Raw genomic sequence first — 250,792 nt, forward strand, 5'->3', positions numbered from 1 at the left:
TACCTAAAAGAGATAAACAATGGCAGTTCCCAATGCGGTGCAGCAGAAACGAATCCAACTAGTATCCATGAAGATGCGGGTTCATTCCCCGGCCTTGCTCAGTGGGTCAAGGATCTGGCATTGCCATGAGCTGAGGTGTAGGTCGCAGACACAGCTCGGATCTTGCTTTGCTGTGGCTGTGGCATAGCCTGGCAGCTATAGCTGTAATTGGACCCTTAGCCTGGGGACTTTCTTATGCCACAGGTGCGGCCCTAAAAAGCAAAAAAATAAAAATAAACAAGGTCCTACTGTGTAGCACAGGGAACTACACTCAGTGTCTCGTGACAACCTATAATGGAAAAGAATCTGAAAAAGAATACGCACTACACACACACATACACACACATACACATGTACGTATTTTTTCCAAGGAGCCAACACTTTATTTGGTACCGAGGCACTGTGCTATGCACCTGAAACTAACACAACATTGTAATTCAACTATAATACTTTTTTTAAAGATGAGGATGCTATTGTTATCACAATACAGAAGATGGAAGAATGTGGCAAGAGGGGTTCCGAAGAAGCGAAGTGGCATGCCCCCGACCATACAGAGAGGGATTTGAACTGAGATATGTTGTTAGCCACTACTGACACATTAAACAGGGGCAGAGAAGGAGAAGGAGTGTGCTTTTGCAAATCAACACAACCAGCGGGGACCCCGTTCACTTGGGGGGAACCTCCAGCCAAGACCAGCTGGATTTGAGCAGATGGCTCACTCACAGGGGCTGATGAAGTTGGGAGAAAGGAATAGGCACCATGGAGGAGCGTGTTAAGTACCCCAAGTTCACAGATGAGGAAACAGGATCAGAAGAGAAAAGAGTGCCGCCGCCGCCGAGGTCCCACAGTGCTGGTATAAAGCGGAGCTGTGACATGAGCATAGGGGTGGCAACTTGGCCACGCCCTGCAGTCACCTGCAGCTGCTGGGAAGGCCTGGGGTTCAGATAAAGTCACAACTATTCCTAGTTATTGAGATAGTGAGATTTCAAGTAAGAATCTGGTTGCAAAACGGCAGGAGATAGGGGCGAAATACCCCTTAATGAATAAATCACCCAGCCCCGGGAGAGAGGCGTAGTAATCACACATCTCGGATCATCACCATGTCCTTTTCACCCCTGCAAAGGTCTGTGCATGTGCTGGTGTCTTGTACCAACCCAGCTAGACAGGGTTCAAGTGCTGACAGAGGCTCACGGGGCTAGGAATGACACTGCCTGCCTCTCTACAGTTCCTTGCAGGAAAACGGTGCAATACAGCCACTACATTAGAGTGAGAATATTCTTCACAACCAAAGGCTGCCTCACAGCAAGGGCTCAGGAGAGGCCAGGCCTGAGCTCCAATTGTCCTCCCTTTGCAGGGCCAGCCTAGGGTGCACGGATCAATCACCACTACCTCGTGCATGGAACGCTCCAAAACCAGAGGACCCCAAAATGGAGTCTCAACTGGGGTTTCTTATCCCTAGCTTGCTATGTAGGCATATTCCTGCTAGCAAACCAATCCCAATGGCAGAGTCTTCAGGAGTCTCACCAAGACCAGGCACGAATGATCAGTCTTATTGTTATCAATCGACAATGCTGACGAGCTGGTATCAACCACGCTGACATACCTGCAACTCGTGGGGACAAAGCAACACTATTCATCTGTGTGGCCATGAGCATGACCAGTGGTCAGTGTCCTAGAGTCACAGGTCCTTAAGCAAAGATGAGAGAAGCATATTTAACAAACAATAATTCGGATAAGGTGAAAGATGGGCCATGCTTAAAAAGGACTCCACTCGGAGTTTCCTTTGTGGCTCAGCAGTTAACAAACCCGACTAGCATCCATAAGGATGCAAGTTCGACCCCTGGTCTCGATTAGTAGGTTAAGGATTCAGGTTGCCATGAGCTATAGCGTAGGTTGCAAATGTGGCTCGGATCCCTCTTTGCTGTGACTGTGGTGTAGGCCAGCAGCTGCAGCTCTGATTTGACCCCTAGCCTGGGAATCTCCATATACCACGGGTGCAGCCCTAAGACTAAAAAGCAAACAAACAAACGAAAAACAAAACAAAGGAAAGGACTCCACTCACAAAACTTTACTGCCCCAGAGGACGCACCTGAGAAAAACTTGGAGGTTTTTGATGCTCATCAGCTTAGTGTGAACATTGTGATGTGGTTTATCCAAGAAGCTATATGCCCTTGGGATGTATTAACAGAAACATAGACTATGCATCAGGGGAGGTAATAGTCCTGCCCAAGTCTGTGCAAAGAGATGCCACCTGGACCTTTGAGCTTTGCCGTGGTCGCTTGGCAATAGCTGGAGGAGATGATGCCGGAAAAAGGACGGCTTAGCAGGTGGGACTGTTACGTTCAGAGTGATTTAGCTGGTCTCGGAGCTGCTGTTCTCAATAGCCATTGTAAAGGGGCTCTGGCTTGATGATTACTTGGCGATGCATCTGAAGAACGCTTTGCAGAACAGGTTTCTTGGGTGGGAAGGCAGGGTGCTGTGCGTGTGGCTCCTCTGTCTTCACTCTGCGACAAGGAGAAGCATCCAAAGGCATTTGCATCGGCCAACTTTTTCTGAAAATACCCACAAGCAGGAATGTATCGCATCCCGTGGTCTGGGCATGGGCTGATGAGGCGGCCAAGATCTCGGAATGCGGGTTTCAGCCGGTGGAGGAAGAGGCTGCCTCCCGAACCCAGCTGTCTCTCCAGCGTGTCTCACAGCAGGTTTGCTCCTTAGGGGGTGGCTGAGGATGTTGTGGAACCATGGACTGGATGCATTTTCAACTCTTTGAAATCCACTCGGCGATCCCCTCACCAACTGGCTCTGACTGACCACTCCTTGGGCTGTGAAGAGTCCTCCCCCTGACCTCACCACACGCATAGGTCCTAGTATATTCTAATGAGCACTTGGGACCACAGTTGAAGCCCCACTGCTGTCACCTCACTCCTGGGTGAATTTGGGCAGGACCTTTCCCTTTCGGGATTTTGCTCTTCATCTCTAAACTGGAGATGCAGCTCTGTGCGCTGATTCATGGAGCTGTTGTGTGGAAACGTGAGATGCTGCCAGCGACGTTGTTCTGTGCCATCTGGGGGAGTGATTATTACTGTCGTCGTGGTCATTACAATCCCCTGGTCTGTCTGGTACAGACCAAAGTTCCCGTTCCTCTGCTACATCTGCAAGGATGCTTTCAGCTGGAAGTGAGGGGAAACCCTACTAAGAGTGATTTTGACAATGAGAGACACTATTGTTTTGAGAAAGGGCAGTCCAGGTGTGTGTGCTTGATCCAGCATCTCAATAACGTCTTGATGGACCTGTTTCTTTCTGCCTTTCCTCTCTGCCATCTTTAGTCTGTTGGCCATGGACTTAGGGCTTATCACCTCATTGTGGCAAGATGGCTGCAATCTCTCCAAGTAACATATCCTCATCCGCAATGTTCAAAGTGAGGAAAGGGGTATGTTGCTGGTCCATGTTAGAAAAGTGAGGCAAAGTTTCTCAGAGAGCCCTAGCCTATATAATTCCTCTCCATCTCAGGGGCTGATTTGTAGCTTATGTCTATACCCCACCACTCACTGGCCAGGGGAAGGAGACCACCATGCTGGGCTTAGTCTAAGCAGAGGTCAACCCTTCAGGCTTGAGAAGGACAGGGTTTCCACTGAAGGATGAAGCTGCTGCTTAGAAGGAGGTAGACAAAGATGGAGTTCTGTTAGCAAGGATGAAACCACAGTATCTACCTCAGTCATGAGATATTTTAGGATGATGGTCAACCAACCTCCAGTTCTGCCTCTGCCCCCTCTTATTCCTTCCTTCCCTCTCCTCTGCCCCCCTTCCTTGTTCATCTAACATTTACTGAGGCCTTACTTTTGGCTACCACTGAGTGGGCCCCAGGGATTCTATGGCGATAAGACATAGCCTTGGCCTTGAGGAGGTCCAGTTGAGTGGATGCCTTAGACAAATACACAGCCCGATGAGAAATGGTGGGATGGGGGCAGGGCAGGGCACAGCCATGGGCATCCAGGAGGAGATCCAGTGAAGAAGGACATTCCAGCTGAGGTGGTGACCGGGGTCACCGCCTGAAAACTCTCTGAGCTCACCAAATGCTCGGTCTTCACTCTTGGCTGCAAGCATGACCCAGAATGCACCACAAACCCCCTGTTTGGTACAAGCCAATGGTTCCAGAAAGATCATCAGAGAGAGTCCAGAGACTCTAGCTTGTCACATCTGTCACATCTGGAAAATGGGTCTAATGCTCCCACTGTTGACTGAATGGCTCAAAGAAGGAAGAATGAGGAGGTGGATTTGACTGTCTATAGTTGGACATCGGCGTGGGAGGCCTGGTTTCTCACCCCAGCCCCACCACTGATTCTGTGTGACCTTGAAAACATCACACACCCTGTCTCCGAGCCTCAGTTTCCCCATCTGTAAAATGAAAAAAAAAAAAACCACAATAGGCAGCTCTAGGGGTTCTTTGCTGCCTGAATTTCTTTGGGGGGGTCCCTATATTTGGGTCAATAGCAGCCGCCACAGACTAATCTTCAGATCACCCTCTGTCTACCAGGCCCAGCCTGAGGAAATAAAGCCAGAGTCGGGGGGTGGGGGGGTGGAAGCCCTGGGGAGATGGTTTGGGATGCCCGACAATGGGGTCATGTGCCCAGGGGATGCGCTCGCTCCTGGATCGTGGCCCAGGAGCTTCCCTGGCTTCAGTCCTCATTCCTCTTGGTGGAATGATTGTTCCTGGGGTCTTGGCAGCCAACAGGCCAGACTGACGTGGACCCACAGGCAGAGCCCAAGCCCTGGGAGACAGGCAGGCGGTGGTAACAGCCAGCTCTAGCTCCAGCCCCCTCCCCTGGGGAGGAGGATTAGACTGGCATTGCCGGAGGGGGCAGAGGGAGGGGACAATTGTCAAGCCTGCTTCTTTCTCCAGCCTGGAGTTCGGTTCAATTCACTTTATGGACGTGCTTTATCTCCGGTGCTGGGAATACAGCAGGGAGCAGGATAGGGTAGGACTGGTGTATCAGCAGCCCCTGGAATTGGGCCTGTGCACAGCCCATGCCCCCCAAACACTTGCTGATGAGGGAGGGTCCTGGTGTAGGAGAAGAAGCAGGTGGCAGAAGGAATTACCCTGTTCTAATTCAGCAAACTTTAGGAAGTTCCCGTTGTGGCTCAGTGGTAATGAACCTGCCTAGTGTCCATGAGGATGCGGGTTCGATCCCTGGCCACACTCAGTGGGCTAAGGATCCGGAGTGCCCATGAGCTGTGGTGTAAGTTGAAGATGCGGCTCAGATCTGGCATTGCTGTGGCTGTGGTGTAGGCTGGCAGCTGCAGTTCCGATTCAACCCCTAGCCTGGGAACCTCCAAATGCTGCGGGTATGGCCCAAAAAAGAAAAAAAAATTAGCAAATTTTGCCCTCACTGACCTATCCCTCCCTCCCTCCCTTCTTTCCTTCCATGATTCACTCAGCATTTATGGAATACTTCCTATGTGCTGGCACTGGGCTTTGTCCTGGTGTCAGAAACTCAACATGGCAACTGCTCACAGCGAGGACCACAGGATGTATTTGCCTGTGACTGGTGCCCTGCTCAGAGCCCGAAGCCCAGCAGTGTCTCCTGATTGGCTGAGGCACCAAGGGATGAATGACTCTGTTATTAGACATGCGTTGCAGGCACACATCTTCTGGGATGTGCTGTGCAAGCCCAATATGAAAGGAAGGCCCATCCCCATGTGCCCAGCAGCAGCACCGGGCACTGGAAGATTAGAGATTAATACCTGGGATCCAAATTCCCTTCCCTGTTCTGTGGCATTAGTGAAATAAATATGAGTTGATGCAGGATTTCCTGACCTGAGTTATCTGTCCGCCTCCTCCAGCAAAGGGCACAGCCTGGGGCATGGTGAGTTCTCGGGAAAAGCCTTGGTGGATGAACCGGTGGAGGGTGATACCAGGGTGTGCAGCCCTCCTCCGCAGGCATCTAGTGATTCACTCATGAATATTTCTTGAGCCTCTGCTAAATGTCCACCCTCGAGGTGATTGAGATCAGCAGTTTCTCTCGAGGCTGGTGTGCCAAAGAGAGCGATGGGTCCCTGGCCACTTGGCTTGGGCCAGAAGTAAACTATGTGCCTCGGAAAGTCCTCATTGACTCGGGAATTCTTATACTTCTGCTTCGTCCTTGAAACATCTCCGTGGGGCTGCAGGTCCTGTCCACCCAGGTGCCAGTCTCATCAGCCTTCTGCCCCTCAGGACGTCCCCTTTGGGGCTGGCTGGTGCACGCCCTATCCCTTTCGTCCTGGAAATGGCTCGGGGTCTACTGGATCCAGCCTCATCAGAACTGTGTGTGCCCAGTCACTGGCGCTGTGCCAGGAGCCTACTTGGCAGAAAGACTGGGTGTGAAGAGGCAGGAAACACGGTTCCTGTCCCTAGAATTCCTTTTTTTTTTGTCTTTTTGTCTTTTTGCCATTTTCTTGGGCATATGGAGATTCCCAGGCTAGGGGTCGAATTGGAGCTGTAGCCACCGGCCTACACCACAGCCACAGCAACCGGATCCTTAACCTACTGAGCAAGGCCAGGGATCAAACCCGCAACCTCATGGTTCCTAGTCAGATTCGTTAGCCACTGAGCCACGACGGGAACTCCTGTCCCTAGAATTCTTATCCGTGTCCATATCTGCTCTTTGCAGCTGTCCGAGAGCTCCTGGAAGGCCACGAGCCCCATTTTCCTTCCAACCTAGGAAAACGCAGTTCATCCTCTATCATTATTTACTGAACTGGATTGATTGTTGAACAGCAGTTTCTCACTTCCAAGCTCAGAGGGTCTGTGCTAAGGATTATGCTCAATGTGCCTACTTTATAGATGAAAAGGAGTGAGGCTCTAAAGGGACATCGCAATCTTTATGGGCTTTGTGGAGGGTGGTTTCCCATGGGTCTTTTGGGCTACTCTCAGGAAAGCATGGCTCCCCAGGGCTCACTGTTGCACACTCAGATTTGGGAGTGAGATGTGGAAAGACCTGGGAACTCAGCCACTGATCTACTGCCTGACCTTTGAGGAAATACAGGCTCTTGCCTGGAAATGTCTTTCTGGCCAGTAAGTTGCATGTCGTCACCCACACGGTGCAGCAGGGAGAACAGGATGGCTTCTCCACTGGAGTCCCCTCACGCCTCCTTCAAAACCTGCTGAAATCTGCTCCCACTCATCTGGCCTTTTTGTGACTTTGCCACTGGAGCTGTCTTCCCCTGTGGCTGCATGTGTATCCAACACGTACTTTGGGAGCCAAAGGCCACCTCCTCCTAGGAGCCTTCCCTGGTTTCTTTGCATCCCTTAGTCAGCTTGACAATTCAATTCATCTGTATCTCTCTGGCAGCATCTATCACATTCTTCTTGTGTTATGGAATTGCAGGGGATGGTCTGTGACATGGCAGTGTCTAATATCTCCCATCCAGGCTCCCTTCTCTGTCCCAAGTTATTGCCCACATTACAAATGTGTGTGTGCCCAGGAAACAGGACCATGTGCACAGTTCTTTGTCTTCACTCCATAGTGGTAGACCCTCTTCCCCCAGCTTTGCTCAGGGGTTTACACACTGTAGGAGTTAAAGAAATTTATTTAAATTATTATTATTATTATTATTATCATCATGTTTGCTTTTTAGGCCCATACCCATGGCATATGGAAGTTCCCGGGCTAGGGGTGGAATGAGAGCTACAGCTGCCGGTCTATGCCACAGCCACAGCAACATGCGATCCGAGCCGCATCTGCCACCTACACCACAGCTCGCAGCCACGCAGGATCCTTAACCCACTGAGTGAGGCCAGGAATCGAACCCGCATCCTCACGGATCCTAGCCGGGCTTGTTAACCGCTGAACCAGAAAGGGAACTCCTCATTTAAATTATTAATAATTTGAGCATCTGTTGTATCCCAGGCTCCATGCTGGGTGTGGGGACACAGCTAGATCTGACCTCGACAGCACTGTGTGACCTGTGCGACAACACGGCTGTAGGGCAGAGCTTTGAGCTGTACCTAGAAGGAAAGAGAGTCTGTGAACAGGCAGAAAGGAGGCAGGGGGGAGAAAAGAACCTGGGAGGAGACAGCATGGACAAGACCTTGACACAGGCCAGCTTGGCCGGAGCCTGGGTCCAGGCATCAGAGAGAGTGGAGCTCACTGAGCAGATCATGAAGCTGAGAGGCTGGCAAGGATCTGCTCAGAGCACTTGAGAGGCTAAGATTTAAAGCATCATGCTCAGCTGCTGAAGACAGGAATCAGACTACCTGGGTCCCGATCCCACTTCTATCACTAACAGCTTAGTGATCTCAGGAAGGTTACATAACATTTCAGAATCTTAGCTTTCTCACCTGTAAGGGGGGATAACAGGCCTCCCTTAAACAGGGGTACTTTGCGCAGTGCCACCCAGGGCCTCAGGGGAAGCATCTGGATTGCAAAACACTAGGGAGGCCAAAAAACCTCAGTAATGGAGATTTACATCTAAGTAAGGCGTGTGCCAAAAACCCCTAAGTTATCCAGACACATAATATTTTAAAGCCATACTTTTAAAATGTCAAAATACATGCCCAAACATCCAGCATGAACTTAATACCAAAAATGTAAATAAAGGTAGGGTCCCTCCAGCCCAAAGGATGCAGCTCAAAATACAGCAACGGTTATTGGGCTGGGAGTTTTCAACCTTCAAGAGCCGTGGACGTCTGAAAACCTGAGGAGAACCAGGGCCCTCTGTCCCCCAGAAGAATGCACAAACAGGCACAATTTGTGCAGAGCTTCGGGTGTTCCTGCACTCCTGGTGCTCGGCCAGGTGGAGGTTAAGAGCTCGGGTTCAACGTGGGCGTGCGGGGGTGGGGAGTGGGTCCACGCGCCGGCCAGCCGCCTGCGGGCTCCCCAGCACCACGCTGGGCCTCCCTCCAGGCAGCCACGGATGCGCTGCCCCCTGCAGGAAGAAGTCTACAACTATGCAGCTTCTTTTTCGAGCTTGCTTGGCTAGCCCGCCGCCCCCCACCCTCCCCCCTTCGGCTTGGGACTTTTCCTAAAGTTTGCTGAAACCAGACACCTTGCTCCACCGAGCCCGCGTGCAGCCACGGTTTAAAAGGCCGCCTTCAGCGCCCCCTCCCCGCCCCCAGCGGAGACTTCAAAAGGCCCCGCGGACGCCGCGGGCCCTGCACCTATGAACCGCCCCCAGCGCCTGGAGCCGGTGCTGGAGCCCAAGGACGTAGAGCGGCTGAAGTTCGAGCGCAGGCGGACCCGGCGGGTGGCGCAGCCTGGCGCGCCCATGCCCCTCCCGGTGCCGCTGCGCTGCGAGCGTCCGCGCCCAGTTTAGGGAAGGGGACCCCGCACCCCCGCCCCCGCGCCCGCGCCCGGGGCTGCGGGGACCCATGAATACAAATGCCGTTAGGCGCCCGAGGAAGGACCGACCGTCCAGCCTCGCACCTAGGGACTCAGTAAGTGCCCCGGGGCTCCTGGAGCGCTGGGTGTACGGGTGTGTGTGCGTAAAAGTGTGCGCGTGTGGGGAGGAGGTGCACGTGCGAGGAGTGAATTCGTTTGTGCCCCTGTGCAGTGGGCACTAGCGGAGTGCCAGTGGGGGTTTGCGCTCCTGAGTATGGGCACTTGGGGTGTTACATGGGGTGTGTGTGTGTGCACGTGAAGGTGTGTATGAGAGGTGTGCACGCGGGTGTGTAACCTTGGGGGGGATCTGGCTAGGCTAAGCTAGTGTGCATTTGTGTGCGTGTAAGCACTAACGTGCATGCGTCTGCGTGTGTGGAGTCCGGGTGTTTGCTCTCAAGTCCAGACACCCCAGAGCGTGTTTGCGTGAGCCCAGGAGGAGTGCCGGACTGCGCCTGTGTGTGAGTCTGTGTCTGAGTTTGGGGCAAGTGGAGGCGTGTGTGGGAATGGGTGTATGCACCAGTGAACAAGTCGTGGAGATGGAGGCGCGCGGGGTCGGGGTGGAGGGTTTCTAATGCCAGGCTCGGACTGGGGTTGTGAGTGTGAGAATTTGCCTGGTGTTTTCAGCGGCGTCAAGGTGTGCAGTTAGGCGCTCCCCAGTGGGATCTGAGGAAGCCTTTGGTCTGCTCTTGGGCGGGGAGGTTAAGCTCCCATTTCTTACCGCCTGGAGAGGGAAGAGAGAGGAAGGTAACCAGCATTTCATAAGCACATCCACTGCGTGCCCAGAAAAGTGTTCTTCAGGGAGCTCTGAATCCAGGAGGAAAATAGGTGTGTGGGGGTGGGGTGGGGGGGAGGTAGGACACTGGTTGTCGTTTTCGTGGGAGTCTGGACACAGAGTGCTAGTCCCAGATCTGTGCCTGGAACTCCAGGTTCCTTTCAGCAGTAGTATCCGTTCCCTTTTCCCCTCTTCTTTGCCCCAAACGTGAAGACTCCCTGTCTCACAAACTAGACGTCCCAGATCTCCGACTTGTGACCATTCCCGTTTTGCAGTCTTGGCCAACTTTTTCCTCTCTGTGAATCTCAGTTTCCCCATCTTTACAGAGGGATTGGGGGTTGGGGGTGTTTGAGCGGGACCGTGGTGGGCCCGTGGAGGCTGTGTCCCTGGCTGCGGCCAGCAGGGGGCAGCAGGGGGCAGCAGAGGGCGGCCCGGCGCGGGGAGGAGAGAAGGTGGAGAGCCACCGCGGGCCGAGACTTTAAATCGCCTTCATTTCCCCCAAATCCTTCCTTTTCCTCTCCTCCCCCAGGCCGGCGGGGAGGCAGCTTCCACCGCCCTCCGCGCGCCCTCGCCCGGCCTTGCTCTGCCTCCGGGGACCGCTAGCAGCCCGCCTCCAAAAGTTTGATCATCTTTTTTTTTTTCCCCCCTGCTTCTTCTTCCTTTTCGGTGGAAGCAGAAAAGAGCGAGGCACGGGCGAGCGCGGCGCCGGGACTCCTGGGACCATGGGCCTGGCGCGGGCGCCCGCGGGGCCCCGGCCGCGCTGCCTGCCTGCTCGGGCGCCCCTGGGAGCGGGGCTGCGCTGGGGGAGCGGGGGCCGCGCGCTCTGAGCCGGCCTGGCGCGGCGGGGCGGGGGGCTGGCGGCCCCATGGGGCGCGCCCACACTTGCCCCCCGGGCTCGGGAGCATGAAGTAGGGGCCCGCCATGGGAGCGGGATCGGCGCGGGGGGCCCGAAGCACAGCGGCGGCGGCGCGCGGGGGGTGAGTACTGGCTCGGGGACGCCCCCTCCTCAGCTTCCTGCCGCTCCAACCTCGGGGCGGGCTGGGGTTCCCCGCCGCGCGGGACGCTTACAGAGGAACGTCTGCTTCCTGCCCCTTCCTGCGCCCCGGCGAGGCGGGCAGCCAAGGGTTAACGCGGGCAGCGCCCCCGGCCCGGGGAGGGTTGGCGAGCGCTGCCCGCCCTGCCCTGCTTGGCGCGGCTGCCCGATCGCGTTGGGGCGGGGGCGAGCTGGGGAGGGTCGGTGCAGAACCCGCCCTGGGGTCGGGATTGGGGGTGGGTGGTGGCGCCTGGAGCGGCCGGCGGGGTGCGGAGGGGGGGCTTTTTGGATGCTTGGGGGAGGAGGGGTCTCCGTTTCTGGCTGTCTCAGTGTTGTTCCTGTGTGGGTGTCCACGGGTCCCGGAGCCTGTTAAGTCTCCCTTTCTGTCTGCTCTTGTGAAACTGTCTGCAAATTTCTAGGGCTCTGGGGCTCAGCTTCTGCGCCTGTCTCAGTGTCTGTGTGCCTTTGCACGTCCCCTGTTTCTGGAAATCTCCACATGTGTGTCGCTCAGTTTGGGTCTGTGTGTCTGTCTTAGTGCTTCCCCTCTGGGGGCGGGCTTTGGGAGGGTGGCCGCGTCGGTGGTCTTCAGTTCCTGCTCCTTCCCCCAGTGTGAGAGAGAAAAAGTGAGAGCCAGCATGTCAGGACAGAAAGGGGCCTGGGAGATGACTAATTCCAACCCCTCATTGTACTGATGCGGGACCCAGGGCCGGCGAGAGGCAGGGAATCTCCCAGGAGGGGCTGGGACCCTACAGCTCTGATTCCCAGCCTGTGGAGTAGGAGGTGTGAGGGAGTGAGCATGTGCAAAGGGAGTCACTGAGCGTGGGTGTGTGTGGGAGTGAGCAGGATGGGAGCAACCCCTCAGGGCCCTGCCTACTGTGGCTCATGCTTACTGCCCAGAGAAGCACAGAACTTGCGCTCTGTCCATCCTGCCCCCAGGACCAGAGGATATTCCCAAGAGCCTGGCCAGGGCTGCAGCCCCGCCCTGCCCCACCATGCCCTGCCCCCTCTGAACTGGAATCAGGGGGATGATGCCTCCCCCTTTCTTTCCCATGTCTTGGAAAAAGCTGGCTGGCTGAGATTTCCCCTGCCCCCCACCCCCACTGCAGCGCGCGCGCACGCGCGCGCGCACACACACACACACACACACACACACACACGGCACCAGTAAAGCACACTGCTGACTCATTTTCTCCAGAAGACCCTGTGCCAGGGCAGATGCCAGCGGTTGGGTAGAAAAGTGGTGCCAGGCCAGCACCCCACTGTGGGGCCCAAGCTTTAGGCAAGTGAGCAGTCACGCTGCTTTGAGGCCCAGCCTCTGCCTCCCTGGGCCACCGCGGTGTCCCGAATCGTGTGCCCTCTGGGCCCCGTGTGCCTCCTAGCGTTGCTCCTCTGCACCTCCCGGACCAGGTTCCACAACATTCTTGTGGAGCATCCTGGCCTCTCCTTCCTCTTGCTCCCTGTGCTCAGTACCCTCGTGCTCCCACAAGTCCGTCCCGCAAGCTCAGCTCAACAGCCTCAGCAACGCTGGGGCTGCGCTGGGGCTGGGGGCGGGGGCGCCCTCCAAAGTTATCCTGCGCTCTGTCCCTTCCTGAGCACACGTCGCCCATTACTTTACTGGCATATTCTTTTCCGCCCTCTGTGTTCAAGGACCCTCTGGATACCCCACCACCTGGCTGGCACACAATTGTCGGTGGAAACTAAAGCAAAACATAGGTGCACACCTGCGGGCAGAGAGGACAGGCGCCTTGCCTTTCTGCTTCTCCTTTTTCTCGTCCACAAAATGGGCATCTTCACTCCCAGCGAGCAGGGCTTTGGGAGGATGAGTGGGACTGTGCTTGTGAAAGGCTTTTAGAATAGAGCCTGGCATGTAGTAAGTGCTCAGTAAACGGCAGCTGTTATTTGTATTATTATTCACTTCATCTTGAATGGATGTGTGAGTCAACTGGAAAATTCTGGGCCGCATCCTGTCCAGACAGATGACCTGTCTGGCTTTTCCCAAGGCCTAGGTGTGAGGTGTGAAGAAAGGAGCCGGGCATGGCTGGCTGGGCACAGGGGGCGTGGCCAATCCATGGAGGCAGGTGAGACAGGTTCCTCCTCTCTTTTCTGTGGTCCTCCCGCCAATGGTCCCAGCTTACCCCATGGGAGCACAGCCAAGCAGAGTCCGCGGGGCTGCTTTCCTCGTGTTTCTGTGACCCTGGGGCTCGGCTCTGAGCGCCCACTGGATGTTCAAGTTGGTATGAGGCTCTGAGCGCCTGTGTCTTTTTACATAACAAGGATGGAGGCAAACCCAAGCAGAGCAGCTGCAGGTTCTGGCAGCCTTGTGATCCAAGAGTAACCACATTTGGTTTGCTGGCAGAGGGCTTTTTGCACAAGAAGCGAGCACCTGGGTTCCCGTCTTGGAGGGTTGTGTGGCCAGGCTGTATCTCCCAGGTCAGGCTCCCTAACTGGTGGCTTCCCCTTTGCCTGCCTTCTGCCTACTCTGGCCCCCGTGCTCTGGTCCGCCCGACATTCTGGAGCCCTGGCTTTGCCGAGCCAAGGCCCACAAGTCAGTGGTGAAAACAGAAGTCTGAAAGAACAAAGCTCTGAGCCAGCGCAGGCACTAAACATTATTAGCAGTAGCCTAAACAGGATTGGAACGGGAGCAAAAGAATCGGCAGAGCCTCCCTCTGGGAGCCAACTTTCCAGGCCTGGAGCTTACTTAGATGGCTGCTGGCTCCCCAGGCTGTGTCTCTGTTCCTGTTGGTGAAGGCTGGGGGATGCAAGTAGGAAGTCCCTGTTAAGTCTCCAATTTCTTGTGAAGACAACGGACTGTCTGCTAGGTAGTGGAGTCAGATGATGCGGGCCACTGACATGCTGTGTGGCTTTGGGCAAGTGACTTCCCCTCTCTGGGCCCCACTTGCCCATCTCTACAAAGAGGAGCCAGGACTAGAATCTGGCCTCTAGATGATCCCAAAGGACCAATGCCCACTCTCTGCTCCTGCACTAGGTCTTGGCGGCTTATGGGTCAAAGTGCATGTCCCAGTCTGGAGAGGGTCAGTTGCATTTGTTGAGGTGAATGAATGGGAGGCAGAGATTTCTGTAATAGGCCTTTCAGGGCCGAAATTCTCAAGTTAGAAACCATGGTGTTAGAAAGCTTCATTAAAGAGCAGATTCTGATCCCGTCTGCCCTGTGACCTCCCCTCTCCTGACCTTTCGGGATTGCAAAGATTACCCCAAATTTATCCTCTTATTCTCTACTGAGTAGTCCCCTTGGGATGAGCGCAGCAGGAAGAATTGACTGGGGAGGATGTGTGTGGTTCTTGTACCTCCTCCTCTCCACCCGGCCTCTCTTTATCCACTTGGGGAGCATCCTAAGAAGGGGGCTGTGACTGTGATGACGCAGGCAGAGACTCAAGGAGTGAGGGCTGGTGTCTGGAAAGGGCTGGAATGAGAGGGGAGAGGAAGGAAATGGAATGGAAACTGGTAAGGTTGCAGAAACCCTGGAGAGCCAGAGGCAGTGTCTTCTGAGGAGGCATTCTTGGGAGAAATGATTTTGCTGGTCCTCCAGTTTCAGAGACGATTGACCGACAAGAAAGTGCAGTCGGCTGCTTTATTGCAGGACTTCTCAGAGCCTTTGATAGGCAGTTGTGCTTTGGAACTGCCGTGACTTGGAATATAGGAGACAATTCTTCCTCAGTAGATCTGGCCATGGTGTCTGGAATAGCTGCCTGGTAGATGTGGAAAATAGTCCTGAAGAACCATGACCCCAGAATCTGGCCACGGTGACCTTGAGGAAGCACCTGTCCTCCTTAGGCCTCAGTGTTTGTCCAGCCAGACAAAGCTGCCTATGATTGCTTCTCAGGGCTGATGTGGCTGCTGTTTTTGTTTCAAATGGGCAGGTGGTGCCAGAAGGGTCAGCCTCTGTCCTTCTTGGCAGATGGTGCTGGGGCAGAGAGGCACTGACCTTTAAGTCACTGTGGGTGGCCCGCTGGAGGTGAGGTTCGTGGAGGCAGGGACCACTCACTGGCCCTGGGAAAAAAGGCCTTCTCACAGCAGTGGCAGCAGATTGGAGAGGATGAGGAGGGAGCAAGGACTCTGGCAAAAGTCAGAGGTGGGGTGGGCCTGCTGGAGTGAAGGCTTTGGGAAGATCCTTTGAACAATCCAGAGTCCTGTAACATTAGGTAATAGTCATTCCTTCTGTAAAATGCACCAAACCCTCACTACATGCCTGCCAGCTGCTGGGAATATAAGAGTGCACAAGACAGGTGTGGTCCCTGCCCTTCAGGGACTTGGGCTAGAAGGGGAAACAGGAAAGTGAGCAGTCGCCATCCATGGGCTCCCTGGGGAGGTACCTGCAGAGGACTGTGGGAGGGAACACGCAAGCTGGAATCTAACATGTGTATGGGAACTGACCGGGCTAAAGAGAGGTGGCTGGAGCATGTGCAAAGGCCCAGGAGCTGGAGAAGGCTTTCAAGGGAACACCATCGGCATCTGAGTGCTGTTTCAGCTGGTTCGCCTCCTGCTATGAGTAACTCCCAACTGGACATGGCTTAAATAATAAGGGGGTTTGTTACCTCCCGTATCAAGGAGTCCATAGGAAAAGCAGCAATAGAATTGGGCAATTCAGCATCTCAAGTGTCATCGGACACCTATGGTTCTTCCACTCTGCCATCCTCACATTCTCATAAGTCTTATTACCTCATGTGCACAGAATGGCTGCAGCAGCAGCAAGTCTTCATTCAACAGCGTGCAAAGGCCAGAAAAAAACCTCTTCTGGGAGTTCCCGTCATGGTGCAGTGGCTAACGAACCCAACTAGGAACCATGAGGTTGCGGGTTCAATCCCTGGCCTCACTCAACAGGTTAAGGATCTGTGTTGCCATGAGCTGTGGTGTAGGCCGCAGATGTGGCTCGGATCTGGTGTTGCTGTGGCTGTGGTATAGGCTGGCAGCTGTAGTTCCAATGGACCCATAGCCTGGGGACCTTCAGATGCCACAGGTGTGGCCCTAAAATGACAAAGAAAAAAGGAAACTTTTATGGCCCTTTGAAATGCTTTCCTAGGAGCCCTGTCAGGCATCTCTCACATCTCACTGGCCACGTTTGGGTCACATACACACGCCTAAACCAGTCACTGGCATGGCAAGTTCCCAGGATGGGCTTAGACCTTATCCAGATTCATCTCGTATCCTCTGAAGCCCATGTCTCTCTGAACAAGCAGGAAAGGGCATGGCTGTGGCTAGGTAACCACCTGTGTCTTCAGCAGCGTCTGGGTCAGGATTACCTTTTTTTTTTTTTTTGTCTTTTCTAGGGCTACACCTGCAGCCTATGGGAGTTCCCAGGCTAGGGGTCTAATCGGAGCTGTAGCCACCAGCCTACGCCAGAGCCACAGCAACGTGGGATCAGACCTACACCACAGTTCACGGCAACACCGGATCCTTGACCCACTGAGCAAGGCCAGGAATTGAACCCGAAACCTCATGGTTCCTAGTCGGATTCGTCAACTACCGCGCCACGACGGGAATTCCCAGGATTACCATTGATCCTAATTGCAATTAAATTGTAGTACTTGCTCTTAAATCAGAGGATGTGAGTTTGTTTTCCAAGGCTCGTAGGGAGCTGGGAAGAACCCAGGCTCCAGACCTCCACTTCGGCAGATGGGTTTTCTGGATTACGTGATTTCCCAGAAGCACCCCAACCCAGCCTTCCTCTTAGAAGTGGATCTTGGGCCAGCATGTCCCAGCCTTAGCCCTCACCACCCGCCTGTTGGGGCTCTTTCAGCCCGCATCCTGGCTGGCCGACTCTGGCCACGTGCCGCCCTCCCCTTTGCCTGCTTGGGGATCAGATGCCCTGGTGGCTTCGGATGTCACCAGTGGCTGCTCCCACAGGAAGGTGAAATCGGATCACTACCTCTGCCCATCTTGGCAGGAGCCCCTGAGCAGAGCATTAACCCTTCCGGGCCTGAGCGTGCAGGGGCAGCAGGCTTGGGCTAAGAAGCACTTCTGCGGCTGGCAGCAGGCCGAGCCCTTGACATGCATGAGCTCATTTAATCCTCACGCCTGGCTTGCAAGATAGGGAGTGTCAGCCGAGTTGTAGAGACGGAGACAGGCTCAGGGAGGCTGAGGGAATCATCCAGGGTGACACAGCTGCTAAGCAATGGGGCCAGGTTTGCACGGGCGGCGGCCCGACTCCCCTTTGTCTCTCATCTTCTCTCCTTCCTCCTCTGCCATCTTCTATCAGCGTGAAGCCAGTAGGCAGCTTCCTTAGCCCACACTGGTGCTGGCTAAGGGGTCTTCTCCCACTCTCCGCCGTGAGTCTGGAGATTGAGTTCTCATCTTTCCTGCCCTTTGAAGACACCTATCGCGAAGCAGACCCGTCTGGTCTTTCCATTGACCTTTTAGCCCAGGCTCTGGGGTCCACTGGGCCTCCAGGTCTTGAGGCCACAGTACAGATGGAGAGACCGAGAGATGGGAGGGGCAGGGGCTGGCCGCTTGTTGCCCGGTGAGTCGGTGACAGATTTTGAGCTGAACCCTGGGTCCTGTGACGTCCAGAGCAGGGCTTCCTGCCCCCTAGTTTCTGCCAGTAAACTTGGTTTATTGATCTGTGCAAAGCGAGGTGGTATTGTACTGTGTATTTGACCTGTGTGTAAGCAGGTCCTGCCCCAAGAGGCTGTGCCTGGAGACTCGGGGGCGTGGGCTGGGGCAAGGCTGGGGGCGGGCAGGGCTGGGTGAACCGCTCCCAACTCCCCAGGCGGATCTGGATGTGAGGGCTGGAAGCTGATGCCACCTCTGCTTGTGTCTCCTGGTCTCTAGGGGGTTTCTCTTCATCTGGATCTTAGTCTCACTTGCCTGTCACCTGGCCTCTGCCCAAGGAGCTCCTGAAGGTAATTCTCTCGTCTCTTTTTCCGGGGGGAGACAAAAGAGGATGGAAGGGACCTGAGAACACAGGGATGGGAGACATCAATGCCCCTGATTGGAACTCAGTGCCTCGGTTTTTTCATCAGTAGAATGGAACCAAGCATTGGCAAATTCTCTGGGCTTGAAGGAATCACTTTTGATGTTTTTTAAAGGATAGGAAGGGAGTTCCTGTGTGGCTTATCGGGTTAAGAACCCAGCTAGTATGCGTGAGGATGCAGGTTCCATCCCTGGCCTTGCTCATTGGGTTAAAGATCCTGCATTGCCATGGTCTGTCGTGTAGGTCGCAGATGCGGTTCGGATCCCGAGCTGCTATGGCTGTAGTGTAGACTGTCGGCTGCAGCGCTGATTCGACCCCTAGCCTGGGAACTTCCATATGCCATAGGTGCAGCCCTAAAAAGACAGGAAAAAAAAAAACAAAAAACAAAAAACAAACCCAGGGGTGGGAAGGACTCAGTGCAGAAATGTGGAAAGGTGCTTCTTTTGTTCCTATCGGGGAGCAGCATGTGAGTAAATGACTTGGGGTCAGTAAGCCTCAGGTGTCCCTCTTTGGCCACTGGGTACTCCAAGAAGTGCTGAGAAGAGGCACAGAGGCCACAACTATCATTGCCCTCGCCCGTGATCCTCCCTCCCTTCCCGTGAGATGTTCCTCTTTCCTGCTGTCCCCGAGGAGCTGTCCAGGGGGCCGGGGCGGCAGGGGGCTGGCTCCACAGCTGCCCGTGGAAACTGAAACCTCTCCCACATCTGTTTGTCAAGCAGCCACAATGCCTCTTAAAATAGCAGCCCTTCCCCCTCCTCTAGGCAGGCCCGTGTGCCGGGGCAGGCAGCTGGGTACTCCCAGAGCCCCCGTGGCCTGACCTGGCCGCCGGGCAGCGATTGGGCCCCTGGGAGGGGAGGGCAGTGCCCGGAAGAGGCTCCTGCTGCCCAGCAACATTTTGTGCAAATATCATATTTTCCAAGCTTGCCGTTTCCCCCGCAAAGTAGGTGAACAGCTGTCCAGAGTCCTGAGTCAGGCACTCGGGGGGTGGGGAGAGGCTGGAGCAGCATGGAGCCAGGTTTATGTAATAAAGGGATCTTGCTGCGGCCAGCTGGCCGGGTCCCTGCCTCTTGGCGGCGGGCTGAAACCATTCCCCTTGTCCCCCAGCTCCTCTCCCTTGATGGGATTCTGGATGTGTCTCCACCCTGCCTTCCAGCCAGTCTGGGGGCTCCAGCATAGGATAGCAGAGTGACTAAAGAAAGACAAAGACCCTGGGCCCAGGCAGCCTGGGTTCAAAGCCCAACTATGCCTTTCATTGCAAGCGGCGTGACCTTGGGCAAGTTTCTCTAGCTCAGTTTTCTGACCCTTATCTGCAGAGTAGGGATAATAAACAGTACCTGCTTCACAGAGATAATGCATATAAAGCACATGGTACATAGTATGTGCTCAATAAATCGTTGTTGCTCACAGTATGCGCTCAATAGTTATTATCATTGTTAATTATTTACCTGAAAAGTTTGGGCAAGAGCAGCCCTTCTCTGTCCTCTGGGGAACCTGCCGTGGTGGGAGGCTCCCAGAGGCTCAGCAGTGACCACCTTTGCCAGTTCCAGATAGCGGAGTTGGGGCTTGGCCCCTGAGCTGCAACTGCAGGGAAGGCCTGGGGACTGTCTGGAGTCAGCTTTAAAACCCACCTGGAGGGGAGTTCCTGTTGTGGCTCAGTCTTGCTGGGATGGTCATTGTTCAACAGCAACTGTTGACCCCTACTATGTGCGGGAGGCTAGAAGTATAGCTGTAAAAAGTGGGGAGTTCCTGTTGTGGCTCAGTCTTGCTGGGATGGTCATTGTTCAACAGCAACTGTTGACCCCTACTATGTGCGGGAGGCTAGAAGTATAGCTGTAAAAAGTAACATTGGAGTTCCTGTCGTGGCTCAGCGGTGATGAGCCTGACTAGTATCCATGAGGATGAAGGTTTGATCCCTGGCCCTGCTCAGTGGGTTAAGGATCCGGCGTTGCTGTGAGCTGTGGTGTAGGTCACAGGTGTGGCTCAGATCTGGCATTGCTGTGGTTGTGGCGTGGGCCGGCAGCTGCAGCTCCGATCCGACCCCTGTCCTGGGAACCTCCCTATGCTGCAGGTGCAGCCCTAAAAAGCAGAAAGAAAGAAAGAGAAAGGAAGGAAGGAAGGAAGAAAAAAAAAAAAAACCAACAACAATAGCCACAAAAACCCACCTGGAGGGAATGGTAAGGGAAACCTCATCAGCGCAGCCTGGCCTGGCCTGTTGTCATCTTCCCTGAGCCAGGGCAAGTGGTTGTAAGTTTAGGGTGCAGGGAGAGATGTGTGTGCGACTGGGAGTCCCCCAGGGGCTGCCGAGGTGGGCCAAGGGAAGGGGGGAGGTGGCTTCCTGCCATTGCAAGTGCCTCCTCCCTTTTAAGTTTCTTATAGTGACAAGGATTGTAGAATGATAAGAGGCTTTCAGTGTTTAAACGTATAAAATAGGTTACTACTCCGAGACTCCTTAAACAGTGGTGTATTTTAGCTTAGGAGCTGGGATCACACAGAGGTGGGAGAAAGGCGGATTTTGAAGTGAAATGAAGGCCCTTGGATTCTAGGGAAGAACAAGAGTCTTCAAGGCAACCTGAAACCGCAGGCTGTAGCTGCAGAGTTCTAAGAACATTCTTAGCACTTGGTGGCTGCCTCTGGGCCTGGGTTTCCCTTGTCTTACAGGCAGGGAAACTGACATCCACGGGCAGGAAGAGACTTGGCTCCAGGTAGCCGGTGCAGGGGTGGGTGAGGATAAAGAGGAAAAATGCCATTTCATCCCCCGACACCCCGATAATGTAGGCGCTGTTCATAGCCTTCTTTTAAGTGGAGGGAACTGAGGCTCAGAGTCAGACTCACGGGTGGTCTCGTCTGGCTCTAAAGCCTGGCCTTCTGAGTCCAGAGCCTGCTATGGGACCATTATGCTGCCATGTTGCCAGGACCCCAGTTCTCAGTTCCTCCTGGCCCGTTTATCTGTCTGTCCATCCATCTCACAGTCGTCGACCTAGGGTCTGCTAAGGGCTGGTTGCATTCAGCCCAGGGCACCGGCCCTCGCTCCAGGGGATGAGAGAAAGAACTTATTCCGCACTCAGGGGTTAGGGTGCCGGGCTCAGAGGAGGGAGCCTGAGGATCTTTCTCAGACTCTAATTCTGGAGGCAGCCTCTCCTTTCCTGCCAAGATGGAGCTCCAGAGCCGGCTGCTTGCAGACATTGGCAGCTCAGCTCAGCCAACTGAGGGAGGTCGGATGACCTGGCGAGAGGCAGGGTCAGGAAACGAAACACCCTGGAAGCCCTCCTTTGGCTCTGGCCAGCCCTGCCAGTGGCATTACCAGGCGGATGTGACCTGGCCAGCCCACGGTCAGATGTCCACACGTTTTGCCAGAGGACAGAGGTTACGGAAATGCCCTGATTAACTTCCTCTGCTCCCTCCGGATCCCTACAGGGAGGAGGGGAGTCCCTGGAAATGTCCTCTGCCTTCTGTGCAGACGGCAGCTTTCCCAGCCTGCTCTGGCCCGAGAGGGACTGGGGGGTGAGCAGAGGATTGATTCTGGAGCTAAAGATGCTGAAATCAGTCAAGCCCCCTGGAAATCCTTACCAAGTTCTGACGACGGAAGCTTTCCCATCACTCTCTCACTGATGGGACTGCTTCCTGGAGGAGATGGCTTTTGAGGCAGAGAAAAAGGGAAACAAGCCACATTAGACAGCCTTGAATCTTCCTAGCTCTAGCCTGGATGATGATCATTATTTTTAATATTCATAGCTACCCTTCAAAAGTGCTTATTTTGTGCCAGGCACTTTTTTTTTTTTTTTCCCTCCCCAAGTGCCTTAACTCATTTAATCTTCACAACCTCCTTCTGAGTTTAGTACTCCTGTTATCCCGTTTCAAAGATGGGAAAACCGAGGCACTGACGTCACAGGGCTAGTAAGTGGTGGAGCTGGGATTTGAACTCAGGAAGTTTGGTTCCAGTATCTGTGTTTTTAGCCACTCCAGATGGCCCCTAACTTAACGATGGTTCGACTTAGGACTTTTCAACTTTCCAGTCATTGAGATGTGCAAAAGTGAACCTGTACTTCGAGTTTTAAATTCTGGTCTTTTCCCGGGCTGGCGATATGCTGCATGATCCTCTCTCGTGATGCTGACCAGCAGCAGTTGTGGTTCCTGGTCAACCGCAAGATCACAAGGGGAAGCAACCAGGACACTTAAGCCATTCGGTACCAGTTTAGCCGCTCTGTTTTTCACTTTTAGTATAGTGTGCCATAAATTACCTGAGATATTCAGCACTTTATTATGAAACAGGCTTTGTGTGTGATGAGTTAGCCCAGTGTAGGAGTTCCGTGCTCTTTTCAGGCGGGCGGGGCTGAGCTGTGATCTTTGGCAGGTTAGGTGTATTCAGTGCACCTTCAACTTAGGATGCTTTTCACCTTGACCGTGCATCATATGTAGAGGAGGTCGCGCAGCCAGACAAGGGACTGGTTCCAACTCTGCGCTGTTGGCCACCACCATGGGGCGGCGGGTGGGTAGCTGAGGGAGGGCTGTCCGCCCCATCTGTGCACCCAGGAGTGGGCCCTGACCGAGTCCTCTCCCCCACTGCCCTCCCTCTCCAGATGTGGACGTCCTCCAGCGGCTGGGCCTCAGCTGGACGAAGGCAGCGGGCGGCCGGAGCCCCCCGCCCCCGGGGGTCATTCCGTTCCAGTCCGGCTTCATCTTTACGCAGCGGGCCCGGCTCCAGGCCCCCACGACTGCCGTCATCCCTGCCACCCTGGGCCCAGAGCTGGCGCTGGTGCTGAGCCTCTGCTCCCACCGGGTGAACCATGCCTTCCTCTTCGCCGTCCGCAGCCGGAAGCACAAGCTGCAGCTGGGCCTGCAGTTCCTCCCTGGCAAGACAGTGGTCCACCTGGGGCCCCGGCGCTCCGTGGCCTTCGACCTCGACGTGCACGATGGGCGCTGGCACCACCTGGCCCTGGAGCTCCGAGGCCGCTCGGTCACCCTGGTGACGGCCTGCGGGCAGCGCCGGGTGCCTGTCTCGCTGCCTTTCCACAGGGACCCAGCGCTCGACCCTGAGGGCTTGTTCCTTTTTGGCAAGATGAGCCCGCACGCGGTCCAGTTTGAAGGCGCCCTGTGCCAGTTCAGTATCTACCCTGTGACGCGGGTCGCTCACAATTACTGTACCCACCTGAGAAAGCAGTGTGGACAGGCTGACACATACCGGCCCCAGCTGGGACCCTTCCTCCCCCGAGACTCTGGCACACCCCTCACCTTCCAGACCGACCTGGCCCTGCTAGGCCTGGAGAACCTGACCACTGCCACGCCAGCCCTGGGGTCACAGCCAGCAGGCAGGGGGCCCAGGGTGACTGTGGTACCTGCCATGCCTGCCAAACCCTTAAGGACTAGCACTACAGGCCCACACCAGCCGGTCACAGTGGAGGGCCCCTCCCACACCCCCCTGCCACCTGCCAAGCTGTCAACCACAGAGCTTCCTCCCATGTCCCCAGCCTCTCCTGCCAGCTCCACCAGACCTGTCCAGCCAATGCTGAAGAGCACAGCCACCCAAATCCCCAAAAGCCACCCAGCCAAGCCTTCAGCCCTTTCTCCTTCAACTGTCCCTGTCAAAAGCCCCCACCCTACCCTGAAGGCAGCTCCACCTTCCTTCACGAAGCCAGCCCCACCCACCAAGAAGCTACCCACTTCCCAGCCAGTTCCCACCAAAGTCTCCCGGCCCACAGTGAAGCCGATCCAGAGGCATCCGGTCACTCCCAGACCCCCACCGCCCAGCGCCCGGCCCCTACCTCCCGCCACCACTGGCTCCTCTAAAAAGCCTTTTCCCCCAGTGGTCCGGGCTGAGGCCAAGATGAGCGGTCGTGCCAGTGAGCTGGCCCCTGCCCGCACCAGCACACACAAACCTCCCCGGCCTACTGGCTTGCCCCCGTCACCTGCCCCCAGTCCCGTCTCTACCAGGACTCCTCGGCCACCAGCCACGGTGGTGCCTCCCACCCTCGCTCCTGGTTCAGCCCCCACCAGAAGCAAGAAACCCACTGGATCAGAAGCCACAAAGAAAGCCAAACCCAAGAGCAGTCCCCGGAAGCCCACCCCTCCCAGACCCGGGAAGGCAACCAGGGATGTCCCATTGAAGGATCCGACACCCGGACCTAGCCCCAGACATCCCCGGCCCAGCCGGCAGACCACCCCAGCCCAGGTGCTGGCCCCGGCGCGATTCCTGTCCTCCAGCCCCCGGCCCATGAGCACTGGCTATTCGTTCTTCCACCTGGCGGGACCCACACCTTTCCTGCTGCTGATGGGACCTCCGGGGCCCAAGGGAGACTGTGGTTTGCCGGTAAGACTGGATGGGGTCTGCATGTTGCTTGGAGCTTGAGTGGGTGCCTGGGGCAGTTGGGTGGTTGCTCCTGGTCAGGGCAGAGGAAGAGAAGCAACTTAGAGCAGGGAGCTAGTTTGAGCAAAGCCTCAACTCGAACCTGGGTCCCCCATCCTCCACCTCTGCTGTGTTCATGATGGCCTATCCTGCTTCCGATTCATAATCCCCAGGGGCAGACTGGGATCTGGTGGTCCCCTCCAGCTAAGAACATCCCTGGGCTTTGGTTGGCCCAGGCCCTGGGTCACGCTTTGCTAACCTAACCATAAAAGTTGAGTGGTTTAAGGAAATCCACGAGCGGACTGGCCCCAGGTCACGCAGTCCCCAAAGGCCAGTTCTCCTGACTCCTGGAACAGAGTTCCGCCAGCCCCCCAGCTTGTCTGCAAGTTTTGGACAAAGGTCACGCATGGGTAGTCCTGAATGTGTTTGGTTTGGCACATGCAGCATTGCTTAAAAATATTTAATAAGTTACTAATATTTTTTGAATGTGAGAGATTTCTTATAAAAGATTGGGTGACCAGCTTTTCTTGGAAGAGGGAGAGATGCAGTGGCCCGTGGGCTGTGGCCAGGTCAGGGCTGCTGCTTTATTTTATTTTTGGTTTTTTTAAATTTAGGGCCGCACCCATGGCATATGGAGATTCCCAGGCTAGGGGTCTAATTGGAACTGTAGCTGCAGGCCTACGCTACGGCCATGGCAACGCAAGATCCAAGCCGTATCTGCTACTTACGCTGCAGCTTGTGGCAAAGCCAGATCCTTAACCCACTGAGGGAGGCCAGGGATCAAACCCAAATCCTCATGGATACTAGTTGGGTTCTTAACCCTCTGAGTCACAGTGGGAGCTCCCGGGCTGCTGTGTTAGACAGGAAGGGCTGGCTCCTGTCTGTGCCTGTCTCCCCATCTCCCCACGGGCCTCCCCAGCCTGTCCTGTCGTCTCATCCCTGTTACCTGCCTGACTCCTGTAGACATTTGATTTGTGGCTCCCGGTAAAGGCATTTGGAGAGAGGAGGGTCAGGGTCGGTCCGAGCAGTCAAAGACGAGGGAAAGAACATTCCACGTGCAAGAGACAGTCTCGGGGTCGATGCCTCCGGCGTGCCTGGGACTGTCTCCAGGGGCAACGACCTTTCTGCAGTTGGAGGCCAATTCCTCCGGGTGGGGAATGATGAGATGGAGTTTCCAGAAAGCTCGGGCCTCTGCTCTGTTCTCCTGCCTTGGCGATGACCCCTGTGCGGGTCTCTCCTTCCCCGGGGCCGGGGCTCCCATCAGTCTCCATGCTTTTGGGGTTAGGCTCCCCACGGTGTGGAGACAGTGGCAGATGTTGGGAATTCCCAGGCCTTAATGAGTTTTAATAATCATCAGGAATAATATTTATTCAGCCTGTCTCCAAGGGGACTGAGAGCTCCTTTTTATTATAACCATATTGTAGAACGTATGGAAAATGGATGCATTGCTTTGCAGTTATGTCAACATCGTGCTCAAGCCCCGTGTTTTCTGCAATTGGCAGGGGAGGGAGTGGGGAGCCGAGGAAAGCAGGAGAAGCCTTTTCACCCCTCCAGGCTCCCCAGCTCTACTCAGGCACTGGGTAGTTTGGGCCTGTGAGAGCTCAGCTTTCCAAGTGGTGGGCAATGCCAGCTTCACCGGCTGTGAGGTGGAAAGAGGGTGCATGTCCCCCTCTTCTGTCAGAGGGGGGTCAAGTTTAAGGTCGTCCTCCTGCCAAGCGGAGGAGGCCAACCCTGTCCCCCAAGGCTGTGTGTGATGTGGAAAAAAAGGGAGGCCGTGTCCAAGCCAGCAGAACTGGCGCAGGAACAGGTTTTTAGGGTGTAGACTCTGCCTTTGGGCCTGCTGGATGCCTGAGTCTCGTACTTTCCTCCTGGGCTTGGTGAGGTGGGTCAGCCGGAGGTCAGCCCTCCTGCCAGATGGGTCTTGAACTTCCTCCCTGATCGAAGAAGGTATTGGAATTGACTTGTTCCACGCGTGGATGCTTAGGGATCATTCAGTTCAACCCTTGTCATTGGGCAGGTGAGGAGCCTCGCGGCTGTTCCCAGAAAGGGCCATGATTTCCTCGGAAGCCATGCAGCCCATGGGAGGCACAGCTGAAGTTTACGGCCCAGCTCCAGACTCCACCATCAGCACATTCCAATCAGCCCCTTGAATGTCCGCTCTGAGACCCTTGGACTCAGGGCCGGGGGGCTGGGGGTGTCAGAGCCTGTTCTTGGTCTTAAGAGCTCAGTGTCCGAAGAATCTTCTGTTTCTATCCAGATCACGTTTATGCGTTATTTCCACACTCCTAAAGGGAGGGGTGTCTCCCCTTAAGACCTCGTGGAAACTGGTCCAGGAGGGTAGGGTGTGTGCACGGACTCCTGCTCTGCCGATGAGAGGATGGGGGTTGCAGAGACAGAAGGGTTGGCCCAGGGCACGCAGCCCATTCTTGCAGGAGGAGCTGGGATGCAGCTCCAGGTCCTGGGTTCAGTAAGGACCATGGCTCTTCCTGCGTCTCCAGCCCACCACAGAGCACAGGAGGAAAGACATCCGTCTGCCCGGGTACCATCCTGCTTCATGTCCCTGCTCACCCCTAGTCCCACCCTCCCCCTAGCTCGGAACCCGGTCTCCAGTAGGAACCAAGAAGCTTCTAGAAGCAAAACTGGTGGCAAACTGGTCATTTATATTTCTCCAGATATCAGAAATTGTTATGGCATCTTTGAGCGGCAGTGGCAAGAGCCCTGTTCCTACTGTTCTCTCCTACCCTGCTCCGAAGCCCCGTGTACATTCAGGATCTAAGCCCAGCAGAGCAGAAGCTGTGCTGCCTGGGACATGGGCACACATCGTCCTCAGTCTGGGCACACACAGACCTGGGTTTAAATCCTGGCTCCACGCCTTACTAGCGCTGTGGCCCAGACCCACTCTAAGTTAACATTTCTGCAGAATGTAAGGCAATTCTAGCTCCCACCTCCTGTGAAGCAAACCGAGTGACCTCCAGGGCCGCCTGGGGCTTCTAGATTTGTTGGGTGATTTGGGGAACTTTTTCCTCTCCCTGGGGCTGTTTCCCTTCTGTAAGCCAGCACGAGGAGAGCATCCCTCCTAGAAATGAGTGCGGGACCTTTCCGAGCCCGAGAGGGCTTTCGAGGCTGTGTCTGACGGGATCTGCATGGTTCTCAAGGGCCATGGGACAGACTGGCAGAGGCCGAGACCAAGTCTGGGCCCAGGCCTGCCAGGAGTTGTAGCCACTGAGCGAGGGAGCTCTGTGGGAGCCCCAGGAGCGGGAGGAGCATGGAAAAGCTGAGCTTGGCCCCGGGTGAGTAGGGGCGGGGAGGCTGCGGTTCACAGAGGCTGCACAGAAGCTGCACAGAAGCCCCACGCCCAGGAGGAGGCGAGTCAAGGCCTTATTTATTCACAATCGGGCCGCTGGCATTTGCACGCCCTTGCACTTTTTCCAAGCGTCACCTCCGGGAGACCCGGCTGAGTGCCTGGCCCACAGCAGATGCTCCATGACTATCTGGGAGATGAATGAGGGAATTTGATCCTTACAAAAAACAGGTTGTCCTGACACGCAGGCCAGGATCTTTGAGGTTATGCAGATCTCTGCTGCCGGTGGGGTAAGACGGCGTGTGGCATGCAAAAGCACATAGATTTTGGATGTGGGATGACCTAGGTTTGAACCATTCCCTTATCCAGCCATCTTTTCATTCTTTCAACAAATGTTGAATGAGTGCCTTGTAGGTGCTGGGTGCTGTGTGACCTTTGGCAAGTCACTTCACCTCTCTGAACCTTGGCTTTTGCCCCTGCAAAAGAAGGGTACAGAACCACCGACCTTTCTGGGGTTGTGTGGGTTGTCTGAGATGAGAGGAGTAAAGCATTAGAGTCTGGGTCCCGGGGGATCGTTGTGTCTGATTATCGAGGTGCTCATGGTTGAAGGAGGGGCCCTGATGCCCTAAGAGAGGTTCTGGCACGGGAGGGCCTTCATGCTGCTGGAGGTTAGGAATCAGGGCTAGATCTTGGGAAATTCACCCCTTAGGGTGGTATCTAGAACCTAGGAGGAGAACAGAGGGGTATTTTGCTTTGTCTCCGGCATGTCGTTTTTGAGTTCCTGCTGTGTGCCAGGCTCTATGCTAAGCAGTTTGCATGCTGTGTCCTGTTGCTTCAGGCAGGGAACAGGGTAACTGAGGAGCATTTAAAGAGGGGACCATTTACAGAGGTGTGGGTATCATCAAAAGAGTCCGCGGGGGCTGGCCAAGCACGTGGGGTCCATCCCAAAGGCACAGGGGGAGGGCAGGGTGTTGCCTGATGCCATTGAGGGTTAAAACATGAACAGGGGTCTCCGACAGGAGCTGGGACCAAACTATAGCCCAGCAAGAAGGCAGCAGGAAGAGAAATACCCCCTCACCTTGATCTCTGCAGTTTCTTGTTGGGGCCTCCCATGACCAAATTCAGCCAGAAGTGGAGAGCAGGGAAGTCTGGGGGTGCAGCCTGCAGAGGTCAGCCTCCCAGGGCACAGAAAGGATCTGGGGAGCAAGTGGAGAACAGCCAGCCCGCATCCACGTTATTTCGGAAGAACGTTTTACAGCTGGGCAAGTCGAGGCCCGGAGGCACAGGGAGATGGAGTAATTTGCTCGGGGGCCATGCTGGGAAGCCCTGTCCCAGGAGGCTTCCCTAGGACGAGGACAGGGGAAAGCTCAGCGCCCTGTGGGCTAATCTTGGGAATAATCGTGAGCTCTGCCGGTCAGAGAGTGGAGGGCCTTTTGAGATCCCCCTGCCTCCCCTGCACCAGGCTACAGGCACAGAGCAGAGGGCCAGAGAATGAAAGGTCATTGCTCAGGGTCACCCCTGGAAGCAGCAGCAGCAGCACACTCAGAACTGGACTCAGGTCTCCCAGATCCCAGGCCTGCGAAACCTCTCCCTGCTGGCTGCCAGGGGCCATGCCAACCAGGACTTCCTTCCTCCTGCAGGGCTTGGCAGGAGGGCTGTTGCAGCTGGACACAAGGGTGGACTTGTTCCGCGGGATGGGGTTCCCCTCGGCCTGGCTGTTGGAGGCCAGGACCCTTGGGGGATGCCCAGAGCGGCTGCTCGCTTGTTTCCATGGCTCTGTTTGCGTGAGCCCCGAGCCCAGGCCTCGTCCACCTCCCCCAGACAGGCTTGCGGCCCCCGCTCCCCTCCCCCTCAGCTCTGGGCCCTCTCAGAGGCCCTGTTGTTTGCAGCGTGGAGTGGAAAAATCCCACCCCGGCCTCGTGAATCATCCCAGAGTCACCCGCTCAGGCTTCAGGCCCTGGAAAGAAATGGCAGCATTTTTCCACTGCATGGAGGAGAAGAGGCAGGGTCTCGATCAGGCGAGAGGGGCAGGGGGCGCCTGGGCTCCCTGAGTGTGCGAGTGTCAGACTTGGGGCTGCAGCCGGGCAGCTGGGCAGCCCCACCGTTGGTGGTGGTGGAGGAGGGACCTTGGGCCGCAGCTGGGGGACTGGGCCACCGTGGCAAGGAGTCAGGCTGTGAAGTGACATCACCAGGCCAGGCCATGGGTCCTGACTGGCACTGAGAGTCTGCTGTGCAGATGTCCAGGATGAAGTCAGACTCCAGGCTGGATGCCCCTGTTTCTGGGGCAGGAGATGTGCCAAGAGGGTGTGGCTAGACCGATGCAGCGGCGGCCCTCCCGGTGGGCATGAGGGAGCGACACCCCACAGAGCCGTGGCCTTCTTCTCTGGGTGATGGGTGCGACCTCACCTTTCCCCTCCCGCCGAATAACCTAGAAGAGGAAATCGGTACCACCCAGAAGTTCAGGAAATGCCAGTGTGGGGGAGGTTCTGGGATGTTCTAGGATGTTCCCTGATGCCTGTACAAGGAAGGGGACTGGCCCGAGGTTGCACACCTAGTCACAACATACCTGGCTGAGATGGGGTGTGTGTGGAAGCTGCCTGGCATAGGAGAACAAGGCAAATGATCCTGGGTTGAACCCAGGCCCTGCCTGTTAGCTGTGTGGCCTTGAGCCACACAGTTTGCCTCTCTGAGCCTCTCTGTGATTTCTCTGTAAAAAGAGGGCTGGCTCATGATAACGAAACCCAAGGTAATGCTTGGCCTTAGCCCCCTGCCTTTCCCTTTAATTCTGGGTCACCTGGAAGAACGGGGCCAAGGATGGCCTTCGAGGAAAGAAAATCTTTTTGCTCTCCCCCCACACAGATGCCGAGGAAGGTGGCTTGAAATTGTAAGTTGGGGAGGCTCCAGCGGCTTGCTTAACAGAAACAGCACTGACTTTCTGGGCCGTAACTTTGCGGCGGGCCCCAGGCTTAGCACTTCTTATAGATTATCTGTCAGCTAGGTGCTTGCTGTCACAGCCGCAGTTCGCAGTTAAGGATCGAAGCCTTCGAGACTGGAGGGAGCTTACTTGAAGCCACACAGCTAGGAAGTAGGGGTGCCCAGTGTGGACCCAGGCCCCTGGCTTAGACCACCGTCCTCCTGCCTTCCAGCCCTGGATCTCAAACCTGCAGAAGTAGATACAAGACTAGAAACTGTCCGCCCAGCCCCTGGGCACTGGCTGGAAGGAGCCCCACTGGCTGCTGCCAATTGGGCCAGAGGTACCTGGAGGCTCAGAGGTGGCCAGGACTTGCTTGAGGTCACACGGCAGCCTCCCTCCCTCCCCCCCCAGGGTTCTCTCCAGGGACCCTGGGGCCTTGGGACCCCTATCTGCCTGTCTGGATCTCTCTCTTCTGATTTTCTATTCACGGACCAATAAGCACGTGGTGTTCACAGGCCAGAACTATGAACCAAGGCTGCCCAGTGTGAGATCTGGATTAATTACCAGCCAAATCGTACTGGGTTTTCAACACCGATTTTAACTCTGGGCAGGAAACCTGGAATCGCCTTGATGGTTATTTGAAACAAATGAATTCCCCAGGCCTCACACATCCTCGAAAGCTTGGCTTCCTTTGAGGGCTCTGTGTTCAGTTCTTTACATCAGGCCCTTGGTTGACCCTCATTTACTCCTCCGGAGGGGATAGGACAGTAACTATGGGAAAGGGGAGCCGTGGAGACTCGGACTGAAGGCCTCGTGCCATGTCTCCAGCTGTTAAGTGGCAAGATGAGGATTTGAACAGAGGTCAGCCTGTGGTTTAGTAAGTCTGCCTGGTTGCCTCGAAGGGAAGAGAGGTGAGGCCAGGTAGGTGCTCCCTGAATGCCACGCTGCAGGGTTGGGCCCTTCTTATGTGGGCAATGGGGAGCCATTGAATGTTGTTGAGCAGGGGGAATGCCTTGGGAAGGTGAACCAGGCTGTGTGCAGGAAGACTGGAGAGGGGAGAGCGTGGAGGCGGGGAGACAAGTGAGGGGACTGTCACAGGTCTGGTCTCAGGGAATGGTGCTGAAGGCTGGACCCAGCTGTGACCACTGCAATAGATAGGATATTTGAGTGACAATGGTGTACCAGGCAGGGTGTTAAATGTTTACCCTCTTTCATTTCGTCCTCCTGATAATCCTATGAGGAGGCTATTATTGCCCCATTTCATAGGCCCAGACAGGTTAAGGACCTCGGCCAAATCCAGCTAGTAGGTGGCAGCACTGGGACTTGAACCCAGGCCTGTGTGATGCAAAGCCTTTCCCTTAACATCCTTGGTGCTGCGCTGCTTCTCCGTAGTACAGATGATGCTCGGTGTGACCTTGGACAAGTCCCTTCTCTTCTCAGACTCTGCAGAGAACTTGGCTGAACTCTGAGGTCTCTTGATGCTTTATTTGATCAGATATTTGGCTGAGCCTTGGGACGAGAGATGACTCATAGCCCATTAGTTCCTTTGAGGAGACCGGGCTTCTAAGCAGATGATTCCACAAATATAATTTGGTGGCCTTTAAAGCAGAGTTTGGAAAAGGGGGATTTGGCCAAACTTGGGGAAGGGATCGGGAGAGGCTTCCTGGAGGAGGAGACACCTTACGTTATCTGAGTAATAAAAGATGAGTGCTGTAAAGACCAAGAAGTAGCAAAGGCCTGAAAGCCCCAAAGAGCCTGAGTTCCTCAGGGGGAACTCCCCCTCTTCTCAGCCGTGGGGGTTTCAGACCCAGAACTCTGGATAGGTTTGTCGAATGACTGCTTGAATCCATTCTCTCCTGCCACTTGGCACTGATGCTGTCTTCTTGCTTTTTACTTAGGGTCCCCCTGGGCTTCCTGGGCTGCCTGGACCCCCTGGTGCACGAGGTCCCCGGGTAAGTGATCACACGCTGTCCTTTGGAGTTCTGGTGGGCTCTTTGCCCTTTGTCCCACTGCCCTTGAAGTCCCAGCTTTACTGTGTGTCCTTGTGCTGCCTGGCACACATTTACTGCTTTGTCCATTGGCGTGGACATCGGGCCCTTAGGAGGAACCGTGTGGCCAGATGTGGCATGGGACAGCGAGGCCCTCTTGCCAGGTCTCAGCTGTCCATTGTGGATAGCCTGGAATGAAGAAGGGGTTTCTGCAGACCACAAGCCCTCAGCTGATGGGCTTTGGTATTTGTCCAGGAAAAAAGCTGGACTTGGGGGAGCGTGACCCTTGCATCCATCTTCCACCTCTGCAGGGCCCACCTGGGGTAGGGACGCTGACCTTGGCAACCGGACAGGCCATGCCAGGGAAGGGGTGAGCTCCCCATGCTGAGAGGTTCAACCAGGGGCTGCAGGACAGCTTGGCAGGGCTGCAGCGACTGACAGGAGCCAGCCTGAATCTCAGAGTCAAAAACAGCTCCTATGTGTTATGCCTGGCACATCACTTAATGCTGCCTTATTTGATCCCCTGTCCTTCCAGGACCTGTATGGGCCAGTCTGATCACTCTCATTTTAGGATGAGAGGAGTTCCCATTGTGGTTCAGCGGTAACAAACCTGACTAGCATCCAGGAGGATGTGGGTTCGATCCCTGGCTTCGCTCAGTGGGTTAAGGATCCGGTGTCGCCATGAGCCGTGGTGTAAGTTGCAGACACAGCTTGGATCCTGCGTTGCTGTGGCTGTGGTGTACACCGGCAGCTGCAGCTCCGATTAGACCCCTAGCCTGGGAACTTCCGTGTGCTGTGGGTGCGGCCCTAAAAAGCAAAAACAAATAATCGTTTTAGGGATGAGGAAACCAAACAGCGAGGCAATGGAAGAGCCAGGACTGGAACCCAGGCTCTTTACCACATGATACTGGGACTCTTGGGGGTCCTTTTGGAGAGAAATCTGTCCTTTCCCCAAGAGGGCTTAGACCCACGGCGCCTGGCATCTGTGCCCAGGCTGAATCAGCCTTTCCCACGCCGGGTGCCTGGCGAGGCCCTGGCAGAGATAGCTGCCTGGGGCATATTTTTAGCTCTGAGCCCAGCGGATGGTTCTGGTTATGCAATTACTTGAGCCCTAGTTCCCTCCAGACCTGGCCCTGTGCTCCCTGGGCCCAGGGCTCTGGAATCTGCTGTCTGAAGTGGCATTTCCTCCTGGCTTTGGAGTCTCCGTGGAGCACTTGCCCAGAGCTGGGGACCACAGAGGTGTCATGGACCCTGCTGGCCAAGGGACCTTGTAGCCTGGGATCAGGACAAGGCCCTTGGGCCTAGCATTCCAGGCCCGTGCCGCCAAACTTCTCCCAAGCCCTCAACCTCTGCCCCTTGGCTTGGGCAGTCCTCGTGACCCGGCATGTCCTCCTTTGCAAACTCCTCCTCCATCCATGGCTCAGATCAAATGCCACCTCCTTTTCTGATGGTCACCTCCCTCTTGGAGCTCCTGCAGCAATTAACTGCCCCCCGAATCGTGTCGATCCCTTTGTAAAAGCTCACATTGACCGCTGAACTCTGTCATGTGAGTGGCATAAGCCTGATCTCCTCCTGTCCTCCCAGCCTTCCTGATAAGTGGGTTCCAGTATTATCCCCATTTTGCAGGTAAAGAAACTGAGGTTCGGTTACTCTGGATAAGGTCAAACATACAGTAAATGCTGGCACTAGGATTGAACCTGGGCTGTCTGGCTCCAGAGCCCATTCGTGATCTTTTTTTTTCTCTTTATTTCCCCCCTTTTCGAGGAGGGATGGGGGCATGGGTTGCACCTGCAGCATATGGAGGTGCCCAGGCCAGGGGTCGAAATGGAGCTGCAGCTGCCGGCCACAGCCACAGCCACCGCCACAGCCACAGCAACGCAGGATCTGAGCCACATCTGCAACCTACACAGCAGCTCACAGCAATGCTGGATCCTTAACCCACTGAGTGGGGCCAGGGATTGAACCGGCATCCTCGTGGATACTAGTCGGGTTCTTAACCCACTGGGCCACGACGGGAACTCCTAGCCCATCCATGATCTTAAACTACCTATTGTGCTCATTTTTCCATCTACTCAACTGAGCTCCTCTGGGCCAGAGACAGGCCCTGTTGACTCTTCCTTTCACACGATGCTTAGCAGAGCACCCCATGTGCAGGTGCTGGGCAAAGGTTTCTGATGGGTTCTAGCCTGGGAGTCAGAACCTTTCTATCCAGGAGCAGTGCGACCCTAGGCTGGTCCCTTCCCTAGCCTGGGCCTCAGTTTCTGCATCTATAAAACATGGGATCATGGTAAGGCATTTCCATCCAAGGTTCCTCCCAGCTCTGAAATTCCACAAGTGAGGGAATGACTCTCCTGACATCCTTCTCAGGCTGTCTATGTGCACACACCTCCCCCCGACCCTGAGCCACCCCTCACCCAGTTTTTAGACTAGAAATTCCATAGATCATAAAATTCCAAAAATAATAGACTGCTAGGACTAAACCATCCCCGCTCCTCTGTACAGATGGTGGCGCTGGGGCTTTCGGAGGGGCAGGGCCTTACCTGAGGTCACCCAGAGCTCTGTCACCTGGCCCTGTCCCCCTCCACTCACTCCCCTGGCCTGTGAGGGGTGCTGGGGAATCCCTAGGCCCTCCCCCTCCCAGCCTTCTGGGCTGCAGCCTTTGTAGCATCGCTCTGCTTGGCTCTTAGTCAACTATGTGCTTCGTTTCTCTGCAAGGCAGTGGCTGGAGAGGGGTGGGGAGGTGGGGGTGGGAAAGCAGGAAGACCCCACCTTCACAAGCTGCAGATGGGGCCGCCGGGGGCTCTATCCCCAGTCTTGGAGGCACAACTGGGGAGAGGTGGCCACCCTTGACGTCACTCGGCACAGCCTGGGTCTGGGGTATTAGATGTGACACTTCCCTTCTCCAACGCCCCTGTTCAGCCTTCCCGATTCAGCCTGAGCACTGAGGTTACACCCCAGGAGCCCAGGCTGGGGTGCAGCTCTGAGGTCTCCCCGATTCCTTAGAGACCCTGAGTCCCAGTCATTCATGGCACTGATGGGGAGACTGAGGCTGGAGGGAGAGAGGGCTCAGAACGGGGACCAGGTGACACCTATGTGCCAGGACACACTGGGCAGGAGCTGAGGGTTGATTATTTTGCAAGTCACCCCCTGACACGTTTTATCAGCTCCCCAGGCCCAACGAGCTTCTGAACGCTGTTCCCTCCTGACACGTTTGGAGAAGGGGAGGGTCCCCGTCTAGGCATCGAGGAAGAGGGAGGTGTCTCGGGCGGAATGTGACAGGCTGCAGCTGGGAGCTTGGCCTCCAAGAGGGAGGAAGGAAGCAAATTTATATACAGCCAGATCGGATGAGTCAAGAGGAGCCAGGGACAAGGACAGTGTGTCTAGAGGCTGCTGTGATAGGGGCCACCCGTCCAGGTGCCTGTCCCCACCCCCGATGCATGAGATTATTCCTATTGGACAAAGATCCTCAGAAAGCACTCGACTCTCAGGACTCTGTTTATGTTACTGGGCTGCAAGACTCCAGCCTAGGATCCTTGTGAAGAACGTGGACAGAAGGCCCCAGCTGTTGTCAGGAAGATTTGAATATGGCCTGGGAAAATCCAGTGCTGCAAATAAGCCTTGGACTTGAAGCCAGCAAACTGGATCCTGGCCCTTGCTTGGCCACTGTTCTGCTGTGTGACCTTGGCCAAGACTCATTGACTCTCTGGGTTTAGTCTTCCCAGCTGCTTCATGGTCCCTGGGGATGCTGTAAGCTCAGAGCATGTAGGAATCTAAGAGAGAGAGCTCTGAGGACGTGTCATGGCCACCGGAGGGATGCGCCTGTGTTCAGAGGAAGCCCTTGACCAAACTTGCTGCCCCAGACGCTCCTACAAAGCCTAGTTGTAAGGGTGCCGAGGTTGCCTTGAGCAGGAGGAGTCCCAGAAGTTTCCCTGGAGAAGGTGGCATTAAAGCCACACCTTGAAGGAGGGGTTGGGTTTCAGCTGGAGGAGTGGTTGGGAACGGCATGCCAGATGATGGAACAGCATGGCAAAGGAGATGTGGGGAGGAAGTACCAGGCGAGCTGCCAGGAAGCAACTAGCTGTGTGTTCTGAGCCTGAGGAAGCACATGTGGGCGGGGCCGATGGGGCCAAGTGGAGAGAGGGTGGAAAGGTGGTCAAATTCCAGGGGTAAGGGCCTGTGCTCCGAAGCCAGATGGCTGAGGTTGAGAGCTAGCTTTGCCCCTTAGCAGCTTGGTGACCTGAGAAAGTTATAAACCTCTCTGAACCACAGCTTCCACATCTTCAAAATGGGCATCATGGGAGTTCCCGTTGTGGTGCAGTTGTTCACGAACCCGACTAGGAACCATGAGGTTGCGGGTTCGATCCCTGGCCTCACTCAGTGGACTAAGGATCCGGCGTTGCCTTGAGCTGTGGTGTAGGTCGCAGACACAGCTGGGATCTGGCGTTGTTGTAGCTGTGGTGTAGGCTGGCAGCTGTAGCTCCGATTAGACCCATATCCTGGGCACCTCCATATGCTGCGGGTGCACCCCTAGAAAAGACAAAAAAACAAAAAACAAAAATGGGCATCATGGTAGCACCTATCTTGTGGGTTAATAGGATGAAATGGGATAATGCACGAAAAGTGTTTAGCACAGGGCCAGGTGTCCGAGGAGCCTCTCTGCAAGCGGGCTGCATGCCCAGACGGCTGAGCCTCTGCTAGTGGAGAAGTCCCAGCGGGCGGGCCGGCAGGCGGAAGTGCCAGGCCCTGCTCTAGGACCCCTATTGTCCTCTCATCTCTCTTTTTTTTCTTTCAGGGTCCTCCTGGGCCTTATGGAAATCCAGGCCTCCCTGGCCCTCCTGGAGCCAAAGTGAGTATTTGCTGTGGGGACTGGAGGTAGAGCCATGGAGTGGATGTGGGGCTTAGGGCTACAGTGGGGGAGCTTCGTTTCCTAGAGGGCCTCAGGGTGGCTGTGGCAGCCCCAGAGCCAGGCCACAAGTACTTCCTGAGCATTTCCCAGGTGCCAGGCCCCGTCCTGGGTTAGAGACACCGCGAGGAAGGAGGTGTTGAGCTTCCGGTGGGGAGGGATGGGGCGGTAGAGGGGGAAGCAGGGCCACCGGCACCTAGGGCCCTCAAAGGGAGTGGGAAGAAAGGTCATTTGCTACTAAGCAGGGAGGGCCTCGAATGTACATGTTACTGGATCATAAGACACACCCTGGGGAGACAGGTCAGGTTTTGAGCTGGGGAGGGAGGTGGAAAGATCGTGATTGCGAAGGATCCCTGGATGCCGTGTGGGAGATGGGCTGGGGCTGGGGGCCTGAGCAGAGGCAGGGAGTCCTGGGGTGACACAGCGTAGGGGTGTGGGAGGAGGGGCAGTTGGCGCCTTGGTGATGTGGGGTGAGGTGGCGAGGACTCAGGGATGGGTGGAAGGAGAGAGACCGTGAGGCCCCGGGGTTAGCCTTGGTGACCAAAGCAAGGAACCCAGAAGGAGGGCTAAGATGATGCTGGAGTTCCCGCTGTGGCTCAGTGGTTCACAACCCAACTAGTATCCATGAGGATGCGGGTTCAGTCCCTGGCCTTGCTCAGTGGGTTAAGGATCTGTCATTGTCATGAGCTGTGGGGCAGGTCGCAGACAAAGTTGGGGTTCAACCCTTAGCCTGGGAACTTCCATACGCCGCCATTGCATTTGGGAACCGGTAGCCCAGCCAGGTAGAGATGACGCGCGGACAGACCTTCTGAAGCTCAGGAGGGCCCTGAGCTGGAGATAGGCCAGCACAGAGATGCCACCTTTGGACTTGAGGTGAGATCAGAAACCCGAGTGGCAAGTGCTCTGATGCGTGTGGGGGACTCCAGCCCTGGGGACCTCGGTGTGTTCCTGCAGTGCCGGGAGGATGGAGTTGTCCAGGGCGGCGCGTGGAGGGAGAAGCACAGGAAGAGTACCGGGCCGGCAGTATTGAGGCTGTGGAGAGAGGTCTGGAGTGATGGCTGGAGAAATACAAGGAGGGAGAAGACGCAAGGCCAGGGAAGCAGGAGCACAGCAACTGTGCGGAAAGAGTGGGAGGCAGGCCAGGAAGGGCAGAGGGGCCGCCTGCCCGGCAGCTGGGGGGCAGCCAGGCGAAGGGTGCCCTGGCTTTGGTTGGCCGGGGCTCAAGGTCCTTCTTTGCTGACCCAGTGGCTTGAGGAAAGTTGTTAACTGACTGGCCCCAGCTCGTGCAACGATTGATGGCTGAGCAGCCTCCGAAGGCCAGTCCCGGACTCCTGGAGCAGAGCTCCTCTGCCCACCAGTTTGTCTGGAAGTTGGGACAGGTGTCCACAGGTAGCCCCGGAGGCATGACATGATGGTGACAGAGGGTCAGTGCAGAGCCCTTGCGCAGAGCTGTGGGAGCACTCGCCTCAGCCCCGTCGCTGTGTGACTTCGGCCTGGGCTGGGCTGGGGTCCGTCCTTGCAAGGCCAGCATAGAGGTCTCAGGTGCTTAGTCCTGTGGCTTCCTGGAGGTGCTCTGGGTTTTAACAAGACAAACACCGACGTTACCAGTCAGCACCGTGTATTGGATCTTGACCGTGTGCTGGGCACCCTGCATGCACTTCAGGTAACCTGTCTCGTTTGATCCGCACCAGAACCTAATGAGGTGCTGGGGAGACGGCACCCATTTCCAGATCGGGAAACTGAGGCTCAGGCACATTAAGAGACTGTCTGGGAAATGGGAGTGGGACCTGCCCCCTTGGGTCAGGCAGAGCGAGGGGAGCCTCTTGGGAGATTTCTGCTTTGCAGCGACCTCAGGTCTCCCAGGCCATAGGGTAGGTGTATCAGATGCTGAGGACTAGCAGCTGTTTTGATTGCTGGGTTTGCTCAGAAGCACACCTTTCTTGGCTTTCCCTGGGACTGTCTGGTCCTTCCTGCTCCCTCCTATTCCCAGACTTGATCCCCTGCTTCTGTGACAGCGGATCCTGCATCAGCTTCTCCCTGGTCCATGCTTGCCCCACCCTCAGGGCCTCGCCCAGGTCTGGCCTGCAGCCCGCTCCCAGCCTGCCAGCAGATGTGCAGAGGCAGGAGGCGGACCCGCCAGCTACTTTCCCCTTCATTTCAAGGAGCAGCTCTGGGTCTGGTGAGGAGGCTTAGACCTAGCAGGTGAGTCCTCCTGTGGCCACATGGAGCTGGGGCCTGAGGACTCAGGGCCTCATGGGCAGGCTTCCAGCTTGCTTCTGTGTAAACACATAAGAGGATGGAAGGGTTCCAGAAAATACAGAGGAATGGGAGTCATCTTCTCCCATTCGAGCTTGCATAAAATGCCAAGGGGGAAAGCCCTGCCCTTCACCTTGACACTTGGCAGGTGAGCAGAGGTGGATCCAGGACAGGTCCGTTGGACTCTGAGCTTTGGCTCTGGGCTGCCCTGGATCTGTGGCTTGGCCAGGACGGGGTTAAAGAGAGGCTCTTCCTGGATGAAATTCCTGACTTAGCTGAGATGGGAAGAGAATGCTATGGCTCTGCAGGAATGGGTGTGATTCTGGAGAGAGGGTCCTTGCTGTTTGCCAGATCCTTTCTGAGTCTGGAAGGTAATGCTGGGGTTTGGGGATTGTGGGCTGACTTCCTCCAGGTGCTGCGCTGGCTCCTCCTTTTCTGCATGGTGGTGGCTTCTAGAGATACCTCTGGGGCCGCTCATCCATTCATCTTGCCTCAATCAACAAACATTTATTGAGCACCTACTATGTTGATGGAGAAATTAGCCTAATAGGCAGGGCCTGCAGTGGAGGCAGGGAGCCCGCCCTCCATTTGAATGGGTTGCTTTGGGGTCATTCCTGCCCTGTTTTTATTGAGCCCTTGCGAGCTTATGGCCCTGTGGGTTAAAGATCCCCCTGCCAGACTAAGGATGTGAGAGACTGTTGGAATGAGGAATCAAGAAGGGGAGACAGGAGTTCCCGTTGTTTCTCAGCAGTAATGAACCCAACTAGGATCCATGAGGACAGCTAGAATCCATGAGGGTTCGATCCCTGGCCTTGCTCAGTGCGTTAAGGATCTGGTGTTGCCGTGAACTGTGGTATAGGTTGCAGACGCAGCTCAGATCCTGAGTTGCTGTGGCTCTGGAGTAGGCCAGAAGCTGTAACTATGATTCGACCCCTAGCCTGGGAACCTCCATATGCCATGGGTGCGGCCCTAAAAAGCCAACAAAATAAAAAATGAAAAAAAAAAAAATAGAAGGGGAGACAGGAGTTCCCATTGTGGCTCAGCAGCAATGAACCCAACTAGTAGCCATGAGGATGCAGGTTCGATCCCTGGCCTAGCTCAGTGGGTTAAGGGTCCAGCGTTGCCATGAGCTGGGGTGTAGGTCTCAGATACGGCTCAGATCTGGCGTTGCTGTGGCTGTGGCGTAGGCCAGGAGCTGTAGCTCCGATTAGACCCCTAACCTTGGAGCTTCCATATGCTGAGGATGTGGCCCTAAAAAGACAAAAGAAGGGGCGGGAGAGACAGGCAAGTGTGAGGAGCTTCATCCCTCTTGAGATCACAGAGGAGCAGAGACCCAAAGAGTCAGTAACTTCCTGGGATCTCTTGAAGCAACTAGCAGTGGCGGGGCTCTATGTCAGGTCCTGGGGTTTGCCAGCCTGAAGACACTTGTCAGGGCTGCACAGCTGGCACAGGCCAGAGCCAGGCTTCAGTCCCTCCTGCCTCCTCCAGAGCCCCAGGCTTTCCCCTTATACCAGGTACCCATACACCCCAGGTGGAAATCCATCAAGAAGAGGGTTTGTCGGCTCCTGCAGGGAGTCAATATCAAGAACTTGGAGAATGAAGCAGAGTGACAGAACCCTGGGTGGGTGGCATTAGCTGACCTTGGAGGCCCAGGGTTGAGTCACGTGTCGAGCTGACCCTTCATTGCTGTAGGAAAGCACAGTAGTTAAGAGCAGACACTGGAGCTGGAGGGTCAAAGATCACGTCCCAGCTCCGTCACCTCCTAGTTCAGTGACAGTGAGCAAATTCTTTGAACTTTCTGTGCCTCAGTTTCCTCATCTGAAAAACGGGGTACTAAGAGTAGCTGCCCCCTCGGGTTGTCACGAGGTAGAACTGAGTTACTTAGAGCAGCGCTGGCTACAGTGGGGCTTGAATGGGTATGATCCCCGCCCTTGTGGGAGCAAGCTGATCACACCATGAGAGGGGCTCCACGTGAGAGGTGCTGGGTGCTAGGAGACCCCACAGAATGTTGATTGATCTGGTGTGGGGGGGTGAGGCCTGCCTCCCTGGAGGATGGGAAGGTCGAATCGAGGTCTGAAGTGCAGCAGGTGAGGGGCCCAAGGGGTAGGAGGAGGCTGGGGAGGGCAGCAGGCCTGGCGGGTGTGCTGGGACTTTTGGACTTCCTCCAGAGAGCAGCCCGAAGGCATGAGCAGGTGTTTAGCAGATGTGACACAATCAGATGAGGTTTTCAAAGGCCATGCAGACAGCTCGAGAAGCTTGGTTGGGGGCCAGCAGGGTGAGGGGTGGCCAGCGGGGAGGCCTGGAGCTGCTTTGAGGGGGATGCTGATGCTGGGCCAGGTGAAGTCTGATGGGACGCAGGGCCCAGGTGGACTGAGATGCTCTGGGCCCAGAGGCCGGCGGCCCTGGCTGCACTCGCGCTAGGCGGGCAATGAGGCACCTGGCCCCACTCTTTCTGGCAGCTGGCCACCCCTTCCCTCCTCCGGCCTCCTCAGTTTGCAGGGAATTACCCAGGATTACTGTGGGCCCTCTGGTGCCCAGGGAGGATGGGTGGGCAAAAGGGGCCATGTTCAGTGACCCAAGTGACTGCTGGCAGAGCTGGTAGGCACTGAGATGGAGCCCTTACAGGGTTCTCTGGCCCCAGCCTACCTTTTCCCTTCCTCTGATGGCTGAGGCGGGATGTACTCATGAAGGAAAATGTGGAAAAGTCTAGAAAGTACAAAGAAGAAAGCAGGCCTCTTGCAGTGGCCTTGCCCGGTGGAAGGCACTGATTGTGTTGTTTTTTCTTTTTAAATTTTTTATTATAGTTGATTTACAATGTTCTGTCAATTTCTGCTGGACAGCAAAGTGACCCAGTCATACACATATAGACATACATTTTTTTTTTCTCACATATTCCTCCATCATGTTCCATCCCAAGTCACTAGATATGGTTCCCTGTGCTCTATGGCAGGATCTCATTGCTCATCCACTCCAAACGCAATAGTTTTCATCTACTAACCCCAGACTCCCAGTCCATCCCACTCCCTCCCCCTCCCCCTCCCCCTTGGCAACCACAAGTCTGTTCATTATTGTTTTCAATTCGCTTCAGTGTGCGTTGCATTGACCATCTATGAGGAGAATGTTTTTCTTACATCTATTTTCTGTTTGCATTTCACCATTTATGAATTTGTTTATTTCGGGGGTTGGGATGTTATCTTTTTTGTTCTTGATCTGTAAAAATCCTGTGTATTTATTTATTAAGGCTTATTAAGGCTTCATCTACCTTACAAATATTTTCAAGTTTATTGTTTGCCTATTAAGAGTATCACGATGATTTTCACAAATGGGAGTGTTACCTTTTTTTTTTTTTTGGACTAACAATAATAGCTAACATTTATTCAGAATTTACAATATATCACATAGTTTGGAGAGGGCTGTGCTATATGTAAAATGTATGGCTCTTTAAAAAAAATTTTAATTAAAGTGTAGTTGATTTATAATGTTCTGTCAATTATTGCTGTACAACAAAGTGACGCAGTAATACATATATTTACATGCCTTTTCTCATATTATTTTCCATCATGTTCTATCACAAGTGATTGGTTATAGTTCCCTGTGCTATACAGCAAGATCAGGTTCTTTATTATTTATTTATTTATTTTTCTAGAGCTGCTCCTGCGGCATATGGAGGGTCCCAGGCTAGGGGTCTAATTGGAGCTACAGCTGCCGACCTACACCAGAGCCACAGCAACGTGGGACCCGAGCCGCATCTGCAACCTACACCACAGCTCACGGCAACGCCAGATCCTTAACCCACTGAGCAAGGCTAGGGATCGAATCCGCAACCTCTTGGTTCCTAGTCGGATTCGTTAACCACTGAGCCACGATGGGAACTCCAGGTTCTTTATTTTTATATTTAGACATTTCTTTCTCATACTAAGACCTGATAGGTATTCACTTATATTCCTCGTCATTTCATAATATCATTTGTACTCTTAAAAATTTAAACCATCTGACATAACTCTTCATGGGAGTGACTATAGGATATAAATTTATTTTTCCCCCATAGTTGACCATTTATTAAAGAACTTTTCCTCTACTGACTATTGTATGATAGACTGGGGTCTATTTCAGGACATTCAAATGTATTTCATTACTCTGTTTGTATATTCTTATGCTAGTAAAATACTATTTTATGACATTTATTATCTTTATTCTGTGTGTCTCCTTCCTCCACTTTAAAACAATAATTCTGGCTATTTAATCTGTCAGATGAACTTTATACCCATCTTAATAATTTCCTTAAAAAATATCCTCTTGAGGTTTTTCTTGAAATTGTATTGTTTTTATTAATTTGTGAAGAATTATCATCTTTATAAAAATGTTAACTTTTCCTATCTAAAATTATGACATGACATGCCTCCCCATTTGGTTGAGTTTTTTAAATGTTTCATAATAAACTTCTATAGTTTTTGGGGGGGGCATAAACCCTGTACATTTCTTACTAAGTTTGTCTTTAGAAGTTGTATATTTTTGTTGCTGTTGTGAATGGAATATTTTTCCCATTATATTTTCTAGCTGGCGCTCAGCTATTGAGAAGAACTATTGACTTTGTATATTTGTTCTTTTTGTGTTTATTTTATAACCATGCCCTTTACTGAATTGTTTTATTAGTTCTAACAGTATTTTAGTTAGTTCTCTTGGATTTTCCAGACAGGCACTCATATTGTCTGCGAAAAAGGACATATTTTTGTCTCTTTTTCCCCAAAGGTTAGTAGTCTTATTTGTTTTTCCTGCCTTATTGCCTTGGCCAGAACTTCTAAACACATGAAATAGTAGTAGTGATGGTGAGAGGCTTATTGAGTCTTCAAAGGACCTTCCAGGGTTGGGGCCAGATCTGACCCAATCCCAGCCCTGGAGTTGTCTCTTGAGGCTCCATTCATTCATTTTCTCACTTGAGAAATATTTTTATGATGCTTCCTCTGGGCCAGGCCCTGTGAGAAGTGCTCAGGATCTTGTGTCTTGCAAGAGCTGATCTGCATGGGGACTTTCTGGCCTAGAATTTTCTGGTCCTTTGTGATTTGTTCCTTCTTCGTCTCAGGGCCTCTCGAGGCCTCATTCACCTAAAGCCTTCTATTCTCTCCATCTCCCAACCCCACCAGCAGGAGAGGAGCTCCTAGTTTTCATTCCTGCTGTATTTGTAGCGTTTATGGTTTAGGATCTACCTTCCCAAGCATCTTCCACAAGCCTCTGTTAACTAGTCCAGGCAGAGGCTACTGTCCCCTACACAGAGAGGGAAAGGTGCTTGTCCGAGGCCACACAGGCTCATTGGCTGGAGAACCCAGGTTCTCTTCTTCACCAGAGTGTAAACAATTCACTAGACCGTATTATTCCTTATATCCCTAAGTGAGGAATTTTCAGGAATCTGACTAGGAAGCCAGATAGTCTTCTCCATCCCAGAAATCACCCCCTCACCTGACCAAGGGTGTCTTGAGCATCCCTGGAGCCCAAACTTCATCAGGTCCCCTCTTTGTCCTCCTCCAGCCTTCGGTTGGCTGGTAACTTCCTTCCAGGATTTAACCCTCAGTCTGGATCGAGTTCTCCCCGACTTCCTCCTGTACTCCACTTATCCACAGATCATAGCTTTCCATCTGCAGTGTATTGAAAGATAAAGCTCTGAGGCTCTAGAAGCAGACTTCCGGAGTCTAGATCCCACTTACGAATTGTGTGACCTTGAGCAAATAACCAGCCCTCTCTGTGCCTTAGTGTCCTGGTCTGTGACGTGAGCAGAGTGGTTATTGCTGTCTCACAGATGTGTGTGTCAAGGGCTTAGAAGAACACTAAGTAAATGCCCGTGCTGATTCTCATTACCGGTCTCTGGTGTCTCCCTGAGAGGTCCCCGCAGGCAGGAGCTGTGTCTTGATCCCCACCATGGTGTGCCCTGTGTGCACTGGGAGACGTGGCTCGAGGTAGACATTTAATAACTACTCGTATGTGTTGATGCGGTTCTCGGGCAGGGATTATATCCCACGCCCTGTGCTGGCTGCTGAGCATGCAGAGGGAAGTCCATATTGACTAAAATGCCCCGGATACGGATTCAGGCAAAGGAGAAGGTCCAGCATCCCTTTGGGTCTCAGTTTCCCCTTTGGTAAAATGACAGAACAGCGTGGATGAAGGCCCATTCCTGAAAGCGTTTTATAAGCCCAGCTCCCCTATTGGCTGCGGACCGAGGTGGGCAAGGGCGGGGTAGGGAAAAGCTGCTGTCCTTTTTTGGCCATTGGAATCCTGGGTAGCCCTGGACCTGGCCTCGCACATGGACATAAAAGGCATTGGAGCCGGGCTTGGGAACAGCCGAGGGTGGGAGAGTGTCAGGGAAGGGCCGCCGCGGTCCGAGGTGGTAGATCCCAGAGGCGGGGCCTGCAGAAGTGACCAGGAGGGACCCAGGTGGACAGAGAGTTGGGGTCCTAGCAAGGAGGGGCTGGCCTGCAGCCGGGGGCAGCTGGAGGGTGTGTGGGAGAAGCATTCAGGCTCCCAGTCCATAAAGGGCTCTGCAGTCGAGACCGAGGACCCCGTCAGACCTAGTGAAACCTTGCCTCTTCCCTGCGCGCCACCCTAGGCTGTGACTCAGCCTCCCTGAACCCCGTCTTGGTCCTGCATTGCAGCACGTGGGTGTCAAAGGACTAGCGAGGTGCTGCATTGAGCGGGCCTGGCACAGTGTCGGACGCCAGAGAGGCGGGCAGTGAAAGCCACCCTCCCTCCTAAAGGCTGGGTCTGGTTTGGAGCGCAGTGATGGCTTGTGGGGAGTGACTGAGTCGGGATTGGGAAGGTCTGAGTCTCGAGGAAGAAAAGAACCAAGGGAACTAATTAAAGTTGCCCAACCACCCTTCCCACGCGTCCCATCCATTAGCTCGCTGGCTTCTTGCCAAGAAGCCTGGATGCCAGTGGGGGTGTGTGTGTGTGTGTGTGTGTGTGTTATCCTGTGCATATATGTGTGCCCACAGCTGTGTGCATGTGTGGGTGCTGTGCAGACTGCATTTTATTTTTTATTTTTTTCAAAAATTTCTGTTGAAGTCTTATTGATTTACAATGGTTTTTTTTTGTTTTTTGTGGGGTTTTTTTTGCCTTTTTTTTTTCCTAGGGCCGCACCTGTGGCATATGGAGATGCCCAGGCTAGGGGTCTAATCAGAGCAGCAGCCTCCAGCCTACACCACAGCCACAGCAACGTGAGTTCCGAGCCGTGTCTGCAACCTATACCACAGCTCACGGCAATGGCAGATCCTTAACCCACTGAGCGAGGCCAGGGATCGAACCCGCAACCTCATGGTTCCTAGTCAAATTCGTTAACCACTGAGCCACGATGGGAACTCCTAGTTTACAATGTTATGTTAGTTTCGGGTGTACAGCAAAATGATTCACTTATACATAAATATGTATATGTATAGCTTGTGTATAGGTACATATATATTCTTTTTCAGATTCTTTCCCTTAGAGTTTATTTGCAAGATCCTGAGTGTAGGTCCCTGTGCCGTATGCTAGGATCTTGGTTATCTATTTCATACACAGTAGTGTGTATATGTTAATTCCAATGTCCTAATTCATCCCCCTTCTCTTCCCCCTTTGGTTTTCTATGTCTGCGAGTCTATTTCTGTTTTTTAGATATGTTCGTTTATATCATTTTTTTAGATCCGACATGTAAGTGCTCTCATAGGAGTCTTGTCTCTGCCTGTCTGACTTATTTCACTTAGTATGATCATCTCCAGGTCCAGGTTTAACGGTGAGGGAACAGAACCTCAAAGTGAAGGCATTTGCCTGAGGTCTTACTGTGAGTCTTCGGCTTCCCTGCAGGACTTCTGACTCAGGACCCAGACTGGGGAGGGAGCTTGGGAGTGACAGTCAGGGACAGGGATCGGGGACACCTGGAAGGTGACCTCAGGCAGGGGCGAGGGGACTGACTTTCCCAAGGACTGTCTCCTGAGTAATTTAATCAGGTTGGGTCAGACCAGCCCACAGCCAGGAGCCGTCTTCCGAGGAAAGAGATGCAGCCAGTGGGCCCTTCCTGAGCACATGCTCTTAGGAGCCAGGATCCTTGTCATGGGGACACTCCTGTACGACAGGCACAAAGAATGCTTGTCTCTGATGGGTGACCCACCGCTTATCGTCTTCTCCCCACTTCACTGCCTGTTCTACGTTGCCGGGTCCTGGGACATCCCAGAACACAGAGCTGGCAGTCACAAATTCAGGGTCCTATTCTTAGCTCCGCCAGTGCCTCTACTTGGGGTCCTGCACAGTCCCTTTCTTTCATCCAGTCTCAGTTTTCCCAGATAATAACAGTTCCTTTGCCCACTTCCTCGGGCTATTCTGGGAACCTGGTCAGGTCAGGGATGTTGCACACTGTGAAGGGCTGTCCACAGATTAAGTGGCTGTCAGTGCACTGGCCCTAGGTAATTAGAGATGGCAAAGTGAGCATCAGGGGACAGGACAATCAGAAGAATTGGCGTTCCCGTCATGGCTCAGTGGTCACAAACCCGACGAGTATCCCTGAGGACGTGGGTTCGATCCCTGGCCTCCCTTAGTGGGTTAAGGATCTGGCATTGCCATGAACTGTAGTGTAGGTCACAGATGCAGCTCAGATCTGGTGTTGCTGGGGCTGTGGTGTAGGCCCCATAACTTGGGAGTTGACCCCTAGCCTGGGAACCTCCATATGCCGGTGGTGCAGCTCTAAAAAGACAAAAAAAAAAAAAAAGGGGGGGGGAGGAAAGAAAGAAAGAATCAAGCTTGCCTCTAGGGCATCTCCCAAAAGGTCCCTGAGAGCCCCAGGGGAGCACATCACAGGCCCGGTGGGCCCAGGGGTCTTCGGGTGGACTGGGGAGGATAACGCCAAGCAGAATCTCGAGAATGTTTATGGGTTCGGCTGCTAATGATTGCAGAGTGGTCTTCTGGTTGGGGGTGACTGCCTGAGCAGGGACCTAGCAGCAGAAACATGCAAGGCCTGGCTAAAGAGGGACTGTGGGCTGGGGGTGGGGCAGAGGGACCAGGTCTGTGGGTCAGGCTGGTGGAAGGAGAGCAAAGTCTGGACAGGATGGCTGGGACCACATGATGGGAGACTTGGGCCACTCAGGAAGGAGGTTGGGCTTTGTCAGCAGGCATGGTGCTGGGGAGCCATGGAAGGTGCTGGAGCAGGGGAGTCATGGGATTGGAGCAGAGCCTGTGGAGGAGTGTGAGCAGGGTGGGGGGATATCTGAGTGGGGGACAGGGGTGTGAGCAGAGCTGGCGGGGAGACATCCTCTTTAGATGACTCGGCGGCCAAAGCGGAATTGTTTTTGTTTCAGGGACAGAAAGGGGACCCGGGGCTCTCACCAGGAAAGGCCCACGATGGGGCAAAGGTAGGTTCCCAGGGACCCCAGCACTCAGGGAAGCGGGGGAGTGGACAGTAGGGGAACCGCTGGGTTCTGGGCAGGCCCTCCTGACAAAGGCCGCCACGGACCAAGGCAGGAGGACGTAGGAAGTAGAAAAGGGTGATCTGTTTGGCCTCGAAGCCCTTCAGCTCACCCTACACCAAAGCCGTTCTCTGCTGCTTTCTTCCAACGTGCAGCTGGTAACACGGACACGAGATGTTGCCTGTGGACGTACTCTGGGTGACAGACTTGTGTCCCCTTGCCTTATGCTCTGAGTGGTTTTCTATAGGGCCTGCTAGGGGACCCTCGGCATCCAGAAGCTTCCTGGGAGCATGTGCCCAGGAAGCTTCCAGCAGACATTCAAAGTCTCCCCTGAGATTGTTGATGTGACCAGGCAGGTCTGTGGATTTCCAGGATGTGGGCAGGGAGCGGGCTGGAGAGTCAGGGCTCCCTAACCCCGAAGGGCTAAGCCCAGGAGGTTCTCCCCTGGAAGAGAGAACACTTAGGCCAAAGGCTCTGAAGCATCCACCTTGTAGAGTAAGCAAGGCATCAGTTCAGGGGAACCCAGGACTCGGAGTAAGGTCGTCCAGTGTCCCAGACCTCCGTAACCTGGAAGAAATCCTCAAGTTGGTCTGGTTTCCTTCTGGACGCCACCCAAGAGCCCGCCCGACAGGCAGAGCCCGGCTTCCCAGCCCAGCCTCCTGTGCTTGGGTACTTAGAGGCGGCAGCTCCTGTTGACTTCCCCGAGACAGAGGGGGTTCATTCCCTTGCATTTATTTTTTATTTTTTGCTTTTTAGGGCCGCACCCGCGGCATATGGAGGTTCCCAGGCTAGGGGTCCAAGTGGAGCTGTAGCCGCCGGCCTATGCCACAGCCACGGCAACGCAGGATACCAGCCACGTCTGCGACCTACACCACAGCTCACGGCAACGCCGGGCCCTTAACCCACTGATCAAAGCCAGGGATCGAACCTGCATCCTCATGGATCCTAGTTGGGTTCATTAACCGCTGAGCCACAACAGGAACTCCATTCCTTCACATTTTCATGAGACGTTTTCTCACTCTGCAGACTTTTACTGTGTGTAAACATCCACATACATTCCAATCTGAGCCTCATCGGAAGCTTCTAAGCCGGGCAGATGGGCCATGTTTGCCGATGGGAAAACAGAGGCCCCAGGGGCGTGCGCCTGCTGGAGGCCATGCAGCCGGTCAGGTGCCGAGCGGGCTTTGTGCCAGGCCTGGTGACCACCAGAGGCCCGGCTTTTCTCTCGCTCCTGTGTTGTTTGCTCTGGGGTCTCATGGCAAAGGCAGAAATGCCCCCTACTGGGGGGCCACCATGCCCAGCAAGGGTGAGCAAGGGGCAGAGGGCAGGTGCCAGGAAGGCAGGGAGAGATTAGTCATTGGAAAGGGTTGCAGGTCCTCCGGGGCAGGGGTTTTCAAACATGATTTTGGCAGCAGAACGCATCCCCCAGACGGTCCAATATGGAAAACAGATCAAATGGAGCGGCGGGGTTCAGTGGGGGTGGGGCTGGTACCTGGCCCACTCAGCTGCTCTCACCCGGCTCAGAGACCTCGAGTCTCCCCTGAGAGGCCTCTGGGCCTCCGTGGATCCTGCTTGCTAACAACTGGCCATGGGAGGTCACACTTATTTGAACGCGTGTCTGCTCCCATTCCCCTACCTCACCTGCTTGTCTGTTTTTCAGGGCGACGTGGGCTTGCCTGGCCTCTTGGGGAATCCAGGACCTCTTGGACGAAAGGTACACTTTGGTGTTGATGCTTTGCCCTGGCCGGTGGCCTTCCAAGCAAGCGGGCTCTCGAGCGCAGTGTGCTGCTCACTTGCCCGCCTTCCTGTCCCCAGCCCCAGCCTCGGGCACCGGGGACATTGGCTGGAGGGGAGAGAGGTTTCTAAGGGTCTGTGCTTGCCTGAGGATGGGAAGCACCTTGGCTTGGAGGTGGTTCCCCCGACGATGGTTAATGAGATGTGACAAGAAGTGACCCTGGTTTGCTGTCCTTCTTCTTGGGTCTGGCTGCTGCGGGGAGGCCCTCCTGGGAGTGCTCATGGTGGTTGAAGGAATATTGCCAGAGCCAGGAGGGCCCCCGCTGGCCCAGCTCCACCTCCCACGGGCTGCATGGCCTGGAGTCTATGCATCTCAGAGCCTCAACCTCCTCTTACCTGGAATGACCATGACGCGCCCCCTTCCCCCCTCCCCGAGACCCCCTGGAGCAAGGCCTGGAGCATGGAGGTTGAGGGTGTGGGCTTTGGGATCAATTGAATCTGGGCTCTACTCCCAGCTCCACCTTTTGCTGTGTGACCTGGGGCAAGTCAATAACCTCTCTGGTCTATTATCATCCCTCCCCGATAGACTGCAGAGAAATCCTCCACAGAGACAATGCATTCTCCTTACATCCTGAGCTATTGTTGTTCCACCCCCACCCCCAGCTGCTTCACTCAGGCTGGGGGAGTCACCTCTCTAATCATTGCCTTTGGGGAAAAGTCCACTGTTTTCCTAGGTGGTGGGACTCTGGCTTTCAGTACCCCTGGATTCCTCTTCAGCTTCTCAGCCAGGGTATCTCATCCCTTAGACTCAGTTCTAGTTGCGCCTCCTCCAGGAAGCCCGCCCGGAGTCCCAGCCTTCAGGCCAGGAGCCTCCACTCTGCTCAAGGGCCCTAAGGCCACTTCAGCTGAATTATTTTCAGCCCCAAGTCCAGCCTTACCAATCAGGACATGGAAATCTGGTTTGTCACTCTTCCCACAGAGCCTGGTCCCAGCCTGCGCATAGTAGGTGTTCCAGAAACCGGGAGGGCAGTGAGGGCCCAGGGTCAGTTGCCTTTTGCGGGAAAATCCCTCATTGCTGATGGGTTTTCTGGTAGATACATGAACCTAGGGCCACGTCCTAAGCTTCCACCCTGGCTCCCAGCTGTGGCCCCAGCTGCCCTCTCTCAGCCATCTGGTTCTCATCTGCACAGTTGTGGCATCTCCTGGCTCAAGCCCGTCCATTCTCTGAGGGTCTCCGTGGCACAGGGACCTTGGAGCATCACCTCCCACCCTGTCCCCTTCTCTTCCACCCTCCGCTGCTAGAGCCGGCTGCACTGCAGCTCTGAAGGGGCCAGACCCAGACGAGAGTGTGTGGCTGGCTGTGCGCGGGGGGACTGTGGTCTTTTCTGGCCCAGAGAGTACAGAAGGCCTCCCTCTCCCCACCCACTTCCCCTCTGGGCTCCAGCACGTTCTGATGGATGAGGTGTGAATGGAAAAGTCTCCTTCCAGTCCTGGCTCGTAAAGCAGCCAGTGGTGGTCCCACTCTGCATGGGGGTAGGAGTCTAGCAGCGGAGGCGGGAGATGGAAAAACAGACTGGATCGGTTCCTGCCTGGAGTTCCAGGCCTTGCTGCTCTCGGCAGATGTCCGAGGAGGCCCAGAGCCCCCACAGCCCAGGGGAACCAGCTCACCTGAGCAGGGCGAAGCATCTTTTCCAAATTTAAGGAAGAGCCTCCTTGCAGTAGGAAAACTATTTGGCAAAGGCATTTATAGCCAGTGCCTCTGGCCCCAGCCTAGGCAAAACATGGAGGCGTTTGTTCTGTGGCAGGCTGGGGTCACCTGCTTGCAGAGGGTGGTGGCCAGCACGTGGGGGAGCCCAGGTCCCAAGACAGGGCCCCCTGACCAGTGGCGAGGGTCAGGGAGGAGGACCAAGGTGGGGGGCGGGCAGCTGTGCCTGCAGCCCCTACTGTATGTCAGCAGTCTCTCCTCCCACGAGCCTCTTTGGTGACAACATTAGCCACTTTGCCCTGATCCTGTTGGGAGGTTTTTCTGCCTCATCTCGACTGGGGAGCCTTGAGGGAGAAGGGACATCAGGGGGTGAGAGGTGAGGTCAGCGTCCCCTTTGTTCATCGGCACATGGAATTTTGGTGTCACCTCAGAGGGACGCCCGTACTCCTATTCATTCCCTTATTCATTCATCCTGTTTCACGGGATGGATTGAAGGCCCATTATGTGCCAGGCCCTGTGCAAGCCTCTGAGCAGAATAAATAGACAGAAATCCCCGTTTCCTCAGTGCTTGCAGTCTGGTGGGGGAAAGGAGACGATAAAAGCAGTGGCAAACACAAGGTGTGTGTTAGAAGAAAAGAACCACGGAGAAAAATAGGCAGAGGAAAGGGAGAGTTGGTGGGGAGGTTCCCAGATGGACTAGCATGACAAAAAGACACACTGTCCCTCGTCACGCTACTAACTTACAGTGGCCTCCAGCAGTTAGGCAGTATTATGCCCATTTTACAGCTGAGGAGACTGAGGCCCAGACACTCATTCATTCATTCTTTCTTCTAGTCATTCTGCAAAGATGCATCTAGGTACCAGGCCTTGTGCAGATGCTGGTGTTAAATGCTAGTGAGATGACCAGGGGCTCCTGGAGAGGGAAGTCTGTAGCCCTTGTTCCCAGCCCCGCTGTGCATGAGAACCGTTGGGGAGCTTTGCCCCGCCCCCAACAGGGGTTCTGGTTCCGTTGGTTCGAATGGGACTCAGGCACTAGATTCTCCTGTGCAGTCAAGGTTGAGAGCCGCTGGGTTAATGGAAATAGGCTCTGGGGGTCACTAACTAATAGAGTTGGGACTTGAACTCAGGTCTTCTGACCCTCAGGCCCTTTCTCCCTCTAGAACACTGATTGAAATAACTTCTTAAATAAGAACGGGCCCATCAAGTAAAAAGGACCCTCCCCACCTGAAAAGACTCCTTTCTCTGCATCTGCCTGCGAAGCTTGCTGAGGGGCTTTGCTGAGCTCCTTTCCCAGGGCAGGGCAGGCACACAGACCAGGTCAGACATGCCTGGGTGGATTCCCAGCTCTGTCCCTCTCCTGCTGTGTGAGTGGTTGGGAGGGTTAAATAAGATGCTATATACTCAGCCCTCAGCACAGGGTTGGCATGTGGTGGCTGCTGCATGTGTATTTGTTGAATGAATGAGTGATCGTCATGATGGTGACGAAGCAGAGCTGAAGAAAGTCTTGCCCACGTGATCCCATCAGTCACCCTGCTTAGTTACCGGTAAACCATCTCCCATCCTCCATTAACCCAGAAGGCTGCCAGGACGCTATTTGCACTTGGGAGGTGCTATCCTGGTTTAACCCTTCTGCTTTCTCTCCTAGAGAGCAGTGCTTCTCAACTGCCCCCAGGAACAGTTAACAGGGTCTGGAGACATTTTTGTTCTTTTTTTTTTTTTTTTAATTTTTTTAGGGCCACATCTGCAGCATATGGAAGTTCCCAGGCTAAAGGTCCAATCAGAGCTGTAGCCGCTGGCCTACGCCACAGCCACAGCAACACCAGATCCGAGCCGCTTCTGTGACCTACACCACAGCTTATGGCAATGCCAGATCCTTAACCCACTGAGTGAGGCCAGGGATTGAACCTGCGTCCTCATGCATGCTAATCAGATTCGTTTCCTCTGAGCCACGACAAGACCTCTTGGAGACATTTTTGGTTATCACAATGGGAGGGGGCACTACTAGCTTCTCAAGGGGAGAAACCAGGGGTGCTGTTACAGATCCTGCAGTGCACGAGACAGACACCCCACCTACAGCAAAGACTCATCCAGCCCAAGGTGTCAGCAGTGCCAAGGCGGAGAAACTCTGCTGTATAGACACCCTCCCTCCAGCCAGTCCCGTGTGTCCTGCGCCTTCCTGCCCTCCTGCATTTGCTTCTGCTGGGCCCCACCTGGCCTGTTCTCTCTCCCACCCTCATCTTCCTCTATCTGTCCCTTGATTCTGTTCTCAAACGCCTTCTTCTCCAAGAGCATCTCCCCAGTACCTCCCTGCAGAATTCAGACCTCTCTTCTTGGCACACCAGCCCATTTTCGCAACCTCTTTGGGACTCTGCACTTTCTGGCTGGTGAGCAACTCGCTGGGGTCCTTGGCACATGCGTCAGACTGGAGCAAGTACACAGAGGGCCTCTTCCTCTTTGTCGCCTCAGGGGGGCTTAGCATAACGCCATAACGCTGCGTCGTCCTGCCCCTCCTTCCCTCCCCGCTGACGGCCGACACCACACCGATACCGATAAGTGCTCTTTCTTGCCAGGCCTGGTGCAGCCTCAGAATCTTTCTTAACACGCCGTCCCTGGGCAATGTGACGAATGGAATGACATTGGTGCTCAAGTTGAAACCCCCTCTTGCTCCCTCCTGCAGCCCTCCCCTTGCCCGTGAGCCCTCCCTGTGCCACCTGAGGTGGCCACTGTCTGAGAATCTGTACCAAAATGAGAGGGCGGGGGAGCATCTGGGGATGTTTTGTGGAGAGCGTGACTGAGACGATCTCCTGCCTTTCTGCAGAACTGCCAGCTCTACCTGGATGTAGCGCCGGCAGTTCCATGCAGCGCCCCTCCTGAGAACCTTCTCCGGGCTCCCCCGCTGCTCAGCTGCTCTGGGCTCCTGGGGCCCGTATCCCCTCCACTCTTGAGCTCCGCAGCCCCTCTGCTGTCCACCGTGGCTCCTCCTTCAGGCCTCAGCGTACGACGCCGCCTGCTTGGGGAGGCTGCCTGCACTCTCCTAGCTCTTAGTCCTTCCTTGTTCCTTTTCATATCTGTGTAATGCCCATATCCTCTTCTAGAAGGTAAAGGGTGCGTTTGTTTTGTCCATTGGTGTCTTCTTACAGCTGACACAGGGTCTAGCTCATGGCTAGGGCTCAGCAGACCTTTGGATGAATGAACGAGCCCTGCAGAAACTTTCTTTCTTGCTCTGCCCTATCTCTGAGCAGAGCAAGTACCCGCTGAGGTAGAGTTTGGCATCGGATGCTTGGCTGTCGTGTGAGGGGCTGTGCTTTTGGACAAGCCACGCATCGCATTTCAGAATCCAGTCATTTTTGAGCCAGTGGGATGCTCTGAGAGGCCAGCTGGGGAAAGTGAGGTCCAGGGAGGAACAGGGCCTTGGTGAGGACGGAGTAGTGACGCATTCTACCTTTTGGCCTGTGTTTCTTCCTCACTGGCCCTTTCTGCTGAATGGGGCTCTCGGTCCTGCTGACTGCCTGCCCACGTGTGGCCTGTGGGCTGCCAGCGTGGTAGAGGAGTTCAGAGGAAAGGCTCCTGGGAGTGCTGAGCAAGGCTGCTGGGCTCCATTGCATTGCAAGAGAAGCAGAGACCTCACGCAGGCAGAGGTGGGGCCTGAAGGATCAGCTGAGGTCTTGGTGCGCGTTGGTCCCAGGACCCCCAGGCAAGGATGGGACCCTCCCCTCCCCTCCCTGCCCAAAGCCCAAATAGCATCCCCGCTGACGGGGAGACTGTCTGCAGTAACAGTGAGGTGATGTCTGGCTTCTCCTTGTGCATTGTAAGCAATGATTAATCTGGCTCCCAAACCAAAATATAGCCCGAGTTCTATTATAAACATGGGTCCTGTGGAGACCCGCCTGCTGGGCAGCCAGAGGCCCCTTGCAGACTCCGTGGTCCCTGGAACTCCCCCGAAGCATCTGCTGTCCCCTAATCCCAGTCAGGCCCTGGTCACCCACAGGGAAATCACTGCCCGTGGACCCACCTTGCGGTCAGTGCCCGCCCCGTAATTGCTGGGGCCCTGGAGAAGGTAATGGTTTAGATCCTTCCAAGTCCTGGGGCCCTGTCATTTGAAGTTATTTGGCTGTCCCTAGCTTAGTAAACACCGTTAAGATGCTTCCAGGAAGGGTATGAAGCTCCCCCCTTTCCTCACCCCATGTCTTGGCTGTGCACAGTCTCAACTGCTCCCAGTCTACTAAGAAAAAAGGGGTTCATGGCAATGTTCAAGGCCCTTTAAGGTCTTTGGATTGGGGAGTTCTCATCGTGGCTCAGCGGAAACAAATCCAACTAGGAACCATGAGGTTGCGGGTTCAACCCTGGCCTTGCTCAGTGGGTTAAGGATCTGGCATTGCCATGAGCTGTGGTGTAGGTTGCAGATGCAGCTCGGATCCCGCGTGGTTGTGGTGTTGGCTGGCGGCTGCAGCTCTGATTTGCCCTCTAGCCTGGGAATCTCCATATGCTGCGGGTGCAGCCCTAAAAAGCAAAAAATAAAAAAATACTCTGGATTGGGAAAGACCTAGGAATCATGGCCATCTGGGCAAAGCACAGCCCTGTGAGTTTGGAGTCCTGGGGAGCAGTTTGGGCTTGGCCATACATAGCTTGCTAAGTAGCCTTGGGCAAGTCTCTTCCCGTCTCTGAGCCTCAGTGTCTTATTCTGTCCAGTGAGAAAGGAAATGGTCAAATCGATGGCTTAGGTCCCTTCCAACTCAGATACTCCAGAGTTCATGATGCTGCAGTGATCCATAAGCTCAGACCTGGGGAGGTGAGTCTATGGGGGGGGGGGAGTCTTTCCTCCCGTGTCCCTGTGACTCTTCTAGATGGGCCATGGGCCTCAACAGTGTGTCTCATCCATGGTTTGGTGGTTAAAGATGTACACAGTCTGCTGCCCCTAAGAAGCTATGTGGCCTCAGGGAAGTTTCTTTATATTTCTGAGCCTCAGTTTCCTCATCTTGCAAATGTGCATTGGAATTCCTACCTTTCAGGGGTGATCGCAAGTTGTCGATGAGCTAATATATCTAAAGTTTTGGTACCAAGCCAGGCATAGGGCAGGTCAAGGCCATGTCTCTGACGGTCTTGCATTTCCTTTTACCTACATCCTGAGTAAAGGTTTTCCTTGAAATCTCCTCCTGGGATTTCACTGGCAATTCTGCCATAGCATTGGTTTCTAACAGGCTTCTTTGTGGCTCCAGAGGAAGCCAAAGGAGTGGGTTATGCTCAGGGGCTCCCCGGACCCCTTTCCTGCTTATCCTGGGATCCTTGCTCCATGATTGCTTTGGTTCCATGATTGCATTGAGGCAGGCAAAAGAATGATAGAGAGAAGCTCAGAGAGGGCAGTCACCTGGGCTGAGTCACACAGCCTAGAGCTCAAGGCTTCCCTCAGCTCTTCACGGGAAAAGGCTTTGCTTTTTCTTCCTCATCTGCAGGTGGAGAAGGGACAATGAGGCAGCGGCATCTTCTTCCTATCCATGACAGGTCCCTGCTCAAACCCTCCCGTACTTTCCTATCATCTTACCACCTGGCAGACTCTAGCCTCCTGCTTCTTTTCTGACCACCCCGCCTTTCTACCCCTCGCCCCTCACTCATTCTGCCCCAGTCACACCAGCCTTGTTCTTCCTCCAGGAACATTCTTGCCTCAGGGCTCTTGCACCTGCTGTTCCCTCTGCCTGAAATGCCTTTCCCCAAAAAGTCTGTGTGCAGCTCCCTCACCACATTCATCTCAGAGCAGCCTGCCCACCTGCGGTCACGGTACCCCCTCCCCAACGCTGCCCTTCTGTGTCCTCCAACTCTGCTCCCTTTTCTTTGTAGCACTAGTCACAGCCACGTATTCTCTCTTGTTTTAATTTTACTTTTAATGATGCTTAAAAAACACAATTTAGGGAGTTCCCATTGTGGCCCAGTGGTTAACGAATCCGACTAGGAACCATGAGGTTGCAGGTTCGATCCCTGCCCTCGCTCAGTGGGTTAAGGATCCAGCGTTGCCGTGAGCTGCGGTGTAGGTCGCAGATGCGGCTCAGATCCTGCGTTGCTGTGGCTGTGGTGTAGGCCGGGGGCTACAGCTCCGATTGGACCCCTAGCCTGGGAACCTCCCTATGCCTCAGGAGCGGCCCTAGAAAAGGCAAAAAGAGAAAAACAAAACAAAACAAAACATACAGTTTACCATCTGACAAGTTCGTGGGTGCAGTTCAGTAGTGTTAAGTATATTGACATGGTGTGCAGTAGATCTCCAGAACTTTTTCCTCTTGCAAAACTGAAACTGTACAGCCAGGCAAACAAATCCCTGAGATGTTACCTTTTATTTGTTTTTTTTATCTCCTTAATTAGATTGTAAACTTTGTTAAGGCAAAGAATGTTGTCTTCTGTTTACCCACTGCCGAGGAGGGTGCTGGAGCATAAAATTCAGTAAATGTTTGTTGAATGAGTGAAACATAAAGATCGTGGTACTAATAGCAGCCACGAAAGCTGATAGGAAAGCTCATAGTCCTACGGAGGCTTTAATTCAGTGCCAGGACTGTGCTAAGTACTTCACACATATTATACCAGGCTGTCCACTCTCCAACCTTTGAAGCCCCATTTTACAAGGGGAAACCAAGGCTCAGAGAGGTGACATCGGTGACCCCAGGTCATACAGCTAGCCCGGAGTGAAGCGGGATCAGGACTGAGATGCATCTGAAACAAGAGATCCTAGCCACTCCGTGTGCTGACTGCTGGCTGTGGCCTGTGCCTCAGTTTGCCCGTTGGGGAAAAGAGCACACATTCCAAGTAGAGGCATCTCACCCAGCGATGTTGCCTTAATCTCATGGGCCGCAGATTTGAGACATAATTACAGATGCTAAGCAGTCTAGAGGCGTGAGTAGCTACAGAAGGAATGCTTGTAAACTCCCCAAGCCTCTTGGAGCAGACCAATTCTGCTGTTTATAATTAGGAGTGCCGCTTTCTGGGGGCTTGCAGGGGTGCTGAGTGTTTATGCCTGTGGGTGCTTGTGTATGTGCATGACTCGTACATGGCCAAGGTGACTGCAAGGCTCTCCGTGTGGCCTCAGGTGTCAGAGTGACCTGGTGGTGAGTGTGAGCCTGCCTCTCCTTGGTGGGGAACTGGGGGCAAGCGGTTTCCGTTCTCAGAGACTCAGTTTTCTCTTCTGTAAAATGGGGATGCTAACCCTTAACCCCTGCTCCCCACACCCCATCGGGCTGTTGTAAGGACTGGAAGCCATCATGTGGGTGTAAATCCCACGTAATCAGCAGTGGGTGGAGGAGGTCCATAAGTATTGCACACATGTGTGTGCGTGTGCATGTGTGTGTGTGTGTGTGTACAGTCTAGTATCTTAGCACCCCCAGGAGAGCCCTTGAACTCTTGAGTTCTAGAAGACCAGAGCTGAAGGAAACTCAGAGTTTTAACTTCCCCACTTGTGGTCCAGAGAAGCGCAGTAACCCATCCGGAGTTCCATAGGAAGCCAGAGACGGTGCCAGGACCAAGAAAGAGCAGGGCTTCCCAGGGAGGGGGCCCCTCTAACGGAGATCAGCGTGGCCGCCCAGTCTGAAATGGAAGCCCCTGCTCTATCTTATTTCATAGCAGCCCTCAGCTGATGGAAGCTTGAAACCCAGGGTTTCCCCTTCGGACAGCTCCTAACTCTTATGAAATGGTCCAAGTGGTTGCCCCAGTGCCACCTGAAGGCACACACTTGTTTTGAGTCTCTTGACCTGGAGACCTGGCCTTGGACCATGGTAGTTGGACCATGGAGACAGGCTCAAGGTTGGTACTGGGAGGTTGCCAGAGTCTTTCTCAATCAGGCGTTTGAGTGGCCTCCTTCCCCCTGGAACAGTTGCTGGGACCCGTAGGGGAGGAAGGAAGGCAGCTATTTCAGTTCATACGTTTGGTCAATAGGGGTGAGATCTTTTCCAATAGGGAGTTAATAAGGAGGACCTGGCAGAAGGTTTCGGCATCACATTGTGGCTGAGTGAGCCCAGACCTTAAGAGCCCAATCAGTCCACCCCTTCCATTGAAAAATCCCTCCACCCCAGCTTCCGACATTCTTACCCACTCTCTGGATTTGGAAAGAATGGCCATGACCCAGCATCACTCTCTCACAGTGGCCATATCCTGATTCAGCCTGCAAACCCTGCCCAAGGAGTGATCAGCCCCCTGCTGTCTTCTGGTCTAAGAACCACTGATGGCAGGGAGTTCCCATCGTGGCGCAGTGGTTAACGAATCCAACTAGGAACCATGAGGTTGCGGGTTTGATCCCTGGCCTTGCTCAGTGGGTTAAGGATCCGGCGTTGCCGTGAGCTGTGGTGTAGGTTGCAGACGCGGCTTGGATCCTGCGTTGCTGTGGCTCTGGTGTAGGCCGGTGTCTACAGCTCTGATTAGACCCGTAGCCTGGGAACCTCCATGTGCTATGGGAAGCGGCCCTAGAAAAGGCAAAAAAAGACCAAAAAAAAGAACCGCTGATGGCAGAGAGGAAGCCATAAGGAGAACCTTCATGCATATGTAACCATTTGGAGAGTATTTATTGAACACGTACTATATCCCTGCCATAGTGCATAGTGATGCTGAGACTGCAGGCCGGTCTGCGATCTGCAGGCCCTGATGTGTCTTCCCAGCCTGATGCAGTTTCTTCTCCCCACAGGGATACAAGGGCTATCCTGGACCGGCGGGGCACCCCGGAGAACAGGTGAGGGCCGCAGCCTCAGCCCCCTGCTCCGCTGGCCTGCCCTGGCTCGAGCCCCTGCCTGTCCCTGGCCTCCTCCCTGGGCTGGGCTCCATGAGCGAGCCCCAGAGCCGGTGTTGCTGCCTCCCATCCTGCTGGGGCTCCCACCCCACCCCTCCTCTCCCCCAGCCATCTGCCTGAGAGGGCTGGAGTCCACATGGGCCCGGTGTTGGCACGAGCCGCTCAACTCCGGTTCGAGCCATGAATAGCTGGCCTGTTCCGGGCGATGTTAGGGGATATTATACACGCCGCCACGGGGTTTGCAGGAATTTTGGCTGCCTGGGCCCAAGTCAAACAGCAGCCGCTGCCAGCGTGGGAGAGCCAGCCAGGCCTCCTCAGTGTTTTATCCCGGGCTGCAAGGACGGGGTTTTGTCCCTCGGAGCTGGTCTGACCGGTTTCTCAGAGGGGTGGGCTTGAGGGCCCCAAAGGCCAGTGGCTGCCCCTTCCTCCCCTTTCATCTCACATTCCTGCCCTTCTCTTTGTCCATTGTAAGCCTGGGGGCTCCTGCTGCCCCCCAGACCTGGAGCTGGGCAGGGTCTCTCCTTGCCTTACGTTTCTCTTGTTCCTTTGCAGGGGCCGCCGGGACCCGAGGGCAGCCCAGGGGCCAAAGGTTACCCTGGCAGGCAGGTGCAGTATATGGCTTCTGGAAGCTCTGTGGCCGCGGTGGTGTGGAGACGGCCACGGGTGCCCCCAGGCAGAGGGAGGCGGTGGGCGGGGGGCCAGGCAGCTGCACCTGCCAGGGGGGCTGTCTGGGGGGAGTTCACCGAGGCACCCTCTCTGAAGGCAGCAGGGCAAGGATGCTGAGGAAGAAACAGGAGGAAGAGGAGTTCTGGGGCTGTGGGGGTTCCCCCCCGGAGCCACCTCCCTGGGACCCAGGAGTAACTGGGGGCTCAGTTTGCAGATCACGAGTATAACCCCATCCCATTCTGCAGAGGGGGCAGCTGAGGCCCAAAGGGGACAGGACTGGCTCTGGGTTGTTGGCAGCAAGTAGAACGTCTCCATATGTCCTTGCCGCTCTGTCTTCTGTGTTTCAGGGGTTACCTGGACCTGTAGGAGACCCTGGCCCCAAAGGCAGCCGGGTAAGTGGGACTTGGCAAGTGCCACACAGCCGGGGCCCCAGCTGGGCATTACCTGTCTGTTCTGTGGGCCCGCTGGGAGGTCAAGGCTGTAAAGCCTCCACCCAGTGTTGACTGGGGTGGGCTAGGGCCAAGACCCTCCCACCTGAGCACCCCCTGGAGGGCAGAGGGGCAGCAGGATGGCCACGTGGTATTGGACCCCTGAGCCAGGAGAGCCAGCGTCCTCCCCATGGCCGGACAACCTGGCCGCAGAGGTCTGCTGGGGGCTCGGCTGCAGTCTGACTGCTATAATCAGGCACTTGCTGGCCGTGTTCCCTTAGCGCATCCCAAGCCCTAGGGAACCAAAGCTGGGGCCACTTTGCCTGTCACTGGACTCCTCAGAGGCCTTTCTCCTGCTCCCGGCTGAGGCCTTGGGGGACCACCGTTTTTGGAGGGCAGTGCTGCCGGATGGGTGAACATTGCCTGGGCCTGGAAGCTGGTGGAACATCTGCTCTCCTCCTACTTCAAGGCCCCGGAACAAACCCTGAGTGGCCAGCAGCCTCAGTTTGCCCATCTTTCCAATGGGAGTAATGTCCATTCTTACCTCTATTGCAGTTAGGGGGATAACAGGAATTTGGAAGCAAATAGTGCAGAGACGGGGGCGCCAGGTCGGGGCTCCCAGGTGGTCTGTGGGGTGGTGGGGAAGGTTTGGGCGAATTGAATCGGGGTAAATAGAGTTTGGAAGACTAAGAAACGATCTGGTGGAATCCTTGCTCTATATGGGGAAAGTAGGTTCCTGGTGGGGACTCGATGGCCCCAGTTCACAGAACACGCCTAAGGTGGAGCTGGGATGAGGACCCAGGTATTTTGAGGGCTGGGCTGTCTGGCTCTCCAAGAATGCTCAGCAAGTGGGTCACACAGGCCTCGGTCAGGCCAGGTCGGGTGTGACGTGTCCTCGGCTCCTGAGCCAAAGCTATTTATGGCTGCAGCCTCAGCCCTAATCCCTGGGACTGACAGGCGGCTGTTAGGAGAGCGTCTGGGAGCTGGGCAGTTCCCAGGACGTGCTGAAGATGATGGTGGCGGTGGTGGTGACAGGCAGGGGCCGAGGAGGCCCCTGTCCTAGGATGCTGGGTCCCCCTCCCTCCTTTATCCAGCTGTTTCCACAAGCTGGGACCCCAGAGGGTCTTTCGGAGCCCAAGGAGGAGGCCTTCCCAGTTCAGCCCGGGTCTCTGATGTGCCAGGAGGCTGGGAGGCGTGAGACCGGCTAACGACATCTGGGGCTGCTGGCTGTTGGCTGCACCATGGCATCTTGAGGCCACCTGTGGGGAGATGGCTGGCCTGGCCCCAGCACACCCCTCTCCAGGGTCACAGGGCCCTGAGCAGCCTGGCTGAGCCGGGGCCGCTCAAGCTGTTCTCCCAACCCTACCACCCCTGGCCTCATGTTTAAGAAGTAGGCAGAGTTCAGGCTTGAGGGCAGGGTGACTGGTTTGGGGACCTGCTCTGCTATTGGCCAGCCGTGGGAACTTGGGCACATGGCTGGACCTCTCCAAGCCTATTTTCTGGGATATAAGCCCTGCAAATCTGGGATCTAAGCCCTGCTTGGAAGGATCAGTCAATATCACTTACAATGATGCTGAGAAGGAGGCTCTATGACCACTTGACCTTCTAGGGAAGCCAAAATGATTGTGAGCCTGTGTTGGGTGCTTGTTTGTGTGGGGCGCAGTGTAGTAAAGTGGTTAGGAGCGTGGGCCCCGGAGTCAGATGACTTGAATTCAAATACCACATTCTCCCACATTCTAGCTGTGTGACCCTGGGCCAGTCACTTCACCTGTCTGGGCCTGAATGGTCTCAACTCTGTAGGAGGCTGACCATAATTCCTATCTCCTGAGGGTGTGGTAAGGGCAGTGTAAATGCATTATTAATGCCGGCAGAACACTGAGAAGTGGGCCTGGCACATAGTTTGTGCTCAGTAAATGTTAGCTTCTGTTATCGTTATTATTTAGTCATTTCACAAACATCTAGAGAGCACAGATCGTGATAGGCCCCCTGGGCTAGGTCTCTGCTCTTGAGAAGTCCCCAGGCTGATGAGAACATGAGAGGGGGGACCCAGATTATGAAAATACAGAAGAAAAAGTGGTCAGTCTACTCGCTGAGGTGCAAATATGGTCCTGGGGTGGAGGGAGGAGGTTGCTTCTGGGTTGGAGGGGATCGGGGGTGCTTGCCAGAAGAGAAAGCTGGGCTTGAGAGCCTCTCTCTGCCGTCATGGGACTGGGAAGGGCCTTCCTGGCAGAGGGCGCAGCGTGAATAAAGGCTGGGAGGCAGAAAAATCAGTGGATTCCACCTCTGACTGGTGGTGGAGCTTTCTCTCCAGACCTTTAGTTACTTTCGTTTAGCGAGGAGGAGGATGGCCAGCCCACGGGGTCCTTGGGAGGGCTGAAGGCAGTGCACATGTGCTTGGCAGGACACCAGCATGCCCAGGTGACAGCTGCCTTTACCGCCAGCGTTCAGGCGGCCAGGGTGGATGTGAGCCCCACATCCATGGCCTGAAAAGCCTAGGAGGAGGCATTGCAGATGCCACAAGCAGCTGCCAGTGTCGTCCTGGGGGTGGGTCGGACCTGGAGCCACCCTGGCATCTAACCCGGCAGAGAGCTTCATTCCTGCAGGTCCCGGAGTCCCCGGCGCGGGGCGGGCCTCCCCCGGCGAGCGCCCGCGCCCTTCCCTGGCGTGAGGGTATGTGCCTTTGGACTACATCGTGGAAGCCAGCACCATGCAGTCCATGGGCATATACACTTGCCTCAAGGCCTATGTCATCGAGGAGCTGCTGGAGCCGCTGCTGCCGCCAGCGAGGAAGAGGAGCCGGGGCGAGGGAGGGCAGCGAGAGGGGGCTTGGCCAGGTCCGGCCGGCCGCACCCCACCACTCGGCCCCTCTGACCTCCTGCCTGCTCTTTCCTAGGGCTACATCGGACTCCCTGGGCTCTTCGGCCTGCCAGGGTCTGACGGAGAGCGAGTGAGTATGCTTCATTTACTTCTCACCCACCCACCCATCCCCTCTGCCAGGAGCCAGCCTGGAGAAATCACAGAATCCCTCCTGGAGGAGGTGCCCTGTGGTTGAATAGGAGTGACCTCAGGGGACAAGTCAAGGCAGCCACCTCCCAGACACAGGGAAGAGCACATTCAAAATCAGGGACTTATGCTAATTTGGCAAATTTAAGGACACAGTCAAAGAGCTGAGTGTGAAGGGGGAAATAGGGGGAGTCAGGCCAGAGGGAGCCTCTGGGCACAGTTATACGGCACTCAGGGGCCGAGGTCAGGAAAGGGACTCTGGTTGGAGAGCCTGGGGAGCTTCCGAAGGGCTTTCAACACATGAGAAATAGGCTCATTTCACATTTCCAATCAAGGGTCTGCAGACCATGGCCCGTGAGCCAGATCCCACCAGGCACCTGTTTTGTAAAGCTTTCCTGAAAGCACATCGCTCATGTGTTTATGTGTTGTCCGTGGCTGCTTTTGCTCTCGGTACGGAGACCCTCCGGCCCACACGCCTCTGGAACTTCCTCTCCATCCCCTCCCTGCCCGAGCCCCTATTTGGGAACTCAACTGCAATCTCATCAACAGAGAGACGGGGTAAAGAGATTCTTAGGGACGTAGAAGGAGCCCTTACTGGAGACCTGCTGAATACGGGGACACTGGATGCTTTCTTTAGGAATCTCCCCAGCTCAGGTCCACCCAGGCCCCAGCCCCACAGCCTCTGAGGACTATCCACTCAATGGACCCATACCTGGCGTCTCTTGTGTTTGTGGACTGGAGGCCAGGCCCTCTGTGACTTCCTCTTGTGGGCGGCAGAGGGGCCGGCTGGGGGCAATGCTGGCTGTCTCCTGCCAGATTCTGTCCTGACCTCTTCCCTCTTTTCCCCACAGGGTCTGCCTGGTGTTCCTGGCAAGAGGGGCAAGATGGGTAGGCCGGTAAAGATTTTCCGTGTCTATTACGCAGATTCTATGGGTGAACCTGACCTCCCGCCGGCCCCGCGGCCCCCTCCGCCCATGGCCCGGGCAGCCTTTGCTTCTCTCTGCTCTGCCCTGACTCGGCTTTGAGTGTGTGGACGTGCACGGGGGGCTGTCTGGGCCTCATGTCCTGCTGCCAGGACACTGAGTGGCTGCCTCCTGGCTGGGACTGCGGGTTCCTGTGGATTCCAGACCCCGCTGGTGGGGGGGAAGCCTTTCCCTGTGTGCCTGGCAGCTGTTCTGCAGTGCGGTTCTGTGTCTACGGGGCTTTTCTTGTCTGGGTCATGCATGTCCATGCTGAGGGCTCTGCTCGGATCCGGGGATCTTGTCTAGATTGGGTGTCCGTGCTTCTGTATCAGAGAACACTCAGTCTCCCTGTTGTTTTGGTGTCACTCGTTGCACTCATGCACACGCAAGGCCAGGGGCACGGGGGGTGGGTGTTGAGCAGGCCCACAGGAGGCATGACCACAGGAAGGGCTCAGTGGGAACCCCGGTCCTCCATCCGTGGTGTGATTCTCCATCGAAGCAGGATGTTGTTTTTCCCCTTGTTTGGGCATCTGGGCATCAGGAAGAAAAAGCCAAGGCACAGGGAGATGAAGTAACTTGCCCACAGTTTCATGAGTCATCAATGGAGCCAGGATTCTAACTCGGTTCCTCTCCAGGACCTCTGATCTCAGGGTTGGCTCATGTTCGCTAGTTGGCGATAATGCTGTGAAAGTGGATTCCCTAGAATCTTTGCCTGGAGGCAGGGAGTGGGGTGGGCGGGAGGGGGGGGGGGGGCCCCGCAGGAGGTGACATTCGCTCTGGTGATCTCATTTTTCTCAAGGGGAAACTGAGGCTCTGAAAGGTGGAGGAATACACCCCCAGGGTCCCGCTTCCAGGCGGAGGGAGACCCGAGTTTGTAAATAGGCATCTTTCCTCGAGGCCCCGCCCCTCTTGGTGGCGTGGGGCGCTCTGCCGCTGCCCGCCAGGTGAGCTCCTAGACTTGGAACCATCCTCAGCTCTGGGTCTGGGCCTCCCTTGGCTTGTGCTTGATGGAGAAGGGACAGTGGGGGAAGTTAGAATGTGAGAGGCAGCTGAGAGGGAGCCAGGAGCACACGAGGGTGGCCAGAAGGGGGGGTGTCTGTGATTCTGGGGTTGACAGCAGCTGTGTTCATGGGCAGCTAACCTGTCATAGTACAGGGATGGGGACTCTCTGGGGGTCAAGTGGGGAATACAAGCAAAAGCCAGGTCCTGGCCTCAGGGAGCTGACAGAGAGGGGTCCTCACCCTCAGACCTAGACCATTCCATGGCTGACAGTCCCCCTGTGCCTGAGAACTAACCTCTGACACCTGCATGAGGACAAGGAACTGCATGTGATGCTTCTGGCTTCAGAGCAAGGACCTGGAGTCTGGGAGGGTGGGGCTGGTATCTGGATCAGTTCCTTAAGCCAGGTGGCCTTGGGCAAGGAGAACCACTCATTCATTCATTCATTCATTCACTGACATCAAGTGTGTGCTACGGGCCAGGCCCTGTGCTTGGTGCTGAGCAGTGAACAAGACAAAATTCCCATTCTCAGGGCAGCCAGCCAGCCAGCCAGACAGTGATTGAATGGAGGAAGAGATGCAGGATGAGTGGTCGAATGTCAGATGGGCTCTCTGTTAGGATGGGGTAGGGTAAGGGCACAGTGAATACTTGGGATACAGGCTAGTGGATGAGTTGGTCCAGGTCGTCCAACCCACATCTTGAGAACCCTGAAAGAGGTGAAAATGGGGGCCATGTGGCTACCTGGGGAAGAGTATTCCAGGTTAAGGGAACAGCAAGTGCAAAGGCCCTGGGGCAGGAACGTTCCTAGCTCTGAACTGCAGTTTTCCCATCTGAGAAATGGGGATAATAGCTTTGAGCTCATGGGGTCATCGTTGATACTTGTCCTTTAGTAAGAAGTCAATAAATAGTAGCAGTAATAGATTCTATTTGTAGTTTTGTGAGTGGTTGTGCATCCCTCTGGGCCGTATGACTTTGACCCAGTGGCTGGGTCTGTTTCCCCACAGTTTAAGTTGCAGAGTAGGAAGAGTTGACTCACTTAGAATATCTCACTGGGGCCCTGTCCCATGACCCAGTGCTCCCTGTGGGGGATTCGCTCCGCCTCCATCCTGCGAGCCCCACAGAGAGCCAGGCACTACCACTCTGCGGATGAGGAGATCAAGGCTCAGGGTGTGAATGACGTGGCCAAGGCCTGGTGCTTCTGAGAGAGCTGGGTTAAAATGCAGCAGCCAGAGCTTTGACCTCTTGTCCCAGCGTGTAGTGCTGGGGACAGCACTATGGCCAAAGCAGACCAAAGGAAAAAAAAAAAAAGTAACATTTTCTGAGGCCCTTTTACCTGCGTGGTATTTGAACCACACGCTGTTCTCCTACTGATTCCCGAAGGTGAGGTTGGTTGTACCTGTTTCCCAGATGAGAAAACTGAGGCTTCAAAGCCATTTGCCCAGAGACCCTCTGAAGCCTTGCCGGACTTAAACCCTCAGCACTAACAACTCGTTTCTGCTACTTGCTTCAAGGTCCTAAGATTGCCCCCTGCCCTCCACGATGAGGTGTTCCCTGGCAATGGGGTGTCAGGCGTGGGTGCGCGGAACTGCCCACATTCCGCCAGACAAGCCCCATGGCCACGCAGTACCCGTGAGAGCTGGGAAAGTCTCCTTGACTCTGGTCCAGCTGCCACGGCCGGCAAATGGGCAAGGGCTGCGTCGGATATGATTTCATATGTGTGGAATAGGACCTCATATCTCTGAGTCCCTAGGGCTCTGTCTATGCCTGTGCCCGGCCTCTGAGTCTGAGTCCCTCGGCCCACACACTCCTTGAGCCGCTTTTAGGGCCGTCCCCCTGCGTTGTGCTCCTGAGCCTTGGATCTGAATGGCAGGATTGGGGGCTCCTCCTGTGAATGGGTTTTCCTCCTGTCAAAGCTTTGGGCCAGGCAATTTCTAGGCACTTACTATCGGGAGGAAATGTCAGGAGAATGAGCTGGATGCCCCCGTGCCAGATCGCAGCTGGCCTCATTTCTGGCAGGGCTGGTGATGACTTTTCTGTAGTCCGTTTCTGTCCAGCAAGCAAAACCTCAGGCCCATGCCCATGGCCTCCTCAGTGTCAGACTTGGAAAGAAGGTGCATGAGAGTCTATTGCTGATGGGAGCTGGGAAAGGCAGTAGAGATCAGAGCAGTCAGAGCTGTAAGAACCTCAGTGATGACCTGGCCCAACCTCTTTATCAGACAGATAAGCAGAGCTTATCTCTGCTACTTTATCAGACAGTAGTAGCTCAGAGAGGCCAATAATCTGTCCAGGTCACACAGCAAACTGGTGGCAGAATCAGGGCTTGAACCCAGGACCCTTGCTTGCTCCTGCAAGATTCTCTCCATGTCACTCTTCTCCGCTCTGTGCTCACATCTTCAGCCTCCAAAGGAAAGCTTAGCCCACAGCTCTCATCTCACACCACCTGCTAGGAAGAGAAAGGCGTTGGGGTTTCCTGAGGAGGGGTCCAGATAGAAGATGTTACGAACTGGCCTGGAATTGAAGGGGTTTCTCCTGGGCTAGCCTGGCCTGTTCTAGGCATGGTGCAGTGACACTCACAGTTGGAGACCAAGCCATGTCTATCATGGGGCCTAGGAAGATGCTGCAGTGAATCCTCTTGTCTGGCGCCCTGTGGCTTCACTATCAGGCCCGCTGGAATGCCTGGCAAGGCCAGCCCCTGCTCACAGCTTCTCTCGTGGCCTCTGGCCAGGCCTGCCAAGGCTGGTATTGTGCAGCGAGTCAGGCGGGCAGACCCTAAAGCTTAGAGCTGGAAAGGTCTAGCCTTGGCTCCAGCTCCCTCTGTGTGTGGCTTGGGGACAATTGGAACTTGTCCAAGGCCACATGCCTGTCTGGGGCAGGACAGGGCTTTTCACGTGGTTCAGTTTTGACTTCAAACACTTTCCACTTCTCAGCCTGTGGGGAGCAGGGAGCAAAGTGGCTTCCAAATGGGGAAACTGAGGCCAAAACAGGTGAAGGTTCTTAGCACTGGTGATGCTGTGAGCTGGGGGTGTGGTCCCCAGTGTCTCAGACTTGAGCCGGGGCTCTTGGTGACTGGGGGTCCTGCTGAGAACTGCCTCTCTCCTCCTTGCTCCCCGAGGCGACTTGGTGGGTGGATTCCCAAGAGGATATCAGAAGGTGGGGTGCAGAACATCAGGAGAAAAGGGTGCCGGGACCTCAAGGGGTCAGCACACTAGGAGCATTCGCATCCTCTAGAAAGGAATATAGGCTGTTGTCAGGTACAGTAGGAAGGATGCTGGTCAAACCCGCACAGGAACTTGCCGACTTTGGAGACTGTAAACGCTGTAACGAGGTCTCCAAGATCCTTCTGCAGCCTCTTCCCAGGGGTTATTACAGATTCCCATTGTTGGTGCCCAGCCAGCAAGTGATGGCAGAGTAGAGTTTTCCAAAGGCTGGATGACAAGCATCCCACCTCTTGCTCAGCCCAGGGGAGGTTGGGCAAGGTGAGCTGTCAGGTGGGATGAGCGGGACTAACCATTGTGCGAGCCAGGGAGCTAAGTCTTCAAGACACAGCAGGGCTTCTGATCCTGGAGGCCGCAGGCTTTCCTGCCCCTAGATCCCACCTTCTGGAGCAGACTGCCTGGAGGCAGGGGGCTGGATGAGATGGCCCCCGGAGGCCTCCTCAGCTCCCAGAGTCCCGCTGCGGTTCCGGGTACAAGGACTCCCCCCGTTTTCGTGTCTCTTCCTCTGAATTGCTGAAGCCAAGAGGGAAGGTGGAGTCCTGTCCAGATCCTGGTTCTGACTCCCCCTGGGCCTTGTTCTCCTCCAAGTACGAGGCATTCAGTTCCCTGGGGGGGGCCCCGACCTACGGACGTGGAGAAACCACATGGCTGGGGCCCAGCAGGGCGCCGAGCTCATTCCTTGGGCCTCGGGCCAACCTGCTGCAGCCAGGAGCTGGGGCCTGCAGAGGAAGGTCCCGCTGCTGCCGCCGGTCTGGGAGTGCTCGCCTGCACCAGCGGGTGCGGCCAGACAGGGCGAAGCAGGCGGGGTGGAAGTGGCTGCGGGTGTTCAGCTCAGCAGCCGCCTCCCTGAGATCCAGAGGAGCAAGCCTCGGGGCGGGCGAGCATGTGGAGCCAGGATGCGTGGCTCCGCAGTGGAGGGATGCGACAAGCCAGCGGGGTGCTGTGAGTCTCCCCACTGGTGACTGAGGTGCTGAGGGTCAAGGCCTTTCCATCTTAGACCATCTATGATTATTCCAATCACAGATCTGTTCCAGCTCTTGTGAAGCCCCTTTTTTCCCCCAGCCGTTGTGCTCTTAATTACCCTGAGGTCCTTTGCGTGGCTGCTCCGAAGGAAGGGAGACAAGATGGAGCTGGGGCAGGGTATCGAAGCCACCATGCATTTGGAAGCAGAACCCGCCCTCAGCCTCAGGAATGCCATTTTCGTTTGTGCATTAGCCCAGGGCTCTTGTGAACCCTTGAGAGGCCACGGGCTTGCTGTAGCCTTTTTGGTGTATTCATGGTCCATCATTGCTCAGAGAACCAGCTCTGGATTTCCTGAACCACCGAGGTTCAGATCCCGGTTCTGCTATTCCATAGCCGTGTGACTCCAGACAAGTCCCCTAATGTCTCTGGACCTCAGTTTCCTCATCTCTAAAATGGGGCCAGTAATAGGACCTTTCTTATGGGGCTGTTAGAGTTTGCGGTCTCTGTCACTGCTGTCACCCCACTGTCATCACTCGTTGGCTATACTCAGGCTGGGTTTTGTCTGCATACGTGCCTCTCCCTGGGTGTTTGACTATTCTCAGGGCCTCTCCCTTGCTTATGCTTCAGAGACATGCCCTCGCATGGCCGCTGCCTCCTTGTGCCAGCAGGGCCTGGCCCTCCACCTGTCACCTTGGCTCATCCTCTCAGTACCCCGATTGTACAGCAGAGAAAACCGAGGCTCGGAAAGGCCTGTGGTTGGTGGAGCCAGGGCTGGCGTTGGGCTGCTCTGGTTCTAAAGCCTCACGGGGGAAGCTGGCCCAGCAGCTGAGTCCGAGAGGGGTCCTTGAGCCAGCCAGGAGTGGCCCTGACTGCAGACCCATGGGTCTGAGACCTGCCTGGGTGGCTGCTGGCTGTGAATATACTGGGCATCACAGCAAGGATCGGGGCCTGGAGAGTGCCGTCAAGGTCTCTGTCCTCCCCAGGGGAAGCGGAGAACGAGGGTGGCCTTCCTGCACCTGGGGAGCAGGCTCCTTCCTCCTGGGCCTTGTCTAGGGGTCAGGCCCAGCTGAAGGGTTCTTAGAGATCACGTTGCCCCAACCTGAGCAGGACAGAAGGTCAAACGAGGGTCTGCTCAAGGTCACACAGCCAACCGGGAGGTGAGCCCGGGCGAGTCGTGGGCTGTCTCCAGACGCTGGCCTTGGAGAGCAGAGCATGGACTCCCAAGATCCCGCCTCTTGTGGGCCATGTGGAATCAGCCTGGTGCTCGACCAGATGGCACCCCCCTTTGTCCCCTAAGGGATTATTATCCTTCTCTCTTGCCAAGCCCCCAACCCCATCCTTTTCCAAAGGCAGAGGCAGGAACTCAATGCCTTTGGAAGACATCCCTGCCCACTGTTGACCCCAGCTGATGTCTCTTGCCACAGGGGATCAGAGAGCTGTCTACCTTACAGCGTGGCCAACAGGGGCTGGACTGGAACTTTCCAGGGGGACTCTAAGGATGTGAGACGTGGCATCTCATAGGGTCAGATGTAGCCCCACAAAACTTGATATGGAAGCGCATGCGGACACACACACACACACACACACACCACTCTCTGAATCTAGTCAGATACATGTTTGAACAATCCTGCATGCCTGGATTTGCCTGTGCTCAGCTCATGCAGATGTGACAGCATCCAGAGAGGTGGGAGGGGCCTGGGCTCAGCTCTGCCACAAACTTGCTTTTTGTCCGTGGTCAAGTGACATTTCTCTCTCTGAGCCTCAATCTCCCCATCTGTGAAATGGGACCAAACCTTCCCCTCAAGGGGAGGGGGTGTCAAAGACAAGTCAGATTTTGCATGCAAAGTCCCTGGCTTGGCCCAGATCTCTTTAATGTGTCCTCTTTGCCTCCGTTGAGTGTCTGAATGAAGCCACCCCTCCTAAAGATCAATGTCAATGCCTGCCCTTCTGGTCCTAGCAGAGGCGGAATTGGAGGGGAGTAGTAGATACCCAAACAGTATTCTGGGCACATGCACACGCAATTAAGGTCTCTTTGCTCAGCCAGTATAGACTTGGTAATTGGTTTGGATTTGGGTTTCAGTTTTGGCCCTTTTAGTTTAATCTGCTTATTGGATTCCCCCAGGAGCATTAGAAACCAGAAACAAATTATCCTTCATGAAGAATCTTTACTGTTTAAACAGCCCAGACAGCCACTGAAAAACATGTGCTTTGTTTTTTATCAAATTTCCCTGGAAAAACAGTGATTTGAATTCAAGGAGAGGAAGAGGACAGGTTTCCCTGAATTCCAAGCTCGAGGACTTTCTTTTCCTTTTGAAGTAGATCGGAGTCGTCCCCCCTCCCTGGCCCCCAGAAACTTCCCCACAGCTGCTGTTTTTCCAGCTGCCCGTCTCCATCAGAGAGCATGGAGAGGGGTCAGGGAGGGGGCGCGAGGGCCAGACCTGCCTGGGCTGCATGTCCTGGCCCCTATCGCTGCTAACGCTCACCTGTGGCCATGGTGCTGATGTTCCCTATCCGTGTGGCTTTGTGTGACCTTGACACTTACCCTTTCAGAGCCTCACTTTCTTTATCTGTAAAATGGGAATCATGGCTCCACAGGGTGGCCTTTGGAGGGCATATCACAAAAACCATGGAAGGTCTGAGCTGGGAAATGCTGCAAAGGCCGTCCTTGATTCAGACAATGGGGAAAAGGAGGCCCGAGGAGGCAGGGGTGACTTTTAGAACTCTCAGCAAATCAGTGGCTGGTCCAGGCCTGGTCCCAGCTTCCTGATCCCTGACTCCCGCGAGACCAGGTCTCAGCGTGGAGCTTGGCATTTCCATTTGGGGGAGCTTGGTACTATTTTCTTTTCTGAGCCTCTGAGTACATGGGAGGGTTCCCCAGCCATGGACTCCTCTACAGGAGCTGGTCCTTGGAAAGTTTGCTTTTGTTTTTGATTTTTGCTTCTTAGGGCCACTCCCAAGGCATATGGAAGTTCCCAGGCTAGGGGTCCAATCGGAGCTGCAGCTGCCAGCCACAGCCACAGTAACGCTAGATCTAAACTGCATCTGCAACCCACACCACAGCTCACGGCAGCACCAGATCCTTAACCCACTGAGCGAGGCCAGCAATCGAACCCGCGCCCTCGTGGATACTAGTCGGATTTGTTTCCAGAGTCACAACGGCAACTCCCTGGAAAGTTCTTTATGGAGGATGTTTGTTGAGGGTGCGAGGTGTCTCAGGACTCCACAGCCTGCCCAGATTCTAGAACCAGAAAGTGTGACTGCATGGACGTGTCCTGTGTCCCCCCGGGGGTCTGGGTCAAAGCCACCCTCAGGTATAAACACTCATCTGCCGACGTTTCCTCTCTCTCATGTCCGTAGGGGTTTCCTGGAGACTTTGGAGAAAGAGGCCCTCCAGGACTGGATGGAAACCCCGTAAGTACTACGTATCTCTGGGAACAGGAAAGGCACAGAGCAAATGTGCAGCAGATTTTAGGAATCTAAGCTTTTAGGTTCAGCTGGGCCACCCATGAGCCGGGTGCTCCTGGAGGAAAGCATGATTCCTCTGAACCCCAGGCTGCTGTCTGCTATGGGTGCCCTGTGCCCCCCCCACCTCCCCAGGAGAGCCCTCCAGCCCCCTGAGCCTCTGGTCCCACCCCCCAGGGCTGGGGAAGGTTCCCTGGTCACCCCTCACTAGGGAAGCCAGGGCTGCTGCCAGCTTACAGGGCAGTGGAAATGTTTATGGGGCGGCAGCGGCCTGCGGGAGCAGATGGTTTGCAGGCTCTGTATGGAGGGAAGTTCTAAAGAAATCTCCAACACAGGCATGTTTATAGAGTTTGTAAATAAGACCAGGAAGGAGCTGGGTCAGCCTGCCCTGCAGAGCCAAGCCCGCCTCTTCCTCCCCGCCCCAGGCTCAGGCTCGGGCGGGAAGGGAAGCTTGTTCTTTGCCTGGGGGTCCAGACTGCAGCCAGGGCTCTTTACAACACTTGTCCTCCAATCTCTCCCAGGGCTTCCTGCCTGTGCAGCTGTGCCCAGCTGTGCCCTCATCAGAGGTGGCTGCTAGATCCAAAAGCAGCCCCCGATTATGTGCTAATTTAATTCTACAAATGCTCCCTGAGCCTCACCGCGCTGGGGCTGACCTCCAGGCTCCCTGGGGCGCAGGAGAAGCTCAAACAAAGCCATTCATCCATCTGAACCTCAGTTTCCTTATCTGTACATCACGGGGATCAGATGCTGCCCTCGGGGCTGTGGTGAGGATAAGGAGAGAGGGCGGGAGGTGTCGGACCCAGGACACGTGTTCACGGGCTGGAGGGGTTGTAAACACCAGCTAGTAAGGGGGCATGTGTCCGGCCCTTGAGGAGCTTGTGGCCATCTCTCAGTCCATTGCAGGAGATGAAATGAGGTCGGGGGGACCGGGGAGGTCCCTGTGCTAGGGAGGAGGAAGGGAGAAGCAGGGAAGACTTGTCCTGGGGAAGACGGCATTGGAGCCAGGATGAGGAAAGAGGTGGATGGACATTCCAGGTGGAGGAAAGAGGGCTGGCAAAGGCACAGAGGTGAGGGACCAGTCTTTCCTTCGGTGGATCAGTTACTGGATTAACCACTATGAGAATGTGCGACGTCATCCTGGAAGCGCGCTCGGGGGAGGGGCAGTGATGTCTGGGTGCCCTTGGCCCGGAGGAGCAGGAAGAGGACTGGAGGAGGGGGTCCCAGCTCTGCCACACAGTTGAGTGACCTTGAACAAGTCGCTTCCCTTCCCCGAGCCTCAGGCCCTCCATTTAACAGCCAAGGCTGCTTCTCACCTCCTCCTCCTCCTCTCGGAGGTTATAGGGACCACCTCCTGTCTGGGACTGCACAGATGAAGGATAAGGACCCCCTGGAGGAGGATGGAGATGGATAGTCGCCATTTCTAGAGCCCCCTATTTTCAGTCGCACCTTTGCACTTTGAACTTGACCCCAAACCCACTACCTGTGTTTTCTGGTACAAGCAATTCCAGGTCCATTTTTAGAGGTTTGGGAAACGGAAACTTGCCCACGGCCAAACACGACCTCATCCCCAGACTCCCAGGCAAGAGCTGTGCAGCCCTTCAGAGGCCCTGAGAGGCAGAAACCCAAGAGCCTCCTTCTGGGGCTGGAGGTTGCTGGGGGGTTCTCTGAGGGGGCCCAGCACCTCCCGGTTGAGAGGAAGACTGGCCTGGTGGCGCTCATCTTAAAGCCCCCACCGCTGTGTTAGTTCCTCACACTTGACTTTGGGGAAATTGCATCACCTTTGGAGCCTGAGTGTTGCCTTCTAAGAGGTGAGAGTGAAATGAGATCTAGCCCAGGCACCTGCACATCTCTATTGCCACAATCAGGATTGCGCCCATTCTGTCACCTATGATGAAGATACTGGGTTTGGAAGTCCACCTTTCCCATTTTACAGATGTGGAAAGCTGATGGCAGAGGGGGCGGGGTCTCATTCAGATTCGAGGCCAGGCTCAGCAGAGTCAGGAACAAGGAATGGGTGCCCATGTCAGGGGAGGCCTGGAGGGCGTAGCCTTGGGGGAGACAGAGCAAGTAACCATGGCCTCTCTCTATTCGCAGGGAGAACTGGGCCTGCCAGGGCCCCCAGGAGTCCCCGGCCTCATTGTAAGTACCCCGAAGCCTGGGGAGGGGGAGGACCAGGAGGCAGGGTGCTGGGAGCAAGCCACAGGTCTTCCTGCAAACGCCTGTCTCTCATCAAACCGCAGGAGGAACTGGGGAAGCAGGACAGACAAGTCAAGGCAGGGGGCTAAGGGAGGCAAGCCCTGCTGTGTGGCTTCAGGTGGCTCACCTACGTTCTCTGAGCCCATTTCTTCATTAGTTAAATGGGGATGGGTACTGGGAACATGAGACAGCCATGTGCTTTCATACCTGCTGCCTGTCCATCGATCTGCAGTGGCAAGTGGTAGCATGCCCATTGGACAGGTGAGGCGCTTCAGGTCCAGAGGAAGGAAGTGACTGGCAGACGAGCTGAGGGCTCTGGGCCACGCGAGGCAGTCTTTTCCATCTTGACCAGGGCACTGAGTTTGGAGCCAGACCACCTGAGTTCAAGTCACAGTTCTGCCACATCCTGGCGGTGTGACCTAGGCCAAGTCACTTACCTTCTCTGAGCTTTAATTTCTCATTTGTAAAATGAGGATGATGGTAGAATCCTCTTGGGGTGGTTGTGAGGATCGAATGAGGCATTGCTTATACTGTCTTTGGCACAAGGTCTAGCACTCAGTAAATGTGCAATTAGCAGAAAATACTTCTATTTAAAAATATTTTGTATTGTTACTATCTCCTGATGTACTTGGGACTAAGAGAAGCTGGTACACAGGGAGGTAGGAGGCAATTTGACCTCTGACTCCATCCAGGCTGGGGAGCCTGGTGGAGCATGCTGTTAACCAACACCAGTGCCCCCGCTGGGCCTTCGGAGGGTGAACTCTTGACCTGAGGCCCGGCCCCAAGGGCTAGTGACAGACTCAAGCCTGGGAAATGAATCTAAGAGTTTTCCTGAGGGTCTGATGCCTCTTCTCCTCTGTCCCTTGGGTCATCCCTCATGGGCTTTGAGTCTGGGGGCTCACCCAAGTAGACTGTCCCCTAGTTTGATAAATGGGCTGCCAGCTTTGGCCACTCCAGCAACTGTGCCGAGAAATTCTATTGTGAGGGAGGCTAGTGAAGGCTCTCGGGTGGGGGGTGGGGCATTGCTTAGGGGAGACCAGTCCTGGGAAGAGGACAGAGGCTACCCTTGCAGTATTCTCCTGCTCTGGTGGGTGATTGCAGAACAAGGGCCGGATGGGGTGGAGTCAAATCAGCCTCCTCCTGGTTCTGTGGTTATGGCCCCACTTCTCAGGGAAGTGATCTGTAAGATGGGGTCTGCTTGCCCACTCTTATTAGGACCACAGATGCACCTAGTCTGGTCCAGTCCCATGGCTAAGAGGGCAATCCTTAGAACCAGATCACCTGGGTTCAAATCCTAGCTCTACCACTCATTTAACTGCAATTCTTTTTTTTTTTTTTTTGTCTTTTTGCTATTTCTTGGGCCGCTCCTGCAGCATATGGAGGTTCCCAGGCTAGGGGTCGAATCGGAGCTGTGGCCGCCAGCCTACGCCAGAGCCACAGCAACGCGGGATCCGAGCCGCGTCTGCAACCTACACCACAGCTCACGGCAACGCCGGATCGTTAACCCACTGAGCAAGGGCAGGGACCGAACCCGCAACCTCATGGTTCCTAGTCGGATTTGTTAACCACTGCACCACGACGGGAACTCCATTTAACTGCAATTCTGAGCAAATTTTTAACCCCCGGTGCCTCAATTTTTTTTAATCTTTAAAATAATAGTCCCGGATCCAACTAGGAACCATGAGGTTGTGGGTTCGATCCCTGGCCTTGCTCAGTGGGTTAAGGATCCGGTGTTGCCATGAGCTGTGGTATAGGTCGCAGACGTGGCTTGGATCTGGCGTTGCTGTGGCTCTGGCATAGGCCGGCGGCTACAGCTCCGATGGGACCCCTAGCCTGGAAACCTCTATATGCTGCGGGTGTGGCCCTGGAAAAGACAAAAAGACAAAACATAATAATAATAATATTAGTCCCTAACTTGGGAGAGTGTTGTGAGGATTTAATGAAACTAGTACATATGAAGTGCCTCGTACATAATAAGCACTCAAGAAGCACTAGTTAGAATAACAATAATAAATTAATAGTAATGACTTTATTACTATCATTTGTAAATAAATAACTACTGTTAATAAATAGTGATTCAGGAGGAGGAGGAGGAGTCATAGTAGTAGTGTTTCACAAACACACACATGAGATATTTTATGCCTGGTGGCAACCCTCTGAAACACTGCATTGAGAAAGATTTCAAAGTCACATTGGAGATTAATGGGAGAGGGTGCTGCAATTGATTGGTGATGTCTGCCTTGGCTTGGAATTAGGAAGCGTCAACCCTCAAGTCAAACGTTTGTCATGCCTGAGGTCCTTTGCCCAGCACCTTCTTTGACACAAGGCACTGACCTGAATGCTTTGGAAAAAGAAATACTTGCTTTGAGTGGTAGAGAACCTGAACCTGACTTGATGAGGACCTCAGAAGTCTTCTGGTCCAGCCCTCTCTAATCTCAGCAGGACTCCCTTCTGGAGCATCTTGGTTGTGGTCATTCAACTCCCAACTTGAACACCGTGGTGTTAGAAGCTCCCACCTGTGACATCCCATCCATGTTCACAGAGCGCTCCTTGTGTCTCGTTGTGTAGAGTTTTCCCATGTTTTGAGCCTAACTCCTCTCCCTGCTCCTGGAAGAAGCTGTTCAAGATGTAACGATGGCTGTTGTCTGTTCTTCCTAAGGCCCCTTCTTCAGGCTATATGATCCCCATCCCCAAAGCTTTTCTGCAGGGATGTTTACATGTCTTGGCTGTCATCCTTGGCACATGCTCCTATTCGTCATTGTTGGCGTCCTTTACCTTGGATCCCGAGAGGGGCAAGGATATTGCTTGGCTGAATGCACAGCCCTTGGCCCTCCTGACTCTATAAAACCCTTTCCCACTGATGCTCCCCTTTCCCCACCACAGTTAGGGCTGCCAGATAAAATATAAGACGCCCAGGGAAATTTGCATTTCAGATACCATAGTTAAAACACATTTATTCTAAAATAGCATTCATTTGTTTGATTGTTTATCTGACACTCAGATTTTAACTGGGCATCCCGTATTTTTCTATCCTCAGCCTGGCAGTCCTCTTAGGAGAATCCCATTGGACAGATGGGAAAACTGAGGCCCTTGGTCAAGGTCATGCACAAGGCAGGAAAAGATGGAGGCATGATGGGAGGCCATGTCTCCCAAGCCCTAGTCCAGGGTGCTCCTCTTCCTAGCCCCCCTGAGGGGCCTGAGCTAAGGCGGAGCCCCGGGCACCCCTGCATTTCTCAGGTGCTGTACCGCGCCCCATGATGCCCCCTTGTTCCATGTCTTTCTCTGGCCACTTTCAGCCTCGCTTCCCCCTGTTTTTTATTTATTTATTTATTTATTTATTTATTTATTTATTTATTTATTGTCTTTTGTCCTTTTAGGGCCACACCTGTGGCATATGGAGGTTCCCAGGCTAGGGGTCTAATCGGAGCTGTTGCTGCCATCCTACGCCACAGCAACGCCAGATCCGAGCCTCGTCTGCGACCTACACCACGGCTCATGGCAATGCCGGATCCTTAACCCGCTGAGCAAGGTCAGGGATCGAACCTGCAACCTCAAGGTTCCTAGTCAGATTCATTTCCGCTGTGCCATGATGGAAACTCCCCACCTCCGCCCTGTTTTTAAATTCCCTTTGGGGGTAAGGTGACACTCCCATTTTCCTTGCGCCTGGGGGGTGGGGGTGGAGGTGGGGGCGGGGTCACAGGGCTGGACTCTCTCTCCGAAGTCACCACTGCTTTCCAACTCTCTCCCACCCAAGACACCCATCCTCAGCCTGGATTTTTGGGAACAGCAACTTCTGTGCCTGGGGAAAAAAATTGCCTCCCTGAAAAGCTAGAGAGGAAAGGAATTTTCTAACCAGGAGCTAAAGCAAAGAGGGAGCATGAGTCACCTATGGTTTTCCAGAGGATGTGGGTTTTTAGCTGAGCACATGGGAATTCCACTCCTGATAATCATTTTCGTGGCGATTCAGATGTATTAGAGGCTTTTTGTCTAGTCAGCTGAAGCAACTTGCATGCAGATTGAAGCCGAAACTTCCCTGTCTGCTGGGTCCTGGCAAGCGAGAGGAAAGTCGAGAGAAGCCAGATGAACATTTAGGGAGCTTCTGTCTGCTCTGCGTGTGCTTGACACGCATTAGGCTGGGCCCCTGGAGACGCTTGAGGCAGGCGGCAGCAGCCCGGTCGCCCAGATGGAGAGGCTGGCGCCCCAGATCACCCGTTAGGGACCTTCAATCCAGCTCTGTGTGATCCCCTATCCCGTAAGCTGCTGGTGGGGACTTCCCACATGGCTCACAACACCAGAAGCTGCTGGTGGCCCCCTGCAGCCTCCAAGGTGGGACAGCCTTGAAACAGCCCCCTCTGAGTCATTGAAACCCTTTGGCTGGCCCTCAAGAGAAGGGGGCCTGGTTCCAGAACCTGCTCCACAAAGATTTCTGTCTTTTTGATTCTGAGTGACACGAAGGGCGTTTTGACTCCTCCATTTAATGAGCCCCAAGGAATATGTGAAGAGGCTGGATCCCAGCATGAGGGACATAGTGGACAAGTCTACTATATTCTGTCACTAAGTGACCATCTGGTTGTGTTTCTTTATCTCTAAAGCAAGGTCAGGAACCCCGTTAGCTGACATTTACCAAACCCTTGTGCTAAGTATGTAATTGTCACGGTGAGTCTCTGAGCAGGAAGTTGGATTACAGTTGTTCTAAGGAAACTGAGTCTCAGAGAGGCTGAAGCGCTCATAGCTCACGCACTTCACCGCTGCACCTCCCACCCAGCGCCACATGACTTCTGTGCTGCATGGAGAAAGCAGATGTGCGAGTGTGGACTGGGCAGTGCCAGGGACTGTTCTCTGTGACAGATGTTGCTTATTTAGACCGCACAGGAGCTGGGACTGGCCACAGCCCCTGGGTCCCCATCCCCAAGCTGCCAACCTCCAGCAGAATTTTTGGAAAGAGGCCTTGTTGCCGGCAAAGGAAGTTCCGGGGAATATTGCAGCAAGAGCTTTCCCTAGAGGGTTTGTAAACGCGAGTGCACCTGTTGATCAAGCCGCTTTTAGTTGAGCACCTCCTTGGCAGCATGAAGCAGGCGGTGGCCACCTAGGCACCAGTGTCAGTGGTTGTCAGTGTGGAGCAGGCCACGAGCGAAAGCCATGGCCGTCAGGGGTCCGGCCTGGCCTGAGGGGTCAGGGAAGTGAGGCTGGTGCTGCGGGTGGAGGACAAATGGGTGTTGGCTGTGTGAGCTCAGGGCGGAGCATGCTGGGTGTGGGGAACAGTGGCTGAGGATGGCTGGGCTACAGAGGAACAGCAGGGCAAGAAGGGGAGCAGAGAGGGAGGCTCACCCAGCATGGCTGCCATCAGGGTGGGCACCGGAAGCCCCAGGTCCCCAGACAGCCTGGGTGCCTGCTGGCACATGTTGCGGGGAGGGGAGGGGAAGAGTGGGACTCTCAGCTGTTTTTGCATCTCAAGCCTGTCCTCACACCCTGTCACTTATCCGTGAGGGCAACCAGGAAAGCCATCCTTGGATCCTTTATTAGAGTAAATGGAGTCAATCCCAGGCTTGTGAGCACAGACTGTGGGGCCAGATGGACAGACACACCTGTTCTGGTCCTGCCTGTGTCCCCTGCTCGTTGCTTAAGCTTGGGTACATTGCTTCACCTTCCGCTAAGCCTCAGTTTTCTCGTCTGTGAAATGGAATGGCACTGACGATGGTGCTGACCTCTCAGGGTCACCGTGAGCAGTCGGTGAGCGTCCGAACAGCCAGCACCATCCCTGGCCCAGCCACGCTCCCACAGACGAGGATTTGACAAGACTTGGAAGTGTCTGGAGTGGTGCCTGGCACACAGTAGGAGCTTTTTCAGTGGTGGCGGATGCGGTTGTTGGTTGTGTTTGTGGCGAGATAAAGAGCAAAGTGTATTGAGCAGGACCTGGGCGTTTAGGCAAGTGTAGAAACAGGTTTCAGGCTAGGGCCATTACCGTTCTTTCTTATGGGACACGATATTGGGTGTCACTTGGCCAAGCTGCCTATGACGGTCTTAGGCGAGGAGCAGACTGATACTCTGCAGCCTGTCCCTGGGGAAACAAGGCCAGGGTTTTTTTCTTTTCTCCCCTAAATGCTTTTATTGCCCAACAGGAGGGTCCCACCGACACGAGGAGAACCCGCCCTGAGCAGCCACCTCCTCCCTACATGCTCTGCAGCCGGAGCCCCCTTTCCATGGGTTCTTGGGTGGGATGCCCACACTGTCCCTCGTCCTCCCCCCCTCACCACAGACCCCTTTGGAGAGGCCCGTAGGGGTGCCTGTGGGTGGTGTGGTGCCCACATGGGCGTCGCTCAGGCCTATACTAAATTCAGCTTCCACCCAATAAGCCGCCTTCAATCCTGGGGTGGGGACGGAATGAGGGAGCCTGTGTTCCTGGAGCTGCTGGACAGTCCTCTGCTCAAGGTCTGGCCCCTGTTGGAGCCAACTGCACCAGCACGACCTCCTCTGTTTATCTGTGCAGCATTCGGAACTCTAAGGGGGCCATCCTTGCCCCTTTCCTCGGGAAAATGCTCTTCTCTGAGGGGCTGGCTTCCCTTCACTCCCGCCTCTCCTGGGCCAGCAATCCTGGCTTCTTCTCTCCAGAGATCACTTAAGAACTGCTTAGAAGTTCAGGGAACAGATTGCCTGGTGTGAATGCCAGCTCTGCCCAGCTCTGCAAGTTGCTCAAGCCCTAGCCTCTCAGAGGCTCAGTTTCCTCATCTGTAAAATGGGGCTAAATAGCAGACGGATCTTTAAGGGCCATCTTGAGGCATGTAAAGTGCTTTAGCACGGCACCTACCGGCCAGCGTTATTTTTATTATTATTATCACCCTCTAAATTGAGACTGTGCTTTCTTAAAATCACTTGATGGGAACGGACAGCAGAATTTCTTTCTCTCTCTCTCTCTCTCTCTCTTTTTTTTTTTTTTTTTTGCTTTTTAGGGCCACACCCGTGGCATCTGAAGGTTCCCAGGCTAGGGGTCCAGTCGGAGCTACAGCCACCAGCCTACGCCATAGCCACAGCAACACAGGATCCAAGCTGTGTCTGCGACCTACACTGCAGTTCACGGCAACGCCGGATCCTTAACCCACTGAGCGAGGCCAGGGATCGAAGCCACAACCTCATGGTTCCTAGTTGGATTCGTTTCTGCTGCGCCACGACGGGAACTCCAGAGGCAGAATTTCCTGGCCAAGGCTCAGCTAGGAGGTTTGGTTTGACCCAATCGGGCGGGGACCCTGTGGTTCAAGGGAGTGGGAGGTGAGACTCGGCAGGGCCTCAGCCAGGCCACGCCGCCGTCTGCAAACTCTGCGTTTCCCTCCATCTCTGTCCCCAGGGGCACTCCACCACATAGCCCCCCTTGGCCCTTGCCGGGAGTCTGGCAGGAATGGGATGTTTCGTTCTCTGCCTCCCTCCCTCGAGATGTCTCCAGGCAGCTCCCATGGGAACCCATTCCTGAGCCCGGACGCCTGGGGCGGCCTTTGTTTCTCCAGTGCTTCAGAGCACTTGCCAGGGCCCCTGTGCAGCCTGACTCGGGTGTGGGAAACCGAGGCCCAGAGAGGTCAAGCACACTGACTGAGCTCACACAGCAGCTGGACACTTGGATCGGTCACAGAGGACAGAAAAGGGAGAGAAGAGAGTATTTCAGGGGCTCCCTTTCTTCGGCCTTTAGCTGTGAAAGGGGAGGGCAGGCAGTGAGGAGACATCGGAGAAAGAGGGTGGGCTTGTTTAGAGAAAACGAAATAACTCCTTCGCTGTAAACCAGAGTTTTTCACCTCCATGCCATTAACATTTGAGCCGGATAATTCTTTGTTGTGGGGCCTCTACCCACTAGATGCTGGTATGGCTCTTAGGCCATAACCACCCAAAATGCCTCCAGAGTGTGGCAAGGACTTTATAAGCCAATTACTTCTTGAGAAAACTCTAGGAGGTGCAGAATATGAATCCGTGTTTTATTTTTTATTTTTTTGCCTTTTTAGGGCCACACCCGCAGCATATGGAGGTTCCCAGGTGAGGGGTCCAATTGGAGCTGTAGCTGCTGGCCTACACCACAGCCACAGCAACACCGGATCCGGGCCGCTTCTGCAGTCTACACCACAGCTCACGGCAACGCCAGATCCTTAACCCACTGAGTGAGGCCAGGGATCAAACCTGCATCCTCATGGATGCCAGTCAGATTTACTTCTGCTGAGCCATGACAGGAACTCCTTGAGTCTGTGCTTTAGATGAGGAAGCTGAGGCACGGGGAGTTTGGCCCCCAAAATCACACAATGAGTGAACAGGAGATGGGACCGAGTGTTGTGGCCTTGGTGGGCACTGAGGCACCACCTCCCGGCCTTTCCCCAGCCCTCAGCGAAGGAACGAGGCTTCTAGGGTCAAAAAGCTCTGCTGCTCCTGCCTTAGACAGTCTGATCTGGCCTGATGCTGGGTCTCCAACCGCTGGCCCAGAATCTGCCCGCTGCTCTGAGTGTCCTGCAGTGTCCAGCTCAAGTGTCTGTGATTGACAGCCCCACTCCCTCCTTGCTGCCATCCCAAGGAGATGGCCCAGCTTCTGGAAGCAGACAGTTCCTCTTCCTCACCAACTAGATGAGTGGAAGCCTTGTGTGTGCTTATTTAACCCTTCCAGCCGCAGGGGCGAGGGATCATTGTCCCCATTTTACAGATAGAGAGATTGAGGTCCGCACAAGCCCATGAAATGCCCTGGGTCCCCCAGCTAGAATGGGCTGGAAAGAATGTCAGCTGGGATGGAAAGAAGTGGCGGGAGGTTGTGGCAATCAAGAAATGAGCTTGGGAGGGAGCCTCTGTGAAGTTCGCGCCAGGACCTCCGTGGAGGTGAACATTCCCAATTGCAGGATCAGCGCAGTGGGGTTGCGTCCGGGATCCTTCCGTGGCCAGCCTCCCGTGAGCCACCTCTCATGGCATCCCCTTCTCCTTCTCTTCCCAGGGCGACATGGGAGCACTGGGTCCGATTGGCTACCCAGGACCCAAAGGCATGAAGGTAAGTGAGAGCCCCGTCCCTTAATCCAGGTCTCATCCCAGCTGGGCAGCCCCTGATGCATTTGTTTCAGCGCAGAGGGAAGGGTGCCCTGATGCAGTGTTGGGGGAGGGGGGCACTCAGAGGGGGACCGGGTTGGACCCTGGCAGAGCAGGGGCTGAGGTCTTAGTGAGCCAGTCATCGTCCATCTGCATGTCCTTTGTGCCAGCTATATTTATCAGACAGCGGTCCTCCAGCTGAGCATGAGTCAGATGTGGTTCCGGACCTCAGGGCACTGCAAGTCCAGGGGCGGGGACATCGCCAGGGGCATAAAAACTATAAATGGCAAGCCAGGGAGCTTAGGACACCCCTGGGTGGGATGGACATGCAGGAGAAAGATGGGCTGAAACTGCCAGGATCACCATGTTTCAGAGTGATCCCATTTGGCCAGTAAGCGAGTGACACGGCTCATTAAGCCCACCTCTCCCCATCAGCCCCCTTCTCCCCTGGATGTGTCCAGAACAATGTGGCTCACGAATCAACTGTCCCTTCTCGTATTCCTTTGATCCACACCATGGCCCCTTAGGCTGGGGTTCATTTCCCCCTTTGACAGATGGGACAACTGAGCCCTGGGCTGGGGTGTCTCATCTGGGGTCTTGCAGCAAACTAGTGGGTTTCTGCCAGGGCCCTGACTTCTGGGGCTGTGAAGGTCCCTCACAGCTGAATCCTGGCCTCTGTCTTGCAGGGACTGATGGGCAACGTGGGGGAACCCGGACTGAAAGGTGATAAGGTGATCTGAATACTCCCTTATTGCACTGTGTTTTATCTGCATGCGAACCCCCTGGGCCTCGACGCTGCTGCTGATTCTTGCCAGGTCCACTCCCCTGCACTCTTCCTGCCTTCCTTCTGGCCCCCCTACATCTGTGCTCCCCAGATTCTTCTTTGTAACTCTGGGTGGGACTCTGCAGATGGCTCTGGAGTAATGCAGACTTTGGCAGGCAGAGCATGAGGGGTGCTATTGAGGCCTGGGGGGTGGGGAGGGTGGATAAGGTAAGGCAGGTCTCCGAATTTGGAGAGCAAAGCTGAGGCCAGCATCTGGGCTTTGAGGCCAAAGTCACAGAACAGAGAGGGTGAGGGTAGGGGCTGGGGAGCATAGGGCTGAGATGATGGGCTCCAGGGCAAGTGTGATGTGGGGTCCAGAGACCCCCTCGCAGGCACAGGAGGAACCAAATCCACAGAAACCACCAGGATTGGAATTAGGAACCTAATCCTGGGGTCTGAAAAGGCAACGGAAAAGCCAGGACGGGCCTCTGAGCCCCTGACCCGCTTTCCTTCCAGCTGCCACAGGGAGGCCACCCTTGCCACGTGTCCTCCACAGCCCCGCTGCTGCACTGACCCTGTGCCAAACCAGAGCTGGAGGTGGGGAGGTGGGACCATGGAACCCAGGGTGGGGCAGCAGCTAGCTTGAGTCCTGCAGCATCTGAGCAACAGAGACACCGGAGGAGGCAGGGGAGGTGACAGGAGGCTGTGCTTCTGTGCTCTGTCCTGCGGCCATCGTGCTACCCTCCCCCCTTAGCTTTTTGGCAAAATCAGGCACCCCGAAGAGGGTGTGGGAGAGCTTCTAGGCAGCATCCAAGTTTCCACAAGCCTGAGCAGTTAAGAGCTGCTCAGCAGCCCCCCGGGGCCAGGCTGCCTCCGCACCTGCCTTCAGATGACTCTCCTCCTAAGCCTGAGGACCAGGAACAGGTACAGCGCTGGGCACCCTCGGAGTGCTCTGTGGGGCTAGCCCGTTGTCCTCCACCCCCCATGGGGTGGGAAGCATGCCGAGCACACACACGGTAGCATCAGGATTCCAGCCCAGGCACCTGCCCCCAGAGACCCCCCGCCACCCCAGGCAGGACTGAGGTCAGAGGGCAGAGCCCGTAAAACCCTCAGAGGTTACCTCCTCCGGTACCTGCATTTCACAGCCAGGGCCACAGACCCAGAGAGAAATGCATCCAAGGGAACTCAGTGATCGGTCAGAGCCAGCCCAGACCCCAGACTCTTAGGAAATCAGAGGTGCTGGGCTGAAAGGGGAACTCCAGCCTGTCTTCCCCACCCCCACCCCCTAGAAATCCCGGGCGGAACTAACCCCAGTTCTCTCTCCATCTGTTTCCACCTCTTCCCATCTCTTCCCGTTCCGCCCAAGCCTCCAGCTGCAGCTCCCTCTGCCTCCCCAACTCAGCTCTGCCCCCTGGCTCTGCCCTGCTGGCCGCTAAGCCCCCTCCTCCCGGGCCCTCCCTCTGGAGATGCAGGGGCTTTCTGTTGGAGGCGGGGGCTTCCCCACGGCTACCTGTTTACCCTGCATGCGGGTTGAGTCACAGCCTTCTGGAAATGCTGAAGTCATGGATGAGCGGAGAGGAAGTGGGGGGAAAGGAGGGCCTGGCCTGTAGGCAGGGAGTTTTTATAGGCCCTTTGCAGAGCTGGCCTCCGGCTCACTGTTTCTTCAGGAACATGGAAATAAATGTGTTACATAGAACTGAGCTGGCTCGCTGACTGGTGGTGCCTGGGACATTTAGAAATGTGAAAGCGCTGGAAAAAAAAAACAAAAAACAAACCACAAGGGGAGGAAATTATTTTCCTGCTCATAGATCTCAGGAAAATCAAATACATCTTTGGGGTTGAAGAAAAAAAGAGAAATCTCTTTTCTGTGCCTTTGGCTGGGAAGGGGTCAATGTTGTAGGGAGCAGGGTTCTGATCAGCCCCTGGTCACCCCCACCCCACCCACTGGCCATCCCCTGGCATGACATCGCCACCCCTTCATGTTCTGTGGTCATCCTGCCCAGAATCCCAGATGGTCCATGACCCAACCTGGCTTCGGTCCCACTTACAACCACCTGGCTCCCTCTCCCCTCACGGAGGCACATTCTGGAACCCAGGCTGATGCTCCAGGGCCAGCTTCCTGCAGATCCATTGTCCTGATTTCTTAGGTGCCTCTGCACCCCCCCCCCTTTTTTTTTGTAACCATCTTACTCCTCCTGTGGACATTTAAAAAAAAATGTTCCTTGGTTCTTAAAACTCTGGGATATTGTACAAGATTTTCCAAATTGGAAAAACCAAAGTGAGTTAAAAAAAAATTTGTGTTTTAAAAACATTCTGGCTCTTGTTCTGCCAAGGAAGTTCTGCTGGATCATGGCCTTATAGCTGCATGACAGGAGTTCTCTAAGATTCTCCATTCTTCCTGGGGTTTTCTCCCCATTCTTCCAACTGCTCCCGGGGCTGTGAATGTTTTCTGAGTCCTGGGGCCAATGTACAAACATAGAAAGCTGGAAATGATGAAGGCTGTGTGAGATGGTTCCAGCTCGAAGGAGAAACCTCTCCACGATAGCTCATTTACTGGGATGTGGCTGAATACGGGGAGGGAGTAGAAAAGACCTCCGACAGCCAGCCTCAGTGTCACCAAGCCTGTGCAATGCGTCATCTTAGAAAAGAAACACTCAGACCTGACTCGAGACCAGTTTACTCGCTGTTTACACATAGTCTTAACAGACCAGGCTCTGGTTTCTCGTGCTATCGCTGATTTGAAAAGCAGCTAATCAGAAGTAGACCGAAGCAAATTGCTGCCATGGGAACTCCCACAGAAAGAAGAAATGACAGGAGTTTCCCTTGTGGCACAGCGGAAATGAATCCGACTAGTAGCCCTGAGGTTGCGGGTGTGATCCCTGGCCTCGCTCAATGGGTTAAGGATCTGGCATTGCCAGGAGCTGTACTGTAGGTCACAGCCGCGGCTCAGATCCCAGTGGCTGTGGTGTAGGCTGGCAGCTGCAGCTCCAATTTGACCCTTGGGCTGGGAGCCTCCATGTGCCATGGGTGCAGCCCTAAAAAAGAAAGAAAGAGAGAGAGAGAGAGACAGAAAGACAGAAAGAGAAAGGAAAGAAAGAAAGAAAGAAAGAAAGAAAGAAAGAAAGAAAGAAAGAAAGAAAGAAAGAAAGAGAAAGAAAGAAAAGAAAGACGGAAAGACGGAAAGAAAGAAAGAAAGGGAAAGGGAAGGGAAGGGAAGGGAAGGGAAGGAAAGGAAAGGAAAGGAAAGGAAAGGAAAGGAAAGGAAAGGAAAGGAAAGGAAAGGAAAGGAAAGGAAAAGAAAAGAAAAGACAAAGTGACAACTCACAGCTTGGTGGCGAAAAGTACCAAGCAACAGGTGCAAGCACTGAGAAGCTGCCGTGATGTGGGGCTGCTGTCCAGGCTGCACGCTCCTCTGTGACATCAGTTGATGATGAAGAGGTTGAATTACCAAGACACAGTTCCTTTGACTTGCAAGTGGCAGTTCTTGCCAAGAGGCCTGATGACATTGGGCAGCTTAGCTTCTGTTAGTGGAATGTTCAGCCATCTGGGCAACCCCAGGCAGATCTGCAGATAAGTTGGCTCTGTCCCCCCACCCCCACCCCCCCATCTTCAGGGCCCACCTTCTCCTCCAGGCTCCTCCGGGGCAGGGCAGGCCTGGGGCTGTCCTTTTCTCTAACGAGGCTGCTGCTGGTCAGATCGACTTGGGGAACAGCCTCAGCAAAGCTGTACCTTGCCCATGGGTCTGGACTGGGGGGGCGGCTTCCAGAACCCACTGTGGTCTCCAACGTAACCTTTGCTGGTGTGTGTTTAGGGTGAACAAGGGGTTCCAGGTGTGTCAGGAGATACCGGATTCCAAGGAGACAAGGTAAATGCAGCAGAGTCTCGCCTGCCCCCCGGCCCTGCTCTGCTCTGGCTCTGCTTTTCCTCCCGTCCTGGGTCAAGACTCACCTGCAAGATGGCCTCTAGCTGTCCTGTCTTCTCCATCCTCCATTCCCCCCTCTTATTGTCTCTTCCTGGGACTTTCCACTGGCCTCCTGACTTATTCCTATGCCCAGGCCCCAGCCGCTTCCCTCCCCACAAAACTGCTCTGAGTGTCCAGCCCTGTGCTGGGCTCACAGCCCATCCGTGGCTCCCTCCTGCCCCCAGAGCGGAGCCCCAGCACCCAGGCTCCCAGCGTGCAGGTCCCTCTGCTACTTGCCTGCCCCTGGTCCTTCAAGCCCTGTGCTCCTGAAGTTTGCACACGCTCTGCCCCACCGGTGCGTGGCCCAGCCCCACCCATCTCAGAACCCTGCCTGGGTGCCGTTTCCTCTACCAGCTTGGGAAGCAGCCGCTTCCCTGTCTGGGGGTGCCGCAGCTGTGGTGGCACGTTTCCTTTCTGGTTGATGGGGACTCATGCTCAGCCTCTTGCCAGACAGCGGGTTCCGTGGGCTCAGGCCCCCGGCTGGCCCAGAGGAACCCCGCTCAGGGTCCTGCATAGAGCAGTGAACGTATAAGACATGTCTGAGTGAGTGGCTGGCCTGCCTGACTGAGGAGCCGAGGCAGCCTGCCGAGGCCGGCTCCTCTTTGCCTGTGTCCGGCACCGTGTGGCCACATCTGGACGTCACCCAGCCAGTCAACGAGGCCCAGATGTTGGCCAGCTCTCCCTCTTCCTCTCCCCTCCCTCCTGGCTGGCCTGTTCTGACCCAGCCTCAATGTCTCTGGGTTGCGAGCCACGTGGGCCTGGCTGCCTCTCCAGCCGGGCCCCAGTCTCCAGACTTCCCCAGGTGGTGCCTGCTTGGAGCCCCAGGGTCCCAGGTTCCAGGAACGACCTGCTGAGGACAAGGGCTGCTGCTTCTTCCCCTTTGCATCCTTGAGGCCCAGCCTCTAGAGCTGCCAAGCTGGAGCTTGCAAGCAGGGAAATGGAGCAGGGAGCTCATCCTCCCCCTGAAAGTGGGTGTTCTCCAGGCCTCAGGCTGGCAAGGATGACCGAGCAGCTGTTCAGCTGGCCATTTCTGCTCCTCACTAACCCCGGCTTGCTCTGCATCTTTTCCAGGGGAGCCAAGGATTGCCAGGGTTCCCGGGTGCACGGGGGAAGCCAGGGCCTCTGGTAAGTGTCTTCGGCTCGGGGACTCCCAAACCTCACGCTCTCCCATTGTTCATAGAATGAGGCCAGAGACTCCTTCATATCTGGGACCCCATTTCCTCCTGCAGCAGCTCTGGGGGACGAGTGGAGCAGAGTAGAAATGGAGATTCACCCATTTTACAGATGAGGACACTGAGGCCCAGAGAGGCAGAGACATACCCAGCATCACCGATAGGCCTCAGTCACTGGCACAGCTCTGATGAGAAGCAGGGCTCCCAGTGCCTTGTATATAGTAGTGATGTTATTTTATTTATTTATTTATTTGTTGCTTTTCAGGGCCGCACCCATGGCACATGGAGGTTCCCAGACTAGGGGTCCAATCAGAGCTACAGCTGCTGGCCTACACCACAGCCACAGCAACACGAGATCCGAGCCGCATCTGCGACCTACACCACAGCTCACGGCAATGCCACAACCCACTGAGCGAGGCCAGGGATCAAACCCGCAACCTCACGGTTCCTAGTCGGATTCGTTTCCTCTGCACCACAACAGGAACTCCGGTAGTAACATTATGTATAATAGCAGTGGGTGTCATTTATTTATTGCGTGTTACTGTGCATCAGATCCTTCCTGCGTTCTATCTCTTTGACAACTGCCAACAATCCCAAGAGTTTGAGAATTATAACAGCTTCCCATTTTACAGATGGGGAAAGTAAGGTTCGAAGGTAAAGTGACTTGCCCAGGATCCCTAGCTAGTAAGTGTAAAAGACGGGGTTTAAATAGCCGCTCCTGGTAGTTGTCCAGACAGAGGTCATTCATAGTTTTCTGAATTTTCTAACCACCCCCAGGCAGGGGTTAATAAGAGGGATCAGGGGAAGGTGGGTCCTCCCCTGTCCTTGCCTCCCCCACAATCTCTTCTCTTCCGCAGGGCAAAGTTGGAGACAAAGGATCCCTTGGGTTTCCTGGGCCCCCTGGACCCGAGGTATGTGATACCCCATTTCTCTATGTCTGGCTGCAGCTGGGACAGGGGTTTGGGAAACCGAGGCCCAGAGAGGAGGAGAGACCTGCCCAAGGTCACACAGCACATGAGCGATGGAGCTGAGGAGAGAAATTCCTAGACCAGCAATCTTTCCTTTTCTGCCTCTGCTGATCCCGGCTCCCCTAGGGGCTCTCAAAGGCAGGGGGGCAGAAGCTGGCCTGGACCATCCCCCGCAACTACGTGGCCACCTTCACAGCTTCCAAAAAAAAAATACCAGGAAAGCCCTCTGAGCGCTGCTGCCTGGACCCTTCATGGGAACTCTCCCCATTCTCTACCCTGACGTTTGAGGCAACCAGCCCCTCTGAGCCCTGGAACTTTCCCCACTGCCCACAGCCTGGAGATGTGCAGGGCTTAGAGCTTGCAGGGACAGGGAGCAAGAGACAAGTGCAAACTTCTGGTGCTGGAATGGATGGGGAAGCAGACATAACGAGGGGTGGCTGAAGCAATTAACATAGTAACTCCAGTGGAGTCAGCAGAACCCTGAGCGTTCCTGATGTGTGTGCAAAGGAGCACAGGTATGTGAAAAGTTCATCAGCTGGCATTGCTCTACGAAAGAGAGAGGCAGCTGGTGGAACCTTTTTTTTTTTTTTTTTTGCTCCCATCCCCACCCCACCCCTAATACAGAGACCAGCTCCGGAGAACAGGGCCAACAGTACTAGGGCTACTGTCTGTCTCAGGGGGTCTAGGTCCGCCCTCCCCCCACATACCTCCCCAGCCTGGGGCCTTGCTCATCCACAAGGTCTCAGAGGCTGAAGTCTGGCCCTGCCGGCTTCTCCATACCCTTCCAAAGATCACTCCCGCTATTGCCCGGATGGATGAGGGAGTGTTTCCTGAAAGCTACGAGTTCCACTTTCCACTGTGTTGACTTTGGCCGTGACACAGCCCTATCTTTAGACGAGTGGACTTGGCCTCTCTTCCATGGCGCTGATGCCTTCCCCTGGTCACTGTGGAAAAAGACTTTTCTGAGAGTCCGGGTTTCCCAGCAGTCTGGCCAGTGTGGGTGGAAAGCCTGCTCCCTCACATGTATTAGGCACCTCTTCGTGCCAGGAGGCTGGGGTGAGCGCTGGTTGAATTGCCACCCCAACCACATGAGGGAGCGCGTACTACCAATGTTTTGCAGGCGAGGACACTGAGTCACAGAGCAGGGATGTGACCTCTGTAGGGTCACTCTGCTACTTGTAGCAAATAAGGTCTTTATGTGCTCTTTGGCTCCCTTTTGGGTCCCTAGACAGATCTGGGGTCAGATGCCTCTCCCGTCTTTGTGTTCTGTTTGGGTTGGCGGACTCCGAAGCCAGAAGATGGCTCTGCTCAGCTAAAGACAGAAGCCGACGAGCAAGTCAGCGCCTTCCCAAGTCTTTGCCTCCTTTCGGCGGCCCTCAGTCGAGGTCCCGCTCTCCAGCCCCTGCATGAGTTAGCTCTTTTCCTCATCAGTGGATCCGATCTGTGTGAGCACCCGACCTTGATCAGCATTCTGACCTTTAAGTTCTCCCTGGAGACAGGACCACCCTAGGCAGCCGTGTTTCCCAGGACACAGGACTCAACCCCCCTTGGAATGCAGATTGTTATTGAGCGCGTCCCAGGTGCCAGGTGCTGAACTCAGCACTGCGCTTATCTTATTCTGTTGAAGCCTCAGAACAGCGCTGTTAGGGCTGTTCACCATTTTTGTGGATGAGGAAGCTAAGACCCAGAGAGGCTGAGAAACCTGCCCAAGGTCACACAGTGAGCCAGTGACAGAATGAAACTTTGAGCTCTTAATCTGAAAGAAAAGCCATGGGGCGTTGGCTTCCTGTGTTAGCTTCAAATTCAGGACCATTCTTGCCTTTGCTAGTGAGAAGGGTGAGAGGATCTTTGAGCTGGAGTTTAATAGGAGTTATCAAAAGCTCAAAAGAAGAAAAAAAGCCACTTAGGAAGATGAAGTCGGGGGAGCATTCTGCTCTCAGGGATTCATATGAGAAGGCTTTGGTTTCCGGCTGGCGGGAAACTGAGGACATAGCAGGTCCGGCTTGAAACCAAATGGCTGAATTAACAGAGGTATTACACATAAAACAAGGAAGGAGATGTTCTCATACCAGCCTGTGCTGGTCAGTTCACACCCAGAGAAGCTTGAGTGTCTAATGATTGTCAACAGCTGGAGGCAGCCAGAATGATGGGCCCTTGAAGCCATTGAAGGGGTGACTGGTCTCCAAACTATGCTTCAGCCTCTGTGGGGAGAGTGTTTTGTGCTTTGCGGGTCCCTGAGGGGCAACTGGAGGCTGTTGGGGGAGAAGGTTCTGCTCTGTGTCAGAAAGAAGCTTCCAGTGCCCAGTCCATCATCCACTGGGAATAAGCCTGGTCTGGGAGCAGTGAACCCTCCCAGGTGCTGTGGGGCAGAGTCCAGCACACCTGCCAGGATGTAGTGGGGATTTCAGCTTCCAGTCTGAGCTGAGATGTACTAGACCAGTGCTTTTCAAGGCTTTCAAAGTCACGACCAACCCGGAACACAATCACACCTGCAGGATCCCTGCAATCAAAGAAGGGCACTTCTCTTGGAGTTCCCACTGTGGCTGAGCAGTAACAAACCCAACTAGTATCCATGAGCATGCGGGTTCGATCCCTGGCCTCGCTCAGTGGGTTAAGGATCTGGCGTGGCCTTGAGCTGTGGTATAGTTCACAGATGCAGCTCAGATCCTGTTGCTGTGGCTGTGGTGTAGGCCAGCAGCTACAGCTCCTATTCCCACCATAGCCTGGGACCTTCCATATGCTGCAGATGCAGCCCTAAAAAAAAAAAAAAAAAAAAAGCGAATGCCCCTTCTCAGAGCAGAGGACAGCTCTGACCCAGGACTTGGGCAACTCTGGGTTAGACGAACTTGTTATGTGCTTGTTCCTATGCCAAGGCCTTCCTGCACTGTCTCGCTTAAGTGTCTCCATAGAGTAGGGCCTGGTCCCAAGACCCTGTTTAAGTCAATGAGATTAACAGAGCTGCCCAGGGTCACCTCCCTGGGAGGGTGGTTTGGAAACCCAGGTTGGTTCCCCTCCTGGGCCTTAGGCTCTTGGCATTTCCCTTCACAGTCCCCTTGGGTGACCCCTGCTCTCTGCTTCCCTTCAGGGGTTCCCCGGAGATATTGGCCCCCCTGGGGACAACGGCCCAGAAGGCACGAAGGTGAGTCCTAGCCTGGGATGGGGGGAACTGCAGTTGATGAGGCCGACAGCTCTGCAGAAGCCCCTGGCCTGCAGGGCTGGCTCCCTGGCTCGGAAGCAGGAGAAACCTTGCCAGCCTGTGACCAGCCTGCAACGGGGCTCGAGGTGCTGCTGCTGAGAGCCTTTTTTGTTCTCTTCTCACCAGGGTAAGCCTGGAGCTCGAGGCCTGCCGGGACCCCGTGGGCAGCTGGGGCCGGAGGTGAGACTATCTGACCCTGTCCCCTACCCATCCCCACAGCTGTCAGCCTGCTCTTCCTGGGTCCTTAGCTGGGGGCCAGGGCCCCTCAGTGGGGGGCACAGCCCAGGGCTGCCTCAGGCTCACCCTCCAGCTCATCCTTCACAGTCTTGCCCTATGACCCTTCCAGGGACCCTTCTCTGCCCCGGCCTGGCTGACAGGTCACTCCAGGTCACTCCTGGCCATTCCCATTGTCCTGGGGTTTCTTTTCGTGGAGGCACTGCCACTTTCTTGTTCACAGTAACACAGTGTATTGGGGCATTGATATGGGAGGCAGGGAGTCATTAGCTCAGCCCTCAGGTGAGGCCCTGAGTCTCAGGGGGACAAAGGGACTGTGTTGGGTCCTGTGATTAGTGGCAGGCAGCGTCAGGATTTTAACCTGGGTCTGCTGAGCCCATGATGTAGCCCCTATGCTATAACTTCTGGCCTCCTGGGAGTTGCGTGGGGGCCTCTCCAGAGAATACATACACACGATTCCCGTAGCTAGTAAGTGGCAGAGTGAGGTCTGTTTATTTCTCATTCGCGATGGAGGGGATTCATATTCTCTATGGGCCTGTGGGAGCACTAGCTGGAGGGCTGCTGGGCACCCCACTGGCTGGCCCCCAATTTTCCCTGCACACAAGGCCCTCCCCCTTGCACCTTGGCTCAGGCCCCAGGGCCCCCATGACAAGCAGCCCTGAGTGAGGGTGCAGGAGACCCAGACTCCCCAGGACCAGGACTGCAAGCAGGCATCTGGCTGACATGGATCCCTTCTCGGGCTGCTGGGTCTATGTCTGGTGTGGTCCCAGCTCTTTCTCTGGATGCTGCCACGTGGGGCTGCTTTCCTGGAAGCTCTGGAGGGGGCCTCTTGGTGAGGCCTGGCATGCCAGGGAGGACCAGTTTAGAGGCTGCCTGGACCTGTGGGAGGGCCTGAGGAGTCTCCACAGGCAGGAAGTAGGAAGTGGGCGAGAGGCAAAGACAGCACCATCCCCGGGCTTCCGTTGACACGCCTGTCACCCCTCCAGCTGACGCTCAGTACACCTGCCACTTGCTTGTGTCGTCATCAGTTCATTGGTCCCCTCATACATTTATTCACTGCTCTGTGTGTTCCCTCTCTCACGCCCTCCTCCCTGCTTTCATGCCCCACACACGCTGGGCACACCCATCCTAGTGATGATGGGGTCATCCCGGTTCAAGATGATCCCTCGCTGCCCTGCACCATTTTACAGATGGGGAAACTGAGGCTCAATGAAGCTAAGGTCTGCCGCTGGGTGAAAGGCAGAGCTCAAAAGAGAGCCCGTATCTTTGGGCTGCAAGCTGGGGCGCTTCGCCCACAGCATACAATGGGGTTTGACTTTCCTGCCGGGCTCCACCACCAGCCTGGCCTGGTCACATTCAGACGACATGGGGAACCCCATTCACAGAGAAGCCCCCGTGTGGTCTGGCCTTAGGCCTCTGCCCTGCCAGGGGCCCAGGTGCACCATTTCTAGGTCCAGAAGGGCTCCCCTGGGTCCACTCCTTTCCCTCCTAACCGGTCAAGATTGCCAAGACTCCCGCACTGGATTAACTTTCTCCTTTTCTCCCCCCTTTGTGTCTCCCAACTCTAGGGAGATGAGGGACCCATGGGGCCACCCGGGGCCCCTGGCTTGGAGGTGAGTGTTGCTGGCTTGGGGGGAGGTGGGGTTTGCGGGTGCTGAGCCAGCTTTGCAAAGGCCGTGCTCTGGAGAGAAGTCAGCAGTGAGGGCCTCGGGGATGCCAGGGAGGGACCTGGGACAGACAGAGACCGAGAGACTGGAGGCAGGCAACGGACTGGCTGTTCCCGCCCACCCGCTGTGTGCTGGGGCTTGGCATCTATGTCCATTCATTTGATTTTCCCTGGGAGGGGCACTGCCTTTCTTAGTTTCATCCAAGGTCCTCGAGGCTCAAAGAGCCTCAGAGTTTAGCTCCAATATCTCACAGCCTGGAACCTGACTCTGCATTCTCTCCACTGCTCCACTGGGCCTCCCAGAAGGTGCATGCCTGCTCCACCTTCACCCCAGCATTGGATGATTCGGCACTTGGTGAATTTTTTTACCCTCTCCAAGATGACTGAGGACCCAAAATATTCTTCTTTGTATGGGTTACATCCATTGACATGAGTGCTTAATATGGTGAAGCTTTCAATGTTGGTGTCCGTTCACTGAAAAAAAAAATTTTTTTTTGTCCTTTTTTATCTTTTAGGGCCACACCAGCAGCATGTGGAGGTTCCCAGGCTAGGGGTCCAGTCGGAGCTGTAGCCACCGGCCTACACCACAGCCACAGCAGATCTGAGCCGCATCTGCGACCTACACCACAGCTCACGGCAACGCCAGATCCTTAACCCACTGACCGAGGCCAGGGATCGAACCCATGTCCTCATGGATGCTAGTCGGGTTCGTTAACCACTGAGCCACCACGGGAACTCCCCGTTCACTGAAAATTAATAACATCATAAAAATTCATAGCAAACCTGTTTCATGTTAACAGGAAAAAATAGTTTTATGAAAAATAGCTGTATTTTCCAAAGCAGAATCAGCTAATGAAAAGAGTGGCATTGCTTCACGATTTTTTTGCTAATCTCTCGAATGTCTGTCTTAATAGGAGGCAGCTGGATTCCCCAGCCTGCCTCTGCCTTCCATCTGTGGAGGGCGCCACATGTCCTGTGGCCTCTGGAAAACTCCACTTCTATTCATGAGAATGAGGGATGCAGGCGAATGACATCTTCATATCACCACGAAAATAGTTTTGACCTCATGAGTGTCCTGTGACACGGTCTCAGAGGACCACCGGCCTAACCCCTCCCTCCCTGTGCGTCCTTTATCTGCTGTTCCAGTCCCTTCCTTTCCCTTAGCCCTTGAAAGCAGATTTCATCATCTACACTAACAAACAAGACCAGCCGGGGAGGGGAGACTTCCCCAGGTCACACGGCTACAGACCCCACCCCTACCCCCACCGCCATCCCCACCCCCACCCCCGGCCCTGCATCCCCATCCCCAAGGACAGCTGGCAGTCTGGTGACATTGGCACTCTGCATCTCCGCCCCCTCCTGGCATCTCTCACTGGCTTCTCCCTGTTGCAGGGTCAGCCCGGCAGAAAGGGGTTTCCTGGGAGGCCCGGCCCGGATGGCTTGAAGGTGAGAGACTGGGAGTCGCTGTGCTGGGAAGGTGCTGGGGAGGAGGAGGAGGGAACATGGGGGGGGGGGGGGCGGGTGGAGAGGATGGGATGGGGAGCTGGGGAGGGGGGCAACCTATGAGGCCCGAGGATGAACCCTGAACCCCTGGCCTGTGTTGTGAAAAGGGGAGGAAATGGACCCCATTTATCACAAAGGATGGGTGACAGAGTGGAAAAAGTGGACCTGAGCTCAATATCCAACAGCGGGCTGGTGTTCAGGGAATGGATTACAGGGCAGCCACCGAAGATGAGGTGCTAGTAGCTTTTACAAGACGGGGATGTGGCTGTTACAAAACGGTGCTGGTGGCTTTTAGAAGACGGCATGGCATCACCATTCCGGGGTGATGGTGGGGTGCAGGAAGAGGGTCAGAAAGGGGTGATTTCTGGGTGGCGGAATTATAGAAGATTTCCATTTTCTTCTCCGGGCTTCTATATTTTCCCCCCTTAATACCATAAATATGCACTTCATTTATTAAATTTTTTTTTAAGTTATCCAGAAAGAACTGGCCCCACTAGGAGAATATGATCCTCAGCCCATGAGCAGCCTGATGGCTTTCCAGGGACTCCCCTCGGGGGCTGGATTTCCCCTGCCATCCTGGGCCAAGATCCTTGAGCCAAGTTTACAGATGCACAGAGGTTAGGGGAGAGCTGGGGGGCCCAGGCCACTCACGTCCCCTCACCCAGGGGAAATGGCCCTCATGGGTGTCTGGGGGTATCGACCGTGAGGTCTGGGGGAGAAGCTGGAGGGGTGGGCTGAGGTTCGAGCCAGGACCGCAAGGAGCCATGTGCACTTGTGAGCCAAACTCTTGGCCAGTCCAAGCCCACGTCCTGCCCTCTGAGGTTTGGGCTTTTCTCCCTCACATCCCAGCTGGGTTTCTGTGGTGGGAGCAGTGACATGGCCAGAGTGGATTTATCCCCTGGGTCTGCCCACCAGGACAGTTGTGGCTGCTGAAGGAGCAGGGGCCACCACTGCATGGGATGAAGCTGACAGACAGGGCCACAAATGGCCACCTCCTATGACAGCTGGAAATAGCCTCTGAAATGAACGAGTCTGATTTTCCCTATTTGTAGCTGGGGAGGCCAAGCCTAGAGCAGAGACGAGGCTCAGCAGCCCCCTGTGAGCTGGTGGCAGAGCTCTGGTGGGCTAGGTCCAGGAGCCACATGCCCTGACTCCCCAGCTCCCTGCTCTTCCTGGGGTGGGACAGCCCAGTGGAGGAGGAATGGGGATTTCAATCACTCAGACCAAAGCTCCAGTTCCAAACCTTCCTTCAGCTCGCTGTGTGACCTCGAGCAGCTCACTTCACCTCTCTGAGCTTCAGTTTCCATCTCCACAAAAAACAGGAGGTCGATGAAGGGGCCTGAATGAGATATGGACTGTGTGCCATGTAACCTGCCCAGGGCCACTCCGAGGGAGGCTAGGGTCATTCCTGGGGCCAGAGGTTCTGCCCTCGTATCCCTGTTCCTGCCATTCATTCGGAGTCTCCAAGGCCAGATTCTGGAGTTGAGTTTCCTGGTCCATCCACACCAGTGGGCACTAAAGCCAGTTGGCTGGGGTGTCCCCCAGGAGGCCTAGACCCCTAATCGCTCATCCCAAGTGACCCTCCTCTGTTTCTCTGCAGGGGGAGCCAGGCAATCCTGGACGGCCGGGGCCCGTGGGTGAGCAGGTGAGTCAACACGGTCTCGGAGCATGAAGGCTCCCTTTACTGAGCACTTACGCTGTGGGAAGCCCACGCATGCACCACCTCGTTTCATCTCCATCCCAGCTGGAGAGGAGGGTTCGCTCGCCTCCCCCTTTCCCTCTGGCTCGCAGGGAGGTGAGGTCACTGAATGAGAAAGCCGTGCATCCCAGTCACGGCAGATGTTCCCCAAGGTCTGATGCTGCAGATGTTTTGGGGGCACTGGCCCAAAGACGTTACGTGACTTTGTTCCCAGAACGTGAAAAGTGGATGAGCCCTTCATAGTCGCCGCGCAGGCTCGATTCATAGATGGAGAAGCCAAATGCTAGAGAAGCAGAGCCACTTGCCAGGGGCCCTTGGTCCAGGCATCCCTAAATTATAAAGAAGATGAATTCATACCAGGGGTTCTGACTAGTTGGGGAAGCCAGGCCGAGGTCTGAAGAGGAGAGGAGGCTGCGAGGAATCATTGAGAAGGAGGTTGGAGCATCACAGCCTTCAGTGTTGAGGTCCAGGGCCCTGGGCACTGGGGAGAAACTGCTGGGAGAGCTGGGTGGATGGCTGGCCTCCATCCCTCCTCTGCAGCTTGGCCCCCCCTAAAAGCTTAACCTGTGGGCTGGTAGGTCAGGTCAGAAGGTCACAGTCGGAGTTCCCATTGTGGCTCAGCGGTAAGGAACTAGTATCCATGAGGATGCGGGTTCGATCCCTGGCCTCGCTCAGTGCATTAAGGATCTGGCATTGCCATGAGCTGTGGTGTAGGTTGCAGACACAGCTCGGATCTGGCATTGCTGTGCCTGTGGCGTAGGCCGGCAGCTGGAGCTCTGACTCGACCCCTAGCCTGGGAACCTCCATATGCCGCAGGTACGGCTCTAAAAAGACAAATAAACAAATAAACACAAAAAGAAGGTAGCAGTCTCCTCCACTCCTTTAAAGAAGGACGCCACCCTCTGAACCCTGCAAGGGGCTGCCTCAGGCTGGAAGGAGTCATGATGCTGGGAAGCCAGAATAAATTATCTTTGCTAAGAGACACCATCAGTGGCGTGAGAGTCACACACCATGAGCTTCCTCACCAGGCCTGCAACATCTGTTGGGGGGAAGAAAGGAATTAACGCAGGGGGAGGACTGGATTTTTGAAACCTTTCCAGTGTCATTCGAGCACATTCTGCGGGAAGCCCAGGAGTTTGGAAGGGCTGCCGCAGCCTGGATGTATTTCCTGATTGGAAAAAAAAAGGCAATACGTTCAGCAAATTGAATTTCATAGTTATGCTGGTGGTAGGGTTCTCAGGAAATAGATACTTGGAATCCTAGAATGTCGAGACATAAAGGGTCCCTAGAAACCACTCTATTCAGGGGTTCTAACCTTTTTCATGCCTTGCACCCCTTTGGTAGGCTTGGTGAAGCCCACAGTCCCCTTCTCAGAATAAAGAATTTTTAAACGCAAATACAAAACAAAGGATTAAAAGGAAATCAAGGAGTTGCCGTTGTGGCGCAGTGGTTAACGAATCTGACTAGGAACCATGAGGTTGCCGGTTCAGTCCCTGGCCTTGCTCGGTGGGCTAAGGATCTGGGGTTGCTGTGAGCTGTGGTGTAGGTCGCAGATGCGGCTCAGATCCCGTGTTGCTGTGGCTCTGGTGTAGGCCGGCGGCTACAGCTCCAGTTCGACCCCTAGCCTGGGAACCTCCATATGCCGAGGAAGCCGCCATAGAAATGGCAAAGAGATTAAAAAAAAAAAAAAAAGGGAAATCTATTATATTGAAATACAAATATGATGGTATATTAAAATATGATCTCCTCGTAGATAGACTTCTCTATTCTTGCATGAAATAGCAGGATCTAGCAGCAGGTCTAGTAACAAGCTCAGTTTTGAAGTGATGACAAGACTTACTGATAGATTTTGAAATCTCTGCAGCAGTGACTATGTGGCACGTAAATATCGGTGACCATTGCCGTTGCCGTGGGTGGGTTTGTGGCCTACAGTCATGTTTGAGGCAAATGCTAAATTCGAATTAGAAGTTGATGAAAATAAAAGTTGCCATTTTGGGAGTTCCCATTGTGGCTCAGCAGGTTAAGAACCTGACTGGTATCCATGAGGACAAGGGTTCGATCCCTGGCCTCACTCAGTGGTTAAGGATCTGGTGTTGCCTTGAGCTGTGGCATGGGTTGCAGATGTGGCTTGGAGCTGGCGTTGCTGTGGCTATGGCATAGGCCAGCAGCTGCAGCTCCAATTCAACCCCTAGCCTGAGAACTTCCATATGCCGCAGGTGAGGCCCTAAAAAGAAATTCATGGACCACCCCCCCACAGATATCCATCCACAGAGCCTTATAGGAACTCCAGGTTAAGAACCCCTGGATCCTAGTCCACATTAGTTGGCAGGCTAGGATTCGTGGCGGAGAATGGGTTTGACTTAGATGATCAAGGGCAGCGGCAAAGCTGGGGCCAGAAGGAGGTGGGGATAGCCCAGCCTCATTGATTCAGTGGAGCCCTCAGCAAGTGACCCAGCCGGCTCAGCAGGAAAGAGACACCTGTCTGAACCGTGAGGCAAGGCTGGAACCAGGTCGCTGCCACTTGGCGTGCTGGGATGCCATGCCAGCTGTGCCCTTGGCCCCCTTCCTGATGTGGGAGCAGACATTTCCTGTTCATGGCAGAATCAGAGGATCCCCAGGAAAGGCTATAAAGACCTCCTTATAATCACAGTATCGGCTACACTTATTGGGCACCTGTTAGGTACCAGGCTCTGTGCAAACACTCTCCATACCGTCACTGGCCATACCTCCAGCAACCCCATGACAGTATTATTATTCCCATTTTGCAAATGAGGAAACCAAGGCTCTGAGAAGTAACTTGCCCAAGATCTCCCAGGCGGCACCTTCACTGCCAGAGCCCAGGCTGACACTCAGGTCTGCTGGTTTGCCAAGACCTGCCCTGGAGGAACCAGAAAACCCTTGACCTTCTGAGCCCTTGCAGTTTTCTAGCAGTTAGAGTGCAGCCAGCCTGCCAGGCCCTGTCCTAGGTGCTGGGAAGATAATTACAAAGCACCGGCCTTGCCTTTAAAAAGTTCCAACCAGGGGGAAGCCAGGCACCTAACCCTGAGATGTCTCGTCCAGCAGACGACCCAGGGTCGCCTTGTTCCCAGTTGCATCCCCAGCACCAAGCAGATCGTCATATGAGAGCAGGGAGGGAGGGAGAAAAATTCTCATGGTCCACAGCGGCCCTTTATCTGTAAGCCATATGAGGACTGGGCCAGCCTTCTCCGCCAAACTGGGGACTCAGATCCCACGTATGCAGTGCCCGCTGTAGGTGACAATGCCACCTCCTCCCTCATGCCCTCTTGACCGCTGAGAGGAGACAGCTGTGTCCACAGCTGTCAGAACTGCTTCTCCACCAGCCCCGCCAGGTGGAAGTCCTAGGCCTCTGGGGCATGCTTCTCCAGACCAGCTTCAGCTCCAGACACGGGACAGGCCTGCCAGGATGTTCCGGGACAGCGCCCCAGGGAGGGGTCCCAGGGGTAGGGGCGGGGGAAATGGGGCACTCGCTCTATGGCCCTTATTCATTAGGATCCTGTTTGGCTTCTTGTTTGAGGTTTATGACCTGCCTGCCTTCCAGGACCCAACAACTCATAAATTTAAAGTAGCTATGAAATTTCTGTTTCTCTGGGCCAGTCAGGCAGGGACCTCTTAAATAGAACAGTTTTTATTCCTTTTGCTCGACATCCTCTAAATGTCTGACTGCTCCCTTGTGGGGAGCTCAGGCCTCTGCCTTAACCCCATGCCCTTTTAAAATAAATTAGAATGGGATGGGAGGGAAACTAACATTTATAGAGTGCCTACATGTGCCATGCATTATCGCCAATACTCAGAACAACCCCGGGAGGTGGGGAAAGCCCTTTATCTTAAGTCCCCTCACTCCACACATGAGGCCCAGAGAGGCTCTGCAATTTGCCCAGGGGCCACAAGCCTGAAATTGACATAGATAAAGTGTCAGAGATGGTGCTTGGCCCATCGTTAGTGCCAGCTGTTGTTATTAATATTGCTGTCACCTTGAACATGATCTAATGAATGTTGAAAGTGAGTTGCTGGGAGTTCCCGTCGTGGCGCAGCAGAAACGAATCCGACTAGAAACCATGAGGTTGCGGGTTTGATCCCTGGCCTCGCTCAGTGGGTTAAGGATCCGGCGTTGCTGTGAGCTGTGATGTAGGTTGTAGACGCGGCTCTGATCTGGCGTTGCTGTGACCCTGGCGTAAGCTGGGAGCTGTCGCTGCAATTGGACCCCTAGCCTGGGAACCTCCATGTGCCTCGAGTGTGGCCCTGAAAAGACCGAAAGACCAAAAGACACCCCCCCCAAAAAAAAAGTAAGTTGCTGCAAGAGTCAATACTTGGTTATTTTCTGTGACTTATTAGCCATGATCTCATACCTTATACCTCACCCCTCTCACCTCATGCTTCAATCCTGAAGGGTGTCTGAGCCCAGGGAGCCAGGACCCCTCATGTGTGGCAGTGGTGCTGGGGAGATCTGGGTCTGGCTTATGGCCACACGTACTGGGGTGACAGGTGCATGGGCTTTGGAGCCCCAGGGGCCAGAGTTGAATCCCAGGCTGCAACTGCAAGACACACAGATTCCTGATCTGAGCTGCCACTTTAAACCTGTCTCTGAGCTGCATGGAGCTGACCCTTTGGCACAGGAGGGCTTTTTCTTCACTCTAGTTGACCAGCAGCTTCGCTGCCTGAGTGTATAACTTCTGATCTGCTTCTGATCAAGTTCAAGGTCTCCTTCCTTTCTAGATCCAGTTTGCAGACAGGGAGTAGATTTTATGGGACAAATCCACTTGTCCCTTTGTCTTCCCTCATTCTCCCAGAAACTCTTGGCTGCAAACCTGGGTTCTTCCAAAGCCACATTTGCTCCCCTGAACCACACACAACCCCCGTCTGCTGGAATTTTCCTTAGCAGAGGAGTGTATGGGATCTGGACTGGGGGTTGCCTGCCTTCCTGGGTTTCCCCTCCAGGCTCTTGGTCCTCACTGAGCGTGTGCGCGTTTGCCGGCTCAGGGCAGCAGCGAGGCCCACAGCCACCTAGAACGCTGGAACACAGAAGTGAGTTATCACCCAGTGGAGTTCAAAAGAGCAACAGGAACCACTGTGTGTGTGTGTGTCCTTTCAGAGAGGAGAGAAAGCCTTTCACAAGACAGTAAAAAGGCTTCCACTTCCCAGATTTCAATCAGGTCTTTTGGCGAAGGCGGTTAGGATATTTCTGTCCTAGCCAGCAGGTTTGTTTCTCTCTTTGAAATAGTCCCAGAGCCCCACAAGTTGGGGACAGATTTCTTACAGCCGGGCCGCTTCCCAGCACCACTTACGGACCATCCCCCAGGACCCACGACCCCCTCCCCCAGCCCCTCCCCTCCCCCACCGTGGCTGCCTCCCAGCTTCTGGCGAGGGAAGAATGTGGCGCTCCCAGGGATGCTGGCAGCAGCCCCACCGCTTGGCTCCAAAATCAGAACCATCTGGTGGAGTGAAGGAAGTGAGGACAGTGCCCAGAGAGAGGCAACTCTCTCCTCGGTGGCAGCCCCAGGCCGGCTGGATGACCAGGCTCTGGACAGGAGACACAGGGAGACAGCTCCGGTGCAAGGGAGATGCAGCCTAGTTGCCTTGGAAACTCAGCCCATCTCTGAATTCATGGTGTTTCCTTCTTTCTCTTGCTTTTATGCCCGTTTCTCATAGGGACTTCTGGGGTTCATTGGTCTGGTCGGGGAGCCAGGAATCATGGGAGAAAAGGTAAGTTGTGTGGGCAGGAATATCTCAGCAAATAGAGCTTATGTTTTGCAATTTTGGAAAGGTGAAGGTGCCAGTTGCCCTGGGCCTCTCCTCGCTTCCTGGGCCTTCCAGACCCTCAAGGAGCCATTGTGCCCTGTTCCTGGCATCCCCTGGAGCTTCTGCCCTGCCCTCCTGCCAGCACCCCTGAGCACAGTTAGATGTCTGTGTGACAGCCATCTATGTGGTCTGGGCTGCTCATGGCTCCACGCAGGCACTGCACGGGGCAGGCAACAGAGAGAGGTAAAAATCCATCTTTTTACAAGGAAGCCCAATTCCTTAAGTTGCTTTGTTAATTTCCAGCATCTTGTTTTACAGACCAGATTACGGAGGCTCCCGTGGGGGAAGTGACTTACTCAAGGTCACTCAGATAGGAAGTGGCAGAGCTGGGATTTGATCCAAGTTCAGTGCCCAGGGCCACACTTTGCCTCCCACTGGCTCCCAGCCCACGGCCGTGGGCCCTGGCGGGGAGGGTACCTGTTTTTCTGTGTTTGGGTTTATCTGATCCCCAAGAAGGCGCCCCCCCCCTCCTGCCTGGAGAAGCCAATATTATTCCCATTGGATAGATGGAAAGACTGAGGTTCTAATCTGGCCCCACCTTGCTTTCCGGGCTCATCTTGCGCCTCCCTCTTTGTCACTCCCTTTGTCTCGGACTCTCTGGCCACCTCCTCCTCCTCCTTCCCTTCTTCCTCTTATTTTTAAAAATTTAACTTTTATTTCTTTTTTTCTTTTTAGGGCTGCACTGCGGCCTATAGAAGTTCCCAGGCTAGAGGTCGAACCAGAGTTGTAGCTGCCAACCTACACCACAGCCACCGCAAGACCCGATCCGAAACCTACGCTGCAGCTGGTGGCAATCAGATCCTGAATGCACTGAGTGAGGCCAGGGATCAAACCGACAGCCTCATGGATACTTGGTCTTAACCCACTGAACCACAACGGGAACTCCAAAATTTACATTTTTTTTGAAGTAACTATATTCATAAGAAGTTGCAAAAAAATAGCACAAATTCCTGTGTGCCCTTCACCCTGCTGCCTCCATGGTAACATCTTAGATAACTTCAGTGCCATATCAAACCCATCTCTAGGCTTATTTTGTTACTCGAATGCTCCATCTCCCTCCTCACCTGCAAACCATTGCCCGTGCCATTCCCTTGGCCAGGTACACTGTTCCCATTCCTCCACCCCCTCACCCCCGCCCCTTTGCCTAGATGACTCTCAGGTGTCCTTCAGCATTCCGAGGGAAGCCTTCCTCATCACACCCTGCACCCAGGTGGGTCAAATCCCCTATTGGGGAGTTCCTGCTGTAGCGATGTAGGTCACAGCTATGGCTCGGATCAGATCCCTGGTCCGGGAACTCCATACACCGCAGATCCGCCAAAAAAAAAAATTCCCCTATTGACACATCTTAGCACCAGGACCCAGTCGCTCACTGCTCTTACCCTAGTTTGCATCTGTCTGCTTCGGTGACGTGTGTCTGTCTCCCCATCTGTTTCTATCCATCATGTCTTCAGGGTCTAGCGTATCATGCCGAGCCCATAATAGATGCCCAAGAAATGTTTGCTGGCTGGGTGGATACAAGAAACAGGGCCTCCAGGAGTCAAAGCCAGAGTCCCTGCTTTACCCGCTATCTCTGCCTGACCTGTGTGGATGGGTCAAGAGAGACTGAGTTGCATCTCTGATTCTCCAGCATCTCATCTAGGTTTGAGCAGAGGATGGGGAGAATAAAAGAAATGCCTTCTGTTGCCATCTCTGCCTTAGCAAGCCCAGGGGATGCCAGGCCTAATGAGGACCACGTAATGTGGGCCAGGATCAAAAAAGACAGTGTCTTTTGCGCAGCTTTGATCAGGACCGCTCTTGCCCAAGGGGAGCTCACTGTGTAGCACGCTGCAGTGGTTGCCAGGCTTCCCAGGACTTGCCGGGGGTCTTGGCTTCTGCTGACTGAAATCCTGAGGCTCCCCCCTCCCCATCACCACCCTGGGTGATGTGGCTCTAGACCTTGGACGAGTCTCTGCACCTGCTCCCCACAGCTGTGACCTCCCTGAATTGCTGTCTCCATCACAGGGTGACCGGGGCATGACGGGACCCCCAGGCGCGCCCGGACCCAAGGGGTCGATGGTAAGAAGCAAGTCTGCATCCCCTGGCCCACTCCTGTCCCAGCCATGGTGACAACTCTGCTCTCTTCTGCCTGCTTCCATGTACCCCATGCATGATGGATGACTGCCCCCTTCTCCCTCCAGGAGGCCTGTCTGCTGCCTGCATGACCCTGGGCTGGGGCTGAGCTGGCCGAGACAGGACTGCGGGAGGAAGAGACGCCTCCTAGAGCTGATTCCTTCTTTTCCATCTCTTTCTTGGTAGGGTCATCCTGGAACTCCAGGTGGTGTCGGGACCCCCGGAGAACCTGGACCCCCGGTAAGCAAAGCCTGCCTGTTTCCTGAGCTCAAACCCACTGTTGAGTCACAGTGAGGAGGCCAGGTCTCAAAGTCAAGCAGACCTGGGTTCGAATCCCAGCAGTCCCATTTCCTCCTGGCTGTCTGGCCAGGGCAGATCATGAAACGTCTCTGGGTCTAAATTCTGCTCATCTGAAAAACAGGTGAAATAATCGTGGTCAGGGTCACGTGATTGCGTGGGTGAAATGAAAACATGAGGCTAATGTTTGCTACAGAGGGATGTTCACTGCAAGGGAGTGTCCTGGCCATGAGCACTATTGCCTTGTTCATTCACTTGGGAAATACTGTCCAGGAGCTGCCATCGACAAGGCAGAAAGCTGTCCCTGCCCTCTCTGAGCTTGTAGTCTGGCATGGGGGAGAGAGAAGCCCGTGACTAAGTGGCTAAAGCAGGGAAGAAGATGAGAAATGCTGGGGCCAGTGGCCTAAGGGTCCAGGGTTGCAGGGGTCCTGGGCTTCTCATGATGACTGAGGAACCAGGAAGATTCCTAAGGATTCCAAGGCAGGGAGGGTGGGAGAGGCAGAAGGGCTGTGAGGAGGGTGTGGCCAAGAGCACCCAGATTCAGAGGCCCCTCCCACTTCCCCGAGGGTGGGGTGGGATGGGGGAAGGGTGGCTCTCATTCAGAACTGACGCAGGTGGTCCCCCCACCTCTGCCAGTATATGAAGTGGGGTGCTCACTCCAGCCAAGTCTAGGGCTCAGGGCTGGGAGCCCACTCTGGGGAGGTGGAAGGGTGGGCTTCAGGCTGGCGGATGGGGTGGGGGAGGTGGGGGGCCAGCAGGGCAGGATGGGGGCGGGGCAAGGCTGGGGGGTGATGAGTTCAGGCTGCCCTGGGGACTGATGAAGGAGGGAACAGGACCCTTTCATGATCTGAACCCAGGGAAGTGTGCCCACACCAGTTCTCTGAGCCAATTAGGGAGGCAAGGCCAACTCAGTTCCTAAACTTTCCTGTGCACCTACTCTGTGCTGTGCATTTTCCACTCACTTTTTATTTTACTTTACTTTATTTTATTGTATTGTATTGTCTTTTGTCTTTTCTAGGGCCGCACCCACGACATATGGAGGTTCCCAAGCTAGGGGTCTAATCGGAGCTATAGCCGCCGGCCTACACCACAGGCAGAGCAACTCGGGATCAGAGCCGCGTCTGCGACCTATACCACAGCTCATGGCAACGCCAGATCCTAACCCACTGAGCGAGGCCAGGGATCGAACATGCAGCCTCATGGTTCCTAGTCGCATTCGTTTCCACTGTGCCACGACGGGAACGCCTCCACTCACTTTAACATCCAGGTTTTCCTCCAATCTACTGGGGTCAGCCAAGGCTATTATCTCTCTTCGTGGCAAGGGGGATGTCAGGTTCTAACCTCCTCCCCCTTTGAGAGAGCTGACAGTGATCTGACCTTCCGGATGATTTCGTCTCCCCAGCAACTCAAGGAGGTGGGGACTCTTCTTATACGCATTTTATAGATGATGAAACTGAGGCCCAGAGAGTGGAAGTCATTGCCAAAGGTCACAGAATTAGTCAGTGGCGAGTGGGATTTGAACCCGGTTCTCTGGCAGAAGGGTCAGCTTTTTTAAGCTTCTGAATTGAGACTCGACTCCTGAAATCCCCAGGGACGCATTGCATGCCTTCTGCCGTCTGAGATCCCTCTGTAAAGTGGTCTGTTCTCAGCCAGTCTTCATGTTCTCCACCGTCTGGGAGTCAGCTCTGTCTTTCTAGTGGACCAAGCCCTGGTCCACACCCTGCTTGCTCTGCGGACAAGGGGTTAGGTGGGGACCCAGCCCCTCACCTCAGCCCTTTAGCAGGGGGAGGGTCTGCGCCCCCACCCCCAGGCCCTGGGAAGAGAGAGATGGGAGCAGAAATTGGAGTGTTTCCTGAGGCCCCAAACTGCGCTGGGCCTCTCCCTGGTATTCGGAGCGGGGATGAGACCGCCTCCTGTAAAGGGAGCACGCACATCTGAGGATTGCCGCTGGAGCTGAGGCTCCTGCAGCTGTCGGAGGGGTCCTTGGCCAGCCACGGGGTGAAGATGCACCTTGGTGTGTGTGGCTGGGCCTGGACCCCGGGGAGAGAAAGCAGGCAACGGGGCAGCCTGTTCCTCTCTGTACTTTCCTCCTCTCCTTTCCTCCCCTCCCTTCCTCCCCTCCGTCCTCCTCAGTCATTCCCTAAACCTGTCATCGGCCTGCCCTGGGCCAGATGCTGGGAAGCCACAGAACACAGCCAGCCCCTCGTTTTCTTTCCCTCTCTCCCAGTCCCTCCCTTCTGCCTCCTCTTGTCATTCTTTCATCAAACGGAGATAAGCACTGCTCCCTTCTCTCTGCCTCCCCTGCCCCACTTCTCCGCCCAGCCCCCCGCCCCATGCAGGCTTCTTGCCCCCACCCCCCACCTCAGGACCCAGGTCTGGTTCTGCTCCCTCTCACACCCCTCCCCCAGGCTCCTTCTGCCCTGGTCAGAGCCTTCTGGATGCTTCCAGGTAATAGTTGAGGTCAGAGTGGGGGTCAGAACATGCACCCGTTTTCTCCTTGATGATGGGGAGTGAAAAGGGGGAGTGGGCTTGGAGGAGACTTTGTCAGGAATGTCTTCGAAGCTTCTGGTTGTTGATTTTGAGATAAGGGAGGAAGTGGCTCATCCAACCAGGATGCCTTCTCCCCACTGCTGGATTCCCAGGCACTGAGTCGTGCTCAAGGTGACAGCTGGTCGGCGCTTCTCCTGGGGTTCAGATCTTCCCAGGGGGGCAGGTCCTTCCATCTGGAGCTGCGGGCTCGGGTGGGGCCGCTCCGGAGCAGCACCCATCCGAACGTGCAGGTCCAGCCTTCAAGGTCACACTTGCTCCCTAAAAAGGGGCTTCACTGAACTCTTCCTCTTCCCCACAGGGTCCTCCAGGATCTCGAGGCCCACCGGGCATGAGGGGAGCGAAGGGACGCCGGGTAAGTGGGGCCCAGCCCCGGGGTCGGACATGGGCAGGGGCCACCAGCTGCAGAGACCGCTTCTGGTCCTTGCCCTGCACGCCCAGCCCTGAGATCTATGACTTTCACAGCCCTAGGCAGGGTTCCAGGCTCCTCCCGGGCCTGACTCTCAGCTTGAGACCCCCACCCATCTTTCCCAGCCAATTTCTGAGCACCAGGCCTTGGCACCAGTAGCCAAGCTTGGCTTGGGCTGGGTGGCACCAGTGCTTTGTCCATTCCTGTGTTTGTTCATGAATTCGTTCAACAATTGATTTGGTCCCCACGCTGGGCCAGCCACTGTTGGAGGCTCTGTAGGTACAAGGAGAATGGGCCAGGCAGGACCTCTGCCCGGCTTCATGGCTCAATCAAATAGGTCAAACAGACAGTACAGGGCCCTGAGCACATTGATGGTGGAAACACAGGCAGCTTGGGAGCCTGGAGGAGGCCCTTCACCTCCTGAACGGGGTACAGGGAAGGCTTCAAGGCGAGGGTGATGCCTGAGCCAATGCTGGGTTCCAGGCAGAGGGAAAGCCCTGAGGTAAGAAGGAGTGGCATGTTTGGGGATCCCCACTGGTTCAACAGAGGGACAGGGGAGAGGGATGGGACCGAGAATTAGCAGGTGTCAAGCCAAGCACGGCCTCAAACACTCCACAGTGAGGCCTATGGGCTGTGCTTCAAGGGTAGCGGGAAGCCACAGAGGGTTTCAGGCAGAGGTGACCTGAACACCGTAGCCAGAGGTAATTGCTAGGACTTACTATGTACCAGGCACTGACTGTGAGACGTTGACTCAGTGATCTTCAACACTGCCCTGTAACGTCAGTGCTGTTCCTATTCCCATCTTACAGACCAGGAAAGTAAGGCACAGAGAGGTTAAGTCACCTGCCTCAGGTTGCACAGCTAAAGCGGCAGAAGTGTGATTTGACCCCAGGGAATCTGACCCTTTTTCATACTGAAGGCAGAGAAGGCTGATGGAGTGGTTTCCTGTCGCCCAGCGGATGTCCGGGTGCCAGGTCGTGCAGCCTTGTGGAAAGGAAGCGAGATGGCAGAAGTAGAGCAGGCAGCCCAGGCCTGATCCTCAAGCTCATACAGGGGCTCTGAGATGATGAGTCTCTTCTTGGCTGAATTTCAAGTAGTTTAAAAATTTCCCCTGAACCAGATGGTCTGAGCAGTTGGCCTGGGAGAGGAGAGATTCAGAGGCATTCCTCTGGCCCGGCAGGGCCCCTCCCAGGGCCATGTCTTGGGCTCTGCGAGTGGCCACAGTCCATTGGCAGCCAGGGTCCACCTTGACCCTCTGCATGTCCCCTCCTGCCCCAGGAAGCCAGGTTAGCTGGAGGGGGAGCCGTGTTGGCCCAGGCCCTGCCCCCGACTCCCAAACCTACCAGATGCAGCTCAGGCCTCCATTAACTCGCTAGGCTCTTACTACCCTTCCCCGCTGTGGCTTGAAGAATGTATCTCCCGCTTGAGGAAACCCAGGCTCCCAACCACATCAAAGTCTCGGGGCTGGAAGGGGAGCTTTGGGAACACGAGCTGCTCCCCTGGCTGGGTTTGGGAGGAATGCAGAACCTGCGGGATCTGCCCCCTGGGTCCCCTGCCTGACAAGTCACCTTTGGCCACTTCCCAGAAGGGGTGACCGAGGGTCCGGGGGTAGGGGTGGGCTAGAGAGGCACTCACTGAGCCTGTGAAAGAGCTCAGTTCTGGCCAGGCCCCCTGTGCAGCTCCTGGCTTGTCCTGTGACCATAGCAAGGCCTTGCTGCTCTCCGGGCCTCAGCTTCCCCATATGTGCTCTGGGAAATGAGCCTGGAGGTCTCCTACACCCATTCCTCCCAGCCCCATTCCCTCCCCCAACCCCCAGCCCCGCTTCCCTGGGAATAACAGGCATTCAGGAGTCAAGGCCCGGGCTGGATGAGGCCACAGACCCGCGACTCTTGGTAGAGCTACTGATCAGGGTCTGAGTCCCTTGGCCGCAAAGAGGGGGGGTTCTGGAGTCACACAGATATCGGGGCAAATCTCTGCCTTTCTAGTTACCGGTTGTCGGACCTTAGGCCAGTTTCTTAACCTCTGTAAGGCTCATTGTTTAGCCTTAGGAGAAAGTTATAAAGAGCCAGAATTTCAACCCAAGTCAGCCAAATGCACAATTGTTTCTACGATTACCTGTCAGTGTTTATCAGTGTGGGAGTGAGCTCCCTGTCATAGGGGGTGTGCAGGGCAGAGGCAGGGCAGGATGTTGGAGTAGACAAAGTTAAAAGCCCTCTTACCTCGGAAACACCGCTGTCTCCCTCCAAATCCCACTTCGAGGGAGTCATGAGGACTCTGGGACCCAAGTGCCTGACCCCGAACTCTGCTGCTGTGAGTGGGGCTTAGAGCTCAGCAGCCCTGGTCTCAGCTCCCAGCTCCTCCGCCCTGACCTCTCCGAGGCTCCAGCTTTTCCCCTGTAAAATGGATCAGCAACGGAACCGTCCTCTTTGGATGGCTGCAGGGATTAAATCCCTTCATCAGCTCCTCGAATGCTAGGCACCTGGAAGGGCCGTGGCGTACAAGCGCTGGGCCCGTGCGTTCACGCCCTCTCCATCCCTTTTTTCACAAGAGCTGTGATTGGCTGGATTTTCTATCCCCTGGGGCTCCTCCCTGCCAAGCCCAAAGCCCAGCCTGGCTGGGAGGCAGCCCCAGCTGTGACTGCGAACATCTTCCCGGGGCGTGGCTACCAAAGAACAGACTTGTGGCTCTGACCGAAACTCAGACCTGCCTCCAGCGGGGCGGGCTGCCCTGTGTTCCTTTGCAGAAGGAGGGGGCAGGACTGGGACACCCACAGGGCACAGGACTAGCTGCAGAGTGGCCAGAACAAGGGGTAGGGTGTGCGCTGCCCTCTTGCTTCTCCCTGCTGGGGCCCCTTTCCCTCTCCTTCCTCTAGACAGGCAGGAACGGTGGGTCCTATTTCCGCCCCCCACCCCCACCCCCAGCTTCTCCCCAAGCTTTCTGGTGCTCCCAGGGGATCACAGAGTCTCCCAGGTAAGAGGGATTTTAGACTTTGTCTTCTCCAGCATCCTGCCCCCCTGGCCCTGACCTGCATACTCCCTGTGATGGGGAGCTCACTCCCATGCTGATAAATGACAGGTGGTGGTGGAAAAAAAAAAAACGGCATCTGGCTGACTTGGATTCAAATTCTGGCTTCTCCACATACGAGCAGAGCAACCATAGGCTCTTTCCTTATTTGTAAAATGAGGAGAATAGCTTTCATGATTATTGCTGCTGCTGCTGTTGATGATGTTTTTACTATGACTATAGCTCTCCTAAGCTCTCTCCCAGAAAGGCATTGATTTCCAGGAAAAACAAGGTGCTGTGTGATTCAGGCCAAGCCCTCCACTCCAGTCCCAGAGCTGTCCCTTCCCGGGAAGCTTTATGCCTCAGGTAGAGACAGAGGCCAGGGCCAGAAGCCATCTCTCAGGAGGGCCCAGACGCCCACCATCAGCTCAGCCTCTGTCCCGGCTCTCATGACCTGGGGTGCCCTCCACCCCAGGCTGCCCCCCTCTCCACCAGGGCCTTGTCCATGAATCAGGGGTCTGATAGTGTCCACCTGTTACTGAGGCCTAGAGAGAGGAAGGGGCTTTCCTGGGGTCACAGCAAGCCAGCTGCAAAACCAGGACTTGCCTCCATGTTCTCAGACGAAACCTGGTCTTGAACCCGTGACAATTCCCAGCGGGATAGCAGCTATTCTGAGGCAGGGGCTGAATCCAGATGTGCCATGCCATCGCTCTGCGCCTCGGCCCCGGGTGCCTGCAGGCTCCTGGCAGAAGCAGGCATTCTGAGCACTGAGTCCTTGCCAGGTGCGTTCTCTCCTGCCTGGAGGGGGAGACTTCTCATTCCCATTTCAGAGATGGGCTAATGGAGGTGCAGCAAGGGGCAGTCCCTCGTTCTCCCTGAGACACAGCATTTTCCTGAGCAGTCCTGTGCCTAGAACCGGACCCCCTAGGGCCAGGTGTCTTCCTTGAGTGAGGCAGTATTTAAGGCTGCATCATGAAGTTGAAGCATCAGGAGGCCTGGGGCAGCTGATAAGAGGAATTGACGCTGTTTCCGGTTCAATTATTAATTGAAAATTTCGAATTTGTAAAAAGAAGAAAGAAAAAGGATGGAAGGAAGGAAGGAAGGAAAGAAAAAGGAAGGAAGGAAGGAAAGAGAGAGAGAGAGAAAGAAAGAAAGAAAGAAAGAAAGAAAGAAAGAAAGAAAGAAAGAAAGAAAGAAAGAAAAAGAAAGGAAGAAAGAGAAAGAAATAAAGAATTTCCTTGTTAAATAGTTAAATGATTTCTCTGATGTTTTCTCATCCCTCATGCCCTCCCCCCCAGACATTTCCCTGTCCCCTTCTGTGACTGGTCCCCACGCTCCCAGGCTGGGATGGTCCAGCCTCCTTCACAGAATCCTCTTTATCTCCCCAACGCGGCCTCCCTGGCCCCCCTGCAGAACAAGCATTCCACTGTTCTCCATGGGGGACCCCAGGGCACCCCATCCCATCCATGTCCCCATGGGCGGCCCCACAGAGGGGAGCCCTGGAGGGAATACCAGCTGCTAATATGCTAAAAGGATCTTGGACAAGTCACTTCCCCTGCAGGGCCTCAGTGTTCCCATCTGTGCAATGGAGGGAAGGGGAGAGTCTGTCTGCCCTGGGGGCCTCCCAGCTCCCAAAGACCAAGAATCCTGTCTCAGGGGTCAGATCCTGCTCCCCTCCTCATGAGGGCTGGGCCAGATTAGCTTGCACTGTTGGCCTCTTGAGACCTTCCCCAGGTCAGTTTCCATCAGTTTCCCCCAGGCCTGGGGCCCACAAACTGGTTCTGCCCTATGTGTACTCTGGGAAGGACAGGTGACAGCAGTCTGAAGACCGGGCCGTGGGATTTGGTCACATGTATCTTGGCTTCTTCCTTAGCTTCCGCATCTGTGAAATGAGTTGGCTGGCTGATCCCCTAAGTTTTCTTTAAAAGGGGTTTCAATGCACCACCAGCCCCAGAACGGTAGGGCCTCTAGCGGAGTCCACCCGTGCCAAGGCCTCTGCAGAGCCATGTCAGCAGGCATTGCACTTGGTGACCCACATGAGGGCGGGAGTGGGCAGCAAGTGGGAGGTGGAGGGAGTCCCCGCTTGTACAGGGAAAGGCCCAAGGCTCTGGGCAGCCCCACCTTCCTGGTTCCCAGCCCGAGGGAGACCCCTACTGTCCACTGTGCTAGTCCCTTTTTCCTATTCCAGGGACCCCGAGGACCAGACGGACCAACTGGGGAGCAGGGGTCCAGGGGCCTGAAGGTACCGACCCCCATGGCTGACCCTTCCTCTTGCCTTCCACGCTGGGTCAGGAAGCCGGGAACCAAGGCTCGCAGCCTCCTTCAGTAACAGGCCCCTGGGGACAGCAGGGAGTCCCGGAGAGGCTGCCGGGCAGGCTTCTGAGAGCTCATCTGGCCACTCTTCCTGGTGCTGGCAAGCCCCCAGCCTGGGGGCAGGGAAGGGAGAATAAACTGGCAGACAGAGAGAAAGAGCGCGTGTGAGCGATGGGAGGTCCCGTTGTGACTCAGTTGGTTACAAACCCGACTAGTATCCATGAGGATGTGGGGTCAGTCTCTGGCCTTGCTGTGAGCTGCAGTGTAGATCAAAGATGTGGCTCAGATTCCGTATTGCTCTGGCTGTGGCCTGGCCAGCAGCTGCAGCTCCAATTCAAACCATTCGACCCATAGCCTGGGAACTTCCATATGCCGCGGGTGCGGCCCTGTGGGGGAAAAGAAAAAAAAGCTGGTGAGCAAGAGAGACATAAGCTAGAATGAGCGTGAGGAGGAACTGAGCATGGCCTTGACCCCCAGCTCCTCAGGACCCCTGAGAGCCAAGACTGCTCCTACCCCATCAGGGGTCCTTGGTTTTCGACCCAGAGCCCCTGGGGACTAAGGTGAACCACTCCTGGTTGGCCTGAGTTTTCCCATCTGTGCACTGGGGAGGGGTGGGTGCCGTGATCCCATGACTCCTTGCATCTCTGGCAGAGTGGGAGTCTCTTCTTCAGGAAGGGGCTTCCCTGTCACCCCCTCCCACCTTCCCGTGCTTTGCTTCCCCACAGGGCCCTCCAGGACCACAGGGCAGACCCGGCCAGCCCGGGCAGCAGGTACGTCAGGCCGAGGCTGCCAGCCCCTCTCCCCACTCCCAGCTTTGTGATACGTGCTTCTAATGAACCCCAAATGTGCTTCCAGGGCGCGGCTGGTGAGCGAGGGCACTGGGGCGCACGAGGCTTTCCTGTAAGTAGCGCTGGTTTGTGCCATTCTCTTCGTGGGGACAAAATAGCCTCTTTAAAGTTCTCCTATGTCTGTGGAAACCCTGAAGGTTCTAGTTGCCCACACCTGCCTGGAAGGCCTTCCAGCATGCCTCTTCCTCGGAGACTCAGTCTGGCCATCCACCACACCGCAGAGGGCGGGGGTGGGACCCTCATTCGCTATGACAGCTTGACTGAGACCCAGGGGACAGGCAGGGTGGAGAAGGCCTTGGAGGGGCTCAGGTCACCTTTGTTTGTCCCTGCAGGGCATCCCAGGTCCCTCTGGCCCCCCAGGCACCAAGGGCCTCCCAGGAGAACCGGTAAGTACCCTTTTCCTGGCTGTTCTTTGCATCTTGGCCCCTGGCGGGCTGGTCTCAGCCGGGCCTGGGGGTGTGCGTCCTGGGGTCACATAAGGAGAGGGGTTGGAGAGGGACAGTCCTGGGGCTCTGCCATCCTGATGGGACAGGTTGGGGAGATAGCACTGGCTAGGCTGGTCAAGAGCTCCGGGTTGATTCTAAGCTCCCTTGCCTTTCGGCCTCAGTTTTCTTGCCAGTGAGATGGGCATAATTGTCCCCACCTTGCCATCTTGCTGTGAGGATGACATGAGACAATGTATACGGGGTGCTTAGCGTGGTGAAAAAGGGGGAAACTTCAGGTCTCCGAAGGACAGGATGAGAATAAACACGCTGACTGGGAACCACGGAGTTCAGCGTGGCCAGGGTGGCGTGAGCCGGACATCAGCGAAGGCAGGAGGAGGTCGCGGGGGCCTGTCACCCAAGGCCATGGGCAGAGTTTGCTCTTTATCCCAAAGGCAACAGGGGGCCATTGAGGGGTTGGAAACAGGGGTGACCCTTCAGAAGATCTGCCTGGAAGGCTGGGTTTGGGGGCACAGCCTACACGTCAGGGAGCCCCATGAGCAGCCTGTGGAGGTTGATAGAGAGGAGAGCACAGCCTCGGGGCTCAAGAGGAGGAGTCCTGGGAGGGGTGGGGGTGGAGGATGGAGGGCCCCCCCAGGTCACAGCCTCAGCCCCACCTCTTGAAGCCCAAGCAGATGCCTTTTTGAACAACAGATTGACCATGGGCGGGTGGAAGGGCATTCATTCCAGGTAGAGGGAGCAGAGCGAGCAAAGGCTCGATTGCTGGAAGCCTTCTGAGCTGGGGAGTCCACACTGGGTCTTTGTAGGTGACTAGGGGAGGGTGTGGGTGTGGACGGACTGGTGGGGATACTCTGGACCCAGGGTGAGAAGGGAGCTGCAAGGGTGGGGCCGTGGGCTGCGGAGTCCCAGGTGCTAAGGGTCCTCTCCCTCACCCACCCCTCCAGATGGCATTATCAAGCCTCGGACCCCAAAGAGGGTCCAGGCTGGCTTCTCCCAACAGTCTGTATGTCTGTCTATCTTCCAGGGCCCTCAGGGACCCCAGGGGCCAATTGGCCCCCCAGGAGAGATGGGACCCCAGGTGAGTGCTGAGGACCCTTCTTCATCCCTTGGTATCAGCCCCTCCTGACTCTCGTCCTCAGGGGTCCCTGTCCTGTGTGCTTCAGGGACTGCTGGGGAGACGCCCTGGCAGAGAGGGTGGAACCACCACGAGGCCATAGGGTAAGGGGCTGGTCTCCCAGGCCCAGGGGCAGCAGGTGGGATGCAGGGGTGCCCAACCACTTTTCGGCACCATGGAAGGCAGCAAGGCTCCCTGCCCCCACCCTGCTGGGACTTCACCCCAACACAGAGGTTTAGCTGCAGTCCTCTGAAGGTCATGCAGCAAGGGGCTTGGAAGGGGCCTCAGACACCCCCTCTAGAGGAGAAAACAGAGCCCCAGGGTTGATGCAGTTGTCTGTGGCCATGCCAGTGGTGATAACTCAGGATCCCTCCCACTCTTGTCATCCTGGCCTGGCTGCAGGGAGAAGGGCAGGAATCCCTCAGCCCTGAATGCAGCATCCGCTGGCTTCCTCCCCTGGTGTTATGTGAATCATGAAATTTTCCTCCCCATGCTTGCCAACAGGCTCCTAATGCGGTAAACCACACTCCCAGGGAGGGAGAGGGCTCCAGCAGCCTCTGGGTAGCCCTGCAGCCAGGCAGCTTGGGCCCAACCACCCGCCTCTGCCTAGTCCCAGCTCCAAGTTCCCAGGAGGCTACAGCCTGCACTCAGCTCTGTGTCTCTCATGCTGTGTGACCTCGGGCACGTTCCTTGCCCCCTCTGAGCCTGTCTCAGTTACCTCCTCCCTTACAACCAGGGGCCAGCCCCTGCTCTAGAAGGAACCAATGGCATTTTCTTGCAGGGGCCACCAGGTGCAGTGGGAGAGCCAGGCCTTCCTGGGGAAGCTGGGATGAAGGTAAGGCGGGACGAAAGAAAAGAAAAATGGCCTGTTGAAACCAGCTCCCAGCTGGCGGCCGTGTCCTCTCCTCGGAAGAGAAACGGGCCTTTCTTGTGCCTAGGATAATGGGGTCTCTGTACTTCTGGCTGGGGAGCAGGGCCTGGCCATGGCCACAGCGGATGGCCTGGCCTGCCCGGAGCCCCCGCCTCGGTCCCCCTGCCTGGCAGTGTTTTCTCTGGCACCTGCCCCATGCCGGGGCAGCCGTCCCTCCTGGCCTCCTGAGATACCATCTGCATTTCAGTGCAGGTGCCCCTCATTACCTGCTGGGAAACAGGCGCCCATTGATCGCTGGGCTCTGAGGACAGACCCCCTCCCCGCTCTGCTGGTGGAAGAGAATCTGCCCTCTGTGCAGCCCCCGAGACCTGGGACTGTCAGGCTTGACTTAGTTCCAGGATCCTTTGATCAAATGATGCAGGAAACCATCCCACATGTAAAACAGATAGAAATGGGATGGTTCTGGTTGGGCAGGGGGCTAGGGGCTCAGAGCTCAGCCTCCTCCAGACACCAGCAGGGAGAAAGTATAGCTTGGCAGTCCCCACATAAGGAAGACCCTTCTGGGGAGTTCCCGTTGTGGCTCAGCGGTAACAAACCCGACTAGTATCCATGAGGATGTGGGTTCATTCCCTGGCCTCGATCAGTGGGTTAAGGATCCGGCATGGCTGTGAGCTGTGGCATAGGTCGCAGATGTGGCTCGGATCCTGCGTTGCTGTGGCTCTGGTGTAGGCCAGCAGCTGTGGCTCCAACTTGACCCCTAAGCCAGGAACTTCATATGCCGCGGATTCGGCTGTAAAGAGATAAAAGAAAGAAAGACAGAGTTCCCATTGTGGTGCAGAGGAAATGAATCTGACTAGGAACCATGATGTTGCAGGTTTGATCCCTGGCCTCGCTCAGAGGGTTAAGGATCCAGCATTGCCGTGAGCTGTGGTGTAGGTTGCAGACGTGGCTCGGATCGTGCATTGCTGTGGCTGTGGTGTAGGCCAGTAGCTATAGCTCCGATTAGATCCCTAGCCTAGGAACCTCCATATGCCGCGGGTGCGGCCCTAGAAAAAGACAGAAAAAAAGGTGCTTAGAGCAGCACTACATAAGTCTGACCTGGGGTGGGGGTGGAGTGGTGGTTCTGGCATGCCCAGGACCCACTGGGAACAGGGGGCTCTGGCTGGCAGTTTACAGTCTCTTTGGTCCCAGGGAAGAAAGAGCTTCCCTGGCTCCACCCCCTTTCTTCCCCCAAATCAGAACTTGCCAGAACAAGAAGGTGGGGTAAGGGCCGGGGCTGGTCCTACCCCATCCCCATGGACTTGTGTTTGGCTTCTCCTAGGGTGACCTTGGGCCTCTGGGCACCCCTGGAGAGCAGGGCCTCATTGGGCAGCGGGTAAGTCAAAGCAAATTCATTCTCCCTGGAAAGCATCCCCCTGGGTGGAGGGAAGGGCTTTACTTGGCCTCCCTGAGCCTTAGTTTCCTCAGCTGCAGAAACAGACCTTGAATCTCCACTCCCTCGGCAGTTCAGCCTTTCCACAATGCAGAGGTGCTCCTCAGAGAAGAGCATTCTGTGGTCAAAATGTTTGAGAGTCTTCATGCTCAGTGTTCCCTTTTACACATTAGTAATAGTGTTTTCAAGGCACTGAGAAGGCCTGCAACCAAGAAATTGGGAGTTGGGAGGGGTATTAATCCAGAGTCTCCAAATTTATTAGACCTCGGAGTGCTTCTATGGAAAAACGCCTGTTATCATCCTGAAAACTGCTCCATGGAAGGTTATCCTTCCCTTTACCAAAAGAAACCCACAGGGCTTGGCTTCCTCTGAGAGGTTTTGCGATGCTTCTCTATCTACCTCTCCGCACTCTGTGCCTGGTTTACAAGGTCCCTGCCTGAATATGGACTGTGGGGTGCAGTGACTGATACAGAGCAGGCATCCTCTAGCACCTCATGGACAGGGAAGGTGGGGTCCAGGAATGAGGAGGGGTTAGTGTGGGGGCCTCTGTTCATGGAGGCGTCAGGCCTCCAATCCAACTTCTCATCTTTCCCTTTTTCCAAAGCCTCATGCACCCCCTGCCCAAAGTTAACAGAGGTTCTGCAAATTGAGTTAAGACAGAGAATGAGAGCAGAAGGCCACAGGGCAAGAGAGGATGAGCGTGGCGCTTGAAGCCTTGAGACGGTAGTCTCATTGTCCACGAGGATTGAGCAGTACAGTTTCTTAGAGTGCCATGTTAAGAAAGATCCTGAGGCTCCATCTGGAATATTGAGAAAGAGAATGATGGGCACTCACTTGACACCCACTCTGTGCCAGGTACTTCCCAGCAGTGAGTAACAGAAGGCCTTGCCTTTGTGGAGCCACATTCTCGTAGATCAATTAGTGATGTCTGCCATGGGTACAAGCGGGATGAAATCTGCACCTGTCATGTCTTTGCCATCCCTGCATCTGATGACTTCTGAGGCTCTTTCCAGCTCAGATACTGACTATGAAAAAGCAGAGACAGACACGGACTTAATCTGATAGCCATTTACAGAACAGAGGCATCCAGGGGCACCTCTGGAGCTAGAAAGGCAAGCAGGGAACCTGTGGAAGGTCAGATGGGGATTCAGGGCCATGGTATCATTCCCAGATTTGCTGGCAAGAATGTCGGAGGGATGGCCTCACTTTCCTCATCTGAGAAATGGGATTCCACCAAGGCCTTCTACGAGGGCTCCCTCTGATTCCGGGAATAATACATCTAGCGGAGTATATTACTAGATGCTTATACTACGTTTCGGAGGAACTCTTAAAGGAAGTGTAGCCCCATTTTCAGATGAGGAAATAGACACCCATGGGGGCTAAGGAGTTTGTTTGTGGCCACACCACCAGTGAGTGGGAAGCCCAGTGCACCCATCAAGGTCTATCTGATATCGAAGCTTTTCTCAACCCCTAGGCTGCACGCCCTCCCCATTGCAAGCCACCCGTCCAGCACAGCTCAGTTACCAGCACTTTCTAACTTGTGTAGCCCCTACCTCAGCCCACCCTGCAGACTGAACAGGCTGGGCCTTAGGGGTCTGCTGCACTGTTTACTAGCTATGCCAGGCATTCCAGGACCCTACTACCTGGAGATCAGGGGTTGGAGTCTTGCCCCAGGGAGGGGAGGAAATAAAAGCATGCCAGGGCCCCCTCCCCAGTAATGCCTCCTCATTCTTCCCGCTGCCCTTTCCAGGGAGAGCCAGGCCTCGAGGGTGACAGTGGCCCTGCAGGACCTGATGGGCTGAAGGTAAGTGTCCTTCTGGTGCAGAGCCTCAGGAGAAGGGAATGTTCTAGAACTTCCTTCTACCTCTGCTCCTACTGTCCTTCCATCTAAGACCTAAGTGTCCCCCCAGTAGCATCATATTCCCATCAGCTCTGAGATCAGACCTCTGGCTCCCAAGGGGAGCAGGTTGGGTGAGGGTGAGTCCTGCCCAGCATCCACCCCCTACCCAGCTCAGGCAGGACCAGGGACCCTCCCTCCCTTCCACTCCTTGCTGCTGCCTTTTTTTTTTTTTTTTTTGTCATTTTGCCTTTTTCTAGGGCCGCTTCCGCGGCATATGGAGGTTCCCAGGCTAGGGGTCCAATCAGAGCTGTAGTCGCCGGCCTACGCCAGAGCCACAGCAACACGGGATCCAAGCCACGTCTGCCATCCACACCACAGCTACGGGCAACGCCGGATCCTTAACCCACTGAGCAAGGCCAGGGACCAAACCCACAACCTCATGGTTCCTAGTCGGATTTGTTAAACCACAGCGCCACGACGGGAACTCCTGCTGCTGCCCTTCTTGAAACTGCAGTTTCTATTGGCCCAGAGAGGTACCTGAACCCCTGCTCTGTGCCAGGCCCAGAGCCAGCAGCTTTGCTATCTATTATCTTCCAAACATCCTAAAAGCTCTGAATAGTGATGACTACTCATGACCCATGAGCCACTATTTGCAGAGGACTAGTCACAGAGGCATCAGGTGCTATGCTGAGCCCTTTGTATGTATCACTCCCATCAATGCTGGGGGGTAAATTCTGTCTTTGGCTGAGCAGCCTGAGCCTCAGAGTGGTTAAGCAACTTGTCCAAGGACACACTGCTAGGAGTTCCTGTCATGGCTCAGCAGAAATGAATCTGCCTAGTATCCATGAGGATACAGGTTCGATACCTGGCCTCACTCAGTGGGTTAAGGATCTGGGGTTGCGGTGAGCTGTGGTGTAGGTTTCAGACGCAGCTCAGATCCTGTGTAGCTGTGGCTCTGGCGTAGACTGGCGGCTACAGCTCCGATTGGACCCCTAGCCTGGGAACCTCCATATGCCACGGGTGCGGCCAAAAAGACAAAGAAAAAAAAAGGATATGCTGCTAGTTACTGGTACAGCCAGGACCCAAGTCTTGGCTACCTCTCTGCAGTATGCACCCATTCTAAAGGTGAAAAAACTGAGGCTCAGGCTGATGTCTCTTCACCCAGAGTCTATGACTGTGAGTGGAAAATGCAAAATGCAAACCCAGGGCTCTCTGGCATCCGTGTACATGGGCCTCTCTCAGCCCTGCCACATTCCATAAATTCATCTGTCAGCCACAGATGCTGGGGCCTGAGGGAGGCACCAGGGCTCCCCTGAACCCAGGGCAGGTGGGCATTGCTCTCTGACTTACCAGCCACACCTCTAGCCCAGGCCTGTCCTTGGCCTCCAGCCCTGGCCTAGGCCTAGACCATTAGGTGGGTTTCTCCCAGGCCTGTCCTGTTAGCTGCCCAGCCCAGAGTCCTAAGTGCCATATCCCAGGATTCCTTTTGTCACTCTCCATGTGACCTCAGATAAGCACCCCTCTTTTCTGGGCATCCATTGCTGCATCCCCAGACCTTCATCCCCTGGAGGTCCTGCTTTCCCAGGATGCCTTGGTAACAGGCCCCTGGCTGGCAAGGTCAAGAGCATCCCTCGTCAGCCATCTGTCTACCCCTTCTCCCCTCCAGCCCTGCTGCATCCGAGAGTATAACCGGTACTGGCTCAGGAGCCCCGGAGCACTTGATGGCTCGCCACACCCTTTGCCAAGTGCCTGCTTGAGTGGTGATGATGCTGACGAAGCCTCTAGCTAAAATGCTTCGTGCCCTCATCATGCTGGTGTCACCTGCCTTTAGAGTGTTCCACGAGTTAACCCCCTTAACCCTGCCAGCATCCCTCTGTGCCCGATTCATTACCTTCCCTACTTGACGGGGGAGGAAACTGAGACACAGCGTGTGGGCCCCTCCACTTCGGAGCAGCCACGTTTCTTCTTCTTGGAATCTTTGCTGAGGGGGTGGGGGGGTCTCCCGGGCTCGGGTGCCTCACCCATTCTTTCCTGCTCACCTGTCCTTGGCTCCTTGGTCCTGGCTGCTTCCTCTTTCACTCCCTCCAAAGCCAGTTCTACCCTAGACCTTGGGTCAAAGTGATCGCGCAGACATACGGCGTCCTCCTGGGTCCTCGCAGGCATCTGAGAGAGAATCTGTTTCCATGATGATGTTTGTCCAAGAATCACCTTCATGGTGAAAACAACCTCTTGGTGCACAGCACTTTACAGTTTATGCTGCTTCTCTCTTTTGAGTTTGCGGAGAGCCCGCTGATGGTGGCAACGGAGGCGGGGGCTCCTAGGAATAGCTAAGCTTTATCCAGCCCTCGTGCACCAGATGCTATGCTAAGCTGTTTACATGGATTATCTCTTTCAACCTCCTGTAGTAACCCTTTGGCGCTTATTTTGCCAATGAGGAAACTTGCCCAGGTCACGCAGCTAATGAGAGGTGGCTGCAAGATTTGAAACCAGGGGTGAGCGAGGTATGGTCCCCTGAGCAGAGAACCTTGGAATTAGAAGGAACCAGACCCCAGCGTCTCCCCAAACTCTGCCGCGGACTCACAGGCAGTGTTGGGACATCTCTGCTTCTCTCTGGGCCTCAGTTTCCCCATCTGTAAATAGTGAGGGTTGAGCTGGGCGACTTTGTAAGGCCCCTCTGAGCACTGGCAGATGTCCTGGGTTCGGGGATGCTACAGGCCTTCCCTCAGAGCCCATTTTGCATGGGATCGACCAGGACGCCACCAAAGCTGTGCGGGACCCCAGGCTGGGGGCAGGTGGGGTCTGGAGAGTCCCTGGAGCCGGTGCCCTTGCAGGGCCCAGACTGGGGTCCCTCACTGAAAACCAGCCCAGCCACCTGGAACAGGCTGCCTGCCTCTGAGAACTGGGAGAGAAGGTGGCCAGGATGGCAGGCCGGAAGGGCAATCCTAGAGCCAAGAGAGTCTGCAGGAGGGCCATCAGGGCCAGCCCTGTCTCCATGCCAGGCTGGGCCCGGAAGCCAAGAATGTCAGGGGGAAGGGACCTCAGAAGCCCACCTGTCCGTGCTTTCCTGGTGCCCAGATCTGCTCTGCATGAGCTGGCACCTCAGCTTGGAGCTGCCCTCCCCCATCTCTGTCATCTCGGGACCCCTCTTATTGGGAAGTCCTCCCGGACTGGAGCTGGAAACTGCCCTAGCAGACCTGCACCCCAGCCTCCTGCACCCCAAGCTCGGGCCCCCACAGGACAGGCCCAAGGGGTGTGTTCTCAGCCGTCCGGTTCCCAGGTGCCAGCCCCGTGCCCTGTGCATCCTGCTTTTTCTCCTGGACACACACCAGTTTGTCGGCATCCCTCGTTAAGCCTGGTGCCAGAAAACCCAACTGGCCAAGACACTCTGCTTCTCCATGCCTGCTCCCCCGCCCGCCCCTTCCTCTTATCCATGACTTCATACCCTCTCCCTGGGAGCCTCTCTGGGACAGTGACAGCTCAGCCACCTACAGCCTGGCCACAGGTCCCGGGGGAGGTGGCCTTCTAACTGGTGCTGCCCTGTTCCTTAGCACCCACTGCCCAGGCTGCATCCCTCGCACCTGCTCTGCCAACATGGGCAAGAGCCCGTGCCCCATCCTGGCACAGCCTAGCTGGCTGGAATGGAGCCTGAGCACAGCAAGTGCTATGTACACACTCTCCTGCCATCCCTTCAATGGAGGAAGCACTCTGCTGCCAGCGGGAATGAGAGCCACGCAGAGTAGACAGCAGTGGAGCGCGTACTGCAGTAAATAGAGTGAGACATTTAAAAAAAAAAAAAAAAAGACGGAAACATGCGATCCAATTGGATTCTGCTTTAAAGCTAAATTTACTAACTTCATCGCTTTGGCACAGTTGTTTCACTGCTCTGAACTTGGTATGTAGCCATTGCAGCTATTACCTTTTACTTATGATTGTAAACTGTTTTGTGTAAGCAAGGCTTGAAAATGCAACTCAGAAACATGGAAAGAGTTTGTTCCGGGAGGCAGAATTGGGTGAATTTTTTTCCTTTATCAAACTTTCTTTTAGCGTCTCAAATCTCTCCCCCTCCCAATGCGTCTGCAGTGTTGGGAAGAAGTCACCCCAGTTCCCCAGCCTGCCCCTTTGCTGCGGACTCTGTGGGGTGGGCGTGGTCGGGGTCCTCGAAGCAGCTCCCCCCCACAGCGCGGACGTGGACACTTGAAACTGTCCCTCCTGCGTGTTCTCTGTGCCAGCCTGAGCCTTGTGGCAGAGCCATCGGGGGAATCCAGGGACTGGTCGGCTTTGGACATCCAAATGGAGCCCTGAGGCTTGGCGCCTCTGATTGGTGACTAATTTATTCTCTCTGTCTCCCCTCTCCCCCAATGCCTTTCCAACCCAGGGGGACAGGGGTGACCCTGGGCCTGATGGTGAACATGGCGAGAAGGGCCAGGAGGGACTGAAGGGCGAGGACGGCCCCCCTGGCCCCCCTGGCATCACTGGCGTCCAGGTGAGTGTGCACGGCTGTGTGCCAGTGCTTGGGGCTCCTGGGTGTGAATAACACTCACGCCTGTGCAGGCAGTTAGGTGGGAGGTCTTTTGACGGCGGCCACCTGAGAGTCCTGTGCTGTGATCCTTCCTTCACCTGACAGTTTCCCAGAGAAGCACTCTGATCATGTCCCTCCCCGTCTCCGCATCCCCCTGGCTCCTGAGTGCCCACAGCAATAACAATCACTCTCCTTGGTCTGGCGGCGCGCCCTACACAAACCTGGCCCCTGCTGAGCTCACTTTGCCCACCCCCCGCATTCAGCCACACTCACCTTAGCAGGAGAGGCCCCACTCTCCATCAGTAACTTACCTGTGACCTTCCACTTGCCCTTGCCCTCCCTGGGTCACACCCTTGGTAGGATGATGGATTTGGAAGACTGCGTGCTGAAATCACTTTGAGTTCCAAAGTCCTAATTGATGAAAATTTTGAGTATCATGATGATGGCATGGGCAGCACGTGTGGCAGAAATAGCCCGGACTACAGTTCCAAAGGCTGGGTTCTGGCTCGAGCACCCGCTGACGGTGTGACTTGGGGCACATCACTGCCTCTCTCTGAGCCTTGGTTTTTTTTTTTTCATCTAAAGAGCGGATGAAACTTTGGATAGGAAAGAACATCTTAAGAGGCACCAGGAATATAAAAGATTGTCTTTATGAAGTTGGAGGAGGAAATGAGTGGAACATGGTGGTGTTGGTGATGGTCTTGGTGCTGGTGGTGCTGATGGTGGTGGTGGTGGTAGAGATGATGGTAGTGGGGATGGTGGTGCCGATGATAATGGGGATGGCGGTAGTAATGATGGTGATGGCGGTGATGGTGATGGTGGTGGTGGTGGTGGTGGTGGTGTTAGTGTGGTGGGGATGGCGGTGGGGATGCTGATGATGGCGGTGATGGTGATGGTGGTGGTGGCGGTTCAGTGTGGCGGTGATGGTGGTGGGGATGGTGATGATGGGGATGGTGGTGCTGATGTGGTGGTAGAGATGGTGGTGGTGGTGGTGGTGGTGTTAGTGTGGTGGGGATGGCGGTGGTGGTGCCGATGATAATGGGGATGGCGGTAGTATGATGGTGATGGCAGTGATGGTGATGGTGGTGGTGGTGGTGGTGGTGGTGTTAGTGTGGTGGGGATGGCGGTGGGGATGGCGGTGGGGATGCCAATGATAACGGGAATGGCGGTAGTGATGATGATGATGGCAGTGATGGTGGTGGTGGTGGTAGAGATGATGGTAGTGGTGATGGTGGTGCCGATGATAATGGGGGTGGCGGTAGTAATGATGGTGATGGCAGTGATGGTGATGGTGGTGGTGATTCAGTGTGGTGGTGATGGTGGTGGGGATGGTGATGATGGGGGAAGTAGTGGTGATGGTAGCAGTGATGTGGTGGTGATGGTGGTGTTAGTGATGGTGGCGGTGGTGCTACTGATGGTGGAGATGGAGATGTCAGTGGCAGTGGGGTAACGGTGGCAGTGGTGATGGGGATGGTGTCGGTGGCAGCAGCGTTAATGTCCGTATTTTTCCGTTGCCGTCAATTCCCACGTACTGGAACTGGAAAGTGGTTCACACAATGGCCAGACTGAGCGTGTGTCAGGTGATGCAGGTGATGCGAGGCTTGTATTTGAGTGTCTTTAGCATCCGGGCTGCGGGACAAGAATCTCCCACTCTGTGGCCTGGAAACATTGGAGTATTTAAAAATAGAATTTTATGAGCCATCAGGGCCTTTCCAGAAATACATCTATATGGACGGGGCCCAGCAAATGTCTTCATTCTGGCCCCGCAGGCTCCCTGGATGCCCCAGCCCTTACTCAGGATTTCCCACACCACAGGGATGTTCCCAGCTGGAGAGGGCCTGTCAGAACAAGTGGCCGGCCGGCTGCCCTGTCCTGCGGGAGACTCCCTGGCTCTGCACTGAATTCTTTGCCACTGACTCACTTCTCCTCTGACAAGGGATCAGCCACTGCAGTCACCTCAGTCTGCTGGCACATTCCTCCAGCCCCTGTAAATCATGAGTCACCGTTGCCGAAACAGGACCAGCCTAGGACAGGGGTGTCCCAGAAAGTGAGACCCCACATCTCATCCTTACTAGCTGGGTGACCTGAAGACAGGGGCTTTGTCTCCCTGCGTCTGTTTCTTGAGCTCTAACACGGGATGGAATGATCCCTTCCTCCCAGCCCTGTGGCCAGAGTTGGATGACATGCGATGCAGAGAGTAGACACAGTGCCTGGCCCATGACTGAAACCATGACGATTGTTAGCATTCAATTACTGGACGGGCAAAAGGCCTTGAGCGTGTCAAGGCCAATGCTCTCTGGTAGAAACAGACTATGAGCTACGTGTGTAATATAAAAGTTTCTCTTTAAATCCCCATTGTGGCTCAGTGGGTTGAGAACCCAACATAGTGTCCATAAGGATGTGGGTTCAATCCCTGGCTTCACTCAACGGGCTAAGGATCTGGCATTGCTACAAGCTGCAGTGTAGGTCACAGATGTGGCTTGGAGCTGGTATGGCAGCTCCAGTTTGACCCCTAGCCCAAGAACTTCCCTGTATTGCAGGTGGCTGTAAAAAGAAGGGAAAAAAAAAGTTTGTCATAGTTACATTTTTAAAACATGAAAAGAAACAGGTGAGGAGTTCCTGTCATGGCTCAGCGGTTGGCGAACCCGACTAGCATCCATGAGGCTGCAGGTTTGATCCCTGGCCTTGCTCAGTGGGTTGAGGATCCAGCATTGCTGTGAGCTGTGCTGTAGGTCACAGAGGCAGCTCGGATCCCCAGTTGCTGTGGCTGTGGTGTAGGCTGGCGGCTATAGCTCTGACGGGAACCCTGGCCTGGGAACCTCCATATGCCACAAGTGCGGCCCTTAAAAGGCAAAAAGACCAAAAGGAAAAAAGAAAAAAAAGAAACAGGTGAAATTCATTTTATTAATATTTTTAACACAGTACATCCAACATACTAACGTATCAACATGTAACCAACATAAAAAATCATTAATCAGATATTTTGCCTTTTGTACTTTTTTGGTACTAAGTCTTTGAAACCATGTGTGTAATTTACACTTAAAGCACATCTCAATTTAGATCCTAAATTTTCATTGGAAATACTTGAAATTTTAGATTTCGGAAAATATACAGTCCTATCCCAAGTTGCTCCCAAATGTAGACTTTTATCCCAAGTTGTTCCAAAAATGTTGTTTTCCAATCACTGAATTACCATTTTTTTAAATTTAATTTTAAGTTGATTGATTAAAAATCCAGTTTCCGGAGTTCCCGTCATGGCTCAGTGGTTAATGAATCCAACTTGGAACCATTAAGCAGTGGGTTCGATCCCTGGCCTCGTTCAGTGGGTTAAGGATCCAGCATTGCTATGGGCTGTGGTGTAGGTCGTAAACACAGCTTGGATCCCTCGTTGCTGTGACTCTGGCGTAGGCTGGCAGCTACAGCTCCGATTAGACCCCTAGCCTGGGAACCTCCGTATGCCTGGAAAAAGACCAAAAAAAAAAAAAAATCCAGTTTCCTCAATCACAGTAGCCACATTTGAAATGCTCAGCAGCCATGTGTGGCTTGGAACCACCATATTGGACAGTGCAAGCCTAGTTCAAGACCTTCATATTAGTGTTGGGTCAACTGAGGCACAGAGAATGCAAGGGACTTGTCCAGGGTCACGTAAGGATTCAAGTACCAGGTCCTTCCAGCGCTGCTGCTCTTCCTGCCCTTCCTTCATCACAGTCAGTGCTTCCTCTTAGCATGCAATGCCTAGGCCATAAGGAGACCCTCACCTCCCTCATGCTACAGCATATGCCTCTGTTGATGAAGCCAAGGAATGAAATCAAACCATCTCTTCAGTGCTTACCAAAAACATAGATATTTTTCCCAGCTCACTTTGAGGTTTAGGCCTTGAGGACACTGTCCTGTGCAGGCAGTCTGGGTGTCCTTTCCAAGTCAGAAACACCATCTATCCTACAACCTACATCCCAGCCCAGCATACGTAGCCCAGGGTCAGGACTCTCTTCTCTCATTCTTGCTCTCTCATCTCTTACACTCACACACACACACACACACACTTACATACACTCACTCACCCCCAGTGAACAGAGTTTCCCTGACAACTGTGTAGACAAAGCCAAATGCACCCCCCTCCCCAGGGGAGAGCAGATTTTTGGGGTGCCTGTGGGGGAAGGGGACAGAGTGGCCTCTCAGAAGGCTCGGCCTGGGTACCCCAGCTGGAGAGTAGAGAGCAGCTGACCTTCCTGGCACAAAGGGCCATGCTGGGGAGCCCCTCCAGCCTCAACCCCTCAGGGAAGGGGGCCCGGCTGTGGGACATGGCCTCAGGGATTGTCAGAAGGGACATGCAGCATCCCAGAGATGAGGGAAGACCTAGGAGACTCCTCCTGTCGCCTTTCATCAGGAGGCGGCCTGGACTTGGAATCAGACAGATCTGCAGTTGAAGCAGGGCTCTGCCCTGGCCCAGCAGGACCTGGGCCAGTGGCTTCACCTTTGGGAACTTAGGCTGTTCCCATCTCCAGGAGGGGTTCTGAATCCGTTCTAAGGATCGGGGTGGCTGGGAGGGTGGCACAGCGCCTGGCTCAGGGCAGACAGCTGCTCCCACTGAGACAGCCTGGGCACCGGCAGTAACCATGACAACAGCGACTTATCGAGCACATACAATGGGCCAAGCATCTCACAAGGATGCTACTGCATCACCAGGTTGAATCCTCAGCTCTGTGAGGCAGACACGACCCCCGCCCCCACTTTGCAAAGATCACAGGAAGCTAGGTCATGTTCAAGGTCACCCAGTGCAGAATCAGTTTGAACCCAGGTGGTCTGCCTGCCGAGCAAGCGCTCCAGTGCTCTGTGGATCTGCCTCCCTCTTCTCTCATCCTTCTCTCTCTTTCCCTCCTTTCCCTTTCAGGGTCCTGAAGGAAAACCAGGGAAGCAAGGCGAGAAGGGCCGGACGGGAGCCAAGGTAGGATCCTCCCTCCCCCTGCCCTGATCTGCCATGTCCCTGCCCCCATCTACGGGGGCCCGGTGACAGCCTGTCTCTCCTCCACTGCAGGGTGCCAAGGGCTACCAAGGACAGCTGGGTGAGATGGGCGTCCCTGGAGACCCCGGACCCCCTGGCACCCCAGGCCCCAAAGGGTCCCGGGGCAGCCTGGGACCAACGGTGAGAACTCTCTGGGTGGGTGGGGTGGAGGTCAGGCATAGAGCAGAGGGGCCAAGGGCAGAGAGGAAAGTATTGCCCACCTCACCTCTCTGCTCAACACCTGTGTGCATCACCTCAGCCCCTTCTGTATGATGAAGCCCTTCCTATAGACGCCCCAGCCCCTCTCCCTGGAAAAGCACACACAACACAGTATTTCTAGCAATTGGGAGTGGTCTGTGGGTCTTCTGAGAGCCTTTATAAACCCTGATTAGGGAGCCTGCTCTTGGGGTATAGAGGTGGGACCAAACCCTTCTAGTACTGTTACTGAACAAGGAGTTTTGGAGTTCCCGTCGTGGCGCGGCAGAAACAAATCCAACTAGGCACCGTGAGGTTTCGGGGTCGATCCCAGGCCTCACTCAGTGGGTTAAGGATCCGGCGTTGCCGGGAGCTGTGGTGTGGGTCGCAGACGTGGCTCAGATCCTGCATTGCTGTGGCTGTGGTGTAGGTCAGCAGCTACAGCCCTGATTGGACCCCTAGCCTGGGAACCTCCATGTGCAGGTGAAGTCCTAAAAAGCAAAAAAAACCAAAAACAACGACGACAACAACAAAAAAGGAGTTTTCCTGTTAGAAATAGATTCATGACGGTCGGGGGGAAGCTGCTGCAGATGCCTGGATGACTCTGAGGGTGGCCCCAGCCCATTGCTGACCTGCCCTCAAGGAAGGGCCCCTGACGGGGTTTGATTGCTGCATGGGGGAGGAGGACCCCAAGAGGAGGCGAGGGAGGAGGCGGGTGAGGGTGATGCAGTGTCTCTGAGCTGCCCTTATGTGCAAATAAACAGCTTTGATGGTCTGTGGCATTTGCAATATTTCATGGTGCAAATGCTCCCACGGTGGCTGATTTCAAGCTGCCAACGTGATGTCACTGGGAGGGGCTGTGCAGGAGAGCTCCACTGTCTGGTCTGGTGTCCATGGGTTCCTCATCCTTGTGGGGTCCTGGATCAGTCCCCTGTGGGTCCTGGCTCTTGAGGGGTGGCTGTATTTCCGCCACCTTGATTCAGTAGCAGAAATAACCTTGTAAGCATAGGTAATGGTGAAATGTAGGAAAATAATTAGGAAGGGATGAGTTTTGAGTATTAGTTATCTTCGTTTTTAATATCATTGATGTAACTGTAAGTTCGTATAATTGATGTAACTGTAAGTTCGCTTTCATAGTGGGCTCACAAAATGGGGGGAACTTTAGCAGTTGGTTCATGTGAACCACTGGAGTTGGAAGGAGGACGGGCTGGGGTGGGGGAGTGCTCTGGAGAGATGGGGACAGATGCCACTTGCTGTCCATCTCACTCCCCGGCCTGGGTGCTGGGCAGAGTAGACGTGCCAGGCTCCTGGGCTGAACTGGGCTGGAGCCTGAGGGAGAGACGGTGCCAGCGTTCCCACGGTGAGAGCCAACGTGCATCTTCTCCTCTTGTAGGGTGCTCCAGGACGGATGGGGGCCCAAGGAGAACCAGGACTGGCTGGTTACGATGTAAGGAAATCTCCCCTCCCCCTCCTGGAACTCCGCCCTGCAGGCCTGGACTCAGGTCTGCCTGGGCCACTGTCCCCATCTCCTCCCAGCTGAGGGCCAGCCCTCGGGCCACTGAAGATCCATGGTCTCCCTCGCCCCAGGGAACCCCCAGGGCCCAGAGACCAGGGTGGGCTTGAGGACAGCCGGTGGGCTGGGCAGGGGGGGGGTGGACAGAGAGACCCCCACCCCCCATCCCCGGCCCTTCGCCTTGTCCTTCCTTCCCGTGGTGGGAACCACGCATGCCTGGTGTCTGAGCTTCACAGTTGCGCTCTGTGGAAGGGAAGGGCCTTATCCCTTTTTGCATCCAAATTGGCAGCCACCCCCCCCCCCCCCAGCGCCCCTTTAGAGGAGAGGCAGCTAAACCAAACCCAAGTTACACATCTGGGAGACCAGGCCTCAGAGAGCCACGGAGCTTGCTCAGGAAGGGAAACTGAGGCTGGGGGAGGCCAAAGAATGTCTGTGCCATTCTGCCAGCTCGTTAAGTTTGAAAGTGGGATCCAGTGTCTAAAAGAGATACAGCAGGGAGGGAGAGGAGGGGAGCTCGAGGAGCACAGAAGAGGGCGAGGGCGGCGGGGCGGGCACTGGAGAGAGGCTGCTGGGAGCCACAGCTCTCGGGCCTCAGGCATTTTGCCCCTGCCCCTGCCCCTGGGGGACACAGCTGGTTGTCCTGAGATCTGACATCTGGTCCCAGTTCTGCTCCAAGATGGTGTGAGCAGAGACTTCGACCATCCAAGTGGACACAGCCCTCGGAGCTGTGTCTGGGGCTGACACGGCACATTTGGGAGGCCAGGGTCCAGCGAAGCACAGGGTCTGCTCAGTCACACAGCGAGTTGGTACAGAGCCAGGACCCCATTGCACAGCCCAGAGCGTCTCCATCTCTGAGTCCATGTCCTTCATCACTTGTGCCTCCCGACTCCTCACTCCCCCATGCTCTCACCTCCTGCAGGGTCACAAGGGCAGCATGGGACCCCTCGGACCCCCTGGACCAAAGGGCGAAAAGGTGGGTTTCCGCTTCTGGGTGGCAGCTGCTTTCTCATATCCGGGGCTGGCAGGAGCGAGCCCCTGGACCACTGTGGCTGGACAAGCATGGGAAGTTCATGGCAGGCTCACCCCTGCTCACACCTTGGCCAGCCGGGAGGCCAGTGTTAGCCTGACCTTGCCAGGGAGGCAGGAGCCCATTAGACCTACACTCAACACAGGTGTATTGGGTGTCATCTCGGAACGGAAATGGACATTGTCCTGCCACCTGGGGGTTTCCAGTCGAGCAGGGAAAATGGACAGCAGTCATGTAATGAGGCCCTGTTGTCACCTATGTGAATGTGGGAAGCGAAGCCTCGCTCCTAATTAGGTTACCCAGAGAGATCCTGGGCAGGGCTTAGCATGTAGAGTGACAAGCACCAGCATTTCAAGGCCAGGAAGGAAGGAATGGCCCAAACAGAGGGCAGGCATGTCCGTTTCCCACACCTTGGCCCCCGACTCAATAGAAGACAGGAGTTGGCAGAAGGAAGCTTGCTGATCACTGCGTCCTGCCCACTATGCAGGTGGGAACTTGGCGGGCTGGGGTCTGAGGGTCACGTGCCAAGGCAATACCAAGCTTCGTTGGTGGCTCGGAGGCCCGCCTTCTTTTCCTCCCTCTTCCCCTGGAGGCTCAGCTGGACCGCCTCCTCTCCTGCCCACCCCCTGCTCCCCAGCTCGCCTTTCTTTTGCCGAGTCAGCTCCCCACTAACTACATCCCACTGCTGGCTGAATCACCCTGGCCTGGCTTGGCCCCTTCCTCCCGCTTGCAGAAGAACAGATCAGCAATCAGAGCTGGCCGCAGGCTCTGACACATCCCACAGGAAGCTGCAAAAAGTGTCGCTCAGGACCCCGAGTCCCTCCTCAGCCCTCAGAGTCAACCCCGGGCGGGTTAACACGGAGCCTGGAACAAGAGGGTGCCAGCCCCAGAAGCAGTCCTTGAGGCTGCTGAAAATTGGACCCCAGCCCCAACTCTGCCCTCAGTCTACCAGGGCTTTGGACAGAACCCCAGGATTCCCTGAGCCTTGATTGTCTCATCTGTTAAGTGGGTGGGCACTTCGTCACACACGAGGTACCCACGAGGCTAAGCGGGACAGTGTGGAGATGTCAGCCAGAGGCCCTTTCTGACTTATAAGCTATTATTGTGAATTCAGTCATTCATCAGCTCACCAACAGGTATGTGTGGATTTATTACGATTTATTTAGTATGTTCTCAACCCTGAGCTAGGGGCTGTGGAGTGAGATCAAAACTAAAGTCATATGAGTCAATAGCCAACCAATCACAGCTGGATGGAGCTGGGAGGGGATAGAGCAGGTTCCCGGGGGAGACCCCAAGCAAAGCTCCTTCCCCAGGATTTCGCCAAAATCCATGACACCCTGACTTCACAGGTGGGGAAACTGGGTCTCTATGATGCTTTAGGATCAGTAGGGGATGTGTGTGTGCTGGGTCCAGGATTCAGACTCTGGCTGATGCCAGGCCTTGCTTTTCCAGCCAGAAATAGACACTTAGATGAGTCGAGGTGCTGTTCGGCTTGGAAATTCCCTATGGGGCCCGTGTCTGTCTCTCGAGGCGGTGGCCACGGGGGTTGGTGAGATGGGCTGAGGCTCTGAGAACGAGGAGAAAGGTGGGGAATGGGAGGCCTCCACCAACTTCCTGGTGCTAAAAAATGCATCGCCAAACCACAGCCACATGTAAGGGGACAGAGGGAGATCTCTAGAGCTGGCTTTTGGCCTAGACATCCCCTTGATTCTTGTGGGGTCTTAGTTTCCTTCCTTCCCTGGGCCTCAGTTTCTCCATCTGTGAAATGGGACCAATGGTCATAGTAGCATGGGGGACCTGTATTGGTTCCATGAAACAATGTATGAAACATACCTCCTGAAGGTCCTGGCACATAGAACACACTAGATTAACACTGCCCCCTCTCCAAAAGCCCCCCCCCCCGCCCCCCCGCAGTGTGGCTGTCTCCCTTTACAGCAGGATGGAGCCCTGGAAACTGAGAGCCATAGAGCGTGATTGCGGAGGAGAGGGAATCCCCACTCCTCGGCCCCCTGCCCCGGGTACAGCTGGTTCTAGGCCTCGGGCCGAGTCCCTCCTGCCTTTGGTCTCTGCCCACAGGAGCCACAGAGGCCCTGGGCCAAGGCGCACAGCCGCCAGCCCTCTGGATTGCTTTGGGTCTGGGACAGGCTCCAGCGCCCAGGACGGCTCCCCTCTCTCCTATCTCTCCAGCCTCCCCTTCTATCCCCACTGACAGCAAGGGGGCTCGGAGGTGCCCGGCTTGAGCCCCCTGCCCAGAATGCACCCCTACGTGAGGTGACACTAGTTGCCTGGGGCTGGTACATTCTGCCACTTGCTGTTCTGCTTACAGTTTCCTTGTAGCTGGCATGTGGTGTCCAGCCCCCTGTCCTTCGGCTGGACCAGGACCCAGGACCCAGGGTGGCTTGCCATGGCCCAGGGACCCTCAGCTCTAAGCCCTGCCCCTCCCCCAGTCTCTCTGACCACCTCTCTGCTGCACGTCCTCCCTGCTGTTATTATTATCAACAATAGCCGTTTCTAACGAACCCCTACTCTGTGTGCGGTAACGTGCCTTTCCTCCCTGGGTCCTTGGAGCCACATTGCGAGGCATGACAGTCTCGTTTGGCAGATAGGAAGCTGTCTTATGAACAAGACCCTGGGGCTGACTGGCTGCTGAGTGCCACCTGGGCCAGCCCAGGGCCTTCTCTGGGGCTCCCATGGAGAATAGGAGGCTCTGGAGTTCCCATCATGGCTCAGTGGTAACGAACCCGACTAGGATCCATGAAGATGCGGGTTCGATCCCTGGCCTCACTCAGTGGGTTAAGGATCCAGCGTTGCCATGAACTGTGGTGTAGGTCGCAGAGGCGACTTGGATCCCCCTTTGCTGGGGCATTAGGCTGGCAGTTGCTGCTCTCATTCAGCCCCTAGCCTGGGAACTTCCATATGCTGTGGGTATGGCTCTAAAAAGCAAAAAGAAAAAAAAGAATCGGAGGCTCATCCTAAAGCTGGATCTCATGGGGCGGCCCAGTTTCTCCCAGCAAGGGTTGGGAAAGGGAGTCTTTCATTGCGGGCTGAATGACTAAGCAGCTCACAACATCTCTCTGTGCCCCCGTGTCCTCATCTGCAAAATGGGGAGAGTAACATCACCTGATTGGTAGGGTTGTTGGGAGGCTTCTGGGAGTGCCTGTGTTCAGCCATGGCAGCACCCACACCAGCCCACTGTTGGGTTTATTGTCACTCCCTGCTGAGCACTGGGCAGGGACCTCTGTGTCATGTCATGCAGTCCCCACCACTCGGACTAAAGAGCGCTGTTCTGTGCTCCGAACTCCTGGTTCCATGTCGGAGTCTACCTTTGTCACCACGTCTGCCGCTTTCCTCTCTGGCCTCAGTCTTTTCCTTTTCTTCTCTCTCTTTTTTTCTTTTTCTTTTTGGGGCCGCACCCACAGCACATGGAAGGTCTCAGGCTAGGGGTCGAACTGGAGTTGCAGCTGCCCGCCTACACCACAGCCACAGCCATGCCAAGTCTGAGCTGCATCTGCAACCTACGCCTCAGCTCTCGGCAATGCCGGATCCTTAACCCAGTGAGGGAGGCCAGGGATCAACCTGCATCCTCTGGAATACTATTCCAGTTCTTAACCCACTGAGCCACACGGGAACTCCTGGCCTCAGTCTTTCTGTAACTCTAAGTTCTTCATCTCTGTTGAAAACCATTTTGGCCTCAGGATGGAATGTCTGGGATTCCCATAATTTAATTTAGAACAGGAGGTTTGTCCTAAAGCGGGTTTTGTGTCCACAGGGAGAGCAGGGAGAAGACGGCAAGGCCGAGGGGCCCCCCGGGCCACCTGGAGATAGGGTAAGCACCCCCCACCACTGTCCAGCCCCTGGACCACTGCCGAGGTGGAGCCCTGGCCTCCTGCTCTGTGAGGAGGGGGAGGCTGCGCAGGGGCATGGCTTCTGCAAGTTCCACAGAGCGTGTGGCCTAGGAGGCCCATGGCTTGTGTCCTGCATCCAGTGGCCCATATTTTATTGTTGTCCCTGCCATTTAGGGCCCTGTGGGTGACCGAGGAGACCGCGGGGAGCCAGGGGACCCTGGATACCCTGTAAGTATCAGAGCTCCTACCTGCTGGTGGCATTGGGAGTGTTCTAAGGGGGGAATCCTTGGCCTCTGCTCCATGCAGCCTGAATCACGCCCTGAGCCCTGAATCAACCCCTCGGAAAGGGCGCAGGGCGTGATTCAGGCTGAAAGGGGAAGGGTCTGAGACCTTTCCTGAAGGGGAGGAGGATGGGTGGGGGAGAGGGACCCCTCCCCTCCGAGAGCCCCACTGTCCCCATCAGGGGCAGAGAACAGCTCTCCTGGCAGAAGCAGGGGGCACAAGCCACTGCACGAGCAGCGGGGTCTCCCAGGCTCTGCACCGCCCCACCTCCGTCCTCGATGGCAGGGTCATTATTTCACCCATTTTGCTGATGAGGAAGCTGAGACCTGGGGGCGACAGTGACATATGGCTAGGGAGAACAAGGGCTTCCTGGGGGTCCTCCAGGCTGGAAGGTGCCCTGGCTTCTGCCCCTCCAAGTTGAGCCCCCTCAACTGTCTCTCCTTGACTTCCAGGGACAGGAGGGTGTACAAGGCCTCCGTGGAAATCCAGGCCAGCAGGGCCAACCCGTGAGTGGTGCTTCCTGTCCCATCTCCCTGCCTCCCGGAGTGGGTGGTGGAGCAGCAGTGGGGAACCAAGAACTGGGCCCTTTAAAGCTTAAAGGGACCCTCCCTGCAGGAGAGCCTGGGGCAGCCCTTTCTGGTTTCTCCTGCCCTGACCCTGGGGGCACCCCCAGAGCCTGCACCCCCAAACCCCTCCCCACCCCTCCCCCTCCAGGCGGAGACTGGCCACCCTCCCCAGGAGAGAATCCTGGGGCTGCCTTGCGTCATCTCACCTTGGTTTGCAGGGGCATCCGGGACCCCGGGGACGGCCGGGCCCCAAAGGATCGAAAGGGGAAGAGGTAAGAGAGCCGGACGGCCACAGGCAAGACAGGCCCCGGGAAGGGAAGGACTGGCCCGAGCACGGGGCTAGCGGGAGACGGGGCTGGGGGTGCAATGAGAAAGAGGGGAAACCGCAGGCAGGGGCCCTGCAGGGTGCAGTCTGGCCAAGATTTCTTTCCTCCAAACAGCCTGAGGGAGGGGGGTGACCAGCCCCACTTCCGGGGCCTCAGGAAGGAGACCCCCTGTTGGAGGTCAGCCAGTGGCATTTGAAAGCTGGCCTCTCTTTCCATCCACACCACGCTGCAGAGAGAGGAAGCTGGGAGAAGTGAAGTGAGGGGCTTGGGGGAAGGAAGAGGGGTGTGAGGCTCCTGGAGGGAACTCAGAGGCCGTGGAGAGGAGTTTCTGCCTTGCACCCGGAGCTCCTGCACCTGCCTCCGCTGAGGGCGGGCAGCGCCGTCTTAATGCCGTCACCCTGCCCCCGGGTGTGCACCCCTCCACCTGCACATCGACCCCCGACCCCGTTAGAGATACCCACACCCTTAAGGAGCCAACGGACCAGGCAGCCATGAGCTCAGCTCCCACCAGGAAGTCACCCGGCCCCTGAGCCTCTGCAGCAGGGTTGCCAGTTTTGACCCTGGGCTTCCAGGTCAGGGCGCTTGGGCCCATTGGTGGATTCAGATGCCGAGCGAGGCCCAAGAGGCAGAGGGGCAGAGCCCAGCCACAGCGGGGCCCACGATCCTCTCACTACCCCTTCCAGAGCGCCTAGGCTCCTGCACCTCCTCCAGGAAGCCTCCATCATGTGCCCCTTGCTTTTCCAGGGACCAAAGGGAAAGCAAGGCAAGGCTGGGGCGCCAGGCCGGAGGGGGACCCAGGTGAGTGACGTGCAGCTCCTCCTCTCCCCCACCCCCCTGCCCCTGCAGAGGCCTTCACCAGCTTTTTCTTTACCCCCAGGGGCTGCCGGGGCTGCCGGGGCCCCGGGGCGTGGTGGGGAAGACAGGGCCCCGAGGGTGTCGCTGGACCAGATGGGCTTCCTGGCCTGGATGGTCAAGCAGGACAGCAGGTGAGCAAGACTTGGGGTGAACAGATGAATCTCCATTTGAGATGCGGTGTGTACGTGGCAGGGCGTGGGATCCCATATGCCGTGGGCTGGGAAGTGCAGCTTGGGAACCTTGGATGGGGCCGAACCAGCATATCCAGAAGTTCCCTGCATGGGCAATGGCCCCCTCCCTTGGGACCTGGGACCGTGGCCGGTCCCGCTATCTCTCCTCCAGACCAGCACCTGCAGGGGCATCCCCTGCCCAGTGACTAGAGCTTCTGGTTTTTAAGCTCCTTCCCTTCTCCACTCTAGATCCTCAAGTCCTCTTGTTCCTCTGGTCCAGCCACCCTCACACGCACGCAGTAGGCCCTCCATCCCTGGGTGTGACCTCCCTGCCTCTGCCCGGGTTCCACCTAGGGCTTTGAGTCGTCCTGCCTCCTTGGCTGCCTGTTTCCTGAAACATGAAGAATTCCCCTTCGCCCTCTTTCTTCACAGGGGGAGCAGGGAGACGATGGGGACCCTGGCCCTTTGGGCCCTGCTGGGAAGAGAGGAAATCCAGGTGTGGCTGGCTTGCCTGGAGCACAGGGGCCCCCAGGATTCAAGGTCAGACACTTGTTAACCCCCTTACCTACCCTCTGCCCTTCCTGCCTTGATACTAACTATAGACGCTGGCTGTAGTGCTGACATGGGTACCCATGTCCCAAGGCCTGTGTGAAAATGAGGTCCCCTTTTGCAGGGGTCCCTCCCCAGGCTGAACCCTGATGGAAAGGATAGTTTATCTGAGGAGCTGTAATACTGCCCCCTACTAGGCCTTTGAGACTGTCCGCTGTTTGTTGTGTTGTCCGTGGGCGCCCTCTTGTGGGCTTTTGGGGAACAATGGCTATTACTGCCTGCTGGGACCCTCCAAGGCATCCTTTTTGGAAAGCGTCCTTGAATGGTGGGGGAGGCAGCCAAGAGTCAGGTTGAGCCCAGGGCTGGCCGCTGAAGGGACAATTGAGATGAATGAATCAGACGTGGCTCTCACCCTTCCTGAGCTTGAGGTTTAGCTGGGGAGAGATAGGTGCCCTCTGTGAAGACTGCAGGCAGAGGGAGAGGTGGCCTTGACCAGTGGAGGATTTAAATGAGGCAAGAGGAGCGGCGTGAGTGGAGGTGTTGGGGTGCGGACTGCATTGTCTGTTGGGGAGAAACAGTGTAAAGCAGGGGCATGTGGGAGATTGGAGGGGCAGTGGGACCTTGAATGCCAGAGTGAGAAAATGGACTTTCCTCCTAAGGAGGCGAAGTTTTGAGCACCTTCCCCCACCCCGGGGCATACCTCAGTTTCCCCAGCATCCAGAGAGGTCAGCTGACCCTGTCGATTCACTGTTCTGTCTCTCCTACTCCCCCACCCCCGCCCACCACCACCTTCCCTAGAACAGTTTCCCCCTTTTGACTGGTCATCTTGATGTGTTTCTTGAAGGGTGAAAGTGGGTTACCTGGGCAGCTAGGTCCCCCCGGCAAGCGAGGGACAGAAGGCGGAACTGGACTTCCTGGGAACCAGGGGGAGCCCGGATCCAAAGGCCAGCCGGTGAGTGAGTCCCCAGGAACACCCATGTTCACACACCCATGCACACACAATACTCAAGAAAGTGTGTTGTGCTATAAAAGTCTAAAAGTACCATACGCACGCACACAGACCCGGAAGCCACCTTCCTGCTCTGTGACAAGGGCAGAGCAACACCGTCTCTGGGTACCAGATATCATTCCGCCTCTCCTGAGTGGGGGATCGGGGGAGGTAAGAAGGCTGAGAAGTGAGATCTGAGTAGTCCCTTCAGAATAAGGAGTATATAGTGAGAGGATCAGAGGGGCCCATGAGTCTAGGATTTTTTCTTCTTTTTTTTTCTTTTTCTTTTTCAGGTCACACCCGCAGCACATGGACGTTCTCAGGCTAGGGGTCAAATTGGAGCTGCCTTTGTCCGCCTACACCACAGCTACAGCAATGCCAGATCCGAGCTGCATCTGTAACCTATGCCACAGCTCTCGGCAACGCCGGATCCTTCATGCAGTGAGCAAGGCCAAGGATCTACCCACATCCTTATGGATACGAATTCGGTTCTTAACCCACTGAGCCACAACAGGAACTCCTGGCCTCAGTCTTTCTGTCTGTAACTAAGTGATCCCAACCAGAACCCTAAATAGCCTTAAATACCCTGGTATCTATTAGAGAAATTGCACTATAGTTTTTAAAACTTCCCACAAGGGGTCAGATGACTTCACTGGTAAATTCTAGTAATTGTTTATGGAAGAAATAGTGCCAATTCTGCATAAACTCTTCCAGAAAATTGAAGAGGAGGAATACTTCCCAACATGTTCTGTGAGGCTGGCATTACCCTGATGTCAATGGCAGACAAAGACATTACAAGCAAAGAAAACTACAGACCCATATACCTCATAAGTATAGATATAAAACTTCTCAATACCGTTTTTTTGTTTGTTTGTCTTTTTGCCTTTTCTAGGGCCACTCCTGCGGCATATGGAGGTTCCCAGGCGAGGGGTCAAACCAGAGCTATAGCCGCCAGCCTACACCAGAGCCACAGCAACACGGGATCCGAGCCGCGTCTGCAACCTACACCACAGCTCATGGCAACACGGGATCCTCGACCCACTGAGCAAGGCCAGGGATCGAACCTGCAACCTCATGGTTTCTAGTCGGATTCGTTAACTACTGCGCCACGACAGGAACTCCTCAATACAGTTTTAGAAAAATGAATCTAAGAATACATTCAAAGGATAGCACCCCAAGATCAAGTGAGGTTTATCCCAGAAATACAAGGATGGTATAACATTTGAAAATAAATCAGTATAATTTACCATTACCAGTATAATTTACCAAACTAAAAAAGGAAACCCAATTAATCATCTCAGTAGATGCAAGAAAAGCAATTGATAAAATCCAACTCCATTTCTGATAAAAATTCTCAGCAAACTTGTATAGAAAAGAACTTCCTCAATTTAATAAAGGGCATCCATGAAAACTCTATAGTTAACATATACTTAAGCGTGAATGACTGAATTCTTTACCCCAAATTGCAAAACAAGTCAAAGGTATCTGTTCTCACCACTTCTATTCAACATTGTGTTGGCAGTTTTAGCCAACGCAGTAAGGCAAGAAAACTAAATAAAAGACATTAATATCAAAAAAGAAAGAGATGAAACTTTTCCTTTGTAGATGAAATGATTGTCTATGTACAACATCCAATAGAATCTTACCATAAAGCTACTAGAATAAGTGAGTTTTAGCAAGATGGCAGGACACCAGCTCATGTGCTCGAATGAATGATACACACCAGCAATAAGCAGTCAGAATTTGAAATCTAAAGAGTGGTCCTATTTACAACAGCATGAAAATATGACATCCTTAGAGATACATATGCCAATAGGTGTGTAAGACACGTACACTGAAAAACTATAAAAGATCGCTGGGATACATTAAGGGAGATGTAAGGAAATGGATATTTACTGTGCTCATTGGTCTAAAGACTCAATATGGTTAAGATGTTAGTTTTCCTCAACTTGGTCTACAGATTCAACACAATCCCAGTCAAAAACCCATCAGGCTTTTCTTGTAAAAAATAACAAGCTGATTCTAAAATTCATTGGGAAATGCCAAAGACCTCGCATAATCAAAACAACTTGGAAAAAGAAGAGCAAAGTTGAAGGACTAACCGTAGTTGATTGTAAGACTTGCAAATCCACAGTAATCGAGAGTATGGTCCTTGCTCTAAATCTACTCAGAGGTCAAAGGACCAGAAAAAAAGAGTCCAGAAATATATTCTTTCATATTCAGACAACTGATCTTTGACGTAGGTGCACAAGCAACTCAGTGTATGCAGAAGAGTCTTTTCCAGCAACGGCTGCTCATACCATGTTCAAAAATGAACTCAACATGGATCACACACCTAAACATAAAACCAAATATGCTAGGGGTTCCTGTCGTGGCTCAGTGGTTGGCAAATCTGACTAGGAACCATGAGGTTGTGGGTTTGATCCCTGGCCTTGTGGGTTAGGGATCCGGCGTTGCTGTGAGCTGTAGTGTAGGTCACAGACGTGTTGCTTTGACTCTGGTGCAGGCCGGCAGCTACAGCTCCAATTGGACCCCTAGCCTGGGAACCTCCATATGCCGCGAGAGTGGCCCAAGAAATGGCAAAAAGACAAATAAAAAATAAAAATAAATTTAAAAATTTTAAAAACCCAAATATGCTAAAACTTCTGGAAGGAAGTAGAAAACAACGTAGCGAAAGATTTTCAAAAGAAAATCTTTGAGACCTTGGTAGTTATAAACAAGATTTCTTAGCTATGGCACCAAAAGCATGATCCATAAAATTTCATAAATTGGACTTCATCAAAATTTGAAACATTTGCTTCTCCAAAGGGCACTGTTGAAAGAATGAAAAGAGAAGCCACATACTAGGAGAAAGTGCAAATCATACATCTGGTAAAGAATTTATATCTAGAACATATAAAGAACTCCCAAAACTCATTAATAAGAAAATAAGCAGCCAAATTTAAAAAAATAGGCAAAAGAATTGAGTAGACACTTCAAAGAGGATATAAAAGAAGGTCAGTATCGTTAGTTACTAGGCAAACACTCATTAAAACCGTAATGAGATGCTACTGCACACCTATTAGAATGGCTATGCTCTTAAAAGACAGACTATACCAAGTGTGGACAAGGATATGGAGCAACGAGAACCCTCATACTCTGCTAATAGGAATGTAAAATTGTACAAGCACTTTGGAAGACACTTGAGCATTTTCTTTAAAAGTTAAGCAATAGCTTATAACCCAGGCCCCTGGAATTGTACACCTTATCTGAATCTAGCCCATTCCACAACACCCGTGTTGAACAAGTTCCCGCCCTTCCCGAGCCCTCGTTTCCTGGTCTGGGGCATGTTGTATCTGCCCAGGCTGATGTGGAAACCCACACGCGCACGGTGGTGCATGCAAAGCCTCTGGCACATGGCAGGCCCTCAGCTCTTAGGGACCGCTTTGAGAAGCTCCTTCCTTATTAGAGACTTCAGGATGGGTCAGGAAGTCCACAGGTCCTTCCATTCTCTTCCTTGAAGACCTGGGACAGGAGATCCTGAGTGTCCTGGACCATCCCTCGTGGGATCCCTGAGCTGGCCTCCACTCTCTCATGTGACAGAACGCACAGGCTCCTGCCCCCTTGGAGCCCAGGCTGACCCGGTGTCTGGTTTGTGAGCCATCCATGCTCATCTGATCACTGCGAGGGGGAGTGCCTGATATCCCTTCTAGGAGGCAGGCCCAGGGAGTTCCCTTTGTGGCTCAGCAGTTAATGAACTCAACTAGGATCCATGAGGATGCGGGTTTGATCCCTGGCCTCGCTCAATGAGTTAAGGATCCAGCATTGCCGTGAGCTATGATGTAGGTCGCAGACGTGGCTCGGATCCCGCTTTGTCATGGCTGTGGTGTAGGCCAGCAGCTGTGGCTCCAGGGATCCGGCATGACCAGCCAGACACCCCTGTTTTGGCCCCCCTCACCCCACCTCATCCTGTTCTCCCCACAGGGTGATTCTGGTGAGATGGGCTTCCCAGGAATGGCTGGCCTCTTTGGACCCAAGGTACCGATTCCCATTCCACGTTGTTCTTCCTGGGGTCCCACCCATCCACCTACTTGTTCATTTATTCATTCAACAAATTGTTAATTTCATTCAACAAATATTTCTTGAGCACTTGCGATGTGGGTCGGAACACAGCTAGAATCTCGCATGAGCTTGCTTGTCCCCCAGCTCACATTCCAACACACCGGGGTTCTAAGCCCGGCTCCACAATTTACCTGCTCTGTGCCTCAGGCAACTCTCCTGGTCTCGAAGCCTCAGTTTTCTCATCTATAAAATGGCATAACAACAGCAAAGGGTTGTTACCATTAAGATCAGAGGCTTATACCATTTAGCACCGGGCCGGCACACTGGCACCTGCTTAGTAATTGTGGACATTTGTTAGTCTCGCTGGAGCCTCTCAGGTAAGGCCTCTCTTGACAGGGAGGGCAAAGGTTGGCCAGACCCCAGGGGTGGCGGAGCTGCGGGAGCCCCTCACTCACCCAGCGGCCGCCCAGACACAGCAGCCCTTCCTCTGCCCCCCGCAGGGCCCCCCAGGAGACATCGGCTTCAAAGGCATCCAGGGCCCTCGGGGGCCTCCTGGCTTGATGGTGAGTGCTCTCCCTGTCTGTCCCAGTAGGGACAGTCGTCCGGCCATCAGTGGGTGGACGTCGCTCCTGCTCCTTCAGTCCTGAGCCCTCTCTGTCCCCGCTCTTCACTCCGGGTTCTGAGCTGCCATCCTGCCCCCTTTCTCCTGCTCCCCTCCCCAACTCAGACACCCCCCCCCCCAGGTGCACAGGATGCAGGAGACGCATGGCCTGGCCCTGCTGGGGGAGGTCTCCCTTCCACCCCCTTGGGGCACTCAGCTGCCTTCTACCCCCCTGGCCCTGTGACCCTGTCCCCCAGGTCCGGGGACAAGGACACCCAAGCCTTTCTCTCTCCTTTAGGGAAAGGAAGGCATCATTGGGCCCCTAGGAATCCTGGGACCTTCAGGACGCCAGGTATATGCAGGGGGCTGGCCAGAAGCACTGCAGGGCAAGGCGGTCCCTGAGAACCAGGGCCAGCCTGAGCCTCCATTTCCCCACCTGGGAAACGGACCTTCCCCTCCGAGCCCTCTCTCACTGGGCCATGTTTGATTGCAGGGTCCGAAGGGCGACAAAGGCAGCCGAGGGGACTTGGTGAGTGGATGGGCTGTGGAGGGGGGAGCGGAATGGTGGGGGGTGGGGGAGGGTTGGGCTGGGGCAGGCGAGGGGGCACGGCTCAGCCTGGTCCTATAACTCTCTCTCCCTGCTTCTGTCCCCCTCCAGGGATTGCAAGGTCCGAGGGTGAGTGGGCTGGGGTGTGAGGGCTGGGGGGATGGGGAGGGGGAGGTGTGCACACTGGGGTCCCCTGCCCATGACTAGCGGTGTCCTTGGGCATGCTTTTCCCTCTGGGCCTCAGTCTATATGTGGGGCATCATTGCTGGAGGAGGCCTGGCTGGGTGGGTGGAGGGATGAGAGGCCTTCGACAGGGCCTCACTGCTGTCCTCTTCCTCCAGGGTCCACCCGGTCCCCGAGGGCAGCCCGGCCCACCGGTAGGTAGCTGTGCGCCCGGGGCCCCTTGGACTTCAGGGCAGGAGGTGGGGTTCCTTCGAAGGAGACGCAAGGCTGTGTTGGCAGATGCTTGTCTTGGCCCTGAGTTCCCAGGACAGGACAGGCCTCTGGGACAGCAGAGACCAGGGTGGCAGGTTCTCTCGTGCCCTGACAGCCCCTCCTTTCTCCTAAGGGCTCCCAGGACTGCAGCACCCAGTCCTCATCAGTACTGACCCAGCCCCTTCTTTTGCAGGGTCCTCCAGGGAGCCCTGTCCACTTTGTAAGTTGGAAAAGTTCTCTTTTGCCTGCTTGGGGTAAGGCCTGGGGGTGGTGACCCCTCTCTGGCCGTAGTGGCCCTAAACTGGGCCCAGGGCTGCCCATGTCCTTTCATCACTCCACACTGGCCCCTGGACCCCGAAGCAGAGAGCCCTGGGCCGAGAGGCAGGAAACCCAGGTTTTAGCCAGGATGCACCCCTGACTGTGAAACCAGGAAGACACTCCCACCCCTGGCCCCAGGGTCCTGTGGGTACACGCCGTATGGATCAACTGACAGCTCTTTCAGGTTCTGGTACTGATTCCAATCTGTGGGTGTTGGGAGAAGGGGGGGGTCCCCACATCAATAAGGAATTCTTGGGACTCCAGCTGCCATTCAGCTCAATCCTGACACTGTCCACTCACAGGGTAAGGACCCGGTCCTGCAGGGCTTTTGCTGGCTCCTCCCATCCCCCCAGCCCTCCCCCCGCACCCTACTTCAGATGCCAGGTGGAAATCCAGGTGTCACCTGCGCTTTGTCACAACTGGCTAAAACCAGAGGTTCCCACCGCCCCTCCTCAGCTTCTGTTACTTTGCTAGAGAGGCACACAGAACTCAGACAAACCGGACTTCTTGGATCACGGGTTTATTATAAAAGGATATAATGCAGGAACAGCCAGATGGAAAAGATGCAAAGGGCAAGGCCTGGGGAAGGAGCACAGGCTTCCCTGTCCTCTCCGAGCACCAGTCTCCCCTAATCACCATGTGCTCACCAGCGTGGAAGCCCTCTGAACCCCATCCTTTTGGGTTTTTATGGAAGCTCCGTTACAATAGACATGACTGATTAAGTCGTTGGCCCCTGGCAACTGAGTCAACCTCCAGCCCCCCTCCCCTTGTTGGGGGTTGTGGGGGGTGATAACCGGATGTTCCAACCCTCTAATCACCTGCCTGGTTCCACTGACCACCAGCCCCCAGCCTGCGGTCACTTATGACCTTTCCAAAAGTCACCTTGTTCATGTCGCAAAAGACGCCCTATTTCAGGACCTTCCAAGGGTGTTAGGAGCTCGGTGCCAGGAACCGGGTCGAAGACCAAACATACATTTCTTGTTAGAAATCTCAACACCGCAGAGTCCTTCCAGCTCAGATTCTGGGTCCAGAGAGGGTGGGCCGAGGCTGCACGTCAGGCCCCGAGGTCCTCCCTGGCGGGCCCCCTGGTCTGTCTGAAAGCATGACCCGCTTCTAAGCCCTCTGCCGAGTCCATCCCCACTTCGCCACAGTGCTGGGTGACTGTTAGGCTCTGACGTTGCCGGGAGTGGCCAAGGGGAAGGACTACAAGGAGCCCTTGGGCTGCTGCTCAGAACCCCTGTTCTTCTTACCTCTCTGCTTCTCGCCATCCGTCCCTCTGCCTGCCTCGCCCCCAAAGATAGAGTGACAGCCCTGGCCTCTCCCTCTACGCCCTCTCTAGTCCTTCTTATCAGTGAGGAAGCCAGCGAGGGGGGAGTGAAGAGAAATGAGAAAGATCTTTTCCTGCTAAAAAATGGAAAACGTGGAGTTCCCATTGTGGCGCAGTGGTTAACAAATCCGACTAGGAACCATGAGGTTGCAGGTTCGATCCCTGGCCTTGCTCAGTGGGTCATGGATCCAGTGTTGCCATGAGTTGTGTTGTAGGTTGCAGACGCGGCTCGGATCCCATGTTGCTGTGGCTCTGGCGTAGGCCGGTGGCTACAGCTCCAATTAGACCCCTAGCCTGGGAACCTCCATATGCCGCGGGAGCGGCCCAAGAAAGACAAAAAAAAAAGGAAAACTAGAGGATTTTGAATTTTTTTAAATAATAGCTAATACATGCCAGATGGCATTAGACATGCTTTTCATGTCTAACTCACTTATTCCTCTCAACGGTTCTGAGAGAATTTTAGTCTCAGGCCCCTCATCAGGGTGAGAGAATCCAGGCAAAAAGAGTTTAAGCAACTTGCCCAGAGGGTGCGGTTAGCAAGTAGCAAGGCTGAGATTTGAACTTGAGCAGTACCCCCAGAGGCCCACCCAGCCCCCAATCCTAGGCCTGACTCGCTGTCAGATTCTCCCCCTCGCTACTTTCATGGCAAGCCTATGGCTGTGCTTCTGGCAAGCCCGGTCCTGGGGTTGGAGTGCAAGCCGAAGGGGAAACCTGGGGACTGTGGGAGTTTAGAGGGAGGGGTCCGCACCCAGCCTGAGGGAGAAGCATCCAGAAAGAGTTCCCATCATAGCAAAGAATCATCTGGCCCCATAGGTCAATAGCGCTGCTGTAGAAAAACCCTGCTCTATGCTCGTCCTGCAGATGATTCTTTGCTATGAGGGGTTGCCTTGTGCATTGTAGGAGGTTGAGCAGCGTCCTGGCTTCCACCCGCTACATGCCAGTAGCACCCGCTCCCCCAACTGTGACAGCCCCTAGAGTCACCAGATAACGCCACATGTCCTCTAGGGGGCAGCATCGCCCCACTGCGTTGGTGCATTGTTCCAATAGCCCCGGGGGAACATTAGAAGGAGGGAAGAAGCAATGAGAGCAGCATGTGCCAAGGCCCGGTGGCTAGACAGAGCACGGCACTTAGAAGGACAATAGCGTGTCCTGTGCACAGAGCACATGTGACAGAGAGAAGAGAGGCAGGGCCAGAGACCACTCAGGCCAGGTCTTGTAACCCCGTTGAGGAGTTTGGACTTAATCCTGAGGGTGATGGGGAGCTATGGAAGGTGCCTGGAGGAAGGGAATGGGGGGGAGGTCTTGGGAAGGGGAGGAGGGGCCCTTCTGCAGAAGGCGTGTTATTGACCACCATCCCGACGGGGAAGGTGTGGTGGGAGGGCTCAGACCTTGGGCTGCTGGGTTGGGGTGGGGAGCCCGGAGACACACCCTGTCTTCTCCCCGAGCAGCAACAAGATGACCTTGGGGCAGCTTTCCAGACGTGGATGGACACTAGTGGAGCACTAAGAGCAGAGGTACCACCAGGAGCCCTGCCCACATGGGGTCCCTTCCTGAGGGAGACAGAAATGATGGCCCATGTGTGGTCTGTGCCCTCCATGTGGCCTGATCGAGGGATTCGTAGCCCTTGAAGGCACCTCACAACCAAAGATGCGAGCCAGAGGAGGGACCAGGAATGGGCCCGAGCCCTCTCCTCCTGAGCCAGAAAGAGGTGCTCTCCTGGGCCCAGAGCCCACAGCAGCTTCCTGCAGTTCAGTCCCACAGCCAATCAGGAGCAGGAAGCGCACAGGCAATCCACAGGCTCTGCTAAGATCCTGGCCGGCGGTCAGCTCAGTACCAGGATCTCAGGCTGAGCAGGGCCTTGGGTGTCCTCTAGTTGAGCCCTGTCAGGAGTTTCCTTTATTGCCTTGCTTCCTTCCCATGATGGGGAACTCACTATCCCCCAACTCAGACCTCCTTCAGACATTCCCATTTGTCCCCTGAGCAGGATGCTCTGGAGGGTTGATGCCCAGACGGTTTGCTCATGGCTCACAATCCAGGGGGAAGGGCAGGCGGAAGAACCCCCTCGACTCCCTGCTCATGGGGGCCTTCCTGTCCTACACCAGGAACCAGCTGACCCTCTGCTCCTCTCTAGCCTCCAAGCTCTCTTGGCAGACCTGCCCTGACCCATTCTCGGCTGGTCCCCAGTTGCTTTATTTGTTAAGTGGAGGGGGACCCACCACGCCCCCTGCTGGGATCCCAGTAAGCAAGAACTTGGGGCTGTGGCAGCTCAGACCCCAGGCCTGGCCGAGACCTCAAGGGACCCATGGCCCCCCTCTCTCCTCACCACAGGGTTACAGCCACCCACCGGACCGGCTGGTGCTGGACCAGGGAGGGGAGATTTTTAAAACCTTACACTACCTCAGCAACCTCATCCAGAGCATTAAGACGCCCCTGGGCACCAAAGAGAACCCCGCCCGGGTCTGCCGGGACCTCATGGACTGTGAGCAGAAGATGGTGGATGGTACGAAGGCTTCCTGCCCCAGGGGTGGGCCGGGGTGGGGCCAGGGGCTCAGGAGGAGCTGGGGACATGGTGCATTAGAGTCTTGGCTCAAGTTTCTATCCTTAAGGAGGCAGTTGTTTATTCAGTCAACGAACAGTCATGGAGCCCCATGACGTGCCAGACCTTGTGCTTCCTGGGATGTGGGGAGAGAGTGGGAAACACAGAGGGGTGGTCCCACCCTTCTTGAGCCCACAGATCCACCAGCTGGGGATGACCATTTCAGTGCAATGGGCTAAGAGCTTTGGCAGAAAAAAAAAAACCCAGAACCAGGAGAGGACCCCATCCTAGCTTCCCTGGATAGCCAGGATGCCCCCCTTTCTGTCCTTGCCTCATCCTCCTCTCTCTCTCTGAGGGGATGGGGGCCTCGGAAAGGACCACCATTCTGGAGGCAGACAGACCCGAGTTCGAACATTAGCCCTGCCTCTGACCAGCTCTGTGAGCTGGGCCAACCACCCTTCCCTCCTCTGCACAAGAAGAGGGACCAGTAGCCAGCTTCCTCGTCTTTCAGCAGCAGGCCCTTTGGCTCCCTTGGCCACCCAAAGGGGAAACCAGGTGCCAAATGAGCTGCCTGGTTGATGGGGTAGAAGCCGTGACTCCCACCACGCTCTAGGAGGATCCCTAGCCTTGTTGGGAAAAATCATGCAATTAAATGATCCCTAAATCCCTTGGGCAAGTGGCTCAGCCTCTCTCACCCTCAGTTGTCCTCTCTGTAAAATGGGCACTTTCCACTAGCAGGGTGGGCGAGGGCTCCACCAGTGGCCCCTCCAAGGATTCTGCCATCAATGAGCTCTGCCCAGAGGGTTTTCTTCCATCTCTGAGGCTCACGGAATCCCTTTCCGACTCCCCTTCCCTGACTTCATGTCCAACTGGGGCTCAGCAGACCACAAGGTGTGGGGTCCACCTACAGAACCATGTACGCCCCTCCCCACATACAAACACCGCCCTCCCACGCTGCCTGCAGGTACCTACTGGGTGGATCCAAACCTTGGCTGCTCGTCCGACACCATCGAAGTCTCCTGCAACTTCACACATGGTGGACAGACGTGTCTCAAGCCCATCACAGCCTCCAAGGTACCCATCTTCCCCCCAGGCCCCGCTGGCTGGCCCTCTCTACCTGCCTCCTTCCCCTACCCTGGACCACAGCCCACCCAGGTTTGGGACTGAGCCTTGACTATCTTGCTGCATGGCTTTGGGAGAGTCATCTTTCTGAGCCCACTTCCTCATCCATATGCTGGGGATCCATTGTTCTAAATCCACAGTTTCCAAACTTTCTGGGGTTGTGTGATAGTTCTTTCTTCAAATAGAGCTTTCTGCTTAATATCTCAAACAGCATAGTTGCAGAGTTCCCGTTGTGGCTCAGCATTTTAAGAAACCGACTAGTATCCACGAGGATGCAGGTTTGATCCCCGGACTTGCTCAATGGCTTAAGGATCTATCGTGGCCGCCACAAGCTGCAGCGTAGGTCACAGATGAGGCTTAGATCTGGTGTTGTAGTGGCTGTGGTGTAGGCCGGCAGCTGCAGCTCTGATTCGACCCCTAGCCCAGGAACCTCCATAGGCCAAAGGTGTGACCCTAAAAAAAAATTTAAAAATAAAAAATAAAACAGCATAGTTGGCCAAGCTGGCCTGGCTTAGAGAACCATGAACCATCAGCACAAAATAAGTCAGTGTAATGCCCACCTGGGACAGGTCTCCAGGGTTGTGTATGCAAATATGTGACTCACGTTCAGGGCCCACTTACCATGGGTGGGTCTCTGGGCTGAGAAGGTGAGTGGCTCAGGGCAACTTAACAACGAACCACAGCGGTGGCCCTGGGACCTAACCCCTCCCTCTTCCAGGAAACCCCTCATTGGCTTGTGGGCTTTCAGTTGCAGCAAGTGCCTGATACAGGATGATTCATGCTGCAGTGAAGAGGGCCTCTCAGGCTGGAGGGGAGCTGGGGACGCAGAGCCCCCTTGCATCCCATTCCATCAGCCCCCAGGGGAAGCACCAAGAGGTGGCTTGTGCTAACCATATGAGAACTGGGGTTTGAGCATCCATAGGTGAACCAGCTGGTTAGCAAGTCTTTGTTGGGTCCCCACCATGTGCCAGCCTCTGAGCCAGGTGCTGGGATTCAATAGGAAACGAGGCAGCCTCTCCAGTGCCCCTCTAGCCAGAGCTCACAGTCCAGCGGGCCCTTTGCCCTTTGATACTAAGGCTCAGGGGCCATAGGGCAAACCCGGCTGGCAGAGGGGTGAGGCCAGAGTTGGCACCTGCTTTGGCCACATGACTGCCCATCCAAGTCACCACCCCTGTTAGGAATAAATGAACCACTGTTATGTGTGGGTCTCAGCCTGTCAATAACCAATGTTGTGGTTGAACCAGCCCCTGTGGTTCTTGCTATGACTGCCAGATGCCCTCCAGCAATAACCTTCAGGAAACTTAGGGGGAAAAAATGTAGGTTTATTACTTACAGGACCTGGAAATTACCCAGCACACCTGAGGCCACACAGTGAGGTCTCTGGCAGAGAGAGGGACAGTGTGTGGGCCTGGGTTCTGCTTTTATTGGAGGTGGGGTCTAGGATTTCACGGGCTCACTCTTTATTAGTGAATTTAAAACATCAGGGTGGACATTTAAAGCATGGGAAGAGAATAAACACGGTGAATTATTGAAATCAATCAAGATCTCTGAAACAAAGGAGGCTCGGTGTTAGGAGGTGGCCCGGCTCTTCCAGTGCCGGTGGTGGGGCTGGCAATGGGTTCATTTAAGATAGTTTGTCTTTGAAGTGGATGTCTCCGCAATCAAAGCTTAAGTCAGGCACTTGCATCACAAAAAATAGAGGGACCTCCAATTGTAGGGCTTGCCCTACAGTCCAGCCTGTGGTGCCCATCAGTCAGTGGTAAGCACATTAACCACGTGGGTAGCTGATGTCCCAAAAGGCAGGGCGAGGACACCTCGAAACCTGCAAACTACACATCTGAATAGGGTCAGCGTAGGAAATCCTAGAATAATTATAGAAGCAAGAACCTGAGATTCGGTACATAGCCATTGTCCCAAACTTGAAGGGTTACCACAGTGAAGCTAAGTCAGTGATCTCAGGGGCGCTAGAATCCGTTCCAAGATTTGGGTAATATTGTGAAATATTTTAACATCTTGGGCATCTTGTGTAAGTAGGTAAATCTGGGAGTGCCCATTGTGGCACAGCGGAAACAAATCTGGCTAGCATCCATGAGGTTGCGGGTTCAACCCAGCCTCGATCCGTGGGTCAGGAATCCGGCGTTGCCATGAGCCGGGGTGTAGGCTGACAGCTGTCGCTCTGATTCTACCCCCTAGCCTGTGAACATCCATATGCCACGGGTGCGGCCCTAAAAAGCAAAAATAAATAAATAATATTTTTTTAAAAGTAGGTCATCTGAACCTACCCCACATAGGTAGATGGTTCCATAGCTCATCAAACCTGTCTCGTGGTCCTGGGAATAGGTCCATTCAGTTGAAGGCCCGTCTCATTTCAGGAGGCAGTGATGCAGGACAATTTCCCAAGCCAGGACTTTTATTTATTTTTAGGGTATAGCCCTAAAAAGACAAAAAAAAAAAACTTAATTTGGGGAAGTTTGTCAAAAATATCAAAGATTTTCAATACTTCACTAAATGGAATCACAGGTCATTATTTAAAAAATGCTTGATTAAGTACTTAACCAAAGTGACAAAAGATTTTAAAAGCAAATTAGAAGGTTAATTGTTGTGAGCAAAACTTAGCTCTTTTGATATTGAGAAGACCCAGTTTTCTTAAGGAACTAAAGACCTGATTAAGACAACATGAAGCGAAGCACAGGAAATTATTTTGATAAAACACAAAATCTTTGCTTTCTAGCCAGATTACTTAAAAGGTAAAGAAAAACCTTTTATAATCTCTTATCAGGAACAGACCAATACGCCCAGAAAACTTTGTCCTTTCAGCAGATGAAAGAAAATCACCTAAGTACATTATTGACATTAAAATTTATTAAAAAAAGAAACCTTATAATAACAATCCAGTTTTAGCCAACTTCACCCACACAAGGTAAAATCCTTTCTCTGGAGACAAAGCCATCATCCCAAGCTAATTTTCTTCCTGACAGATTTTGTAATAACATGAATTTATTTGACTAGTAAACCCGGTAAAAGTTGTTTATCTGCAGTATATTTAATGCTGATAGCTCTGAAGACATACCTATTTTAACTGAAACAAACTTAGACTAGCTTTCCTTTACTGAAGATTATCCCAGATCACGTGAACTTGAAAAACATTTGCATTCGTTTCTATCTTTCCGAGTTTGAGGAATACTTAATTCACACATGCTTATTTTTAAGCCCATTTAAACAAAACTCTTACAAATTAATTTGGGGAGTTTCCATCCTGGCTCAGCAGAAACGAATCTGACTCACATCCATAAGGATGTAGGTTTGATCCCCGGCCTCATGCAGTGGGTTAAGGATCCAGTGTTGCCATGAGCTGTGGTGTAGGTCCCAGATGCAGCTTGGATCTGGCATTGCTGTGGCTGTGGTGTAAACCGGCAGCTACAGATCCAACTGGACCCCTACCCTGGGAACCTCCATATGCCACGGGTGCGGCCCTAAAAAGACAAAAAAACAAGCAAAAAAAAACCCATAAATTAATTTTGGCAGTACCATCCAGAGATAGAAAGAAAAAAAATCACATATACATCCACAGACAAACACCTAGGTAGACCCAGAGACCCTATGGCTTCTGTTCCAAAATTTTAGCCATGAACTAGGTACAACAGTATCGAATTCACTAGTTTATAAATAACATTTGACTCCAAATGGTGTCCATCAGGCAGAACAAGTTAAAGTTACCTGCTCCAGTGGCAATGCTTTTTACTAATATATGCAGAGATTAAAGATTTGTATTTGTTCTTATCAAGTAACCTTAAGGAGCCAGTGAGCTAACTGTGAGCAAGGGAGAGTTTTTAGAGCTTTTATAAGCCGTTTATACTTTAAAGTCCTCTCCCTGCTCCAACCTCTTTTTTTTTTTTTTTTCCCCTTCAGCCTCAGGCAATTGTGGGCAGCATTTTCGTTACCTCCTGGGGTGTTTCCATTTCCAAGATTTAATCTTCAAGGGACAGAGAAAGAATGTAAATTTTCTTCTAGGCGTTTTTAGCGTCCTTTGCATGGTTTTGGCAGTTCCAGTAAAATGTCGTAGCACCACACTGCAATTAGGGGAGCGCGTGGTAAAAATAATTCTCTGGGTCAAAGGGGGCCTCTTGGGCGTTGAAAAAAAGAGGAAGGTCATGGGGATAAGGAGAGCCATGGACAAGGTAAACCCAGGGGAACATCGATTTTGCCCAGCAGGAGATGGGCCTCATCTTAATGTTTTCCATTCACTGTCAGCCTTAGCAGCGATCACCGTGATAGAAGGATACAACCAATAAGCATCCAAGGAGGTGGGGGGTAGGGTGTGTGTGGGGGGGGTGGGATATCTGGGGCACTTGACCTTCCCTTCATCTTCCTCATCCTAGAGGCCTGGATAAGCCCGTCATCTTTTTCCTTGGCATCAGGGACTCCTTAGGAGGTGTGTTTCTTAGTTCAGGGGAAGCCAAGAAGGCCAGGGATCTTTAAGAAAATTATGGAGTTTAGGGTCTATAGTGACATTAGCCAGTTGTTGCATTTTGGCAGTCATGAGAAGCAATGATTGAGAGCCAGTGACAGTGACAACAACAAAAACCCATAAGAGCCAATTAGTTCCCCTCTCTCCTTCCGGCTGCATAAAATCTTTAAGAAAAATTTGAATTTCAGGTAAGGTATATATTTTTAATCTCTATTTCTACTTCTTGATATTTCTTTTTTTTTTTTTTTAAACGGCCGTACCCATGGCACACGAAGTTCCCAGGCCAGGGATTGAATCCGAGCCGCAGCTGCGACCTCCACCGCACCTGCAGCCATGCTGGATGCTTTCATCTACTGCACCAGGCCGAGGATTGAACCGGCACCTCCACAGCAACCAGAGCGGCTGCAGTCAGATTCTTAACCCACCGTGCCACATCAGGAACTCCTTCTCTCGTCATCTTAATCTCCTGTGTGGTTACGGGCAGTTTGGGATGGCATCACTGTGAACTGACTTCGTAGCCGGCTCCTTTCCTTCCCAGGGTGTTCTAAGAGACCTCTCTGGGATTAAGGTCTGCTTCCACTAGTGTGATATGCCCAGGGGCTTTGGGGAAAGCCCTCAGGCCTCTGGAGTGTGACACCACCGGAGCCTCAGCATGTCACTATGCCAGCACTGAGCCCTGCCCAGGATGCTTCTGCATGTATCAAGGAGCTAGGCGCATCCTCAGGGTTCTTAGGGGTGCTGGCACCAGATGTTTAGGACATGTATGTCTGTCCATTATTTTATTTTATTTGTTTAGTAATATCACACCAAGGATGGGACCCACCATATCCCAACGGGTCAAGGGACAAAGAGCAACAGTGATGAGTGAGGTTTTGGCACAGAGACCGTGGATCTCTTGCATTTTCCTTCTGGTGGGCCATCGGTTTCCAGCTGCCAGGCTGCTTCACCCTTTCGGGTTAAGACGTCATCCGGGCACAACCACCAACTCAGTCGTTGCCGGTGGACTCTTCACCTACAGGAAGCTTTTCCTCAGCCTTTAGCCCAGAGCCTTTTCTTGGGCAGTGACAGCCTTATGGTCCAATTCACCTTCCTCAGCTCTCCCTTGGCGGCCTGGAGGACCCTTCCGCGCATTCATAGTCAACCAAGGCCTTTACGATGAGTGGTCTCATAGCCTGTTAGTGCGATGTCCTTGATCACGCTGCTCTGGGGAGATAGCTGGCTTGTTATAGCAGCCGTGACTGCTTGCTTGGTCACCACAATATTTTTTTTTTCTTTTTTTTTTTTTAACAGCTGCATCCATGGCATATGGAGGTTCCCAGGCTAGGGGTGGAATCCGAGCTGTAGCTGCCAGCCTACACCGCAGCCACAGCAACATGGGATCCCAGCCATGTCTGTGATGTACATCACAGCTCACAGCAATACTGGATCCTTCACCTACTGAGTAAGGCCAGGGATCGAACCCATAGCTTCATGGATACTAGCTGGGTTCTTCACCCACCGAGCCACAGTGGGAACTCCCTGGACACCACAATATGCAAAAGCAGAAAACAGTGAGACAGCCCCCCAGCAAGCAAGACCCTTCAATTAGCAATAATCGCACCTCAGATAAACTTCATGGGCTACGATACTGCCACTGCGCAAAGCTACAATGACCCTTCAAAAGGTCGTGGTCTACCCTCCTGAGTTAGGTGGTTAGTAAATACATTGCTGGTAGAGGGCTTTCCTTAGGCTGATGGTGAGGGCAGTCGTGCGGTCCTGCCAACCATGCCCATTGTCGTGTGTGGGTCTCAGCCTATCAATAACCAGTGGTGGTGTTGGACCAGCCTTGTGGTTCTTATAACAATTACAAAATGCCCTTCAGCAATAACCATCAGGAAATTTTGAAAAAAAGAAAGGTTTTTTTTATTTACAGGACCTGGAAATTACACAACCTACCTAGGGCCACACGGCAAGGTCATGGGTAGAGAGAGAGAGTGAGACAGTGTGTGGGACTGGGGCTCTGCTTTTCTTGGGGTTGGGGGTGCCCTAGGGTTTCACGAGCTCAGTTTTTATTGGTGAATTTAAAATATCAGGGCCAGAATTGAAAGCATGGGGAGAGAAAAAAACAAGTGGCCCAAATGGTCAGTTGTTGAGGTCAACCCAGATCTCTAAAACAAAGGAGCCTCAGTGCATGGAAGTGGCCTGGCTTTTTACCTAGTCCTGAAGCTGGCGCTGTCTTTATTTGAGATAGTCTCTCTTTGAAGTGGGTGCCTCTTTGAAATGGATGCCTCAGCAGTCAAAGCTTAAATCAGGCACTTGCATCACCAAAAAAGGGGGGTGGGGGGCAACTGTCAGGATTTATGCTACAACCACTTACGCTCCAAATCCTGTCCTAATGTTTGTTGTCAGGTCTTCTTTTTCCAGCAGCACGCACCCCACTCCACTAGGATCTTGGAACTTAGAAACAAGGGGAAGATGCTTCTCGTTTCCTCTGCCCTCTGCCCTCCAAAAGCCCCTCAATCCTGGGCAAGATCCTCCTCTTCTCCGGGCCTCTGGATCCCAGCTCAGTTCCAGAGGCCCCTCCCATTCAGGGCATCAGGACCCTGGGCACTGGGCTGGCGTCCAGCAGACCTGGGTTCGTTCCCTTCCTTGCTCCTGACTGTGGGACTGGCTCACACAGACCTCGAATTTCCTGTCTTTTGAGTGAACACGCCGCTGGGAACACAGCAGGGAATTGCTTATCAAGAAAGGGCTTATCCCTGGCACCTTCCGGAGAAAGGCGAGGCATTCCAAGAGCCGTGGGCAGCCAAGCCTGACCCTGCCTCACTGCTGCGTCTCCTCCACAGGTGGAGTTTGCCATCAGCCGGGTCCAGATGAATTTTCTGCACCTGCTAAGCTCTGAGGTGACACAGCAAATCACCATCCACTGCCTTAACATGACCGTGTGGCAGGAGGGCCCCGGGCAGACCCCAGCCAAGCAGGCTGTGCGCTTCCGGGCCTGGAACGGGCAGATCTTTGAAGCAGGGGGTCAGTTCAGGCCGGAGGTGTCCATGGATGGCTGCAAGGTAACTCTTAGGGCGCCTCATGAGACAAGTGGAAGAACGCCTTCTAATGGAATAACAATTGTATGCTGTATTCGTGTGATACATAAGATTTTTAGCTTTGTGTGATGATTTCATTACAACAATGTTGTAAAATTGCTCATATTCGCTTTTCCTCTCTGGGAAACTTCTAAGGAAGACCTGGTTTGGTAAAAATTCTACTGGCTGGGCGATGCTGGTCTTTTTATCTGCAAGGCTGCTTAGAGAAGGATATATTTCTACTCCTTTCTGCCCCAGCTCTGCCAAGCTAATTTCTTCTCTTAACCTTCTGGTTATTTTCAGAGGCCTAAAATATGGTGGGTTGTAGAGGAAGAGGGAGACAGAAAGTTGTCCAAAACCCCCATCTCAAAAGAGCCTACAGAACTGCTAATACAGGAGGCTCAGTGGTTAACGAATCCCACTAGGAACTATGAGGTTGCGGGTTCGATCCCTGGCCTCACTCAGTGGGTTAAGGATCCGGCATTGCCGTGAGCTGTGGTGTGGGTCGCAGACTCGGCTCGGAACTCACGTTGCTGTGGCTGTGGTGTAGGTCGGCGGCTACAGCTCCGATTAGACCCCTAACCTGGGAACCTCCGCATGCTGCGGGTGCGGCCCTAGAAAAGACAGAAAGACAAAAAAACAAACAAACAAACCAAAAACTGCTAATACAGAGTGTTCCTGAGGATGCAGGTAAACCAACACCCTCACACAGAGCTATTGGGACAATTAAAAGTAAATTGGTAGAGGAGTTCCCTGGTGGCACAGCAGATTAAGGATCTGGCATTGTCACTACTGTAGTTTGGGTTTGATTCTTGACCCAGAAACTTGCACACGATGCGGGGATAGCCAAAAAAAATTTTTAAATTAAAAAAAAAAATAATAGGTGTTCCTGTTGTAGAACCTGACTAGTATCCATGAGGATTCAAGTTTGAAACCTGGCCTGGTTCAGTGGGTTAAGGATCCAGTGTTGCAACAAGCTGTGGCATAGGTCACAGATGTGGCTCGGATCTGGCGTCGCTGTGGCTGCAGCGTAGGCTGGCAGCTGCAGCTCCAATTCAACCCCTAGCTTGGGAACCTCCATATGCTGCACATGCGGCCCTGAAAACCAAAACAAACCAACACAGTTTTTTTGTAAATTGGTTCAGGACAACAGCTGCATATATATCTTCAATATATATCCAAAGCCTTAGCAATGTACCTATCCTTTGATCCAGCGAATCAACTTCTCGAATTTGTTCAAGAGAAATAATTAAGAATGCACACAATATTGATGGCAGCTTTACTTAGAAGAATCAAAGTAGCGGAAGCCATCTAAATGGAGAAATACAGGTCATTGCGGCAGTGGAATGCCATGTGGACATCCAAAATCATGATGAAAGATGGTGGTGCGTGCCCGTGATATATGATGATATATGATGGGTGTATGTGTACGCGTTCCTTTCCACCCTCAGGTCCAGGATGGTCGCTGGCATCAGACCCTCTTCATCTTCCGGACCCAGGACCCCCAGCAGCTGCCGATTGTCAGCGTGGACAACCTCCCTCCTGCCTCATCAGGGAAGCAGTACCGCCTCGAAGTTGGACCTGCCTGCTTCCTCTGACCTCTGACCTCCTGTCTCCTCTAGGCCTCGAGGGGGAGGGAAGAGGAGGAGGAGGCAAAAGGAGGGTCCCTAGGCGCAAGTGGGCCTGGGAGATGCAGCTCACCTGCCCAAGGATCCCTGAGCAGGTCCCAGCTGGTGTCTGCCCAGTCAAAGAGGCTGAGGGCTAACAGGGCGCGTGTGGTCCTGGGGAAACAACAGATCCCAGCTCAGCCACCAAGACCAACCAAAGAGCCAGCCAGAGCTGGCTGGGCCTGCCACCCGCCTGAGCCCCGCGGCCTGTCTCCCAGCTCTGTGGCCACCCCTTTCCCTCCCCAGCTTCGCGCCCAAAGAGCCCCACGTTCCAGCCAGCTTGAGGGAAGGGGGCATCTCATCAGCTGGCCCCTGCCAGGGAGATTTGATGTGCAATATTAGAGAGGAGACATGAAAAAAAGGAGAAAGGAAAGAAAGAAGTATATATATTTTATTTAAACAAACACAAAGAAGGTGCGTTTTTTTTTTTTTTTTTTTTTTCACCTGGGAAAGAGGTGAGAAGGTGAGAGACAGCAGCCAGGGGGTGAGAAGTGATGGATGCCCAGAGGGAGAGTTGAGATCCTTGGGGCTGGGTGCCCACGTCTGCTACCTCCCACTGTGAAATCGCTGGTGCTCACAATTGTCTCGTAGTGTATGTGATTTTTTTTTTAAGAAAAAAAAAAAACCTTATTTAAGATTCTGAAGGTGCTACCATTTTTGCCACAGACTTTGAAGAAACATTTGGACGTGGGGTGTCATCCACGTTTTTCTCTCTCCTCCAAATGACAAAGTTTGGGGAATTTTTAAAATTTTCCTAGCATCACCCTTGTGCTCATCAGGTAATCTGCTAAGGAGGGGGGCAAAAAAAGTAAAAGAAAAAAAAAAAAGCAAAGCCAAAAAAAAAAGGAAAGAAAGAAAAAGAAAAAGGAAAAACCCCCAACCAAAAAACAACCAGAAACAGAGGTAGAAAGACTTAGATTTTAACTTTAGGACTTTGAAGTATTTGTCCTCTTCAGGCAGGGGGAGGCCTCCGCTTGAAGGATTTTAACTTGGCCTTTCGTGGCCCTGGAGGGAAGTCAGGCCTGTCTTGGAGGGTGTGATCTAGACTGAGGAATCCTGACCTTGCAGCTTTGACCTTGAAGAAACCCATTTAGCAGAAAGCGTTGGGTCAGGGCTGGTGCTAGAGGTGGAATGTAAATCGGGGCCCATCTCAAGAAGCCTCAGGGCACCCCGCAAGGACCTCACTTCCTGGAGGAAGTGTCTTTCCAGCTTGTCCTTCCAAGGTGCTGTCAGCCGTCTTGCTTTTTCATGGCCATTCGATTCTGTAGAAACCCAGCATCTTTAGCTCCAAGCTTACATGTGGGCTGAGGAGAAAGGCTCATTTTGGGGGCATCTCAGAGTTCCGCGTGGCAGGGCTCTTCAGGGTCATCTGAATCTTCCTGTATCAGCCAACCAGTGAGCACCCAGGTTGGATTTTGAGGTCATTTTAACTATGGGATTATTTTTATAGAAGGGGAAAGTTTATGTGAAAGTCTATTTGTGTCTTTTTTTTTTTTTCTAAAGTTGTGTCTCTTTGGGATTTGGATTTGATTTTCATTATTTAATACCTCACTCTGGCCCCCCCTCCCCCCACTTCCTGTCTCCCTCCCCCACCTGGACACCCCCAACCCCCCCCTGCCCCCCCCCCCCCCCGCCCCCGGAAGGGCGTGTTCTTAGCAGCTTGGGCCTCATCTCATGGCTCGGTCTCCCCAGCTGCCAGTCTCCATCTGGCCTCTGTCTTGTTCTTGGGTTTCTCTGCGACCCTTGTTCATGTCTCTGTCCACATGTCAATGTGTTAAAACCCAAGGGGGTTCCGTTTCCCCTTTTCCCTTCTGGATTTTAAATAAATATTTAAAACTGAGGCAATGGAATGATGCATCTGTGGCCGTGTGTTTCTTTGAAAAGCTTAGAGGGACGTCTCTGGCGGGGCTCAAGGTGGGAATTGAGGGAAAAGGCTCAGAGGATGCTCTGTTTATGCTGCTCCCCAAACGGACAGGGGCGCAGGGAGAGCTATGGCACGTTGGAGGGGAGCCCTCAAAGTGAGGGGGTTTCTTCATGCCACTGTAACAGTACCGGGTTTGTAAACCCAGTGGCTTAAAACAACAGAAAGGCCTTCTCTCCTGGTGCTAGAGGCTAGAAGTCTAAGTGTTGGCAAGGCCACAATCCCTCGGGTGCCTCTCGGAAGGCTGCTTACACCATCCTGTGGCCCCAGGGTTTCTCAGGGCTACCTGAGATGCTGTCTCCCTGGCTTAAGTCTTAATTTTTCCCCCAATAAAACTTACCTCTCAACTGTCAGGTTGTGCTTTTTTTTTTTTTTTTTTAGCTCTTCACCTGGAATGTTGGATGCCTTTCTCATCAAGGAGAAAGAACACATCACAAGCAGCTGAGCTCTCATCTAGGGTTTGATTTTATTTTTAAAGTTTAATTAATTACTTTTGCTTTTTAGGGCCGCACCCACGGCATATGGAGGTTCCCAGGCTAGTGGTCAAATAGGAGCTACAGCTGCCGGCCTATAACATAGCCACAGCAATGCCATATCCGAACCCACTGAGTGAGGCCAGGGATCGAACTCGCCACCTTATGGTTCTTAGTGGGATTTGTTTCCACTGTGCCACGACGGGAACTCCTTTATCTAGGACTTTAGGTTCTAAAAACTAGCTGTAAGTTCCCAGGTCATCGGTCTGTCCACAGGCAGCTGACATCCACCCCAGACTGAGCCCTGGGAGCCTCTGTCCTGCCATGGCTCCAAGACCTCCACCCACAGAGTCCAGGACGTATGGTCTAGAGGGGCTTGGCGATTCCTGCGTCCCACATACTGAAGTCCAGGGGACACTCTGGTGAGGCCAGAGCAAAGCTGCGATTCAACCCTGAGACTGGGGACAGCCTTATTAAGTCCATTAGACCAGGAGGTCTCAGTGTGGGTCCTGGGATTAATAGCACCAGTAGCATGGGAGTATGTGACAATCGCAAATTTTCGGTCCCCTCCCAAGGCTGCTGAGTCACAAACCCCAAGAATGGGGCCCCACCATCAGTGTTTTCACATGCCTCCCTGAAGATTCTAGTACAGGCTCAAGTACCAAGAATCGCACCCCTGCTCTATTTTCTCAGTCTGGAAGATGACTTTCCAACACTGGAGGGAAAAAAACCACTTGGAAATGAGAACATTCTTTTCATTTCTTTGACAATTAATCAAAAATGAAATCAAGGGAGCTCCCTTGTGGCCCATTGGGTTAAGGACCTGGTGTTGTCACTGCTGTGTATAGCTGTGGCCAGGTTTGGTCCCTGGCCTGGGAACTTCCACATGCCACAGGTGTGGCCCAAAAAAAGAAAGAAAGAAATTGAGACAGAATGGCCCATTTCCTGAATCATTTCCTGAGGTCTGCCACCCTCAAAGTGTTTGCCCAGCAGTTTGATCATTTCCCATTTTGCAAATGGGAAACTTGAGGCACCTTAATGTCTGCTTTTCCCCCAAGAAAGCTCTGTGAGGGCAGGAGGCGCACCTTGTTCTCTGCTGTAGCCACAGAGCGCAGCACGTCAAAGGCACTCAATCTTGTGAACCGACTGTCCGCGGGAACTCCCAAATTCACGCGTTTATCAGCAGCACCTTTGCTGTGTCGAGTTGTGTGTGGGCACTGGACTTACTCCGCGTCTGGTGGAGGCCACTGGAGGGGTTGGACTTTGTGTGTTAAGAGTTAGGAAAGCGGGGGGCAGGAGGCCAAGTGTGGGGGGCAGGAAAGCCAAAAGGGGACACCTTGGATGCAATCTCAGCTTGAGGAGGATAGTCAGGAGGTGATGCTCTGTTAATCCAGGTCCTAGAGAAACAGGTGTGTGTGTGCATGTGTGTGTGTGTGTGTGTGTGTGTGTGCGCACGCGCGCGCATGCCCACAAAGAGGTTTATTACAAGGAGCTGGCTCACGTGATTATGATGGCTGGTGAGTCCCAAGATTTGCAGGGTGAATTGGCTGCTCCAGACCCAGGAGAGCTGATGGTGTAGTTCTAATCCAAAGGCTGGCAGATGCCAGACCCAGGAAGGACCCATGTTTCAGTTCATGTTCAAAGGCAGGAAAAGACTGGTATCCATCCCAAGCAGTCAGGCAGGAGGAATTCTCTCTTATTTGGCCCTGGATTTTATTCCGACCTTCCACAGATTAGATACAGCTCACTCACCCACGGGAGAAGGCAATCTGTTTTACTCAGACCCATTCAAATGATGATCTCATCCAAAATACCCTCACAGACACACTCAGAATATTGAACCAAATATCTGGGTGCTCCACGGCTCAGTGAAATTGACATATAAAAACTTAACCATCACAAACCGAGACTGAGAGAGGATGAATGCTGTTTAGCCAGATGGGGAAGGGCATCGGGAGGAGAGGGAACAGTACCTGCCAAGGCCTGGAGGTAAAGGTAGCAGTGCCTATTTGGGGAGTGATAAGTAGTTCAAAGGGCTGCTACAAGGTCAGGTGTGGGGGAGCCTGGGGTACTGGGCTGGAAAAAGGATAAGCCTTGTATTGCACAGAGAGAAGGCTTTGTGTTGGCGAAGTTGCATTTGCGCCACAAGGGGGCACTAGTTTGGAGCTGTGCAGGGGCAGCTGGTGACCTGGGAGGACAGCAAAGAGGTCTGTTCCCTGCTCAGAGCTCCGGAGCGTCAGCAGCATCTGCGTGGCTTTGCAAACTTGGAAGTCCAGAGAGTCAGGAAGAGGGGCCAGAGGGGAAAGAGAGGAGGGGCTGGATTAAAGCCACGAAGCTCACTCCTCTCAGCCCAGTCTGCATTGCCGGTCTCTGGGCCTTGGTCACAGAAGCCACTGAAGCTAAGCCAGTTCACCCCCAGCAGGGGCGGTAGGAGGTAGTAGGGGACTGAAGCCAGCTTTCCCCGAGCTGGCAGCACCCGCAGTTCAAAATCTCCATTGCACAACTCAGTGTCTGGAAGCAGTCAAGGTGGACTTCCCAGGGGAAAGCCCAGGCTGTGTTTGCTCTGTTTCCCTCCCCCCCCCCCCCACCTCGTGACAGTCACACAGACATCTCACAATGACCAGCGGCCCGGTGCTGGGAAAGTGAGAGAGGGACAGACAAGAAGGGGAGAAGCTAGCAGGTGGATTCCAGTCTCAGCTTCCTGACCGTGGCCTTGGGCAGGTCATTCCCTCTCTCTGGGCCTTCATTTTTCCCCCCAGCAAAATGGGGGTCATAGGCCCTTCCCCGCTTGCCAATTGCAGATTGGGCTCTTGTTCCAAGATAGTAGGGGAGTTCCCTTGTGGCACAGCAGGTTAAGGATCTGGTGTTGTCATTGCAGTGGCTCGAGTCGCTACTGTGGAAGAGGTTTGATCCCTCCCTGGCTGGGAGACTTCCACATTCCGTTGGCGGCCAAAAAAAAAAAAAACCAGTAAGGTGACCCAGTTGAAATGGAGTGATATCGAACTGTTTTTTTGACCTAAAAAATGCACAGTTTAATAATGGTTTAACCCCTAATAGCACCTCTCAAAATAAGAGCGCCGGCACTTCTTTGCTTACTTTCTGTGAACCCAGGAGCCGTGTTGAGCGTGATCCGTGTTCCTCTCACGTACAGCCCTCAGAAGCACGTGTCATTGCCCTGGCTCTTCAGATGGGGGAACTAAAGTCCAAAGAGGTTACATGAGTTGCCTAAGGTCACGAAACAGAATTTGAACTTGAATGAATTTTGGGGGCTGTTTCCTCAGCCCAGATACAAAGATCTGAATTAGGACGGTGTTCTCAGGCCAGGGTATTCTTTTTTTTTTTTTTTTTTTGTCTTTTTGCCTTTTCCAGGGCCACTTCCCGCAGCATATGGAGGTTCCCAGGCTAGGGGTCGAATCAGAGCTGTAGCCGCCGGCCTACACCAGAGCCACAGCAATACGGGATCTGAGCCGAGTCTGCGACTTACACCACAGCTCAGGGCAACACCGGATCCTTAACCCACTGAGCGAGGCCAGGGATCGAACCCGCCACCTCATGGTTTCTAGTCAGATTTGTTAACCACTGCGCCACGACGGGAACTCCAAAGGCCAGTGTATTCTTGCGGTTTCTCATGTAGATCAAGAATTAGTCCTCAGACAGAAAGCTCAGCCCTGGCCTTGACCAAGAAATATGCATCAAGTGGCTTTCTGAGAAAGTGAATCATTTCAAATGGGTTCTTTTCCCTGAATGTGGAAACCTTACCTTTTCTCTTTCACCTTATCCCTCTGGGCCTCTGGTTTCCTCATCTATCTAATGGAGAAATATCCTATTTTCCTGAATCTGAAGCAGATGTATTCTTTGCATTTTGGTGTCTTTAGAAGTGGGATGTAACCTGCAATCACTGAAGTGTTTACGTAATGCCAGAGTCCGTCTTTCCTTCCTCACCACCCCAGCTCATCATTCAACAGATAATGATGGTTATTATAGTAGGAAGACCCTTAGAAGAAAGTTGGTTTCGTTTGGTGTTTAATTCATCCAAATGTGAACTTGCTGAATCTGCGTAACAACCCAATGCATTCTTTTATTTTTTGCTTTTTTAGGGTCGCACCCAACAGCATATGGAAGAGTCCCTTTCTCCGACCCTTGCTGGAAGAAAGTGGGCCTGCAGTGGAAATCCAGCTTTAAGACAAGCCTCCCATTCTTTTGTGGTGGTGGTGGTTGTTGTTTAGGGCTGCACTTTTGGCCTATGGAAATTCCCAGGCTCAGGGTTGAATCAGAGCTGCAGCTGCCAGCCTACACCACAGCCTACAGCAATGCAGGATCTGAGCTGCGTCTGTGACCTATACCACAGCTCACGGCAACACCAGATCCCCAACCCACTGAGCGAGGCCAGGGATCGAACCTGCATCCTCATGGATCCTAGTCAAATTCGTTTCCGCTGAGCCACAGCAGGAGCTCCTCATAACAATCCAGTGAATAAGGATTTATTATTATTATTATTATTATTATTATTATTATTATTATTATTAGCCCCGTTTAGAGGTAGGGAAATTGAAGCACAGAGAAATTAAGTAACTTGCCCAAGGTCACACAGCTAGCAAGTGGTAGAAGCAGGACAACACTTCACCACCATCTTGCCCTGCCCTGATTGCTTTTCTGTCCCTTTCTTTCCTGCCAAACTCCTCTTGACTGGGTGCCAAGGATAGATGGCGGGGCAGGCTGGCGGGGGGAGGGCCCCTCGATTCATGGCAATATGAAGCACCCTGGATGTGTAAGAAGATGGAGAAATTGTACCGTGGCAGGTTCGTGGGTGCACTTGGAGAAACTACTTGGAGAGGCTCTTGGAAGGAGAGGGAGATCCCCCAAGGGGTGGCCTGAGGGTGGAGATGGTGAGGACCCTGTGCTCACTCCAAGGGAAACCTTTCCTTTCTTGCTCGTCTGCTCACAATACTCCTGGCCACCAAGTGTGTGGATTTTCTCCCACATCAAGTGATTCTCCAACTCTCCAGACACCAACCGGGTGTCCCGCCCTTCAGTTCTGTTCTGACACTGTTACCTGTCCAAACTGCACGTGCAGCCAAGCCAATCTACTGACACCTGCTGGTGGTGGTGACCACATCCCTTGTGTATTGCCAAGCAAGAAAGGGCAGGTCATGTTTTCAAAAGACTGGAACTTCTAGATGGCTTTCAGGCAAGGGTTTCTTTTTATTCTTTTTCTTGGGCGGGGGGGCACACCTGTGGCAAATGGAGATTCCCAGGCTAGGGGTCAAATCAGAGCTGCAACTGCAGCTGCAGTCCTGCGTCACAGCCACGGCAACACCAGATCGAGCCACATCCATGACCTAGGCTGCAGTGCTAGATCCTTAACCCACTGAGTGAGGCCAGGGCTCGAAACTGCATCCTCACAGAGACAATGTTGGCTTCTTAACCTGCCAAGCCACAAGGGGAGCTCCAAGGGTTTTCCTTTCCTTTCCTTTCTTTTCCTTTTTCGGCTGCACCCCCGGCGGGCAGAAGTTCCCAGGCCAGGGATCGAACATGTGCCACAGCAGTGGGCAGAGCCGTAGCAGTGACAATGTTGGATCTTTAACCACTGAGCCACCAGGAAACTCCTTCAGGCAAGGGCTTTTAAAGAAAGTGTAGGGGAGAGAGTCTTAGGATGTATGATCAGCTCGTGGACCTTGTGATTGGTTGGTGGTGAGATAACAGAGTGATGTTTCCAGAATCTCAATCATCAGCATATGGTTCCGGCTAGTCTGGGGTCTCTGTGCTGGTGGTCAGCATGCAGTCACCACCCTCCACTGGGAGGGGGTCTTGGTTTCTGGAGACCAGCTCAAAGATCCACACCTGACTATAACCCACTTCTCTTCAGGAAGAACTTTGGAGAGCCCAAGAGTTTTAATGATCTATGATCCAGGAAATGGAGGAAGAGACCAAATATATATATATTTCTTTTTTCGTTTGTTTTCATTTGTTTTTTCTAGGGCCGCACCTGCGGCATATGGAGGTTCCCAGGCTAGGAGTCTAATCAGAGCTGTAGCTGCCGGCCAATGCCAGAGCCACAGCAACACAGGATCTGAGCCACATCTGCGACCTACACCACAGCTCACGGCAATTCCAGGTCCTCAACCCACTGATCAAGGCCAGGGATTGAACCTGCAACCTCATGGTTCCTAGGCAGGTTCATTAACAACGGAGCCACGACGGGAACGCCTATATTTCTTATTATAACACACTCATTGTCTGTGGTTTTGCTTCAGGAGGCTGGCAGGTTATGCCAGAGCAGAATTGCTCTGGACAAAAGAAAGACAAAGTCCTGCTCTTTACTGGCTATCCCTGTTCACATCCTTGCCCAGGCCACTCCTAGCTTTTCTGCCCACAAACAAACAAAGCCTGGCAAAACCTAGGTCCCAATATTTAAACGTTATAAATCAGACGTATTTAAATAAAGCTGACTCTTTAAAATTTCGGTTTTGGAAATTTAATTAACAGAGAAGTCTCGTTCAAAAATTTTGTAACACTAGAGTTCTCTTGTGGTGCATTGGGTTAAGGACACAGCGTCACTGCAGTAGCTTGGTCACTGAGCTGGCCTGGGTTTGATCTCTGGCCCAGGAACTTCCATATGAAAAATTCTATAAAGCTAAACGTTGTTCACGATGCTAGCATTCAACCTTTAGGTGCCGATGTTAAGAATCAGATTCATGCTTAACGTGTGTTACATCTATCTATACACGAATCTAAGAGGAATATGAATGATTTCATATTGCAAAATATTTCTCAGCCACCATGTTGCAGCTCTTGCAAATTGCCTATTTCTAACTCAGGAGAGCCTCCCCAACCACATGTTGCAAAAAACCAAAAAATGGATTCTAGGTACTATTGGGAAAATAGTGCTGATGTGGCAAGAACCTATTGCCTTTATGCTGAGAGGGAGGAATGAGAAACATAACTAATTTGTCTTTCCTCTTTCCATTGTTGAACCTGAAACAGGAGGGAAGGGGGCAGGGCACAACCCTTAAAAGAATGACATGGTCCAAGGAGTTCCCGTCTTGGCGCGGTGGTTAACGAATCCGACTAGGAACCATGAGGATGCGGGTTCGATCCCTGCCCTCACTCAGTGGGTTAAGGATCCGGCGTTGCCATGAGCTGTGGTGTGGGTCACAGACGCGGCTTGGATCCAGCATTGCTGTGGCTCTGGTGTAGGCTGGCGGCTACAGCTCCGATTCGACCCCTAGCCTAGGAACCTCCATGTGCCGAGAGAGCGGCCCAAGAAATGGCAAAAAGACAAAAAAAAAAAAAAAAAAGAATGACATGGTCCTTGAGGATATGATGAAAACGGATTAGAACCAACTAAGTCCAAGGTGGTAGAGGATTCCACTTCCAGCAGACCTTGAGCCTTATTGCAAGCTCATTGACACACGTTAGCGGGGCGAATGACACGCCCACAAGGGCCATGGCAGTTCTGACACTCAAGACTGTGAAAGGCCAAAAAGGGGGCAGTGGTCCAATGCATGGAAACCCCCACTCCTTCCTTGAAATAGTTGGAATAATCCTCTTACTCATTAGCCTGTGAAATTGTCCATGGAGGGCCTGCTGTGGGGCAGTGGATTAAGAATCCAACTGCAGCAGCTTGAGTCGCTGCAGAGTCTCGGGTTTGATGCCCAGCCTGGCCCATGGGTTATGGATCTGACGTTGTTGAAGCTGAAGCTGAGATTCAACCCCTGACCCAGGAACTTCCATAGGCCATGGGTGCGGCCAGGAAAGAAAGAAAGAAAAAGGAAGAAAGAAAGAAAGAAAGAGAGAGAGAGAGAGAGAAAGAAAGGGAGAGAGAAAGAGAGAAAGAAAGGAAGGAAGGAGGGAAGGAAGGAAGGAAGGAAGGAAGGAAGGAAGGAAGGAAGGAAGGAGGGGGAAGGGAAGAGAAGGAAAGAAAGAAAAAAAGAAAGAGTTCCCGTCGTGGCTCAGTAGAAACAAATCCGACCAGGAACCATGAGATTGCGGGTTCGATCCCTGGCTTCACTCAGTGGGTTAAGGATCCGGCATTGCCGTGAGCTGTGGTGTAGGTCACAGACGTGGCTCAGATGCCACGTGGATGTGGCTGTGGTGTATGCTGGCAGCTGCAGCTCCGATTAGACCCCTAGCCTGGGAACCTCCATATGCCACAGTGTGGCCCTAAAAAGCAAAAAAATAAAATAAAATCATATTAAAGAATAAAGAAAGAGAGAAAGAAAGAGACAGAGAAGAGGGAAGGAAGAAGGAAGGAAGAGACGAAACAGAAATTGCAGTCCATAAAAGCTCACAGTCCTTATCTCGGGACCTTTCACTCTTGCCACTTGCATCTTCCCTTCTGAGATGCTCCACAGTCTGTCCGTGAACTGTGTTGCTCCTAGGGCTATTCTCTCGCCTTTTGAGATGGCTCACACTTTGTCTATTTCTCAATAAATCTACTTCTTCCCTATCACTTTGCCTCCTTCTACCCTGATGCATAAAGAACCTGAACTTCAGGAAGTCCTGGGACCAGGTGTGTGATTTTTCTTTTGCGTTTTAGGGCCACACTGTGGCATATGGAGGTTCCCAGGCTAGGGGTCCAATCAGAGCTGCAGCCACTGGCCTAAGCCACAGCCACAGCCATGCGGGATCCAAGCCACATCTGCAACCTACACCACAGCTCACAGCAACGCTGGATCCTTAACCCACTGAGCAAGGCCAGGGATCGAACCTGCGTCCTCATGGATGCTAGTCAGATTCGTTTCCTCTGAGCCGTGACAGGAACTCCCCAGGTGTGTGATTTTAATTAAAGAAAAAAACCCAGTGGGTTCAATTCCTAATCTGAATGGTGTCTGGATTAGCATCCTACCCCGTGTGGGTCTGAGTCCCCGTCTGAGGTGCACGACTTCAAACTCAAGCTTGCGCGCCCCACACACTGTGAGGCCAAACCGGAACCTTGGAATCTGGATCTGAGAAAGGCTTATTAAACGAGGAGAGGCTGACGTGGAAGGTGGGAGACCTACACTCCTCACTCATCTCAAACCCATCTTGCTGGCTGGCTGGGGCTCGGGGTTTGTCAAGGGATTAGGGTAAAGGGGGAGAGGGTTGCAGGATGCGTGATCAGCTCGTGGGCCTTCTTCTCATTGGTGGGTGGTAAGATAACAAGGTGATGTTTGGGGAAGACTTGAACAACCTTCCGGTTCTGGGGTCTAAGGGCTTGGAGTCACCATCCTCCACCTGCAGAGGGGTGGAGTCTTAGGTGCTGCAGAACTCACAAATTTGTGTTAGATTGTTATCTTCAGGAAGCATGACGCGTCCTGTGCCTCCATTGTCCTAATCATTAACTGCTCAAGCCTGCTCTTTGGAACTCAGAGAAGGCCTAGGAAACCAAACACTCCCACTGCCTCTTTTTTCTTTCCATAAACAAGATAAGGTAGGTTTTGATTTATTTATTTTTTTTAACCTGTTAGGGCCTTGCAGGGTCCTGCTCAGTTTCATTACCTCTATGTCCACTCAAGGAGGACTTTTAGGGAGGCCTAAACTCTGAAATAGTATCTGTCCCCTCTCTCAGCAGTGGCATGGACCACACAGCCTCGGGCCATTTGCACACAGCACCCGACCCTTTGAGGACAGAGGACAAGATGGGAAGCGTTGTCCCCCTGGGGCCCCAACCCAGCTGGTCGTGGAAAAGGATGTTTGGGGCTTTGGGTCACTCTCTGCCGTCACCAGGCGCCAGACTCTAAGGGACAGAGGTGCTCAGGGGGTGCTGAATAAACTTTGTCTGTGTCTGTATGTGTGTGGTATAGGGGTCCCTCTAAAGCTCTGGGGTCTGGGTGGGAGTCCCATTGTCCCAGGTCTAATGGCGTCACTGTCCCCATGCACCGTACAGCATCTCCTTAAAATGAGCCGTGTCTTGAATCTGCGCCCCGTCCGATCGTCTCACCCCTGGACCTGGGCAACCATCCAGCTGCTCTGCCAAGTTCGTCCTCCTGCTCTTAGCCTCCTCGTTCCCAGGTCTCACTGCAGATAGTAACCTTTCTAAAGAGTCAACCTGATGATTCGCCCCCCTCCAAACCTCACTAAAAGTCTTTCCATTTCTCCCCAGTACTCCAGGGTCCATGGCAAACTCCTGTGTGTGGCTTCTATGCTCTGCAGCTCGAGCTCCCACCAATGTCCCCTGCATCAGCCCCCGCCCCTTGGACCCCATCCCACACTCCAGCCCCCTGGACCTTCCCGGTCTTTCAGGCGCCCAACTCCCGTACCTCCACTCTTCTCTCCTGAAGAGCGCCAATCACGTGAGCAAGGCTCCAACCAGAGAAATGCAAGTTCCGAACAACAACTGAGCTGGCCAGAAAGAAAGAGAGAGAAAGAGAGACAGAGGGAGGGAGGGAGGAAGGAAATCCTAGTTCCGACAAGGATGTGGAGAAAGAGACTCATTTGTGCGTTGCCAGATGGGCACCGCATTAAAAGGCATGTTTTCAGGGAGTTCCCCGTGTGGCGTAGTGGAAACGAATCCAGTAGGAAGCATGAGGTTTCGTGTTTGATCCCTGGGGCCTTGCTCAGTGGGTTAACGATCCGGCGTTGCCATGAGCTGTGGTGTGGGTTGCAGACTCGGCTCGGATCCCGTGTTGCTGTGGCTCTGGCGTAGGCCGGTGGCTACAGCTCCGATTGGACCCCTAGCCTGGGAACCTCCATATGCCATGAGTGCAGCCCTAAAAAGCAACAACAACAACAACAAAAAGTCATGTTTTCTGATTTGTCATGCTTTTCTTTTCTCTGTTTTAAGGGAGATTTTTCTTTTTCACATCAACTTGAGGTATAGCTGGCACATGGTAAAATGCACAGATATTCAGATTATAGTTTGAAGAATTTTACAGATGTATGGATATCTGTAACCATTACCACAATGAAAATATAGAACATGGTCCTCTACCTCAGAAGTTTCCTTTTTTTTTTTTTTTTGTCTTTTTGGGGCTGGACCCGAGCCATATGGAAGTTCCCAGGCCAGGGGTTGGATCGGGGCTGCCGCTGCTGGACTGCATCACAGCCACAGCAATGCGGGATCCGAGCCACGACTGTGACCTACACCACAGCTCACGGCAACACCAGATTCCCAACCCAGTGAGTGAGGCCGGGAATCGAACCCACAACCTCAAGGATACTAGTCGGGTTCGTTACTGCTGAGCCACAACAGGAACTCCCAGAAAGTTCCTTCTTGCCTCTTGGCAGTCAAATTGTCCTCCTTGCTCTAGGCAACCACTGATCTGATGTCTCCCCTTATGATTAGTTGTGGCTATTCTAGAACTTGTAAAAATAGAGTCATACAGTACATGTGCTCTTGAGTCTGGCTTCTTTTGTTCAGCATGATGTTTTTGAGATTCGTTCATGTCATTATATGTATCCATTGTTCACTCTGTTTTATTTTTTTTTTGCTAAGTAATATTCCATTGTAAGAAAATGCTACCATATATTTTCCTATTTTCCTCTTGACAGATAGTTGAACTGTTTCTAATCTGGGGCTGTTTTAAATATTGTTAACGTCTTGTACTTTAAAGACATATGCTTTTCCCAGTTCCTGCTATGGTGCAACCGGCTCTGGTGTATCTTTCTGGCTCCAGGATGCAGGTACGATCCCTGGCCCAGCACAGTGGATTAAAGGATCACCTGTTGCTGCAGCTGTGACGGAGGTTGTAACTGTGGCTTGGATCTGACCCCTGGCCCTGGAACTCCATATGCCGAGGAGCAGCCAAAAAAGAAAGGAAAAAAAAGGGATATGCCTTTCTTTCCCTTGAAAGAAATTTGGACACTCTCTGATACATGTCGTCAGAGAGAAAAATCACACTATAAACTATTGTAGACAACTATCTCAATAAAGCTGGAAAAAATAAAATGATATAGCTATAAAGAAAGGACATGGTTAAGGAAGTTCGAATCCAGGAATTGAAGGAGTGGTTATGCACCCAAATTACAACCAATGTCACTGATACACGAGAAATCATTCAAAATATCTAAAATGAATAAGGATACCCTACTGTGTAGCATAGCGAACTATATCCAATATCCTGTGATAAACCATAACGGAAAAGAAGTTTCAAACAGAGTGTACCTGGAGTTCCCATCGCGGCACAGTGGTTAACGAATCCGACTAGGAACCATGAGGTTGCGGGTTTGATCTCTGGCCTTGCTCAGTGGGTTAAGGATCCGGTGTTGCCGTGAGCTGTGGTGTAGGTTGCAGATGCGGCTCGGATCTGGTGTTGCTGTGGCTCTGGCGTAGGCCAGCAGCAACAGCTCTGATTAGACCCCTAGCCTGGCAACCTGCATATGCTGTGGGAACAGCCCTAGAAAAGGCAAAAAGACAAAAAGACAAAAAAAAAAGTGTACCTGTGTGGGTAACTGAATCACCGTAGGGGACAGTAGAAATTAACATACTATGTAACTCAACTATACTTCAACAAAATCAAAACCATAAGAATACAAAATTGTGAGGTTATCATAATAATATTTTTGGAAGTATTTATTTATACGGTAAAGATTTGACCTCATCATGTAGGAGTGGAAATGGGCAATGGATATATTCATTCCACAGTATTTATTGAGTACCCTCTGTATACTGGTTACTGTCCCAGGATTGAGAATATATGAGTGAGAAGAGAGGCAAGCTTCCTGCTCATATCCAGAAATAATTTCCCACTTTATCTTTAAATTTTCTTTCTTCTTAGGGCCGTACCCACTGCATATAGAGGTTCCCAGGCTAGGGGTTGAAGTGGAGCTGTAGCTGCCAGCCTACATCACAACCACAGCAATGCAGGATCCGAACCATGTCTGCGACCGACACCACAGCTCACGGCAACACGGATCCTTAACCCACTGAGCAAGGCCAGGGATCGAACCTGCGTCCTCATGGACGCTAGTCAGATTTGTTTCCGCTGAGCCCCCACAGGAACTCCATCATCTCCTGTTTTAGATGTTGGGAGATGGCTTCCAGTAATACCTTCAGCTTAGAGGTCCCTTTCTTTTGGAAATGTCCCTGTCTCCAGGACTGTGCTGGGGCCCCTCTGGACTTTGGTTCTTTCCCAGTTGTCACTCCACATTTGCCCCCACCTCCCACCCCTTCATGCCTCCGCACCCCACTCTGGCCTGGGAACTCTCTAAGTTGCCTTCAGCACTTATTTATGGGCGCGTCCCTCTCAACTCTTAGCACTTAGTAGGACAGGAAGTGGATGAAAATAAGAGAGTTTGTTTATAGGCCCTTCTATGAATGGGAATTGGATGAAAATAAGAGAGTTCGTTTAGAGGTCCTTCTATCAATATCTAAACACGTTAACTAATGTCACTCCGACCCACGCTCACCTTGGCTTTGAATAGCCAGGCCTTTGGACCTTTGTAACCGCTCCAGGTCAGGGACCCACTTAGACCTGGATTTGGAGGCTTTACCTACCACGGGCTTTGCGGGATGGAGGGATGTTTTTGTGCAAGGCATTTCCCAAGATCTCGCCAGATTGTGTCACTGCTTGGCCCCAGGGCTCCGCCCACAGCTAGTTTAAAGGTCATGGGCACCCTCCAGTCACCAGTCTGCCTGGCTGCAGGTGCCTTCCTGTCTCATCATGGCACTGCTCTGGGCCCTCGCAGTCCTGAGCCTCCTTCCTCTGCTGAAAGCCCAGAACCCGCTGTGCGCCAACTTGACGGCAGTGCCCATCACCAATGCCACCTTGGACTTGGTGAGTGCCTGAGTCCGAGTCCTCTCTGGGCTTCCCTTTGCCCACTGCCATGCCGTTCTTTTCTCTCCTGGGTCCTGGGGTGAAATTCTGAGCCGCCTCCAGGGGCGTTTCCCCACCTCTGGACTCAGATGCCTCGTCGCAAGTCCCCACGGCAGGAAACAATTCTGTACTGGGCAAGGAGGGGCTGCCTGGGAGTGGGGGGTGGAGAGGAGATGCCTGGTCCGCTGAGTGAGCTCCTACAGTCCGCTCCTCACTCTGGGGCCCCAGTCTCCTTGTTTGCAAAATTCGAGGAGAGAGCGGCTTTTCAAGGATTTGGCTCCCAGCCTCCATCACCAGCCCTTGGCTTCTCTGCAGATCTCCGGCAAGTGGTTTTATATCGGCTCGGCCTTCCGAAACCCCCAGTACAATGAGTCGGCCAGATCCATCCAGGCAGCCTTCTTTTTCTTTGATCCCAAGCCCGCAGAGGACAAGATAAACCTCAGAGAGTACCAGACCATGTGAGACCCCACATGCCCGCTCACCCCCAGCCCCAGCTTCTGGCTTCCACGCCCAGCTGCAGAAAAACCTTGAGCGAGCCTGTCCCCTCCTCTTGACCGCACCTTCCCACTGCCGGGAGGGGAGTGGAAAGCTGACTCTCCTTGCCACCCGACTCCTGGCCCTGGGTGACCATGAAGGGTGATTGTCTACTTCTTGACCGACTTACTGACTGCTTTTCTCCTTGCTTCTCTCCGGCTGTAGAGGGAACCAGTGCATCTATAACGACAGCTCCCTGAAGGTCTATCGGGAGAATGGAAGCCTATCTAAACACGGTGAGGACCAGGCCTCACTCGGAGGGCTGCTGTGTGGAGTGGGGAGATGGCAGGAGAACAGCCTGAAGGATGCGGGCTGGGGCTCAGGCCCTGGGGGTTTTGGGCATAGAGAACTCAGGATGGTCCCACCTCTTACATCTTTGTGGTCCCAGAGCCTGCATAGGGCAAAAACGGGTAACAACAGCCAACATTTTTGAGAACATACTATGGGCCAGGCACTATTAGAAATGTTTTACAGAGTTCCCATCGTGGCACAGAGGAAACAAATCCGACTAGGAACCATGAAGTTGCAGGTTCGATCCCTGGCCTCGATCCATGAGTTAAGTTGCTGTGAGCTGTGGTGTAGGTCACAGACATGGCTTGGATCTGGCGCTGCTGTGGGTCTGGTGTGGGCTGGCGCCTACAGCTCCAATTAGACCCTTACCCTGGGAGCTTCTATATGCTGCGGGTGTGGCCCTAAAAGGACAAATGACCAAAAAAAAAAAAAAAAAAGAAAGAAAGAAGTGTTTTACATGAGTGAATCCCCTTAATACACCAACCCTAGGAGGACATTACAGTGATCAGATGAGGAAAGGGAGAAACAGAGATGTCAAATAGTTTCCCTGAGGTAACACAGCTTGTAAGTAGACCTAGGATTCAAACCTCAGGCAGGTTCCAGTCCTGCCTCTGCCCACTACTCCTCATCCTCTGGGAGCCAAGGGTGGTGGCCTGTGGTAGGGAAGCAGTGACTGCACTCCTGTCTCCACCATCACCGCAGAGAGGCCCCCTAGTAGGAGCACACAAACGCTGGTGGCATTGAACAGACGCCGAGTTGCAGCACCGAGGCTCCTGTCTGAGCCTGGTTTCCTCATCTGTAACGTGGGAGAAAGAAAGGTCCTGCCTGGCACAGTCCACACCCGGACATCGCTCAGTGCCAAGCCTGGCACACAGCAGGAGCGAGGGATCCGTGGCCCAGGGGAAACCCTGGCCTTCACTGATGGGCTCTGTGGCCCTGGGCACCCCCAGGTTCCTCTCCTGTGAGGTGGGGACCATTGGGCCACACTCAACGCCCCCTGGTGGTCTCACTGGAAACTTTCTCCTTCAGAGATGGGCAGAGAACACTTTGCTGACCTGCTGTTAACCAAGGTCCCCAAGACCTTCATGCTCATCAATTCCTTGAACGATAAGAACAACGTGGGGCTCTCCTTCTACGGTAGACATTAAACTCCCGCTCCACCCGGGCCTCCCCCTAGGGCCACTCCTCCTCTGGCGGGGTCCCCAGAACCCCAGCCCTTCCCCCCGCCCCCCCGCCCCGTGTAGGCCCTCCAGCATCCTTACCCGCAACCCTACCCCCCACAACCCTTGCCTCCTCCTGCAGCCGACAAGGCGGAGGTGACCCCGGAGCAGATGAAAGAGTTCCATGATGCTATCGAGTGCACGGGAATCCACAAGTCAGAAATCACATACACCGACGAGAAAAAGGTGAGTGCAGGAGGACCAGGCCAGGAGGCCCCCGAGGGCGGTCCCACCTTGGGCGGCCGCAGAGCCCCAGAGAGGTCAAGGCTTCACGGAAAACCATGAGATCCTGCTTAAGCACACTGCCGGGGGATGGATGAGTGCACGGGAGGGAAAAGTCCCTGGGAAGACAGGGAGGATGCCCGGAACATGTGGGGAGGATGGGAGAGGCTAACAAGCAGGGGAGGGCATAGCCAAGCTGTGGCGAACGTGGGAAAGAGACCCGGCCACTCACCACAGCCCAGGCTTCTAACGCTCCTGTGATAGGGAACGGGCCTTGTGCTTTTTCAGGTCCACTGTCCCAATTCTTGCTGCAACTGATAATTACCTGTGTAATGGTCTTAAGACTGTCCTCTAAACCTGTGTGACACAAAAGGCTATACTTCGTCTTATCCTCTGCAGTAATATCTGCAATCACAGGCATTCCCGTCATGGCTCATTGGAAACGAATCTGACTAGAATCCATGAGAGTGCAGGTTTGATCCCTGACCTCGCTCAGTGGGTTAAGGATCTGGCGTTGCTCTGGCTGTGGCATAGGCCAGTGGCTACAGCTCCGATTCAATCCCTAGCCTGGGAACCTCCCCATGCCAGGCGTGCGGCCCTAAAAAGACCAAAAAAAAAAAAAATTTGCAATCACAGAGCTGATGAGCTGGTTACACTTTTTTTTTTTTTTTTAAAGATACATGTGAAATACTTTCAGGATTATTAAAATAAAAACACCTCCATCTGTCTGTCACCGGAGGTCATTTTCCATGACCACGGGTGGCACAAATCATCCCCCCACTTTCAGGAACCCTGGGAAAGGGCTAATGAACACAGGCACTCGCGTGGGTCCCTTGGCCAGCAGCCTGCCACCCCCATCTACTGGCTGGGGGACCTGGGACGGGCCACAGGCTGCCCGGAGCCTAGGACTCTCATCATCTGTACCTGGTGTGAGGAGTCCAGGAGATCAACAGACGGGGGTGGCATGTCATAAGGACCCAGTGCCTGTCAGTTGTTAGGGTTCGAGGCTCAGGGAGAGAAAATGACTTGCCCAAGGTCACCCAGCTGGAGCCCTGCTTGGGCTGGTGGCACAGTCCAGAGGTCATTCCACCCTTCTCCCAGCCTCCCCCTCCATTGCACTGTCTTCTAGGATCTGTGTGGGCCACTGGAGAAGCAGCATGAGGAGGAAAGGAAGAAGGAGAAGGAGAAGGAGGGGTCCTAGCATTGGGTCAGGTCCTTGGGCACCTTGGAGGCCCATCCTCAGCACCTCCCACCCACCCTTTGCACCTCAATTCTCTCCCTCAGTTGCATCAATAAAGCTTCGCATTTGGTACAGGCAAGTTGTCATTTGCTCGTTCATTCATTCATGTTGTGCTGGCCTGAGCTGATCCCTGGTTGGAAGGGCCCTGGCTGTGATCCCCTGCATATGTGCCCGATGGGTGACGATTTGCACTGAGTGCTGTGGGAGCCCAGCAGGGGGAAGGTTCCTCCTCTAGTGGGGAAGTCTGGGAGGGCCACCTGGAACGGGCATCTGAGCCAGTTTGGGAAGGCGAGGAACTTGATAACGCCTGCTGTTCCTGCCATCGAGGCAGAGGACCCTGAGTAGACAGAGGCGGTGAGGACTCAGGGCCGCAGCGCCAAGCACAAGGGCCCTTGCTTTAGAGTTAGGAGGGGCCAGACTGGAGGCAGGAAGACCGAGAGGAGGCTGCTGTGAGCATCCTGGAAGAGGTGGGTGCCCGGGCCAGGGCAGGGGCAGGACAGAAGACTTGGAAGACCCAGGGCCAGGCCAAAGAGGCTGTGTGTGTCTCCATGAGGTGTCCCCAGAGTGCTCACCTGACACGGAGGAGGACAGGACGCCTAGGAGTAAGACTGGTCTCTCGAAACTAACCATCTTGCAAATGCATTTGGAGCCCTCACCCTGGGGATCAGGAGAACCAAGTGCCTTGGAGTTCCTCTGTGGCTCAGTGTTAAAGTTAACGATCTGGCCTTGTCACGACTGTGGCTCTGGTTATAGCTGTGGCTCAGGTTTGATCCCTGGCCAGGGAATTTCCATTTGGTGCAAGTGCAGCCGAAAAAAAAAAAAAAAAAAAAAAAAGGACCGAGTGTCTGAAGCCAGGAGTCCTGCACAAAAGGCCAGTCTCCTTCCAGACCCAAGGAGTTTGTGATATATAACCATGTGAGGGAGGCAGCACACCACTCAGGTGGCAGAGAAGCTGGGGCTGAATTTTTTGAGTAATTCCATGTGCGGGTGTCCTAAGCCATCGAGAGCAAAAAATAGGAACAAAGAACATAGACTCCGGAGTCAAACCATTGTGAGCTGGGGCAGATAGTTCACTGGAATCTCAGTCTCCCCATCAATAAAATGGGGTCACAGAGGGATGGAGCCCTCAGCTCAAGGATTGGGGTCCAGGAGACGCTCCGTACATGGCAGGTGTTGTTGCTTTTTGCTGCCAAAAGGAGCACTGGAAAGAGTCCAGACTCGTGCCTTTGCAGCCCTCAACCAGTTCCCAGGGGAAGGGGCAGCTTGGTGCCAAATCTTCCCCACCCCCACACTTGGCTTTAGAAATCCCGAGTGGAGGAGGCACACCACAGATGTGGGAGGCTTTGGGAATGTTTGGGGGGTGGGACGCAGCGGTTGTGGTCTTCATGGCTTAAGATCAATATTCATTCTTCTTTATTTGTCCTCGTAACGAAAATAGATTTTTTTTAAAAATGCCTCACATATACAAATATCACTGATGCACACACATTCCAGAAAAGCTGAGGTCTGAGCTTGCTATGGGGTCGGGGAGCAGGAGATGGTCTGGCCTCATGGCCACAGACCAGGACCTGGCAGGTAGCTGGCCACTAGCCCAATCCCACAGGGACCCCAGGGGAGTGCTAGGGGTCTCGGGGTGAGGTACAGAAGGGAGCCATGGGGGACGGCTTCCCGGGCCCTCCACAGGTGTCCATCCCAGCAGGCTTGTGGGAAAGGCCCCTCAGCCCTGGAGATGCTGGGTGCGTGTCATCCTAAGATATCCCAATGGCCTCAAAGTGCCCCACTGACCACCAGTCACCAGCAGAAAGGTCCCCAGCCACATCCTTCCTGGGAACACCTACTCTGGAGGGGCGGGTCACAGGCAGTGGACAAGTTTTTGCCAGGAATCTTGGCCCTCTCCCTTCTTATCTGGCCTCCTAAGAAGCCCCAAGGATGGGGAAACTCGTCCGTTTAAGAAAATATCTGTCCATCCTAAATAAAATGCATATTATTAGCTGGATACCAGGTGTAGGAGCAGAAGCCTCCCACAGATGGCATCTGGGCAGAAGGTAGCTTTGGCCCCGGCACCTCCTCCAGCGCAGGTCCCTGGGAAGTGACGTCTCTTGAGGACCAGCTGACACCCCTTCTGTTTTGGAAACTCAGGGGCTGAGCAGGCAGGGCCGGTACGGAGGGAACCCTCCTGGGGAGGGTCTGTGGGGCCACCGGGAGCGGCTCAGCTGCCCCCCGGCCTGGGGGATGATGACCATGCATCTCGCAGCCCAGGGTGGCGTCAGAAAAGGCAGGAGCCCCGCAGGCCGCGGGCCTGGCGCAGGTCGGCCGACAGGGAGCGGCTCATGTGCTTGGTGGTGGAGCGGACGCTCTCGGCAGCCTGCATGGCTCGGCTCAGGGCCTTGTTGAGCTCCTCCAGGTCCTCCAGGTCCAGCTGGATGGAGTTCCGGGGTCCCCGGGCTGGCCTGGAGGAGGCTGCGGGGGGCCACTCTGCGGCAGCGGCGGCGGCTCGGGCTGTCGGGGCTGAGGTAGGTCCCAGAGGCGCGTAGTACCTGGGGAGAGAGGTGAGCACACGCTGACCACAAGAGGGCCGGGGGTTCTCAGCCCCTACTCTCTGAGTCTCAGTTCCTTCACCCCTAAAATGGGAAAAATAAGCACCTCCTCCGAGGTATGCACCAGAGGGATAAAGGATGGTACCTGGGAGTGCTCGACCCAGAACAGGTGCTCAGAAATGGTCAGGTCCATCTACGTGTTCATTGAATAAATACTTATTGACCATATACTATGTGCCAGCCGTTGTGTTAGACCCTGGTCTCAGCATGGCATATGAACAATACATGGACCCCCTCGCCGCCTTCTTAGAGCATCTAGTCGGAGAGCCAGGTCTCGGGGACACCAGGATCACGCCAGATTCTGGAGCAAACCCACTTTGTCCGAGCGGTACCATAGGGAGTCCCACTGGCTAGGTGTGGAACACTGGAGAAACCTGATAATAACAACCAGGATCCTGCTGGATCGAGAGGGTCTGGCTCCACTCGCTGAGGGCAGAAGGTGGAAAGGCATCCTTCCCAGCCTATTCCTGCAGGAATGCGAGGTGTTGTTTACAATTTGGGGGGGGGGGAAACAGGCCAAGGAGCCATGAGACGAAGCACTGATTCCTCCAAGAAGTGACTGCGGGGGTATAGGGTTCAGGGAAACCAGCCCTGGGCAAGGAAAAGTTGTGGCATCTGTGTTGGGGGGTAAAGTGTGTAGGAAAGAGGGGGACAACGAAGCATTTCGCCTCAATGGAGCAGGAATGGGTTTAGGAGGACTTGGCAGGAGATACTTATTGGTGTCTTGCTTGGCACGCAAGCCGGTCTTATTCCTGCTCTTCCACGTTTTGATTTGCCTTATGGCACAGCGTGACCAAAGGGCTCCGCTAGGGTCTGAAGAGGGGTCTCTCCAAACAAGAGAGACAAATGGCCAACAAGCACGTGAAAAGGCGTTCGACATCATTAGCTATCTGGAAGGTGCAAATCAAAACTACACGAGATGAAAAAAAAAAAAAAAACAAAACTACACCAGATGGCGTTCCCGTTGTGACTCAGCAGGTTAAGAACCCGACATTGCATCCATGAGGATGCAGGTTCAATTTGACCTCTAGCCCAGAAACGTCCATGTGCCACAGGTGCAGCCATAAAAAACAAAAATAAAAACAAAACCTGCATACGATGCCACGACACACACTCGCCACCCATAGGGATGGCTAAACCCAAAAGACAGACTTTGAGTGTTGGTGAGACTGTGGAGCGATCGGAACCCTCATACACTATTGGTGGGAATGCAAATGGTGCAGCTTTGGAAAGTAGGTGGACAGTCCCTCGGACAGTTTAACACAGCGCCTAGCCCAGGGCTGGTATCCTCGTCCTTGGTACCAGTGCAGGCTCTGAGACAAGTGCTTGACTGGCACTGTCTCATTTATTCGGTAGGTACTTTTATGCTTATTTCACAGATGAGCAAAGTGAAGCTCAAAGAAGCGAAATGATGCAAGAAGCTGCCCCAAATCTCCGTCATTCTGCTTGGCTGCCCGCAGGACCATGAATAAGCAACTTCACTTTCAAGAGCTGTGTTTCTCCATGGAACACAGCCGTAGTTCACTGCCTCCTGGGACTGAGTCAATAGGAAATTCAGGTAAAAGCTTTGTATGCTCAGTGCTCTGTAAATGTCAGCTACGGAGGACTCTCCCAGAGCCAGACAGCTGGAAGGGGTAGTATTAGATTTATACCCATAGCTAATTAGCTCCCAATAGATGCTGATATGTCATCATCTGAACCAAATGAATGGGTTTCTTGAATCCAGTTGCCTCCTTTAGAGATGGACTAGCTGGTGTAACTACTAGTTTCTCATACACTCCTGCCTTCTGATAATTTGATGACCAGCTTGGCCTGAAAATTTCTCCAAACTCTCCCCAGGGCAGAAGCTACCAAACAAAACAAACAACAACTGAGAAATACCTGCAAACCAAAAAACTGGCTAGAAAGTTTCTGGTGCAGAGGCTATATGGCTGCTGACCAGCAGGTGGCGGTACAGACCCATTCAGCTTTTCACTTAAGGCTTCCGGGCCTCAGCCACTGAGGGGGCTCAGTCCTGCTGATGGGCAGCTGGAGAAACTTTTGGCTGTTATTAGCCCCAGTTCCAGTAGCATTAGAATTACTAGCCACCTTATAGGTACTATGGGGTTTCTATGCTCAGCTCATTTAATCTTCACCACAACCCATTTCACAGAGGAAAAAGCTGAGGTACAGGAGCCAGGCAACCTGCCCAAGGTTATCTGGCTACTGCTGGCCTGGTCTGCTGGACACTACGCCCAGGGCATTTCCCCTCCCCCATGGCCTGTCCAGGGCTGAAGAGAGCAACCTGGCCAGAGCTGTCCGCAGGTCTGAGTCTGCAAGGATCTGGAATAGCCTCAGAAGTAGAGAGACCCATGGACACGCAGAGCTTTATCCTGGGCCACCAAATTCTAGGCAAATCCTCTCCCGCCCAACAAGCCAGAGTCCAGGCGGGTGTTGCCACCACCTCTGCCAGAGGCCTGAGTGTGCAGCACGGCCTCTCTTCACTGCTGGAGAAGAGGGTTCCTTAATGACCTCCTAGACTCAGCCGAGAGGGCAGCAAGAAAGCCACCCAAGGCTGGAGTCCCCATGGTCTCAGCTCCTGCCAAGCACCTGCTCTCACGGTGACTCTGGGCCCTCACGCCCACAGACACAGGCTTCCAACAACATGCCCCTGAAGAGGCCTCCTGACCCCCTCATTTTACAGTGAGGGAAACTGAGGCATAGAACTGGCTGGTGACAGGATGAGATGACAGATCTCATTCCAGGGTCTGGGCTTTTCCCCTGCACAGCCCTGGCACACGGAAGCCACAATTCCTCATTTTCCCTCCTACTAATGACGATACTGAATGGCAGCAGCATTTGCTGTGATGACAAAGCTGCCATTTATTCCGCCCTGAGCAGGGGCCAGCATCGCCCTACGAACCCCACAAACATCTCACGGGGCTCTTAGCACCTGCCTCATTTAACCCTCCACAGCCGCATGTGATTGAGACACTGACCCATTTCACAGATGGGGAAGGTGAGGCTCAGAGCAGAAGGGGCTTCACCAAGGCCACAGCACTGACAAGCAGCAGACAGGCTTCCAGTGCAGCTCTGACTCTAAAACCCAAACCACTTCTGCTTTAACTGCTGAGTCTTTTCTTGACTTACGTGACCTCCAAATCCACCTCCAGGGTTCATCCTACAGTGAACCTGACCAGTGTGTCTCTAAGCTGTCAAGGTCACTGAAAACAAGGAAAGTTCTGAGAAAACGTCTCAGCCAAGAGGGGCCTGGGAGACATGACGACTAGACATATGTGGTATTTTAGGTGGGATCCTGGAACAGAAAAAGACTTCAGGTAAAAACTCAGGAAACCTGAATAAACTCTGGTTATTAATATGGGGTTCACTAATTGCATGTGTACTGTATTAACGTGAGGTGTTCATTATAGGGGAAACTCTATAAATCTAAAACTGTTCTAAAAAATAAGGTCTTTTTTAAAAAAGTGAGTGGGCATTACTCGCTGGCTGAGAAGACCCACAAGGAAATGGAAAGATGGTTAGGGTTCTAGGTCCCTGTGAGTCTGTAAGAAGGCAGGGTGCTCTGCCAGGCTCCTTCATTTGCTAGGTCCCCAGGGCTGAGCACTCTCCCTGGGATACAGGGAGCACTCAGGGTTTGTCGAGTGACTATGTGAGTGTTGGTGGGAAACAGGAGTACTCAGTGCCCGACTCAGGTCCGAAGGCCTTTTTTTTTTTTTTTTTTTTTTTTTTTGCTTTTTAGGGTCGCACACATGGCATATGGAGGTTCCCGGGCTAGGGGTCAAATCTGAGCTACAGCCACCAGCCTACACCACCACCACAGCAACGCAGGATCTGAGCTGCATCTGCAGTCTACACCACAACTCATGGCAAAGCCAGATCCCCAACCTCTGAGCGAGGCCAGGGATCAAACTCACAAGCTCACGGTTCCTAGTCAGATTCATTTCCGCTGTGCCACAATGGGAACTCCTGAATGCTCATTATTAAGCGATCCCGACAGAGAGGCTAGGAGGCTTGGGAAGGAAGGCTCTTACACAGCGGCTGATGGATAAGGCATGACGGGAACCGAGGAGATGTAGGCAAAGGCCGGAGGAACTGGTGCTGTGGGTGCCGCTGCCAGATACCACAGTCCGGGGGGCGGCCGGGGCGGCGACCCTGCCTGCTTGCTCCTCTGCTTGGGGCTGGAGGTTGAAGGTGCATTTCTTCTGGGGGCAGCCTTTTCTGGTGCTGTCAGGAAAGGACACCAGAGAGACAGGGTGACTGTGACTCCTCAGGGAAGATCCAGCAGAGGACAGAGAGTCCACCCAGCCCCACCCTCTGGTAGAGCTGCCCACTGGGCTGGCCACGCTGGGAGTGGCTTGCTTTGGGAAACAAGCTCTCACCCAGTTTGTTCATCCCAGACTGGGCGAGCCGCCACCCCAGCTACACCCCCGCCCAGGGGTACCCAAACCCGCATCCAAGAGAACTAGGGGAAGAGACGGAGTGTCTGTCCCTACCAGAGGTGGCTGAGTCTGGGCCAGTCCCCTCGGAGGGGGACCCAGCTTGACCACACAGGGGACACTGCAGGGTCCCAGCAGGAGATGGTCCCAGTGGGTCCTTGGTGACAGCACCACCTGGAAGATGAGGAATAAACGTCAGAGGAGGAGGAAGATCAAGCCATTGGGTCCCTACAGGCCTCTCGCAGCACTGAGCTCCCCTCGGGGACCACTGCAGAGGAGACAAGCTGCCTCCACTGAGTGACAACAGCATCGATGGTAACCATGACAGTGACAGGAAGTGTTTACTGAGCCAGGCCCTCGGCTCAAGGCCTTCATGTATTATTTGATCAAATCCAAGACTAGCTACTACCATCGCTTCCCCATTTTACAGAAAGGGAAACTGAGGCACCAAGAGGCTGCATAATTTGCCAAAGTCTCAGAGCTGGGAAGCAGTGGTCCTCTGTCTGATCCTAAGCCTGGCTCCCCCGACTGTAGCCGCTGTACCTATGGCCATCCTCCATAGTGACACAGGCCCATCGTGAGACAGGACTGGCCCACAAGGGCCCTGGGTGTCAGCAGAGGCCTAAGTGAGTAGGAGCAGAGTGGGCACCCTTGTTCTCTTCCCTGAGAGAATCCCAGGGCCAGTCTGCCTCTCCTTCAGGCCTCAGCTCCCCATCACTCCCTCTGGGAAGCCCTCCTACCCACCAGGCAGACTTATGTCCCACCCTCTGCTCCCCCATCCCAATTCTGACCATTTTGTTTTGTCTGCTTAGCTGAGCTCATTAGGGACGAGGCCCAGAGCCCAGTATGGGAAAGTGCTTCATGAATGAATGAGTACATAGGCCTGCTGGGACTCTAACAAAGGCAGAGCAATAAAGTAGTGAAGAGCCTGGGCCTTGGAGTCACAAATCCTGGCTCTACCATTTGTAAGCTGTGTGCCCTTGGGCTAGTTACTTAACCTCTCTGAGCCCCAGTTTCTTTACTCATAATGGACATAGTAATGAAATGGGCAAACCCTGCTTCATAGGGTTGTGAGAATTAATGTTTGTAAAACCCTTAGCATGATGCCCTGTGTACAGGAGGGGCTTAATAAACGATAGCTCCATCATTATCCTCATCACTGCTTGAAAGGACCTCAGAGAGGAATCTCCAAACCTTTCGTTATGGATGTGGAACTGGAGGCTCAGAGAAGTTGAGGAACTTGCCTAATGTTACACAGCATGTCAGTGGCAGAACTGGGATTAGAACCCGGTGTTGGTATTCTCAGGCCACTGCTCTTCCCCTAAACTCTTAGGTTTAGGGGAAAGGGGGAGTGGGGGGAGGATGGAGGGGAGGTAAGACATAATTATTGCTGCCAGCCCCCTGCTGCCTATAGCCCCCCACCAGGATCTTCTGAAATCATGTTCCTGGCTTCTCCATGTCAGGGTGAAGGAGGGTGGCTCCAGGCCCAGCAGAGAAACGTGAGGGCAGGACACCCTGCAAGGGCTGAGAAGCCCAGAAAAAATCCTGTTCGCTTCCCTGTGCCTTGAGCCACCGCTGAGCCCAGCGCAGTCCACGCCTGGCCCAACAGCACCCTGCCTCCCACCAAGAGCAGGAAGCTGCAGCCGCACAGTCCTGGCTGCTTCTCCAGAACCATCCCCACCTGGGTCTTGGGTCCTAACGGGTCGACAGTGGGGACAGGAAACTGGGCCATTGCCTCTCAGGACAGTCTTGGGGGTCAGAACATGGTACTCCTGGCCTGGGAAAGAAACCAGAACAGTCAGCATCAGGATTTAGAATAAGGATCTCTCTCCTCTTCCTCCAAAAAATTTCATCATCTCCCTCTTTCTATCATGCACACACACACTCATATTATAAGAGCATAAATATGCAGATATGCAAGGTGCAGCTACATACACATATCTACACAAAAAACACATTTATTTGTTTATCGTAAGCTCTCTCCAGACGCCTATTTCAGGTCCTATTTAGGGACCAGCTGCCTAGGTTTTTTTTTTTTTTTTTTTGGTTTTTGTCTGGTTTGCGGGGAGCTGCACCTGCGGCACATGGAGGTTCCCAGGCTAGGGGTCGAATCGGAGCTACAGCTGCCGGCCTACACCACAGCCACAGCAAAGCTGGATCCAAGCCACATCAGCAATGACACCACAGCTCACAGCAATGTCAGATCCTTAACCCACTGAGCGAGGCCAGGGATCAAACCTGCATCCTCATGGACACTACTAGCCGGGTTCTTAACCCAATGAATCACAACAGAAACTCCCCGGCTACCTCGTTCTTGACATACAGAAGTAATCAACAAACCCAAGTTCAGTGAGGATTGGAAGCAGGCCAGGAGGACCTTATAAGCAACAACAAAGCTTAATGCTGCTCCCCAAACCCCGGCTGGCTGGTTAGTGTTAGAATGGCTTCAGCATGGGGTCAGTGGTGTTTTCTCTGTGCTCCAAGTGGCTGGAAAACCAGGATAGTCATATTGTGGGTTTCATTGCAGGTGGCACTGAATGCGGCCATAGCCATGAGGCAGCCTGCCCAGCGCCCAGCAGGTGTCAAGTGTCGGAGGTGATCGGAGAGTTGGACAGACTCTGGGGTCTGCACTCAGCCTCACCATCCCCTGCCTTGTCCATCCCTGAGTCTCAAAGAAGACTTTCAGAATGTTGTCTGACTACATTTTTTTTTTCTTTTTGTCTTTTCTAGGGCTGCTCCCACAGCATATGGAGGTTCCCAGGCTAGGGGTCTAATCAGAGCTGTAGCCGCCGGCCTACACCAGAGCCACAGCGACATGGGATCCGAGCCACGTCTGTGACCTACACCACAGCTCACGGCAACACCGGATCCTTAACCCACTGAGCAAGGCCAGGGATCGAACCCGCAACCTCATCATTCCTAGTCGGATTCGTTAACCACTGTGCCATGACGGGAACTCCCTAACTACTTATTTTTTTCTCTCCTCTGCCGTGAAGGGTTGGTTCTCACTTTACACTCCGCGTGTTGCCTTGGGGCCCCTGGATGCTGCTGCCCTCACCTCTGACCCTCGGCTTCTATCTGCTCCTTTGGGAGACATGCATCTCATTTCCAGCCTTGTCTCCAATGCAGCGCCTGGATCTGCACTCCCTCCCAGGAGGCATGGGTGAAAGCAACACCTATAATCTACTTACTATAATTTACACACTTACTAGAATGCCTCGTTACTGTCTTCTCGGCTATGCAGCCAGATTCAGGAAAGTAGGAGCCATATCCACATTTGTTCAAATGCTAACCACTTTGAAATCCTACTACGCATCACCTCCAGCCTTACTATGTGCTGGGTACCTGGTTCAGGAGCCCCAGGAGCACCCCCTGGGGAATCAGAACCTTAAGGTAGGCCAGGACTAAGTGATTCCATGTTCACCCTGTCTCCCTGGTCCTGCAAACAGCAGGCGCTTCCCAAACCTCCTTATGACTGACCAGCTGAATGAGCTTCCCCAGAACCAAGCACGCCCCCCCCCCCCAAAGAAGGCCTCAGAAACTGTTTTCTGAATGAAAGAATGAATGAACGGATGCACCCAGATTCGAAGACAACACTCCCTAATGATTTTGTATCACAAAACTCATAGAAGATGATAACAGCCCTCTGGTGAAATGGAAAAGGCTTCTCAGGACAGAGACCACCCTGATGGCACCCACCCAGCGCCCCCTCCTGGTCCACCTGTGTATTGGCCCTGGAAGGTGACCCTGTCTGGCTGTCCGGAACTGGCCACTCCTCTCGTTCCATCCCGAGCTGCCTGTGAACTATCTTCAGCGGTCCTGCCCTTCTCAGGGAACAGCCTGGGGGAGGTGGGCTCAGATTCCGAACCTGAGGTGGAAAGAGGGGAATCAGAGGGGGCGGGGGGGTGGTGGTGCATATCACGTGTTTAGGCTCTGGAGCAGAGCTTGGGAGTTTAAACACAGATCTGTCCCTTAGTAACCACAGCTGACACACCCGTGACCTTCTGCTGTGTGCTTTGCATGCTCCGTGTCACGTACCCTCACAGCAATCCCAGGAGGTGGACACAATGTCACTGCCCACAGCTTGTGTGCTGTCCGTTTAACCGCACAGGGCAGGTAAACAACCTGGCCAAGGCCACACAGTGAGGAAGGAGGGAGCTGGGGCTGAACCCCGGCTGCTGATTCCAGAGCTGCCTTCCTTCAGGCAAGCCCCCTGTGTTTTCGGGCTTTGGTGTCCTTATCTGGAGAACGTGGCTCAAAGGACCCATCTTGCAGTGAGGATTAAGCCAGATGATACATAAGCCCAAAGCCCTACCGTGGCTGCCATTGGAAGTGCCCGGCACTTCAGGGCACAACGATTGACCAAGAAAGACATCTAGAAGCCTTCTCCAAGTTTCCTCGAAGGCTCAACCTCAACCACTGGACCAATATGCCCAGACTCTGGCCTCCAGAAATCAGTCTTGGGGGAGTTCCCCTCGTGGCTCAGCGGAAATGAATCTGACTAGCATCCAAGAGGATGCAGGTTTGATCCCTGGCCTTGTTCAGTGGGTAAAGGATCTGGGGTTGCCATGAGCTGTGGTGTAGTTCGCAGGCGCGGCTCAGTTGCTGTGGCTGTGGTGTAGACCAGCAGCTACAGCTCTGATTTGACCCCTAGCCTGGGAACCTCCATATGCCGCTGGTGTGGCCCTAAAAAGATTTTTTTAAAATTTTTTTTAAAGAAAGAAAAAAGAAATCAGTCTTGGCAGGTGGTCACTTACTCAGGGACAGTCGGGGCACCTCCCGAGGCACCGAGGAGGACCTGGCTCGCCGCCTTCCTTGCTCTGCACTCCCAGGCTCACCAGACAATCTCTCTGTGGATTTGCTAGCAAAAGGGAGAGAGAGAGAGGATGATGTCACCAGATGAGGTTTTACGCAGCCTTTAAAGAGAATCAGTGAGAATATCTCAGAGAAACCCAGAGAAAGGCTTAACGTAAGAGAACACGAAAGTCAAAACCAAAGACTCTAGCTATGAGCCTCTCTGAGCCTCAGGCTCCTCCTCTGTCTAATGGGGATAATAGGAGCAATGACTTCAGCGTTGGAAGGACCGATGAGACAACATCCATTAAAAACCTTCACCTCCTGTCCCCCAGTAGAAACACTCAGAAGCTAACGATAATTTTATAAGCCACCATCTGTGACCAGCTGCTGAGGGAGCGGGTGAGAGGGTGAGCAGCCTGGAAATGTTCTAGCTCTTCATTCGGGTGGTAAATTCAGGGATAGTCATTGCTTCATGCTTGATTATTAACACATATGCTTAATATATTCTTTAATGCATATCACACAGTAAAAAAAGAATTTAAGGGTGAATGAATGAGTGAATGAATACGTGAGAGTGGGGCGTGGCTGTGCCTGAGTCCACCTCTGGCAAGAGCCAGAGGCCGGCCAACTCTACCTTCTGCAGCTCCTACCAGGGCACAGGGGTTTGGGGGTCACGCACCTGCCGTAATGAGAGCCCCAAGTGGCCCAGGAACCCGCTGGCCGGTCCCGGGCCCGGGCAGGGCGGTCAAAGGTGGACGCTGGGCGCTCCAGGCTGGCCTGGGGGTGCTGGTGCAGACTGTCCTCCAGCCGCAGCCGCAGCCGGGATACCTCTTCTTGCAGCTCGCGGATGGCCTGGCTGGGGTTGGGGGTAGGGGGACAGGAAAGAGAAGAGATGCACGGTGAGCAGAGCTGCAACTGCCACCAGAGAGCTGGCGTGGATGCCGGGTCTTTGTCCCTTTCCAGCAAGCTGAGTCCAACTCTGCTGTCAACTGATTTTCCAACTTCTTTGTGTGTCACTTTCTCGCAACATATCTTTTGTGTGTGTGTGTGTGTCTTTTTAGGGCCGCACCCGTGGCATATGGAGGTGCCCAGGCTAGGGGTCCAATTGGAGCCTACAGCACAGCCATAGATAGCAATGTCAGATCCAAGCCGTGTCTGCAACCTACACCATAGCTCACGGCAACGTTGGATCCTTAACCTACTGAGTGAGGCCAGGGATCGAACCCACGTCCTCATGGATGCTAGTCAGATTTGTTAACCGCTGAGCCACGATGGGAACTCTTTGCTACATATCTTGACATCTCTCTGAGCTGGTGGCCCTGCACAGTCAGCGAGCGAGACAGAGCTTTCTTTGAGGTTTACCCAACCTAGCATGCGGGGATTCCGAGAGCCTGTTCTGAAACACCAGGGAGGAATTCTCAAATAGAGATGAAGGTGCAAGTGAGAGAGGGAACTCACTGAAATTGCACTATAAAATTTGAATTCTCATCCCTGCCCCCCTGGGCTGCCCCCCTCTTCATCCACCTCGGTGTGCAGAAACCCTAACTACCGGTCCAGGCCTGATTCCTTTCTGCCCTTGCTCAGCCCCCTCCTTCTGGGTCCCTCTAACATTTCCTCCATTGTTCCAGCCCATCTCCCCACTCCTGGCAGAAGATGCTTATCTCTGTCTCCCCAACGAGATAACGAGCCCCTGACAGGCGATGAATGAGTCCCCCCATTTTGCTGGACTGGCGTCCAGGCTCCAAGAGGGAGCAGAGTAAAGGGCTGAGCAGGGAGAGGGGACAAGGAGACACACGGTGCTTCCCCTCGCAGGCTGGAAGCTCTGCAGGGCTGCTATCATCCTGCGGAGGAAGCCCCCAAACACAAGCTCAGCCTGTGACTGGCCAGGTATCTCATGAGCCGCCAGTAGCTCGGGAGTAAATCCTGTTTGCATCACTCCCCAACCAGTCCCTGAGTCTCTAGAGTCTCGTTCTGGGGATGACCCTGGCATTGTGGCTGCCCATCCCATCCAGATACCCCAAACACAAATCCCCCTACACACGGATCATCAGAGTTCGGGCCGGGGATGGCCATCCTCCCGACCAGCTTCCAGGGAGGGGTGAGCTCCCTCCCCTCAGGGTTACTTCTTGCCTGGTGGCCCCTGGACCCATGAGGAAGTGTCTCTTTGTGCCACCTCCGGCAGCCATCGGGTCTCAGATGGGTGCGCCAGAGGGAGTGGGAGACTGCTCTTTGGCTATGCCCAGGAGCAGAGTGCGTCCAAGGGCAGTTGGTTGTCCCGGTGATTACCAGGGAAACGCTTGTTGGGGTTACCAGGGCAAACCATAAGGGTGGCGGCTGCAGGAGAGCCAGTGCTCCAGACACAGGTTAACCCCTGATACGCAGGGCTGAGGCTCCAGGATGCAGGCAGGACCCGGAGCAGCTCCGGCTCCCTGTCCGGGGCAAAGGCCACTGAACAGGGGCCTGGGACTTAGAATGGCCCCTTGGTGTCACTTGCCCTCTCTGGCTTCTTTCTGCCAGGATCTCAGTCTTCTGATTTAATCCTTTACTGGCTGAGTGCCAGCTGGCTCTTAAAAGTCATCTTTCTCTGCAATTACTCCTCGTCCCAGGTTCCCCATCTCTGCATCAGCATCCTACTGGTTAGCCAGCCAGAGATGTGAGTCATTCTAAACCCTTCTCCTCCCCTGGACACCCCGAAAACTAACCAACCCCCAAGTCCTGTGGGCCCCCCTGCCCGATTATCTCTCCTCAAATGCACCCCCTTCCCTCCCCACTGGCCCCATCATCTCTGCTGGGTGAGGGGCACTTCTCAGCAGTGCCCTGACCTCCATTCTCATGCTCTCGGAGGCTGGAGAATTTTTTCTTTTTTTTTTTTGTCTTTTTGTCTTTTCTAGGGCTGCTCCCACAGCACATGGAGGTTCCCAGGCTAGGGGTCTAATCGGAGCTGTAGCCGCCGGCCTACGCCAGAGCCACAGCAACGCAGGATCCCAGCCGTGTCTGCAACCTACACCGCAGCTCACAGCAACGCCAGATCCTTAACCCACTGAGCAAGGCCAGGGATCGAACCCACAACCTCATGGTTCCTAGTCGGATTCATTAACCACTGAGCCACGACAGGAACTCCTGGAGAATTTTTTCTAAATACAAACCCAATCGCACCACGCCCTTGCTTAAAACCTCCCTCTGTCCTTAGATGAGATTTTCAACATTCGAGAATATTCAGGGCACACATTCTCTGAGCAGAGCCATCACCCAAACCTCTAAGCATGCATTTGAGGCCCTCCAAGATCTCCCCCAGGTTGCCGCGTCTACCTTTCTGCCTTTATTAACACCCCACCTCCTACTTGAAGATCTGCCTAAAATAAATGTTTGATGCCTAAAAGGTAGTGGACACTCATCTCTAGGCCTTTGCACATGCTGTTCCCTCTGCTGGGGATCCTCCTCCCTCTCTCTTCCTTCTGGTCTCAGCTGCGATACCACTTCCTCCAGGAAGCCCTCCCTGAAGTCTCTGATTGGGCTAGATGTCCCTTCTCTGTGCTCCCACAGTCTGTCAGGCCCCTGCCATTCCTGGACTCATCATATGGGGGGTGCAACTGCTTGTTTCTTGGTCACCCTACAAGACGGTGAGCCTTACGAGGTCAAGGACTGTCTTGTCCACTGTTGTATTCCCAGGGGCTGGCATAGTATAGGTAAATAAACCTCTAATTCCTGTGCCGATGTCAAAAGAGAACGCAAGAGTACGCTTATTAAACTCAGGTGGGGAAGCCAACACCCCAATCCAGCAAAGGCCTGTGATTGATTATTGGCCAAAAGCAACTCTGAGGAGGAGTGGACAGACCAACCTCTCTCCCCATTTCTCTTCAACAAAGAAAAGGAGAAAACTCTCTTGGTAGAAAAACTGCCCTTGGATTAAAAAGAAAAAAATGGAAAAACCAGACTCTTTTCAGTCCGTATAGTGAACGCATTGACTGCAGGAAACACTCCCGTGGGAAATGCAGATCTGTCTTGGAAGGGAGATGGTGGGGGACAGGGAGAGGGGTCTTAGCACCAGCGAAGTGAACCTCTAGGTCATTTCCTACTTGCTAGAGAAATGTCCCCAAAGTCTAGATCAGTGAGGTCCCACAGGAACAGCCCTGGGCTGGGAGGCAGGATGTCTGCCTCCATCTGGCCTCAGCACAGCCGCCACTGGATGGAGAGGCGAGGAAGCCCCTGCCCCCCGCGGGCGTCCCCCTCCCATCTCTATGATGAGCTTGAATCTGCAGCGCCCAAGGGTCCAACTTACTCTCGCCCCGTCCTGGTGAGGAGGAGGGTGGAGGTGCTCTCTGTTGGTCCACGGGGTGGAGCGGCACCAGCAGGGGCCAGGGGCGGGGGCGGGCTGATTGTCGTGCTGCGGGAGAGCTGTTCGGAAATCCGCTTTCGCCCCTTCAGCGCTGAACCGGGGGCTGCTAGGGAGGCAGCAAGGGACCAAAGTGAGTTTGTGCAGAGAGGACCCTCGCGGTGTGAAACTGTGTGGGTGGAAGGATGGGGGACGTGAGAAGAGGGGGCCCAGCTGAAGTCACAGATGAAGTTCCTGTTGGGGTCAATGGCCCACAGACCTCAGGAGCAGAAGATGTGGTTTCTGCCGAGAGCTTGGGGTGCAAAGGAGGACCTGCAGAGAGGCTTATAACGAGGTCTCCCCCACGGTCTACCATTTCGGCATCAGATCCAAGTCTCCAGGGCCACACACACCCCACCCCCCGAGAAGAGCTGCCTCCTCCTCCACGTGGGCCCCCAGACTCCAAGCATCACCATGTTGCTCCAGCACCAGCTTCGGAGCCTCCACCTCCCTCTGAAATTAGTCATGCCTTTGCCTGGGTGCATGTTTCTTGGGCGAGCAGTCAAACCTCGAGCCTCTCAAAGGCATAGGACCAGATGTTATGAAACCTCACATCTGGCCCATGCATTAAAAACAATGAGCCCCTGGAAGACTACTCAGCAATATATAAAGGAACTTCAAAAAAAATCTCTTTTTACAACAGCACCCACAGCATATGGAAATTCCCAGGCTAGGGGTTGAAATGGAGCTGCAGCTGCCGGCCTACGCCTCAGCCACAGCAACTCCAGATCCGAGCTGCATCTTCAACCCACACTGCTGCAGCTTGCGGCAACACTGGATCCTTAACCCACTGAGCAAGGTCAGGGATCGAACCCACATCCTCATGTACACTATGTTGGGTTCTTAACCCACTGAGCCACACTGGGAATTTCTAAAAGGAACTATTTATTGATTCATGGAATAATCTAGATGAATCTCCAGAAAATTCTGCTGCGTGAAAAACAAGCCAATCCCCAAAGGCTGTATATCACACAATTCCATTTCTATAACATTCAAGAAGTGACAACATTATAGAAATGAAGAATTACATAAATAAAAAGTATGAAAATACAGAAATGGAGATTAGTGGTTGTCAGGAGTGAAGGAGGAGGTGGAGGCAGGAGGGAAGTGGCTATAAAGGACAACATGAGTTCCCGACGTGGCACAGTGGTTAGCGAATCCGACTAGGAACCATGAGGTTGCAGGTTCGGTCCCTGGCCTTGCTCAGTGGGTTATGGATCCAGTGTTGCCGTGAGCTGCGGTGTAGGTTGCAGATACGGCTCAGATCCTGCATTGCTGTGGCTCTGGTATAGGCCGGTGGCTACAGCTCTGATTAGATCCCTAGCCTGGGAAACTCCATATGCTGCGGGAATGACCCAAGAAATGGCAAAAAGACTAAATAAATAAATAAATAAATAAAGGACAACATGAGGGATTCTGACCTGACTGAATCCAGGTCAATATCTGGTTGGGACGTTGTACGATGGATTTGCAAGCTGTTATTATTGGGAAAACTGGGGGAAGGGCACATAGGATCTCTGTGTATTGTTTCTTACAACTGCATGTGAATCTCTAATTATTTCAACTTTGTTTTTTTTTTCTTTTTTGGCTGTGACCACTGCATGTGGAATTTCCTACGCCAGGGATCAAACTGGCCCTACAGCAGCAACCTAAACTGCTGCAGTGACCATGCCAGATCCTTAACTTGCTGCCACAAAGGAACTCCTAATTAATTAAATTTTTAATTAAAGTCTGATTTTAAAAATTTAAATGGTGAAGCTTAAAAAGAGGCAAAGCTAATCTGAGAACAGTGGTGACCTTTGGGAGGGGTGGGAGTGGCTGGGAGGAGCTTGAGGCAGGTCTAGGACTCTGAGTTTCTGGGTCTGTGGTCACTTTGTGAAAATTCATCAATTTATGTTCTTTCCTGAATGGTGGGGGTTTTTTTGTTTTGGTTTGGTTTGGTTTTTTTTGGTCATTTGTCTTTTTAGGGCCGCACCCATAGCGCAAAGAAGTTCCTAGGCTAGGAGTCCAATCAGAGCTGTAGCTGCCGACATACACCACAGCCACAGCAACATCAGATCCGAACCATGTCTGCGACCTACACCACAGCTCACAGCAACGCCGGATCCTTAACCCACTGAAAGAGGCCGGGGATCGAACTCTCGCCCTCATGGATGCTAGTCAGGTTCATTAACCGCTGAGGCACGACGGGAACTCTCCCTGTATGTTTGTTTTATTTTAATGGAAAGTACACATGGATTTTTCTAAAGGTTAAAAAACTAAATCAAGGATTTTTATAGACATGGAAAGTGTTCATGACACAATGTTTAGTGAAAAAAAAGAAGTTATTGAACATTCGTGTATAATGTCCCACTTCTGTTTCAGTATATATAAATAAACACACACACACTGGCACAGAAAATAGCTCATAGGTTTTACACAGAAATGTCAGCAAGATGGAGTGATGGCTTTTAGCTTGTTATCTTTTCTTTCGTTCCCTTTTGTCCACCTTATCTGTGATTTCAAATTTGTCTGCAATGAACCCGTGTGATATTTTGTACCCAGAGGGTCATGCAAGTTTTTTTTACTGGTTGGATTTTTTTAACCCATGCCACCCAGTCACCCCAGGCTCTGGCCAACCCAGACGCATCCACTCACCCACGTCGGCTGCCAGGGCCCGCTCCAGGCAGAAGCTGGGTGCCCTCTGCCGGAGAGGGCTGTCCTGGGTTCGGCTCCTGGGTGTGCTGGGCTCGGTAGCTCTTCTGGGGACAGGAAGACCCCTGGTCTGGTGATGGGAGGCTGCGTCTCGGGGCACCGACGGAGTGAAGGAATGGGCTAACGTCCCTGGGGTGCTGGGGACCACGGAGGGAGAGACACGCTGAGATCACACAGAAAGAGGTCCCGGCCTCCGAGCCCCTCCACATGCTAAGCCATGAGCTCCTGACCTTTGGGACCTGGCACCCCTGGCGGGATGGTATTTCTGACCCCCCCCCCATCATATACATGCATTTTCTTTATAAACTGCAGAGCTGTGCACCTGCCTACGTGTATATGCAAAATTGCAAAGCTCAATTTAGTTTTTAGCTAATATGCAAAGAAACAGAACATGTTTATCTTTTTTCAACCCTGTCTGAGGCCTATGGAGGTTCCCAGGCTAGGGATTGAATCAGAGCTACAGCTGCCGGCCTACGCCACAGCCACAGCAACGTGGGATCTGAGCCACATCTGCGACCTACGCCACAGCTTGTGGCAACATGGGATCCTTAACCCACTGAGCAAGGCCAGGGATTGAACCCGTATCCTCACAGAGGCAATGTCGGGCCCTTAACCCTCGGAGCTACAACAGGAACTCCAGAAACAGAACTTATAATCCTTTCTTCCCATGCACCCTTGAGGGCAGCCGGAGGGGCCTGCATCCTGCTTCGGAGGCTGTCGCTCTACACGGTGACTCTGTCCCTCCACCCTCTCCCTTTGGGTTTCAGCCCAGTCCCCTCCCAGGCAGCCACTCTATTGCCCTTTATCCTTGCCTTCTGCTCACCTCACGCCACTCTCCCCATAGATCTACTCAGTCACCATTTCATCATCCATTTGCTCAACAAATATTTATTTCCTGGTCTGGCAATAATCGTCCGAGTGATGCTGGACCAGTCACCTTCCCTCTCTGAGCCTCGTTTCCCCCCCATCAGTAAGATGAGGGCAAAGAACCATCGTCGGGGGGATAATGTGCAGACTCTGAGAATGCCCAGGCCATCTGTCCCTGTCCTGGGCTCACAGACACTTTGACTCCCAGGCTATCCCAGGTATGCGACACTGATGGGACAATGGTGGGGTCCCCAGGATACCTGATCTGGGTGAGCCGGTGCTCTGGGGTCTGAGCGAGGGGCGACACTCTGCTGGTTTCTGAGCCCACAAAGCCACTGTCTGTCTCGGGGGATGCCATCCAGGGCTCCTGAAAGAGGCAGTGTCCCTTTAAGTCAGAGGAATGTGCCTGAGGCACACTGGGAAATCCTTCCGAGTCCTGGCCTGGGCCTCACATTCCAGAGGCTCACAGGCAGGGAGGCTGGCCTGGCTCCCAACAGCCTGGCCCAGGGTGTGAGGGTCCGCAGGCGCTCGGGACCCAGAACGAGCACCGGGCCAACAGCAGGAACTCCGCACACCAAGAGGCCCCTGAGCAAATGCCGCTGCCCTGAGGAGTGGGAGCCAGGGCCCGTGGGAGAGATACCGTCGCAGATTTCCCGAGCCGAGGAATAGAAAGAGGAGGAGAAAGCAGTCCCACGGCGAGAATGGCATTCTCATGTCCAGGCCTGGGCCAGGAACGCCGTGGTCCTACCTGGCAGCAGACATGCCCAGGCCCAATGAATTGGGAAACTAAAGTTAATCAAACATGCACACCTCGCATTAGAGCTCTGCGTCTAATGCCAGGCACAAAGATCACCCACAGAGTGACACAGGTGGCTGACCCTGGTAAGTTCATGGTCAAGTGCAGATTCCTTACCGTGGGTTCAATCGGGACTATTGTGGGGTGTGTTTGGGGGGGGGGGGTGCACACGTGCACGCTCGGGCACGTGCATACACATGTGTCACTCTATGGGAGGATCCATTGCACAAGTCACATTTCCACAGTAACTTGTGACTCCTGCAATGGTTTAAAAGTTGCTCTTCTCATGGCATTAAAAGGCATGAAGTCAAGGACCCTCTCCCCACCCCCAGCGGCACGAAGCAGGCTCAGAAAGATACGGGCAATGGGCTACAAGCTCTCAGAAGAGAAACCGGGGCTCCTAGCAGAGGGACCGGGATGGCACTGGACATAACCCTGAATGCTGGGCAGGTTGATGACTGGCTGAGGCAGAAACAGCAGGCATTCTGAGCAAAGGCCTGAGGCAGAAAGCTCCAGGAGATGCAGAGAATGGTCTGGAGGCTCTGAGCCCCGCCCCACATGGACACTCACCTCCAGGGCGGGCCTGCCAGCTTGGCACAGAGACTTCTGTGGAAGGCGTTCAGAGATGCCACTTCCCTCTAGGCTGGTCAAACTGCTCTGGTGGGACGCTGCGGACTTGGTGCCCTGAGGGTGGGGGGGTCTTCTTGGGCCTGGAGGAGCCACCCCGGCTTTGCCCAGGCCCCGCAGGTGCCCCTCTCTGGCCATGGATGCTTGGGAGTCTGCTGGCTTCATTGACGTCATCTGCTCCCCGGTCTCCCTGGCAGGGAAGGAGAGGCGTGCCGACCTTGAGCCCTGGCTTGGGCTGGGCAGCCAGGTCCCAAGAGCCACACAGGCCAGGGGACAAACTCTGAGTCTGGCACCCCTGCATGTCCACCCTGGTTTTGCCACCTTTGTGCTGTGTGATCTTGGGCAAACCACCTCCCCTCTCTGAACCTCACTTTTCTTTTTTTCTTTTAGAGCTGCACCTGAGACAGATGGAAGTTCCCAGGCTAGAGGTGGAAGGGGAGCCAGCCTACACCACAGCTACAGCAACACTGATCCAAGCCACATCCACAACCTAAACCATTTCTTGTGGCAATGCTGTATTCTTAATTCACTGAGCAAGGCCAGGGATCAAACCTGAATCCTGATGGATACTAACTGGGTTCATTACCACTGAACCAAAAAGGGGAACTCCATGAAGCTCAATTTTCTCAACTATAAAATGGGAATACCACCAAAACCCACCAACACACCACAGGGAAAACAGTGCTAAAATGCACTATAGCATTCTTTCCTGGGCTTCTAGAATTTGCTTTCCACCTTCCTATTCTAGCCATTCCCATCAACCTCAAACCTACTCAAAAAGACTTTATGTCACTATTATAAATAGAAAGCCAGTATTTCGTGCTACGAATAGAAACTCTTTGGAAATAAATACAAGAAACATGAAAACAATATTATTATAATATAAACAATATTATTATAATCAAAATTATGGTTATCTATTAATGTAAACAATATTATTATAATCTGATTGGTGCCTGCTTTAGCTCTGGGCCTGAGGTCTGCTTGTTTTCTCTCCCAAAACATGTGGCAGTTCCCAGGCCAGGGATCAAATCTGAGCCATAGCAGTGACAATGCCAAATCCTTCACCACTAGGCCATCAGGGAACACCCATCTCTCTCTCTCTCTCTCTTTTTTTTTTCTTTTGTCTTTTTAGGACCGCACCTGCGGCATATGGAGGTTCCCAGGCTAGGGGTCGAATAGGAGCTGCAGCTGCCAGCCACAGCCACAGCCACAGCAACACCAGATCGAGCCGTGTTTGTGACCTACACCACAGCTCACGGCAACACCAGATCCTTAACTCACTGAGTGAGGCCAGGCATCGAACCCTCAATCTCATGGTTCCTAGTCGGATTCGTTTCCGCTGTGCCACAACGGGAACTCCTCTTTCTCTCTTTTTAAAGGAAGAGCAAGAGAGGCACTGAAGACAAAATAGCCCTAATAGCCCTGAGACATTCTCCCTGATGTGCACGGAAAGCGTGAGACTGAGGAGAGTAACATCACTTAATACCACATCTGTTCTGCCAGAAATCCCGTCCCATAGCACCCCGAGTCATTTCAATTGCCATCGAGGGCATATCTGAACTGTAAAGCACTGCCTAGCTCACCGCGACAATTCCCACCCCTGTGGTGTCTGAGTTGCTCTGGGACCAGTGGGGGAGGCTGGCTGACGTACTCGAGGGGGGGCCTGTGACCCCTCTCAGCCTGCATCGCCAGGAGCTGCCTGGTGGGGAGCCTGGTGGCCGCTCTTCCTGGAGCTGGAGCCTGCCCGTCGACTTGCAGGGTGTGGCCCTGCCCCTCCCCTTCCTCCTCCTCCATCCTCACGGCTTCTGGGAGGGGCTTCACACTGAGGTACCTGCAGAAGAACACAGAGGAGTGTGACCTCTGTCCAGCAGGGCCAGCAGGATCCAGCCTCGAGGCCGTCACCCTGGCCTCGCTCCTGGTGGGTACTTACCGCTCTAGGAGGCCGTGGACGTCCTCTTCCACCTGCAGCTCCTTGTGTCTGAGTGGGGCCGGGAGGCCCAGCGGCCTGTCCTCTACCTCATTGCTGGTAGCGCTCAGATCCAAGTTCACGTGCAATGGGTGGGGCTCAAGGCTGCTGGTGTTGAGCTGAGGCCAGGAAGGAAGAGCGGCAGAGATTTGGCAGATACCAAAGCACCACTTTTAAGGACCTACCTCATGCCGGGCTCATGCAGGGGCTGAAGAGGAGGAAAAAGGTTAGACGCACTAACCCATCACCGTTTTATGTGTGTACGAAAGGCAGGGACGGGATCATGCCCCCTTCAATACTGGTTGCCGTTGGTTGAGCCCCTACTATGTGCCAGGCACTGTACAGACCTCACAGCAATCCCACCAGCACATATGGTTATTACAACCCATTTTATGGATGGGTAACTGAGGCTCAAAGGATTTGCCTAAAGTCACAAGGAAGTGAGGGGCAAAGCCAAGATTCAGACCATGATTCCCATTCCAATATGGACACCTGGCTTCTCAAAACAACTTCACTGTAGGAGTAGGAGAGCCCCTCAAGGTGATGCACTTGACATGACGGAATGTCTCTCTTGGGACTGTGACGTGGGCTGGAGAGAAGGCTCCAAAGCCCCTTCCGTGTACTGCCCTTGTCCAGTGTCCTCGTTTCTGTGAATAGTCCCCAAACCACCCATGACCATGCGCTAGAAGCCTGGAGGTCATCCTTGGCTCCTTTGCTCCCACATTCACTCCAAGTCCAATCAAATGTACCTTCTACACCTCTCTCAAGTCCATTGCCCTGGCACCTCCCCGCCTCTGACCTACCTGCAAATCTTCTTGTATTGTTCCCTGCTAAAAAAAAAAAACCCAGCAGAGCTTAAGAACGTCCTCTTGATGTGACACACAAGCCCTACATCGGGGGCCCCTGTCTGCCTTTCCAGCCTTATCTCTTAGACAACCATCTCCCCTCACTGTCGCTACTCTAACCGCAGGGCCTTTGCACAGGCTGTTTTTCCTGCCAGATGGCTTTTTCTCTTCTGTAGCTGATAAATCCTACTCATCCTCAGATCTCATTTAGACATAACTTCCTCAAGGAAAGTTTCTCTAAACTCAGATCTAAACTCAGATCTATTATCCTGTTATCTACTCTCATAGAATCCCACAATTCTCCTTCAGAGCACTGATCCAAGTGATAGTTAAGTAACTGTAACTCGTTCAACTAGACAGAAAACTTCATGCCGGCAGAGGCCACCTAGTTCTTTGTTTTCCACTGAATTCCCACCAGGGGTCTTGAATCTTGTCGTATGGTACAAACTTCACAAATACATTGTGAAGAAGTCCATTAACGGAAAAAATAATAAATGAAGGAAGAGTCCAGTATGGTTGGGCAAAGAGGTACCTCGGGGCAGAGGGTCTGGAGGGCTGGTGTGGGGGCTTGTTCCAAAGGAGAGGGCAGGTCCGTTGGCTGGTGGGGGGAGGGCACGGCTGGGGGGCTGTCTTGAGCCACATCTGACCCGCCTGGCTCAGGCTCCTGCTGCCTCTGGTCCATGTAGTCCTTCAGCTCATCCAGGCGAATGCCCAGCTGGAATATCTCCGCCTCCAGCTCCCTGGAACGAGGAAACGGCAGGCAGGTCTGGGAGGCTGTGCTTCAGAGCAGAGGCCCCACGGATGCTCAGGAAGGACCCGTCTGACGTCCTCATTTCAATGATGTGGAGAATGAAATCAACAGGATGAAAGTGGACTCCACCAGGAATCAGGAGGCCTCCGCCTGAGTCCCCCTCTGCCACCAACCGGCTGTGGGACCTCACGTAAACCCCTTCCCCTCCATCCTCAGTCTCCCGCTTCTTCAACTCATCTCCAAGGTCATTTCTCACTGCAGTGAGTCCAAAAGGGCACACATCTCAGCCTTCAAGTGTCCGCCATCTGGACAAGGTGCTAATTAGGATAGGATGTGCCCCTGTTCCCCTAGGGTATGAAGTTAAAGTGTGCCCCTCCTGAGGGATCCCGGGGCCTGCCCCATCTGTCCTCTGGCTTCCCTCCCCAGTATGTACCTGTCGGGATCAAATTTCCTGGGTGTCCCCTTGGAGCCGGCAAGCTGCTCAGCCAGGTGCTGCTCCCTGCAGGCCTTCAGGTACTCCTCCTCCAGGGCCACGTGAGCAGCCTTTAGCCGCTGGAAGCCCTGAAACCAGACAGGCCAGGAAGACCTGAGTGCCCAGCCCCCATGGGCTTCATCCTTGCAGACACAGTGGACGGGACAGCTCGTAGGGGGCGGGCATGGGGTCACCCTGGGTCTGCGGAGGCCTCTAGGCCCCCAAGGCCCTAGAAGGCTGAAGTTGGTAACCCTCCGAAGACCGCCTGCCCTGACCGAGCTCTCTGCCATCAGATTGGCACAGCGGAAACACAGCGTAGAGCCTTGGACCAGCCCCAAAGGGTCCCAGTCCTTCCTGGGCAGACCTGCCAGGACTCTGATGTTCCATGGCTGGCATGGTGTTGGATGGGCTCTCACAGGTGCCCGTGAGGACCTGATACTTGACAGGCCATGGGTCCTCATTCTGGATTCTCAAAACTGTGGATTTTGGAACATTAGTTATTCTTTTCTCAAATCCTCATAGATGATCACGACAGATGGTATTAGCATCGCCATCTTATTATTGATAATGATAACATTTACTGAACACTGAGGCTCTGTGCTAAAGCACTGGGCATTATTCACTTAGTCTTCAACATAACCCTAATTAGAGGGTTATTGATATTCTCCATTTTTTTTCTTTTTTCTTTTTAGGGCTGCACGTACAGCATATGGAAGTTCCTGGGCTAGGGGTCGGATTGGAGCTGCAGCTGCCGGCCTACACCCCAGCCACAGTGATGCGGGATCTGAGCCCTGTCTGTGACCTATACCACAGCTCATGGAAACGCCGGATCCTTAACCCACTGAGCAAGGCCAGGGATTGAACTAGCATCCTTATGGATACTAGTCAGGTTCTTAACCCACTGAGCCATGATGGGAACGCCTATCGTCTTCATTTAAAGAGGAGGAAACTGAGGCACAGAGAGGTGACTTAAATTGGTGAAGGTCACACAGTGAATGAGCAAACTGTAGAGTCAGGATCTGAACCCAGGCCCTCTAGCTCCAGAACTCAGGGTCCTAACAATTCCGCTAGGCCCCTTCAGTAAACGTGAAACTACAGGCTAAAATGAAAAGCATTAGCCCTAGCTTATTATCACCCTATTCCACTCAGTCTATGCTGATGACAGACTGAAGCCAAGGACAACCTAGAGTCCAGTCCCCAGTCAAGCTTGGTCTTCCGACGGCTCTCAACCTCCCTGGACATGGGAGAATTAGGAGAGAGGGAGAGAAAAAGAATGGTTTTGATTTTCAAGGTCCTTGACACCTGTCTACTCAATGAGATAATATAATCTATATCACCCATTTCGTAATTAGAGAACTATGTAACATCTATATAATACAGTGAGTAGTCACACTGTTATAACATAGTGAAAATATCAAACCAAGTGTGTTGCATTTGCCCCCTCCCAGCCCTCCCTCAGCTCCTCTCCCCACCTTGCTCTGTGCCTCCAGCACCAGCTGGACTCCCTACCTGCTGGCTTCCCCTGGGATCTGTCTGAGCATGAGCAGGAGGCATCTATTAGAGGCCACATGGTGGGAGCAGATAGATCTGGGAGGGAACAGCTCCAGCAGGTGCTAGTTGCTGGGCATCCCGGCCCTTGTTGAGCCCCTGATGCTGCACACCCCTCTGTTAACAGCCCCTTCACTGATCCCTACACTCGTAGCTTGCTTTTTTTTTTTTTTTTTAAGGCCGGACCCGATGCATATGGAGGTTCCCAGGCCAGGAGTTGAATCAGAGCTGCAGCTGCCAGCCTACGCCACAGCCACCACAGCAATGTGGGATCCGAGCTGCATCTGTGACCTACCCCACAGCTCACAGCAACCCCGGATCCTTAACCTACTGATCGAGGCCAGGTATTGAACCCACCTCCTCATGGATACTAGTCAGTTCGTTACTGCTGAGTCACAACGGGAACTCCTACACCCACAGCTTTGAGAATTCCATCTGCCCCTTCCTGGAACCCTGGCCAAAGCAGCAAAAATCTAAACTCTATATGTGACTACATTATCTAGAAATACCAAAGTCTAGAAAGAAGCCAATAATGGTTAGCTTAGGGGTCTCTCTCCCTTTTTCCCCTGTTTTTCAAATTGTAGCAATTATTTTTCTAATAAAGACAAATTTAAAGAAAAAGTTTTTTCCTGGTTGCTGACAGGCACGATAATTGGTGGGAGGCTGTGCAGGGCAGTGATTCTGACCCTGGACTTGGGAATTAGACAGACCTGAGTCTGGGCTGTGCCACCTCCTGGCTGTGTGGCCTTCAAGTTGCCTCTCTGAGCTTTAGTTCATCCCAATTAAATGGGGGTGACGACTGTGATTGCCCTGCTGTTTTTTTTTTGTTTGTTTGTTTTGGGTTTTTTTGTCTTTTTTTGCTATTTCTTTGGGCCGCTCCCACGGCATATGGAGATTCCCGGGCTAGGGGTCGAATCGGAGCTGTAGCCACCGGCCTATGCCAGAGACACAGCAACGCGGGATCCGAGCCGCATCTGCAACCTACACCACAGCTCATGGCAACGCCGGATCGTTAACCCACTGAGCAAGGGCAGGGACCGAACCCGCAACCTCATGGTTCCTAGTCGGATTCGTTAACCACTGCGCCACGACGGGAACTCCCCCTGCTGTGTTTTTATGATGATAAAATGAAGGAACGTGTGCAGTGCCTGGCACCCCACCATCATTGCTTAATAAGCGGTGACTATTGTGACGTAACGATCATTATCATGGAAAGCTAAGCAGGGGCTGTTTGTTCTCAAAGGAGTCACTGTGTCTGGGATCGTCCGGTCCAGGCTGTCCTGCAGCAAGTGAGGCTTCCGAGACTGTGCTAAGGGTACAGAACAGCTGTCTGGCAGCTCCTGAAGTGGGCAGTACCTTGCGTTGGTCTCCGGGGGTCAGCCGTCCTGCTTGTATCAGTTCTGCAAAGACCTCCACCTGGGCATCAGGAGGGGAGGGAAATACACTCCATTAATCCAGACTCTGGAAGCTGAGTCCCACATTTAGCCACGGTCATGCTTTGGTGCAGAGAGCTGGGCCTGCCTCGGGATGTGGGTTTTCTGACAAGCACGATCAGGCAGGCACCAGAAATTGACTCTACCATGGCCTGCGCCCCGGCAGCCATGGGAAAAAAATCAAAGTGGAACCCCCAGGAGTTTATCGACAGCAAATCATACTGGTTCATGTGCAGGAAACCAATGAGGCAAGAGATTTACTGCAGCATGGTGGTGGTGGGGCAATAGGCAACAATCTAAATGCTGTCCATGGAATAGTATGCAGCCATTAAGAAGAGGAAGGCATGACAAAAAAGAACAAAATAATGCCATTTGCAGCAACATGGATGGAACTAGAGAGTCTCATACTAAGCGAAGTAAGTCAAAAAAAGACAAATACTATATGACATTACTTATATGTGGAATCTAAAATATGGCACGGACAAACCTATCTAAAGAACAGAAACAGACTCACAGACATGGAGAGAGAATTATGGTTGCCAAGGGGGAGGGGGAGGGGTGGGACGGACTGGGAGTTTGGGGTTAGTAGATGCAAACTATCACATTTAGAATGAATAGACAATGAGGGCCTGCTGTAGAGCACAGGGAACTATATCCAATCACTTGTGATAGAACATGATGGAAGATAATATGAAAAAAATATATATATATACACACACATACACATATATGTGTGTGTATATATGTATAACTGAGTTACTTTGCTATACAGCAGAAACTGACAGAACATCGTAAATCAACTATAATAAAAAAATTTTTAAATACTACTTATAAGCTGTAATGACATAAACCAATTACTTAAGGGGTCTTGAACCAGAGACTAAATGTTAAAAAAAGAGGGATGAAGACATGTGTTCATTCTCACATATAATTGCCACCAAGACCTAATTTTCAGTGTCAAATCAAGGTTCAGGACAGTGTGTAGGGTATGCTATCATCTGTATAAAATACAGAGAACAAAAAAGGAAAAAAATGCAGATACAGTAGCTTACACGTAATAAACTATCTCTAGAAGGATGCAAGACACTAAAATATTAATTGCTTCTGGGGAGGAGTATTGGGTGATACATTTGGGGGCATGAAAAAAAGTCAAGGTACACACTTATGGGACCATTTCTATAAATGCACACGTGTGCAGTAAACGTCTCTCCAGTTACTGGACCTCGAATGGTGGTGATAAAAAGGAGCACAGTTCCAACAACCTGGGTGAGCCTTGAAAACATCATGCTGAGTGAAAGAAGCCAGACATAAAAGGACAGCTACTACATGAATCCATTTGTCGGAAATATCCAAAATAGGTAAATCCAAACAGACAAAAAGGAGATGAGCAGCTGCCAGGAGCTGGGGGATAGGGACGGGGAAGGGGGAGTGTCTGCTTAATGGACATGGAGTTTCTTAGTGGATGAGGAAAATGTTCCAACTTTGATTATGGCGATGGTTGCGCAGCCCTGAGTAGAGTAGAAGCCACTGGAGCAGTAACTTTAAATGACTGGATTGCATGTTATGTGAATTGTAACTCAATAAAGCTGAGAAAGAAAGAAAGAAAGAAAGAAAGAAAGAAAGAAAGAAAGAAAGAAAGAAAGAAAGAAAGAAAGAAAGAAAGAAAGAGGAAAGAAAAAAGAAAGGAAGGAAAGGAGGAAGGAAGGAAAGAAAAGAAAAAGGAATGGTGGTGTTTCTCTGAGTTTGTTGTACGGACATGGTGATGTAACTATTGCGTTTCCCTTTTTGCAATGACAGCTAGGAAGCTCAAAGCCAAACATCGATCTGATAAAGGTTCAGGGTCCAATGGGGATATTGTTTGTTTACTCACATCTCACTAAGTTCATTTTTTTCCTACCCTTACTTCCCCTTTGCCCCCGTGGCCTCACTTCCGTTTTCAGAATGTGGTTCGGAAGCTGCTTTAAAGCGCTTTTGGAATGAAGCCAAGGTATAGTTATAAATAGACTTGCAAACAGTTCATAGCTGAAAACATAAAGGTCCCTTGAGCAGCGACTGAGAATTGATTTCTGTAATGAAAGGACTAAGGAGGTGGGTGATGGATCCGAAAGAGGAAAAGGCAGAGTGGAGGTTTAAATCCCCTTCCTTCCAGAATCCTGGAAAAGCTGCAAGTCCCCTCCCAGGAGTGAACCGAGAGATACTTTCAAGCACAACTGGAGTTTGATGAGAGATGACGCCAAATAGGGAGTGAAGCCTGGCACGGGGAACCCAGTGACTCTAAAATCGGGGTGGGGGTGGGGGTGTGGGGCTGTTGCTTCTGAGTTAATTCCAGCAGGGAAGGGAACAGTAAGCCTCTGCAGACAGAGGCTCTGCGTTGGCCAGGTGAGTTCTGTCTCCTGTGGCAAAGCCAGGGACCCACTCACCTTGGCCAGGAACCGGCCGGCCTGAGAAGCCAGGTCCTGGGCCCACTCTGCTGAGCGGGGCTCTGGGGCGATGCTCGAATTCTCTGGAAGCCGGCCTAGCGCCGCCACGCTGGCGGGGGAGGAGGGGCTCAGGTCTCCTCCAGTTGACGGCCACCCTGGAACACAGAACCACTAAATGTTAGGGCCTGAATGGTCCTTCCTGGGGCTGAGAGACGGATGCTGCACCTCAAAAGCACCAAAGAGACAGCGCAGCCAGCAGACACTTTCCCCATCTTCACATCGGCCTGAGGACGTGGCCGGGGCCACTGTTCCCATTTACAGGCGAGAACAAAGCCTGGATCTGCCCTCGATCGCACAGCTAGAGCCAAGCCAGGCCTCTGGGTCCCCAGTCCCTAGTGTGGGCGCTAACTCAGAACGACGCGGATTCAAACGCGGGTCCTCCCCTGCAGCAGTGTGACCTTCCCCATGTCCTGACCTCTCCGAGCCCTGGTCTCCATTACTGTCAGTGGGGTAACACCAGGGGGCACCTCACCAGGTCGATGTGGTGATTCACTGGGATCACCTGGGGCAAAGGCTTGGAGCAGGGCCTGGCCCGCATGTGGGCTCTGCAGTGACGAGGCTCTTTGGCACACAGCTGGTCCAAGATCCCCCAGCTGCTAAGTGGCAGAACAAGGGCTTCACCCAACTTGCTCGGGCTCAAAGCCGACATTTGCCACACGTCCGTTTGACCTCTTCAAATCAAAGCCCCAGAGAGAGGCCTCGCCTCCCTCCCTCCCCGGGCCTGAAGCCAGCGCCACCCCAGGGTGAACCAAGTGTCCCCAGAGCAGACTCACAGACAGAGGGGCCCTCCCTCCAGCCATATCTCGGCTCCCAGACTCACCTGGAGCCTCAGAAGCCTGCAGGCCCTCGGCGGGGCCCGGCCACCGCTCCACAGAGCGGGGCTGTGGGATGGTGAAGGACAAGACCTTGGTGGCCTGGGGCACCGTCCCCGTGTGGATGTTGCAGCTGGGCTGGGGCGGGTCTGAGTACAGGTTGACCTGTTGGAGAGGGGAGGCATGGCAGAGCCAAGTCAGGGTTGGGGCAAACTCACTCAAAAGACCTTACTTTCATTCATGCCGTCACTCAGGCATGCAACAAACATGCCTTGAAATAATAAATATTACCTTTAAGTAGAACCTTTGGGTGGGGGCCAAACACCGGGCCAAGGGCTTACATATCTTTTCATTCTCTTGGCAGCCCCGAGAGGGAAATGCCACAGGCCCATTTTACAGAAGAGGAAACTGAGACTGGGAGAGGTCAAGTTACGTCGCTCAAAACCTCCAGCTGCAAAATCCCTGGGCTGTGATTATAACCCTGTTCTCACCCCAAAGTCTGTGGTTTTCCATAATAATATTTGATAAAATAATTTATGATACAATCAGAGTAGTATTATAATATAGTACTTAGCATAGAGCAAGTGTAATTATATTACAATAATATAATAATTACTATAGTTATTTATTTGTTTATTTATTTTTGTTTTTAGAGCCGCACCCGCAGCATATGGAGGTTCCCAGGCTAGGGGTCCATTGGAGCTACGGCTGCCGGCCTACACCAGAGCCACAGCAACACCAGATCCTAGCCGTGTCTGCGATCTACACCACAGTTCACGGCAACGCTGGATCCTTAACCCACTGAGTAAGGCCAGAGATTGAACCCTCAACCTCATGGTTCCTAGTCAGATTCGTTTCCACTGTGCCACAACCGGAACACCATTATTTTTTTTTTAAATGAGAGTTGCAACGTGTATTTCAGGCTCTCTCTTGTTTTTTATTTTTTTCTTTTTTGCCACACAGGCAGTATGTGGGAATTCCTGGGCCAGGGATCACACCTATGTCACACAGCAGCAACCAGAGCACGCAGTGAGAACACAGGAGCCTCAACCAGTTAGGCCACCAGAGAACTCCCTGCTACTGTTATTAATAACAACATTTCCGATCATTATTGTTATATTGATAATAACAGCAATCAGTGGCTGTTTGAACGCCTGCGTAAACCAACAAGTGAAGGAGTTCCCTCTCGGTTGTAGCAGGGCTCCATCATGCGAGGATGGATTTCATATGGTAAACAGGCCAGTGTGTGGAGAGAAGTAGAGACAGGCAGATGGCCCAGGAAGACCAGCTGAAGTTAAAGACCCACAGGCAATACTGTGGTTTAAACTATGGTCTGGCCAACTATGGGCTGTTTTTGTGGCCAAGGTTTTAGTGAACACAGCCATGCTCACTTTTTTTTTTTTTTCCTTTTGTCTTCCTAGGGCTTCACCCTTGGCATATGTAGGTTCCCAGGCTAGGGGTTGCATCAGAGCTGTAGCCACCGGCCTACGCCACAGCCACCCAGGATCTGAGCCACATGGGCAACCTACACTACAGCTCGTGGCAACCCCAGATCCTTAACCCACTGAGCGAGGTCAGGGATCGAACCCTTGTCCTCGTGGATACTAGTCAGGTTGTTAACCACTGAGCCATGACAGGAACTCCCACGCTCACTTGCTTATGTATTGTCTGTGGTTGCTTCATGCTACAAAGGCAGAGATGAGTTGTTACCACGGAGAATGTATGGCCCACAAAGCTGAAAATATTCACTCTCTGGCCCTCTAAAGAGAAAGTTTCCTGGTCCCTGGCTTAGCGTGTGAGCTCTGGGGTCACATTGAGGCTCTACCACTGCCCTCCTTTGAGTCCTAGAGAAGCTAACTGATCTAACCTGTCTGTGCACAAAGTGAGTGCTCAATAAGCAGCAGCCACCACGGTCACATCCATCATCGAGAATACTGTCATCATTACCATCACCACCACCACCACCAAAATCAGCACCACCACCATCCCCATTATCACCACCACCACCACCATCATCTTCACCATCAGCATCACTACCACCGTCATCTTCACCATCAGCATCAGCAGCATCATCTTCACCATCAGCATCAGCAGCAGCATCACCACCACCAAAATCAGCATCACCATCATCACCACCACCACCATCATCACCACCACTGTCATCTTCACCATCAGCATCACCATCATCACCACCACCATCATCTTCACCATCAGCATCAGCAGCATCATCACCACCACCACCAAAATCAGCATCACCATCATCACCACCACCACCACTATCATCTTCACCATCAGCATCACCATCATCACCACCACCACCATCATCACCACCACCATCAGCATCACCACCACCGTCATCTTCACCATCAGCATCACCATCATCACCACCACCACCATCATCACCACCACCATCAGCATCACCACCACCGTCATCTTCACCATCAGCATCAACACCATCTCCATTATCACCATTATCACCACCACCATCATCTTCACCATCAGCATCAGCATCCGCAGCATCAGCATCACCGTCATCACCATTATCACCACTGTCATTATGTGGCCATCATGGAGGCAGGTCCCTAAAAAAACTACTCTCCTGTGGTACTTCGGTGTCCCCCTCAGTGCTCATGACATCGGGCAGCTTATCGTACTGTCCTCTGCTACTGTAAGGTCAGGAGTGGGCAGTTCAGGGTGAGCCCCTAGGCGCACAGGCAGGCAGCCTCTCCCTGCTTAAGCTGCTCTTCACGTCTCGGTTGTGGCAGAAAAACCTACTCCAAAGGGAGGGACAATGGCCCAGCCATGACTTGGCCCCCGCTGCCTCCCCCTCTTTCAGGCCCAGCCTCTGATGAGAACAAAGCTGGATTTTAATAATCCCCTTGGCCATCTGCTCAGACCTGCCTGTGGGGACTTGTCCACCAGCCCCGGTCCTCCCAAGGTGACCCAAATCTGGGGGAGCCCCAGCCTGCCTGCCCGCCCCCATCCCCCAGCCTCAGACCTGCCTACCAAATGCCCAATAGGACTTGGGGCCTGGGGAAGCAACAGGAACAAGCAGCTCTCAGCACCTCTGTTTCTGCACTGGAACCAAAGGCCTGTGCAGAAGCCCGGGAAGCAGGAAGCTGGGGGTGAGTGTGGGCCATTGCTGAGCGGCTCAGGTCCGTCCTTCCTGGACCTGCCTCTGGACACAGGTGGAACCCACCACAGGGACCTCATTTAAACCAGCCAATCCCTGAGGCTGGATTGGCTCCTCAGGGGGGTTAAGCAGTGAAGGATGGACCAATGAGTACGGGAAACATTGGGTTAAATAACTGACTGTTCTCCGCACAGATGGGTGTCTCACAGCCTTTAACATGCTAATGGGCTTTATGAATGGGGCGGGCAGTGGAGGGAGTGGAGAGAATAGGAAATGTTTCTCCGACTCCTCTGAACACACAAGCCTCCTTCCGCCCTACCCCCAATCTCCTCCACCCGCCCCCTCACCGCCCCCCACTTTTCCAACCCACCCCCACCTCCGCCAGGGGCGTCTGGACCAACAAGTGACCATCAGAACACACACTTTAGGAAAGGCGATTTTGGAGTTCCCATTTGGCTCAGTGGTAATGAACCTTGACTAGGAACCATGAGGACGCAGGTTCGATCCCTGGCCTCGCTCAGTGGGTTAAGGATCCGGTGTTGCCATGAGCTGTGGTGTCTATCACAGATACAGCTTGGATCCCATGTTGCTGTGGCTGTGGTGGAGACCAGCAGCTACAGCTCCAATTAGACCCCTAGCCTGGGAACTTCCATGTGCTGTGGGTGTGGCCCTAAAAAAAACAAAAAACAAACCAAAAAAACCTCCAAAAAACCAGGAAAGGCAGTTTTATGTCATCCCCACCCCTCACCCCCGATTTTTTCTAGGGTAATTTCTGGCCTCCTCAGCCCCTCCAGAGCCCCCTGCAGCTGAGTGGGGGGACAGCAGATGAAGGGAGGTGGCGAGAGGGCCACGAATGCACTCTGGAGCTAAGCTGGTCACTGGGCAGTGACCTCTGACCAGTCCTGGCTCCCTGTCCCCCATGCCAGACCGTATCCAGTGGTGCCCCCAGGCCAGGCCATGACATTCTCTGGTCAGTGTCGCCAGTGGCAAAACCCACGATCATCTAGTCTGGCTCTGCTAACCTAAAAAAATAAATAAATAAACTGGCAAGCCTAAAAAAAAAAAAGGGCTGTGGGCCCCCTGTTCGTTGAGTGATTTTTGGGCAAATTAATCTCTGTGCCTCAGTTTCCCCAACAGTAAATTACTCAGGACAGGGGTCAGGTAACATCCCTTGTTACCACTGCTAATTATCATTATAACATCATCATTCTCCCTTGTCCCTACGCCTCTGCCACATACCCATCGCCAAGGCCATGGCTGGCTCACTCAGTGCCCATGCTGGAATCAGGCAAACATAGGTTTAATCCCTCGTTTGTAATCCCTTTCCAGCCGTGGGATGTTGAGCAAATGGCTCTACCTGGCTGAGCCTGTTCCCTCTTGCAAGCGGATCAAATGAGGTGGCTCTGGCAGGGCACTCTGCCTGGGGCCTGGCACTTTTTACTGCTCCACAAATGCCAGTCTCCTTCCCCAGGTCCCTACCCATTGCTGCCCCCTACTGCCAGGCTTGGCCTGGGTGTCCAGGGCCACATCTCCTGCCTAGTGGGTCCAACCCACTGGGGTTGGGGGGGGTCACTCCAGCCCCCTCAGCCTGAGGGGGTAGTAAGGGAACTGGCCCCCCTGGCAAGGGTTCTGAGCAGGAAGCTGCTCTAGGGTCTCCAGAGCCTCCCAGGGGTGGCGGGGGCCAGGGGTGGGGGTGTTAAGAGGCCACAGGGCTCTGGACCCAGGGGAGAAGCCCAGCTGGAATCTCAGCCCCCCCAGCAACTCCCACCCCCCACCCCCCACAACCTGGCTCTGTGGGACCAGGCCAGTCACCTCCCCACTCAGGCTCCACACCCTCCCTGCTCAGCCCGGCCTGTACTGCTCCCTGGGGCTGGAGGAGGATCATCCTGCTTCCAGAAGAGTCCAGCTGACCTGTGCTCACCCTTTTCATGAGCAGACCCCTCAGGCTAAGGAGTCTTCCAGAAAGCAAGACTGGATGAGCTGGGGCTGAAGCACTCAGCCCCTCCTACTCCGCCCCCACCCCCGCAGGGGTGTGAGTCCCCACTGAGTCAGGGGAGCGTCCAGGAGACGAGGCACACGGCTGTGCTCCCCTTGTGTCTCCCTGCCGGTGCGGGCACTGTGCCGGGCACACATGGGCACCCAGTGAACACCTTCATACTAACATTATTAATCATAAGACGATTCCCTAACTCCTAGGTGCTTCCTTCCCACACGGACTCATTCCCTCAAATGAGTAAAGAGAAAGGAAGGAAAGCAGGGAGGGAGGAGATACTCCCAAGCCTCTGCCCCTGACCTTGACCTCTGGTAACCTCTACTCGTCCTGGGGTCCCAATTCTCCAATCTGTGACATGCAGGAGCTGAGGACTTGGACCCGATGACCAGGTCTTTCTCCCTGGACCTTCTAGGCACCTGCAGCCATGAGAACATGTTTTCCCACAGAGGATTTCTCACCAGGGCCCCTCAGTGGTCCCCCCTACACCCTCTGCCCCTTTTGCCCCTGAATCTGGCTCAGGGAGCTGGAAGAAGCAAGACCTGGGGTGAAGGGAACCCGCTGGCTCCCAGGAGGTCCTGTTAACCCATTTTACTGTGGTGCCCAAGGAGGCCAGGCTGGAAAGGACCTGCCTGTGTCAGGAGGCAGGTATGGGGGTGCAGAGGTCCTGCTCCTAGAACGGGGCTCTTTCGTTTTCTCATCATGGCTATGACACTTCACGGAAGGAGCCCCACCAGGCAGGGCAAAGCAGCACCCTGGCGGAGGGTGGGGTCCTGGAGCGGGCGGGGCAGCCCGAGTGGCCCCCCCACACCAGAGAAGGCACTAGAGGGGGAGGGCCTGCATGTCAGCACCCCAGCTCCCCCGCCCCCGCCAACTGCTGCCAAATGGGGCAAGAGGCTGGGGAGGCAGAAACAGGAAGCCAGAGGAGCTGAGACAAGTCCCACTTCCTGCCTCACCCCAGAAAAGGGAAGGTCCCAGGGGCAGAATTCACAGGCTCCCCGAGACAGGGTGGGGGCTGGGCAGGACAGGGTGGGTGTGGGGTGGGTTACGGTGTTGGTGGTGGTGGTGGTAGATTTCCCCCTCCACAACCCACCCCCCAAAAAGCACACTAGGAATTCAGTGGAGGGAGAGGCTGCAGGTGAGATGGTGGGGAAGGAGAAAGGCAAAGGCATGATCTGAGAAGGATCGGCTGAGCAAAAATTCTGCCCTACTCCCTTTGGGCTCAGAGATGCCAAGTAACTTCCTTAAGGTCACACAGCTGGTCAGTAATGGAGCTGGGAGTCAGGCCCAGGTGGTCATACTCCAGAGCTCATCTAGAAGGACAGAGCTTCTGGTGAAATTCCTGGGTGCCCCAGATTCCTAGGATTCAAGGAGAGGGCAAGGCCACTGCCCCAGGTCACAGAGAGACCTTGCAGAAGAACAAGGGAGGACCACGTACCCCTGTCCCCAGGGTCTCTGGAGGCAGGAGGCTTTTCTAGACTCTGGGAAAGTGTCCTCTCAGGAGTGGGGGGCCCGGGCCCACATTCCCCCCCCCCCCCATCCAGCCCAGTACCTTGGCCCCGAAGCGCAGCTGGTCAATGGTGTTCTCGGCCTCGGCATACTTGGTGAGCAGCTTGTGGTAGTCCTCCTGAGGGAGAGGCAGGGCAATGAGGTCATGCATCGGGCCCCTCTGTGAGACCCCTCACAAGGAACCCGCCCCCCATAAGAGGGCCTCTGGGCTCCTTGGAGTGAAAGAGCTCAGGGGTAGTAGTTCAACAGGCCCTCTCAGGTTCATGTGCAATAGAGACCCCCGTGGCCACATTCTGGAGCATCAAAGGAGGCAGGACAACTCATCCACCCTCCCTTCGACACCCCTGATGACAGGAAGTCAGGGATGGGGACCTCTGGGTGGGTTTACCTTGATGCGTAACCCCGGCACAGAGGACCCTCGCTACTTGCTTATTTGTTTGAATTCCCTGCCCACAGCTGTCTTCCTCGCTGCTCCACTCCCAGGAGTTAAGTACTAAGGGCTTAAAAAGTCTTTTTTAATGGCTGATCGAATGAATCATCTAAGGGTCCGTTGGTAGAAAACTCGGAGATTTATTCAGAGTCACTACGTGCCATAAACAAACTGAAGAGCTTCTTAAGACAAGTCATTACTGGGGAAAAGCAAAAACAAGTGTCAACTGGTGGTCTTTGAAGGAAGCTAGGGAACTGACACATTGTTCTGAAAACTGGTAATTAGAAGGACAGACTCAAGGAGTTCCCATCATGGCTCAGTGGTTAACGAATCTGACTAGGAACCATGAGGTTGCGGGTTCGATCCCTGGCCTTGCTCAGTGGGTTAAGGATCCGGCGTTGCCGTGAGCTGTGGTGTAGGTTGAAGATGCGAATCTGATCCCGCGTTGCTGTGGCTCTGGTGAAGGCCGGCAGCTACAGCTCCAATTCGACCCCTAGCCTGGGAACCTCCATATGCCACGGGAGCAGCCCTAGAAAAGGCAAAAAGACAAAAAAAAAAAAAAAGGACAGACTCAAGCGTTTCTCCCATCTTTCACATGTGAACGAGACCTTGGTAATCAAATAGTTGAGGAGGGAAAGTTTTACTCCATAGAAGATTTCCAGCAAATAAATGCAGAAGGAGTGACCGCGTTAGGATATTACCACTTTGTCACCCCCCAGTGAAAGCCCTGGGTCAAGGCAATGACCATCAGTGGCTACTAACATCCCAAATGAGAGACCGGCAAGCAGCCTGTGCTTCCTGAAGCCATCACCTTTGATGGGCTCTTGCCAAAAAAAATCCCTACCCGCACGGAGTTCAGATCTGGAGAAGTAAACAGAGGAGTACAACCTGAAAAAGCCCCTGGCTCTAACTGGGCAAAACACAATGGAACATTGGCGCAACACTAAATCAACTATACTTTAAATAAACAAACAACCCCCCACAAAAAACCCAACACAAGGGGACATACGAAGAGCTATGGGAAGGTACATCAGCAAACCCCAGAATGGGGGAGACTCTGCAGGACAGAACTGGCTTCCTTAACAAATAAATTACAAAGAAAGAGATTTGGGGGAAAAAAATGCGGAAAAACAAAAAAGGTAGGCGGGAGGCGGTTAGGAGAAACTTAAAAGGCACATCAACTACATACAATATCTGAGCCATATTTTCATCCTGATCCAAACAGACTGAAAAAAAAATAGCCATTTATGAGACAAAGGGGGAGAGGTGAACCCTAACTGGACATCGGATGATATTATAATTGGATAATATTAAGGAAATGATGTTCAGTTCGAGGTATGCTGATGGTATGGCTATTTTTTTTAATTTTTTGGTTGGGGGCATCATGTAGAAGTTCCTGGGCCAGAGATCAAACCCACACCACAGCAGCCACCCAAGCTTCTGCGGTGACAGTGCTGGATCCTTAACCCTCTGTGCCACGAGGGAAGTCTCCGTATGGCTATTTTCATTTTTAATGATTTTTATTTTTTCCATTATAGTTGGTTTACATGGTCTATCAATTTTCTACTGTACAGCAAAGTGACCCAGTCTCTCACACACACACACACACACACACACACACACACACACACACACACATTCTTTTTCCCACATTATCCTCTGTCATGCTCCATCACAAGTGAATAGTTCCCAGGGCAATAGAGCAGGATCTCATTGCTTATCCACTCCAAAGGCAAGAGTTTGCAAGCATCAACCCCACACTCCCAGTCCATCCCACTCCCTCGCCCTCCCCCTTGGCAACCTCGAGTCTGTTCTCCTAGGTCAGTGTGGCTATTTTTAAGAGACATTTCTTATCTTTAGGCAAACACACGAAAATATTTTGAGCTAAAATGATTTGATGGCTGAAATTTGCTTCAAAATACGCCAGTAGGGTGAGTGGGGGAGGAGGTGAGGCCATAGATGAAGAAGGCTGCCAGGGCCCTGGTGACTGTATATGAGGGTTCACTATGCTATTTTTTCTCTTGCATATGTTGTGAATTTTTCACAGCAGAAGTTAAAAACAAATAAAAACAGCTTCTCCTTGCAGCATAAGTGCCATCACTGCTCTTTTGGAGTCCAGGCCTTGGGACTCTCTTCATGGCTTGGGGTACAACCATCCCTTCACTGGCATGGGGAGCTCCTGGCCCAACCCCAAGACCCCCCTCCCCCTCCATCCCCCACACCAGCCTCCGACCCAGACCAGCAAGTGCCTTGGTGCAGAAATGAGTCAGGCTTACTTGGAGCTGATGGACCAGCTTGGTGGCTTGTTCAGGCGTCTGAAATTCCTGGGGTACCTTGGTGATGGGGTGGGTAGGAGGTAGGTCCTTTCTGGGGCTGACTTCTCCGCTGCTCAACAGCACCTCCCGCACAATCTCGGCAGGTGACTTGAAGATCAGCGGCCTGGCAGGGCCCTCAGGTAGCCTGCTGTGGCTCCTGGCCTTGGGGGGGCGGTAGGTCTCATCTTTGGGGAACTTCACCCGGGGTCCCACCTTGGAGAAGTCAGGGAGTGGGTAGTTCAGCCGCCCCCGGCCGTACTTGGGGGCATCAGAAGATGAGTGGCCAGCCAGAGTGGCTCCTGGCCTGGGCGGCGGCCTGCCCTGCCGAGCTGGCCGAGGCGAGGAGCTCTGGGGGCTGATGGAGCCGGTGAATCGAGAAGGCAGCGGCTTAGGTGATATCCGGGTCCGCTTCCAGGCCTGGTCCCCAGGCTGAGGGCAGGGGAGGCTGGTAGCTTCTCCCCTCCATCTATCGGCAGGACACTGGAGGCTCTGGGCTGGAGGCGCGGAGGACTCCTGGAATTCTGTGGGGGTTGCCAGAGCAACGCTTCCTCCAGTTCTGTCGCTTGGGTTCAGGAGATGGTGGCTGGGGCTCTGCGGTGACGTTTCTGCCAGGGCAGGGGGCTGGGGGACATCAGCGTCCCCTTCCCAGGTGGAATCAAGGCTGTCACTGGGGTGATTGAGGCTCACGGTTCCACTGCTCCAGGACCTTGCAGGGCTGAAGTCAATAGTTGGGTTGACCTCAGAATGTTCTGGAAGTTTGTCTTCACTGGCTTGTTTATCAGAAGCCACCCAGCCTGTGGGCTGATCCCACCCCAGAGCCGTGGAGCTGGTGTTCCCATTGCCCCCGGGGCTGAGATCAGTCTCATACCCCAACCTCGGAGGGATCTCTTCAGTTTCCTGGACCTCAGGACCTCCCGGGGCCTCATCTGCCTCCTCTTCAGTCATGTCCAGTTGAGGGTCCTGCTGAGGGAGCCAGCTGAGAGGCAAGTTGGAACTTTCTGGGCTGTCCACATCCTCTGCTTCAGACTCTGGGAAGAGAGGCCATTGCTTAGTATACAGCAGGTCTGGACTCACTGTCACATACCTAGGTCACTTCACCTCTCCAGGCTTTCATTTCCCCCTCACTTGGTGACGGCAAGAAGTTCACTGATCCCACCACCCCTTCCCCCCATATGGCCAGTACTTACCTAACACCTCCTCTCTCCTCAAAGGTCCTCCAAACTCAACCCTAAGACCTGGTTGTCCCCCTAGCGTTTCCTACCTCAGCAAATGGAAACAGCATCCCATCCAATTGCAGGAGCCAGAAACCTGGGAGGCGTTTTTGTCCTCTCTCCCCCTAACCCCCACAATCCAGTCTGTCACCTGGTCTTGCATAATCTTCCTAAGATGCTCTCAAACTCCCCCACTGCTCTAGAGTCAAACTCACCTACTGCTCACCCCCAGCTTTGACCAAGCCAACAGGCTAAATTGCTCGGACCACTGCAGTAGCCACCTAATTATCCAACTCTCATTCTTATCCTCCACCTGAAAACTCATCAACATTTCCCTACTGTTCCACAAAGAGAGCTGAACCTCTAACAGAGTCCTAAGGTCCCTGCCTCCACCATGGTTAGCTCTCCTGATCCACCTCTTTCCACGGTCCCCCTCCGTCTCTCACTGCTCCAGCCACGCCACAGTCGCTCCTGCTACAGGGCCTCTGTACACGCTGCCCACTCCTCCAGGCTCCTGTCTCCCTCCCTTTGCCTCTTTGTCACTCCCTCCTATTTGTCCTTCACACATTAGCTCAACCTTGACCTCATTGAGGGAGTCTTCTCTGATCTCCCTAACTTGGGTCAAAATCTCCCTTTTATCGACTTTCATATGACTCAGTATCTCTGCTTTGAAATACTTATTATTGCTGAGGTCTTTATTTGTGGGATTGTTTCATTAAAATTTTCCTCCCCTACTACACGGTAAGCTCCATGAGGGCAAGGATACCCCGTTTTTATTTACTATTGAATCTGCAGAGGACATGCTCAATATGTGTGGACTGAATGGAAAAAAGGAAGAGAGGGAAGAAAGACAATAAGGTGCACAAAGCTCTCAGAAAATGGGAAGTTGTAATTACTACATAGTAAGTACTCAAGAAATACCCATTTAACCATCCCACTCACCCATCCACCCACTCACCCATCTACCCACTCATTCATCCATCATCCACTCACCCATTGATCCAACCATCCATCCTTTCAATCATCCATCCATCCACTTAGCCACCCAACCACTCATCTATGGATCCATCCATCTACCACTTATCAATCCATCCATTCACCTCTCCATCACTCACTCATCTGTCCATCACCCACTCACCCAATCATCCACTCATCCATCTCTCTGCCTGTCTGCTCACCCATTCATCCATCCATCTATGCATCATCCATGCAGTCCATGTTTATGGATCACCCGCTCTGTCCTAGACCCTGTGTCAGCCTCTGGCATAGATCCAGTTTCATGAGGTACAGGCTGGGTACCACCAAGCACAGACCCTCTGCTCCAGCCAGATGCACTTCTGTCATAACCTTTCTATCACTCTTTGCTCCCCCATGCTCTTTCTCTGAGCCTTGGCAGGTCTACACCTTTCAACTGCTTAAAAAATCTCCTTCAGCAAGTCTCTCTTGTCTATAGCGGCTAACTTGAAACCCAGAGAGGTTAAATAACTTGCCAAATATCATGCCATGCTTCAGAGTAGTCCTGAACTTGCAGGCAAGGTCTCAGCCATGCAGGCTGGTTAGTCTCTGCTGGGGGGGGGGTCATAGAGTAGGGTGATGAGATCGGGCTTGGGAAGCAGGCAGCCCTGGGTTCAATCCTGGCTCTTCTGATCCCTCACTGGGCAAGTAGCTGACCTCTCTGGCAATTGTCACCTGGAGGCTAGTCCCTCCTACCTGGCAGAAGGTGGTGAGGAAGGAAGGAGATAGGCTTGCACCCTGTGCAGCCCTGTGCCTGGGACATAGTAAGGGCACAGAATGTGGCAGTGGCTGTCACATCACAGCAGGGGGTTACCATGTGATCTCAGGAAAAAAATGCCTCTGCCTCTTGATCCCAGTGCATCCCAGGCACCATTCCCTGTGGGAGGGCTTGGAAACGGCTACTGAGTGGGTAGCTGTGGGCAAACCCCACTTTAAGCAGACCTGGCATGAGGAGCTTGGGGTTACTGCACAATCCTCTCCCAGCCTGATGGCTTCTCTGCCCTCCATGGGGGCCAGATTCCAGAATCCTAAGACAGGGGCATTTCATTCATATTCTAATGCAATAGGCACTCTGTAATCCAGCTCAGTGGTATCATGACTCCCATTTCACAGATGGAGAAAGCAAGATTCAGAGAGGAGAAAGGACTTGCTGAGCCAAGCCAGGAATTCAGTCTCAGTTGGCCTAGATGCAAAGTAAACAGTTATTTTAGAAAACAAGGGAAGCCATCATTCTCGTTGCTAATTGAGATTTTTAAAAAATCTTGAAAATGGGCGTGACCCCTGGAGCAAGCAATTTAAATTACTAAGGGTTGGTCACATCAAGGGTACAAAGATACCCTGATCACGTACCTCTGCATTATTTATAACAGCCGAAAGCTAGAAACTACCTAAATGCCCATCAGTAAGAGGACTGGCCCAACAAATTACAGAACATTCACATGTGGAATTCCTAAGCAGGCCTTCGAAATGACTCGTGGAAGAATATCTGATGAGCTGGGAAAGTGTTCATGTCTATTAAGCTACCAAAAAAGCAGGTTACAATACAGTTTGCAGAATACTGTTCCATGTGCATATGACATTTAGACAGATGCCGATGAAAAGGAGTGGTTATCTGGATGATGAGTAATTTTGAGTTTTTTCTCTTTTGGCTTTATGTTTTCTGCCATGAACAGTATTGCTTATATGATTTAAATCTTTAAAAAAATTTAAATTGTCGGCTTCATAGATTTTTAGCTTCAAGAATTTCTGAAACCTCCTGGGTGACTTCCCGCCTCCTGCCAGAAGGTTTAAAGGACATCACTGTGGGGGTGTAGGGGAGTCACTCACCCTCTTCTGCAGACTCCTCTGATTCAGGATCTGGGTGCCCATCAGGCTGTGAGTCCAGGCCCCAGGCCAGTGGCTGCAGGCTCTGCTGGGCCCTGCAGAAGTCCTCTAGGAGCTCAGGGCTGGTAGCACTGGGACAGGGGTCCTCTATTCCCAAGCTGTGGGTGCCACTCCCATTATCATCCTTTCCCTCTTCAGCCCAGGCCCAGCGCCGACGCCGGGGCCCCTTCCCCAGGCATGGCTCGGCCCAGTGGACCTCCATCCTGGAGCTGGCCATTGGGCCTGGCCTGTGCTTCACCTGGGCCCCTTCATCTTCAGGAGATGGAGCTGCTCCTATGGGCACCAGGGTCCCTGCCGACTCCTCTCAGCACCAGCCATCCTGCCTGCGGCCTGTCAGGGACACAATCAAGGGAGAGCATTAATCCTTGGGTCCCCTCCTTTTTTCAGAAGCAGAATTAGAGTTCCCGTTGTGGATCAGCAGGTTAAGAATCCAACTAGTATCCAGGAGGATGCAGGTTCCATCTCTGGCCTCAATCAGTGGATGAAGGATGCAGCGTTGCCATGAGCTGTGGCATAGGCCGGCAGCTGCAGCTCCAATTCAACCCCTAGTCTGGGAACTTCCATATGCTGTAGGTGAGGCCCTAAAAAGGAAAAAAAGAAAAAAAAAAAAGCAGCAGAAATTGCTGGCAGGAACTGGAGTCAGAGTGGCTCAGCTCCTAGCTCCACCCCTTTGATGCTATGTGACTTTGACCAAGTCACCCCCCTTGGATTTCTCCATCAGTAAAACTGGGATATTAATTCCTCTCTCCCTCAAGAGTTTTGTAAAATTACCTGAGCTACAGGACAAGGAACCCAGCAGTGGGCACACAGCAGGTGTCCCATGAGGGCCAGTGTCTGTGACTGCATGCCAGGCTCCACGCATGGGCGCTGGGGGAGCCGAGGACCCAGGAGGAAGTAGACAAACAACCAGCAAATACAGATCAAAGTGAGAGCAATGGGGAAGCACGGAGAGGGGCCCTGGGGGTCACCGCAGGCCCAGGAAGTCAGGATAGGGCATCTTTAGAGGCCACATCCTCTGGGAAACTTCCTAGATCACTTCCCCCCCCAACCCCACCCCCAAGCAAGAATTCAGATCATGAATGGGAGAATGATGAAGAGAGCATTCCAATACCCCCAAATAATTGAAAACAAGTACTCAAATGAAGGTACGCACGCTCACCTTCCTAACAGCACTATTCGCAATCGCCAAAAGGTGGCAATAACTGGGATATCCATCTGTGGATGGACAGACACATGAATTGTGGTCCAGCCACACCGTGGACCACCATCCAGCCAAAAATGGGCATGAAGCGCTGACACGTGCTACAAAGATGAACCTCAGACACACGGGACTAAGTGAAAGAAGACAGACCCCAAAGGTCACATATTGTGCGATTCTATCTCTATGAAATACCCCCAGTAGGTGAGTCCATAGAGAAAGCCGAGTAGCGCTTTAGCTGGGGGAGAAGGCAGATGGGAGTGACAGCTGAATGGGCTCAGGTGTCCTTTGGGGGTGATGAAAATGTTTTGGAACTAGATAGAAGTGGTGCTTGCACAACTTTATAAATAGACTAAATGCCACTGAGTTGTTCACTTTAAAATGGTTAATTTTGCCTTATGTAAATTTCCCCTCAATTTTTTTTTTTTTCAAAGACAGCCTTCTAGGCAGAGGAACCATCAAGTACCAAGGCCTGGAGGCAGGACGGGGTGACATGGAAGTGGTTTCCTGATGGCCTTGGCATTGGGGACAAGGCTAGGGCTCTGATAACAGAGAGTGGGCATTGGGCGGTGGTGGCCAGACCCAGGGGAGCCTGTTCAGGAGCTTAAGCCCATCCCCGCAGGGGAAAGGACGCCCAGGTGTGGTTAGAAGTTTCTCTCTGGCTGCTTGGGGAGAATGAACCAGAGGGAGAGCCTGGCTGCAGAGGGACCTGTGGCAGCGCAAGGATGGCTGGTGATGGATGGACCTAGAAATGACCACGCTAAGTGAAGTCAGTCAGACAGTGAGACACCAACATCGTGACGCTATCACTAACATGTGGAATCTAAAAAAAGGACACAATGAACTTCTTTGCATAACAGATCCTGACTCACAGACTTCATGGTTTCCAAATAAGACAGGTGGGGGGTGGGGGATGGGCTGGGGGTTCGGGATGGAAATGCTGTAAAATTGGGTTGTGATGGTCATGGCACAACTGTAAATGTAAGAAAATTCATGGAGTAATTTAAAAATAAAATAAAATAAAATAATAAAATAAAATAAAATAAAATAAACAAGAATGGCTGGAGAAGGGCTCCCCCTGCACCTGCTCGCCTTCTATCCTCTCCTCCTTCCCCTCTCTCTCCGCCCCATCTCCTACCCCTTCCTTCTTATTCACCCTCCCGCTGTGGCCTGGAAACACAAAGCTGAGAGGTGAGGCAGGATCCCACCCAAGGAGCTCATACAAAGGACCCACACTACAGGTACGAAAACAGAGGCCAGAGAGTGGAGGAGCCTGGCCCGAAGCCATACATGGGTCAGGACGAGGCTGCCATGAGAGGTCCCCTTGCAGCCCAGGTCCCGGCTCTTCCCTCTGTGCCACGGAGATGAGAGTAACTCCAGGCCTCGGGACACAGACACATCTGTTTGTCTCTGCAGCCTCGTGAGCAGTTGGGTCTTGGTCAGACCCTTGGTTTGTACAGTTGAGAAAAGTCAGCAGGCAACTATTTCTGGGCAGAGAGTTCCCAGGGGTTGGTACAGCCTGAGAAAGGCTACCACTTTCTCAAGGGCTGGGGTAGGAACAGGGACTAACATTGTCCCCTCCCTCCCCGGTCACAACCCCTGCTCCTTGGACAAGGTCTCAGGGACCTCACCCTCTTCCTCTGACCCAATCTTCCTCCCTCCTCCCAGAATGTCCCCCAGATCACCCTGGAAGCCTTGCCATGCTCCCCATCACAGATGCTGGGCCCTCTCTGTGCCGGCCCCCTCACAAGGTAAGTCAGTCATAGGAAAACAATTTTTTTGTTTGTTTGTTTGTATTTGTTTTTTTAGGGCCACACCCATGGCATATGGAGGTTCCCAGCCTAGGGGTAGAATTGGAGCTGTAGCTGCTGGCCTACACCACAGCCACAGCAATGCCAGATCCGAGCCACATCTGGGAACCACACCACAGCTCACGGCAACACTGGATCTCTAACCCACTGATGGAGGCCAAGGATCGAACCCACAACCTCATGGCTCCTAGTGGGATTCGTTTCCGCTGCGCCATTACGGGAACTCCGGAAAACAATTTCTAAGTGAGAAAACTAAAGTTCAGCACGGAATAGTGACTTGGCCAGGATCACCTCGCTGGTCAGTGCCAGCAAGATTTGAAACTGTCAACTTCGACTCAGTGAGTGGTCTCCAATTTTTTATTTAAATCACACAGCTCATCATTAAAGATATATTTGCTCATATACCTAACATATGTATTGCTTATAACGTTATCTACATGCATTCTCACACAAATACATGTGTTAGAAAAAATGTGACTAAAAATGAGTCTTTAAAAAGATGCAATAGAAAATAACTATTTTAAAAGGAAGTTCTAATGTTTGCTTCCCACACCCTCTTGGGGAGGGCCTGTACCCCTCTTGGAAGTCATGGCCAGCTTGGGTGCTCTTATGATTCTTCTAAGAATGCAGATCCCTAGGTCGACCCAAAGAGAGCTGGACTCTACGGCCCTGGGACAGAGCCCAGGAATCTGCCTTTAAACCAGTGCCCCAGGCAGGGCCCACCCTTTGACCCCGACGAAGCCTTCTGGACCCTGCTACCACAGCAGGTGTTGGGGGTGCTAAGAGCCGTTGCTTTTCTCTTTTTGAATCCTCTGCCCAGGAAGGGGCTGCTGGAGGCTTGTGGGTTTTTTGACGTTTTAAAGGGCTCTTTTCTAGCCGTGCCACTGAGCAGCCCGCCCAATCACAGAGGCCTCAGAGGCACAAAGAGGAACATCCTGTCTCCTGGGATGACTCAGTCATCACAGAAATCTCACTGTGACTAGGGGAAGCCGCTCCTCGGAGGCAGCTGCGGTCACTGGCTAGAGTTTTGCACACGTCCCTCAGGCCCCCAAACCTGTGAGCCTTTCCTGAGCAAAACCTCTGCCTTCCAAGCAAGCCATGACCCTTGAGGCCACAGAGCCAGAGACCAGCCGGTCAGCCAGTCAGTCAACAAACACAGGGGTGGCAAGCACATGCCAACCTCACACTGGGATGAGGACACCCGCTCCCTGGGCTGCTGTGAAAGAGAAGCAGGCAGGGTGTTGGAAGAACCAGCTCCTGGGCCTGGTATTACTGCTCCACCATGAATATCTGGGCTTAGGTTTTCCTTGCTGTAAGTCAGAGAAAACACCCTTCTCCACCTGCTCTTCAGGGCCCCGTTGCGGGCGGGGGGCGGGGGGGGGGGGCGCTGGGAGATAGGGGGCGGGGCCAAGTGAACTTTGAGGTTCCTGGTTGACTTGTTGACTTCTGAGGTCCTACTTCAGAGAAATGAAGATATGTGTGGGCATCCAGGGGATGCAAATTAACCTAAAAAAAAAAAAAAAACCCAACTGATGCCCCCCTACAGTATGCCAAGCACTACACAAGTCACGAGAAATACACACATGAGTAAAAGCGTTCTGCAATTTCAAGGAGGGGTTCCAGAAGGGTGCGTGTAGAAGGAAGCATTAAGCTGGGCCTGAGAGACAAAGAGGATCTGGGGGAGAAGACTGAGGGAGGACATTCCCGGCAGAGGGAACAGCATTGGCGAAGGCACAGAGGTCTGGAAGTATGAACAGAACCTGACAGAGAACTGTGGCAGGGGTCCTTGAGTGGCGGACGAAGGCAGGCTGGTTCTAGTCAGCCTTTTTTTTTTTGTCTTTTGTCCTTTTAGGGCCACACCCGCAGCATATGGAGGTTCCCAGGCTAGGGGTCGAATCGGAGCTGTAGCTGCCGGCCTACACCACAGCCACAGCAATGCCAGATCCAAGCCACATCTGCAACCTACACCACAGCTCACAGCAACGCCAGATCCTTAACCCACTGAAAGAGGCCAGGGATTGAACCTGCAACCTCATGGTTCCTAGTCGGATTTGTTTCTGCTGCGCCACAAAGGGAAGTCCCTAGTCAGCCTTCTTGAGGTCCCAGGGCAGCTCCCGAGGGGCAGTGGGTTGGGGGAAGGCCGAGCTGTGTGGAGGCTGAGCCCAGGAGGGCCCTGTTGGCACTAAGTCCCCTCAAGGCCTGGGCTGTCCTCGTGGGGCCGGTTTCTCCAGCGGTTAAGGGGTCCTGCCAGCCCCACAAGGAAGAACCACCCACTACTCCCTCCTCTTGTACGTCTCCCCCCTCCAACCACATCACTTCCGCCCCCAGCTCTCTTGAGGACCTAGGAGACCCTTGGGGTCTCTTTCTCCACTTTCTGAGTGGGTCAGCCACCTCCCCAGGGCTCCTGTGCCCCTCCGCCCCAAACTGAAAACCCTTCCCTTTATGGCTCAACCCACAGATGCTCCTCTGCCAGCTTCAGCGACACAGCCCACCTCTGCCTCCCCAGGCCCGCTGAAGCCGCTTACCATCCAGCCAGAGCTCCCCAGGGCGCCACCACCCCGCGCAACTCCCACCCAGACCCTGACGTCTTCCAGATGTGGAAACGGAGCTGCAGAGAGGTGGCCGGCTCTCAAGACCTTCTGGAAGTGTGGCCAGGGATTCAAACCCAGGGCTTGGGACTCTGAAACCAAGTCCATGAGACCTGGTGGGGTGGTAAGAGGAAGAAAAAGGAAGACAGCCCCCCTCCCACCCCCATCAAGTGGCTGGGCCCCTCCAAAAAGACTGGACTTTTGAGCTCAGAGCCCCAAACTCAGCTGCGCTCCCTGACCAGCTGGCAGGGCGCAGGGACCTGCTGTTCTCAAGGGGTTCCCGCCAGCCATGTAGAAACCAGCCACGTCCCCGTCTGGACTGGATGTGCCCCTCGCCCAGTCCGGCAGCAGAGGCCAAGGAGGAAAAGGAAAGTTACCCCTGGCTGCTGGGGTCTCCTGTCTCGCCAGCCTGAAGGGCTGGGCTGGGTCGGCTGGCCCATCCCCAGTTCCTCTCCTTCCCCCTACGCAGCAAGAGGGGCCACTCTTTCGTGGGGAGTCCCTGCTGCCTCCCAGCTGCTCCCCACCTGTGCATTGTGTCTGAGGCTCCTTAGCTGCCTGTGGGACTAACTCTCCACGTGCAGGCGAGGCCATCCCAGGCTCAGGGAGGGCCCGGCACACGCCCAGGTTCACGGAGATCAGAATCAGAGCTCAGACTGGGACCCAGCATCTCGAGGCTGGAGAAAATTCCCCCCAAATCCACCCTTGCTCCGGGGGCCAGGCTCCCCTAAGCCCGAGAGAAGTAACACAGCTGCCACAGCTGTAACTTCCTGGCTGGGCTGGTCCAGCCGCCCAGACTGTCCCAGAGAGCCTGTGACTGGCCGGTCCAGGGGGAAGGCGGCTCCCCTAACCCCCGCCCTCCTCCACTCCCTTACCTCTCCCGGGCTCCACCACCATCCTCCTGGCCCAGGCTCAGAGGACCTGCATGTGAGGTCTTTGTTCCAAACCTAGGGAGCCCCCTGCCTCCATGGCGCCCTGGCCCGCCTCCAGGCTGCTCTGCCAGCCCCAGCCGCTGCTCACAGACAAGCATCGCTCCCCACCTCTCCCCGCCCCTGCTGCGGCTGAGGCCGCCTCGGCAGGAAGCGCCCAGCCTGATTTCCTACAAGTGTTTGTCAGAAGGAGGGGGTTTGTCTGCCTGCAGAGTGAGCGTGAGCAGAAGGAGTTTAACCCCTTGCAGGCCCTCTGTGGGTCTGCACCTCTCCGGAAAGGACTCAGGGAAACTTCCAATGTCAGAGCTTGGGACCATCTCAGCCAAAGTACAGACTGGGAACAGTAATGCCCAGAGAAGGTCAGAGGCATGGCCAAGGTCACACAGCAGGCTGAGCCTGGGAGAAAGCCTCCAGCAGCCTCAACCCTCTGAGAGCTTTCTGTGTAGTCCCTGCCATCCAAGGCATGACGTTGACTAAGGCGCCCTCTCTCATGAGGGCACAGTACCCACCTGTACAACGGGAGCTCAGATTGGATGCTTGCCTGATGCTCTTCCGGCTCTGACTCTCTGTCCTGTCTGTCAATATGCTACCCAACACCTCAGGGAGGCTGCAAGGATTCCAGCCATCCCACCCACTGTCTGCACCCCAAGCTGAGCCTGTAATTACAGTGGAATTTCTAGGATGCTTGGAGGTGGGAATTATTGCCCCCATAATTCCCAGGGTTCATCAGAGGGCGGGCTGCCTTTTCTCCAGACCCTCTCATCCCATTCATTCATTTGACCACTACTTACTGAGCTCCCACTGTGTGCTGGGTGCTTTTGTAGGTTCTGGAATATGGCAGGGCACAAGACAGGCCAAGCCCTGGCGCCACTTGGGTGGAGACACAGACAATAAACAAACACAGGGAGGGTTGTGAATAAGAGAGGGTGAGATGGGGTGGGTGGTGATCCGTACACCAGGCTGCTTCGGCTAACACTGATGCCTGGGGCTCTCCCAGACCAGCAGAACCCATCTCTGAGCATCAGGGATTTTAAAGTGTCCCAGGCAACTGGGATGTGTAGCCCTAGTGGAGAATCCATGGGTCAGAGACTAACAGGTTGGGGTGAAGGGTTTAGGGGTGGCCAGAAAGTTCTCTGTGAGAAGGTGACATTCAAACAAGGGACCAGAAGAAAGAGATAGGCAGGAGCAAGCCACAAGAAGGGCTGATGACAAAGTATGCTGGAAGGTCAAGGGCAAAGGGTAAGGTGGGGACCGCAAAGGGCTGCTGCCAAGATCTACTTGCGAAGTGCAGAGTCGGGGAGGCCGGTGGGGGTGGGGGAGGGTTCAGGGGTTGGGGCTGGAACATGAAAGAATGAATGAATGAATAAAGGAATGAATGCTTCCAAGGTCAGTTTGCGAATATCCGGCAAAATTAGAACCAGGGCCCCTCCTCCCAGGAATCACTCCTTCCATATATCCCCCCTTCCCCCCCTTTTAGCCAAATCTGGAGCAGAGCCAAACCCCTCCCTGCCAGCTCTGGTGACCATGTGGGCCATTGTGTGAGGGGCGGGCCCCCCCCCGACACCCCGTCACTCACTCACCCTCCCTCCCTGGCCATTAACCCAGCCAGCACTGCCATCAAGGCCAGGTGGCTGCTGCTGCCAGGCACGCCCCGTGGCCCCTGGATAACCCCAGACCCAGCTTAGGGGCAGCCGCCTAACTCTGTAACTCCGAGGGAAACAGCCTCCCATGTTCTCTGTTCCATGTCCTAGACACTGACCCCCCACCCCCGCCCCCACCCCCGCCAATGCTCCTTCCTGCCTTCACTTGTGTGGTGCCCCCTCCTGGCACAGCATCTCCACCCACGGGCCAAGTTCTACTTCACCGAGCTGAGCTCATGCACTATCCCGCCGCCCTCAAGCCCAGCCTTCCGCAGCTCGGCCCATCTTTCAGCCAGGTGCCCAAGCCAGATCCGCTCGTCCTGGACACTCCCCTCTCCCTTAACCAATAACCCACTCCAACAATCCCACCCTCTCCACAACCAAGCCGTCATCAGCGCCTGTTGATTTTATTCCCTAAATCTCACCACGATCTGTCCCGTCGCTGCCCCCACCCCCACAGCCTCTTGCAACCACCTCTCCTGGAAGGCTCTTGGGTCCCTCCAATCCATTCCTCATGCTGCACCCAGGGTTCTTCCTAAAACAGAAACAGCCGAATATGGCCCTTCTGTGCTTAAAACCCTCTGCCATCTGCCCATGGCGCTGAGAAGGAAGGCGAAAGTCCACAAGCTGGCCGCTGCTCCAGCCTCTCCCTACTCAGGGTGCTCGGGTGACACGGGCTCCTCACCACCCCTGGGACAAATGCATGGTGCTCCCCTCATCACGCAAGCCCCTTCTTTGCCCTGGCAACTTCGGGCAGCCTGCAGATCCCAGCCCCGTGTGCCCTCCTCGGGGACTCGCCATGTGGAATGAGACCCTTAGGTCTGCCAGCCTGCCAACCGGGAACGCTGTCGAAGGGCACCATGACATCCCAGGGCCCTGCACAGAGAAGCCCTGACACAAGAGGAACACAGTCAGCCCACGCTGGGTGATCTACTGAATCCAGCCAGCCGCCCCAGCCTGCCTTGCGACCCTCGCAACAACCCAGTGAGGGTGATGCAACGTCCCCATTTTACAGGTGGGTAAACAGAGGCCCTGAGAACCCCAGCAACTTGCCCACAGTCACAAAGCTGGCAAGGAGTGCCACAAGGCACTGACACACAGAGACCTGACTCTTAACGACCATGCTTGGTGCTCACCCCGTGTAGCCAGCAGAGCTTGCTAATGACGCGGGCACCAAAAAATCCAGACTGGAGCTGATTACTGCCCGACCCGTTGCAATTGATGAAACCAATGTCCCGACTTTAAAAGGAGGCTCCTGGTTCCTCACAGAGCCTTTGGATTTTCTGAGGTACTTTCTCATCCTTCATAGCACGAGATGCTTAAGAACAAACAGCTCTGGGAAGTGGGCAGGTCAGGGTATGATTCCATTGTCTGGGTCAGGAAACTGAGGCCCAGAGATGGGGAAGAGACTCGTGCTCGGTCACCCAACAGAAACAAACAAACAAGCAAACAGAGACCTTTGACCTCTACTGCCAGGGCTGGAGTACTTCCATCAGAAGCACACCCACATGAGGTCGCATCTGCCCACACCGGCCAGCCCTCACCCCCGGAGCCCAGTAAGCCCTCGGCCATTTGTTCCCCAGCCCCCTGTCACGATGCTCTAACAGCAAGTGGCCATTTCTCAGCCACTCTCCCCCTGCCCACCCTCTCTCCTCCCTCCCTGTCTCCACAGTCATCCTTGAGCCCCATCTAAGTGTCTGGCATATAAACCAGATGGAAGGTGAATCTCTTTCCTCAAGCCTTCCGCTGCCGCCCAGGACACGGTCCAGGACGGGGGTGGCATCGCTCACTGATGTGATCAGCCCTGGACGGTCACGCCTTCACACGAAGTCGGGAGTCCCGGGGCGTACAGGGGGGGCCGCCAGGCTTCTCAGCCACCCTGGAGGAAACCAGGGGTTGGCGACTTCAGGATTCATGGGGGTTTAAGGCTGTTATTTCATCCTCAGCCCCTCCTTGAGTTCCTGACATCTCCCTTCCCTGGCGAAGGAATGAAAACCCATCCTGCGCTCACTCACGCCTCCCTTCCCCGGGGTGCTGAATTTACCCTTGCGGTTAACATGCACAGGTGTTGGGGTGAGGAGGCAGGAGAGAGGATGTCGGGCGTGGACCCAGAAGAACGGATGGACTCCTGGCTTGGGAAGTAGAGACCCACGTTCCAGCCTGAGGGGTGCTGGATAAGTGCTTTCCCAGTCTCTGAGTCTCAGCGCCTCGGGACGTAATGAGGTTCTCTCTGAGGTTATCAGCAGTGACCTTCCAGCACTAAATCTCCTGGGGGGTTCTTTGATTCCACTTGCCCACACAGGCACAAACACTGCGCTGGTGGGAGGCTGTGGGGAGCAGGGGTTTAGGGCTCATGGGCTTTGTGAACAGTCGGGGACCTCCAGGTTCTCTCTTAAAAGCTGTGGGGCCTGGAGTTCCTGTCACGGTGCATCGGAAACGAATCTGACTAGGAACCATGAGATTGCGGGTTTGATCCCTGGCCTTGCTCAATGGGTTAAGGATTCAGCATTGCTGTGAGCTGTGGTGTAGGTTGCAGATGCAGCTCAGATCCTGCGTTGCTGTGGCTGTGGTGTAGGCTGGCAGCTACAGCTCCAATTCAACCTCTAGCCTGGGAACCTCCAAGTGCTGTGTGTGCAGCCCTTAAAAAAAAAAAAAAGAAAAAGAAAAAGAAAAAAACTGTGAGGGCTTAGGCAAGTCACTTAACCTCTCTGAACTCCAAATTCCTTTTCTGTAAAACAGGGGTAATACCACCTTTACAGGATCCTCAGTCAATGAAATGATGTACTTAAAGCCCTGGCCAGGGCCCTGCTGGCACAGAACTCATGGCTCAGGAATAAATGACTCTGGCCATAACCATGAAACGCCCATATGGCCTGCTCCCTGCAGGACTGAGTTGAATTTTCCTGGCTCTGGCACTTCCCTGATATCAGCCGTAGCGCAAGCTTTGTGTCCTTTACACAAAGAGGGACAGCGCGGAAGTTCCCTGGTGGCCTAGTGGTTAGGACTCAGCGCCTTCACTGCTGTGGCCTGGGTTTGATCCTGGGTCTAGGAACTGAGATCCCACAGCAAGCTGCTGGACTGCATGGCCGTAAATACATACATACATAAATGGGACAGCTGGCCCGGGCACCAAGTAGAGAGAAATGCTACCATCTCCTGTGACCCTCTTACCAGGTCTAGGAGGTGGTGGTGCTCACTGATCCAGCTAGAAAGTCTGCCCTACCCTGAATCATTAAGGAGGGGAGGAAAAAGGCCTTCCTCAGTTACAAGGAGGGTGCGGTCATATTGAGGAAAACACACATGCAGACACATACACTCAGTACATACACACACACCCCCACGCTCGAATTTATGGTCCATGGAAAGAATCAAACCAAACAACGTGCGCCTGTGCCGAGAATGCATTGCTAACAGCAAAACTTGTGTTGCACACCTATTCTGCAAAGGTCTTTCCATGGATCTCATTATTTAATCCTCATCCTGATCCAAGGAGGTAGGAATTATTAATGCCCCTTTCACAGGAGAGGAAGCCGGGTTTAAATCAAGCTGTCTAAACCCAGACACTACAATCTTAATCACTTTGCAACTGTATCTTACGGTAGGTGGAAAGGCTGGAAACAACCTCAGTGTCCATTGACAGGGGATCATTAAAATAAATGACGATCTCGCCCCTCAAAGTGATATCATGCAGCTATTGGTAGTCATACTGTAGAAGAATGCGAAGTGATGTACAAAACTGCAATCTGTTAAGTGAACAAGCTTATAAAATAATACACATCTAGGTTGAGTCTATTAAAGAAAACCCAGTAAAAAATGGAGGGAGGGAAGGGAAGGAGGGAAGCAGGAGGGAAGAAGAGACCGAGGCTCTCCAAAATGTTTAGTTATCCCCGGGTAGAAAGCTATGGCCAGTTCACTCTCTTTCCTGATGTGTATTGTCTAAAAATAACAGTTGTTTTAAAAAAGAGTAAAGCAGCCATTTACCATTCTTAAAAAAACAAAGTGTAACACACAAAAGCCACTGCTACACATCAGTGCAGGGCTTCATTCTGATGGGACCTTGGTCCCCACCCTCCTTGGTTTCCCCGATGCTGAAAGCTAGGGAGAGGGACTGGGCTCTTCCAGGGCCTTTGCAGCTCTGACCTTCTGTGACATTCTGTACCCCCATCCCACACCTTCTTGTTTCCTCTTTTTATTTTATTTTTTAATTATTATTTTTTCCCTTTTAGGGCCGCACCTGCAGCATATGCAAGTTCCCAGGCTAGAGTTCAAAATGGAGCTGCAGCTGCCAGCCTATGCCACAGCCACAGCCACGCCAGAACTGAGCCACATCTGTGACTTACGTCACAGCTCACGGCAACACCAGATACTTAACCCACTGTGCAAGGCCAGGGATCGAAACTGCATCCTCACGGACGCTATGGCAGGGTTCTTAACCTGCTGAGCCACAATGGGAATCCTCTTCCTCTTTTTAGACCTGACACCGTGTGCTTTTTCACATGGCACAGATAGCTTATGCAACATGTAGGATAATGTGAAGATCATTAAAAGGAAAGGGAGCAATCCTACCCTTAGCCACTCTTAACAGCTTGGGACACGGCATGTGTGGTCTCACTGGAGCTTCAGAATCAGGCATTTAACAGATGAGGAAAGGTTCTCAACAACTTGCCCAAAGCCACTCAGCACATTAAGAGCAGAGTTAGAGCTGCACCCACAAGTCTATCATTACCCTCCAAATGAATCTCTGACGTTGGGGGGCTGAGTACAGCCTCCTGGACCCTGAGGTCCCTCCTGGTCCTTGGCCCTTGGCTGTGGTCCCAAGACTCGGAGAAGACTCACAGCTGGACATCCAACTCTGGCTTTGACCACTGGCCCCTCCCCGACAACAGGCTCAGCCTGAGTCGGGGTGGGGGTGGGGGATGCTGGCAAAGAGCTAAAGAGACGGTGCAAGACCATCCCTGGGAGCAGAGGGTCTCTCTCTGCAGCTGAGCTGGAGCTTGGCTGACACTTGGCAAGGAAGATCAGAGCCAAGATGGGACTGTAGACCGGAATCGAGGTGGGATCAAGAAATTAATTAATTAATTAACGAATTAATTTTTTAGGGCTGCGCCCACCAGCGTATGGAGGTTCTCAGGCTAAGGGTTGAATCAGAGCTACAGCTGCCGGCCTCCATCATAGACACAGCAACGCCAGATCCGAGCCACGTCTGCAGCCTACACCACAACTCACGGCAACACTGGATCCTTTCACCCACTGAGCGGGGCCAGGGATCGAAGCCATATCCCTGTGGATACTAGTCAGGTTCGTTACCGCTGAGCCACCATGGGAGCTCCAGAACGGGAAATCTAAAATGTGAGGGTTTGGGGGCAGAGGGGCCTGGGTCCAAATCTGGCATTTCTGACCTTAGATATGTTTCCAGATCTCCCTCTATCCTCATCTGCAGATGAGGGGGACCCTGTTCCCAGGGACGTGCTTGTAAAGTAACGGGACAGTATGTTTGCCAGGCTTAGCACACAAGAAGAGCTCAGAAAACGAGGGGGGCTGTTAGCCTCCCCCTGGCTCCCCTGGTCAACCAGCGCCTCTTCCCGGCTGCCCTGCCCCCAATTCATGCTCCAATCGCCTCAGATAAATCTTCTTAGCGCATCATTCTGGCCAAGCCTTTCCCTGCTTAAAGTCCATCGACGGCTGCTGTTACTTTCAGGTTTGAGGCCAGACTTTTGGGCTTGGAATTGAGGCTCCTAACGACCTGTCCCCAAGCCAGAGAGGGCTGCCGCACTGCACAACTCGTATCACAGAGGAGCCTTCTCATCTCATAAAAGTTTCCTTTCAAAACCCCACAGCTGAGGGGAGCTGTGGTGGGGTGCAGGGCTGCTGGTGAAGCTTCCTGCCCCACCAGGAATCCTCCAACTTCTGGCAGCCATGCAGAGCAAGGCTGGTCTTCCATCACCCAACACCCTTCACATGCAGTTCTCTTATTAAAAAAAAAAAAAAAAAGGAAGGAAAAGAAAAAGCCCCGAATTGTGGCATTTACTAATTTCCGTAATGTAAATACCCTTACTATGGTCAATTTCAAGCTACCAACACGATGTCACTGAACACAGTACCGGGAAGAGAAACACACAATTGGCTGGCACCAGATGACACACCTTTGCAACATCCCAAAGTAAGGATCAACTAACCTTAATGAAGAGTTCTGTGACCTCTAAGGTGAGCGACTTAACCTCTCTGATCTCAGAGGTCTCATTTGTAAAATGAAACAGTAACAGCACCCATTGTATGCCAACAATATGAACACTAAGTGATATAATCTAGGCTATAAACAACAGTGTAGTGAATACCATACCATATGTATGGCTCTGTGTTGGGCACAAAGAGGATGATGGTTAATAAGATGAACAAGAGCTCCTGCCCGCCCCCCCGACTCATGGCAGTAAAACCCTTGCCTTGGCACAGCGGCTGGAACAGAGTATTCTATAGCCACTAGCTGTTATTATTGTTGCTATTCCTTCCGTTCTCTGACCCTCAGTTTCCTTATCTCCAAACTTAGAATGTGGCCTGAACAACACTTTCTAATGCCACCTCACTTGAACCTTAAAGTGGCATTTCCATTCCCATTCTACAGAGGGGAAAACTGAGGCACTCGGAACTGAAGCCAGGGTGAGGATTCAATCCAAGTTCTTCTAACTTCCAGTCTCCAGATCTGTCCCACCTCCCAGGACTGAGGAAACATAAAAAGGACCTGCAATTCAGCTAATGATTCAGCTGGATGCTTAAAAAACTCTTTCGGAGTTCCTGCTGTGGTTCAGCAGAAATGAACCTGACTGGTGTGTGTGTGGACGCCAGTTCAATATCCGGCCTCGCTTAGTGGGTTAAGGATCTGGCATTGCTGTGAGCTGTGGTGTAGGTCACAGACATGGCTTGGATCTGTCTGGTGCTGCTCTGACTGTGGTATAGGTTGGCAGCGGTAGCTCCAATTCAGTCCCTAGCCTGGGAACTTCCATATGCCAAGGGTGTGGTTCCCCCCCCCCAAAAAAAAACACCCCAAACCCTTTCTTCCCCACCTCATGAGGATAAATGGAAATGCTCTTGGTGTGCACTAGTTTCCAAAATACCCTCTCAGCATGACAGCCGTGGTGCCGGGACCACTCCCAGTCTCTCTGGAAACCCTGGCGTTTCTGGTGGACTCCACAGGCTGATGGGAGCTGATGAAACCCCCTTGCAAGAAACAACCCAATCACATGTTTCAAATGCAAACCACCAGAGTTTGTAAGCAAAGGTCTCACGTGGGCACTTTCTCCTTCTTTCTGAAGAACTGAGACTGCCTTTGGGAATAAAACAAATAGTCCCCCAAAGACCATGGCGTCCATCCCCTTTTGGTAAGTAAGCCAGACTTAGACCCCCTCAAATGGATAGGCAGAAATTCTCTTTCTTGACAGAACAAAATAAACATGCAAAAAATAAAATCTATCAACTCCAAAGAAGGTGCCTGGAAATGTCTCTTTGGAAGTCCCTATATGTATCTAACCTCAGTCCTTCATGCTTCAGTTTTAATCTTTTCTTCTCCTTCCCATCTAGAGGACAGGAACAATGTCTCTTTTTACTGTAGCCTCTCTCAGCTTCTCTTCTCAGCTCCCAAATAGCCCGGATTTGTTATCAGTAACTTTGCTTTCCAACTTTCTTACCTAGAAGAAGCTTTAGAAACGCAGATAATGACCCACTCCAACCTGTTTTTTTTGTTTGTTTGTTTTCCCCAAAAGAAGCCAGAGGAAGGAGCAGGGAAGAGTCTTGTCCAAGGTGGCGCAGCAAAAAGCCTCTGGTTCTGCGAGTGCCAGACCCTTCACACTGGGGAGAAGCCAGCTCTGTGCCCGCCCTGCCGTGCGCCCTTGGGCAAGTCTCAGCCTCGCTTTGAGCCTCAGTATCGCCATCTGTGTATCGAGAGAGGCTGGCCTTATTCCTGCAGTCCGGTTCGATTCCTACCACTGCCGGAGCTGCCCACCCTCGCGCTGGCCCCTGCCCTACCTCCCTACCCCTGCCAAAAAGAGGAAAAGAAACTTGCGTTAGGCGTCCGGGGAGGACGTGTGGCTCCGAGTTGTCAGGCTGCGCAGGTTGTTGCCGGGTGAACGAATATCACACAAATCCCAGGGCAGAGAAGTCCCACCTCCCCGGTAACCACAGCTACCCGGGCCACACCTCCAACCCAAACACTGCCTGAGGCCCCGCCAAGGACCACCCCCGGATTCCCTGGGGACCCCTCCCCTCCCTGTGCCCAGCCACAGCTGGAAGAGAGAGAGGGAGAAAAAAGGTCTACGCCCCCATTGCGCGGAGGTGGAGACTGAGGCCTGAGGGTGGCCTCAAAGACGGCGGGGTTTGGAATCGGACCTTGATAGCCAGTCCAGGGTTCCCTCCCATTCCCGGAGCCGTGATCCGTCTCCTTCCCGTGCGCAGGGGTTTCCACGTGGGAGAGACCGAAAGCAGCTCGGTCCCTGTGGTTCCGAGCTCATCCACGCTGTCCACTCTCCTCCCCATTCCCCCGACGGAGAAACTGAGACCCAGCGAGGGGCCAGGACCCGCCCCAGACCCACCGCGAGCCCCTCCCCGAGTCTCACCTGCCGGCCGCCGCGGCGCGCGGGTGGTTTCCTGGAGTTGAGCGGCAAACAAAGGCCTCCAATCCGGGCGCGGGGCGGGGCGACATTTTGCATAATCCGGGAGGCCCGCCTGTGACGGCCTGGGCGCGGCCCTAGGAGGCGGGGTCTCTGGAAATTCCCACCAATCACAGAGAGGCGGCAGCCTACGGCCCTCCCCCAGGGGTTCGGAGGCGGCCCTGGGACTGAAAATCTCAAATCTGGGAGAGTGCGTGTCCTTCTGGAACCCGCCCGACTGCAGATGGGAGACTGAGGCCTGGAGTTAAGACGTTTGTGCAGGATCGCACAGAGCCACAATGAGAAAAAAAAAAAAACACAATTTTTTTTGGTTTGCTTTTACTTTTTAGGGCCGCACCCTCAGCATATGGAAGTTCCCAGGCTAGGGGTTGAATCGGAGCTACAGCTGCCTGCATGCACCACAGCCACAGCAACGCAGTTTCTGAGCCTCGTATGTGACCTAACCCCTCAGCTCACAGCAACGCGGATCCTTAACCCATTGAGCGAGACCAGGGGTCGAACCCACATCCTCATGGTTCCTAGTCGGATTTGTTTCCGCTGCACCACGTCGGGAACTCCAAGAGGAGTTGGCACAGAAAAGATCACAGGAACTCCAAAACCACAAACTTTGATAGCTGAAATGACTGGTTCATAACAGTTGTAATAAAGTTTTCTTGAGCACTTAACGACGTGTCAGATACTGTGGTATACTCTTGCTATGCTCAATCCTCTCCTATGAGATAGGTAGGTATTACCATCACCTTCCCAGGCGCATTCTACTCCAAATCATCATTAGATAAGCAGGGAAACGCAGGCCTGGAAAGAGATGAGAACTAACCCAAGGTCCTGCAGTGAGAATGGGACAGAAATGATCCATTATTCACAAAAGCTCACTGTGAAGGGTGGCAGTGTTAGGTGTCAAACCGGCCTAGGCTCTCGCCCTACTTCTGCTGCTGGCTGCTAGCATGTAAATGGAATTTTTAACTCACTTCACAGGGTTGCTGAGGGGAGTAAATAAATAAGCATAGCATTAGGTCTATAAGAAATATAAATGAATAACACTAATTTAAAGGGTTGCTCAGGAGTTCCCATCGTGGCTCAGCAGAAACAAACCCGACTAGTATCCATGGGGGCATAGGTTCGATCCCGGGCATCGCACAGTGGGTCAAGGATCCCGTGTTGTTGTGGCTGTGGTGTAGGTCGGCAGCTGCAGCTCCGATTTGACTCTCGGCCTGGGAACGTCTATGTGTGTGACCCCAAAAAAAGCACCCCCCCCAAAAAAAAGTTTCCTAGACCAGTCCTATTTCACAGAGGGAAGGGGGTATGATAGGCCCAGAGACAGGAAGTGAGTTGCCCAAGGTCTGGCATCCAGCTGTATTGCAGGCCAGTTCTCTTTCCTCTTGGCGGAAAGCTCTTTGCCATTTCCCGGGTTGCCAGTGACTCCCACACACTTATTAAATGATAATCGTAGTAGTAGCTTCTATTCACGGAGGCTTACTCTTTGCCAGGGCAAACATTTTAGATACTCCTTCCAATAACTCACAAGTTTGGTTAGTATATTCCCCCATTTAAAAATGAGACAATTACTACATCCCTTGTATGTGGAATCTAAAAAACATGATACACATAAACTTATTTGTGAAACAGAAATAGACTCACAGATACTGAAAGCAAACTTGGGGCTACCAAAGGAAAAAGGGTTCGGAGGAGGGATAAATTAGGAGTTTTGGGGATTAACAGATACATAGTCCTCCATATAAAACAGATGAACCACAAGGACCCACAGTACAGCACAGGGAACTAGAGCCAGCCTCTTGGGATAGACCATGACAGAAAATTATATAAGGAAGGGGATGTGTGTATATATATATATATATATATATATATATATATATATATATATGACTGCATCACTTTGTTGTACAGCAGAAATCGGCACAACATTGTAAATTTTAAAAATCAATATCTTGTAATAACCTATACTGGAAAATAATCTGAAATATATATATATATATATATATTTGCTGTACACTTTGCTGTGTACACCTGGAACTAATACAACCCTGTAAATCAACTATACTTAATTTTAAAAAAAAAAGAATAAAAATAAATAAATATATACCGTGATTTAAAAAAAAAAAAAAAAAAGAGGAGAAAACAGAGCCTCAGAGGGGTTAAGTGACCTGCCCAAGATCACACAGCCAGGACGTGGTGGAAGGAGAATTCTATTCCAGATGTCGGACTCTGAAGTGTGGACTCTCTGAGGTGTGCCTTGTTCTCTGTCCTTGTGATCCTCACAGTGGGCTACTCCACCCCTCGCCCTGCTTTCTGCGAAGCAGAAATGGCTCCGCATGATTTGAAGGCCAATTCACCCAGTGCTGGCTTGGGAGGTCCCAGCTCGCCCTCTTCCTGCTTTGTCTTTCGTCTAGCTGCAGACTGAAAGCGTCTAGCTGCGTCTTCCCCCCTCCAGCACTGGTGAGTAAAGATGTTGGGGCCACAGGTATGCGTGGCCAGGAGGACCTCCGCTCCTCCCTCTCCAGGTATCCAAGCTGCTGTAGCTCAGGCACAGTTGCTGGGGACCTTCAAAGGACAGCAAGACATGTCCTTATTTTGGAGCATCATGTTGTGCAGCTCAGGCAGCCGGGAGTCCAAATTTGTCCTCTACCACTCACTAGCTGTGCAACTTTGGGCAAGTAACTTTGCCTTTCTAAACACACTTGCAGAGGAATCTTCCTAGGCTTAAAGTTCCCCTGGAAGGGGAACCCTCCCACCCAATGACTTACAGCCTCCAAGTCAGGCCCAGGAATTTCAGAAGCAACAGTTCCAGAAACTCATTCTTGTTTCTTATTCAGAGTACACGTGTGGGACCGTGGGCAGCAGCTGCTGGGAGCTCCCTCACCCCCTGGGGTTTGGATTGAATGGGGAGGTGGCTGGTTCAAGACAGGGAAGGAAGTCATGACCTGCCCTGGAGGCATGTCAGTAACCCGGCCTGAAATTCACAGGAGGAATCCATAAGCAGCAAAAGCCTCTTGATTCAGAACAGAGGCACAAGGACTTGGGCCTGGGAAAGGTGATGTTTGTAAGGCCAGAGGGCTCCTTCATTCACCATCATCCTGACTGCAATTATCTCCCTGGCGCTGACTCTGAGCCTGGGACTCTGAGCTCACACACAGCATCCCAGCCTCCATCAGAAGCAAGTAGCAGTATTCCCACTGCATTTATTTCCTGTGACTGCTGTAACAAATTACCACTGGTTTAAAACAGCACTGATTCAGGAGCTCCCTGGTGACTGAGCTCGTTAAGGATCTGGTGTTGTCACTGCTGTGGCACAGATTCCTTCCCTGGCCCTGGAACTTCCCCAAGCTGTGAGGGTGGCCAAAACCAACCAACCAACCAATCAACCGTTCAATCAATCGCTAATTTGTTCTCAAAAGTCCAAAATCAGTCTCATCTTGCTCAAGTCAAGGTATCAGCAAGGCAGGTTTCTTTAGCAGGCTCTTGGGGCTAACCCACCTCCTTGGCTTTTTCAGCTTCTAAATGGTTGCCTGTATTCCTGGGTTCATGGCCCCATCCTCCATTTTCAAACTGCATCGCTCTGACCTCTGCTCCCATCATCACAACACCTTTTCCCCTGCTGTGTCATCTCTGTCTCCCTTTTGCAAGGACCCTTGTGATAAAATCTAGAATAACCTCCCCATCTAAAGGCCTTAGTCACATCTCCCTTTGCCATATAAGGTAATATCCACAATATCAGGAATCTGGTTATCTTTGGGGACCACTGTTCAGCCCCCACACCCATTTTCTCGATGCAGAACTTGGGCTCAAAAAGGTGAAATCACTTGCCCATGACCACACAGGCTTTGGGGTCTGATATCAGACCTGGGGCCTGACAAAGCCCTCGGCAGCAAGATGAAGGTCATTCCCTGCAGGGTGCTAGAACTGGAAAGGAGCACACAAGCACCCCCTGGCAGGGGCTGCGCTTTCAGGGATACTGGCTGCCTCAGAGCTCAGTGGAATCCAGGGCTCTGACCTCAGGGGGTCTCCTTAATCTGGGGAAGGGAGAGGAGCAGCTAAGAGCACCATTGGTGCAAGTCTGTGGAATCAGCTGCCCCCAACCCACTTCTGGCAGACTCCTGGACATGGGGCTGGGCAAAGCAGCACATCTCAAACGCTTCAAGCCTGGGCATGAAGGAAATGGGCCCTGGGGCTGGCAGTGGGGCAGGGGAGCAGACCATTTTTGCCCCCTACCCACCCACTCCATGTGTTTTTGCTTCTAACACCCACTGCCCTGGGCTCCTGGACCAGCTTGGTGTGCACAGGCGGAGGGCGGGAAGAGACTGGAAGTGATGACGTTTCTCCACTGCCTCTCCTCTCTCCATTAGACCTTGTCCAAAGACTGAAAACATGAAATCCTTGTCCCCTTAACCTGAGTGGGGACAACTCTGAGCTGAACTTACACTCGAGGGTTTCTTGTGGGATCAGGGTGCAGCCATCCTCCTAGGTCTCTGGCTAAAATCACATCCTGCTTCGCCTTCTCACCTTCCCTCTTGATTCCCACACTGCTTTGCTGGCCTCTTCCCCCCCCCCACCCCCACCCCCCCCCGCCACATCCTTAGTGAGTCACCTGCATACACATGCTCATCTCAGAGTGGGTTTCTGGGACCCGCCCTAAGGTAGGCCACCTCTCTACATGTACACACATGTACATTGTAACTTCTGCCTCAAAACATACCTGTGCATTTTTTTTTCCTTCTTCTTTTTTTTTTTTTTTTTTAGGGCTGCACCTGCAGCATATGGAAGCTCTCAGGTTAGGGGTTTTATCAGAGCTGCAGCTCCTGTCTATG

At 53.7% G+C, this 250,792-nt stretch overlaps 3 protein-coding genes across 5 annotated transcripts; 2 read left to right on the top strand and 1 right to left on the bottom strand.

The window, feature by feature from the left end:
* Positions 1-10,612: 10,612 nt before the first annotated feature.
* COL27A1 (collagen type XXVII alpha 1 chain) lies at positions 10,613-165,382 on the top strand. The gene is given in 62 exon segments (XM_047768236.1): positions 10,613-11,144; positions 17,987-18,057; positions 22,706-24,432; positions 32,582-32,635; positions 37,464-37,517; positions 49,139-49,192; positions 50,907-50,960; positions 61,336-61,380; positions 61,990-62,043; positions 62,451-62,495; positions 65,425-65,478; positions 66,386-66,430; positions 75,031-75,084; positions 77,230-77,274; positions 86,279-86,332; positions 87,054-87,098; positions 90,942-90,995; positions 92,163-92,216; positions 93,121-93,174; positions 96,317-96,370; positions 96,554-96,607; positions 98,230-98,274; positions 99,720-99,773; positions 101,431-101,475; positions 107,197-107,250; positions 109,348-109,401; positions 109,642-109,695; positions 112,601-112,654; positions 117,900-117,953; positions 118,750-118,794; positions 118,880-118,924; positions 119,205-119,258; positions 120,340-120,393; positions 121,211-121,264; positions 122,622-122,675; positions 124,483-124,536; positions 128,948-129,055; positions 133,983-134,036; positions 134,127-134,234; positions 135,682-135,735; positions 136,721-136,774; positions 140,598-140,654; positions 140,848-140,901; positions 141,408-141,461; positions 141,740-141,793; positions 142,592-142,645; positions 142,725-142,760; positions 142,762-142,833; positions 143,305-143,412; positions 144,266-144,373; positions 148,373-148,426; positions 148,951-149,013; positions 149,350-149,403; positions 149,545-149,580; positions 149,710-149,727; positions 149,940-149,975; positions 150,227-150,253; positions 153,127-153,192; positions 154,007-154,178; positions 155,179-155,288; positions 162,630-162,848; positions 164,315-165,382. Coding segments are annotated over 62 exon segments (5,532 nt in total). The 5' UTR covers positions 10,613-11,088; the 3' UTR covers positions 164,462-165,382.
* A 15,059-nt stretch (positions 165,383-180,441) lies between these two features.
* Positions 180,442-184,246, top strand: LOC125120282 (alpha-1-acid glycoprotein-like). Its single transcript, XM_047768237.1, has 6 exons — positions 180,442-180,621; positions 180,976-181,118; positions 181,360-181,430; positions 182,515-182,622; positions 182,788-182,891; positions 184,057-184,246. The coding sequence occupies exons 1-6, from the start codon at positions 180,508-180,510 to the stop codon at positions 184,126-184,128; spliced, it is 612 nt and encodes a 203-aa protein (XP_047624193.1). The 5' UTR covers positions 180,442-180,507; the 3' UTR covers positions 184,129-184,246.
* Positions 184,247-185,593: 1,347 nt separating this feature from the next.
* AKNA (AT-hook transcription factor) lies at positions 185,594-235,778 on the bottom strand. Of its 3 annotated transcripts, none has more exons than XM_047768239.1 (22): positions 235,619-235,777; positions 229,093-229,479; positions 225,002-226,068; positions 222,339-222,413; positions 215,672-215,828; positions 214,792-214,946; positions 212,295-212,354; positions 209,352-209,479; positions 208,700-208,907; positions 207,287-207,441; positions 207,008-207,187; positions 205,297-205,543; positions 204,191-204,297; positions 203,007-203,200; positions 200,277-200,436; positions 196,677-196,853; positions 195,958-196,061; positions 194,922-195,068; positions 192,882-192,977; positions 191,258-191,374; positions 190,796-190,988; positions 185,594-186,704 (listed from the first exon to the last, which is right to left on the bottom strand). In XM_047768239.1, exons 2-22 carry the CDS (start codon positions 229,364-229,366, stop codon positions 186,434-186,436), a joined length of 4,272 nt encoding a protein of 1,423 aa, XP_047624195.1. In that variant the 5' UTR covers positions 229,367-229,479; positions 235,619-235,777; the 3' UTR covers positions 185,594-186,433. The 3 variants fall into 3 exon arrangements, with proteins under 3 accessions (XP_047624195.1, XP_047624194.1, XP_047624196.1); XM_047768238.1 differs by having other exon boundaries at positions 200,277-200,439; XM_047768240.1 differs by lacking the exon at positions 194,922-195,068 and having other exon boundaries at positions 200,277-200,439; positions 235,619-235,778.
* Between the last annotated feature and the right edge of the window lie 15,014 nt (positions 235,779-250,792).

The sequence above is a fragment of the Phacochoerus africanus genome, chromosome 2 (genome assembly GCF_016906955.1).
Source record: "Phacochoerus africanus isolate WHEZ1 chromosome 2, ROS_Pafr_v1, whole genome shotgun sequence".
Lineage (NCBI taxonomy): Eukaryota > Metazoa > Chordata > Mammalia > Artiodactyla > Suidae > Phacochoerus > Phacochoerus africanus.

Bases quoted from the DNA above. Each gene is read 5' to 3' on its own strand.
- AKNA (XM_047768238.1), bottom strand. From the start codon at position 229,366: ATGGCCAGCTCCAGGATGGAGGTCCACTGGGCCGAGCCATGCCTGGGG. The intron at 208,908-209,351 runs GTACATACTGGG...TCCTCGTTCCAG, and splicing joins AGGAAATTTGATCCCGACAG to GGAGCTGGAGGCGGAGATAT. The intron at 192,978-194,921 runs GTGGACCAGGAG...TTTCTTTCCCAG, and splicing joins CTTCCAGGGCCAATACACAG to GCCAGGAGTACCATGTTCTG.
- LOC125120282 (XM_047768237.1), top strand. From the start codon at position 180,508: ATGGCACTGCTCTGGGCCCTCGCAGTCCTGAGCCTCCTTCCTCTGCTG. The intron at 180,622-180,975 runs GTGAGTGCCTGA...GCTTCTCTGCAG, and splicing joins CCAATGCCACCTTGGACTTG to ATCTCCGGCAAGTGGTTTTA. The intron at 182,892-184,056 runs GTGAGTGCAGGA...ACTGTCTTCTAG, and splicing joins CATACACCGACGAGAAAAAG to GATCTGTGTGGGCCACTGGA.